Source organism: Malaclemys terrapin, chromosome 1, assembly GCF_027887155.1.
Source record: "Malaclemys terrapin pileata isolate rMalTer1 chromosome 1, rMalTer1.hap1, whole genome shotgun sequence".
Taxonomy (NCBI): Eukaryota; Metazoa; Chordata; order Testudines; family Emydidae; genus Malaclemys; species Malaclemys terrapin.
In genome coordinates this window covers 242,868,664-243,101,829 of record NC_071505.1, presented here as the reverse complement: position 1 = coordinate 243,101,829, position 233,166 = coordinate 242,868,664, and the positions used below count along the sequence as shown (strand labels likewise).

Below are 233,166 nucleotides of genomic sequence, written 5' to 3'. Positions count from 1 at the left end.
TTTTTAATTCCATCTATAAGATGCGCTGGTTCTCAGTGAGTATTAAGCCCAATCCCCTCTTTGAATTTTTTTTTTTAAATAAAGAAACCATTGTGATCCCAGAAAACATCTGAAAAATGTAACTAATGAGGGATACTATTTTAATTCATTGCTGGACATAGCCCACTTAACAAAAGAGAACTTTATCAAGCTTCAAAAACATAAATCATTAATAACAGCTCATGGCTGAGAAGCATGGCAATCCCATATCATCACCATATCATCCCAAAGAGCTACTTTTCACAAAGCTGTAAGTGTCTGCAAACAGGGACTTTGTATGAAAATGAGCATAGCAGAGCCCTAGGGTTGCCAGCACAATGCTAGAATATATTAATAGCAGAAGTCTGTCTTCACTCATGCTAAACACCATAATTACAAAGCCTGCCTGCAGATCATATTATTACAGTAACCCAGTGACAAAGATGGAGATAACTTATGGCAAAGTCTACAACCAAAAAAAAATATGATCACTGCCTTGCTGAGCACGCATGAAAAGATGTTCCCTGCTGCTACCTGAATATCCTAGAGGACCCTAAATAACAAAAGGCAGGAAACTCTCTCCCTTCAGCTGGGGTAGCCTTGCACTAATTGCTGTATGACCAGAAATACTACAAGTCCATGGGTACAGCTAAACTTGCAGCTACTGTAGTGATTTCCAGCTCGTATAGACATCCATGCTAGCTGTCCTCCATCTAACAAGCTAAAAATAGTCATGTAGCCGCAGTAGCAGCTGTGAGCAGCGGCACGGGCTAGCTGCTCAGAGTACGTGCCCACCGGGTTTGGGTGGGTTTGTACTTGGTACAGCTAGTCTGTACTTTTGCTCACCGCTACTGAGCTACACTACTATATTTCGCATGCTAGCTTGATGAGAGCTAGCACCGGTATCTCTATGCAAGCTGGGATTCACATTCCCAGCTCAATGTATAGTAAACTCAGACTGCACAGCCCAGTCACATAGAGGCAACTGTAGATCCCTACTCTGCAGCCTAAAAAGAATAGCTAAAGTTGTTCTATCATATGCTCTTGACATGAGCTGCTTAGATTGCAGAGAGCCTGCAAAACGGGTCTTTTAACTTCAGTAGTCCTTGCTGGTTATGTTTTTCATTTAAACTGATAGAAGAATATGTTATGTTTATGTAACTGACTGTGGCCAATGGGTCTGATCCAGAACCTGTTGAAGTTGATGGGACTCCAGTGACTTCAATGGGTTTTGATCAGACTACATGGGAAAGAGACACCAAGAAGCATATTTCACAATTTATATTTAATCAGCCTACTACAGCTTTCAGCCATACACTGCCAGCTTCATGCAATCAGGCCCATGAAGGTTAGTAGTTGGCAAGACAAGTTACAAGCCAGTGATCAGCACTGCAGGTGCCACTCCTTTGATTACTCGTGTGACTGGTGGCTCCGGGAATCAAAATATATTCCACCCCATTAGTACACAAGGTAGCACCCGAGGTTGCTGCAATGCAACAGTTTGGAGAATCATTACCCATGGAATTCTGTGCAGAAACATTTTCCTGCTCAGTTGCCATCTTCTTGATGCACCACAAAAGAAGGTTTGGGACAATGTGATGATGTTGAAAACAGGACAGGGGAAGAGAAATGGTCCAATAGCACTCTAATGTGTTTCCCTTAGCTTCTCTAAAATAATGAGGCAAAAGTGAAATGATATTCAGATGTTTATTGCTTTAGGTTAAATTTGAGACCATTAGGAGACTCTACACAGAAAAGGGTTAATGGCCATTGCAGACCAATCCACCTCATTATGGGGTTGAATTAACTAAGTTTTTATTAATTAACAAAACTGACAATTTAAGAGTTTAAGATGAGATTGCACTTTCCTCAAATACTGTATATATCTGTTGTTTGAATTGACAAAGTATTTTCTAAGTGTCAATTGATGACAACAGCTTGCTGAAAGTATTCAATATTTGAGTATTTAGTTGTGATGGGAGGCTTCAATCACCTGATAATTTTTTCTTCCCTGATTGGACGAGTAGCTCCTGAAGTTTTGAATTTATCAAGGAGCGGTAACAGACAGGATTAGAGAATGTTAAAAGACATTTTCCTTTCTGGGCCCTACAAGCCTTGCCTGAAACATCATGCCTAGAAAAATTAGGCAACTATAAGATCTATTAACTGGGTGCAGAGTTTAAAATGAACTTTCTCTTGTTACATATCTGGATAATAACTCTGTTTTTGTGTGCAATCCGAGATGGAGTCAAATCTTTGTCTGGTTTTAATTGCTACAGCCCTGGCACAGAGGCAATTTGTTTTGGGAAATCTGTCTTCCTGCTGTCTTGACCAATATCCTATTAAATAAATAGGAGACCTAGTCCTCATCAGTCTTTTAAATAAAGTGATCACATATAACTGCAGGGTACTAGCAGTGAAGGGAATAGTCAGATCCTTGTCTGTTTCATTTAATTGGCTCTGCTCCACCATTCTGATGAGTTCTGTGAACACTTTCTCCTGACCATGTCAAGCATCAAGTCATACTATATGAAGCATTTCAGTAAAAAGTATGTTGAAATAATGAAGAACCACAGGTTGAATGAGGCTTACAAATATATATAGATAGATATATTGGCTAGCTACCCATTCAAGGAGCACCATCCATGCTATGCACTAAATCAGGGGTCGGCAACCTCTGGCACGCAGCTCGCCAGGGTAAGCTTACCCTGGCGAGCCGCGTGCCAGAGGTTGCCGACCCCTGCACTAAATGAAATAGGTGTCCTGGGCAGAAAATAGTATATGATCATGTAATTGAAATGTAACAAGAGTGGTATTCCAGCAGGACCCCTTGTGGGTAGAGATGGCCCCATAGGCACCCCAGGCTCCATTTCCCCCTGATAAGGTGCCTCAAACTCCAGCTTTACTGTTTAGTTCAATAGTGTCCTGGGTGCAGGCTAATTTATTAACATAAATACTTCAAAGTCACGAAGTATAGTCCATCGCCCTGGTGCAAAAGCCAAGCTCTTCTACCACCTCCCTCTTCAATCAGAGTAGTGGGTTGCTAGGTTTCTCCTGTGTCCCCTAGACAAACTCAAAGACCCAACATGAGGTATAATATAAGCAGTATCCACCCACCCTGGGTTTAACAATGCCGAGTAACCAAGATCCACTCATTCTGGGCTTAAACTCTTAGTCCTCCCCTGGGTTCTTCCCAGCTCCCTGTTCCTTGTCTGGAACACCAGCCCATGGTACTGCTTCCCTGGACCTTCCTTCCAGGGCTCAAACTCCCCTCTGCTGCTGTCTTAACCCTAAGCTTTTTCCAACTCTTTTCTCCCAGCAGCTCTCCACTACTGCTCCCTGGGGGAAACTCTAGTAGCTCTCACTCAACCTTCCACAAGCTCCCCATTTCTGTCTCTCCCTTTCCCAGCTGCTACCTGACCTTTTATATAAGCCAGGTGTCTTCTTTCCAGTCCCAATGGAAGGCAATTAACTAGGCACAGGTTGACGGGGCCCACTCCTTCTTAAAGGGACATAGAGGGTGCCTCATAATGCATACGCACAAGAGGGCTGAATCACCATTGCATTAGGAAATGCCTAAATTAATTTTTCTAACTTCTGAGTGCTTGACTTTGCAACCTTAATGTTCTTTAATGTAATTTTCTAGATATTTAAAAAACATAAAAATTGAAAGAACAAAAAAGTTACATCTTGTGGAACTATACTGACCCACCCACATGAGTCACCAACACAGTTGGGATCTTTAGATCCTCTAGTACTTGAGTTAACAGAGTAAACGGTAGCAGTAGAAGGTTATCATCTTCTGTGTGGCCCTGCCACCAGAGGCACAAGGAGTCCCATACTTTCGCCAGGGGTTTCACAGCTATAATTTGATAGACAGCAAATGAATGTTGAGACTCAGCCAGGAATAGTGGGTTCACCTCCAGATTCTGGAGGGAAGTGTTCTTTAGTGGTTACAGATCTTCTGTACCTGTTCCCCCACAGATACCCCAGGTCCCTTCTGCTCCCTCACCTTGCCAGCTCCTGTCCTTGTCCCTGCCCTCTACACTGCTGTTATCCCCCCATCTAACTTCTTCCCCATCTCATTCCTACTCCTACCCCTCCCCCCACCCCCTGCACTCCTATCCCTCATTGGCTCCTGCCCCATCCACTCCCTTCACTCCTATCCACCCCAGCTCTTCCCCAGGCCCCCCTGTGGTGGAATGCACCTCTGCATTCTCCACACACACACACACACACACACACACACACACACACACACACACGTGTGCGTGCACACACACACACCCCTACCTACCTCTTTACTGTCCTTCCCCCTGGCTCTGCCTTCCCCCAGCTTCTGCCCCACCTCCATCCCCCTACTGTCCTTCTCCTGTCCTTGTTTTCTGTCCCCCTTCCTGGCTCCTGCCCAGGTCCCTCCACATTAGGGTTACCATATCTGAACTTTCAAAAAAGAGGACACTCTATTGGAGGGTAGCCCCGCCCCCTAGCCACACCCTCCCACTTCCCGCCCCCGACAGCCCCCCCGGAACCTCCGACCCATCTAACCCCCCCTGCTCCCTGTCCCTGACTGTCCCAACCCCACTCCACACCCCTGCCCCCCCGACAGCCCCCCAGAACCCCTGACTCATCCAACCCCCCCGCTCCCTGTCCCCTGACTGCCCCCCTTCTCCAACTCCCCAGCCCCCTTACCGTGCCGCTCGGCTTAGAGCAGGTGTCTGGCTCCGCGCCCCAAGGAGCGCCCCGCCCCGCCCTGCCCGAGCGCTGCCGAGCGGCGTGCTGAGGCTGTGGAGGAGGGGGGAAGCGGGGGAGGGAATCTGGCTGCCGCTGCCAGCCCTGCCGCCGCGTTACCGCACAGGCGCACAGCCCCACCCCCCCAGCGCTGCCGGGCGGCGTGCTAAGGCTGCAGGGGATTGGGGGAGCCGGGAAGGGGCTTTGGCTGCCAAGGCCCCAATGCGAGCGGCGCTCGGCCGCCCTATCAGCCGCTTTTCGCTCTTTAAATAGCCGTCCGGGGGGGATTTCTAAAAATCTAAAAATGTCCGGGATCTCCCCCCGGTCGGCTATTTAAAGAGCGAAAAGCCGGACATGTCCGCGGAAGTCCAGACATATGGTAGCCCTACTCCACATGTTCCCTCCCCCATGTACCACCCTTGCCCCCCGGACACTGGAATCCAGCTGCTTCTCCCTGCCAGCCTGGGCACTGGTAGGGGAGCATAGAGAACACAACAGAGTTAGTGTCTCTGCTCTCCAGTCCAGTGCCTGGCACCAGTGTGGCCCCTGGTGGACAAGAGGAGGAGCTGCAGGGAAAGCTCTGCCCAGCCTCTTCAGTCCTGGGGTGGAGCATGCTCAGTGGCAGGGGGTGGGGGCTGGAGCATGCTCAGTTAGTGTGACCAGATGTCCCAATATTATCAGGAACATCCCAATATTAGGGGCTTTTTCTTATATTGGACCCTATTACCCCTCCTGATTTTTCATACTTGCTATCTGGTCACCCTATGCTCAGTGCAGATGGAACCTTTGGCAAATTTAGCTGCCAAACTCTAAAAAGTCTTTACCGAGTATGTATGAAATGAGGTTTTTCAGAGGCCATATTTGGGTGAATTTTCACAAGCATAGCAAAAGGCACATACCTGACACCAGGTTCTCTCACACACACCAAATTTCGAGACCCTGCTCTAAAGCATGAGGGTGTTTGAGCTTTTCAGCAAAACACTTAAGACTTTTTGAAAAAACAAACGAACATGGGAAAAACAACATTTTCCCCTAACCTTGTTCTTGGAAACAACTGATCTATTTTCACTCAAACTTTTCTGGAAAAACTGAGCCTGATACAGACACCCAACATGGAAAATTTCAGTCTAAACAGTCATAGTCTGGCAAAGTTATAAGCAATTGAAAAAGTCTTATAATGAAAAGTGCTGGGCAACCTTAACCATTCAGGTCACTGCCTGTAATGCCACTCCTAGTGTAAACCTCATCTGTGCAAGCTTAAAATTTGATTTCTATGAGCATTTGAGAGTAAATTTCCACCATCTGTATGTTCATGGAAAGCAACCCCAAAGGGGTACAAGTACAGACAAAGTGAATTCAATTTTAAATCTGAGCAAATGCTTATGGAAAATGTTTTGAGCTACTATTTAATTATTATTCACCAGCTCTATAACCAAGTCTTTGTGGATGGATGTCTCTGAATCTGATGGGCAGTTAAAGAGTAGATCATTGAGCCCTTTTGTTTAAGGGTATGGAATTCAAATGTACTTTGTTTTGTATTGCAAAGCAGCCAGCAGTAATGCCAGAAAGTAAAATCAACACTAGCTGGAAGTGGTTTTGACTGGTGTTTGTAACGCCTGACTGGGGGTGATTGTGAGATCATATTTTCATACCACAGAAGCAGTCTGACTGGGGTATTGAAACCAGAGTTGTGTTCTAGAGGTGTGAATCTGAATTATTAGCTTCACTGCTTTTGCCATCTAATCTCAGTAACACTGGAAGATTAAAGGAAACACAGAGAGGTGGAAAATGTTTTTCCCAATACATTTTCTACTGCTGAATTAAGGTTAAATGAAACTCACAATACAATGAAGTTTAGTTGTGTTCACGGGACTGGATGGTACCCCTCAGCTTTAAAGAGGTTGTGCTCTATGTAACGTACCCCAAGCTTATAGCAAAGAATGATGTTTGGCTTAGTGGGCAGACTGGTTGTGTTCAGATTAACTAGTGGCCTTTTCACTGTGCTGTGGTATTTGGGGCATGAAGCACAGACTTTTTAAAGCCCTCTGGCCAGGCAGTTTGGCTCTTTATTTCCCTCTCCTCCCCATTTTCTAAGGGTTTTAGGAGCCCCCTCATCCCACCCTAACTATGGAACATTTAGCTTATATTATGTCTAGACAGATAAATACAATGTTCTTTTAAACTCTCAATTATTTGTAATACTCACATGTAAGCTTGTAACTCAATCTTTCCCCAAACGTATTTGTTCCTGACCATTTGGCAAACATGCTGTTTTTCTTGTGTTTGGAATGTTAATGTAACTAACATGCCTTTATTGTTTCACACACAGCAACTTCAGCTGAAGCATTTTGCCAGAACACCTCTTGATATAATTACCGGATGTCAGCACAGCTCTGCTAAGAGTGTTAGGCCCTGACCCTGCGAACACTTAGGCCTTGGCTACACTCACGGATTCACAGCGCTGTGAAGCGCGAGTGTAGTTGCGCCACCAGCGCTGCGAGAGCTCTCTCGCAGTGCTGCAAGTACTCCACCTCTCCGAGGGGAATAGCTTGCAGCGCTGCAAGCGCTGATTACACTGGTGCTTTACAGCGCTGCACTCGCTGCGCTCGGGGGGGGGTGTTTTTTCACACCTCTGAGCGCAGCAAGTGCAGCGCTGTGAATTGCCAGTGTAGCCAAGGCCTGAGGCAGATGCTTAACTTTACTACTGTGATTAGTTCTCGGACTTCAATAGGACTATTCACAGCAGTAAAGCTAAGCCTGTGAGTAAATGTTTGGAGGACTGGGGCCATAGTTAATTTAAAGCCCAGCCTGTAGGTTTAAATCACATGTTCAGATATCAATTAATTGTGTGTTTTCATACTAATAATACTTTGCTTGGTAAACAGAATAATTACACTGCACACTTCCAATCTTTCTTGTATTGTCCCTCAAAGCTAGGCTGATTTTTTTTTAAATTAGATATTTATATCATAACACACATACAAGGCCAGATACATTCTGGCTTTCAGGTGCACATGCATATGTCAGGAAACTTGCAGATAGAAAGTAAAGGGTAGATTACAAAGCAGGTGAAAACAGACCTTCTTGTGATATGATACATGGAGGATCATTCCAGGGCAGGGCAAATGGTTCAAAGGAGACACACTGCCAATTCTGCACACCACCAATGCAATTTATGCTTCTGACAGGAATAATCTGGGATTTGAGGGTCGGATAGATGCGAACATGGATGTACAATAACACCGCTTTTTTGTCAATGTATGGGTTTAGGGCTATTCATTTATTGGCCCTGAATTTGGCCCATGGCTTTAAGTACATATATCAACATGAGAACTGATAAGTCTAAAGCAGAATTAATGAATATAAGTAATTTAGTTTGTGTGCTCTGTCAGTGGAAACATCAACAACAAAAAATCTGCTGCTTTGGATGATCCACAAAGATTTAATCCTTTGTGTCCACTACATCATAGGATCAAATGTAAGTCAGAGCAGACTTGTAACTCTAGCACTTATCTGGCCACTGTATTTTCAACTTGCATATATGTGATGAGGACTATATAATTGCCTATAATCTATAGAAAAAAATATGGTTTCTTCAAGGCTCCTTTTGGGTTTGTTCTGAAATCCCTTCAAAGTACTGATCGCATCAGAGTATTATGAACTTGTTCTGTGTACAGAACTATAGCTAGTGGTTTTAACTGCAGTTATTGCATTTTAGTATAGTGATGCAACATCAGCAGTGGCTGTTATGAATTCAATCCTGTGTGTAACAGATGGCTCAGGATCACCACAGTGTGGCAAACAGCTTTCACATTGCACTGTGCCTACTGTGAAGAGAGAACAAAATAGCAGAGCTGTAGTACATCCCACAGCAATGTGGCAGTGTGTCTCTCTCACTTCCATTTATGTTCTCATGTGGGAAAGTTACACTGGCCATTATAGTCCAGTTGGCACAGTACATTATTTGAAGATCTTACAGTTGTGTGAAAGTGTCCTTAAAAAGCTCATTTCAGAACAGACAGCTCTAATTTATCATCACATGGGAAAAACTAATTAACAGGCAATACCTATATGGGAGTCAGGGACTATTTTTAACATATTGAGTATTATATTTTCCCCTCAGCAGGACCCTCTGGTATCTTATGCGTGCTCATTTTCCTGTGTACAATATATTTCAGTGTTATTTTCCTGCACTGTCCACATATACTTGGAAGAGTCCACTCAGAAAAGTATTTAATATCTCCAGTTTGTTGCTTTTTGAACAAAAATAATGTTACAGCAAATGAAATGTCAAGAACTGGCAGCAGATGATTACAAAGCTACTATGAATGTTGGCTTTTCAACAACAAGGGCTGGAGGAAAAAAGGAATAAAACTTTCCCTTTTGATTTGTTTCACTTACCTTAAATGACATCTAAAAGTGTATGTTCATAACAGGCCCCTGTGATCTCCATGTGGCAGTCAGAGTTCAAGATACTCATTTAATCTTATGGTCCCTGCTATTCAAAAAGAGAAATGTATTTTTTCAGTATCAAAACTAGTGAGGAAACTGGCAAATAATAAGATCAGTTAAAACAGATCCCTCTTCAAAGAATTTAAGAACTACCTTGGAGGGACAGCACAGAAAGTAAATAATTGCATCAGAATTATAGCTGCTATAAATTGAACAGAGCTATTTTGAGACACCCTGTTGTACATAACATCCTACCCACAGCCAGCAGAGAGAACCAGGCTCTTAAGGCCAGAAACATCACATGCAGCTGCTGGAGATCAGCGGGTTCCAGGCATGTGTCTGCAGAGAGCTGACACATTATTCACTAATTTGTTCCTTGTCCTTATATCAAATTTCAATATGTTTTGTTCTTATTTTACTCCCCACCTTTCTTTTGCAGTTTATAAATATGTGGAGTTAGGGGCATCTAAAGTACAGGAGTCAATGAATAGGGTAAGAGGCACTTTCATGGGTAAGATTAGCTGGAGACAAGCAATGTAGTGTCAGCTCAAGAACTAAACCAAAAGCATTAGGGTTTGGAGTGCATAATGCAGAAAGCGTGGTAGACATGGGGGTGCATTGCTGTGGGTCAAAGAGATGAACGAAGGGGTCTGATCACCCAGGATTAATGAGAAATTAAAACCATTGAAGTCTAATGAGAAAAAGAATATTAGCATGATGGAGGAGGATGTTTTATTGGGGGCTGCACCTTTAAGGGCTGAGCTTCCCAGACAGAGTCTGGGCGGGGTGCTGCAAAGCTCTTGTTGTTATGCACAGCAAGTTGGAACTAGACAGAATAAAGCACTTTTGCAAGCACCTTAAGCACTAGTGATCACTGCACATTATATGATATAAGGAATAAAAAGAAATTAAGGGTTTGTCTACCTAGGGAGTTATTCCAGATTAACTATTCCTTATTAACTCCATGTATGGACACTCTTATTCCAGAATGAGAGTGCCTTATTTCGAATTAGCTTAATTCACTACCTACAAGGGGATAAATTCTGGGGGAAATGGCTGATGCCAAATATTTTTCTACGCCAGATGAGTTAGCAGGATTCTGGCAAGTGCTCTATTTTTCTCAGGTCACATGTTTATGCACATTCAACACCCTTTTCGGGAGACACCATGTCTGCAGACTGCATTTGGGTTGTGTTCGGCACCCAAAATATTTCACCAGAAAATACAACACATTTTTGCTTGATAGAGGATACTAAGGTATTAGATTATATTTGATCTCAGAAAATATAGTAGAAGAGCATGACACGATCTCCCTCTGGTTTGTATTTGATTTGCAAATCGTTCTGTTTAGCTTTAGCCCAGCAGGTCTGGTTCTTTCCACAGCTGCCCAGAACCTTTAGAGACATACTCTCTAAAGCATTTGACAAAAGTGCAATGGAGCAAAGTCTAGAGCTAAATTTTGTACAAGTCACTCTGACGTAAAGCCCTGTCCCATCTCAGATCAAATGTGACCGGTAATTGCCTGAGCTACTACTCAGGATGAGACCTTGCAGAAATTGATTATGGCTATTAGTACATGGCAGCTGGGACAGCATCTTCGCAGCCCCTATCATCAATTTAAGGGGGAGCTCTCAGTCCTAGATGGTGTTTTAAAGGCACCAGGATGGTGATTCCTAAGGTGTTATAGAAAAATGTTAGGATACATGAAGAGATTTAAAAAAAAATCTAAGAGAAGGGCTAGAGATGTTTTATACTGGTCTTCAGTGAACAGTGATATACAGAAAATTGTTGAGGCTTGTTGCATATTCCAAAAATACAGGCCAAGTCAGGCAAAAGAGCCCATGATGGTGGCCCAGGAAAAATGGGCCCCCTGGAGCAAAGTAGGCATAGATTTGTTTACATTGGCTGGAAAATAAACTATGGACTTGTTCTAAACTGTTATTCTTACTTCCCTGAGGTAGTCTTCCTGAAAGATACTGCAGCTAAACAGGTGCTTATACATGTCAAATCTATTTTTGCTTACATAGTAACTTTTGACAACAGACCGCAGTTTAGTGGACATGAGTTTGGGTTTGGACATTCTCTGCTAGTCCCCATTTTCCTCAGTCCAACAGGCTGCTGAAAAAATGGTGTTTATCTCTACTGAGAGGATGTGGAGTCAGTCTCTGATCCTTATTTAATACTGCTAAATTACAGACAGGCACAAGTGAAGCATGGGTTGTCACCTGATGACATTTTGTTCAACAGAAAACTGAAAACAAGAAAGCCTGCTATGCAGAAACTGACATCAGAGGCACTGGAGAGTAGTAGTAGAAAGAGTCAGAAAGGGCAACATAAAAAAAAAAGTCTGATTGGGGATCATGGGAGCTCCTGCCACTTCATGAAAATGATTGTTTGTCTCAGTAATGGGAAACAATGGTTGTAAACAGCAGTGGTGTCTCAGGAGATAGCCCCACAGCCAGAAGCGATGCATGGGGAGGGGGTCAATCCCCCCCCCACACACACTGATTTGCTGCTGGGCATGTACTGAGCATGGTCTCACAGACTGAGCATGCTCAGTAACATCTGCTGAAGACTCTCCCCTCTCACTATTGGCAGCTACAGGTCATCTCTGCCTGCAGGCATATGAGGTTGTCTCCCCAGATGGACATATATTATGGAGGAATAGGCAATGTTGTCTCCAAATCCCAGAAGGGAAGGAGGATACAAGCACCAAGTTACCATTTTGCCTGCAATGGTCTCAGATAGGAATTAACTACAGCAGCGTGAGACAATGAAGCCCTAGACATGCAGTAACCAGAACAAGTGGCCTTACTGCCTCCTGAGAGCAGGAGGACTGGAGCAGTGCTGATGTTCATGGGGCTCGTGGGTCCAAGTGACCACACCCGGCACATCAGAGACTAAATGAACATTGTTAGCAAGTTTAGTTATTCGGTTGGTTGTAAATATTTGTAATTGTTATATTAATATTGGCTTTTTAAGTGTTATTGGTATTAAGTGTTGGATTGAAAGGGAAGATGTGGTATTGGGGACTGTGCCTTTAAGGGCGGAGCTGCGCAGACAAAGAATCAGGGCAGGGTGTTTTAATTTTTTTTGTTCTTAGCACAGCTTGCTGGAACCAGACACAGAACAAAGAGTCTCTGTTACCTTAAGCCCTGAGTGATCACTGAACATCACGGAGTGGAAGGACGTATAGCATGACAGTACCACTGAACACACTCTTCTCCATGAGAGGGAAAATGAGAGATGGGCATAGGAACCACAAGTGACAGTAGTAGAGGACTCAGTACTTAGAAATATAGACTGAAATTCATTTCACACTCACAAACTCTGAGCAATTAGACTTCACCCCATATTTATTAATATGGAATTAAGTGATTGGTCTTTATGCAAAATATGTGTCTTGTGTTCTGATCAGTTATTTTGTGTGTGTGTGTGTTTTTATTAATAAACCATGCTATTCCATGGCAGGGATAACATTTTGGGAATGTTATTGATAAACCTTCGTAACTGTTTAACCCTGAGAGAGACTCAGATCTCACCCCTGCCAATGGACATAAAAGCATATTAGCCGTGTAAAACAAAATTTTGCTCTCACTCAGGCATGCTCATCTCCCATGAAATTCAAGAGGCAGTGCTCAAGGGTATCAAAATACAGAACTAATGGAGCTCTCTCAGTTTCATATTCCTACTGCTATTGCCAGCAGCAGTTTTCTTATTGCCATTTACTCTTAGCAAGCGTTTCGCTCACAAATCAGGAAGCAACTTTGCACAGTTCTCACAAGAAGCATTTTCATGATTAATAAAATAACCTTGCTAGAGACTGGACTGGAGAAGGCGTTCTACTAATGGGGTAACTGACATACCAATAGAATGGCAAGCAGTAGCAGGTCAGAGAGAGCTTGCCTCTTTGGTATAAGCCTGTAGCAGAAAACCAGCAGAGTACGTCACTAGGCAGATGTGGTTGGGGAATGTCAAAAAGGACTTAAAGACTTGGTAGGGATTTGCTCCTTGAGCACAGCAGAATACCCTGCAGACCTTCTAACTAGAAAAAGGTAATGTGTGGCCCAATCCTGCAAGATGATGAGGGCCTGAGAGCCCCTGGGCCCAATTCTCCATTGCCAGAACCTTATGTAGTTATTTACATGTGTGCAGGGTGGGTGTCAGACATAGGCACCGACTTCCCCTCTGTCCCGTGGGTGCTCAACCCTGCCCCTGCACCACCCTCACCCTGCCCCAATTCCCCACCCCTCCCCTGAGCACACCACGTCCCCACTCCTCCCCCTCCCTCCCTCCCGGAAAGTTCTAAGTGCCACCAAACAGCTGTTAAGCAGTGGGCAGGAAGAGCTGGGATGGGGAGAAGGCGAGGCGCGGGTGGGGGGAACTTGGCTGCCGGTGGGTGCAGAGCACCCACTAATTTTTCCCCGCGGGTGCTCCAGCCCCGCAGCACCCACACAGTCAGCACCTATAGTGTCAGACATGACAGTTCTGATCTGACAGCATATGCACATGTGTAACTGCACAAGGTGCAGGGCATCAGGCCCCTGGACAGCAATGGGAGTGGAGGGAGCTAATGCCCTTTCAAGATCAGGCCCATTAGGATGATTTGGCATGTAATGCTTTCACAAGGGGGCATTCTTTGCCAGGTTCTACATCACTGCCCAGTGTAAGAGACACAAAGCACTTTGGATTAATGATGATCATTATTAGTGCTGAGACCCAATAGAGTGATTTCTGCTTTAGGAAGCATAAAGGAAGACAAAATCCCTCAGTGATTTTCAGGATCAGAGCAGAAAACAGAGTGCACAGGGGAGGTGTGTGAATTAACAAAGTGCAGGTCTGGGAGGAGGAGCAAGCAGGGCTGATCAGACAGTGCTGCTAATCATATAACCCAATGGCACTTCCCCAGGTGGCCTCAGTCTGTAGGGGCAATGTGGTGAAATTCTAGTGAGAATTGTTGCTCCTGTTCCACTGCTGCAGAGTATCAAGTAGGGGCTGCTCATGCAGACTGAGCACTTCGGAAATATCTGAGCCAGGGGCAGTGGAAGCTTCCCAACAGTGGGCAGGGCCACCATCACCCAAACTGTCCCCACCCACACCCCCTTCCCCTCCCCCAAACTACCCCCTCACATTGCCCCTTCCTCCTGAGGCCCTGCCCCTGTGCTGCCTCTTCCCCGCCCCCAGACCTCTTCCCTGCCCCTCCCCCCCCCATCACTCATCCTTATGGATGGTAAAAGTGTCAGGGGGGGAGTAGGCCTGGCCCTCTGCCCCCCCCTGTTCTGGTGTCCCTGATCTGAGCCTCTAGGGGGAATCAAATGTCATCCCCTTCATCAGGGCTCAGAGTCCATAGCAGGTTTCTCCTCATCCTGTGCAACAGGCAACCTCTATCCACTGCTCCCCTAGCTCCCACCACAAACATCCACACCAATTATTTGTGATTATTAATCATTTGTATTGCAGTGGCACCCAGAGGCTCCAGTCAGAATGGTGGCCCCACCGTGCCAGGTGCCACAATCACATTCCCCCTCTTGTCCCTGCACTTGTGAGAATGAACCTCCCCAGCTGGCATGATATAGCCATTTGGAGCAAGTGCAGTGAAGAAAGAGGCGGGGGGGGGGGAGGGAGGGAGGAAATAGAAATCACAAACTGAATCTTGGGCCTGAGGTCTAACCTTGGGTACTTCAGCACCATTCCAGAGCTCTGCACCCTGTGACAGTGTACCCCATAAGGCTTTATGGGGAGGGGGGTGCTTATAAATGTATGTATGACATAACTGGAATGGAGGGGGTGCTTATAAATGTATGTATGACATAACTGGAATATGTTTTGCGCTGCCTGTGCCATATAACATATCTCCGTAAGGGTTATGATCTACTATATCTATTCATCCTATTTGTACATGTATATCATTTTCTACTCGAGGTTAAGAATATGGGCTGTATGCTTGCCTGATTTCTAAGTAAGCTTTGTGAGGCATTTGGTCAGCTTCTTTAGGAAGGAATTCGCCAGGTTAAGTACCTGATCAGGAGACACTTAGGGAACAATGCATCTTGGAATGCTCCAATCCACATGAGAAGTCTTCCTGGAGACATGCAAGATGCCATGTGGACAATGGCATCGGCCTGCAAAGACTGAGTCATGCAGGGGCATGTGACTTGCCCAGGTGACTCCAAAACTCCATCTTGGAGCTGGGCTTTGCATAGGAGGGAGGAGGGGGGTCTCCACCCACAAGAGAGAGTCTACTTAAACCTGTGGGAAACCCCTCCATTTTGTCTTCAGCTGGCTAAAGAAGGAGCCTCTCCACCCCCACCCCACCCCCGGATACTTGAAGGAGACTGAAACAAAGGACAGTAACTGCAGGGGGTGTGAGTGATTGCTGGACCCAGGCTAAAAGGAGATTAGCCTGTAAAAGGGAGCACTCTGGAACTGGTGAGGAAATTATCTGTATTCAGTTTGATTAGGCATAGATTCGCACATTTTATTTTATTTTGCTTGGTGACTTACTTTGTTCTGTCTGTTACTACTTTGAACCATTTAAATCCTACTGTCTGTATTTAATAAAATCACTTTTTATTTAGTAATTTACTCAGAGTATGTATTAATACCTGAGGGAGCAAACAACTGTGCATATCTCTCTATCAGTGTTATAGAGGGCGAACAATTTATGAGTTTGCCCTGCATAAGCTTTATGCAGGGTAAAACGGATTTATCTGGGTTTAGACCCCACTGGGAGTTGGGCATCTGAGCGCTAAAGACAAGCGCACTACTGTGAGCTGTTTTCAGGTAAACTTGCAGCTTTGGGACAGGTGATTCAGACCCTGGATCTGTGTCTGGAGCCAGACGGGAGTGTCTGGCTCAGCAAGACAGGGTGCTGGAGTCCTGAGCTGGCAGGGAAAACAGGAGCAGGGGTAGTCTTTGCACATCGGGTGGCAGCTCCCAAGGGGGTTTCTGTGATCCAACCCGTCACACACCCCATTTCTCCTGGGGATGGGTCAGGAGAGGACAGGATCAAAAGCCCATTGTACTATGAGGAGCGTGACATCACATACATTGGCCTCACCTCACTGGCCCAGCATCAGACTAGTTGATTTTTTGTTTCAGTAAACCACAGAACTGATGTTATGACTTCCTGAAGTTCATATTAGTGAAGTTCCTGATTTCCACTTCATTAAGAATTATTAATTGCAAAACATACCAGCAGTGCTCTCTTCAGAGTAAGCCCTTATTGAATTGTTTAGGCGTGGCCATGAATAAAGAATTAAGTACCAGGGAAAAAGCCATTTAAGTACATAAGGGATTAAACTTTATATAATCTTTTCATGCAACATTTGTTTATCAGTTATCTACTGCGCTTGAGCAATTTTTTCTTACATGCAAACAGCCATTTCAGGAACATGGAAAATGCACCATCTACAGGCCACTGGGAACACCACAGGAAACTGTACCTCATTCTTTTTGCTGATACAGACTAATACAGCTACCACTCTGAAACAGGAAAATGTGTGAGAAATGGTAAACCAAATTATTTGCTCAACAACTGTATGGAGAAACAGGGGCACCATTTCAGATGCGGGGGGGGGGGGGGGGGAGAAGGAGGCAACTTTAACTGTTATTTCAGAGGCTACACTTCAGACAAGTAAATTTCAAAAATAACCAAACAACCACTACACTACTTTAAACCCTGTGGTATTGCAACCATTTGCATGAAGTACAGGAATGATATTTTATTACACTCAAAGATTGTTTCATAGTACCCCACAACTGAAGTGTTTTTCATAGCAGCAGTTTTTGTATTCTTACTTTTCCATTGCATGAATGAGTGAAATTCTACTAAATTTAGCTTTTTAAATCAATGAACCTCAGGTTTTTATTAAGGAGGTCAAAATATATTGTTCAAAAGTTTGTAGCAGTAAGATCAAAACTAAAAATGAAATAAGATGGACCATATTCTGGTCTCATTCATACAACTCCAAATTCAGAATAAGGGTTGAAACCCATACAATTACTCCAGATTTACAGCAGCACTATGGAGAGCAGAATTTGCCCTTCTGTGTGTGTTAGTTGCAATTTGTCAGAAACTGTGCTAGAGATGCTATGGATAGAGATTCCCTGGTAAAACCCTTCCCTACGTGGCACACTATATTGAAGAATTCATTTATCACAACTTACTGTAAATATTACAGTTTACCTAATTTACAAAGAAACACCAAGTATGTTCTAGTAAACTTCTGTAAAATAAAGATTGGAACAAACATTGCCTCCCAGTCAGATCAGTGTAGACCTTTGTGCAGGACCCACTGCAGCACTTTAAGCAGAGGCCTTTAAAGCGCTGCTGCGGCAAAAGGACCCTGCTTAAAGAGCTGCTGGGGCAGCGCTTTAATGTCCCTGCCCCTTTTGCCCCGTCCGGGACCACCGGCGGCGGGGGGGAGTGCAAAAGGAGCAGCGACCCCAGGGCCAGCTATTTTAAAGGGCCCAGGGCTCCAGCTGTTGCTACTGCACCAGCAGCTGGAGCCCTGGCCCTTTAAATCACCACTCTACCGATGAGAGAAATTTTACTTTCACCCCTGGTAGGACCAGTTGCAATCCCTGAAGCACATTTGTCACACCGCATTCCAATAGAACTGTAAAGATCATTACAATTCCTCTTAGTGCTCTCACTAAGGCTACATCTACACTACAGGGGGGAGTCGATTTAAGATACGCAAATTCAGCTACGTGAATAGCGTAGCTGAATTCGACGTATCGCAGCCGACTTACCCCGCTGTGAGGACGGCGGCAAAATCGACCTCTGCGGCTTCCCGTCGACGGCGCTTACTCCCACCTCCGCTGGTGGAGTAAGAGTGTCGATTCGGGGATCGATTGTCGCGTCCCGTTGGGACGCGATAAATTGATCCCCGAGAGGTCGATTTCTACCCGGCGATTCAGGTGGGTAGTGTAGACCCAGCCTAAGTCTAGAAATGAAGTTGAACTATAGAAAATGGGAGCCTGACTCAACTTACTCCAGCCCATGAAACTCACAAAACACTGAGTTTCAGTCTAGAATAAAGTTTCTAAAAGGGTTCTCAGAATTGTAAGGTTGAATTACCTTAACTCTGTTATTTCCTGGTCTTTAGAGGTTTGAGTTATGCTGAATTAATTGTTTTGGAAGGGCATGAGATACCACTGGAAAAACCTTGGCTTAGCGTTAACAGAGGTTGTTAGGGTTCCTGGCCAGTGAATTATAATAGCACACACTAGATTTTTCAGTGTGTGACCCTTATACTGGTAGGTGGTATCAGAATGTCTGAGTGGTCTGGCTTCCTCAGTCATTGTGGTATTGACCTGTTCTGCTATCATCCAGTCACTGACAACTGACTCTGATGTGACCAATTAGTGGTGTCAGGTTAAATTCAAACCTGCATTTAATCCCATTAATTTCTAAAGCAAACAGTTGCGTCACTTCTCACAACCCTGACCAGCCTTTCCACAGCCTAAAGTTTCCCAGGTCTCAAACTGACTGTGGGTTGCCTGGCTGTAAATGTATAATCTCAATCTTCTCCCTCTCCTTTAAATCATAGAATTGTACAACACAAACTCTTCAAGGAGGATTATGAACTAACTACTCTTTTACAGGTTGTGATGGTTCCCTCCCCCTTCCCCGAGATGCCACTTGGAAGTGTGGTACCCCTGAGCCCTCTGACCCACCAGCCTGAGCTCCCTCTCAGACTGTGCTGCTGTGACAAGCTACAAAGTCCTCCAGCCTGCACTTTCACCAGCACACATCCAGGTAGGGACACACCCAGCTGGAGTCACATGCAGGCTCTAACCCACAGCCTCCCAACCCAGGACTCCAGAGCAGCACCATCCTGCCCTGGTCAAATCTGACCAGTATATGGGTTTAATACCCGGTTCACCTCTCCCTCAATGTGAAGAAGGTCATGCACACTTGTGGTAGCCAAGCTATTTTCCCCAGACACCTTAGTCAGTCAAACACACACTGGTTTAGAATAAAATATAAAATAAAAGTTTATTAACTACAAAAAGGTAGATTTTAAGTGATAGCAAACAGATCAAAGCAAATTATCTAGTAAATAAACAAATGCAAACTGATCTTAACATACAGTAACTCCTTGCTTAACATTGTAGTTATGTTCCTGAAAAATGCTACTTTAAGTGAAACAATGTTAAGCGAATCCAATTTCCCCATAAGATATAATTTAAGTGGGGGGGGAGGGTAGGTTCCAGGGACTTTTCCGCCAGACAAAACATTATATTTATACATATGCACACACATATATACACAGTATAAGTTTTAAACAATTTATTACTGTACACAGCAATGATGATTGTGAAGCTTGGTTGAGGCGGTGGAGTCAGAAGGTGGGATATTTCCCTGGGAATGCCTTACTACTAAATGAGGAACTAGCACTTGGCTGAGTCCTCAAGGGTTAACCCATTGTTTTTAATGTAGCCTCACACTTTATAAGGCAGCACGAATGGAGGGAGGGGAGACAGTGTGGCAGGGGGAGACAGAGACACTGTGTGAGAGAGAGATGCACATTGCCCCTTTACGTACGCTGACCCCACTCCAAGTACATTGCCTTTTTAAATTAGATTAGCAAGTTGAGACAGCAGCTGCTGCCAGCAAGCTCCCTCCAGCCTGAGCCCAATCATGTCCCCCCACTCTGAAGATAATGTACAGAAGCAAGGGGGCAGGAGCAGGAGGGAGGGGGTACACACTGACATTAACACCCCTCTTCACCCCCCCACCCCGCCCTGCACAGCAAACAGGAGGCTCCCGGGAGCAGTTCCAAGGCCGAGGGCAGGAGCAGCACATGGCAGTGGGGGAGAGACAGCTGAACTGCCCGGCAATTGATAGCCTGCTGGGTGGCTGCCGCACAGGGAACTTAGAGGAGTGGAGAAACTGATAGGGGGGCTGCCAGTCCACCCTGGTTCCAAGCCCCCACCAGCTAGCTCCAACAGGCTGCTCTTTCTGTAAGCAATGGACAAAGCAGGCAGCTGTCAAACAACGTTATAAGGGAGCATTGCTCAACTTTAAATGAGCATGTTCTCTAATTGATCAGCAAGGTAACAACAAAACAACATTAACCAGGATGACTTTAAGCGAGGAGTTACTGTCCTAGACAGGTAGAATATGAATTAGCAAATTCTTACCCTGAGTGATAAACAAGCTGGCAGATTCTTAAGACACAAGCTGCCCTTGCTTTCCAGCTTGGGTTTCTCAGGTTTCCATACACAGTAGGGTTACCATACGTCCTCTTTTTCCCCGGACATGTCCGGCTTTTCTGCAGTCAAACCCCCGTCCGGGGGGAATTGCCAAAAAGCCGAACATGTCCGGGAAAATGGCGGCTCTGCTCCTCCCCGACTCTTCGGCTCTGTTTAAGAGCCGGGCTGCCCAAGCGCTACCGGCTTCGGGCAGCCCCCGTGCCTCCGGACTCTGCGCCCCCAGCCGGGCACTTCCCCTCCCGGGCTCCGGCGGCGCAGGGTCCAGAGGCACGGGGGCTGTCCGAAGCCGGTAGTGCTCGGGCACCCCGGCTCTTAAACAGAGCCGAAGAGTCGGGGAGGAGCAGAGCCGCCGCGGCTGGAGGCTCTGCTCCTCTTCGGCTCTATTTAAGAGCCGGGCTGCCCGAGCGCTAACCCTACTGCCCCACCCTAACTACGCCCCCTCCTCCCTCCCACTCCCAGCCAGGGGGAAAGGGCTGCCCCAGCACTACCGGCTTCAGGGTTTGCCGGGCAGCCCCCAGACCCTGCGCCCCCAGCCGGTGCTTCCCCTGCGCCGCCGGAGCCCAGGAGGGGAAGCGCCCGGCTGGGGGCGCAGGCTCCGGAGGCACAGGGGCTGCCCAAAGCCCGAGCGCTACCGGCTTCACAGTTTGCCGGGCAGCCTCCACACCCTGCGCCCCCGGCTGGGCGCTTCCCCTCCCGGGCTCCAGCTGCGCTGGGGAAGCACCGGCTGGGGGCGCAGGGTCTGGGGGCTGCCCGGCAAACCCTGAAGCCGGTAGTGCTGGGGCAGCCCTTTCCCCCTGGCTGGGAGTGGGAGGGGGCGGAGTTAGGGTGGGGAAGGGGCAGAGTTGGGGCAGGGCTAGGTGTGGGGAAATGGGCGGGGCCAGGGTCCATGGAGGGTCCTCTTTTTTTATTTATGAGATATGGTAACCCTACTACACAGGCTAGAAATCCCTTTAGCCTAGGACCATCACTTCCCCCAGTTCAGTCTTTGTTCCTTGGGTGTTTCCAGGTCTGTTGTTGTAGGGAGAGTGAAGTACCATCATGATATCATTTTCCCCTTTTATATCTTCTTCCCTCTTCCTGGAAAGCTCTTTTGCTGTGACCTGGGTCACACAGATCCTATTGTGTAGTGCTAGCTCTGAGAGGTTTCTATTGTACACAGTTCCTGAGGTAAGCCTTGCTGCATGCATTTTCTTAATAAGCCACTAACTTTGTTTGGCCTTTTTACTGTTGTACCTGAAAGCCTGCTTGTGGGTGTTTTCAACCTCATAACATATTTCAGTAACACATACATGCCAAACTTCGTAACTTCACATATGACGGTAGCACATACAATCCAATGAGATATTACTGTCTAGTAGATCAAGACTTTTAGATTGATACCTCACAGTCACAAGGCATACTTCATGCAAAACAGATCCCAATTATATGACAGTGGTGAATAAGGGGGTGCCAGGGTGTCACATGTATTAGAATGTATTTAAGAATAAAAGTAATTAAAAAAACTCACTGTTACCTTTAAGACAGATGGCCACACAATCCCCTGCCCCCCCCTCCTTTTCCTATACCTCCTTGTGTTGTCACTGTAACACGTTGCTGGGAACACCCAGAGTTGCGAGGCACTCTCTGCCTCACCAAGAGGTGAGCTTTGCTGGAGAGCAGACTGTGTGTCAGCTCCCTGCCACACCAGGCTGTCTTCCTCACCAGCAAACTCCTCAAGGCTCTCCCAGCCCAAACCTCACCTAGCAAGTAACAATCAGTGAAGTCCAGCCCCTGAGCCCCTCAGAGCTGTTTTACCCAAATGCACAGCCCCTAACACTATATATTCACAGAAGATGCTAAGTTTGCTGCTTTTTTAAAAAGAGTCAGTACATTAAAGCTTATTAACTTAACTAGGGTGAATATACCCTTCCCTTCCAATACAGCACTAAGTTGGTTTATAGCAAAAACAAAACAGGTTTATTAACACAAGGACATAGGTTAAGTGATACCAAGTAAAAAGGATAAGGAAGAAGTGGTAACAAGCAAATAAAGTGAAACCATGCATCTAAAAGACTAAAACTTAATCTAGCAAGGTACAGGCTTTGTTCAAGATATCTTTTCTCTCATACATAGTCTCTATCAGGTTTTACTGGCCAGTCTGGCCAAGATCCATCACAGAGATCAAATTGCTTGGTTCCTTTGTCTCCTAAGGTGAAGGATAAAGTTGAAGTCTCTCTATTCCATATATGCCCAAAGGGATTGTCTTACAAATCAGGAAGGCCTCCTGGGGATTCAGTCTCCTGTGTCCAGGAGCCATGTTAATTCTCTGTCTCTGGAATTCAGGATCAGGATACTAGCCTCCCACCTTAGTTCAATTGCTCGGTTTGCTTCTAATGTATAACTTGAGATAAACCTACCTTCCGTTGTCTAGAGCAGCCCTGTTTATCACCTTTACGAAGGCTAGGCTGTCTGGTAACACACTAGAACTAATGTTCTAGTAACACCATACAGAGGGAAATCACATATAATATTAACAGGCATTCTACCATGCTATTAATAATCAATGTGTTATTTTGCACCACTATTATTGCAGTAGTGTGTAGGGTGTGAATACGGGGTGCCTATGGTCACAATCACCTCCTCTACAAGCTACCTTCAGATTAAAAGAACCTAAATTCTTTAAGGTGTGGAACCCATATTTATCTGCATTCTAAAGCCATGTGCCCAATTTGGGTGTGTACAGACTCGCCACCACAGCACCTCCTGCTGGTGCTCCAGGAACTAGCTCAGTCCAGCTCCAGAGTGCCCTCTGTGGGTGGTGTCTTGCCCGTTGTCTGCTCTACTCTGCTGTTTTGGACCCGTGTTGCTCCCCCACCCGGCGGTGTCCTCTTCAGGACACTGCCCGCTACTTCTTTCTCACCCCCCTTCCAGGGGTCACAGCAGTCCTTTGGCTTGCACCCACCACAGGGGCCAACCACAACCCAAAGTCTAGTCCCTCACTTCAGGGGTAAATTGCAGTCTGTATTGGCCATACTGCTCGGTGGTCAGGTGCAGTGCGGGGGGGGGGGGGGGTAAGAGACCCAGGCCCACCCGCTACTCTGAATCTCAGCCCAGGGACGCTCTGGCAGCACCCATGTCCTACCCTCCTTCTCTCCCCTCTACTGTTCTCACTCTGTAGGCTACATCCCCTTGACCCTTGCACCTTCTCTGCCCTTTCTGGCAGGGGCCTGCAGCCTGGCAGGTAACATGGCAGAGCTCACCCTCCGCTCCCCTGAGCCTACCCAAGCTCAGGTGCTCTATCCCCAGAAGCCAGTCCTCCTCCCTGGCTTGTCAGGGAGAGACTCCCCTTAGCTCTGCTGGGCAGCTCCTTATATCTGGGCTGCCCCAGCAGCTGCCTCCTGTCTGGCTCCTAACAAGCCTCACCCTAATCAGCTGCAGGTTTCCATAGCCTCCCTGGCTGCTTCTGCACCACTCTCTGCTGGAGTGGGCCACCTGCACCACTACAGGGTGTTATATAATTAATACATAATTAAAGCAATAATGAGCCCCCACTGCCCCAGATTTTCTCTCAAGGTAGAAGAGGAGCGAGTGAATACAGCTCATTGTAATGGGGATGTCCACCCTGCAGCCAAGAGATCCCATAACTTCTTGAGATCGTATAAGCTGCTCACACACTGTCAGTCTTTGATCAATTTTGGATAAGAAGTTTGTAGTCACAGCTCGCGTGATACATTAGAATGGACTCTCAGCTACACAACTTCCCTTCAAAAGCCCATCCATTCTTCACCCTCCACCTCTCTCCCCTGCCCCCCCCCAAATTCCCCCAATTCCTCTTCTGAACCCAGCAATCACTACACTCCTGGAATCCATCAATTATCCCCCACCCACAAATTTCATTCCCCAGTATTTTATGGGACTGGTGTTTCTTATTTTCCCCTCTATCCATTCATCATTTTTCAGGTCCAGCTAGTTTTTCCTGTGTTCTCTCTCACACACACACACACACACACACACAGCTTGTCTATGCCCCAATTTATGCAGAAATGAGAAGGAGAGAATATTTTTTCTTATCTTTATTTAAAAAAAAAAGCCTAGGGCTGTTGATTTATCGCAGTTAACTCACGTGATTAACTCAAAAAAAATAATCGTGATTAATCATGGTTTTAATTGCACTGTTAAACAATAGAATGCCAATTGAAATTTATAAAATATTTTGGATGTTTTTCTACATTTTCATATATATTGTATTCTGTGTTGTAATTGAAATCAAAGTGTATATTTTTGATTATAAATATTTGTACTGTAAAATGATACACAAAAGAAATAGTATTTTTCAATTCACCTCATACAAGTTCTGTAGTGCAATCTCTATCATGAAAATGCAACTTACAAATGTAGATTTTTTTTGTTACGTAACTGCACTCAAAAACAAAACAATGTAAAACTTCAGAGCCTACAAGTCCACTCAGTCCTACTTCTTTTTCAGTCAATCACTAAGGGACAAACAAGTTTGTTTAAATTTACAGGAGATAATGCTGCCCTCTTCTTATTTACAATGTCACCAGAAAGTGAGAACAGGCATTTGCTTGGCACTTTTGTAGCCAACATTGCAAGGTATTTATGTCAGATATGCTAAACAGAAATCTTAAAAGAGCAGCACTCTGATGCGGAAACTACAGAACCCGAACCACCAAAAAAGAAAATCAACCTTCTGCTGGTGCCATCTGACTCAGATAATGAAAATGAACATGCATCGGTCTGTACTGCTTTGGACCGTTATTGAGCAGAACCCGACATCAGCATGGACCCATGTCCCCTGGAATGGAGGTTGAAACATGAAGGGACATATGAATCTTTAGTGCATCTGGCATGTAAATATCTTGCGATGCCGGCTACAACAATGCCATCCAAATGCCTGATCTCACTTTCTAGTGACATGGTAAACAAGAAGTGGGCAGTATTATCTCCTGCAAATGTAAACAAACTTGTTTGTCCGAGCAATTGGCTGAGTAAGAAGCAGAACTGAGTGGACTTGTAGACGCTAAAATTTTACATCGTTTTATTTTTGAATGCAGGTTTTTTTGTACATAATTCTACATTTGTAAGTTCAACTTTCATGATAAAGCAATTGCACTACAGTACTTGTATTAGGTGAATTGAAAAATACTTTTTCTTTTGTTTTTTTAAAGTGCAAATTTTTGTAATAAAAAATAAAGTGAGCACTGTACACTTTGTATTCTGTGTTGTAATTGAAATCAATATATTTGAAAATGTAGAAAATATCAAAAAATATTTAAATAAATGGTATTCTATTAATGTTTAACAGTGCGATTAATCGCACAATTAATTGCGATTAATTTTTTTAATCGCTTGACAGCCCTAAAAAAAAAAAACTCAAAAAGATTGGTTTTTAGAAGATAATTGTATGTTGTTTTGTGGAATCCTTGAATCTTTTGGAAAAGATCCAGAGACTGTGTGTGTGAAACCCAAAACTTCTTCAGGTTCCTTTAATTATTATGCAGCCAGGTAGGGTTATCAAACTTGCTAACTTTCCCTACCATCATACTATCATAATTCTAATAATTTGTCACATTATTCTTGATTTCCAAAATGCCAATACATTATTTTAATAGTCACTTATCACTCCAGCATTAAGACATAACAAGAGATGTTTTCATGGCCTAATAATATTATTACAACATTAAGAGGCTGATCCTGCAAGTTGCTGAGGCCCAGATCCTCAAGGTTCCTTGTGTAATCGGGGGAATGCTCCCGCTATTGTGGGGAACTTTCCTGGCTTCTGCACTACCCCGGTGAAGTGGACTAGCAAAAGGATCTGAGTCCTCACTCCCACTGTCTTTACCCAGAGGCCCCCCTGCCCTTGAGGGCTCCCCTTCCACTCTCCTGTCTGGCAGAGTCCTCGTAAATCCCAACAAGGCTGGGCCCAGGATTCCTGGGGGGCTCAACCCCCAACCCTGCTGTGGTCACCTAGGACAGGGGCTAGGGTGTCCCCACTCCGGGGTACCATCTCTGCACTGGGCACCTCCCTGACCCACTGATTATTCCATACAATTTAAAGCAAATACAATTTGTTTAATTAACAATTAATCTAAAGAAAAGAATAAGGAAAAATGGGAAAGGTTAAAGGAAAACACATCACCCTGCTCTGTGGCAGGGAACATCACAAACAGTGTCTCTGGACATCAGGGCACTTTGCAGTCTGTTCCTTGTAGGTCCCAGGCCTCCTTCTCAGGCCCTGGCTGTGCTGCAGTGATGCTGTGGGTTGGACACTTGCAATGGTGGTGGCCACACACCTCCGGGCTTCGAGTGGTGGGACCCTTCTTCCCAGCGTCAGTCCCCCATCAGGTTACGGTCCCCCACCCCCGCAGGTCTGGCCTGCAAGGGCCCTTGGCTAGGGGTGTCTTTCTGTGCTGGGCCCTTTGCCCGAGGTCCCCCCTTGGCTGGCCCCACTTGCTCACCACACCTGGCTCTGTGGCTGCAGCTCTGCTCCCAGCTCAGGATCTGCTCTCCCTGGGCTGCGTCACTGGCTCTGTGGCTGCGCCTCTGGCCCCTTTGGATCTGGCACAGCTCTGCTCTCCAGCTCAGCTTGGGCCCCTGCTCTCTCCTTAGCTCGGCCCCACTCAATCTGACCCAGGCAATTCCAACTCACACGGAGGACGGGACCCACCCTGGCCTCCTGACTCCCTGATTAGCCTGCCCGCCCTGTCAATCAGGCTGACCTGGAGCATTGGCCTCTCGCCATTGTTCCTGGGGACTGTCAGTCTCAGGGTCCTGATTTCCCATCGACCCCTCCCCTTTTAGTGCTGGGAGCTAGCAACCAAAACACCCCCACTGAATGTTAGTAAGGGGCAACAGTTCCCTTACACTAGTTTCCATTGAAATGAATGGAAGTTACTAGCCTAAATACCTTTGAGGATCTGCATTAATGCTAAGGGAATTGAGGGTGCCAAGCCTCTCTTGGAAGCGCTTGGCACCTTGAGGTACAGTATTATGTTCAGGACGGAAATGCATTATGCAGCCTCGATTGCTAGCTACTCATCCTGTGTTTATTAAGCACAATACACCTTTTCAGGTCTTTCTGCTATTCCAATATGGGTAACTAGTTTTGATTTTTAATCTTAAAAATTATTGTCTATATCTTTCTCTAGAGACTAGCTCGTCTCAGTGTTGACTGGTTTTAGGATGGCCGGAGACCAGTCAAGAGATTCGTCTCCCTACCCACATCTATCACCCAAAATAAAAACTGACAAGGGAGGGTAGGAGTGAAACGCAGGTATGTTTATTAGGAACAAGGTCAGTAAATATGGTATGCTATAAAGGACTCCCAACACAGATAAACAAGGTAAACAGGTAAAGGTGACACTATATACTAACTGTGACCAAAAAGGGTTTACTCCCTTCCCAAAACAGGTCACAGGTAAGAGGTATGGAGGACTTAAAAGGTCTCTACCATTTCTTGCAGCTTGTGTCTGGAGCCTCTTGACCTCACGACACAGATTGGGTCTGGAACCGACCATGTGACTCAGCAGGGTGAGGAGTGGACCTCAGCCAACAGGTAGGTGGTAACTCTGCTTGATGCTGGTGATTCTTCTTCCTCCTCCCCTGCGTCGTCGTGGGTGCAAGTAAGATACAGATGAGAGGGTGGCAGCTAGCAGCTCACCCTTGCCTGCAAGTGTGTTAAACCCTCCCACAACCCTAAGGCGCGGTGCTCTGGCTTACGCACCTAAGTAGAACACACTGCTGTGTGATCCGGCACTCTGCCACTCAGATGGGCAGCAGCTTCCCTCTGACGTGCTGACCCTTATATGCCCTGCCGTTACTGGGCAGATCACGTCACATGTTCCCGCCTTTCGGTAGAAAGGATGGGAAACTATACCTAAGGAGGGGTAAGAAGGGAAGCCAAGATGGATTCCTAGTTGTTGTCAGGAATTCAAGATGGCATGTGGATATTAACAACCAGAACGGAAATACAGAAATTCTCCCCCTACACCAGGAGAGTGGAAATAAATGATTGGTTTATTCAGCTGTCAACAGTGTTGTCATTTTTTCTTCTGGCGCAAACACAGTTCCTATACTGCAACCTCAGCATTCAACAGACAGTTACAAGTAGCCAGGCCGCTCACGATACAAATCAATTCCCAGCACAGCATGAAGACTGAGTTGCTCTTTTTCAAAGCCACAACTCTTGCATAATTTCTCCCTATGTTACAGATCCCATCTGCCCTGTGCAGCCCCGTTTGTGTCAGCCCTCATAGAAAATAGATAACAGTTTGTGTCTGATTAGATAGTTGCAGGCTTTGTTTGTCTTCATTTCTCATGCTTCTTCCTTAATGTTCTCATAAGGATTATTACAAGACGATTACTGAATGTGTCTTTATTGTTCTAATCTTCTTGCCACAAGCAAGCCTCAGTGGTACAGATAAGCAACCCAGATAATAAACAAAGAATCATTATTAAGGAACATCTATGTTATCCATGACAGCAACCAGCTGTGATTTCCAGTTACAAACACTATCTATATACTGTATAATGTGTATCATGGAAAAGACTCTATAAAAGAAAACCTGATTTGAGACAATATATTGCCTAAATTGGCACTGGGCTTTAGTTGTGTTCTGAAGATATGTATGCAGTTCAGCTGGAATGAATTGGCAGGGCCTTGTTGGGAAGTTTGGCCCACAGACACCTGCACTGTGCCCTTTCTTTACACGAAGGAAGGATCTCAGTCACCAGGCCTAGAAATCCAGATCTTTTTATGAGCATTAAATTCACATGATTTAATTTTAAAGATTTATAGGGGCTCAAATATTCTGGCTTGATCCTGTAATCAGATTAAACACTGCTACTTCTTGATAATGATCGGTGGCTTCTGAAGTGTCATGCAGTGTTATTTTGCTCAACTCACCCTAGGACCTGTTGGGAAATAGCAGATGGAAGCAGCTTCTCACCTCTTTCAGCTGCTTCTTGACTAAGTTCTCCCACCTTTCTTCCAGGACCAAGGTGAGCTCAGATTCCCTTCCATGCTCGGTGTAGTACTGGACAATGCAGCATGCACCCTGAGGGAGGGGGGGACGGGTGTTGTACTTTCTTGTGATGAAAATGCCCTGCCTAAGCCACACTTGCAGACAGGATACTGCATTCCTGATTTGTTCCTATATGGCAGCTATCCCTATGTTTGCCTTCATTTTAAAATATTTTTCAAAGTGATCTGGGATGCTTCAGTTCTCGGCTGTGCAACATGAGACACGTTACAGGGGTTTGATTTTTAGAGAGCAGTTGCTTAGCACTTTATGAAAATTAGGCCCCTTTAAGATAGCTCAAGTTGGGCACCCAAAACCACTAGTCAAACTTGAACATATAACCCCTAATCTCTAAAACGCACATTTTTAGAGATGAACAATACAATACAACATTTATTTTCATGCACAGGTTTTATTATTTCTATAGACTCCCTCTGGTGGTAAGTTTCTGCAGTTCAGTTATACACATATCATCAAAGCTCTGCTGTAGCTTTGCTGGCCGGCCAAGAAGCCTACCATTTTACATACTCCTCCAGGTACCTACAGTGCAATAAGATATAAGTAGTGGTAGAACCGACAAGGACAAACCAAGGAAAGCCATTTGAGGTGCATAATAGTTCAAAAATCCTACCAGGCCCTTCAGGTCATACAGCAACCATATTGGAAAGAGACCAGAGAAGAGCAACAAAAATTATAAAAGGTTTAAAAAACCTGACCTATTAGGAAATGGGTATGTTTAGTCTTGAGAAAAGAAGACCGAGGGGGGGACCGGATAACAGTCTTCAAATATGTGAAGGGCTGTTATAAAGAGGACAGTGATCAATTGTTCTTCTTGTCCACTGATGATAGGACAAGAAATAATGGGCTTAATCTGCAACAAGGGAGATTTAGGTTAGATATTAGGAAAAACTTTCTAACTGTAAGGATAGTTAAGCTCTGGAATAGGCTTCCAAGAGAGATGGTAGAATCCCCACAATTGGAGGTTTTTAAGAATTGGCCAAACAGACACCTGTCAGGGATGGTGTAGATTTAATTGATCCTGCTTCTTCGCAGGGGCGGGACTCGATGACTTCTTGAGGCCCCTTCCAGCCCTGCATTTCTATGATTCTATTATTCTTATTGCTAGCTCCACCTCCATTTACTTGCAGCATGCTATATAAATTAGACCACAAGATGGAGCTTTTTCACCGTGGCCAGTGGAGAGCTCCAGGATTTGACTGATAACCATCATTGGCCTAGAGAAGGGTGTTCTACTGAGCTACTGAAACAGCACATACCTCTTGGTATCTGTTGCTTGTAGAAGGGAGGGGGAGGGGAAATAAGCTGGATATGCATATTAGATTTTTATGTGTTTTTGCTCTAGTGAGACTGGTTTACTATGTGCTCTTACACTATATGTAGTTTACTGATGCTAGATGCTGGGGCTTGCATGTGGATTTTATTATACTTTAAGACTACAGGGCATGAATGCTTTGTAGTAAGCTGGTGAAAAACAGTCTGGTTTAATCTTCTACTTACCACCACTCCCCTCACTAACCACCATGCGATCACTCATAGACTTTAAGGTCAGATGGGATCATCGTGATCATCTAGTCTGACCTCCTGCACATTGCAGGCCACAGAACCTCGTCCACCCACACCTGTAATAGACCCATAATCTCTGGCTGAGTTACTGAAGTCCTCAAATCATGGTTTAAAGACTTAAAGTTACAGAAAATCCACCATTCATACTAGTTTAAACCTGTGAGTGACCCATGCCCCAAACTGCAGAGGGGAAAATTCCTTCCGGACCCCAAATATGGCGATCAGTTAGACCCTGAGCATGTGAGCAAGACCCCTCAGACAGACACTTGGGAAAGAATTCTCTGTAGTACCTCAGAGCCCTCCCCATCTAGTGTCCTATCACTGGCTGCTGGAGATATTTGCTGCTAGCAGACGCAGATCGGCTACATGCCGTTGTAGGCAGTCTCGTCATATCACCCCCTCCATACATTTATTAAGCTCAGTCTTCAAACAAATTAGGTTTTTGCCCCCACTGCTCCCCTTAGAAGACTGTTCCAGAACTTCACTCCTCTAATGGTTATAAACTGTTGTCTAATCGCAAGCCTAAACTTGTTGATGGCCAGTTTATAGCTATTTGTTCTGGGGTCCACATTGGCACTTAGCTTAAATAACTCCTCTCCCTTCCTGGTATTTATCCCTCTGATGTATTTATAGAGAGCAATCATATGTCCCCTCAGCCTTCTTTTGGTTAGGCTAAACAAACCAAGCTCTGAGTCTCCCCTCATAAGGTAGGTTTTCCATTCCTCATATCATCTTAGTAGCCCTTTTCTGCACCTGTTCTACTTTAAATTTTTCTTTCTTAGACATGGGAGGCCAGAATTGCACACAGTATTCCAGATGAGGTCTCAGCAGTGTCTTGTGTAATGGTACTAATACTTCCCTGTCTCCACTGGAAATACCGCACCTGATGCATCTTAGGACCAGGGGTGCTGGAACAATTTGTATAATGGGGGTGCTGAGAGCCATTGAACCAAACTTAAACCCTGTATATGATGGAAACTACTTCAAGGGAGGGGATGTAGCAGCACCTAAGCCTAGGGCTGCATTAACCTTTTTCGCAATTGCATCTCACTGGCGGCTCATAGTCATCCTGCGATCAACCAATACACCCAGGTCTTTCTCCTCCTCTGTCACTTCCAACTAAGTCCCCAGCTTATAGCAAAAATTCTTGCTGTTAGTCCCTAAATGCATGACCTTGCACTTTACACTATTTAATTTAATCCCATTCCTATTACTCCAGTTTTCAAGGTCGTCCAGATCTTCTTGTATGATATTCCAGTCCTCCTCTCAAGCCTAATTCTTTTACTCCAAGTGCCCCAACCTCTAGTTTAAAGTCCTGCTTCTTGACTGCCTTCTTTTTCATGACCCTCAATGTTCAATTAAAGCAAAGTTACAAGAACTCAAATCAATGCAAAATGCACCGGAGCATGAAAAAATTGTCATCATTTTTGCTTGGGGTCCTAGCAAAAATAACTGCACATACAAATGAGGAAGATGCTATTAACATTGGAAATTCTAAATAGAAACACATATGCAGGAATCGCTTTGCAGAAACCCTTTGCACTCTTATTTCTTTTCATTTGCAAGAAGGTTGTTGTGGTTTTGTGTATCTAGGTCTAAATTGGGATTTTCAAAAGCAGCATAAGGGAATCAGACACCTAAATCCCATTTAATTCAATGAGGTCTGAGTACTTCATTCCCTTAGGTGAATATCTAATTCCCTTATGCCCTTTTAAAATCCCAGCCCTAGTGAACTATAGTAGAATATAAAACAATAACATTTTACTGTAGCAGTACTGCATATGATTACATTAATAATTCAAATATAGAAAAGTAAACATCAGATGTGCTAACAAAAATAGCAAAAAAAATAATTTACTTGTTTGGACAAGGTGAGCAGCAATTCAGAAAGGGTTAAGGGATTCCTGCCTACCATACGGCTGGAGGCAACAAGGGAAAAAACCTCTGGGGCTTGTAGCCAGCAACTAAAAGTTGCTTTATTTTATGTCTTTTGTGTTCAAACAATAAATAGTGCCCTGAGCCAAGGGCCTTAAAGGGAGTTGGGTGTGGTGTTCGCTTTCCTTCCCAGGACATTGATACAGCTCCCTCCCTCTCCCCCCGCCGTCCCGCCCAGCTTACACCTGGTTTTTGTTAAATACCTAGGCTCAGTTTTGACATTTCCTTAATAATTATTGATACTAAAACACGTGGTTTACTTTACTGGGCCATCACACATTAGTCTGTAGTTGGTGCAGCGTCTGCAGTGTTTTAAGGTTACTTGTGGTAGATGACAGGGGTGCTGGAACAATTTTCATAGCGGGGGTGCCGAGAGCCATTGAACTAAACTGGAAACTCTGTATATAATGGAAACCACTTCAAGCTAGGGGGTGCGGCAGCACCCCCAATGCCCCTAGTTCCAGCACCTATGGTAGATGATCAATTGATGTTAATGTATTTATCACTTTTCTAACCCATATAGATTGAGGCATACAGAAATGCAAAAATCACCCCCTAAAAATTTCTCTACCCCACTAATATCTGACTTGTACTGAAAGGAAAGTGTTCCAGAATACTGTGGTAGCGCTTCAGCAGCATCAAGAGAAGCAGACATGTAGGATATACACAGAGAGGGGTTGGGCTTCCTGGTACACATAGATAAAATTCCCTGTGCATTGCCCAAATAACACTTTATCAATTTCCAGACAGCTAGTAAAGGCTCCCTAATTCTGGTTGGTGATTTTTCCAACCACTAGGCAAATACAAATTAGATGGGGCTACTATAAGGTGGGTGCATAACTGGCTGGATAACCGTACTCAGAGAGTTGTTATTAATGGTTCCCAATCCTGCTGGAAAGGCGTAACGAGTGGGGTTCCGCAGGGGTCTGTTTTGGGACCGGCTCTGTTCAATATCTTCATCAACGACTTAGATATTGGCATAGAAAGTACGCTTATTAAGTTTGCGGATGATACCAAACTGGGAGGGATTGCAACTACTTTGGAGGACAGGGTCATAATTCAAAATGATCTGGACAAATTGGAGAAATGGTCTGAGTTAAACAGGATGAAGTTTAACAAAGACAAATGCAAAGTGCTCCACTTAGGAAGGAAAAATCAATTTCACACATACAGAATGGGAAAAGACTGTCTAGGAAGGAGTACGGCAGAAAGGGATCTAGGGGTTATAGTGGACCACAAGCTAAATATGAGTCAACAGTGTGATGCTGTTGCAAAAAAAGCAAACATGATTCTGGGATGCATTAACAGGTGTGCTGTGAGCAAGACACGAGAAGTCATTCTTCCGCTCTACTCTGCTCTGGTTAGGCCTCAGCTGGAGTATTGTGTCCAGTTCTGGGCGCCGCATTTTAAAAAAGATGTGGAGAAATTGGAAAGGGTCCAAAGAAGAGCAACAAGAATGATTAAAGGTCTTGAGAACATGACCTATGAAGGAAGGCTGAAAGAACTGGGTTTGTTTAGTTTGGAAAAGAGAAGACTGAGAGGGGACATGATAGCAGTTTTCAGGTATCTAAAAGGGTGTCATAAGGAAGAGGGAGAGAACTTGTTCACCTTAGCCTCTAAGGATAGAACCAGAAACAATGGGTTTAAACTGCAGCAAGGGAGGTCTAGGTTGGACATTAGGAAAAAGTTCCTAACTGTCAGGGTGGTTACACTGGAACAAATTGCCTAGGGAGGTTGTGGAATCTCCGTCTCTGGAGATATTTAAGAGTAGGTTAGATAAATGTCTATCAGGGATGGTCTAGACAGTATTTGGTCCTGCCATGCGGGCAGGGGACTGGACTCGATGACCTCTCGAGGTCCCTTCCAGTCCTATAATCTATAATCTATGAATCTATGTGAATTGCAGGTTTTTATTACAGAAAATAAATGCTCATTTTTAATAAAAAAAACCATCCCCACTTCAACCAGATCTAGCTGCAATTTTTAGAACCCAACTAGAGAACAGGCAAACAGAGAATTTGCTATTTTAGTTTGATGTGAATGTTTTTAGGTGACAGGGCACTTTCAAACTAGGCCATGTAATACTGAATAATAATATCAATCATGCTTAGTTCAGTTCTAAGAAGCCTCCATGGCTGCTGGCTCAAAAAGTCTCCATGGATGAAATTCCCCCCTGTGCAGAGGTCCAGTATTATACAACCCATAAATTCTACTTACTCCCAATTTTGTGGCTTTAAGGGGTGCACAGTGGGGTGCACAGTCCTTTTATCTGACCCTCTGCATGGGGGGGGGGGAGATAGGGGGGAGAGGGGAAGATTTCACTCCATGAGCTTCTTGCTGCCAGGAAGGCTAATGCTATGTCTTCAAGGAAAAATTTAAAATATCACCTTCTTTAGCTATCAGGGAACACTGTGTTCCATGTCACCTCTCAAAGCAGTGTCCCCGGCCTGCCCAGCCCAGCTGTCATCTGTGTATCTGTGCTCTTTACACTGTCATCAAAGGGATTTGAATTTAGAAGGCTGCCAGTCTGCTCATGTCATCATTCTCTTGGCTGGAATCATAGAGGAGCATTCTGCCAGTCTGGAAAACAAGCAACAGCCAGACCACTAAAACATACTGCGTAGCTGCAGACAGTGTCTAACATATTCAAAGGAATGTGGTGCAGTGGACTGTGGGTAAAGAAGAGCTTATTTGCATAAACTCTGCCCCTTCTAAATTAGCTCTGCAATTTTCAGAAGCTTACTGACACTTAAAAGATTGGGGTTTTAATTGGCTTTTCAGGCAGGCTGACCTTGGCTGTCAAAGAGCCAGGATCTGTGTACGGATGGTGGTGGATAACATTTAATGAATCAAAGCCCTTAGGAAGTGCCCTTTAAAGAAAGGCCTTTTTAATTAGAAAAGGCTTCTCTCCACAGTGCTCAACTTATGAAAACAAGGCAGATACGCTGGCGAATGTGAGAGTTGACTTTATTATATTAATATCTACCTACCTACCACAGGGTGTTATGTGGCATTAACGGCAAGATTCCATTTTGTAGCTACATTCTGTTCATCAGCTGGGCAGAAAGAAGCAAACATAACAAACCAATCCTGTCTACCAAAGCAAAGCCAGGGACATGCAAACTTTACGCAGAAGTTGCTATTATTGTCCATTCTGAACATCACATTCCACTGGCACATTTCAATGACATTGGCTGCTCATTATTATCAAGTTTCATATCGTACTATGGTAAACATTTGCTACACTTGACAGGAAAGCACGAGCACGATAAGACTTTCCAATGAGTAACTTTAATATCCATGGCAATGCCTGCCTTGGGCCTGTGTGCCCCTGATATGCCACAAAGGCAATTTAACCCCAATCCTGCAAAGTGCTGAATCCCTCCTGCACCATTCTCAGCAGCCTGTTTTCATTGACCTGCTCAGCACCTTACAGGAGTGGGCCCTTTGTGAGTACTTGTAGTTGCTGCATTATGGCCCTTTGTGAACACAGGAGTAGCTATAGCATGACATGCATGAGGGAATAACCTATCTCTACAAACACATCTCAATACTGTACACACCCAAAAGTGTAAATATCTTGACAGAAGGTTCAATCAATATTTTCCCAATATTTATACCACAGAACATAAGCGCCCGATAGTAAATTATTTAACATATTGTCCTTTCAGGACTTTCCTGCAGATAAAGGAAGCATCTATCTTTCCGCACATTACCCATGAAACATTATGCATGTTAGCAAGGATCAGCCTTTGCATTTACAGCTTTAAAGCTAGAACTTAAGTGGCCATTTTTGACCTAACGAAGCCTGACATTGTCTAAAGCCATTCCTAGAAGGAGTAGTAACAGCGTTTTACTAAAATGAGTAAATACAAAGGAAAGTTCATCCTCAAAATACCCTAGTTACAAACAAAACCGAGCATTTATCAAGGAGAGATTGGAGCAGGATTAAATTGTTGATGATCTCTCAGCCCCTCTCATAATAAATTGATGATTAATCTGATGATATATTTGCAGTGATCTTCTGGCCAGTGTTTAAGAAAGGGAAAAGAATCACACCCTAAAAAATACGCATCAATATCCATGCAATTACGAAGTGATAATTTAATGTCTTGAACATTGAAGGAAAAAAAGAAAGATCTGATGATACAAATAATTGAGGTCATTAGTTTACCTGTAGAGCTATCAGGTGTGATGCTTAAATGTGTCACTTACTCTAACTATCATTGGTTTAAAAGATGAATTTAGGGGTCCTTCACTGTAACTTTCTGCTATGTATTTTGCGTGTGCTGCTGTTCTAGTGCAGTCCTGGAGTTCTGTTTTTCTGTCATTTCTTTGATCAGACCCTGGCCTCCTGGCCTTTCCTTCAGCAGCAACATTTTCATGCTTTGCTAAATCATTTGATGTTAGTTTACAGTACTTCTTAAAGCCATGCTGGGTTTTCCTCTGTTCTACAGGATTTTTATCATGTTTGGATACATCATTTGATAGGGGTAATTTTTGGTAGTTATCAATGTTATGCCAAGGATTCTCCTCTAATGTTGAATCACTTCGATGCTTCATGAGATCACTTGGCAATGAAGCTTGATACGTCTCAAAATCACACAAACTGTTTTTCTTTCCTGAACTATTAGTTTCATGCTTCTCCAGTTTACTTGAGGAAGGTAACCGGTATTTCTCAACTTTGAGATGTGGATTTTTCTTTTCTTTAGTACTAATTTCATGCTTCCTAAAATCATTTGCTATTGGTATTTGTTGCTTTTTCTCTACTGCAGTATTTTTTCCATGTGTCACCAATTTATTTGATGCGGTTAATTGGCACTTCTCAGAGCTATGATGTTTATTCTTCTCTTTCACAGTGTTAATTTCATGCTTTCTAAAATCATTTGATATTGGTATTTGTTGCTTCTTCTCTACTGTGGTATTTTTTCCATGCTTGACTAATTTATTTGATGAGGTTAATTGGTACTTCTCAGAACTATGATGTTTATTCTTCTCTTCCACAGTTTCAGTTTCATGCTTCACAAAATCATCTGACAATGGTGTTTGTTGTTGCTTCTCTACTGTAACATTATTTTCTTGCTTCACCAATGAACTTGATGATGGTTTTTGATTCTTCTTAGGGTTACACAAGGTATCTCTCTCTACTGCACCTTTCTTTCCATGCTTCTGTGGTGCATTTCTTGAAAGTAACTGGTACTCTTCAAAATTATGATGGGTACTTCTCTCTTGGACAGTTTTGCTTTCATGCTTCCCTATACTTCTTGATGATGGCTTTTGGTAATTTTTAAAGTTACTCTGGATATTTCTTGCCTCTGCAGCATTATTTTCATGTTTCATTGATTCACGGGATGAGAACAGTTGGTATCTCTCAGTATTACAACAGGTGTTTTCCTCTTCTGTTGTATCATATTCATTTTCCACTAAATCTCTTGATGGCATTTGGTATTTGATGCTACACAAGGTATTTCTTGGTCCTGGAGTGTTAATTTTATTCTTTGATAAGGGTAATTGGCATGTCTCAAAACTAGACGAATTCTTCTCTTTTGCACTATTATCCTTATGCTTCTTCTCTACCATCGTATCATTTTCATGTTTCAAACCATTATCTGAAGACAGCATTTGGTACTCTTCATATTTATGTAAGTTATTTCTCTCACTTGTACTATTATTTTCATGAGTCACCATTTCATTTGAGGAAGGAAACTGGTTTTTCTCAAAGTTCTCATCTCTCATCTCATTTTCATAATTCAGAGTATCATTTGGAGTTGGCAGTTGGTCCTGCTCCAGATTACTCCAGGGTCTTGTTTTTACCACAGTATTATTTTCGTGCTTCTCTGATTCATTTGGCGAGGGTAGTCGGTACTTTTCACAGTTATTCAAGGGCATTCTCCCTACTGCGATATTCTTTTCAGGCTTCAACAGTGCTTTTGATGAGGGTAATTGGGATTTCTCTACGTTACTCAAGAGACTTATGTCTTCTGCAGTGTTATTTTCATGCTTCCCCAGTTCATTTGGTGAGAGTAACTCATTCTTCTCAAAAACATGATGGATATTCTTCTCTTTGACTGTATTATTTTCATGGTTTATGACATCACTTGATGATGGTGGTGTCTGGTAATTCTCACGGTTATACATAGCATTCTTTGCTATAATATCACCTTTATGCTTTGCTGACTCATTTGAAGAAGGTAATTGGTACTCATCAGAATTATGACAAGCCTTCTTATCTTCTACACTATAGGTTTCATCTTTCACCAAATCTTTTGATGATGGGATCTGGGGCTTTTCAATAGCATGCCAGATTCTTTGTTCTGTAGCATTGTTTTCGTGCTTTGTTAAATAATTTGATGAGAATGATTGACATGTCTCAGAATTAGGCCAGGGATTCTCATCTGCAATGTCACTTTCATGCTTCATAAAATACTTTGATGGCATTTCATAAATCTCCAGATTACACAAGGTACTCCTTTCCCTGGCAGTATTGTTTTCCTGACTTGCCATTTCATTTGATGAGGATAATTGGTCCTTCCCAAAATTCTCTTCTGGAATATAACACCTGTGCTTCATTAAATAACTTGACAATGGACCTTGGTCCTTTTCAAAATCAGAGCAGATATGCTTTCCTTCTACAATACCACTTTTTTCCTTCTTTGAATCATTTGTGTGAGTCATAGTCGGATTTGATACGTTAATGCTGAAATTATCAATGTTATTTTGTTGGCCAAGCATTTGATGTGGTTGTGATTCCTGGGTTATTTGTTCAGTTTGCATTTGACAATCAGACAGCTTGTTTGGATTTATGTCTGGCTCCTCTTCTTGCTTAGCTGTGACTTTGCAATCATTTTTTCTAGAACTAGGAAATATTTCCTGTTTATAGTGAAATTTCTCTCTTTTTACAGCTGCTTTGGAATGTTTGCCTTTAAAATCGGATGCATTTTCTTGCCTTGGCATCAGCGGTGGCATTTTGTCAGTAACTGGTATTTTGACAATTAATTGCAGGTCATCATTTGGAGGCACTACATTCTGAGATGCCTGAGCTACTGGGGAGCAAAACGATGGAATATTTTCCGATAGTTTCTCCTCCGGGAAACATTTTTGGCTTGCAAAGAGAGGATCTTTTTCTGACTCCGAGAACTCTATTTCTGTCTCCTTTGAACTGCATGCATTCACTGTTATTTTAGGAATACCAACCTCTTTAATATCCTGGGGACTGTGTGCACTGGATCCTTCAGCTATACCAGAATAAGGCAAGTTAGTAGACGGATTGTCTTCACTAACATTTTGAGCAGTTTTATTATCCCCTAATGAAGATGTATCAAATCCAGCTAATGTGCTATTCCCCTTGTGAGATAGGGTGGGTTTAGATAAGGTAGGAATGCTGTCTGCAAGGGATTTATTTTTACAGAAAGTAGAAGAGCGGTCTAGATTAGGAAGAAAACCAGGTCCTTGGTTTGTGGAATCTATTTTAGTCTCTGCACTGTCCTTGTTGTCAGTCATGACCTTGGGCATTACACATTGTACAGTTTGCATCTGTCCTTTGTACTCTCTGTCTTGTGCCCTATTTTCTGGCATTTCATTCTTACCAGGCTTAATATCATGTTTGCTGTCAGAGTCACTCATCTCTACCATTTGAGTGCCATGATCAAAAGGCTGATTACTTTCAGTGTTGTTTGTCAACCAGCTCCAAGGATGGCTAATTTCAGTCACAACACTGAATCTAGGCATTGGAGCCGTCGTACACACTAAATACTGGGACTGAGGGCTATTTAGAACTGGGGCTGTCACAGTGTGTAGCACTGTGACCTCTGGTTTGTGAATAGGTGTTCTACTTGGGACCTTTGTATTATTTTTCTCACCTTTGCGCAACAGCAATGTTTTTGCCTCTGTGGCTGAACAAACAGAACTAGCCTGTTCAAACTTTTCCTTCAGTTTGGAGAAAACAGAATTCTTGCTGATAATTTTTGGCAAATTGCTGTTTGGCTCTTTCTTTTTCCAGACAGAAGCTTTCTCCTTAGTTTCTTTCTCCTCTGCAGCTAAAAATTTCTTCAGAATGTTTTTCACTGTATTTTTCCCACTCAGGCCATTCCACTTGACCCTCTCATTGGGCATTATCTTTTTGTTCTCTTCTAGTGCTTGACCGCTTCCTTTTTTTTCCTTATTTTTGTCTAATTTGTTAACAGTGGCATTTAGACAGCCCCTGTTTACCCACTGCTTTTCTTTAATGATTAGCTTGCCAACTTCTCTTGTCTTTTTTATGTAAGGTTCACGATTGTTGTTCATGAACTTGGACTGCAAAAGCTGGAATCTTGTGGGGCGCTTGCTTGTGTTTGCACTTTGGCATTCAGGATTATAAATCACCTTGTTTCCTTTGCCTTCTGCCCATTTTGCCTTCTTCCTCGGCATCTGTGGGTCGCAGGCCGCGAGGTCTGTGATGTAAAGCAGCAGGCTGCTGAGGACAGCAAAAGCCCCTGGTTCTGTTGCCATCCTATTTAGCTTCTTCTTCAGCACCATGGGATCTATCAGCAGCTTATCATCGCAAAACTTTGTACATTTAGTGCTGTATAAAAGAAAATGAATGCTCTTTTGAAGTCATCAGTATTGCCTCTACTTCCTTACTCTGTATTACTTTTATTTTATTTATTAACAGATCCTTTCTTTTATAACAGAAATCTTCTAAAACTTGTTTTACAACTTAAATCAAGATAAACTTAGTATTATACACAAATAGAAATTGGTCTGTGGAAGTCCCTACAGCTGTACTGACAAGATCCACAACCAGTCACTTTCTTCTAATCTTATTCTTTTTAATTACATGTATAGTGCATTAAACAGAAGATCTTAACTTACAGTTCTTAACTGGGTCATAGTTAGTTGCCTGTTAACAGCATGCACAATATTTTAGAAGCCTCATGAAGCATCTTGTGGTGTGTGTATGCAGGTTTTTAATAACAATCCTACATTGTGCAGCCTGCAATTTCTCCTGTCTTTTGTGACACTTGTTTAAACATTTGGGTAGCACTGGACAGTAACTGGGAAATACTCATGAGAATAAACAACACTAACAATGGTGAACAAAGCTCATCTGTGCCATTCCTCACTTTCTTTAAATTCTATTGTCCCCTGATACACAAATGTTACCAAACATTTCCACTCCTGCTAAACAATAAAGAAGATGAGAATACACTCAGTATGGAAATACAGCTGTGCCTCTGGCTTAACATAAAAACAAAATCTGAAGGCTGAAAAGTATAGATCAGCCCCAGACTCGGGTTTCACTGTAGATACAATTTAGAAATTAGCAGGAACCTTTCCAGTTAACAAGGAGTCTAATCTAATCTGGGACATTTGGCATGTGGGAAATGCCCCCTTAAATCTATTTTCCAAAAGGATCACACCAATGACAAGTAGGACAGAACTAGCGAGAGAGCATTTTATATAATGACAGCCATGCTAATGTCACTTGACTACTGCACCCTTTCAGTATTTAACCTGGAGCAGGAAATCTGGCGCTGTCTCTACAGTTCAGTTTGGAGAATTAGGCCTTCAGAGAGTTGAGGGTTTAAAAAATGGTGCTGATTGGTTACTAAATAAAATACAGAACTTAGTGCAAAAGCTGCAGAGTGAAGTCAATAACATAAGATAGTGCTCTGGAAAAAAACGCAAGAGGTGTCAGCTTTCTAGCACCCATGAGAAAATGGATTACTTCACTGTGCAGTAAAATAGTGTTATGGATGGAGTCCAGCCAACACACCAGTCGAAGATTCAGCGTATTCATTTTTATGTCCTCCTCATTTATGAGCAGAAGCGGGACAACAAATTCTGTAAACTAAACCTGATGTGCACTAATAAGGTGCATAAATACAACAAAGAGAGGTTGCAAAACTGTTAAGATTTTATGTAGTATCAGTCTTCATAACTCTATTCATATAGGGCCAGATCCTGCCACCCTTACTGACAGCAGGTTTGTACACCATTGATTTCAATGGGAAATTAAAACCAAACCTATGTAGTGATTTTAATAGGACTACCTGCAGATTATGGTACTGCTCATTGTCAAAAAGTGTGGCAAAATCTGGCTTTCAGATGGCTACATTTCAAGTATTCAGAAGAGAAGACACTTAAAAATTACATACAACAGCATGGGATTAAGCTGGTGGATCTAATAGGTTCTATTTATAATGACCTTCTGGGTATTTTAAAAGACCAAAACAGATTTTAACAACTGGTTGATGTCTGTATAACAAACAACTAAGCTCTGGGTTTCAACTGTGAATGACTACATTTCACCATAGCACAGGTGCCCTCCGCATACACAGTGCATGGTAACACAGATTAAATACCCCTTCACGTAAGCAGTAACACACACAAGGACAGAAATATAATGAAGCCAGTTCTGATGTCATATTTGTTACAACTGGTGTTAATTTCAGAAGGATGCCCTCATTGGCTATCATTAGATTGCAGTTCCCCCTCCTATTATGGATAAGGGCATTTAAGGCAGGAGGAGATTAAATAAAGTCACTCTTTTAAAAGCATATTTTTTTGGATTGCAATGGGCAGAGAAAGCCAAATGTTCAATGTATTTCAATCAAGAGTTCTGATGGATTTATAATTTTGAAAACTCCGTTATCATGACATTTGAGTTAATTATTACCAGTTTAGTTTGAATTTTTTTGTGAGAATTAAGGGAAAAAAGAAACTCTCTCCCACTTGCTCTAGCCCTGCCCTATTTTTCTGTCTATCTGACCTCTGGCTGCAAGCTTGCCAGGGTAGGGGCTGTTCCTTATTCTCTCTAAAAAGTGCCTACCATACTGTGGACATTCCCATAAACATATAATAAAGAATGGGATCACCTAGCTTCCACTAACATCAATAGCAAAACCCCAATTGACTGCAATCGGAACAGAATCAGATCCTCTTGTTATTGGTTTGGAGTTCGTTAAAATAGAATTAGGTGGTAAAAGAAACAATAGTGATCTCTGTTAAGGGTTTACCCATAAGTCAAATCAATAGGATGTATTTTAGAGTATTTTCATTAGGGTGCATTTTCAGAAATATTACACTGTTTTATAGGTACACAACATTATTTTGTTTATGTCCTATATCAGAATGTCTGGTCTATATTTATCAGCTAGTAACAGAAGATGAACAAGAGCTACTCTACCTATTCAGGGCATCTGAGGTTTTTCCATGATGATCTCACCCACAAATGAGCATTACAATGTATTTGTGAAAAAATCTGCTCTCTTGGATGACCATGTACCGTGAAATATAAATCCTGGGTTCTATATATGAAGTTATTTCTCTAAAATAAACACAGATGTGTGGGGACATGGGGGAATGCTGATACTATTGTCACAGCATTAAAAAGCCCCAATGCATTTCCTAAGGGAGAGTCTATTGCACAAAGTCCTGCAGGGAAATCATGACCACATTGAATGGAAGTTTTGACCTGGATACCAATGGGGTCAAGATTTCATCCCTAATATTATCCCAACACCTGTCCTTCACTCCTTGGACTATAACCACCTGTCATTATAGCTGAGAGAAACTGGGCAGAATGGTCCCTTAGGGTTGTTGTGCATAGTGGGAGTCTGTTAACACCATTTCATAAACAGTCAGAGGGTTCTTTGTTGAGAAGTGCAAGGCACTACCCCAGGCTATGAGCTAGGCCAGGGAATGAGGTAATAGCATTCTGGAACTGGAACCTGGAACTCCCCCATGGCAGTGGGCAGCACTAACGCATACAGTAGAACATCAGAGTCATGAGCACCTCGGGAATGGAGGTTGTTCATAACTCTGAACAAAATGCCACGGTTGTTCTTTCAAAAGTTTATAACTGAACATTGACTTAATACAATTTTGAAATTTTACTATGCAGAAGAAAAATGCTGCTTTCCCTTTATTTATTTTTTAGTAATTTATGTTTAACACAGTACTGTACTGTGTTTCTGTGTGTGTGTGTGTCTGCTGCTGCCTGATTGCATACGTTCGGTTCCAAATGAGGTATGTGATTGACTGGTCAGTTCGTAACCCTGGTGTTTGTAACTCTGAGGTTCTACTGTACCAGGCTTCTCTTCCCTCCCCCCAAAAGCCATTTTTTTAAATTATGCTGCCATCTGCCTTAGGAGATCTAGATGAGCTATTTTCTGGATATTTTTGTCCTAACTACATGATTTTAAATGTCAAAGAACAGGCTGATCACATGTGTGTCCAGGTGATCTAAGACCAGTTTCAAAAGATCTTGTTCATTTGCTTATTTTAAATGAACCCCATCCACTCAGCAATAATATATTTTCAAGAGGCAAGCAGGCAATTTACTTATTTATGCATAGTTGTTTGCAGTGGTGTTATAGCTATGTTGGTCCCAGGACAGGAACGACACAAGGTGGGTGAAGTAGTAGTTTTTATGGGATCAACTTGTGTTGGTGAGCTTTCGAGCTACACAGAGCTCTTCTTCAGGTCTGGGAAAGGTACTCAGAATGTTGCAGCTAAATACAAGGTGAGCATAAGGAGTTAACACATTGCAAGAAACCATTCAAAATGAAGTGGGCAATTAACACCTCTGCAGTCATAGGACAAAGGTGAGTTAATAGTTTACAGATTGTTGTAATAAGACATATACTTCATGTGTCAGTATATTTATGCTTGTATCTGTAATTTTCACTCCATGCATCTGAAGAAGTGGGTTTTTTTACCCATGAAAGCTTATGCCCAAATAAATCGGTTAGTCTTTACATTGCCACACAGCTACCCCTCTGATACAAGATATATATTAGTATCTCTATTGTATCCATGATTTCTGGTGTCTATCAGAGTTATGAATTTAAGCTCCCAGGCTCGCCTCTTGAAGGTGTTGTGTCAGTTTCCTTTGAGGGTGTAGACTGAGAGGTCAGATATGGAGTTATTATTTTATGACAAGAGTTCACTCATGGGTAATGTTTTTGTCTTTTATCATTTTTCTGTATGAGTTTATTTGAGAGTGTTGAGATTGTCTGGTTTCACCCCTATAGTGATTGCTAGGGCATTTGATGCACTAGATGAGGTATACCATATGTTGCAATAGGTACGTGTAGTACCCATGGATCTTGAAAGGTTCCTATGGGGGATTGTAGTAGGTCCTAGCCGGGGCTCGACCCTTCTGGACAGGAGGGGAGCCACACCGACTCACTGCTGTGGGAACAAGTAGTCAGTTAGTCCCGGAACTCTGGCTCTTTGGTGCAGAGTCGGAGCAGCCACAGTTAAAGCTCAGGCCCTTGACTGCAGGGGCTGAGCGAGCAAAGAGTTCAAAGCCCAGGCCCTGGATCAGGGCGGGGCGAACACGGTTGGCTCAGGCCCGGGTTTGCAGGGGCTGAGCGAGCAAATAGTTCAGAGGCCAGGCCCTGGATCAGGGCGGGGCCAACACAGTTAAGCTCAGGCCCTTATTTGGAGGGGCTGAGCGAGCAAATAGTTCAGAGGCCAGGCCCTGGATCAGGGCGGGCCAACACAGTTAGCTCAGGCCCTTGTTGCAGGGGCTGAGCGAGCAAATAGTTCAGAGGCCAGGCCCTGGATCAGGGCGGGGCCAACACAGTTAGCTCAGGCCCTTGTTGCAGGGGCTGAGCGAGCAAATAGTTCAGAGCCCAGGCCCTGGATCAGGGCGGGGCAAACACAGTTAACTCAGGCCCTTGTTGCAGGGGCTGAGCGAGCAAGCAGTTCACAGCCCAGGCCCTGGATCAGGGCGGGGCAAACACAGTTAGCTCAGGCCCTTGTTGCAGGGGCTGAGCAGGCAAATAGTTCAAGGCCCAGGCTTCTGTAGCCGAGCGTTGGGTGAGGGGGAAGCCTGCCACCCGTACGGAGGGTGGCAGGGGGGAACGCAGGCCCACCCACTCCACTGCGTTCCAGCCCGGGGCCCTAACAGCGGTTGCTGCCGCTGCTGGTCAGTGGGGTATCCAGACCGCAACACACTGACATAGGCTCACATTCAGTTGCAGCCGGACCGGGGTCGGCTATCCCCGGGCCACTTCCGTGATCCCCCTCAGATCCTACCTCGCTCGTCGCGCCGGGCTCAGGCCAGTCCACCTGCATGGGCTCCTCTGGGCCGGGGCTCGGTGGCAGGTCCGGTAGCTCTGCCGGGAAGTCAGGCCAACGGTCCCCAGGCGGCTCCTCTGGGTAGCAGCAGGGGCGGAGGGGTTCGGGTCCAGTCTCACCCTCAGGGTTAGTGGGGTCCGGTTCCCAGGGGTTCTCCCAGTGGCGGGCGTGAGCGGGCTCCGGCGGCTCCTCTTCGTAGCGGGCCCGGGGTAGCTCAGGCCAGCCAGGGTCCAAGCCCCGGTCTTCAACGGTCTCCTGGGCAGGAGCTACCGGCCGCACGTCTGCTCCCTGCGGTGGCTGGGCTCCAACTGAGCTCTGGCGGCCGGCCTTTATACTTCCTGTCCCGCCCCTTGACTTCCGGGGGGCGGGGACAGGCGGTGGTGGTCCCACCCACTCTGGTGCCGGCACGTGGGCTCCCTCTTCTGGACAGGAGGGGAGCCACACCGACTCACTACAGGGATATTGAACATTGTAGCAGTGGAAATATGGCTACGGGTTTTGCATCTGTTCTGGCAGGGTGTGGTGCCGCTCTGAGTTGGTGTGGCCTGGTCTGTGGGGAGCTTGTTTCTGACGATGAGTTTGGCAAAGTTGGGGGGTTGTTTGAAGGCCAGAAAAGGGGGTTTGGTAAAGATTTCTCTCAAGATGTGATCCCCATCAAGTTTGGGTTGTAATTGTTTGATGATACCTCATATGGCTTCCAGCGTGGGGTGATAGGTGACAGCTAGGGGTACATGGTCAGTGGACTTTTTTTCTGTATTGAAGCAGGTTCTCTCAGGAAATTAGGATGACCCATTCCATGATGTGATCTAGTTCTCTAGTGGAATATCCTTATATGGTGAAGACGGTTTTATGTGTGTTAAAGTGTATATCTTGGACTTTCTCCTCAGAGCATATTCTGTGGTATTTGAGTGCCTGGCTGTAGAGACCAGATTTCTAGGTGTGTTTGGGGTGGTTGCTGGATCTGTGGTGGTAAGTGTGGTGATGTGAGGGTTTCTTGTATATAGTTGTGTGTAAGGTTTCTTGCAACATGAGTTAACTCCTTATGCTTAACTATCTGTTCCACCTGGTCTTTAGCTGTGACACACTGATTACCTTTCCCGGACCTGAAGAAGAGCCCTGTATAAGCTCGAAAGCTTGTCTCTCTCACCAACAGAAGTTGGTCCAATAAAAGATATTACCTCCCCCACCCTGTCTCTCTTATTTATTCACAGGCACTTCTGTGACACTCATCACTGTAGTATCTGAGTACCAAAAGCCTGATACACTAGCAGGCTGAAATGCAATCTAATCCCAGTGACTGGGTTAGCCCAGTGAAAGCCTTCATAGCAGACACTGTAATGTCACAGACTTGAGAATGGTCAGACCCTGTGCCTATGGGGGCAGAGGAGATGTGTTCAGCACCTGAGCAGGAAGAGCTGCTGGAGGTAGGCCAGGGAGAGGGAGCTCATACAAATATGTTTACTAACCCAATGAACAACCCCTGGATCCTGGCCCCTTCTTGCCTCTGTTCTGGGATTGTGGGGGTTTCTGGAGCCCTAGACCAGCAGTAGTGCCTATGCAGTCCTGCAGAGGGAGGGTAGTTTCCAACAAATATACACTTTAGAGGCTTGGGGAGCTCTCCTTTTTATCATCAGTAGGAGGGTGCTGGGCGTTGCCCTTCTTAGTGCTCTTCAGCCCATACTAAGCCATTCAGTCTCGCTGGCTGGCATGCAGTAGGAGCACCCTGGTTTGCCAGCGCTGCAAGGGAAGGCTTGCATTAACAACAACAACAGTGTATCCAGGGGTTGTTAACAACAACAACACAGAACTTTCACAAAATATTCACAGTAGATTTTGTCAAAACCTTTTGTAAAAAGAAACAAACTAATTCTTGGCCCTCAACTACTTGGGTTTCCATTTAGGCATTATTATGCCAATGTATCTCAGAGAGGACTAGGCAAGCAGGGAGTGCAGAACAGGGGCAGTGCAGGTTCCCCCCATGCCGCCTTGCTGACATGGCAGGACTGCAGGGGTACAAATGGTTTCATTTTCTCGAAGAGGTGCTCAGCTTTTAAGAGGCCACGTAAAGCTGCATTAGACAGAGTGAAACTGTCATCCTAACTAAAGAAGGCTTCTACTTAGCTCCTTTGCATGACAAGTATTTCCCACTACACTGTTCCATTCTTCACCCCCAGCCACCCTAGCCAGGGTCATCAAGTGAGGGCTACAATAGCTTCAGCCTGGGCAGCCAATCAGGACAAGTTGTTTTACTATGAGCTGCATGATTGGTCACCCCATTGACCCACATAAAACTCCCACTGCCTGGCTGAAGGTGGCTATAGGTGGGGGAGAGAGAACACTTGGCAGGAGCTATGCTGGTTCTCATGCCCACTTGCCCCTATTAGAAAGCTTTTCTTACCTGCTCACACAGCAATGTTCAGACAGACAGGCCTGGCCATATGGTTTGTAATTGCTACATGTGATTTAAGTTCTGATAAATTAGGTTATTTGTGTCCTATTTGCACTAGCCGGTTGTATTTTCTTTTCTCTACACTGGGTAATGTTAAGTTATTGTCTGGTCAGGAGTAATCAGTGAGTTGGCTCTTGTTTCAGCACCTTTTTCTTAGTGCTAGCAAGTTTTAATACATCGAGTGGAGAGAGGCTTCAATAGTAACGCTGGTTCAAAGTTTGTTGGGAAAGGTGGTTGATGATTTGTTACTGGGAAATGAAGGTTACTCTGTACCACAAGATAAGCCCACTTATAGAAGTTTCCAGGAGTTGACTATCAGCAGCTCTAACTTAGTGTTAGTTGAATCTTGGTTTGAGTCAGACGGCCATGACGGGGGAGGCAAAAAGACTGTTTTAGTCTTGGGACCACACGTAGTATCTTGAGGGCACCTGTCTTTGCATGTAATTTGGTTCAAGGAATAGCCTACAGTAAGGGAAAGCAACAACAGTGTTCCTTTGCAGTAGTGGTTACTCTTATTCACGCTGATGTTTAAACCTTGTTATGTCTTTAATAAAGTGGTGGCCAATGGCCTATTTTCCCCTATAACTGTGGAAACAATGTTTTGTTAGTATTTGCCTACTTTATAGCTTCTGTCTATGTGAACCATCTTTGTAAAATTAGATTTGCTCTTCTGTCTCTGAAATTAAGTTTGATCATGAATGTAAGGTAAGATGAATAATGGGATAGCTTTGATACAATCTAGAAGAACAATATTGACAATTGTTAACTTAAAAAACACAGCAACCATATGTTTAGTTCAACCTTTCAAAGTCTAATGATGCGGCATGCTGTCTTTGTGGAATGATGATTTCTTTTCCGCTGGTGATTTTTTCCTGGGTAAAGGAAAAGTTAGATGTACAAGAGAAAATCGTACCTTATGAGAGCTACATTCTTCTCTCTTCTTAATTGCTGAATTTATTATGGGGAATGCTAGAGGCATCATAAACTAGAAAGAACCTTTTCAGAAAGTCTTGATGTTTCTTATATAAAGTCATACATTACAAACAAATATCCTTCTTTGTTTAAATGTTAACATATGCTCAAAATGAGAAAGCAGCACATAGCAAAGATGCAAAGAGAGCATGCTAAAACAAGAACTCAATGTTGTTCATTGTGTAGCCCACATTTTAATAAAGAGATTGGCGTGTGGACCATCTCCCCTACTAATCACAATGACATGGATCACCTGCTCCCCTTTCTATCATATAACATCCCGATGGCAATTGCTTATATGGAAAAGCAATAGGAAAGTATTTATGTATTTTTAGCTGCCTTTTTAAATGCAAGTCAGCAGGTGGAAATAGAGAGGAGAAAACAGGACCACGTGACCAGTCAGCTCTTTGTGGACCATTAGAATGTTCTCTGTGGACCACAGTTTAAGAATCTTTGTGCTAAAACATGGAATCAATCATATGGGGCTAAATTCTGCTCTCAAGTACTCCAGAATTAATATTAGTATAATTCCACTAATGGGAGTTATTCCAGATTTATGCCAGTATTACAGATCAGAATATGATTCACTAAGTTCTACTGTTAGTTTTATTCAGATCAGATACTAATTTTTAACTTGACCATATAGTTAGTTGGTTTTCTGTTTTAAAAGCCAAAGTTACTGTTTTCTCTCCAGGCCTCTTTGTGAGGGAAATGTCAGTCACATGAAACACATCATAGCCTGGCTGGTGACGTACTACAACTCTTTAATGGCCTCAGCCAAAAATTCTGATACTGATATAGCAACATATAAGTAGGATCTAAAAATGAAGAAATGATGCTTATGACGAGCATAAGATTAATTTATTTACAAATATTTCAGCCAGTTAACTTTTTTAAAGAGTTTTGAAGAGTCTAGAGTGAAAAAAAACATAATAATGCAGAAATGTTAAACACAATAATGCTTCGCTGTACCTTGGAAGTGTTGCTAGTGTTGGCCTTTCCTTTCTGGAAGCTTCTCACATAACAATACATATACACCATAGTGCTGACAAAGGGTTAACATTTCATTAATGAATAATCTGTGACCCATTAGGGTTGCAAGTATTACAGAGACATTAGATGTGAGGAGGAGGAAAGATGGAGGTGGAAGAATTGTCAAAAGTTTAAAATCTACAGAGAACTAAACATCCTCACAAAAGGATCATACTATTAGTTCGGCAAAAAAGCATTAGTTTTGAAAATTAATTATATATGTGTACAAGAGACTACTGATAATAGCGTTTAGGGGTGGCATTAGCAAGGTAGGCAGAATTTTGATAATAAGAGGGGTTTAGTTATTTATATATTTTTTATTTAAAATAATCTCACTGACCTGAATTGTACTTTAAGAGCAAGTTCGATACTCAAAGTCCCTGTGTCTATGAAAAACTGAACATTTACAGTGTCCAGTTACTCCTGAATGACTCAGCTAACCGCACTTATACACATAGCCTTTTAGAACTAAACCTCACCAGCCTAGAACAGTGTTATTATAATTAGTCAGTTATCTACAGTGTTTGACAGAGTCTGTATAGAAAGAGAAAAATGGCAGAAACTGCTTTACTTTTCCTCTGTGGATCGTCGGTAAAGAGACTCGCCCAAGTATTCTAGCCTCTCCCTCAGTTCAAGATCCTGGTACAAGCCTTTGGGAACCTTGTTCAGGCCGTAAAGCAATCCATACAAGCAGCCGGCAATAGATCCAGTGGCTGCACTTTCACCTGTAAAATTAAACACAATTGTGTGCAGTTCTGTTGTTGTGAAAAATGCACTCTCCTTTGCAGATATATCACTACACAGAGAAGGAAGCTTTAAGCCACTACGGCAGAGATTTTTACTTATATGTGGTGTGCCAAAGAGACTCTCAGAACAGTAGCTCTAGGGAGTTCACCAACCAACTGGAATATCAAGCCTCCACCTTTGCCAGCAGTAACGGGTCATACTGCATAATGTACTCCTGGGGGAATTCTGCACCAACAAATTAAAAATTCTGCACATGATATTTTAAAATTCTGCATATTTTATTTGTTAAAATAATGCAAAATAATCATGCTGGTTTCAATTATTTTGGTAATTTATTTAAACAACAATACAATGGATGGAGAACGGGAGTGGGGAGCATTGGAGGAAATCTCAAAATCCCATCTGTCTAATAGTAATGTAGCTAGTATTGACCCTTTACTTCTAGTTTTGTCAACAAATATATGCAGCCCTTTGCTCAGTGTTACATCATAGGCAACTGAAGAGCAAGCAAGGGCTGGAGACTCAAACTCACAATTTATATTGGCTACTGACCATCTCCAGAAAGGTCAGCAGCAATCAGTTCATGGAGTACGTTTTGATAGGAAATTTTAAAAATTTAGACAAGTTCTATTCTCTAAAGCACCATAAGCATTTATAAAGCCACAGTGTCCTTTACTGTGAAAGCCTTTACAATAAGGCTCTCAGGGTGCAACAAACCATTGCAGTTACCCAGGGCTAGAAAGGAAGAGTAGCTACAGAAGAAACCACTAGGTTGCAAGATCTTTAGGGCAGGGAATGTATCTTATTATTGTAATTAATAATTAAAAATCACATAATGGCTGTGTGTATGTATCCATAGCATTGTGTGTTGAGATCCCGTTAACTCTCACAAAGCTAAGGAGGGATGGGCTGGGTCAGCACCTTAGACAGGGCGTCTCCATGGAATGCCTAGGTTGATTGTTGATGGCATCCTGCTGGGCTGAATCTGCAGTGTTGGTGATTCCGCATGAGGGTAGGGGGCAGGGCACAGTGATGTTGAAGGAGCTATCTTTGGCATGAGATGCAACACAAAGATATTAACCACTTGTGTTCCTTTAAAGACCACATCGTGGTTTTTATAAGAGTAAGGGTGTTAAACCAGTGTCCCAGACAAACTACTGCTCAAGTAATTACATACTACAGTACCTGCCTGAAAACTCCCTGCAGTTTTAATCAGTATTCTTTTTCTTCCCCCATCTTATACACTTGTGTTGTTTTTCTGTGTGTGGTTCTATAGCAGCCATCCCAGACAGAGGTTGCTGTATATAAGTGGTGGTAAAGTGAACCATATACATTAATCTACTTCACAAGCATGTTGTGAGGCTTAATTCACTAATGTTTGTAAAGCACTTTCCAAGTCTTGAATGGCAGGCGCTATTGACATAATAACAACATTGATCATGTGAAATTGATAAGGAATCAATAATAGGCAATATGGCAGATTTGACTTAGTCAGCAGATTTACTGCTGAGATGCCTTTTTCGTGACTTAAAGGTTGCATCTCATACAACAAGGACCATTTTGCCATTTAAACTCTAGGGGATTGAAATACTTGACATTATAAAGGAACAACAGAATTACTCACCCCCATGGAACATTGCTCGGTTGCAAAGTTCTGTCCAGTCACCACCACATCCTAAAAGAGCATCATATGCAATCATGGGAGCATCATGGCCTCTTCTTCCACCTCGTCCTTCAGAACTCCACCTCCTGTAAGTCTAAAAGAATAGCTGTTGAGTTGGTCGCAAGGCATTGCAAGGGCTCACCACCTTTCACATGCAGAATGATATACTGAAAGACATTTTTACCCCAAGATGGTTGATAAGGACCTGCATTCAGGGGAAGCTCACTCCTATCTATTTGTGACATTTCGTATGGAGCAGTGGAGGGGTGCCTCTGATCTTCCCATTTACAAATGCAACCACAATATTCATTTGAGATTATATTTTTTCAAAGCCTCCTACCACTGGCAAATTCCCTGGTTCCTCTGCTGAATAGTCCCCCCAGAACCAGCCCTGCCTCTCAGAGACAGACAGAGGCTTTAATGCCAACAGTCATGTAGGCCAGAAGGAAACAAAATACTTGTAAGTACTCTGCAGGCTGGATCAGGAGCAAAGGTCTCTAGGATTCAACTGAGCCAGGAATTTCAAGAAGCTCATCAAGTCAGAGTCTCATTTCACATCTTAAAAGTTCACACTCATAGAAATTAGAGGTGGAAAAGACTTATTAGGTTGTCTTGGTCTCCTCTCAGACAATGAGGAATTGTTCTCCATTCCCCCACCACATATTCTCAAATGTTTTGTCCAGTCCAGTTTTAAATGTCTTTACTGTGTCCTCTTCCACATTTGTTCAAATGTCTCCACTTCTAGATATTTTATTTCAAATCATTCTTTCTCACCTTGTGCTGCCAGGCCTCCCTTCCTCTCAAAGACAGCTCAGAACAACAATATTGAAAATGATCTTCAAATACAAGAGGCAGAATACTTCCTCAGCAACAAAAACCCCTGGGCATTGTGCACTGGCCCATCAAACAGGCCCTAGAATAGGTGCATCCAGACTTTACCTTTTTTACCTGCCCCAATTTCCAAACCACATCCAAAGTGCATCTGTTAAGCTTATACCAAAAACATCATTTTGATTAAAGATTGGCCCGCAAGCCAGTTTTTTATCCCCTTAACATATAAAATACAATATAGCAATTTGAGTTGTACTTCCTTCAACTAGGGCTGAATTTGGCCCTGAGCTTTATGGTGTCCCGAGGACTGTGTTGGAACTGCAAGCTATTGTGGTAAGAGCAGTGTGTGTGTATTTGTCTGTCTGTCCCTAGTCCCACATGCAGACTAGTGGGCTCTGCAGCAAAGAATGGGAGCATTCAGCAGAGTCAGTGTGCAAACTGCCAGCTAGAGTAAGATGAGTGAGCTGTACCTCTCTGCTTAGGGAGCAGCCAGTTTTGTTTCTCTCTGTTTTGGAGTTCTTGTGTGTTCTGAGAAATAAAGTAGTGTTACACTGCAGCCTTCCAGCTGGAGTATTATATATTTTATCTAACTTCTCTGTTTGTATGCTATGAAAATAACTTTAATTTAAGCTTTATATATTTATATACTGTGCACCCACACATATACCAAAGGGGGAGGGGTCTCAGGCAGCATCACTTTCTCCTTACTTTCATGTTTGCAAACAATAGACAGTGCCCACCTGCTTCTGCTGTCATCTTACACAAGTAGACTGTAAGGCCTTAGTTCTGCATCCCTTATTCATATGAAGTAGCATTGATTTACACATAAAGTCCCGTTGGGATTACTTGCATCAGTGCTATTCTGGATCGGGCTGCAGACATATGTCTCAAGTATCCTTTACTTTGAAAGTTGTCACTCATTTTAGTCCTGACGATACCTCCAGATTTGGTGTCTCCTAGCTTTGTTGAAAATTGTTTACCTCAGAAATAAAGAATCTTGAAATTGAGACTATAGAAAGTTATTGACACTCGGGAATCAAACCCCAACATTTTAAGCTTCTTGTATGAACGCTTTTTCAGTCCCCCTCATTTTGGGTCATTGTCACACATTGCTTCCAACATATGAGTCTCGATAGCTTGAGAGCTATGATTGAAGAATCAAGGCTTAAAATGAGAGTGAGCTGTAGTGTCTGTCTATTTGTGCAGTTTATTTAACACACAGTTAAAGAGTCAAACTCATATTTACTGCAAGATGATTTGTTCTGATTGTGCCCACTGCCTGCTTCTTGTCCATACAGTCAGGCAGAGTTAACTTATCTTTCATTGCCCCAAATTTCTAGGTATCTAGACGTGGCAGCCAATTTTATAGAATGTACTGTATATTCCTTGTTAATCTGAAGATTATTTATTTTTACAAATAAAAATGGTCTTTGCAAATATATTCCCAATAAATAAAATCTGTCTATGTCTGCCTAATATTCAAAGCTTCTGTAGTTTTTGTGTGCATGCTTAAATGGGGGCTTTGCATGAACTGACAGATGCACACATGATTTTAGAGGCCTGTTTGAAAATTTAGCCCTGAACATTTCTCTTTATTGTTGCAATAGGGAAGGAGTTCCATCTGCAACTGACAAACTGAAAAGAATGCAGGGAAGAGCTCCAAAAAGGATCAAAGTGCAGTTCTACTTTGAAAAGAGACTGTGAAAGTGGCACAGTGGGGGTTCCACGTATTTCCCACTGAGGGACTGCAGATCCAATGTGCTCAGTTTACAAGTAAAAAGATGTATTTTCCAACTGTCAGTCCTGCAGACAGCCAAGGCGCTGCAAGTCAAGCAAGGGTCTTTCCTTCTTGTGCATCATCAATAACCAAAGCTCTACCTGCCAAAGTGGTCATACAGGTGTAAGTAGAATTTGGTCCTTGTAATTGGAATTTAGTCAACTATTCTGTTGATAAAGAATGAGGAGGAATGTTATTCAGCTCAGCCTCTCGTATAGTAGCTGTATTGACACTAGTAGGAGCAAAAACTAGTAAAAATGTATTGTCACTAAAGTAAGAAAATATGACTGAATACACACAGGGAGCAGAGCTATTAAGTGAGCAGGTGCCGTCTTATTATCTACTCTTGGTATTTCATTATCATCCATGGGCGCCCTCTGTCATATATAAGAGCACCAAAAAGTTTACAGAGCACCCCAGGTTAGTCACTTTTCAGAACAGAACCATGCTTTAAGGCAGGGATGGCCAACCTGAGCCTGAGAAGGAGCCAGAATTTACTAATGTACATTGCCAAAGAGCCACAGTAATATGTCAGCAGCCCCTCATCAGCTCCCCACCCCTCCCGCTCCCAGCCCCTCCCATCCACCGGCAGCCCTGCCGATCAGCGCCTCCCCCTCCCACTGCACCTCCCGATCAGCTGTTTCGTGGCATGAAGGAGGCCCGGAGGGAGAGTGGGAGGAGCGATGGCACGGCAGGCTCAGGAGAGGGGCAGGAAGGGGTGGAGTGGGGGCAGGGCCTGTGGCAGAGCCACGGTTAAGCAGTGAGCATCCTTCCCCCCCTCTACCCCGGCACATTGGAAAGTTGGCACCTGTAGCTCCAGCCCTGGAGTAAGTACCTATACAAGGAGCCACATATTAACTTCTGAAGAGCCGCATGTGGCTCCGGAGCCATAGGTTGGCCACCCCTGCTCTAAAGGACTGGAAAAACTGATATATGGGGAAAGTTGAAAAGAATTTCATATTTATTGCCAGGCTGCTAAGTAAGTTGGAAACATGAGAACTATCTTCAAATACTGGAAAGTCATAAACACCAAGGAAGAAGAGGAATTTATTTAGCTTGGTTCAAGGAGTAATAACTAAAAGTAATGGGATTAAATTAAAAACAATGTAGACTACAAAATAAAGTACCCTGGGAAGTGGTGAAACACCATCTCTTGAGATACTTAAAACAAGACTGAACAAAACCAGTGCAGGAATCAATTCTGTATTGACCAGGGAATGGACTAGGATGGGGATTTTCAAAGAGCCTTGAGAGAGTTAGGTGCCCAACTCCCATGGTAATTTCTATGAGAGCTGGTCATCCATTTCCTTTAGGGACCTTTGAAAATTCCAGCCTAGATCTCTGAGTAGGTCTTTTCCTTCTTTAATAGCCATGATTCACTGCAATTTGCTTCTCAATTTCACACTTCTCTAGATGTTTAAACATCTGGCCAGCTTGACTTCCCTGCTTATTGTATTTCTCCCTGCAATGGGTTATAATGGCCCTTTAAAGAAAAGAGAAATCATGTTGGGAGATGGGAGAGCAAGGTCCAGGCTACTCTGTTCCCCTTTCCTCCCGATTCCTCTTTTCCTTAAAGTGCCAATATACGCTGTTTCACTCCCGTTCCATGACTATCGCTTAGAACCTTATTCCTGATTCAATTGTAACCATTTCTTGTATTAACTCACATGTTAAGTAAAGATGGAATAATGTTTCTTGTTAGTAAATAAGCAAAAAATCTTTTCAGAAGAACTCCCATCCTATGGGGCAGCAAAGACATTTAACAACCATCTCGGATTATCTCTCTGGAAATGTGTCTATTAGTAATGAAATTTTCTGAGCTCTTCTTGAAGATACATTTGCACATTTTTACCTTTTCTCTCTCCTCGGCATCATAATTATCAGGAAAGATGGGTTTATTCTGATTATCGTCAGTGATTTCTCTCTCCTCCAAATAAAACTGCCATTTGGCTTCAAAGTAAAACCAGTGCTCCTGATATTCTGAATGCAAAACAAACTAATGGTGTAATATTTCATCTTGACAAGACTTTCAGGTGCACTTAAATAGCTTTTAAAGAAAGAACAAAACAGGGTTTTCCCAGTAAAACTTTGTATTCTACAGGAATATAATTTTAATAATTCACACACTCGCAAGCAGGATCAAACTGCATGTTCTATTTGATTATATCGATGGAACAAGTAATAGGAAGGCAGGAAAAATGAATATGAAAAGAAAGAAAGAAAGAAAGAAAGAAAATTAAAAATGGTAAGAACTGCAGAATTATCTTAAAAACATCCAACAAACTGGAAATACAGCATGATATGAGATTGAGACAGTGCAACCTTCATCTAAAACAAACACTATAAAGAAAAATGATAAATGTGAATTACTGGGGAGAAAAATTAGTCTATGCCTTTATTTGATGGTGTTCCTTTATAGCAAATCACGAATACCTAAAATGTTTATTTTTGTTTCATTGAGTTTCTTTAAAAGAAAACAATTTGGTGGGAGAGGCGTGCTTTTTTACCTTAGAAATATGAGGACTGTCAAGTCTTACCTTCCCTGGTTTTGCTGGAGGACTCAGAGATGTGGACTAGAAAGCTTTCTCCCAGTTGTTTGAATGAAACAGGTGTTGAAGATACCAAACAAAACACAAAATGTTTTACACAGCCTGAATATAAATCACTTTCCATCTCAATTATTCAGATTTTATATGTAAGATTTCTCTAGTGTCTTGAACCTACTAGTTCTTCAGTCATCCATAGAATCTTCCAGGAAAAACTGGTAAACAAAGACCAGAACTTGCAATACAAACAAAGCAGGAGGAGAAAACCTTCAGACCATCTTTATATATCACCTACTTTTTTCTCTGGTCAGTGAGAAAAAACAGTGAGTCTTGAAAACTGCAAACACACATGCTTAACTTTTTGCATATGAGTAGTCCCATTATCTTCAATGGGACTACTGATGTCCTTGATTCAGCAAAGCACTTAAATATCTTACCTTGCTTACCTTTTAAGCAAGTGCTTAAATCCAATCCTATTCGCTAAAACACTTAAACATGCACTTAAGTCTTATTGACTTCAATGGGCGTACTCATGTGTAAAGTCAAGCACATGCATATTTATTCGCAGGATTGAGACCATGAGGGGAAAGGTGGAAAAAAGGAATAGGAGGCAAAGATGACTAGGGTTAAGAATTCGAAAAGCAGTGAGATGGAGAAGGCCATTAAATAAGCCATTGGAATGTTGGCATTTCAGTCCAGAAGTATGATTGCAGGTGTGTTCAGCATCACTGCTGTTTCAAATTAAATACAAAATAAGTCTGAATTCTGTTTTCTAATAGCTTCCCCTTCAATAATGGTGACAATCAGGGTACTGACTTCCTGGGGAAGAAAAGAGGGTAGGAACCCAAACCAATAAGCAACTGAATCAAATGATTGTATATGATATGATTGTATTATGAAAGTGTATCAAGTAAGGTATCGTATAAAAACTGATGACATGCTGGTCATGAATATCACTGTGTGATGTCTGTACCCATGGTGTGTAAAGAGATAAGTACATGCTCTGGAAATATGTTCCTAAAATATGTTGTGGAGAGAGTTGATAAACAAACCTGCCTTAGACAAAGGAATGTGGATTTACATGTCTGGATCAAGCTTTGTAAGCCAGAGGACAATGAAAGTACATTTACATGTAAGATAAACAAAGCCACCCAGCTAACTAGCAGAAAACACTGGGAGACAGAGTCTGCACCCCTCGCAATTTTTCCTGGCTCTTGAGGTAAAGACATTGCACTTTGGGGAAATATAAAAGGAGCCCAAAAAGACATTCTAGTTATCCATCACTTAGGGAAGAGGACAGCACCCTAAGATTTTGTGAAAGTGGGGTCCTCTGGCCTGGAGGGCTAGAGTTTCTGGTAGCCTGATTTAAGTGAGAAAACTGGTTAGGCAAAGATAACCTGCTAAAATAAAGTTTTAATCACTAGAAAGCATGTTTTATTTTGTTTTGTTTGCAGCCACACCTGCCTCCCTTTTCTCTTGCTTAGTATCACCTGAATCTCTGTTCTTTATTAATAAACGTATTCTTAGTTTTACTATAAACCATCTTAGTGCTGTTATTTTGAAGTAGAGTGAGTGCTCGGTGAACTTAACAGGCTGGTGTGTGCCCTGTCTCTTTGAAGGCAGCAAACTTAGTAATTTCTGTGAGTGTCCAGTGAGAGGGACTGGACACTGCAGAGAGACGTCTTTGGGGGAAATCGGGAACTGGGGTTCACTGATTGTTACCTGCAAGGCAAGGTTCAGACTGGCAGTCTCTAGGAGTTTGCTGGTGAGGCAGACAGACTGGTGTGGCAGGGAGCTGACATACAGTCTAATCTCCAGCAAAGCTCACTTCCGGTTCTGGGTTCCTTGAGGAGAGTGAGACAAACACTCAGATCTGACAGAAAATTAGCGACTGTGCACACACAGTAGTCACTTTTCTAAATGAAGCAATTTGGTTCTTTCTTTTTCTTTCCCTTTTTTCCTCTTCCAAAAAGGCTAAGCAAGTGCTCCCCATTAGGGATTAATATCCTGAAAATACTTCATCTTCATATATCAAAAAACAAAAGCTGTTTTTGTTTACTCTGGTATTTTCTACATGCTGGTAGCTCTCCCACCCCGCACTTCCCAGCAGAGGGGGTAAAAGTATAATGCTAGTAGAGTCTACAGCACTCCTGATGCTGCAGCAGTTGGCACAGATCCCTGGGGGGCAGGAGGGAATCCAAACCCCACCCCCCCACGGAGTTCCCTTACACCCACACTAGGACCCAGGTTCATAGAATCATAGAATATCAGGGTTGGAAGGGACCTCAGGAGGTCATCTAGTCCAACACCCTGCTCAAAGCAGGACCAATCCCCAACTAAATCATCCCAGACAGGGCTTTGTCAAGCCTGACCTTAAAAACCTCTAAGGAAGGAGATTCCACTACCTCCCTAGGCAACCCATTCCGGTGCTTCACCACCCTCCTAGTGAAAAAGTTTTTCCTAATATCCAACCTAAACCTCCCCCACTGCAACTTGAGACCATTGCTTCTTGTTCTGTCAACTGGTACCACTGAGAACAGTCTAGATCTATCCTTTTTGGAACCCCCTTTCAGGTAGTTGAAAGCAGCTATCAAATCCCCCCTCATTCTTCTCTTCTGCAGACTAAACAATCCCAGTTCCCTCAGCCTCTCCTCATAAGTCATGTGCTCCAGCCCCCTAATCATTTTTATTGCCCTCCGCTATACACTCTCCAATTTTTCCACATCCTTCTTGTAGTGTGGGGCCCAAAACTGGACACACTACTCCAGATGAGGCCTCACCAATGTCGAATAGAGGGGAATGATCACGTCCCTCGATCTGCTGGCAAAGGGCAGGATTTTGCCCAGGTGCAGGACCTGGAGGAGCCCAACACAGAGAGGGTCCAGTTGGCATTTGCTGACCTTGGCCATCCTTAACACCACCAGTGGTATCATGCTGAACACACCATGAGGTACTTTCATTCTGCTACAGGAAGCCCAAGCAGCAGTTGATTAGTATCTTAAAAGAAATTCTATGTTCAAAAAAGCAGAGTGAAAATGTCTACCTACATCTTAAAAAACATGAGAGTATTTTAAGAGAAAAAAAGTCCTGGTTTAAATAAACCACCACACACAATTGATTTGATCATCATGGGATTTTAAAACTGGCTTAAAAACTCAAAAGACCTAGCAATTATCTCTGCTTTTCTGTTGCACTCACCAGCATAGTACCCTGGTGCTAAAAACATAAATGATCCCCCCCCCCCCCCCCCCACAACACTGCTGTAAGGTAGGGAAGTATTATTATCCCCATTTTACAGATGGAGGTTGTGAGGAACAAAGAAGTTAAGTGATTTTCCCAGTCTGATGGAAAATCTGTAGCAAAGCCAGAAATTAAACCCACCCCTCCCAAAGTCCTGTGCCTGAACCACAAAACCATCCTTCCTGTCTTTTGGCCCAATTTTTCAACCCTTACTGGTGTTGAGTACTTACTTGCACTCCAGGAGTAGTCATACTGAAGTCAATGGACTACACATCAGAGTAAGTGTAACTTAGTGAGAGCAATGGACCTTTTGTGATTAAATGGGTCTCATTGTCTTTGTGACTGAAACAAAAATGGTTTTCTAAAAATGTAGGGCTCTGTTCAGCAGAAATTCTCTTCAGTGCATCTCAGCAGCCAAGGGTCTCGAGCCTGAAGTGGGAGATTTTTTTCCCCTTCCATAATAGCCCCAAGCTCCACAATGCCATTATTATACAGTGCATTCTTCAGGAGTCCCACATATCTTTACACATCTGTGGGTTCACCCTGGTGGAGTGACAGGATCCTTCTGTAAAGTCAGTCGAAGAGAGACCTATATATACTAATCCTGCACCTGCTGCTCTTAGGTCTAGTCTATTAAAAAAACCAAACAAGCTTAGAGCAGAAGAGGCTACAGTAAAAGAATTCAGTGTGTTCCAGAAAAACTTCTTGCTTGTCCACAGTTTTTTGAGCTGCAACTTTATCTCGCAAATAAATCTTAGTTCTTGGATGCTCCAAGTAAAGATTTATATGTAGTCGAATCAACACATTCTCCAGGCCCCTATAACTCTTTAGAACAGATGGAAAAAACATTTCATAGGTAACATTTTTAGGGACACATCCAAGTGACTTTGGAAGTGAATAAAGTTAAATCAAATTAAGGACACTTTAATTCTGAGCAAAAGCATCTACACAGGAATTTAATGTGGTTTAACTAATCCTCTTTCAATTCACTCATTTAGCTACTTACAATTAACTTTCCCAAGTGTCCTCCTGTAGTCAAGCTCCTATAGACGTTTGTTCACATTAGGATAACAATACTACAATACGGTGATCCTAGGCAAACAGGCACTAAAAAGCTGTTGTGTATAAGATGCATTAATATTATCTATCTCAGGAGTCCTATTTCACTCAACTGTTTTGAACAATGAGTACAACAGAACATATCCCAAATGTTTGCACGGAATAGCAGCAGCCAGATTTGAACCTACAGACAAAGGATGAATTAACTGTTCTCTAAATATATGCATCTCCAGCTGCATTATGGCTTCCACTGGCAAAATGAGGAGTGTCTACTGAATTTCTAATGGAAAAAGTTGTACTGATCGCTTGGGTCTCTTCTACTGTACCATTTGATGGAAGGCAGCTGAAACAGCTTAAATCTCAGCATACATACTTTGCAAATGATTTGCTGACAAACATTCTTCCTACCTTGTAATGACATTGGAAGACTCCCTACAAAATAAATCTGTGCAGTTTAGCATTATAATTATTGTTTTGTCTGTTTATATAGTGCCATTAGTGTGCTAGGCAACTTGCAAGCCATATGAAAACAAGGTCCCTACCCTGAAGAGTTTGCAGTCTAATGTGCAGACAATGTGGAAAGACAACATGTAAGCACAGGAGATGATGTGAACTAACAAAAGTGGCGCGATTGATCAGTGAAGTTTAATGGGTGTCTTTATAGGTGATTGGTTTTTAAAAAAAATAGTTTTCATTTAGGAGTGTTACCTGCCATGTGTCGAATGGTCTTTTTGCAATATTCTTCAGCCATTGGGACCACCTTCATCATTTCCCTTCCCCACTGCACAAGTGGTTTTCCTTGTATTGCATATGATACAAACAGAGCTGTACAAAAGGACCCTAAAAAGCCTAGAATTAACATATAATATTAATAATTACTAACATGTAATCTACATTTCTACTGTAATAATAATAATAATAACAAAGACATCTTTGGCATAGCCTCAGTAAAATCATTACTAGGTGTGTCATATCTCTAGGATGGTTTAACAAATCCATCTGACCTATGTCTTTCTGTTTAACAGGCTGACACTTGGTATGTCAGGACTCTTGGCTGAAGCACACTGCTCACTGGATGACGACTTATTTCACATATGAGGGAGATTCTGTTCTCAGTGGTATAACATGACAGCAAATAATGCAGTCGTCCAATATAAATATCATGTGTTCATATGATACTTAAAATCTTTTAATTCAAGTCACATGGAACAACTGACATGGACCAAGTAATTCAGTTATACTCTAAATCACTTTGTTTACAAAATCATTCAGCTTGCAGACTGATCAAGATTTTAGATGTAATACTGTTTCTTGCTCATTTTACTCTGAGTAACTAAGTCGTTTCTTCATAGACGTTATGCACACTACTATGCTCTGTACTTCAGGTTTCTTCCTATTTTGTTTTGGGATCTAACTGCCCTCAATAGGAAGCTGTGCAAGTAGTCTATGCAGGGCCGCCCGGGGAGGGGGGGGGGGCAAGTGGGGCAATTTGCCCCAGGCCCCCATGAGAATATAGTATTCTATAGTATTGCAACTTTTTTTATGGAAGGGGCCCCCGAAATTGCTTTTCCTCAGGCCCCCTGAATCCTCTGGGTGGCCCTGAGTCTATGGTGTATATTTGCAGGTTGCGGATCACAGAATTTCACTGTGTTCAAGATAATCTTTTCTTTTAAGAGACACTCGCAATATTGGCAGAGTTAGAAAATTACTTGATTGTTTTCTTAGATCTACTTGTGAAATTTTGGAGCTTTTTTTCAAATACAGCAAAAAATACCGAGTGCAAACTTTAAAATAAAGCTAAGAAACCAGCTCAGTAATTGTAGACACTAAAGCCCCAAATGCAAAGCACTGGAGCATATGCTTAACTTCAAGCACACGAGTCAATGGTACTGCTCACATGCTTAAAGTTAAGCACTGGCCTAAGTGTCTTGCTGGATCAGGGCCTTATTCCTTATAGGAACATCCCCAACATTTTGGCCATTCAATCTTTTTAGCACCTAAAGGTGTCGGACTATGCCATAATTCTGGTCATCATGAAATATCCAGATAAAACAGTACAAAATGCAACTAGTTGCATTAAGTTAGGAATACAATAATAAAGCACATATTTGATTTGTGATCTTAAATATTTGTTGGTGGCACTAGATTTATTAAATACAAAACTGTGCTATAGGAAAATAGGTTTGCTGATAGAGTAATGCTGGTCTTCAAGGAATTGTCAGGGGTAAAAAGTAAAGTATTTTACGAACTTACAGCTCCAAATGAAACCATTACACCTGCTCCATGTTGCTAGGGTGACCAGATAGCAAATGTAAAAAATTGGGATGGGGGTGGAGGGTAATAGGAGCCTATATAAGAAAAAGACCCAAAAATCGGGACTGTCCCTATAAAATCGGGACATCTGGTCACCCTACATATTGCAGTTCATTGTGTGTTTCTCTACTACTGTTTAAGTAGCACAGAAATATAAAAATGAACCTTCAGAACACAAACAAATTAATTTTTTTTTATTTCTTCCTAAAACATGTGGATTTGGAAACATCTTGATGTCCAGATTTGCTTCTCTTCACATCTATAGCTAACATAATCTGATGGGGCAAGAGCCCATAACAGAAAAACAGTATCTTCTGAAGGATAAACCTATGTGTTCACAGGATCATCTGGATAAATGTGAAATGGTTACACAGTAATTTGAGCAGGATAATAACATGCAAATTCTTCAGTCATTACAAGTGATGTTTAAGGGGGTCTTCCACCCTACAGCTGGAGGTGCTATGTATTGAACAAATACCTCATGGAAGGCAAGGCTCAAGCCAGGACTTAGGGATCTGCAGATACAGCAGTAGTTCAATCAAGTGAGCTAACAGGAGCTGTGCTAGTCTGTTCTAAATTGATAATCAGTCATACATATCACAGACAAATAATTTTATTTCAGTGGATGTTACCTGTAGGGTGATTATGAGTCATTCGTCCACATTCGATGCTCACTTCAATAAGAGTTTCTAGCCTCTCAGGCTTCCAGTATTTCATCCCTAAACACATGGCTTTTGTAGCGGCTCCAAATCCAGAACCTACATTAAAAAATGTTACGGGCTTTAAAAAGGAAATAATACACAAAATGTAGAATGCCATCAGAAACAAGCATATTTTGTTAATTCAAATAACATTTAGGGAACGGAGAGCTATCCCAGTCAAATTGTACCACAGTTTTCATAGCCTCACACATGGATTTTTGCCTCCACATGTGGGAACCTCATTACAATTGTCACTAAAAGTCCTGTAAGGAACACTGTAGGTGCACAAAAGTAAGTGTTCTCCCTTTTCTCTCATTTAACTCAAAAACTTCTGCAATCATTGATCAGTCTTGGCTGACACCTGAGTTGCTTTGCTTTTTCCTGACGCCAATATTGAACGTAGTGGTAGGAGAAACAGACAAGTTCAAAAAACATAGTGGAAAGCAAATCTTTCAAATTGTTTGTTTATAGGGCCTGATTTTTCAGAGTACTTTTGTAGCATTGAATATGCTCAGTCACAGCTCCCATTACTTCAATGAGCACTCAGCACTTCTGCAAATTAGACCCCAGGAGACTCAGATTGGGCACCCAGAATTTGAGGAACACACAATTAATAAACACTGTGAAAGTTCCAGTTTAAGTGATTTGTCCAGCATAAACTAGCAGGCAGATTCATCAGCTTGGGGAGCACTAAAAAGGCCAAATGCTCAAGTTTAGTTCTATATTTTTTTCCTTGGGCGGGCTTTAACCAGAACATGCAAAAGGCTCAGAGTCATACACCACACATACTAAGAGACCTTTCCACTTTTTGCAGGCTGGAAAAGGAGAAGACATATAATTTTCCCTTCTGCTACTGTAAACACCCACACTAAAGCTTCCCTGACCACTGGTCTCTTCTGTCTGCAGCTCTTACCTAAGAGGCAGGAAACCTTATACCTTAAACACCACATCAGAATATATATGCACGCGCATGGGCAACATAAATTCTGGCATTTCCTAACTTTTGAGTGCTTTACTTTGCAACCTTAATGTTCTTCTAACATGGGTTTTTTTATATATAATTTCCTAAGTTCTAAAAAAAGCAAAGTCCATCATGTCGAATCATATTGACCCCATCACCAGATCTGAAACCTTTAGAACCACATGAAACTGTTTTACCACTTGAACTAGCAGATGACAGTAGTAGGTTGTAATCCTCTATGTGGACCAGCCACTAAAGGGGATAATCCAAACACTTTGCTGGTGAGTTTCATAGCTTTTTTCTAGACAAAAGCAATGCTGAGACTCAAATATGCTGGGTTCTCTTCCAGGTTCTGGAAGGGAATATATGCTCTAGTTGTTTTAGACTCTTTTGCTCTGTCCCATAGGGTTGTGCCCTTTTGTTCCAGTCCCCCTTTGCCCACCATTTCTGGTCCCCCTCTGTTTTTCACTTTTCTACATTCACATCAAGCTGTTTCTTTTTTCTCCTTCAAGCTGACATAGGCACCAGTCAGGGGAACGTTGAGACCATGGGGGAGAGAGTCTCCTTCATCTCACTTCCATTCCCTAGAGCCATGATGGCCTCTAGCAGCTGAGTGGTATAACTGGAGGGAAAGACCCCCTCAGTGCCTGCATGCTCGGTGCAGAGAGAAACTTGGAGAATTTAGCTGCTAAACCCTAATAAGACTCTCCATTTGGGTTTTTGGCACACTGACAGAAAAAGGTACATCTTTGATACCAGGGTGACCCACCTGTCAAATTTTAAGTCTTTGGTCCAGAGCATGGAGGGCCCAGAGCTTCTCAATTAAATCGTTATGAGAATTTTTTTAACATCGGCAAAACAGCATATTTCCCCATAACCTCTTAGAAACAGATGAGCCATGTTTGTTGAAGCCTTAAAAAAAATTTAGCCCAAGGCAAATGCCCGGCATGGAAATTTTCAGCCTGAACTTTTAAAATTTAGCAAAGTTCTGAGTCACTGAAAACAGGGTCTTACAATGGAAAACATTAGGCAACATTAACTACAAGTGTCACTGCCAGTTCAGCCTATAATACTAGAATCGCTTCATCCCTTCATCGTGCATCTGAAGAAGTGAGGTTTTTTACCCACGAAAGCTTATGCCCAAATAAATCTGTTAGTCTTTAAGGTGCCACCGGACTCCTTGTTGTTTTTGTGGATACAGACTATCACGGCTACCCCCGATACTTCATCCCTTAATGTAATTCATCTGCCTATGAAAAAGAATATGGCCATTATTTGACAGTGTACAGAAACAGTACACAACAGTTTATCACAAGAAGTGACTAGGATGACTGTATCCAGAGGAAATTGAGCACACAAAATTTATGTTGGTAGTATGTAGTTACCCACTCTGCAATTTGCCCCAGGACATGGAGGCCGACATAGCAACTTTTGCAAAAGTGAGACACTCTAGAATGACTACATGAAATCAAGAATTTGGTTCTAACCTCATCTGAAAGGTTAATCTGATCACCACACTTTCAGTTCTATTGGAATCTTCTAATCTCATTAAGAAACTTGGAGCCTTAGGTATAGGGAATCCCTCACCTCAATTAAATTGTGCTCTGCTCTCAAGATTAAAAAAAATCCTTCTTGAAATATACAGATCGGCATTTCTCAGAATAGTTTGGCAAAACACAAGATGGAGCAGTGGGGGCAAAAAACTTAACTGGCTTCAAGACCAAGCTTGATAAGTTTATGGAGGGGATGGTGTGATGAGACTGCCTACAATGGCATCTAGTTGATCTGTGACTGTTAACAGCAAATATCTTCAATGGCTAGTGATGGGACACAAGTTGGGGAGGGCTCTGAGTTACTACAGAGAATTCTTTCCTAGGTATCTGACTGGTGGGTCTTGCCCACATGCTTAGGGTATAACTGATCACCATATTTGAGGTTGAGAAGGAATTTTCCTTTGGGTCAGATTGGCAGAGACCCTGGAGGTGTTTCGCCTTCCTCTGCAGCATGGGGCATGAGTCACTTGCAGGTTTAAACTAGTGTAGTGGTGGATTCTCTGTAACTTGAAGTCTTTAAACCAGGATTTGAGGACTTCAGTAACTCAGCCAGAGGTTAGGGGTCTATTACAGGAGTGGGTGGGCAAGGTCCAGTGGCCTGCGTTGTGCAGGAGGTCGGACTATCATGATGGTCCCTTCTGACCTTAAAATCTATAAGTTTTCATTTTAGAGAATTCTAGCTTAAGGCATACTAAGAACCATACTTCCAGGATGAGAAGGGGAAGAAGGGGAAGGCTGAGAAGAATAGATAAGAACCCAAAGAGCTAATTAAAGTATGTAACTGTGGTACTGTTTCTAGAGATATATATAGCTTTCTCAGGGCCACACATGCAGTCTCCCACTGATTGAACAGCCAGAGCATGCATAGTGCCCATGACAGGGGCATTGCCCAGCCCCTGACACACAGGAGGAGTAAATGGATTGGAGTTGCCAGGATTACTTTCCTCCCCTTCCAGCAGCTGTGTTGAGGGACTGAGCATGCGAGAGAGGAGCTATTCATGCTGAAGAGAGTTGGCTGCAGAAGGGCAACAATAAACAATGATGGCATTGCACTGCAGTGTTTTGGTCCCGATATTGCATCAATATTTGATGCTGTTGAGTGGTATTGGTGCAGTGTCATATCACAGCGATACAGTATCATACCAACCCAGTGAGATGTCTAGATGCTGTAGTGCATTTTAGTGACTGTGACTATTTCATTTGATGATAAAGTGGCTCTCTGCTTTCTTCATCGTTAAACTGTATGGATAGGTGTGTGTATATTAATAAATGTATAGTTCATTTAACCTTGAAGAACTTGGAGAGTCACAAATTAAATAGTATCAGAGGGGTAGCCGTGTTAGTCTGAATCTGTAAAAAGCAACAGAGGGTCCTGTGGAAATCTCCAGAGGCAGGTATAAATCAGTATAGAGATTTATACCTGCCTCTGGAGATTTCCATTACTTGCGTCTGAAGAAGTGAGGTTCTTACCCACGAAAGCTTATGCTCCCAATACTTCTGTTAGTCTTAAAGGTGCCACAGGACCCACAAATTAAATAGTCACAGAGAGCCTCAAATATAGATTATGTATATACACAAATCTCTCTGTGTGTGAGAGAGAACAATGCCAAAGGATGGTAGGATTATCAGTGAAGAAAAAATTGGTCGTGGGAGTTTAATGCTGTATCTACCTGAAAGAAGGTAATATAATAAGATAGAATATCAGGGTTGGAAGGGACCTCAGGAGGTCATCTAGTCCAAACCCCTGCTCAAAGCAGGACCAATCCCCAGACAGATTTTTTGCCCCAGATCCCTAAATGGCCCCCTCAAGGATTGAACTCACAACCCTGGGTTTAGCAGGCCAGTGCTCAAACCACTGAAAAGATCTTTCTTTTTCTTCCAAAGAAGAGTTACACTGAAAAGTTTATCTATCTATAGGGTGACTAGATGTCCCATTTTTAAAGGGACAGTCCCATATTTAAGCCCGTCTGCAGATGTCCCGACTTTTTCTTAAAAATGGTCAAATTGTCCGGTATTTTCTGTCTCCCCCCATGAGTACTGGCAGGTCCTGCTGCTGGCCGGATCCCTGCTTGCCAGCCACCCGCTCACTACCAGTGAGGGAGGGGGGATCCAGTGTCCAATGATGGGGGTGGTGTGCAAGGCTGCTGACGGGCCAAAGTGGCTGCTCCCCCTGCTGGGCCCTCAGTGCAGCCCCTGCTGCATGCCAGCTCTCGGCCAGCAGGGCCCTATCCCCCACCCTGTTTCTGGACAACACTGGCTGCACGCTGTGAGCTGCGATGGCTGGTGAGTGCGGGCAGGTGCCAGGTAGCAGCTGGCTATATGTTGCCTCTGCTGCCCACGCATTGGCCCTTTACAGGCTCCCCCTCTCAATGTCCTTTCCCTCCTTTGCCCTTTCACCCCCCAAACCCCACTGCTTCTCTATATCCCCCTAGGCGGGACGTGTCCTGGTCCCAGCGCTGTGCGGAGAACCAGCCCCTGGTCAGAGTACAAAGCTCACCAGTAGCCTGGCCGGCAGGTTCCTTCCTTCCCTCACTGCCTCGGGCTGGGCCGGCGCCCCAGGAAAGCCCAAGACCCTCCGGCCCTCAGCACTGGCCAGGAAGAGCCGAGCCCTGCATGTGCCGAACCCCACGCAGCACTGGCATGGGGAAGCCTCTCTGACCTCAGGTAAGCTCTGGAGTGGAGGAGGAGAAGCAATTTCTAGCCTGTTCATGTCCTAACCCTGCAGGCTCCACAGCAGCCCCCTGTGCAGGGGCTTAGCACCATCTTCACCTGCCCCCCAACCCTGGGTCCCGCCATCCCCTAGGCACTTCCCCTGCTGAGCAACCTCTCTGGCTGGGTTCGCTGAAGCCCCTGCAGTCAGGTTCCCTGGGCCCTGGTGCACAATGCATCCTTAGGGCTTAACCCCTTCCTGCCCGTGCTGTAGCTGAGGGACAGGAGGCAGCTGGGTTATGTCGGTGGCCAGCAGCAGCCTGGAGATGTTAGCTGCCTTTCAACACTGTGCGGGCAGGAAGGGACAAGCTGCTTCCAGACACAGGGGAGTGGGGAGGGAGGGAAGAGATGTGCTCTACAAAGACACAAGCCAGGTCATCCCTTCCCCCACCTCCCCTGTGGCTGGAAGCAGCTCCTGTCCCTTCCCTCCCGCACAGTGCCGAAAGGCTGCTGCTGGCCACATCCTGGTGTGAACCCTGGCAAAAATCTGGTGGGACGGGAGGCATGTGACCATGTTTGCCCCACCCATGTGTTGTCTTGGGAAGATGCAGCGCCAGGTATCAGGAGAGGCGGTTCCATCCTGGGGCCCCAGCCAGGCATGGAGCATGGAGAGCGCCGGGCGGGGAGGGTCAGGTTGGTCAGTCACACACACCCCCACCCCCTGTGAGAGAGGGGTATGGAAGTGTGTATGTGTCACCTCTCCACATGTGAACCCTAAAGCCTTAGAGATAAGAAGATAAATAAAAAGAATCCAACTACGCAGTATTTCTTTTTAACAGGGGCTCAGTCAACTTGATGTTAATTTGAACATTTGTACTGAATAGTTCTGATTGATTGCCACTGAACTCGCTTGAATACAAGTAATTTTACCAGGTGTCCCATATTCAGCATAGGGAAATATGGTCACCCTATCTATCTATCTCAACTGCAAGCTCAACAATTTGTCTTTTACAATGGGATCATTAAAAAGATCAAAAACTAGAGAAACAAAAATGGAAACATGGTGGAAAATATTCCTTAAAATAAACATGAAATTCAAGGACAAAAATCTGGACCCAGAAGCATAAGGCCAAGAATAAAGTTTCTTTAAATAGATGTTAAGCAGGCCAGAGTTGATTTACAAAAGGACATAGTGCCCTACAAAAGGAATTTCTTACATATCACTTGCCATCTTTGGACAAACATAGCATTGTTACAGTACATCTTATTTGTGGCAGGGGGAAAATAATCTATTTCCAGATATTTAACTTTAAAATAAATGTGTTATTAACAATCAACATATAACAGATAGAAAATACTGTACCCTTTTCATTAAATGGTGTGTGCCAAGCTAGGAGATAGTTATCTGGTTTTAACTGTGAGCAACCTTCAATGGTAGCGGGGTCTGACCATTTCCCTGGAAGTTTGTCAATGATCTCAACGTAGCGTTTTACCAAGTCACGATACAGGTCTTCTAAACACCAGTAATCTGTTCAGAATAAGGAATAAAGGACCATTATAATAAGTGGAAAAAGAAGAGGGGAATATTGAAAAATACAAAAAATAACCCAATCATGCATTTTTCAAATATTACTATTTTTCATTTCTAATTTATGTGAAGATTTGTTAACATAAATGAATATAAACACATTTATACAAGCCATTAAAACAGTCCTGGAGAGGGTACAGCTGCATCTACGTCCAAATTACAATCAGTAATATAAACAAGCAAAAGCAGAAAACACTAGAGAGGACATATTTTTATTTATTTAGTTAGTTATTATTTTAATTCCCTCCAGTAACTGTTGCTTCAGGGTCCATTTAGGCCCTCATTGAACAAGGTACTTAAACATGTGCCTTGTTTTAAGGGCATGAGAAGTCCCTTTGACTTTAATGTAGCTATTCAAGTGCTTAAAGTTTATGTACATGCTTTAATACCTTGACAAACCAGAGCCTCTGAGTTTATATGTGGACACTAATCCAGTTCAAGACTGAATTACCCTGTTTAAAAAATTACCATTGACTAGTTTTTAATTCTACTGATTCATTGTAATTAAGCACAGGGGCAAATTAGTGGTTTTTAATATATTTTTATTAATTGTATATTTTATATAATTATTGATCATTTATTTAGATTTGCAGGCTCTTTGGTGCAGGGGTCTGTGTCTTCCTATATTTCTTCAGTGTCCAACACAACGAACTCTTGATCCTCAATGGGTGTTACCATGATATAAATTATGAGGAGGAGCAGGAGGATTAATAATAATAGTAAATCTCTATAATCTTAATTTTCTCAGCAAATGATTCTCTGAAACATGGTCATTAACTACATTTGCTTGTTGGTTATTTCTACTGTGCTGAAAACTGAGGTCTTTACTGGGAGCCCTTAGTCATGTTGAATAATACATTGCTTCTTCAGTAGGACTACTTGTTGGAGTAAGTTACTAAGTGCACCAGCACCACATCAGCTCATTCCAATTGGTCTTAAAAGAATGCACCTGGGCCCTTGAGGGAAGAGAGACCTGGTGAGTCAGGGCTGCCTGGGTCAGTCAGGAAAGGGCTGGTGAGGTCTGCCAGAGACTGGGACTGGGGCGGGGGAGGGGGCGGAGGAGGGAGCTGCAGGAGGTCCCTTTAGGAAGCTGTAGATGGTTCCTGGGGGAAGGCTGGAGAGCAACAAGAGGGGTTTGCTGGCTAACTTCCCCAAGCCAGACAGTCAGGGCTGGAGACCAGAGAGCAGCAGAGGGAAGTGCCTGCTGGCTCTATGCTGGAGAGCTGAAGCTGAGAGCCAGAGAGGGCTGAAGGCAGGGGAGCAGTTGATGCGCTTACCCTCTGACATCTCCACACAGGAGAGCTGCATCCAGGGGAACTGTGAGAAAGCCAGGGGGACAGAGGGATGCTCCCCTGGTGAAGATGCACTCCCAGCAGAGAAGCTGTGGGGATTCCTGCTGGGAAGAGCAGGGATGCACTCCAACTGGACAGGGCAGAGGGATGGAAAATGACTGATTGGAAGCCTCGGTGTGGTAGAAGATATCAAAGTGTTGTATGGAAAGACTCACAGCAGAGAAGCTGGTGGGCTGCCCACTGGCAAGAGTGCAGTTTTAAGAACAATGTACACGGGGTGTAGGAAATGGATTATGTTTGGGACTTTTGTTGGGGATTTTTTGAATGATGTTTTGGTAATAAACTGGCCCCAAGGAGAGCTGTTATTCAAGCAAGAGAGCCTGAAATTGAGTTACTGGGAACTCTGAATGGGGAAACTGAGGCAGGAATGCCTGCTGGATGCAGGCAGGATGGTGCTCTATGGCAGGAACAAACAGTGAAAATCACATGCCTCAGGCATCCTATGGGGAAAGCTCATCTAATAATCCCTCTATTTCAGTCACTGGCCAGATCTTCAGAATAATGGAAGAGAGCCAATTTAAGGCAAGGCATGGAGGCTAATAATCCAGGGATGTTCTTTAAATGACCATATATGCAGTAAAACAAGGTTAAAAACAGCAGTTTCCCTTCTTCCATCTGTAGTATATCATATAAAACTTACCCCTCACCCCACATGGAATCCCAGAGGAGCAAGGGCATCTTCAAGCCATCCCCCCACCACCCACCACCCACCACCCACCACACCATTTCAGACTTAGCCAGATGCCAGTTTATGTAGGTGGGAAACAAAAGGCAGAAACTTATCAGTTGGGTAGGCATATGCTTCTTGAAGATTATGAACTGCACATCAGCTACCTGGAGCTAATGGAATGGGCTTTTGCCATCAGAAGTTGCATTAAGAACCAGGCCTGTTCTTGTATCCTTTTTAAAAGAACACTGTAGCACAAACTGCTTGGAGATGAAATCCCAGAGACTGGCAAATATTTGCCTATTACTATAAAAGCTGTCTTCAGTACCAAACCTCACTCTGGCCCAGAACATCCTGGGACCGTCACAGTAGTAGTATCACGACAGGTCCTATATCTGGAGACTCCCAGGGGAAGTTTTCAAGTTGGTATCTCAGCAGTTGAGCCCACTAGAGATAGACGCTTGTTTTTCTTCAAAACTGAAGCCTGATTATTTAAATGCTTGTTCATGCCAGGAAGGAAACTGCCTGATTGGTTTCAGTCATAATTATATGGTATCTCCTGCTCTTGGTAATATCCACACGTATCTTGATCCTCCTTCCATGCAATAAAGCATGCACTGAAAGAGCTCCTGGGATTGCTTCACCCTTTGTTCCTGGATGAGACTTTCTGCTTGGACGTTTGGCCAGATTCATGGGACCTAGGCTTTAGCTGAGTCGGTATGAGTACCAGCTGCCATTGCTGCTTGTTACATATCCTTTCTGAGGTGCTCTGGCTGGCAAGATTGAGGTTCTGTGGTCATGAAGATGGAGAGGTTGATGGCTGTAGGAGATGTAGGTTTGAATTATAGTTTTGCCATCTATGCCTTTAACAGAAGTAATTAATGGGACTCAGTTAGCACTTGAATGTTGAAACTCTATGCTTTGCCTTAACAAAGTGAAGAGTAAAAAGGAATCGTGATTTTTTTTTCCTTAGAGGGATGTTACTGGAAGAAAAAAATCAAGATTTTAAACACCAAAAAGGTGATGTTTATGGAACAACTGAAAAGTAAAATGCTGATGACTGTTGTGGTGAATACATTAGAGAAGAAAAGGCACTTGTCTGTCACTTCCTAGCCTTTACTAAAATCCTGACTTCCTGGTATAATCTCTCTAGGGGAAAAAAATCACACATACATCTTGCTTCGTTGGAGAAGATGTGAAGGAGTATAAGAATAATACAGTAACATAACTGATAACAGTTACCATTCTTCATGATTCCCCATTCCCCACTCACTTGCTATATGTCAGAAACATAGATTCTTGAATACTGCCATTATAATGGAAAAACCATGCAACATCAGTACTGGTTTTGTGTCCATTTGATGCAAATCTTTCAGCTTTTAGAATCACACTACAAACTATAGGCCCTATCCTGCCAACTGACTCACATGGCAGACCCTTCCACCCACATGGAGCTCACTAACTTCACTATGCCTGTGTGGGAACAAGAGACCACCAGCACTGAGCAGCTGAGCAGGTCCTTCCATTGTAAGGTCTTCACAACAGAAACTACATCTGCTCTTGTGTTTATACAGTGTTTAGAGTAATGGGGCACACTCCCAGTTGGGACCTTTGGATGCTACCATAATATAATACTTAATAACAAAACACGCACACAAACGGTGAGGTGAAAGAAGAGGAAATAATGAAATGTTCTTGCAGCTGCCACAAAGGATCACTATGTGTGTTGTTATTAACCAATATAGCTAATGGGACTTTTTTTCCCTGTTTTTACTTTTTTGGGATCAGGGGGTCTTTCAAATTTCTGATAAAGTCATAAAACTCCTCTTTTCCCCTTCTATGTACATATAGCCTTATGCTCCTCAGTCTGCATCAAGGCCACCATCTTGGATGAGGAAGCCAGGAACCTTCAGATGCTGACAATGCTTCTCCGTAAGCTTCAAATGAGAGAAAACGGTCCATTTAGCAGCAGCTTCACATCAGAGAACTAAGTCACAGGTACAAGTAGTAGCTGAATGGGCCCAATAGACTTGATTCCATTTACTTTAGTTTTACTCCATTGATTTCAAGGCTTTGACACCACTGTGAAATGAGAATCAGGTCCAATCTCTTTTATTTGCTTTCAGCCCACCACGGTGTTACAGACTGCTCTAGTTCTGTTTTTCTTCAGATAATATGATAAAAGTTCATTCGTCATGCTTGTGTTCTTCCCAGACATGTGGCTATGGGCTGAAAAGTCTTCACTAAAATTCCCCTCTCCAATCTGCAGCTGTCTCAGTAGTCCAGTCATGCATTTTGTTATAGATTCTCCAGTGAGTGTGTATGGCATTCAAAGTGCAGGATAAACACAGTCTGACATTGATCCTGGGCAAATGAGTGGAGTAGATGATATGGACCCTCAATTAATCAATAAATTAAAGGAGGGTAATGTAATTAAAACCAAGCAACATGGGTTTATGGGAAATAGATTCTGTCAAACTAATTCAGTATGTTTTTGGATGAGATTACAAGTTTGGTTGATAAAGGTAATAGTGTTAATGTAACCTACTTAGACTTCTGCAAGGCATTTGACCTGGTATCACAAGACATTTTGGTTAAAAAACTAGAATGATAGACAATTAACATGGCACATATTAAATGGATTAAAAGTTGGCTGACTGATAGGTCTCAAAATGTAACTGTAAATGGGAAGTTGTCATTGAACGGGTGTGTTTCTAGTAAGGTCCCACAGGGATTGGTTCTTGGCCCTACGCTTTTTAATATTTTTTCAACGACCTGGAAGAAAACATAAAATCATCACTGATAAAGTTTGCAGATAACACAAATATTGGGGGAGTGGTAAGTAAGGAAGAGGACAGGTCACTGATACAGAGCAATCTGGGTTGCTTCATAAGATGGGTATAGGCAAGCAATATGTATTTTAATAAGATTAAATGTAAATGTCTACATAGAATCATAGAATGTAGGTCTGGAAGGGACCTCAGTAGGTCATCTAATCATCTCCTGCACTGAGACAAGACTAAGTATCATCTCTCTAAACCATCCCAGACAGATATTTGTCTAACCTGTTCTTAAAAATCTCCAGAGATGGAGATTCCACAACCTCCCTAGGAAATGTATTCCAGTGCTTAACCATCCTGACAGGAAGTTTTTCCTAATGTCTAAACTGAATCTTCCATGCTGCAATTTGAGCCCATTATCTCTTGTCCTGTCCTCAAGTGAACAAAGGAGAACAGTTTATCACCCTCCTCTTTATAACAACCTATTACGTACTTGAGGACTGTTATCATGTTGCCCCTCAGTCTTTTTTTCTCCATACTAAAAGGGATTTTTTTCAATTTTTCCTCCTCCTCATGGTTTCTAGACCTTTAATAATTTTTGTTGCTCTATTCTTGACTTTCTCTAGTTTGTCCACATCTTTCCCAAAGTGTGGTGCCCAGAACTGGACACAGTATTACAGTCAAGGCCTTTTCAGTGCTGAGTAGAGTGGAAGAAATACTTCTGTCTTGCTTCCAACACTCCTGCTAATACATCCCAGAATGATGTTTGCTTTTTTTGCAACAGTGTTACATTATTGACTCATATTTAGTTTGTGAGCCACTATAACCCCTAAATCCTTTTTTGCAGTACTTCTTCCTAGGCAGTCATTTCCCATTTTATACTTGTGCAATTAATTACTCCTTCTTAAGTGTAGAACTTTGCATTTGTCCTAATTGAATTTTATCCTGGTTATTTCAGACCATTCCTCCAGTTTGTCAAGATAATTTTGAATTCTAATCCCTTCCTCCAACGTGCTTGCAAGCCCTCCCAGCTTGGTATCATCCGCAGCCTTTATAAGTGTACTCTCTATGCCATTATCCAAATAATTTACAAAGATATTGAACAGAACCAGACCCAGGATAGCTCCCTGTGGGACCTCACTTCTCTTCCACCTTGAGAACCATTGATAACTATTCTCTGAGTAGGTTTTCCAACCAGTTGTGCACCCACCTTACAGTAGGTTCATCTAGGCTGTGTTTCCCTAGTTTGCTTATGAGAAGACCATGTGAGACAGTATCAAAAGCCTTACTAAAGTTGAGATATATTACATTTATTACTTCCCCCTATCCACAAGTCCCCCTATCCGTCAAAGAAGGATATTAGGTTGGGTTGACATGATTTGTTCTTGACAAATCCATGTTGACTTTTACTTTTCACCTTACGATCTTCTAGGTGCTTACAAATTGATTGTTTGATTATTTACTCCATTATCTTTCAAGGTACTGAAGTTAAGCTGACTGGTCAATAATTCCTTGTGTTGTCCTTATTCTCCTTTTTATACATAGGTACTATATTTGCCCTGTCCAGTTCTTGGGTACCTCTCCTGTCCTCCACAGGTTCTCAAAGATAATCGCTAATGGCTCAGAGATCTCTTCAGCCAGTTTCTTAAGTATTCTAGGATGTATTTCATCAGGCCCTGCCAATCTGAAGATATCTAATTTGTCTATTTCTTAAATTGTTCTTTAGTCTCAGATCCTACCCGATTTACACTGATGTTTGCTGTGTTAGTAATCTGATCATTGTTAACCTTTTTGATGAAAACTGAAACAAAAAAGGCATTTAACATCTCGGTCATTGCTGCATTTTCTATTGTTGTATTTCCCTCTGAGTAATAGGCCTACCCTTTCCTTGGTCTTCCTCTTGCTAATGTATTCATAAATTTTTTTTTTTTTACCCTTTATGTCCCTAGCTAGTTTCATCTCATTTTGTGCCTTGACCATTCTAATTGGCTATCTGGGAACAAAAAATGTAGGCCATACTTGCATGGGAAGCAGTGACTGAAAAAGATTTGGGAGTCATGGTTGATTATCAGCTGAACATGAGCTCCAAGTGCGAGGTTGTGGCCAAAAAGGCTAATACAATCCTTGGAAGCATAAATAGGGGAATCTTGAGTAGGAATAGAGAGGTTAATTTTACCTCTGTATTTGGCACTGGTGCAACAAATGCTGGAATATTGCTTCCAGTTCTAGTGTTTACAATTCAAGAAGAATGTTGATTAAATTGGAGAGGGTTTGTGGAAGAGCCATAAGAATGGTTAAAGGATTAGAAAGTATGTTTTATAGTGATAGACTCAAGGAGCTCAATCTAATTATCTTAAAGAGATGGTTAAGGAGCGACATAATTACAGTCTAAAAGTACCTACATGGGGAACAAATATTTGATAATGGAATCTTCAATCTAGCAGAGGAAGATATGACACCATCCAGTGCTGGAAGTTGAAGCTAGACAAATTCAGACTGGAAATAAGGCAGGCATTTTTAACAGTGAGGGTGATTAACCATTAGAACAATTTACCCAAAGTTGAGGTGGATTTTCCATCACTGCCAAATTTTAAATCAAGATTGGATGTTTTTCTAAAAGATCTGGTCTAGGAATTATTTTGGGGAAGTTACAGTGTGTTAGTGGTGATTTGTTGTTTTTTAGGAATAGCTTTGCTTCTGTTGTATTTCAATAATAAAATTTACTATTACACTACAGCATAACGAACACGATTACAAGCAGGACTTGTCAGGCCTAGCAGATATCATTTATACTTTTATAGAGCTTCAGAAGCAGGAAACGTGATGTGCATTTAATCATTGACCATATTCAGAAATATGTTAGACTGACATCTTGTCTTTATCTTTAGTGTATTAGCTATCCCTCAAACCATTGGTTAGCCAGTAGCCAAACATGAAGTATCCAACATTCTCTTCAACTGATCTCTGGACACTAAATTTAGAACAGTTCAGCAGCAGGCAGATAAAACATGAAATATGAGCACAAGTGAAATTTCATTAACTTAAACGATACATACATGTATCTATACATGCTAATATTTAGTTATATATTATTACTTAATGTTAAGGGAAACAGACTAATTTTAAGAGAGAGATAAATATTTGCTTCATTTTGAATAAAAAGATCTCACTAAACACTGTTCCTATCTGCTTAATGATGTGTTTTTGATGACAAGGGCTTGCTAATCTTAAAAGCTTTGACTCATTGGGCAGAGAGTGGACATACAAACCATTGCTTCCTGTAGAAAAAAATAATACCTTAAGAAAATGCAGATGTATTTGTTCAGACTTGTGTGATTTTAGACAAGGATACATATAAATAGCAGTGACTGTTGTAATATATTTTAGGTGAAAATATAGTAATTTAAAATGGCTCTCTGTAGATCAAAGATACACATTTTTCTAACCAAGTTACTTCTCAATGGGTTTAAGGTGGCCCAGTGACATCATGATGTACTATATAGTACAATGCTCAAAAACTCTATTAATGATTAGTCTATATGCATTTTTTTTTCTGCACAAGAGCTTCATTCTTTTAAATAGTTTTATTCCCAGAGGGCAGCACTGTTCCCTGAAGCTTAGGGCACAGAAAATATTTATTTAACCAACTTTTCACTTTGATAGGTACCAAGTGCCCCACTGTATTAGTATTTAATTTTTATTAGCTTTAAACCTTAGAAAAAAGTATGGGGAGACAGTCTAAACCTAAGAAATCAAACCTTGTTACTTTTTGTGGCTGTCAGAATATTACTTTCACCTGGGAGACAAGTTGCAGGCTTATATTTGTTATTCAGTAAAGCTGTGTCTTTAGACTCTGAATAGTCGCTCCCAAGCTCACTGCTCCCATATCATTTAGTGCCTATTTTAAGAAAGCTAGCAGCTCCACAGCTTTGTTCCTTCCCCATCTAGGTTCGCTAGTCAGACGTTACTTACCTGTGATGACAGCCTCTGCTGTAGCCATGTGCATGAGGGTATTGTCACTCACTGGCCATTTGTCTCCAGACAGCACCAGGTTCTCAAGTCCTCCAATTTCCTTTAGTTCCTCTTGGATCTTTGCACCTAAAGCACTGTTTTCTCGGGTGAAATTTCGATAACCAAGAGCATCCCCTACCCCTGCCAGCAAGACAGCAGCCTTAAATTTCTCCATCACAAGGGACTTTGACTCTTCTCACTTTCCTTTTGTCTAAAGCAGCTACTGAGTCTTGATCTTTCTTTGTTCCTTTGCCTTCAGCTGAGCTCAACTGACACTTTATATTAGCCATTGTGTCACTGCACAGATCTCTCTGTATAAGGCAAGGCTTGCCTTTTCTGGCTTTGCAGGTGCCACCTCTTGTCCCAAATCCAATGAAGAGAAAATATTTCTTAATCCAAGTATATTTTACAGGGAGTTAGTTAATTGTAAAAACATGTGTGTACAACATACAAGTAGTGAAATGCAAAGATCAAAATCATTCCTGCAATGCAGCATAAAGCAAGCCCAGAAATACTTTGACTATCCAGTTTAAGTAACTCTACACCCAGATAAATAAATCTCTGGTAGGAGTGTTAATTTTTTTAATGGCTTGTAAATGAACATGTTTTTCTTTGGTTCTGTAATATTTTAAAATTAGTTTCTCTTTGTGGAACTGATTAAGAAACAGAAGCACAGTCTGCTGTTACAAAAGGATGTACAGAGCCCCTCTGCAAATGCAATAGATTCAAGGTTCAAATTATGTAGAAAGAGCCCAGTAAAATTCAGTAGCTTTCACATTTCTAACTATATCCAATGGCAATGTTTTATTATCTGGAGGCACAGATGGGTTTGTTACTGAATTTAGACAGGTAACCCAGAAAACACTGGCTCCAAATTAAGCTGGCTGATCCATTAAAAAAACCCACCACACACACACACTTTTTGCTCTTCCCCTTTACAGTAGGAATGATTAACTAATTCATTGTGTCCTTGGATAAAATCAAGTAAAATAATAATTTATACCACACCTACTAGTATTCTCCTCTCTAGGAAGGAATGTACTTTTCATACCAGCATGTCCACAGGCTCCATTTTAGCTGTGACAGGAGATTAGCATCATATGTTTTGGAATGAATATTAAGTGATGATCATGGGGGCCTAGGAAAATTGTTTATCCAGAAAATGACCAACTTGATGGATAAACTTATATTTTGATAAACACTTTTGTACTCAATGTTTGGTTCACTCTGTGCCTACATATACTACCAGCCCTTCTGTGGCATGATGTGGGGAGGGAGACTCCAGCCTTTGTACCCAATACCGTGCATCTGAGCACAACTATCCCTATCCACTCGGTCTACACTGCGATGAAAAAACACAGCACTGAGTCCCAGCCCACAGCATGACGGGAGTCAGGAAGTCCACAGACTCAATGAAGCCCATGGATGCCTGCTTGTCATCCAGCTGGCCTCTGTCAATGTCCCTGTGGCCTTCTGGCACAGTCACCCCTCCCTTACTAGTGGCTGATCCCCAGCACAGCACCACGCAGATGTCAGGGCCCATCTTGTTCCCTGACAAGATTGAGCAGCAGAAGGAGCACAGCAGCTCCTAGTAGAGTGGGTGGAGGGAACACAAATACCATCTATTGAGGGTCAACCCTCAACGGAGGATGACAACCTCAGAAGTGGCAGCAATGGGGGAGGGTCAGGAATGGGAGCAGGATTGGGGACCCTGACAGCCATGCCACTGGGGGGTTGGCAGCACCATACCAGTTTCAGAGGTTAAAGGGACAATGACAGTGGGCTGAGGTGCCACGATAGATTCAGCACTTGTGGCCGCTGTATTAGGTGTTAGGCTTGCTGGGTTGGGGCCCCTTCAAGCTGCTCTGGAAGTGACCACCCAGCGTCAGGAGGGGGCATCCAGGAGGCTCAAAACCTGGCTGTTCGGCACCAGCTTTTGCCACAATGGGCTTGGCAGCCTTGAGCTTGGTGCCATCTACAGTCAGGCAGGTGGAAAGGGCAGGGGGCATCCTCCTGTGCTGTAAGATAGGGGAGGGCAGGAGGAGGAGGGGGCACTGCAAGGGGCTTGGCACCTAGACCAAGGCCTGCTGGCAGAAAGTTGTCTTCCCCTGGGGCTAGAGAGGGCAGACCCATGGCCTCAAGGCCCTCCTCCACACCGCCAAGGAGGCATCCTCCCCATCAGCCACCAAGGTAAGCACTGCCTCCGCACTGAGTGGAGGGCCACCCTCCCAGGCCTCCTCCAGGAGAGGCGCAACAAGAGCAGAGTTGCCCCCCCTCCACTGCCAGAGCATCCCCGGTCAGCTCCACCCACTGGACCTTCTTAGTGGGGTGCAGAAGGTGGCCCAGCAGTGCCCCCCCGATGCTATATGGGAGGCATCTTCCCTCTCTTTCAGGTCACAAATGAGGTGCTGGGCCCACAGCTTACATTTGTTGTGCTTACCGCCCCCCTCCCCAATTACAAGTACCCAGTCCTCATCGGTGTTGTCTGAGGGTGGGCCAGCGGGGGTAGGCTCAGTGGGCAGGGTTGATAGGATGGGGATTAGAGGAAGCACGGATGGGACAACTGGGTGAGGGGCAGTCTCCACCTTGGATGGACCCACTCCCATGCTCCCTAACATTGCCTCAAGGGTGGGGTCCATGGCGGGGGACTTAAGGCTGGCGGTGGCACCGTCTCCAGAATCCGAGCGGGGTTGTTAGCTGGGGAGGAGCAGGGACCAGGTGGGCACACTGGTACTGGTGGGGCCGGCGCTCTTCTAGGACACAGGGAGTGCCTTGCACCGCTCCTTCCCAGGCCAGGCGACAGTCCTTCTGGAGGTGCCGCAGAGCCTGGGAGAGGAAGCACCAAGCCTCCCAGGATGGATTTGATTTAAATCACTAATCAGGAAGACTCGATTTAATCATGAAGTTTTACACAAAAAAGTTTTTTTGGGTTATTATAACCTTAATACGTGTTCCTCACAACTCAGAGATAGATGTAGGTTTCATCTTTAGAAGGTACACACTATACATTTTTAAAGTGATTTATTTTGAAAAATTTCAGATTAGTTTTACAGCTATATCAGAAAATGAATAAATGGTTGGTTGGTTATTTCATTTACCAAAGGTAATTGAAGCAGATATTTATGAAGTCATTGGGAAGTGAACTATCTCCAATTCAACAGGTGAATCATTAATATTTGGAGAATTTTCTTGCCACGCTACATTAGGAGAACATCACCAGACAGACATTTAAATTGTTTTATTTAACTAAAACAAAACATTATGTGTTCTGGATATTTTTCTTCAACAGCAAACATAATATTTTAACAAAACAAGCATACGAATTTTCTAATTTAGTTAAACATTGAAGTTTTTTAAAATCAGGTTTGTTTTTGTTAAAATTGTTTTTAACTAAAATAGTTAAATGAAATATTTAAAAACAAAAAAAAAAAACAAATTAAATCGACTATATCAGCCACGTCAACATGAGAAACTTAAAATATTGGCTTCTGCAGCTAATCAGTCGTCTTCACCTTCATTTTTCTGTTTGTTCATAATCTGGAAAAGAAAAACAAGCTTTCCTGCTTTTTCAGGTCCCAAACTATTTCTCAATTTGGAATGAATTAGTCCAAAGGAAGAAAATATTATTTCAACACTGGCAGAAGAAGCTACTGCTGTTAAAAGTGAGATTATCACTTCAACAGTCTCTGAATCCAAGTGCTTAAGTGACTTTCACCAGTTCACTGGTGTGATTTTCTTTAAAACATCATCGGCAAACATATATTTCTTGAATGGTTTACCCTTAGTTCTGAAGTTTATTATAGTTGGCATTATGGAGGGATGACTGCTGGATGTCCATGTCATAGTCAACTCCTCTTCTTCAGCAGTTAAGGTTTGACCCTGGTACCGAGTATTGAGAATATTTGCAAGAAAATGACCTGGAGATAGTGCTTGTCCCATTTGTTTTTTTAATGCTTGTAATTTAACTCTGTCATTTCATATTTCTCTTTTTAAAATCTCACTCAGTTCCTTCCAAATTTCAACAGCGTCAGCAATAACACAGCTATTTCCCTGCCTTTTGTTCAAGGCTACAGAAATAGGCTGTACTCAGCATGTGTTCAACATTTCTCTTAAGCCCAATGTTGAGAACCTTGTCTGTGACTGTCCCATCTATTTTTTTCACAGTTTTGTTCACAAACTGTCATCGGATTAAGCCAGTTCTTGATACAATGCTCAAAACAGTCCACTACTGAGTTCCATCGCACGTCTTGTGGGAGAGTGAGCTTGGTTCCTCCCATAACAATCACTTCGCAGCAGCTGCTCTGAAAAAAGTGGAAGTATTTTGCAATTTCAACAACATTAGCCTTTATTTCTGGAACACTGAAGTCTTTGGCAAGGAGTGCTTCAAATGAGCACTGCACCCGTATGTTATTAGCTTGGGACTCTCTTCACTCTCTTCTCAATAATTTCTTCCCATCTTGGATACATTTGCAGCATTGTCTGTGACCAAGCTGCATTACTAGACATTTGAATTTTTTTTCAGTTTGTTATAGCTTTTACTGCTACTTCTTGTAAGTATTCTGCTGTGTGTGTGCGCATTTCTTGATGTATCCATTGTTTCCTTCTTCTGTTGTCATACAAGCACATACAACAGGATCATTGTGGACATTGCTCCACCCATCAAGACTAGGTTAACAATTTTACCCTCTGCACCTTTTGCACACTGCTCAATTTCTTTTCATACACTTTATCCAGCAATTTGTTTGCGATATCTGCTCTGTTGGGTGGACTGTATCCTGGTCTTAATGACTGAACCATGTTAATGAAGTGTGGGTTCCCAATCATACTGAAGGGAGAGTTTGTTGCAAAAACAAACTGGGCAATTTTTTCATCAATTACCTCTTTTGTAATTCTGTGGTTCTTATCACAAACTTAACTATGGTTAGAGCATAAGCTTTCGTGGGTGAATGCCCACTTCATCTTGCGTCTGATGAAGTGGGCATTCACCCACGAAAGCTTATGCTCCAATACTTCTGTTAGTCTTAAAGGTGCCACAGGACCCTCTGTTGCTTTTTACAGATTCAGACTAACACGGCTACCCCTCTGATACTTAACTATGGTTGTTTCTGGATGATGGAGATTTTTTTTTTCTTTTTGCTACAGGTGATATACTGTGGCTATGTGACATACATGATGTGACTGAAACACTATCATTGGCATATTACTCTGAAACTATAGAAAATGATGGTGATCTTGAAGGTGGATAGTCTTCAGAATCCTGTATGTTGAGGATGGATTCTCCTAAACAAAATAAGTCAATGCAGTGATTTAATTATTATTACCATACTGCTCCTTTAGTATAACTCATTGCATTCACTGACATTCAGTACTACTTTAAAGGTGAAATTGGAAAAGGAAGATCTGCCTATTTCAGCTATTTATTTTTTTATCACAACTGCATCTAAAATGATAGTACCATATAGTAACAACTATATTTTTTGCTCAAACATGAGAATTCAAGAATAGACCAGAAGAAAGACAGGCAGGCCTTAAGAAAGAAGTCTGAAATAAAAAAAGTTTACCAACCTGAAGATCCTGCATGTTCAGACATGTTCCTTTCAACGCAGCTTCCTCCTGAGAAGGAACACTTCTTATGATGTTTAGTGATTTTGGCAGTGAAGTCCCTGCCTGTGCCTTGTGCTGCCACCCTGCTGGGGGCGATGATGGTGCCAGCAGAGGTGATTGGGGTAGCCGTAGGAGTGAATGGGGAGAAAGTTGAGGTGGGCAATGACAGTGGCTGGGAATCCCCCTCCCTCAGTCTTCCCCCCAGAGATGAAGCCTCTGGAGCATCTGCCATTGAGGGCAAGTGATAGGAACAGCTTGGGGGAGGGAGCAGGGGAGAAGAGGATGTAAATAATAAAGGAAAGAGATGAGGGGGAAGGCCACTAACCACTCCTCCCCACTAAGCCACATGGGAGTGGGAGGACACAAACACAAAATGGAGGGGTTAATCATGCAAATGAATGCAGCAGTGTGCATGGCAAGGAAAATTGGCTTCTTCAGCTGCACGGGAGTTTGGGGGTGTATATAAATGGGGGGAATGCACTGAGTGAGAATCAAAGTGTGGGGGAGAACACACATATGGGTACATGTGGATGCACAGGACAAGTAGGGTTGGGCGAGGCAGGCAAACAGCAAGTGGGGGGTGGGCCAGATGCAGCAGCAACAGGACTCCGAGGCAGGCAACAAATCACAGGGGAGAGGGAATCACAAGGGGGAGCACCCAAATGGGGGGGAAGGAATGAAAAGCAAGGGAAGGAGGGCCTACAAAACAGGGAGATAGAGTACTGCGGGGGTGTGGGGGGGGAAGAATCATACAAGTCAGGGAAGGAGCAGCAAACTGCAAAGGGGAAAACCATGTGGGGGGGAGGAGAAGGGCAAACCACAAGGGGGAAACCGTGCAAGAGTGAGGGGGGGAAGGGAGGCAGCAAACTGCAAATGGGAACAATGTGAGATGAAGGGGAAGGGGAGATAGTAAACTGCAAAGGGAGAACAACATAAGATGGGGGCAGTGAATTGTAAGAGGGGGCTGGTGAGCAGACTCTGTGTTGTGACTCCCTCCCACACCCAGTATATACTTATCTGATTTTAAAAGCTTTGTGCAGGTCACTTTTAAGGGAGAGTCTTTTCCCACCACGGTGCTAGAGGTGAAACAAGTGGAAGCATGGATGGAGTACGGAATCATTCTTACATATTTACAGAGAAGGTGCAAGTAGCAGCTGGGGAAGGGGTCCACACATGAGTGTCTTATTCCCTTCCTCTCAGGAGGCTCTTCTACTGTTCCTGAGACATTCACTGTTCTCACTCCTTCAATAGTCTTCCTATTTAAAAAAAAATGAGCATCTTGGTTTTCTCCTCACGCCCTCCTCATTTCATTATGACCAAGAATGGCTCCTGTGGCAAAGGGGCAGCACATACTACTGCATTACTCTAGTCAGGTTTCTAGATTTCTAGACCAGACCCATCTCCCTAGTATTCGAGTGCTGCCTTAGCACCAGCTTTAATAGAGTGTTCACCCTAACCTTGATGCTACTGGCACTGGATTAAATTTTTTACCTTGCTCCAAGACTGCTTCAGTGACAAAAAAAACAACAACCTGGTTCACTTATTAAAATCATCAAGCTCCATATTCCCATTGTCATAAGTTACATGACTTCTTTAAAAAAGCAAAGTGTCTGCTACCCCCCATTAGTGCACTCTCATAGCAATTATTAAAAATTGTAGTATAACATGTCCTCATGATTTAAGGCTAGATGTATGTGAGATCAATACAAAGAGATAGGGGCCTAGAACTGCTTCCTAAGGAGTATAGGTCGTGTGCTGTAAAGAGTGCCGTTGGAAATCAAGATCTGTGAGCAGGTAGAGAATTGAGGCAGAACGAGTTGATGCTAGGAAGTTTATTTTGGAGTTCACAGCCTGGAACTGAGACAGATGTTTGGTCAACTACATTGTACCTTAATGATTCCATCACTGCAGTTAAACATTGCAAGAAGGATTTCTAAAACTTTTTGAAATCTGAGACTGCCCAGCTAAGCAAAATGGACAGAATTTTCTTTTAAGCTTAAATACTAAAAAAATCATTTTTGTTATATATCTTTGTAATCTGCTGAATGACTGAATAAGAATACAAGGATCTAACAAATAATCTGAACTGTAAAAACACAAGATTTCCAAACCAGAAAAGAGACGAAAACCATACGCCAAACAATTTGTTAGTGTTTTTGATGCATTATATTGAAAGTCTATTTATTCTTTTTCTGTTACCACAAAATTTACAGATGTACAGCTTACTTAGCAGCAAGACTCTCATGAGGTGCATCGCATGAGTGAATGCCTGCAGGCTTGTTCTCCTTAACATGACACATGATAAATCACATTGATTTAGAACTATCCAGTACAAACTCCATGATTCATTTAAGATATTCTAACAAGTTAAACCAAACAAATTGGCACCAACTTTAAAAAAAATATACAGTGTGTCTAGGCACTAATACTGTACACAGTGAACAAACTAATGACAGATTTCTGTATAATTTTTCTATTATAAACAGGTCAGCCTAGATGTTATCAATATACTGGTTTACCTAAATGCCAAGTCATAGCCAGTCCCCTTTGAATAAGTTTGAACAAAGGACAAAAGCAATCAGTAAAGTAAAGTAATTATGTGAAAGCAAGAAATTTATATTCAATGTGTGTCTGGCTTAACAGCTAAGGGGTATTGTTCTGTGCTATTACGTAAGAGGATCTAGGTTAAATTCCAGACACAACCTCAAAAGTGCAGAAGACCAGTAGCAACACGGAAGTGGGGTACTCCACCTAAGCAATAATGAATTGCACCCTACTGGCCAGCTAATTTCACGAACTGCACTGTGGGACTCTTGTCCAGTCTTCCTTACATGGAATCTGTTTTCCAGAAAGAGTCCTAATAGAAGTAAGGCTTAAAAGTGAGTGGATAAAGGTGCGTGTGTCCAGGAAAACTGAAGATCCTCTGGAGCACTGAGCACCTCCTTCCTCTCAGAGTCAGAAGGGTAAAAGCAGACAAGCCCAACCTGGACGCAAGACTCAGCTGAATGATAACCTCAATATTTTAAAAATGTTTTCCCTTAGTAAAAATGAATTTTATACAGTACATGAATTTAAAAAAAGGTGAAGGGGTGTCAATTAGATTGATTCTAGCAAGTGTTCAGCATGACCAAATGTTTCACAAGCTCTGCTGTAATGGAAGCTACCCAGTTGCCTATAATAGAACTATAGATTAAGCAATTCATGCTTAGTTTTAATGTACATAACTATATTTCAGGTCACAGTTGTCTGATAAAGGACTATGCTATTGCATTTGGTTGGATAAATATAGTTGAGGATATCGGAAAGTGTTAAACATTTCATATCTAATGGCTACAGACTATTCACCTATTTGGTTTTGTAAAAACAGTGTAATCCTTTTTGTTTTTCTTGCTTTAGCTGCATTTGATTTCTGTAGAATAATTTAAATTATGCATACAAATGTATTTCTAAGCAGAGGCTTCAGAGGTTAGTTAAAGTAAAATAGTGTTATTTCTTAGTTACTATAAATATTATATACTAATTGTCCATACAGATAGGAGAAAGTTTTCTAAGGCTGAGATACTGACATCTAGTGGATAAACTGTCAAGCAAGATGTGTTTACAAATGCTCAATATGGGTAAAACTAGACTAAGAATAATAAAAAAAAAATTGCCAATGGTTTATTTAGAACATGTCTGCTATGGAACTCGTTACAGAAAATTTCAGGATTCAGACAAATACGGATTCCCATCCCCACTTTTTAACAGCATACACAATTTAAATTCATACAAGTGGAAGAAAGAATGGAGGTAATATTTCCATTGTCAACATGATATTTATGGAGAGATGCTTTATTATTGGAGGTTGTCTTCACATATTAGAAGTCAAGTACTTATTAAAAAGTCAAAATGTTGAGTTTTTTTTTTTAAAATATGATGAGTCTTGCTGATCTTCATGACTGATGAAGCAAAATGGTACAACAGGCTATGAAATGTTTACATTATTGATATATAATATGATTTAAATATTAATCAATCAATAAATTACTTAGCTCAGAAGATTAGCTAATGCCTTTAAAGGTCTTGTGCCAATGCAGCTCTGACTAAAGGAAAGATCAATCATAGTTGTAAGTAATTAACAGCTCTTTGCTTTAACAAAAACTTTTACATTGATGACGACATACTCAGCAGGATGAGGTAGTGTTTACAAGAGCCCTGTATGTTAACATAATATGTTGAATACTTTCCAATGAAACCTCTCTCTCATATGCACTTTTTGTGCTTATGGATAGGGAAGACACTAGAGAAAGATAAGATTAATCCCTTGTGCTAACCCACAGCAGTCACCTGCGGAAAGGTACAGATCATGGGAAAACAGAGATGATTATACCAAGTCTCAGTTTCGTCAAACAGATACAACTCCACTGAAGTCAATGGTATTGCATGCACTTACACCATAAGAAGAGGTTAGTCACCCTGTGGAGTAACTATGGTTCTTTGAGACATGCATCCCGATGGGTGCTCCATTTCAGGTGCTCATGCTCCTCTCGAGCCCTGGATCAGACATTTTCCATTAGCAGGGTCTCTGTTTGGCCTATGAATGTGTCTTGTGTATCCTTGCACCTCGCACTGAGGCGATGTAAGGCTGTGTGAATGAACCTCCCTCAGTTCCTTCTCCATCCAAATGTTCCACAGAGAACAGTCCAAAGCAGAGGGGAAGGAGGGCAGGTAGTGGAGCACACACAGCAACACACATCTCAAAGAACCACAGTTACTGCACAGGATGAGTAACCTCTTCTTCTTCGAGTAGTGTCCCTATGGGTACTGCACTTCCTGTGGAGATACTACTTGGGAGTCACCTGGAGCAGGGAGCTTCATAATTGAGTCCAGAACTGAAGACAGGACTGCATTACCAAGTGCTGCATCTGAACTGGAGGCATGGAACAAGGCTTAGCGTTGTATGTATTAAATGTATGTACTGAAGACACTGGAATGTTTTTTGAGTAATGCCCTGGACGTTGGGATCTGGTAGAATGTGCTGTCACCTATGGGGAGGGAGGGTTTGAGCACCAGCTGCACCATAACAAGCGATAATACACCCAGAGATCCACCTCGACAATCTCTTGGCAGAAGTCATGGACCCCTTGGATTTGTCTGCAATGGAAACAAACTGTCTAGGTGACTTCTGAAATTGATTGGTCCTATCTAGATATAAGGGCATTGGCCTCCTAATCACTAAGGTATGAAAAGAAGTCTTCTGTTGTGACTTATATGGTTTTAGAAAAAGCCAGAAGATAACTGGACTGGTTAAGATGAAAATCTGATAGTACCTTAGGTAAGAATTTAGGGTGTGGTGTAAAGAGACATTGTCCTTGAATAACTCCATAAAGCGTGAGGGAGGGTCTGCCATCAAGGCCCCAATTTCTCTGACCATTCGGGCCAACATGATAGCTACTAAACAGGCAGTCCTCCATGGATAAGTGAAGCAAAGAGCAGGTTGTCCTTGGTTCGAATGGAGGGCTTGAAAGACATTTAAGTACAAAGTTGAAGTTCCCAGTTGGAGTGGGGTCCCTAACTTGGGAAAGAATTTCCCCAAAACCTTAATAAATCTAAAGACACAGGGTAAGCAAATACAGAAAATCCTTCTACTGGAGGATGAAAAGCTGATATTGCAGCCAAATGAACCTTAAATGGAGCTAACTGATAAGTTTGATTTCTTTAAGTCCAACAGGTAGTCCAGAATAGCTGAAAGCAACAAGGATTCAGACACGAGTCAGTGGCACCGACACCAATGGTTGACTCTATTCCACAGCGGCAGGTTAATAATTTGGGTTGACTCCTTTCTTCTACTATTCAGTAACATTTATTGTAGTTCCACAAAACACGTAGATTCTAATCATACGAACGATTACGGAACCATGTTTGGAGGATCCTTAGGTTGGGATGAAGTAAATGACCCTTGTCTGGGGAGAGGAGATGAGGAATGATAAGAAGTTTGGTTGCTGTGTGGATGCACAGCTGACGCAGGTAAGGTTACCAAGTTTGTCTCGGCCTGGTTGGTACTATAAGGATAACGTGGACCTGGTCATGTCTGATCCTGTTCATTAGTCTCTGTATTTGCAGTGTTGAAGGAAATGCATAGAATAGACCCTTCGTGCAAAATAGGAGAAAGGTGTCTTACAGAGACTGGTAGCTTAGACCCCCTCTTGAGAAAAACAGACTAAAATATTTCTTGTTCCTGGTGGCAGCCAAGAGGTCCACACCTGGTAGTTCCCAATTCTAGAATATACGGTTGTGGAAGTAGAGAAAAGAAAAAAGGGAATTTGAATGCAGATATCTTGACTTCTAGGAATAAAGTAAGAGTCAGGCTAACACTAGCTCTAATAACGTGAGATTTCAGGCAGAGCCTGGGTAAGTGGAAAGCGAGTGGAACAAAAAACTGTAAGAGATACTGTTTTTCAACCTTGTGTTAAATAAGAATGGAATACAGACTGTAGCAGGAATTGCTGAGAAAAGTAAGATATCAGAAGGAATATGTATAAACAAGATGCGGTTGTTGATCATTATGGTCTGTAACAAAAGGTATAAATGCTTGCCCTAGTTGTTTATCTAATGAAGGCCTGCCTAGGGAGGGGAATCCCTGCCTGTGTGTACTCTCCGTGCAATTGCAATTGCTCGTAATAAAACTGCCTCTGACTTGTTGCTTCAAACTCAGAGTGAGGACATTGTTTTCTTCCACAATTTTGGTGCCGTGACTCGGATGGCAATGCCCGGCTGAGACAGTGACAACTACTACGGACCGTTCCCCTTTGAACCCCAAGGCTCTAGTGAAGAGGTAAGAGACCTTTTGAAATCTCTACTGGGGTATAGGAGGAGGACTGCCCATGGGGCCGTCTGTCCCTTTGGGGCTTACGCCATCCGAACTTATTGTTTTTGCAACAAGATCAGATGCAGAGTGGTTCTGAGGAATTTGTTGCCGCCCTTGCTGAGGTCATCGGCTGTGGTGTTCTGAACTCCAGGGAGGTAAACGGCTGAAATTTTGATCTGTTGTCACAATTATTGTTGGAGTTGGGTGAACAACAGGAGTGCCTATATCGACGTTGAGTTGATATTTTCAGAAGTTTAGGGAGTTCTTTACATGAAGAGGGACCGTGACCTGCTTGTCCAAACTGTCTCTGGATGGTGAATAGATTGTTCTGAGCCAGCCCCGAAAGCAGCAGTGTCGTACTCTTGCATGATTGGTCATGAAAGCACAAGCTGCCATATAACCCAGAAGCTGTAGAAAGTTTCTTTCTGAGGATTAAAGTCTCCCTTCAATGGTCCTGCTTAGATGTAATAAGTTAAGAATCTTTCCATGGGAAGGTATGCCATGGCTGCCATTGAATTCAAATACACTGTATGAACTGTATTCTCTGTACAGGGATCCGAGTGGATTTTCTTACGTTGAGCTGAAGACCTAATTCCTGGAAAAGAGAAAATGACGTCCGAGCAAGTGACAGTACTACTTTGTAAGCCTGACTCTTGAGCAGCCAGTCGTTGAGGTATGGGAGGACTAAAATCGTTTCTTGACGAAGATAAACAGCCACTACCATGAGGACCTTTGAGAACACCCTTCGGATCAAGGAAAGGCCGGAGGGAAATATTCTGTATTGAAAATGTTCCTGGCCTATAGTAAAACGTAGATATTTTCTGTTAAATGGGTATATCACTATATGGAAGTTGATTTTCAGCCCTGGACCAAAAAGACACCTATTGCCTGCCTCTGATATAGGGATTATCACTGCCAGAGTCACCATCCTGAACTTATGAGACTTTACAAATTTGTTTAGTAGTCTTAGATCCAAAAATTGGTCTCCACCCTCTATCCTTCTTTAGCACACGGAAATATCTCAAATAGAACCCCCTACTCCTATGAGGAGCTGGGACTGGCTCTATTGCTCCTAATTGAAGGAGACAATCTATTTCTTGCCTCAGTAAGGGCTTGTGAGAGGGAGGGATGGATAAAAAATGGACAGTGTAGTCTGGTGTTATGACCTTTATGATCCATTTGTCTGTAGTGATCCACCTCCAAGCATGCTAGAAAGGGAAAAGCAGTCTTCAAAAGGGGGGAAGATGGGCAAAGTGTTGCAAGGTGCTGAATCAGAAGTGTGGAAGGATTCAAACCCTTGGCCGACTTGTCAAAATTGTTGTTTCAATGATGACTTGGAACTTTTGGAAGAAGGAGTAGCCGCCTTTTTTCTCTGGAACTTATGTCTCTTCCTGGGGGGTTTTGTGGATCTGTGAAATCCAACTAAGATGGGCAAGATCTCTGGGCGGTTTGTGACCTACTAAATCTTCTTTCATCAGAATAGATATATATCTATATATATTCATCCAGAGATCTTAAAACAGCCATAGAGTCTTTCAATGTGTGAAGAGACTCGTCTGTGGTTTCTGCAAACAGCTTTCAACCATCAAAGGGGAGGTATTCAACAGTGTTCTGAACCTCTCTCAGAAACTCTGAGAGTTGGAGCCATGATGCCCTGCGCATAACTACCACCACAGAGATGGAGCTGGCATTGGTGTATGTGGCATCCAAGAATGCTTGAGGAGAAGTTCTAGCTAATAATTGACCCTCTGCAATGATGGCATGAAATTGTTCCCTCTCTTCCTGTGGAAAATCAATAAAAAGACTGTAAACTTATTACGGTTTGTGAAATTATTTGTCCATGACCACCTGATAGTTTGCGATCTGAAACTGCAGAGTTGAGGAAGAATAGGACTTCCATCCAAAGAGGTCTAAAAGCTTTTGCCCTTGTCATATGGGGTAGACTGAGTAGTGTTGCTTACCCAACTCATTCACCACATCCACCACCAGAGAATTAGGTGGAGGATGGGAGAATAAAAATTCAAAATCCTGATAACCACTCGTTTGCAATTTGGTGGAATGTTAGCAGATATTTGCCAAATTGTCTTTGCTGGGTCCAGGAATACCTCATTAATGGGTAGTGCAACTCTAGTGAGTGTTGCAGATTGCAAAATGTCAAGCAATTTATGTTGAAAATCCTTGACCTCTTTGAGTGGTATTTGAAGAGTACTGGCTACTCATTTTATAAGGTCCTGAAATGGCAGGAAATTATCAACCATGGATGGTGGTGGAGGTATGACTATCACATCTGAAGATGATAAAGAGATAGGCGTGAGGGTTGGCTTCATCTGCCCTAGCCTCCTGTTCTTCAACCGTTTCTTTGTGTTGGGGACCTGGTTGGGGAGTAGAGGATTGAACATCTCTAACATTCCAATGTGTCAGAGATGGTTATCTGGCAAGTTGCTATCAGTACTCATCCCAGGGATCCCAGTATGGCCATAGGGGGGAACCAAATGGGAGAGAAAGTGCCATCCAGGATTGGTCCCACAATCCTTGGTGTCAAGCATGAGGATCTTCCCTATGGGAGTCAAAGAACTGATTTCTATACGGATGTGCAATAGAACCCTGGATGAGACTGAAGAAAGTCTTCCTCCTCCTTGAGTATCCTCCAATGGGGGTGCACAAGTGGAAAAGGGTGGAGAATCCAGCAGTACCAGAGAGCGATGGTAGTCCAGAGACTGGGATCTTGATACCAAGAAGCATTTAGTACCCATGAGCAGTGGAGATTCTGGTCCTTCAGCCATTGATAAGTCCTTTGAGTATCTAAATTCCTGTGGTATCAAGTGATCGGTACCGCCATGGCAGTGTGCTTGGCAATCAAAGCAGACCAAAGTAGGGACTGGTGGTGTTACAAACTTCGGTTGTGTGATACTGAGGGTCCCAACTGGGGAGGTGCCAATGATAAAGCCATGCTCAATGGTAATGGGCTGGAGAAGCGCTTATCCTTGTCCTCCTTGTCCCATGTAGTCAGTACCAGGGCTCTGTCAGAGCTGTGTTTCTCCTTAGAACTCTGGGACTCTTTGGACTCACTGGTACTGAAGGAGTCTTTCACCTCTGAGGTATGGAGCCGAGAGGCTGAGGCTTCTGATACCATGGACTTACTGGGGGACCAAGATCTTTTGAGAGCAGTCTCCTTATGATGGGAGCCAGTGCTTGGCCTTTCTAGGGGAGATCTCTGCCGAGGTCCAAGGGGCACTGGATCTGTCCGGAGATAGATTTCCAAAGCAGGGATATCCTGACATGACTCTCTAAAGCAGGTCAAAGGGAGTGCTCCATCAGCACCAGCCTCAACTGGTTCTTCCTTGCCCTGGATTTAAGGGCCAGGCAGAAGTCACACTTCTGGGAGACATGCGACTCTCCCAAGCGGTGGACTTAAGAGTGGCTGCAGCTGACTGGGAGATGTTTGAATCCTGTAGAGCTAGGTACGCCAGGAGAGAAAGGCTTCCCAGAGGGAGGGAGAGGCACAAAGTTAATCCTCATGCTACTTATCTACTAACAACTATTTAATGCTAACACTAAACTATAAACAAGAAGTTAGCTGAGGCATGCTTCAGGCAGACACAGTAGTGGTCTATCTCAGGCCCAGGTGGAACTGAAAACCAGCTGAGGGTCGTTCGCCTGCACAACTCTATATAGCCTTGGTGTGAGGTTAAAGATGTATAGGATACTTGTGTGTGCCAAATGAACACAGCTAAGGGAAAATCTCCAATCAAGGATTTAAGGTGCATTTGCACCTGAAGTGGAGCACCCATAGGGACCCTATTCAAAGAAGAACTATTACCTGTTTTATAAAATATTTAGAACAACAAGAAGCAAGAGGCTTCATAACGCAGAGAAAAAAATCAACCCCCTGCCAAAGGTTTTCAAGAAGGGGAGTTAAGAGATATAACCACAGTATAGACAATGTTTCTTTATTTTCCCCCTTCCTTTTTGGGGTTGAGATCATATCAGGAACTGCATGCACAGAATACTTCATTTAAATGGAACCTAGCTATTTTACGGTAAATTGAAGGCTACTAAAATCCTCAAATCTCACAAATTCATTATTTACAAAGAAGTAAATGGAAAATGTAAAGTTGAAGAAAAATTGAATTATGTTTACCTATCAATTAATTATAAAAATGTGTCTTTGGTTGTTTAAGGGTCTATTTAAAAAAAGTAAAAATGACTAATCAACACTGTAAATAATCCTATTCAAACCAGTCTTGGAGTCAAAACAATGTAGAGCAGTCCTTGTGCAGCAATGCTACTGATAGCTAACATAACCACACACACATCAGATGAACACTGTGATGAAGAAGTTAATCTTACAAGGGGAAAAAAACAGACATGGTCTGTACATTTTTGAGAGCTTAAAAATATAAATCTAGAATCCTGGCACCAAGAAAAAAAGTGTCAGTAAGTTTTTTGTTACAAGTTTATATTAGGGCAGATACTTACACAGAGCTGACTTGTATAAAAATACAACATACTACATAAGTTTTATTTAGGGATTTAATTTATATACCACAAATACTGCTTTTAATATAAGTACAATATAATACAGTTTTAATTATGTAACTGCTGGTGTTCATCTTGGATCATGAACTGAATGGCATGCCGTGCTGTCAAAACTTTAAAATGGCCTCTAGTTAAACTTCCCCAAAGTATAAAATCATGCAAAATCTACATCCTATATGATACAACCAGCACAATAATTGAAGCCAATATCCTATGAACAACCTGGGCTATCTTGAGTTTCTTCTTGCTGTGTCCATTAGTCAGCCATCATTTTCTTTAGGCGGAAAGGAGCAATTTCAAGTTTTGTCAGTGGCATCTTGCCACGACCACTGAAACCAGTGACGGTGTGCACAGTTATTGACGAAAAGGTCTTCATTACCTGATAGAGTTCAGACTGCAAACTTAGTCCATTTGGAAGTGTCTGTGGTTAGGAGGTTTTACGCTTTACTCCTGTGACTACTGGTCGTGCATATTCCACAAAATCATCTATGAGAACAGGCCATGCTCCTAAAGAGAAGTCAAACAATGTAAAAAGTCGTAAAACCTAAAATAAATCTATTTAGTCTTTAAACACAAGGGATACCAACTTCACAGCATGATCTATATCTTAGTCATTGGACTGGATATAACAAGGTGATGGCATGGGCAATCTTTCACAAAGAAAACATGCCTAACTAATAAAAGAAAACATTAAAGCATGTTCTCTCTGAGCTATACTCTTTTAATGTTGTATCATAATTCATATTATGAGATGTTTATAATAAACTTGAGGTGAAAGCAAGATTATGGTATTCCTATTAGAAACATTCATATAATGGGAACTATGAAGATACTCAACATGTGTACGTGTTTGTAGATTTGGGGCCACAGTATAATATATGTTAGTGAGAACACAAAAATGCAGATATTTGTCCTTAATATTTTTTACTAGAAGAGATAAGGTTTAGTTTTTATTATTAGATATTTACATCGATTATGAACAAATATTTTCATAAACTTAATTTTCACTTCCAGACTTCTATACACTATTAAAAAGCTATTTTGTGTAGATAGTTTTCTAAGTTTAATAGCCTTAATTTAAAGCTAATAAGGATTTTTGTACGAGAATACACAGTATTATTGTGGCTCCTGTAACATAACATGTTAGCTAGCATGTACTGTACCAGTGCAGTTAAGGACTGCTTACTTTCATCTGCATGTTAAAACAAAATCCTGTTCCGCCTACTTACAGGCAACATTCTCGGCAACAAATATGATCTAGTATATTTGTAGCTCTGCTCCCAAAAGTATACATTTTAAAACATTGGGTATAAGTTGTGTTTTGGAGTTTATTCACAGCATTATTTCAATTTTGCTAAATCCAATTTTTAAAAATATTAAAATTCATATTAATTACCTTCTTCATCATAGTTTGACATATCATCTGCAATCATATTTCCAAAGTCTAACAGAAGATTCCAAGTATCTTTTGGGATTGATCTTTTATGGTGTTCCTATGTAATATAGAAATAAATTATATTGTTTAAGATACAGGTTGTTTTCAAATGCTGCAGTTGCTTTAAATTCATATTTTACTAAAAAGAATTCTTACAGTGTTATATACTAACACCATCCTGTAGAATCCTCTTTACTAACATTGAAAGCTTTCTAAGAAAACTACAAAATAAAAATATTTCTAAAAAAGGTAACTGTATAGAGCACATTTAATACTATTGATTTATTTCTCCTGATCTACTCACATCAATTTACTAATTATTATTATTATTTTAAGAACAGTGACTGTTATGGTCAAGCACTCAGACAAGCACCCAGCCAAAGTCCAGATCCCTACTCCCCATTTGCAGTCCCGTAGGGTTGGAATCGTTAGATTCACAGCACAGACCTCACTCACTTGAACTAACAGATAGTACCAGAGTGAGCCAGTTTCAGGATCTGGTCTATGTACAACTTATGAATTCTGATTAATTTTATAAAATTGTCTCAATTAATACCTCAGTGTACATGAATCTGCCATCAGCTATTAGAGCTGGGTCATGTATTAATGGGCCATTAATCTGAATGGCTCCCATTCAAATGAGAAGACCTTAGAACAATGGGATGGCTAATGTCTAGGAGATCCAGTTAGATTCAACTTGTCTTCATGGACAGAAGAGAGGAGCAGTGAAATTTCCCCAGAGGGGAACAAAGAGGCTGAGATCTCATAACAGCCCTTTAAAAGTGGAGAGGGACTTGGACAGGGAGGAACAGAAAAGGACGGGCTTTGGAAGTATGAGACCTGTTGACTTGGGGACCAACCAAAGCTGAAGAAAGCGGATTGAGGAGATCAGAGAGGGACTCCATGATTTGGAGAAGCCATAAGCTGGACAAGCACAGTCCAGCAAAGGGGACCTGGAACCTTGAATGGACACTGACGCAAATCCCAAGGAAAGTTCAAGAACAGTGAGGAAACTGAGGCATGGAACAACATACAGGGGTTAAATTTTGCATGTCTCTCTCTCATGTTGTCTAAAATAAAGTGATTGTTTTTAGAAATCTTTCTGCAAAATCTGTGTCTGTTGGATACAACTATCATGTCTCCTGAAGGTTTAAACTGTAAACCAGAGTGCCCACAGAGGATGCACTTAAGCTCCCAGGATGATTTATGGGCTCAGTACTAGTCCTGGAGGCCTACGGCAGCTGGGCTGCAGGGTTCCACTTCAAGGAATGGAATTAAACAGATAGTCTGTGCCCAGAAAATGTGCCAGAGCAGCCAGAGTCAGTTCTGAAGCCTTCCCTGTGATCAAGAGGAGCTTAACAGAACACAGGCCCAGTGTGTGAGTTAAAATATAGCAGCCTGGTGAGTGTCCAGCAGGGAGAGCTTGACCACGGCTGTGACACAAGTTGTCATCCTCTCTGTGGTCCAGCACTAGAGGGGGATGGGACATGTTGCTATGTGGGTTCCTCAGCTATTTGCTGACAGCAGAGAAATGGTGAGACTCAAGAATCTTGGGTTCCATTCCAGGCTCTGGAGGAGAGTATTCTCTAGTGCAGTGGCTCTCGACCTTTCCAGAGTACTGTCCCCCTTTCAGGAGTCTGATTTGTCTTGTGTACCCCCAAGTTCCAACGCACTTAAAAACTACTTGCTTACAAAATCAGACATAAAAATACAAAAGTATCACAGCACACTGTTACTGACAAATTGCTTATATTCTCATTTTTACCATATAATTATAAAATAAATCAACGGGAATATAAATATTGTACTTACAGGGGTTGACAAAGTCCCTTTCTTTTTTTTAAAGGCAACAGCCAAAATAAAATGTAAATGATGCAAAGAAAGATAAAAGGGGCTTCAAAAGAAGCTAAAATTAACAATTCTAAGAGAATTAACGATCTGCAAAAGGACAGCTCTAGCTCTGTCTCTAGCCAGGGGCAGTTGAGAAGGAACTGAGGACGGATTGCCTGCGCATGGCTAGCATTGTTCCCCACTAGCCACAACGCATGGACGGGCAGGACATGCCAAAAGTTCTCTGATCAGCAGCGCAGGGATGCAGACACACCTATAGTGGAGCACCCATAGGGACAATTACTCAAAGAAAAAACAAGGAGGAGTCCTTGTGGCACTTTAGAGACTAACAAATTTATTTGGGCATAAGCTTTCGTGAGCTACAACCCACTTCATCAGATGCATGGAGAGAAATACAGTAGGCAGGTATAAATATACAGCACATGAAAAGATGAGAGTTGCCTTACCAAGTGGGGGGGTCCGTGCTAATGAGGCCAATTCAATTAGGGTTGATGTGGCCCATTCCCAACAGTTGACAGGAAGGTTCGAGGATCAACAGAGGGAAAATTATTTTTTGTAGTGACCCAGCCACTCCTAGTCTTTATTCAGGCCTAATTTGATGATGTCAAGTTTGCAAGAATCGTATGTTTTCAAGATAAACATTTTCCATGCTAAGTATATGGAAATTTCATGTAAATGAAGTAAAGTAGCTGATAAGTCAGATGCTTAATGACAATATTTTGGGCTTTGTTTCTAAAGCCTAATTTGTACGACTTTTATTCCACCACCTACAGAAGTGTACTGATACTAGACTGATATTTTTAAATACCGTAACTGTCACATTTTGTTAATGATTGCTCTCTACAAAAGGAGCCAACCTAATCACTCAAACAGAAAAAATTCACTCCATTTTTTTACTTTAAAATAATGACTCCCAACCTCTCAAGTCAGCCACAATACTGAAATTTAAAAATAGGATATTGTATGCATAAATCTCACAAAGATGGATCATTTTAGCTTGGTACAAAACACACTTGTGATAAGCCTATGTGCCTGAGGATAGACAGGATGTGGCCTCAATCTACAATTTAGGAAGTCAGATTGTATCTTCAGCCTTCACAAAGAGAGAGTACAGGGTCAAATGGTTCCTAGACTAGGGAGGCCTGCTCCTTAAGGAGCAAGAGGCCTGGGTCTAGCCAGACCTGTTCAATCAGCTCCCCCCACCCCTTCGCCATAATTAGCTGCCTCCCAGCGTAAGGTGGCTTAACTAATTGGAGTCATTTGACAGACTGATAAATATCAGGGCCTCATAAAAGGGCAGAGAGAACTCAGTGTGAAGGAAGAACTACAGGAAGCAAGTTGGTCTCCTTTGTAAGACCCTGAAGTAAGTTCTGGAAGGACTCCAGGGAAGAAGGGGCAGATCTCTATCCCAGAGCATAGAAGAGGGAAAGGTAGCCCAGAGAGGCTGAGACTGTGAGAGGGAGTCATAAGAAACACTCTGGGAGTTAACACTCTATCCCAGAGCAAAGAGATGTAAAGGGAGCTCAGAAGTTGTTATGAAGAGGAGCTCTGAGCCACATGAACTTCTGGGAGACAGAAAACCCTGGTAAGTGGAAACAGAGAGTGTGTTTGCAGCATCATGCTAGCTAGCGGGGGGGGGGGGGGGGGGGTGAGGGGTGAGTGGGGGTGCTGCTAGACAAGCATACCTTATGAAACTGCCTCTAGGTATCATTTCCCTTTCCCCAGTGAGAGAAATTATAGAGAGGATTCATTTAGCGCCCATTAATGTTCCATATCAGTTCTCGTAAAGCAAAGATACTGAAAAAGAAACTGCTGTCTTTCACTGTACTCATCTTTTTTTTTTTTTTTTTTGGTGTGCGCGCGCAGTGGGAACACAATCTTACAAGCTGTGGAATTCGCCTTAGTTTCGTGCATTAACACATACAGGAACAGAAAAATATACTTACCAACAAAAATTTATTCCAAAGATCTAAAAATTTAAACCTTCCCGATAAGACTAAATTCCAATATGCAATTGCCATTTCTAAATCTGCAAAAAACAAGACAAAAATCACAAATGCTTTATACACAGTAAATTCTCAGAGTTAAAAAGCTCTCTTGATTCAGCTCTCAGTTTTGATTTTACCCATACATCTCACTATACAAATTTACTGGCCAGTTTTTAAATCTCTTTTTATGATTAATGGTCTTAAGACCCAGTTAAAAAACTGCCTGCGAGTTGAGATGTAGAAGGCTAGGATATTGTGACTATGTACCATGGAGACAAGATGTATTTGTTAAGTGTGGATCTGGAGTGCTCAACAGTTAAATAGGTCATATTACTGTGCGCGACTTTGCTTGGTTACTTTTAACTTGTAACGAAAGCCTTTTCAAAAACTCACATTTTGAAGTACTAGTTCACTGTGAAGTTATATATAATCAAAGCAGCCTGGTTTGATTACTATTGAAGATAGAAATTCAACAGTAATAATGGCATATGGAACGACGTAGGCATAAAGGAATCCCACTTACATACAGAGGAGGATAAAAGGAGGAACAAAACCTTGAAGTTATCATTGAGCATGCTAATGTATCTTTTACCTACATAGCTAGCACTCAGTGATTATCAGTAACCCTAACTAAACCCTAATTTGTAAAAGGTAGACATGCATAAAGCAATTCACATGAAGAAAATGGTATTGCCTTAACATTAATGTTTGGATTTAAATCCACAAAAGTCAAGATATTCAGCTCAAAAGATGCTGGATGCCTTTTCTCCTTGCCCATTTTGAGTGTTAGATTGGCATTTCTTAGGGCTTTTAAGGGGGAAAAAAAGCCTTCAGTCATCTGGAGCACAATATTTCTGCAGCAACCCCCATGACAGTATAGCTTTTCTACAAGTCACTTATAACAAGAAGGCCTATACCCAATATTAAAGACCTATGTCACGATTTATCAAAAGCAACTAGTGATTTCGGGTGCCTCACTTTTGGTGTACTCAACTTGAGATACATTCAAAGTTGGGTGTAAATGTTTTAAGGTATTTGGGTATCCAAAAAAGGTGAGGTATCTAAAAATAAAAACTCTTGAAAACCTGGGCCGTGGACTACAGTAGTTAGTTGCTTAAGTGAATCATGGCAAGAATAAAGCAAATTTTAATATCATGGAAACTGGAGTTCAGAATTTAGTAAAGTAACCAAAATGTTAAATGAGTGACTGTCCTTTGCTTAGTTCACCAGGGATGGGGGGATGACACATTCAGATGGAACTCGAACAGGGGATTTTTGGATCCCAAAGTAGTTATGCTTGTTAAGTTGTGACATTCCACTAACTTAGTAGTAGTGCCTTTTTTTCAAATATCTACTGAGAGAGAGAGAGATAGATAGATTATTTTTAATCATAAATTACAGTGTACTTGTCCAGGAGTCCTAGCCCATAAGGAATTATCCAGAAGTTCTGGCTGAAAACATAGGTTTATGATGGAAGTGTTACCTTGCCCATACCCCTCTACTCTACAATATACTTAATCAGAACATGTATGTGGATATGTGACCTAATTTTGTTCTATAGCAACATTAATTATCCAAGACCAGCATTAAAAAACTCAGAATTTAGTCCACCCCCTCCAGCAGAAGCAATCTGTAATGCAGAGCATGCATATGGAAGAGTGGAGGATTTAGAGGTTGGGGGGAAAGGATGCTTTCTTGAAGACCTATATTCATTCCCAACTGCCCATGACGCCTAGACTCCACTATTAGTGACCCTTGCAGATGAGGATGTGTATGTTTCTGTACAAACAGGAGAATGAAGTAAAAGCCTCTAGCAAATTACACACACACATTCAGTGTAAGATATATGGGTATACAGAAATGAAGCTTTTAGAGAAAGTACTGATAAGGTATAAAGAGAATGTCCTCATCTCCACCAAGTTACAGCAGAGGAACATAACTTTAACATTTCAGATTTGGTTATTACAGCTCTGTCATGTCACAGTTCAAAAGCAACTGTTTGGACTGAAGACAATTCATAAGTTTGAAAGGGGAGTTGTGGATGTATTTGGTACATTGTTAAAGCAGGCTGTATTTACATATACGTGTAGGGTGACCAGACAGCAAGTGTGAAAAATCGGGACAGGGGGTGGGGGGGTAATATGAGCCTATAAGAAAAAGACCCCAAAATTGGGACTGTCCCTATAAAATCGGGACATCTGGTCACCCTATATACGTGTGTATACTAATATACAAACAACTGCATTAAAGTTGTGAAGAGAAGCACTAAAAAGTCAGGAATTGACAAAGGTAAAGGTGCCCGATCACCTTCATCTCTGTCCTCTTGACTGTATGCATAATAGTCATATTATATCATCATGCACTGATTTCCGCGGGATTCCTGCCTTGTTCAGTGCCACAGAAGAATGGTGCTCAGCGAATGAAACAGCTGGTTCAGAATTTTTTCTATCCTTACTGTTGTTATCCCCCATTTTCAAACCTGGAACTACTATATTTCCAGATAGAAAAATCTGTGGCAGAGCCCATATTTCCTACACTCAGTCCAGTGCTCTGATCACAAAGCTATTCTTCCTCTTCCTGCAGACTCCTCTCATTTGCTACACATCATGCTACAACAATCACTAAGGCTGAGGTGCTGCGGACCGAAGGACCATACACTAAAGAATCCTGCTTCATTTTCTATCTGAAATGCACAATGAATGAGTAAAGGGACCTGTGCGAGGAGGTGGGGGGGGGGGGGGAGGAGAGTTTGTCATAAAAAACTATTGTCATACATTCATAAGAGGGGACTAAGTTAAGACTGAGCTGGTTCAGCCTATAACTCTGACTGGCTTTAGGAAAACAAACAAACAAAAAGTCTTGCTAGGTAAGGTGCCTTCTTTTCCCAAGGCATTTTGTTTGCAACCTAACGTATTGAATATCTTATGTTCTTTAGAGATTAACATTTAATATAACAAAAGTTTTAAAGAAAAAGCATAAACTCCGATAGCATATTTCCAACCTTCGCCGTGTGATGATCTGGCACTCCTCTCCTCATTTTATGGACATGATTGTCCACGATCATGCAATACATTAACTTATTGTAAGAAAAATTATGACTGTATTTAAAACACACCAAGACAGACATTTATTTGGAAAGAGTTAACACATAATATAGTCAGAACAAAAATGACATTAGTACAAGGGGATATTATACACAACTATTTTATTCCACTACTCGTGTGTACTTAATATTGAATGAATAGAGAAGGAAATAGGAAGGAACTAATGTGAATAATATTATGGTTTCTATGATTCATTATGAGTTGACTAGTTTTGGCAATGGTCACATAGTTATGAAATGTTACCCTTTCCAACATACAGAAATCAACCTTCCAACACCACCATATGACATTTTACATTGAAATGCACATTACAGGAAAGCACTACTTTTCTGAGAGAAAAGTTTTAAAATATTAGATTAAATACACCTGTTACGAGGAAGGGGTGGGAGGAGAGTATTGCAAAGGAAGTTAAAAGGACGCAAGAGACAGAAGTTCTCTGTGGCTTTATTTGATTTGTTATCGCATCTATATTTAAATAGAACGTCTCAATTATGAGTATGTTTATTGTTAAAGTGAATTTGATTATTTCAAGATTGTATTTAAGTTTAATATGGTGAAAAAGTTTTGGGTAATGCTAAATGTTATTCTAACATTAATACTATACTTTGAGGAGAATTCTCTGTGTGTATGTGCAAGCAATCTCTTGCACAGTAAGCAACAAAAATATAGGACATGCTTGATATAATAATGTACAATAAGCATACTTCTCATGCAGAAGGTGGAACTACACATTCATATTTCTAAATTCTCCTTAATGTAGAGATTTCTGAGACAGATAGCAAAGAGAAAAATTCATAACGGGTAGTAAAGTTAGCATTAATGATTATCAGGGGTGTTGTATGTAAGACACAGGAGGCAACTGTCCCACTCCACTCGTCACTGCAGTACCGTGTCCAGTTCTGGGCACCACCCATTAGGAAAGATGTGGACAAATTAGGAAGAGTCCATTTATCAAAATGATAAAAGTTTTAGAAACCCTGACCTATCAAGAAAGGTTAAAAAAACTGGGCATTTTTAGTCTTGAGAAAAGAAGACTGAGACCTGGTCACAGTCTTCAAGGGAGATTTAGGTTAGATATTAGGAAAAATATAAAATATGCTAAATTTTCTAAATATAAAAAAGGGTAGTTAAACTCTGGAATAGAGTTCCAGATAAGGTTGTATAATCTTCATCATTGCAAGTTTTTAACAACCGTAAGGATAAGCAACTGTCAGGGATGATCTAGGTTTAGTTGGCCCTGCCACAGCGCAAGGGGCTGGACTTGATGACTTCTCAAGATCCCTTCCAGCCCTACATTTCTAAGATTCCTCAGTCCCAGCACTGCAAAAATCAAGATCTCCAAAAGTCATAAAATTCCAAAAATTAAGTTTGTTCCTGCAGTGTTAACTTGGCCACATTGCATATCCTATACATTTTATACTGTATAGTAATAATTACATTAAAAATTACATTAAGAGAGAACATAGGAATAGCAAAAAAATCAAATTCATGGGGGAGAAACACAAATCTTAGGACTTTCCTCAAGTGTCCGATTTTTCAAACTTAATGTTGCATTAATGCTTTTTTTTTTTCCTTTTTCTTTTTTCTGTTTTTGCATTTAATCTCTATTCTTCCCCCCCCCACACACACACCTTATTAAAAAAAAAAAAAAGGTAGAAGAGAGATATGAAATTATTTGGGAATTTTACATTCTATCAGCCTCATCAGAGCTTCTAAACTCGATGGACCTAGCTTCCAGTTTAACTGTGCCAGTAAACTAAAGGACTACTGGGCATCATTAGCATTTTTCCTTAATGCACTGCAAAACTCAAAGAAAAACTCCACTGCAAATAAGCAAGATTGGTCAATTTACATGCTCGTAACTTTAAAACCACTGAAATAACAGCTTTTTTGAAGTCTCAGTGAAACCTACAAGACAAGAGAACTTTGCATTTTGTAGTTTCAGATATTTAAAGAAGTTTTCAGTATGCAAAAACTTTTAATCAGAAAATTTGGAAAAAAGTCTTTTTGTACTTGAATAACTCAAAATTGTCTGACCTGATTTTTCTCCTTTGGGCTGAGAATCCAAGCATGGAAAAAACTTCACATCAAAAAGGAATTTATTGGATAAAGTTATGAGCAACTGAAACATGGGGATAGGAATGGAATTTGGAGCTCAACTTCAGTGATAACAGCTGCTACCCATACCTTCAATAATACACATACCATGCATACACTACCTGCTTATGACATTAGGGAGATCTTGAGTTAGGCCTATTTCTTCAAACATGTTTGGCTACTTAAAAAAAACATTACCTCTTAATGGAATACAAAGTTGCCAAAAGCTGCAGGGGGAGGTCATACAACCACTACAATGAATTTGAAGTACTTATAAGTTATGAGACTACTTAGGCCATAGGTGTTTTATGTCCTGCAAGAACATTCCCTGTGTGGGCTTAGATTCAGTGTGTAGGTCTTGGAATTATTTACTTCAACATTGTACAGACATAAAAGCATCTTCATAAATAAGATGAAATCACCTTAGGAACCACTTTAGGAAAAGGATAGATAAAAAGAGAAAATATCCTAATGCCACTAAAAGAACATGAGTACTTGTGGCACCTTAGAGACTAACAAATTTATTTGAGCATAAGCTTTCGTGGACTACAGCCCACTTCATCAGATGCATAGAATGGAACATATAGTAAGAAGATATAGATATACAGATATATATATATATACACACAGACACACATTCAGAGAACACGAAAAGGTGGAAGTTGCCACACCAACTCTAAGAGGCTAATTAAGAAAGATGAGCTATCAGCTGGAGAAAAAAAAAAACTTTTGTAGTGATAATCAAGATGGCCCATTCCAGACAGTTAACAAGAAGGTGTGAGGATACTTAACATGGGGAAATAGATTCAATTTGTGTAATGACCCAGCCACTCCCAGTCTCTATTCAAGCCCAAGTTAATGGTATCTAGTTCGCAAATTAATTCTAGTTCAGCAGTTTCTCATTGGAGTCTGTTTTTGAAGCTTTTCTGTTGCAAAATTACCACCTTTAAGTCTGTTACTGAGTGACCAGAGAGGCTGAAGTGTTCTCCTACTGTTTTTTGAATGTCATGATTCTGATGTCAGATTTGTGTCAATTTATTCTTTTGCGTAGAGACTGTCCAGTTTGGCCAATGTACATGGCAGAGGGGCATTGCTGGCACATTATGGCATAGGTAGATATGCAGGTGAAAGAGCCCCTGATGGGATGGCTGATGTGATTAGGTCCTATGATGGTGTCACTTGAATAGATATGTGGACAGAGTTGGCATCGGGCTTTGTTACAAGGACAGGTTCCTGGGTTAGTGTTTTTGTTGTGTGGTTGCTGGTGAGTATTTGCTTCAGTTTGGGGGACTGTCTGTAAGCGAGGACTGGTCTGTCTCCCAAGATCTGAGAGTGTGAGGGATTGGTCTTTCAGGATAGGTTTTAGATCTTTGATGATGTGCTGGAGAGGTTTTAGTTGGGGGCTGAAGGTGACGGCTAGTGGTGTTCTGTTATTTTCTTTGTTGGGCCTGTCCTGTAGTAGATGACTTCTGGGTATTCTTCTGGCTCTGTTAATCTATTTTTTCACTTCAGCAGGTGGGTATTGTAGTTTTAAGAATGCTTGATAGAGATCTTGTAGGTGTTTGTCTCTGTCTGAGGGTTTGGAGCAAATGCGGTCGTGTCTTAGAGCTTGTCTGTAGACAATGGATCGTGTGGTGTGTCCTGGATGGAAGCTGGAGGCATGTAGGTAAGTATAGCAGTCAGTAGGTTTCCAGTATAGGGTGGTGTTTATGTGACCATTGCTTATTAGCACAGTAGCATCCAGAAAATGGACCGCTTGTGTGGATTGGTCCAGGCTGAGGTTGATGGTGGGATGGAAATTGTTGAAATCAAGGTGGAATTCCTCAAGGGCTTCTTTTCCATGGGTCCAGATGATGAAGATGTCATCAATGTAATGCAAGCAGAGTAGGGGCATTAGGGGACGAGAGCTAAGGAAGCGTTGTTCTAAGTCAGCCATAAAGATGTTGGCATACTGTGGGGTCATGTGGGTAGCCATAGCAGTGCCGCTGATTTGAAGGTATATATTATCCCCAAATGTGAAATAGTTGGGGGTGAGGACAAAGTCACAAAGTTCAGCCACCAGGTTTGCCGTGACATTATCGGGGATACTGTTCCTGATAGCTTGTAGTCCATCTTTGTGTGGAATGTTGGTGTAGAGGGTTTCTACATCCATAGTGGCCAGGATGGTGTTTCCTGGAAGATCACCAATGGATTGTAGTTTCCTCAGGAAGTCAGTGGTGTCTCAAAAATAGCTGGGAGTGCTGGTAGCGTAGGGCCTGAGGAGAGAGTCCACATAGCCAGACAATCCTGCTGTTAGGTACCAATGCCTGAGATGATGGGGCATCCAGGATTTCCAGGTTTATGGATCTTGGGTAGCAAATGGAATACCCCTGGTCGGGGTTCTAGGCATGTGTCTGTACAGATCTGTTCCTGTGCTTTTTCAGGGAGTTTCTTGAGCAGATGGTGTAGTTTCCTTTGGTAATCCTCAATGGGATCAGAGGATAATGGCCTGTAGAATGTGGAGATAAGGAGCTGCCTGGCAGTCTCTTGTTCATATTCCAACTTATTCATGATGACGACAGCACCTCCTTTGTCAGCCTTTTTGATTATGATGTCAGAGTTGTTCCTGAGGCTGTTGATGGCGTTGTGTACAGCAAGGCTGAGGTTATGGGGCAAGTGATGCTGCTTTTCCACAATTTCAGCCCATGCATGTTGACGGAAGCAATCTATGTAGAAGTCCAGTCTGTTGTTTCGACCTTCAGGAGGAGTCCATGCAGAATCCTTCTTTTTGTAGTTCTGGTAGGAAGGATTCTGTGGGTTAGTATGTTGTTCAGAGGTGTGTTGGAAATATTCTTTGAGTCGGAGACATCAAATCCCTGGTACACCCACACCTTGAATAGTGCGTGCAGTTCTGGTCACCCCATCTCAAAAAAGATATATTAAGAATTGGAAAAAGTACAGAGAAGGGCAACAAAAATGATCAGGGGTATAGAAGAGTTCCCATATGAGGAGAGATTAAAAAGACTGGGACTGTTCATCTTAGAAAATGGATGGAGGGGAGGGGCGTGGAGAGGAATACAATAAAAGTCTATAAAACCATGAATAGTGTGGAGAAAGTGAATGCGGAAGTGTTATTTACCCCTTCACATAACACACAAACCAGGGATTGCCCAATGAAATTAACAGGCAGCAGGTTTAAAACAAACATAAGGAAGTATTTTTTTACACAATAAACAGTCAACCTGTGGAACTCATTGGCAGGGGGTGTTGTGAAAGCCAAAACTATAACTGGGTTCAAAACAGAATTAGATAAGTTCATGGAAGAATGGTTCATCAATGGATATTATGGATAGCCCCTGTGCTCTGGGTGTCCCTAAACCTCTGCCTGCCAGAAGCTGGGACTGGACAACATGGGATGGACCACTTGACAACTGTCCTGTTAATTCCTTCTGAAGCATCTGGCACTGGCCACTATTGGAAGACAGTATACTGAGCTAGATGGACCATCGGGTCTGATCCAGTATAGCCATTCTTATGTTCTTATTTACATAGTCTCCCCCATATTATATTCTGAGGGTGAAAGTCTTATAGGTGAAAAAGACAGAACAAGAAGAACGCATCTCTGGAAATAGCTTTTCACCTAAATTAGAAACTCCAGAATTTTAGAATAATTCTAGTATAAATAAATGTACAGGTCTTTTTGGTTATGGTATAGAACAGCTGCTCAATGGTCCGCTAGCGTATGGCAAATTACACTGTTAAGATACAGAGAAACAGTTGGTAAAATTAAAGTAGGCTGCAAAGCATATGCATTCTTGTTTTGGACTTGTTGATGGTTTGGTCACATTGGTCTGAACCTAATGTAAAAATCTGCAACAGCATCATGACCAACCAGGAATGAAGGATGAAAGGGATGGTCACAGGGCTCTTAAAAACACCTCTCCCATAGCCAAATCCATACAGCATCTTAAATAGCTCATCTAAATAGATATCTGGGAAGAATGGAATCTAGAGGAGTAACTAAGGGCAATAGATTAACAATAACAAAATCGCACAGGAAGTGTAAGGACTCACTTTTGCCTGAGACAATTTTGTGAGAACTAATAAGAAGAAATAATACTCCTAATTTTTAAACATCTGGATGTAGCAAGTTATGCGTCCTATATAATACAATCACACATTATCTCAGGCATTAGAAGGCTAATTTTACACTAAAGATATTAGTTGCAGGCACTTAGTTCCTAATACATAATTATGAGAGAGGAGGTAATAGATTCAGCCCTTGTAAGGGTTGGTACCCTAAAAGCTTTGAGATACAGAACTGTATCAAGGAATCTAAGAGCAGAGGAATTTTTATGCTCTTAATGCCAACAGTTGTGCCCCCCACAATAAATTGACTTTCAGGCTATTTTAAAGGGGTAGTTAACCATGTTCTTGGAAGTCTGAATTAAGAGGTAGCTCACAAATCAAGAGTCAGCAGTTTGAGAAACTGCAAGCATTCTCTATCAGTGTTAACCTCTTCTGTCAAATATGTAGCCAATGATTTTAGTTTATTGTTCATTTACTGTGTGGTTATGATTAACTAACGTTATGTCATACATAATCATTGTATGCTAAATAGGAGTCAAATTGTAGGATTATAGAAGTATAAGATTGATCAGTAGTTAGAAGGGATAATTATATATTAGGTATCTAAGTAAGTAGGGCTGAAACACAAGGTCTGTAGGCTGAGGCCTGCAAGATTTTAGCTTAGCTATTTTAGGCCTTGGAGATAAGAAATGCTTGACATAAGTAAGTGACCACAGAATGACTCTATGCCACAAGATTACGGGAAAAGATGTACCAATGGGTGATATTGCGAAAAATTAACAGTAAAGTAATGTTTAGCTTACATGATGCCCAGTAATCTCATTTTTCTAACACATGCCCTAACCAGCATGATATGTGTAAATGCTAATAAGGTATAGACAAAAATCACATTATAAAAAGGGGCTGCCCAGAGCAGGAAAATTGAGCTCCCTATGGGAAACTCCAGCAGGAACCATCCATCTACTGATCAATCCATGAGAAACCCTAACACTATTAAGGATGTGAGTATAACCATATTTGTAACTTGGGTAATGATAACTAATAAAACTTGTAAACAGACTAGATCTTGTACTTGTGCATGTGTGTGTGGTCACTACCCTTGGTCTTTGTGTGTTCCTACAGACTCTAAATCTGAAGCAAGTAGCACAGGTGACTTTCACTCTAAACTTGAAACTGTAGCGACCAGAGCCAAACCCACAGTGATGTAATACCATATTACAAAATTCACTTTTATTTTATTTAAAGGATACAAATGCTGCACTTTATACAACCACCTCAGTGGTAATTATAACTATATAATGTGAATATTCATTTAAACAAAATCTGATAATTCCATAAAGAGCCCTTTATTTATAAACACTCAAAAATGTATTAATATCTGCAGGGCGTGCTCATCAGTTGCCATTCATGAATTTAAGATCTTTTTTTCTTTTGGGACAAAGTTAATATTACATGAAATGGCAAGAGAAAGAAAAATATTAAAAAAGTGTTATAAAAATAAAGGCTAGTATACTTTCACTAATTATGCTGGGTTTTCACAATCAGACACAGGAAAAGAACCCCATGACATTTGCCATAGTTTATAAAAGTTAATCACCATCTTCACAGAATTATAGTACTGGAAGGGACCTGAAGAGGTCTTCTAGTTCATTCCGCTGCACTCATGGCAGGACTAAGTATTATCTAGACCAATGGCTCCCAAACTTGTTCCGCCGCTTGTGCAGGGAAAGCCCGTGGCGGGCCGGGCCGGTTTGTTTACCTGCCGCGTCCGCGGGTTCGGCCGATTGCGGCTTCCAGTGGCCGCTATTTGCTGCTCCAGGCCAATGGGAGCTGCTGGAGGCAGCACGGGCCAAGGGACATACTGGCCGCCGCTTCCAGCAGCTCCCATTGGCCTGGAGCAGCGAACCGCGGCCCCTGGGAGCCGCAATCGGCCGAACCCGCAGACGCGGCAGGTAAACAAACCGGCCCGGCCCGCCACGGGCTTTCCCTGCACAAGCGGCGGAACAAGTTTGGGAACCACTGATCTAGACCATCCCTGACAGGTATTTGTCTAACCTCCTCTTAAAAACCTCCAATGACAGAGATTCCACAGCCTCCCTAGGCAATTTATTCCAGTGCTTAACTACCCTGACAGTTAGGAAGTTTTTCCTAATGTCCAACCTAAACCTCCCTTGCCACAATTTAAGCCCATTGCTTCTTGTCCTATCCTTAGTGGTTAAGGAGAACAATTTTTCTACCTCCTCCTTGTAACGACTTTTTATATACTTGAAAACTGTTATGTCCCCCCCTCAGACTCTCTTCTCCACATTAAACGAACCCATTTTTTTTCCAGTATTCCCTCATAGGTCATGTTTTCTAGATCTTTACTCATTTTTGTTGCTCTTCTCTGGACTTACTCCAATTTGTCCACAGCTTTTCTGAAATGTTGCACCCAAAAATGGACACAGTTCTGCAGTTGAGGCCTTATCAGTATGGAGTAGAATGGAAGAATTACTTCTCGCGTCTTGCTTACAATACTCCTCCTAATACATGCCAGAATGTTTGCTTTTTCTGCAACAGTATTACACTGTTGACTCATATTTAGCTTATGAGCCTATGACCCTTAAAAATATAAAAATATATTTAAAATATCCCTTTGGTGCAGCCTCTTCCTCCCTGGGCAAGCAGGGGATGGAAGTGCTACCAAATTAGCACAATCAACATGGGGAGAAAAAAACAGGACATTATATTGTAGTGACATTCTATGGTTTACCCAGCAGCAATACCAGTGGGCTGTCCACAAAGCTATATGCCCAACCCATTCTTGACTAGATGGACAATGTAACAAGAGTCCGGGATGTGAGAAATATGCAATACATTAAAATACTAACATACTGTGCTTTTCAATCCACAGATCACAATGTGCTTTGATAAAGGTGGGCAAGCACTATTAACCCCATTTTAGGGCTTGACTGAACCCCGACTGCAGTTAATGGAAAGGCTCCACTGATTTCGGTTGGCATTCTCCTTACAGAAGAGGAAAACGAGATGTGATTTGTTCAAGTTTGCAAATAGATATAGGGAATAAAGGACTTGCATGAGGCACATTCACAAAGTTTACAAAACATGGTGGCACGAAGTTGGTTGCAGAGCTACTTCCTTTGCTTCCTCCTAAAACCAGAGTTTAAGGTTAATATGAACTATTACGACTTGCAGTGCAGGAGGAGAGCTTTAGGACTGCAGGAGGCATTGGCCATGGGGAAAAGTCCCACCTATCTTGAACCACTTAACAAAAGTGCTCTTTATGTAGCAGTGTTCAATTTTACAGCTGTTTCCTTTTCAGAGAATAAAAACAAACAAAAAAAAAACAATTACAACTTAAATTACTAACGTTAAAACTAAAAGAAGAGGAGGAAGTAAAGGCAGTAATACTGCTCTAAAAAAAAAAAAAAAAAAAACCTGACAGGTGCACTCACCTTCTTTGAGAATCTTTAAATCATTTAGAAAAATCTTTGAGTCTGAATACTTCTTGCTGGCAAGCTAATTAAGCTCCTAACACCATAAATGGTACATTCTTCCCCATCTTTATTTTATGGCTGTAAAACAACTAGACTACTGTTATTACAGCTCTGTCTTTTGAGATTAATTGGCTAACCTGGTAATTGCATTTTTTCCCTCTTCTATTGCAGCTTAATCTTCTTACTGATTCTGTAAAGCTTTGCTACTTTAAATAAGTGTCACTATTATGAAGACCTTTTAGTTTATTTGTTGAGCTGCTTGCTACAAGCTACAGTGCCCACAGTACAAAAGTAATACTCTTTATGCATGGACTACTTTCCCTGACCTCTTCTATATTTATAGAAAGTGGTCTTATAATTGGAAGTGTATGGGCAACCTTAAGTATAATTGGTGCTACCTGCTCTGCCTATAAATAGACACAAAAATATCTATGTTAAAAGAATGTTAAGGTTGCACCATCAAGAAGTTTAGAGTTAAGAAATGCCAGAATTAAGACAGAATTATCAGACACAAATGAACACAATATGTTGGGGAAAAGTCAACACGGCTTTTCTAAAGGGAAATCTAAAGGGAGGGAAGAGAGGGGTGTCAACAAAGATATGGACAAGGTGATCCAGTGGATATAGTGTACTTTCAGAAAGCTTTTGACAAGGACCCTCATTAAAAGCTCTTATGCAAAGTAAGCAGTGATGGGTAGGGCCCTACCAAATTCATGGTCTATTTTGGTTAATTTCACAGTCATAGGATTTTAAAAATCGTAAATTTCATGATTTCAGCTATTTAAAACTGAAATTTCATGGTGGTGTAATTGTAGGGGTCCTGACCCAAAAAGGAGTTGTGTGTTGGGGGTGTCACAAGGTTATTGTAGTGGGGGTTGCGGTACTGCTACCCTTACTTCTGTGCTGCTGCTGGCAGCAACGCTGCCTTCAGACCTGGGCAGCTGGAGAATGTCAGCTGAAGGCAGCACTGCCGCCAGCAGCAGCGCAGAAGTAAGGATGGCATGGGATGGTATTGCCACCCTTACTTCTGCGTGGCTGCCTGCAGAGCTGGGCCCTCAGTCAGCAGCCGCCACTCTCTGGCCGCCCAGCTCTGAAGGCAGCAGTGCAGAAGTAAGGGTGGCATGGCATGGTATTATCACCCTTACTTCTGTGCTGCTGTTGGTGGGGTGCCACCTTCAGAGCTGGGCGCCCGGCCACCAGCCGCCGCTCTCTGGCCACCCAACTCTGAAGGCAGCGCAGAAGAGAGGCCCCCCCAAAATAACCTTGCTACTCCCCTGCAACTCCCTTTTGGGTGAGAACCCCCAATTTGAGAAATGCTGGTCTTCCCCATGAAATCCATGTAATATAGGGTAAAAGCACACAAAACACTGGATTTCACAGGGGGAGACCAGATTTCGTAGTGCATGACACGTTTTTCATGGCCGTGAATTTGGCCCTAGTCATGGGATAAGAGGGAAGTTCCTCACATGGATCAGTAACTAGTTAAGAGCTAGGAAACAAAGGGGAGGAATAAATGGTCTGTTTTTACAAAGGAGATCTGGAAAAAAGGTTGAAACAGTGAGATGGCAAAGTTTGCAGATGATGCTAAATTACTCAAGACAGTTAAGGCCAAAGCTGACTGTGAAGAGTTACTAAGGAATTCCACAAAACGGAGTGATTGGGCAACAAAATGGCAGATGAAATTCAACGTTCACATACAAAATGATGGGGTCTAAATTAGCTTTTACCCTCAAGAAAGAGCTTGGAGTCACTGTGAATAGTTCTCTGAAAACATCTGCTAATCATGCAACGGCAGTCAAAAAAGCTAACAGAATGTTAGGGATAGATAAAAAGACAGAAAATATCATACCACCACTATATAAATCCATGTAAACCCAACAACTTGAATATTGTGTGCAGTTCTGGTTGCCCCATCTCAAAAAGATATATTAGAATTGGAAAAAGTACAGAGAACAGCAACAAAAATTATTAGGGGCATGGAACAGCTTTCATGTGAGGAGAGATTAAAAAGACTGGGACTGTTCAGCTTAGAAAAGAGTCTAAGGGGGAATATGGTAAAGGTCTATCAAATCATGAATGGTGTGGAAAAAGTGAATGCAGAAGTGTTATTTACCTCCTTCACGTAACACATGAACCAGGGGTCACCCAATGAAATTAAAAGACAGCAGTTTAAAACAAACAAAAGGAAGTACTTCTTCACAAAATACACAGTCAACTTGTGGAACTCATTGTCAGGTGATACTGTGAAGGCCAAAAGTTTAACTGAATTCAAAAAAGAATGAGAAGTTCATGAAGGATAAGTCCATCCAAGCCAATATGATCAGGGATGCAACCCATGCTCTGGGTGTCCCAAAAGGATGCGACTTCCTCTTCCCCTGCAAAGGAGTGGCTGGGGATGTGTCAGATCAACCCCCAGAAACCTCCCCCAGCTGCAAGAAGTTCAGCATGCTCCCCTGCTTCCTGACCCCATCACTCCTCCGCTGCGGGGGGGAGGGGTCACTGTACAGGGAGCTGCTCCTCCATCCGCCCAACTCCTATGCATCTGGACTTCCCATACCCAGACACTCCTGCCAAGCCTCATCCCATATACCCAGAATCGCCCTAGCCCTCTATACCCAAACCCCACCCCATTGAACCTCAACCCCTGCATCTGGAGCCCCCTGCACCCAGACCCACTGCCTCCAGACTCCCACCCCTGCACCAGATCACTCCCCTCACCGAACTCACGGCACTCAAACCCCTACCCTGATGCCCCATCCCTAGCCCCTACATCCAGACCCCCAGGCCACTGACACCCAATTAGCTGTGCCCAGACCCCCACCCCACCAAGCTCCACTCCCCCAGCTCCCAGACCCCCCTGCTGAGACCTCCACTGAGCCCCAACCACTTTCACCTGGAAGCCCCTGCAGAATCTCATTGCACCTGCACCTGGAACCTCCTCAACGAGCCTCTGTGCATCTAGATCCCCTCACACCTAGACCCCCCACTGAGCTGCCTGCACGCAGATTGTCCCACACAGAATCCTCTTACCCCACACCTGGATCCCCCCACACTGAGCCCCTGCACACTTGTATCCTGCCTGGATGAGCCTGCCTGTCCCACTCCTGGTGTGCCTGGTGCAGAGGAGCAGGGCCCCAGGGTGTCTGTGGGGCAGGCCCAGGCCTTGTGCTGTGTCAGGGTTGGGTGCAGCCTCACCACTGAGTCCGTGTCCCCGGGGTGAGGACACTGCAGGGTGACCTCCCACCTTCGTGCAGCCAGTGGCCTGTGTTCCCCAATGCTATGCTGGAGCCTCTGCATTTATATATTGACAAATAAAACTTGCAGAGTTTTAGAATATTGTACGCAGAATTTTTAATTGGTGGGAGAGGGGGCACAGAATGCCCTCAGGAGTAGCTTATGCATTATGATTCAATCTTTAATTACATGATCACATATTATTTTTACACCTACAAAATAAAGGGCAGCATGGGATTTCCTCAACCTTATCAGAAAATTCTAAAGACATATTCCTAAGAAGCTACAACTTCATCAAGAACATTATTATAGCATAGATTTAGCTAGTTTGAGAAAGCAGGAGGGAGGAGGAGAGAATGTTAGCACCTCATTCTGGACTGTCTTTTCCCACTACTTCTGAACTTATTCTAGGACTATGAAAGAAAGAGAATAACAATCATACCATGCAACATATCCAGCTTCACAACACAGTCAGCCTCAAAACATCGGAGCCAGAAAGTCACGCCTATGGCTAAGTGTCATACATGGAAGCATATTGCACCATTCAGTATCCTTACAAGTAAAGGGTCTGCACACATAAGCAAGTCAGGATATGTCTCCACAGCAAAAAAAAAACAAAAACCCTGCAACAGCAAGTCTCAGAACCTGGGCCAACTAACTTGGGTTCATGGTAGCATGGGGCTAAAAATAACAGCATAGACATTAGGTGGACCCGAGACCCTCTTCCCTCACCAGATTTCCGAGTTTGGGGTCAAGCCTGAGGCCAAATGTCTACACTGCTATTTTTAGCCTCGCAGGATGAGCCTGAGTCAGTTAACCTGGGCTCTCTGACTTGCTGCCATGGTTTTTTTGTTTTTGTTTTTTTGCTGTGTAAATGTACCTTAAGCTTGCAATGTATTCAAACTGTTGGGTGTTATTTTTTCCGGCAAGGTGCCCTGGATTGCTCTACTTCGGTCTTTTTCCTTGTGTTCCCTGACTGTAACTTCATGTGAGATGACATTTCTTTCTCCTACAGCTCAAACAAAAGCTTCACAGTATAGTCGCATCTTTTTTTTTTTTTTTTTGCTTCAATTAGTCTTTCTGACAAACTGCAGTAAAATCTGGCTCATGTGCCTGTAAAGAACAGGATTTTCTCAGAATAAGTCAACTGATTATGTGCAAGATGTGATGAGCTACTGAATCCCTCCTTTGCCCGTCCACTTTTGATTAATCATAATACTTGACTTTAAACTACAAGCTTGCTCATGATGGATGTGGAAAAAAGAACCCTTTGCTCCACCTTGCAGGCAGAAATAAAACTCTCCATATTGCCAGGCAAGATTCACCACCAGTATGGTCCACCCCGGAAACCTGTCTGCCAGATTCTCAAAGACTAATAGAAAAATTTACCTAAACAAAAGACCAAAGAAGCATAAGAGAAATGAACAATCATGGAACTACCCACTTTCAGGACTAAATACAGAATCTATTGATTCAATTTAGCTTTCCCCTCAATAATTTCTTCACCCACATACAGAATATACCCACTCTCTTCTCACAAACAACCTCTAAGCTAACTCCCCTATAGGTTTGTAAGGAAGATTGTTATTTCTATTTTTAAATACTTGGGAGGTGCACAGAGTACCTAGATAGAGCAAGCATTTATCTTATTATTCTGGCAAACACTGTAAAAGACAAAGAAAGTACAAAACATATATGCTGTTGCTTTTTCAATACTAGTAGTTCAAAATCTGGGTCACTAATTGTACAAAGATGATTCCCCCTCACACCAATGTTGAAGTAATCTTTCAGAGAGTTGCAGACCCCAACAGTCTACTCAGAGATTACTACTATGGAAGCTAAAGATGCTGCTGCAATTAAAAAGAAAAGCTTGTAATACCATCTACTTATGGAGGATGCAACCTCCTTGGAGTCCTCATCCAAAGATGATCTATCTCCTAATCAAGGATACCTTTGAAACATGAACCTGAATGCCCTTCTCACAATCAGATTTCTCTTACTCATTCCTGGTAAAGTGGCAGAATGAAGAAAGGACACCCCCTTGAACCAGGTGTACAGGTGAAGAGATTTTTAGCAGAGCCACAAAGACCAATCTGACCACTGTTTCCTGGTGGGAAATGGAGGGATTGCTAGAGGGAATGACTGAAAGTTTCTCCACTCTTCTGGAACAAAAACTGTCCATAGGAAAATAGTCCTGAGCACAGGCAAACTCTCAAACATTAGAGCTTAGAGCTCAAAAGTAGGATCCATTAGGATGTTCAGGACAAGCTTCAGGTCCAAGGAAGAAAGAGGGGGCCAAGGCCTCATTCTGAACCTTGCTGCTGTTTCTATGATCCTGACCATCTTCGGGTGTAAATTGACCAAGGAATAATTAAGCCTGTCCCTTCGAACAACTGTGTCATCCAAGAGCCAAGACGCAAACCTTTATTCAGCCCACCCTTGACAAGAGCCAGAATGCCTGGAGCACAGGTGAGATTAACCTCTCTAGTCCTATGCCAAGCAAACCCTAAAGATACTCCAACTTCCAGACTCAGTAATAAGATAATGAGGTGTAGATTAAACATAGGCAGAACCATGGTGAATCCCAAAGTCTGAAAAAAATCACTCTAAAAAAAGGTCTTGTCAAGTTTTCCTGGTGAACTAGACCTTGACAAAACAAATCCCACCTGGAAGATACAGGAAGCATTCAAATGAAATTTAACAATTCTAAACACCACAGCTGCGAGGTCTAGGATGGAGCCATTAAGATGGCTATGGCAAGAGGCCTTGCAGCCCTTTGCAGAAACCTGCCCACAGCTGAGAGAGGGCATCAGCTCTAAGGGCCAGAAAGTCCCTGGAGCTGACATAGTAGTCCCTGATCTCTGCTCTCCCAGGCAATCACCAGGTCTACTTGAGAGTACTCCATTTCATGCAGACCTCCTAAAGAAGTTCCACTCTCCAGAGCAAATTTGATAGATTTGGTGTTCAGGTCCCCAGTAATATGAATCAGTGAGAGGGAGATAAGGATTTTTTTCCCCCAGCTCACAGAATGCAGAACTCAGTCATTGTGCCTCTGCTCTGTCTTCCCTACAACTCAGTGGTCCAAAATATCAGATTGACCCACATGTGGGAATACCTTTACAGCCACTGGGAGAAGGCTGCTATGGGTTCCTCCCCTTCTCCCATGACTCCTTTAGGTAGAGAAACATCTACAGGTAAAGCCTCTCCAACACCTGCCCCAAGACAGAAGGCTCAAGACTTAGCAAATATACTGAAATCTGGGCCTGAGAAAGTTGGTCTGTTCCCTTATAATCCCAGCAAGAACTTTAAGAGATTCAATTCCCAAAGTACTGACCCCAAAAGGAAATATTAGGCTCTAGAAGAAAGACCTGGGTGTTGTCCTTTATCAGTTATACTTCTAATGAAGAGTATGTTACCTAGGTGAAGTAGACGCTAGTTCAGCTCCATTTTAGGTAGAGGAGGACTTTTGTGCCTGCCTCTAAGAAAGCTAGGAACTTTGTACTGATACACAGGTAGTAGTGTTTTCTTGAATATGGGTGGCATAGTATACTTCTGCTTCGTGATCAGAAAAAAAATAGCACCTGTTGTACCAAAAGGGAAATAAGCTCCCTTTGTGTGCCATATCTTCACCTGTACCAAAACCTCTTCTGTTTAATTAAACTGTAGTTATGGGATTGATGCAGAATTTTCCAAGTGAGGTTCTTTGGCTTGTGTTATGCAGGAGGTCAGACTAGAACTCCAGGATTGAAGTATGTCATACAGATGAAAGTGTGATTTGAATAAAAAGGGAAGCAGAGATCATCACTGTACCACAGTGACTGTCCATAAACTCTAATGTGGTGGAAGTGGTTGGCTTGGCTCTGCAGAAACACCATAAGGAAAGGCTCCAAATGTTTTTGGTAAGAGACGTGGGAAAATGGGGCTTGTAAACTCGTGAGACAATTCCTGCGTCTTTTGTTAATATGACATGACTAGTCATTAGGCCACCCACAAAGAGATAGCTCCATATGGAGATGTGGTAGATAGATAAAAACAAACCAGTTATCTAAAAAGAAAACACATTAAAATAGCCATGTGAAGAGTGAGAAGAGGATAAAAAAAAGAAAAAGAAAAAGCTAATTAAAAGCTTTACTGTGTCAGACTGAGTCATTTATATTTGCTACAACAGGAAGTAACCTGTATTTCTCAGCTGATACTGACACACTTACAGGGTGCCGACAGCATAAATTTTACTGGAATTTCTTATTTCTATCTACTGGTATGGGGCTATATACTGTACTTAGTGACCACACTGACCTAGGGAACACAGAAGAAAACACTGTTTCGAACAGCTTTGAATAAACTAATAATGACTTTAGATTATAAAAAAGAAAATTTTGCAGGCCAGTCAATAATGAAGATTAGTTTTTAAATCGATCTTAAGATAATGGAACATTTAAAAAGAAAATCAACGCTTGCATCCTACAGTTTCTATGGATAGGCCTGCTCATAGACTAAATTCCAAGAACTTAAGCATTACTTGCTACACTGAGAGCTCAGTCCTGCCTTTATCCTAAACTTTGTACAAAGAGCGGTTGTGTATGGATATATACAATATTTAATTTTTTTAGATACATCTGGAATATTTAATGACATGAACCAGTGGATGAAAATTCTCAACAGCATATAGCCTTCTTAGCAGAATTTCACATCCAAAGAGCATTAAAAAAACCAACTGTCACATGGTGCAAATTTGCTGCAATTTACCATCACAAGCAACCCTGCCAAACTTAATAGGGAAGGCACTGACAAGATCAAAGGGCTCACATCCAAAAGAATGAGGTTGTCAATCAGGACCTCAAGTTTTTGCTTTTATTTTTACATTTGTTTTTAAACACAGTTAAAGGCATCTAAAGCTCCTGATACCTTTTTGTCTATTATAAATCTAAATAAAAAACTGATGGCCGTGGGAGAGAATCTTTATAGTTGCAAAGGTAACCTTCGGAAAGTGAATCAATGCACCACTTCCAGAGCCTGCAGACATCCACTAAGGCCTAAGTCTACACTTAAAATTTAAGTATCAGAGGGGTAGCCGTGTTTGTCGCTTTTTACAGATCCAGACTAAGAGTCCTGTGGCACCTTATAGACTAACAGACGTATCGGAGCACAAGCTTTCGTGGGTGAATACCCACTTCGTCAGATGCATGTGGGTATTCACCCACGAAAGCTTATGCTCCAATACGTCTGTTAGTCTATAAGGTGCCACAGGACTCTTTGCCACTTAAAATTTAGGTTGTCATAGCTACAGTGCTCAGGGCTGTGAAAAATCTATACCTCTGAGCACTGTAGCTATGCTGACCTAACCCCTTGTGTAGACAAAGCTAGGTCAATCCAAGAATAAGCGACACAATAAAACCCTTCCATCACTGTATACTGTCTCTACACTATGGGGTTATACTAGAATAGGTTATTTTGAACTCTACTCCTGTCCTTTGAGGGTTTGCAACCCCTCCCATCTTGGTGTCATCTGCAAATTTTATAAGTAGGGCTGTCAATTAATCTCAGTTAACTCACGCGATTAACTCAAAAAAATTAATCCCGATTAATCGCAGTTTTAATTGCCCTGTTAAATAAGAGACTACCAATTGAAATGTATTAAATATTTTGGATGCTTTTCTACATTTTCATATGTATCTTGTATTCTGTGTTGTAACTGAAATCAAAGTGTATATTTTGATTACAAATATTTGCACTGTAAAAATGATGAACAAAAGAAACAGTATTTTTCAATTCACCTCATACAAGTACTGTAGTGCAATCTCTTTGTCCTGAAAGTGCAACTTACAAATGTAGATTTTTTTGTTATGTAGCTGCACTCAAAAACAAAACAATGTAAAACTTTAGAGTCTACAAGTCCACTCAGTCCTACTTCTTTTTCAGCCAATCGCTAAGACAAACAAGTTTGTTTACATTTATAGGAGATATTGTAGCCTGCTTCTCACTTTCAGGTGACATTGTAAATAAGAACAGGCATTCGCAGGGCACTTTTGTAGCCAGCATTGCAAGATATTTGTGTGTCAGATATGCTAAACATTCGTATGCCCCTTCATGCTTCGGCCACCATTCCAGAGGATATGCTTCCATGCTGATGACGCTTGTTAAAAAATAATGCGTTAATTAAATTTGTGACTAAACTCCTTGGGGGAGAATTGTATGTCTCCTGCTTTGTTTTCCCTGCATTCTGCCATATATTTCATGTTATAGCAGTCTTGGATGATGATAGGGTGACCAGATGTCCTGATTTTATAGGGACAGTCCTGATTTTTGGGTCTTTTTCTTATATAGGCTCCTATTACCCCCCACTCCCTGTCCCGATTTTTCACACTTGCTGTCTGGTCACCCTAGATGATGACCCAGACATGTTGTTCATTTTAAGAATACTTTCACTTCAGATTTCACAAAACATAAAGAAGCACTCGACCCAAGATTTAAGAATGTGAAGTGCCTTCCAAAACCTGAGAGACACGAGATAGGGAACATGCTTTCAGAAGTCTTAAAGGAGCAACACTCTGATGCAGAAACTACAGAACCCAAACCACCAAAAAAGAAAATCAACCTTCTGCTGGTAGCATCTGACTCAGAAAATGAAAATGAGCATGCATCGGTCCGCACTGGTTTGGATGTTTTTTGAGCAGAACCCGTCATCAACATGTCCGCTGGAATGGTGGTTGAAGTATGCGCATCTGGCACGTAAATATCTTGCGATGCTGGCTACAACAGTGCCATGAGAACACCTATTCTCACTTTCAGGTCACACTGTAAACAAGAAGTGGACAGCATTATTTCCTGCAAATGTAAACAAACTTGTTTGTCTGGGGCCTGGTCTACACTAGGAGGTTATGTCGAATTTAGCAGCGTTAAATCGAATTAACCCTGCACCCGTCCACACAACGAAGCTATTTAGTTCAACAGGTCTCTTAAATTCCATTTCTGTACTCCTCTCCAACGAGGGGAGTAGCGCTAAATTCGACATGGCCATGTCGAATTAGGGTAGGTGTGGATGGAAATCGACGCTAATAGCTCCGGGAGCTATCCCACAGTGCACCACTCTGTTGACGCTCTGGACAGCAGTCCAAGCTCGGATGGTCTGATTAGCCACACAGGAAAAGCCCCGGGAAAATTTGAATTCCTTTTCCTGTCTGGGCAGTTTGAATCTCATTTCCTGTTTGGACATCGTGGCGAGCTAAGCAGCACTGGCAACGATGCAGAGTTCTCCAGCAGAGGTGACCATGCAATCTCAGAATAGGAAGAGGGCCCCAGCATGGACTGACCGGGAAGTCTTGGATCTGATCGCTGTGTGGGGCGATGAGTCCGTGCTTTTGGAGCTGCGATCGAAAAGACGGAATGCAAAGACCTACGAGAAGATCTCAAAAGCCATGACAGAGAGAGGGTACAGCCGGGATGCAATGCAGTGCCGCATGAAAATCAAGGAGCTGAGACAAGCGTACCAGAAGACCAAAGAGTCAAACGGACACTCCGGATCCCAACCCCAGACATGCCGTTTCTACGAGGCACTGCATTCCATTCTAGGTCACCACTACCCCACCACTGACCGTGGACTCTGAGGATGGGATATTGTCGACGGCCGCTTCCTCGGAGATGTTAGCGGACGGGGAAGATGAGGAAGGTGAGGAGGAGGACGAGGCAGTCGACAGCGCTTACAACGCTGATTTCCCAGACAGCCAGGATCTCTTCATCACCCTCACAGAGATCCCCTACCAACCGTCCCCAGGCATTAACCCAGACCCTGAATCAGGGGAAGGATCAGTCGGTAAGCGTTTTAAACATGTAAACATTTATTTTGAACAGAACAGGAATATTAACAATGGGTTTTTCATGATTCGTTTGCCCATGGCGCTTAACGTTTTAGTCCTTGGCAGTGCAACTACTGCAAAAGAATCTAACAATGTCAGGTTTATCATGATTAGTTTGCCCTAGGCGCTCTACTTTTTAGTCCTTGCCAGTGCAGCTACTGGAAAAGGAGGTCTATATGTCCGGGGATAGAGCTGAAATCCTCATGGGACATCTCCACGAAGCTCTCCTGGAGGTAATTGGAAAGCCTTTGCATGAGATTCCTGGGGAGAGCGGCCTTATTGTGTCCTCCGTGGTAGGAAACTTTTCCTCGCCAGGCTATCATCAGGTACTCTGGGATCATTGCCTTGCAGAGCATGGAGGCATATGGCCCTGGTTTTTGCTGGCTTTCACGCAGCATGCATTCTTTCTCGGTCTCAGAAATTCTCAGCAGAGTGATATCGCTCATGGTGACCTGCTTAGAATTAGGGGAATGTTACTATTGGAACTGCTTGCCTGTTCCTTTACAGAACTGTCACCGGCGGTTTACAGCCACGCGGTGGAGGCGGGAGAGGGGCAGCATACAGGGATCTTTCCCAGGGACAGCCGCGAGGGGGTGGGACAGGGGCAGAGTTCATGCTTGCCGGCAGCAGGAACTGGCCAACGATAGGAGCATTGCTTTGAACGTGAAAGGAGGGCACTGCTATAATTTAAGTTTTAAGCAGACAAAAGTCTACGGCTTACCATGTCAGCCTGCTACCCGAATTCCACTGTCCTGCCCCCCTTGTCTGATCTCCACTAAAAGACCCCAGGCACTGAATGCGAAGGTCGAAAATTCGACCTTGTCCTGAGTGCGCATGTGATAGGTGCTGTGCATGGTCTTGTTCACAGAGAAAGACTATGTTCATTGTTCACAAAAAATGATCTTTGTGAGGAATTCACTCCCTTTTTCCCATCCCATAGCTGCGAATGTCTCCCGATCTACCCCGGCATCCCCCTCGCAGAGGCTGGCACAGATTAGGCGGAGAAAGAAAAGGACATGGGACGACATGATCTCAGAACTTACGGGCTACTCCCGAGCCGATGCGGCCCAGCAGACCCAGTGGAGGGAGAACATGTCGCAATACCAGCAAGCACACAGCGAATGGGAGGAGAGGTGGCGGCAGGAAGACCAGCAGGCGACTCAAACGCTGCTTGGACTAATGAGGGAGCAAAGGGACACGCTCCGGCGCCTTGTGGATGTTCTGCAGGACTGGAGGCAGGAGGACAGAGCCCCGCTGCAGTCTATCTCTAACCGCCCTCCCCCGCCAAACTCCCATACCCCCCTCACCCAAAGTCCCAAGAAGGAGGGGCGGCAGGGGCCGTGAAAACTGTCACTCCACCCCTGCAGACTGCTCAAGTACCAGAAGGCTCTCATTCCCAAAAATTTGATAAGTCCTTTCCTCCCCGCCTCACCCAAGCCCCCGTCCCAGTTTCATCCCCTAACTGTGTAGTTGCTAATAAAAGATACGTTTCTGTTAATTACTGTTTCCATCATGTTATTTTAGGGGAGAGTGTGTTTGAAGGGGGGGAAGGGGGTTGGAAATTGGAGAGGACAGTCACTTTTACCAGGGTACAGACACGGGGGCAGGTTCAGCAGAAGGTCACACACACATTGCAGTCACTAGGCACCCTGGTCAGTCTGGGAGGTGGTTTTCATGTTCTGTGGGGGGGGGTGTGTGTGTGCATGTGACTTTGTGGCAGGGGAGGGCGGATAGAGATCTTATGCAGCGGTCCTTATCCTGGATCACAGAGCCACGCAGCAGGGGATCTGTAACCGTCCTCCCCCGCCACAAAGTCACGTAGCCCCCACACACAGAGTCCCGAACAGGAGGGGTGGCAGGCTCCGTTGAAACAATCAGTCCACCACTGCGGACCACTCTAGTAGCAGGAGCCGGTCATTCCTTGAGTTTAGAAGCATTCTTTCCATCACTACGCCCGCTCCCCACCACAGTCTGCGTCCCAGTTTCAACACTTTACCGCAAAATCCGTAATAAAGAAAATGGTGTTCATTAACAAAGTTCCATTTATTTTATTTTTAAATGTGTGTTGGGGGCGGGACGGGGTGAACAGGGTATGTAGCTGGAGAGGATAGTCAACAGTAAGTGGGTAAAGAAACGGGGGCAGGTTCAGCTTCTCTTTAAACAAACTTAATAGTCACAGGTTACCCTGCTCACTGAGGAACCTAGCTTTCAAAGCCTCCCGGATGCACAGCACGTCCCACTGGGCTCTTCTAATCACCCGGCTGTCTGGCTGGGCGTAATCAGCAGCCAGGCTATTCACCTCAACCTCCCACCGCGCCATAAAGGTCTCCCCCTTGCTCTCACAGAGACTGTGGAGCACAGAGCAAGCTGCAATAACAATGGGGATATTGGTTTCGCTGAGATCAGAGCGAGTCAGTAAGCTTCTCCATCTCCCCTTGAGACGTCCAAAAGCCCACTCCACCACCATTCTGTACTTGTTCAGACGGTAGTTGAAGAGTTCTTTTTCAGTGACGAGGGAGCCTGAATAGGGCTTCATGAGCCTGGGCATTAGCAGGTAGGCTGGGTCCCCGAGGATCACTATAGGCATCTCCACACCCCCAACAGTTATTTTCTGGTCCGGGAAGTAAATACCTTCCTGCAGCCGTCTAAACAGACCAGAGTTCCTGAAAACACGAGCGTCATGAACCTTGCCCGGCCATCCTACGTTGATGTTTGTAAAACGTCCCCTATGGTCCACCAGTGCTTGCAGCACCATTGAAAAGTTGCCCTTTCGGTTAATGTACTGGCTGGCCTGGTGGTCAGGTCCCAGGATAGGGATGTGAGTTCCATCTATAGCCCCACCGCAGTTTGGGAATCCCATCGCGGCGAAGCCATCTATGATGACCTGGACGTTTCCAAGGGTCACAACCTTTGACAGCAGTAGCCCAACGATTGCATTGGCTACTTGGATCACAGCAACTCCCACGGTAGATTTGCCCACGGTTCGTGACTGACCGGTAGCTGTCTGGCGTTGCAAGCTTCCAGAGGGCTATGGCCACTCGCTTCTGGACAGTCAGGGGTGCTCGCATCAGGGTGTCCTTGCGTTTCAGGGCAGGGGACAGCAACTCACAAAGTTCCAGGAAAGTTCCCTTCCCCATACGAAAGTTTCGCAGCCACTGTGATTCATCCCCGACCTGCAGCACTATGTGGTCCCACCAGTCCGTACTTGTTTCCCGGGCCCAGAATCGCCGTTCCACAACATCAACATGACCCATTGCCACCATGATGTTCACGGCGCGGCCTCCCGTGCTTTGTGAGAGGTCTGTGCCACTCTCAGACTTCATGTCCTCACCGCGCTGCCCTAGCCTCCTTGCCCGATTTCTCAGCATCTGCCTCTGGAAAAGGTGGATGATAAGCTGCGAGGTGTTGACAACGGCCATAACTGCAGCGATGGTCGCAGCGGGCTCCATGCTCGCAGTGCTGTGGCGTCCGCGCTGTCACTCACCAGAAAAGTGCGCGAACTGATTGCCCGCCGGCGCTTTCAGGGAAGGAGGGCGGGAGTGACGGTTGGATGACAACAGTTACCCAAAACCACCCTCGACACATTTTTTTCCCCCAGCAGGCATTGGGGGCTCGACCCAGAATTCCAATGGGCAGCGGGGACTGCGGGATAGCTGCCCACAGCGCACCACTTCCAATGTCGACGCTTGCCCTGTTAGTGTGGACTCACAAAGTTGAATTACTGTCCTTAGTGTGGATACACACGTTCGACTTTGTAATATCGATTCCACATATTTGATTTAAGTACAATTAATTGATTTAAGTAGTTCGATAGAACTACTCTCGTAGTGTAGACATACCCTGAGTGATTTGGCTGAACAAGAAGTAGACTGAGTGGACTTGCAATCTCTAAAATTGTACATTGTTTTATTTTTGAATGCAGTATTTTTGTACATAATTCTATATTTGTAAGTTCAACTTTCAAGATAAAGAGATTGCATTACAGTACTTGTATTAGGTGAATTGAAAAATACTATTTGTTTTCTTTTTACAGTGAAAACATTTGTAATCAACAGTAAATATAAAGTGAGCACTGTACACTTTGTATTCTGTGTTGTAATTGAAATCAATATATTTGAAAATGTAGAAGACATCCAAAAATATTTAAATAAATGGTATTCTATCATTGCTTAACAGTGCGATTAATCGCAATTAATTTTTTTAATCGCTTGACAGCCCTATTTATAAGCATACTCTCCACTCTGTTATAGAAGTCATTAGTAAAAGTGTTGAAAAGTATCAGGACAGAACCTTGAGGGACCCCACTAGATATGCCCTCCCAGTTTAACAGCAAACCATTGAAAACTACTCTGAGTATGGTCTTTCAACTGGTTATGCACCCACCTTAGAGTAATTTAATCTAGAACATATTTCCCTAGTTTGCTTATCAGAATGTCATGTGGGACTGTGTTAATGCCTTACTAAAATCAAGATATTTCACATTCGCTGCTTCCCCCCATCCACTAGGCTAGTAACCCTGTCCAAGAAGGAAATTAGGTTGCTTAGGCATAATTTGTTCCTGACAAATCCACATTGGCTATTGATCGTACCCTACAGTCCTCTAGGTATATTAAACAGTCAGTTTGTAAAATTTGTTCCAGTATCTTTCCAGGAATCAAAGTTAGGCTGACTAGTTTATAACTCCTCAGGTCTTCTTTATTCCTATTTTTAAAGATAGGTACTATATATTTGCCCTTCTTCAGTCCTCCAGGACCTCACCTGTCCTCCATGACTTCTCGAAGATAACTGCTAGTGGTTCTGAGATTGCTTTAGCTAGTTTCTTAGGTACCCTATGGTGAATTTCATCAGGCCCTGCGTTCTTGAATACACCCAACTTATCTAAATATTCCTTAATCTATTCTTTCACTCTTATTGTTAATGTTAATTGTGTTGAATATCTGGTCACAATTAACCTTTTTAGTGAGGATAGAAGCAAAAATAGATGTTGAACACCTCAGCCTTCTTGATGTCATCCATCATTAGCTCATATTCCCTGCTAAGTAGTGGACCTACACTTTCCTTTGTCTTTCTCTTGCTCCTAATGTATTTATAGACCCTCTTCTTATTGCCTTTTATGTCCCTTGCTAGGTGTTACTCATTTTGTGCCTTAGCCTTTCTGATTTTGTCCCTACACACTTACGCTATTGTTTTGTATTCATCAATACTATTTGTCTATGTTTCCATTTTTGTAGGATTCCTTTTTTATTTTCAAGTCATTAAAGAGCTCCTGATAGGAAAAATGGTAAGAGATCATTATGACTCTATCTTTCCTTCATCAGGATAGTTTGCAGCTGTGCCTTTAAAACTGTCACTTTCAGAAACTGCCAGTTCTACAGTACAGAGTAGCTGAGTCCCCACTACATTATAAGCTCTCGAGTCAGCAGCACTCGAGCTTCAACTCTGATGGGCCAGCTAGCTGAATTTAAAGAACCACTTAACTCAAGCTCAAGACTTGTATGCATACAGGGGAATAAGATTAGGGGCAAGACTCAAGATACAACTCGAGCTAACACTGCAGCAAAGACAAGCTATAAGAATTTCCCCAAGGCATAACAGACTAACAGAAAAAGCAATTAACTGCTTTGCAAGCTAGCCTGACTCTTGAAGATTACTGCTTGTCTGAAACACTTGGCATCATGGAATCCACTGACTTTCATAAAGACATAAGAGTGTGCATTCTAATTTACATGCTGATTCTGGACTTCCTCCCAATTAAACCCACAGTGGACCAAGTTCAGACCTGATGAAAGTGGGTGTATCTCCACTAAAATCAAAAGAATTACACCTGCTTAAACCTGCCTGAATTTGATCCTTTTCTTAAAAATACTAAAAAGTTAACTTTCCAAAGGCTGAAAAACCTATATAAAAAACCTACAAACTTTCAAAAAACCCAACACTATCCAATTCAAGTAACATCAAGCATTACCAGAATTGTTAAAGTTCCCAAGACCTCAAGTTAGCAACAATCAGTTTCTAGAGTCCCCTTTAGATTAATTTTCATTTCTGCTCTTCTCAGTTTTGTCTCATAAGTATTTCAAGACATTCGGGTGTTCCTTACCTAAAATACCATTTTTCGGGAGAGAGAGATACCATATACCTATGGGCCTATCCAGGGTCAGTAGCTAACTCCTTTCTCCTCAGACCAGATAAATTGGGGTATCAGAAAACTGCTCAATTCCTTTTTTCTTTTATGCCACATACACAAGTATATCCATTGCTGTAATTCTGATTGTGGTACCTTTCCTATTTATTGGTACAGATTTAGGTAAATGTCTTCTGTAATATATTTTAAATATATTGGTTCCTCTTTTGCATTTAAGCCAACTAAAACAGCACGTGGCTTGTAATATACTCTTTCTTTAGGTATTCCAAGAAGTCAGATATTATGCAAACTAAACTTGTGTTTGATAAGTTTTGCTCTACGATTTTTAATAAATGGTGTGCAAGACTTCATGCATTTTAGAACATAAACCTTTAACTGTTGAGCTTTAGACTGATTCAAGTTGCTTAGAAGCCCTCACAATAAGATGTTGGCTGCAGAGCTTTGTCAGACACTTAAGCTGCATGATGGTATCTTGTCTGTATGATAGTGGCATGAAAAAAACATTTGGTAAGAGGGACAATACCTAAAGGAAAATAAAGCTGATAAAACTCATCATAGTTGAATAAAACCTCCGAAGCCAGTGGGGAAGGCAAGAACCAGACACTCAAATTAAAACCAAGGAAAGAATGAACAAACCTCTCCGCCAAGACTGAAAACTGTTTTTGCTCCTATTCTTGTCCGTCTTCACTCTCCTTCCCCTTAAGCTATTTTTACTATGAAAAAGTGTCTCTTAACATCCACGCCAATTTCAAAGTGATACACAATTAAAATGTCTGGAAGAAGTGACCACTTTCTCCCAAATACTGTGCATATAGCAAAAGAGAATGATGACAATATTATTACATTGATGAATATACAATAAATGTTTTGTTAGCCCTTATATTAGCTGGTTTTACCAAGCTGTCGTCTACTCCATGGATAAATTCCTTTAGTATCTGTTGGACAAGGACTTACAAATTTATTGAACACCAAAGGTTTGATACTTTATCTACTTATAAACTAGGTAAACACCCTTGACTTGACAAAAGTCATAAGGAAACAGCAGGTGAGAAAAGATATATTTACAGTACTGCATCAGGCAGTGAGTAAAGAATACCAGTTGTTATACTGACAGCAACAGCAAGGTATGGGTTGGGATGAACTGTCAAACAGAGTCTTGTTAAGAGAACAGTAAAAAAAAAATGAAACAATGCGGATATCTACTTACTAACTTGGAGCTGATCCTACGTATTGTGCCAAATTGGATCAAAATAAAATGTGATATCAAAGCAGGCCTACTTTAGCGTCAGCCTACAAATTTCACCTTTGTGTAAAGTTTTTGTTCAGGATAGTGGGGTTTCCAAGGTTTTGCCTCCACTCTGGGATTAATAGAGCAGCAAAAGTTTAGTTAGTGCTGAACAAAACAAGGAAGACAATGTGGTATTCACGCCAGAGCATCTTACAGTTTAAGTATCACCTTTAATACTAGTTATAGGTTTGTGTTAATTTTTCTAAGGACCTTCTTGCCGTGTGTGCCTATACATTGAATTTATTTAAATTCATAGAGTAGATATGATGTCAAACGTGGTAGGAAACCTAGCTAATTTACCTCACCCAAGGCAGTAATAAAGAAAAGATTAAATGTGGGGGAGGAGGCAAAGAAATCATTAAGTGAACTTTACTGTAGTCATTATTTGCAACTTGTGACTAGTATATTATTGAAAGCACATGAATCAAGCTTCTCTTCTTGGTTTTCATACTCACCTAAACCTTTTTGTCCAGGGTTTTTAGCAAAGGTAAAGGTAAACTGATAAAAATCTTTGAACTTTATCGGATCCTTTAGCTCTTGTTCCAATCTTGGCAATAGAGCTTTTAGCTTGTCTGTGGTGTCACACCTGCCGCAGAAGAGATGACAATATTTGTTTATAAAGCACATATAAACCATTTTAGAAAAGAAGTTTATAAATATTTATTACAAACCCACAAATTAGTAACATTATTGTAAGATTCAACTACAAAGTATCACTTTGGTTTACTTTACTAAACATTTAAGGGCCCTAAGCAGAAACAAGGTTATATACAAGCACCAAAAGTATACAGATGAGTAAGATTGAGCCATTTAGTTCAGGGACTTTTTTTCCCCATAGATTTCAACAGCAGAATGGACCATCATCATCTAATTTGACCTCCTGCAAAATAGTGCAGAGATTCTTGTATCCAGCCCAGAACTGCTGGTTGAGCTAAGAGCACAGCTTTTAGAAAGATGTCCCATCTTCGTTTTAAAGACTCCAAGTGAGGGAGAATCTCCCACATTCCTAGGTAAGTTGTTTCAATGGTTGATTACCCTGACTGTAAAAATTTTACACCTTATTTCTAGTCTGAACTTGTCTAGCTTCAGCTTCAAGCCACTGGGGATCTCAAAATGCCTTGAAGGGTGATGTAATGTATGGGAATAAGTAACAGCTTCCCCAACTGTGTTGCTGTGGATATCGTAAGTTACAAGTTGCGGTTTATTTTATTTCTTGGTTGTTGTTAATACTTAAGACTACTTTTGTGAGCATGTTTGTTTGTGCATTAGTGTGAATTGACGGGTATGTGAATGTGTGCGTGTGTGCACACCTCAGACTGCAGATTAGAGCTGATCAAAAAACTTTAATTGGTTGAGCTGATGGACTAATGAAAGTTCTATCTTAAACAGACCACCAGAATCAAGTAAAATTTAAATACAACTAATTGCAATCCTATTGAACTGTAATGTACTGTTTCTTTATTACTTAAATTGCTGTTACACAAAATTTGAGGCTTTTTAAATTTATGAAACCACCCACCGGAGTCTAAGTACACCATATGGGAATCTGTACTACATATTAAGCTTGTGACCGATGATAACTTTAGAAGACTTTTCAACCACTAAACTATATCATCCACAGTGTCACATTCCTTAATCAAAAGCCAGGAAAAAGATGAGTCCTCCACCATGACTTGAATGCCGACGGATTGGCAGACCAAGGTGGAAGCAAATTTCAGAACTGAGACCCTTCTGCTTAGAGACAATAATATTGAGGCATTGCCAGCTAAATTACCCAATTTGACCTCAGCTGACTCAGCGTCATATGGGAAGAATAAGGGTTTCTCAGGTAGCGAGGACACAAACCAAAAGACAGATTTACTGGATGTAGCCAATACTATGAATTGAATCTGGAAACAAATGAAGAACAACAGAGGAGTTGGAAGCACATCTTGAATGGGGGAGGGGGAAACAGAGGGATAGGAGAAGGAAGAGATCACCCTGGCTCCTATCTGCTCCCCAGCCCAATCCTGGGCACTGCTCCAGCCTATCTGGGTTCTGCCGTCACCTCTGCCTCCATATGCGTGCACACAATTACTACCTCTCCACTGATGGAGGTGTGCCCTGCTCCCAGCCATTGCTTGAGCTGAGGGGTTGGCCAGAATCTGATTGACTCTCAGCTCCCAAGCAATCAGCCAATAGGAAGGGAGCAGCTGCAGCTGGATTGCACTGGGCAGAGTCAGAGGGGAAGCAGAGCTGAGCAAGGATAGAAACATAGATAATTTCCTGCAACATTTCTATTGCGGGAACTGTTGTAATAATTTGGCCTACACATTTACCTTAATTGAGAACTCAATGTAAAAAGTACATGAGAGTTCAGAAGATGTCATGATCATTTATAACAACAAATGTTGATGGGAAAAGGTATGGAAGAGAGACAGAGAGAATTAGTCCAAACAAAAAGGCTACAGATATAACTCAAGGACTGTGTTAAGATTATTCTTGATAAACAAGAAAGTGTGGAACCAGAAATAAGTGAACCAAAATTGGTATGTCAGAAATTAGGTCTGACTGGTGGACAAAATGATGGGACAGGCTATATTGCCCATCACTCCTTTTCTGGGTCCTTAAAGAACGAGACTATGTAGAGAAAAACACGCTACTAGAGCAAGCTTCATTATCATGGCTGCCACCCCTACCATCTTCTGAGGTCCTACGCTTTGTCATCCTGATCCTGAGAGATGTTCTGACCAGAGGAGGTCAGAGGGAGGGACCCAAATGACATTGGGATTCAGCTGGAGCTGGTAGAGCTGACAACCACCACCTGGGATGAAATAGGATCAGACTAACAACAGCTCCAGCTCATCTCAACTAACCTCTTCTCTTTCCCCCAAAAGGATAGTTATGACCATCTTTGATACCTTCTTAGAGACTGTTAAACAACAGGGGTTTTCCTTCTAAAAGCTTTCTCCAGCTAAAGAGAAAGGGAACAAGAGATTCTGTTAAAACGAAAGCCTTATTTAATACTTTAGATTTAAAATGCTTGAACTGTTTTTCTTTTTTTCTTTTATCTTTAATAGAAAGTTTAAAGAATTTTTAATGGCGTGTTTGCCATGGTACTAAATAGGCTGTGGTCTCTGTATAACAAACCCCAAATCTTGTTTAACACTGTTTAATGTTGGACAGTGACTGGGTTATGTTAACACCTTTGGCCAACATATTCTATATTACACAACAGGGCACTAGCCATCACTGCCTTTCACCTCCATGCCACCCTCTTCCTGTGGTTCCACCTCCCCTTGGCAACAATATAGTTTTCAGAGAATTACCTTAATAAATTTATTCCAGCTAAAATTGCCAGCAGGCAGACAGCTTCATTTTTTTTTTAATCAGCTGAAACTTCAAGAATAACTTTATTAGGGCACATTGATGAAATCTATTTTGAAGGTGAAAGACATGGATAGTCATGGCAAAGATCACGTCTTGGAGAAATGGTCACAATTGCCTTATGTAGTGCAGCTAAAATAACATCTTTGACTTCCAATACACTCTGATAATGAGCAATCAGAGATTCAAACACTTCTTTACATCAAGAACTTCTTGTCTGAAGGGTAGGTCAACTCCCTAAATAATGGAGACAGGTGCCATACTCTAGAGACTTTCTGGCAGTATCATTTTGTCTGGATCAAGCCTCAATCATTTTCCTTTCATCTAATTCCTAATCTATGCCTACTGTTAGGAAAGCAAAGAGACTGCAGCACCTGGGTTCAGCAAGAAAGGTGTCAAACCACCTATGATCAGCATATCAATGGCCAGACCATGAGACTATTGGTCACCTACACACACAGGGCCTCACATATGTGTTGGGCAGAATTCTGTCTAAAACAGCTCTCAGCGCAGAAGAGCAATACCACCAGGAAGAGGTGAAACCACTAAAGTCTGCTGGCAGGTTTAAAAAGAATCAGCATGAACACCTACTGCTGCCCAATGTTAGATAATCAAGCAATTATCCTAACAGTCTCTAGCCAAAAGCAAGAATGAAAGGGATAAAATAAATAAGAGGACTTCATATGACAAAGTTTTTTCATTCCCTTTTTTCCATATCCATTCCTTACCCAAAAAGGATAGCTTAGAAAGAGGTTAGGAATTGATGAGATCACAAGCAACAAATGGTTTCTTGAGCAGGGGCCTAATAAACACTTGTGTTTTACAGAAGTTGGCACCTTATTAGTATCTTCCTGCAGTACAACAATCTCAAACCAACCTAAATTTTATTAGCAACAAGAGAAATGGGGTCAAGCCACAGACCAAAGCTCTTCACGCACCTCTACAACAATCTCAATTAATGGAACTCAATGTGACCCTTCTGGGAGTGGATCAGTCAACATGAGAAGAATGTATTTGATACATCTTTTCCATGAAACAGGTGTGTGTGTGAGCTGTCAAGTGATTAATCGTGCTGTTAAACAATAATATAATACCGTTTATTAAAATGTTTTTGGATGTTTTCTACATTTTCAAATATATTGATTTCAATTACAACACAGAATACAAAATGTTCAGTGTTCACTTTATATTTATTTTTATTTGAAATATTTGCACTAACAAAAATAAAATAGTATTTTTCGATTCAATTTTTCAAGTACCGTAGTGCAATCTTATCAGGAAAGTTGAACTTACAAATGTAGAATTATATACAGAAAATAATTGCATTAAAAAATAATACAATGTAAAACTTTAGAGCCTGGAAGTCCACTAAGTCCTACTTCAGACAATCGCTCAGACAAACAAGTTTGGTTACAATTTGCAGGAGATCATGCTGACCACTACTTGTTTAAAATGTCACCTGAAAGTGAGAACAGGTATTCGCATGGCACTGTTGTAGCCAGCGTCAGGGGCGGCTCTAGGAACCAGCAAAACAAGCAGGTACTTGGGGCGGCAAATTACCAAGGGCGGCACAATGCTGGAGCCCCAGCTCCAACCTGAGGCAGTGTCCTGGGCTGGATCCTAACCGCCCTGTTGTTCCCTGACTGGGTGCCGCCGGGGCTGTGCGTCGGGGCAGGGGGAGCCAGCTCAGTGGGGAGTGTGTCCCTGCTGCTCTCCCACGGGCAGTGGCCAGCCCTCCTCAGGCAGGAGCTGGTAGCGTGGCCCTGCCCCGGTCGCGGAGCACAGGGGGTGGCGGTGGAACATGGTGGCCGGGTGGGCCGTTCCTCCAGCGCCGGCTGCGGGCTCCTCCTCAGCTTGTCCCCGCCTCCGCCTCCTCCTCCTCCCCCCTCTGCCGCCTCCGGCCCGGGGAGGGGAGCGGCAGCCCAGGCTGAGCTGAACTTCTGCCGCTGCTCAGGCCGAGCCCGCAGCTGGCTCGCGGGGTCCTGGGGAGCGGGAGGCCCGGGCACACTGCCCTGCAGTCACCAGCCAGCGGCTGCTCTGCCCCGGACCCCAGCAGCCGAACCCCGCAGCAGCCCCAGCTTGCTACACGTGAGAGCTACAGGCGGTGCCCCCCGCGTCCTCCCAGCCTGCTGGCTCTGTCCCCGGCCACGCCGCAGGGTGACCGCCCGGGACTCTGGGGTGTTGCTGAGGCTGCCCCAAGCCAGGCTTCCTGGGATCCGCTGCCCCTCCAGCCACAGGGGCCCTAGGCCAGTGTGGGAGCCGGGCTGCAGCCCTGCTCTCAGAGCCTCCTCCCCTCCCCGCGCTGCATAGCAAGACGTGGGACCGTGGGCAGGGCTGCTACAGCCATTTCAGACTGGGATTGGTGCAGGGAAGCGGAGGTGATTGTGCCTTGGCTGGAGAGACCAAGCAGCCCCCCAATGCCCGCTGCTTGCTCCTGCTGGCATGGGGCTGCGACGCCCAGCTTTGGAGGGCAGTGCCAAGCCCCTGGGCATGCTCGCGGGGAAGGAGAGACAGGAGGCAGAGCTGTTTGGTGTCTCCCACGCAGCTCCAAGTCCCTCTGGCTACTCGGCAGCGACAGCCGCCAGCAGCATGACTGGGTCCGACACGCACAGACCATATGAGCCCTGGGGTCGGCACTGACATCCTGCTTATGCCAAGGCCTCCGGCGCAGAGGCAGCCCTAGCTCTGCCCAGGCAGACACAGCCCAGGTCACTCCATGGTCGGCCCAGTGAGTAAATGAGTACACTAGTAGGAAATTGTTTTATTTCACTAACAAACAAACAAACAAAAAAATGAAAACAGAATTTGTAATTTTAAACAGTCAAAAATAAAACAAACAAAACAAACCATTGGAAAGTGCAAACGTGTAAAAGCCAAAAAAAGGGGGCGGGGGGCAGCCAATTTTTTTTTTTGCTTGGGGCGGCAAAAAACCTAGACCCGGCCCTGGCCAGCATCACAAGATATTTGCATGCCAGATGAGCTAAAGATTCATATGTCCCTTCATGCTTCAACCACCATTCCAGAGGACATGCTTCCATGCTGATGATGGTTCTGCTCGATAACAATCCACAGCAGAGTGGACCGATGCATGTTCATTTTCATCATCTGAATCAGACGTCACCAGCAGAAGGCTAATTTCCTTTTTTGGTGGTTTGGGTTCTGTAATTTCCGCATCTGAGTGTTGCTCTTTTAAGACTTGTAAAAGTATGCTCCACACCTCGCTCCTCTCAGATTTTGGACAGCACTTCAGATTCTTAAACCTTGGGTTGAGTGCTGTAGCTATTTTTAGAAATCTCACATTGGTACCTTCTTTGCAGTTTGTCAAATCTGCTGTGAAAGTGTTCTTAAAACGAACATGTGCTGGGTCATCCAAAACTGCTGTAACATGAAATATATGGCAGAATGTGGACAATTCTCCCCCAAGGAGTTCAGTAATAAATTTAATTAATGCATTTTTTTTTAAACAAGCGTCATCAGCATGGAAGCATGTCCTCTGAAATGGTGGCTGAAGCATGAAGGGGCATAAAAATGTTTCGCATATCTGGCACATAAATACCTTGCAACGCCGGCTACAAAAGTGCCATGCGAACGCCTGTTCTTATTTACAATGTCACCTGAAAATGAGAAGCAGGCAGCAGTGTCTCCTGTAAATTTATACAAACTTGCTTGTCTTAGTAACTGGCTGAACACGAAGTAGGACTGAATGGACTTGTAGGCTCTAAAGTTTTACATTGTTTTATTTTTGAGTCTAGTTATGTAACAAAAAAAAATCTACATTTGTAAGTTACACTTTCATAAGAAAGAGATTGCACTACAGTACTTGTATGAGGTGAACTGAAAAATACTATTTCTTTTATTTATCATCTTTATAGTGCAAATATTTGTAATCAAAAATAAATAATAGAAAGTGAGCACTGTACACTTTGTATTCTGTGTGGTAATAGAAATCAATATATTTGAAAATGTAAAAAAACCCATCCAAAATATTAAATAAATTTCAATAGGTATTCTATTATTTAACAGTGCGACGAATCACGATTAATTTTTTTGAGTAAATCGCGTGAGTTAACTGCAATTAATCCACAGCCCTAATATATAATTCCTAACAGTGATAAATGCAGTGCTCTATACTGGGGGCTGGGCTGAGGCTCTGAGGCATCCCCGCGCCAGAGCGCGGTCAGGGAGAGTCGCATGGGCAGCTGGGGAGAACCTACACGAAGTTGCGGCCGAGGGCAGGGTCTGGGCAGGGAGCCTGGGGACATGGTTGGGGGCTATTTGCAGTCCCCTCCCACCATGCACCGTGGGCAGTCTGCCGCAGCTCCCCACAGCTCCCTGGCTGGGCTCCACGCTGGCCTGGCTGGGGGGGGGGGGGGGGGGAGACCCCTATGGAACTGCCCAGGGGCTCCACCAAGGGCAGGTGGAGGGTCCGCCATGGCTCCCCACAGCTGCCCGCCCAGCTCTTACGGTGGCTGGGCTGCAGCTCTGAGCCGCTTCCCTCCCCAGCTGGAGTCGGGTTGGGAGAGACACGCTGGCAGCTGTGGGGAGCCACGGCAGACCCTCCACCTGCCCTGGCTGGCGGGCCCGAGCAACCCCCCGCCCAGTGTCCAGCCCCCAACCCAGGGCAGGCGGAGGGACCCAGGCTCCCCACAGGTACCAGCATGGCTCTCCCTGACCTGGCTCTGGCCAGGGAGGTGCCTCAGAGGCAGAGCCCAGCCACAATAAGAGCCAGGCGGACAGCTGTGCGGAGCTGCAGCAGACCCTCCACCTGTCCTGGGCTGGGGGCCTGAGCAGCCCCCGGCCCATGTCTCTGCCCCCCCACTCAGTGTCTCTGCTTTCCAGCCCTTCCACCCAGCATCCCTGCCCCCACAGCCACTCTGCCCTGGGCAGGTGGGGAGACCCAGGCTCCCCACAGTTGCCAGTATGGCTTTCCCAACCCGGCTCTGGCTAGGGCAGCTTGGAGGCACAGCCCAGCCACGGTAAGAGCCAGGCAGGCAGCTGTGGTGTGCCGCAGCGGACCTTCCACCTGCCCTGGGCATGGGGCCCAAGCAGGTGGTCCTCACAGCTGCTCGCCCAGCTCTTACCATCAGAGCCCTGCATGGATACAAAATTTTATCCGCATCCGCGCTATCTGCAGAAATGGTCCACAGATATAAAGTGGATACCTGTGGTTTTGCAGGGCTCTAACCATTTCCACTACTGTTGCCCTAACTTCAACCCCGGATACCTCAACTCTCACAGGTTCTCAGAATACTAATATGACCAATACAGAGAACATCTAGAAAGATGGAGCTTATGTACTGCACAATTAGAAAACAAACATTTAGAGACAGCTAAGGTTGCAGTAAGATAAATCCCACCCATATAAAACCTTAAAAGTAGGATGGATAAAAATTAGTGATAAAAAAATCAGATTTTTTTTGTTTAAATTATATACAGATTTTTTTAAGTAAACCATTTAAAATAGATAATAATTTGTAAAAGGTTAGGCCTTAGCATAAGTTAATATCACTTACATTAAATACAAAAATAATATTAAGCAGTACATTTTTGCTGCTATATTTTAAAGAAAGTCAGTCCACTGAATTGGTGGAAGTCACAGGCTAAGCCTCTGGAATCAGAGTTTGCTGAAGTGCTAAACTAGCTTTTGACAGCAGTGAAGAGAGAATATTTTCTCTATTTCAGTTTATTCACCAACTTCAGTTCAATGACAAGTTCATTTAAAGTTGAGAAACCAATTGGGAGTTAAAAAAGAAGGAAAGCTTGCTATCCTCTTCCAATCTATGAATAAAAGCTAGGTGTAAGAGGATGAAGTCTACTAGTTCTAAAATTTTGAAGGACATAGTGGCCAGAAACAATCAATCAGTTCAATTCATTAATTACAGATAATACTTCCCTTCTTTAATAAATCAGTATGTTTTAAATGCAAAACATGTCTGATAAGAAAAAAGCTATGCATCTAGCACAGTGGTTTTCAAACTGTGGGTGGTGACGCAGTACTGGGTTGCGGAACGTAAGGCACTGGGTTGCAGTGGCTCTGGTCAGCACTACTGACCGGGCTGTTAAAAATCCCATTGGCAGTGCTCCCCGGCTAGGGCAGGCTAGTTCCTACCTATTCTGACACTGTGCTGTACCCTGGAAGCAGCCAGCAGTAGTTCCGGTTCCTAGGTGGGGGGCAGCATGGGGCTCTGTGCACTGCCCCTGCCCTGAGAACTGGCCAATGGGAGCTGGGGGTGGTGGGGAGGGGCAGCGCCTGCAGGTGAGAGCTGTGTGGAGCCGCTTGTGCACCTCTGCCTAGGAGCCAGACCTGCTGCTGGCCGCTTCTGGGACGCAGCGCGGTTCGCGGTGCCAGGACAGGCAGCAGCCTGCCTTAGCATCCCCGCTGCTCTGCTGACTGGGAGCTGCCTGAGGTAACTCCGTGCCTCAATTCCCTGCCCCAGCCCTGAGCCCCCCAAAACCTGGAGCCCCTTCTTGCACCCCAAACCCTTCATCCCCAATCCCTGCTCCAGAGCTTGCAGCCCCAGCCCAGAGCCCTAAACCCCTCCCGTACCCTAACCCCCTACCCCAGCCCAGGACCCCTTCCCACACCCTGAACCCCTCATTCACAGCCCCACCCCACACCCTATCCCTCTTCTTCAGCTGGGTCACCAGAAAAAAAGTTTGGAAACCACTGATCTGGCACATTAAAGGTAGTTTTATTTAATTTTAAATCCTGTTTTTGTGCATTTTAATTGAATTTGAGTATCCACCCAAATAGAGGCTGAGACAAATCACAAGTAAAAAAATTAATCATCATCAAGTAAATAAGAAATATATCATTCACCATTTTCCAACAGAATAAAAAAGTGAACATTAAGAATCTGAATAAATGCAAGTTAAGCAATGCAACTGCTTAAATAAATGTGCACAGATATAGTGAATCTACCTGATTAGCAAAAAGCAGCACAAATTTAGTGAAAAGGCTCTATTTAGTTCCAAATCAACTTGTTTTAATGGTTACCAGCCAATAAGAATAAACCTTTCTTTAAGAAAGTAACTGAAGTAAAAATGCAAAACACAATTAAAATAGATTATTTAAACCAAGGTTCCTACTTGCTGATTTAAATAGTTTTGATTTAAATCAATCCTTCCTGCTTAGAAAAATGGAAAAAACGTACACATTCTTTCCCACCTTCATATTGCTACAACCTTTTCCCTAAGGCTTTCACTTCCACTTTTCAACTGACAGCCAAAAGCAATATATACCCCCTACTTCATCAAATATGCACTCAACACAAAGCCTTAACAGTGACCTCATATGCTTTTATATCAACAGATTAAAACATCTGACTATCACACATTCTATGCATCTGGGAAATTATTTTGCCTTAGCCCTACTGAGGTCAATGCTAAGGTTTTGCATTGAAGTGCCAGTTTTAAGCCTGGACACATATTTTTGTGAACCTGCAAGGGTGATGGCTGCCATCTTGGCCAAAACCAGGCATTGAACAGATGACCTCCAGAACTAAAAGCATGCTTGTGCTAAAAAGCCAGGCTCTCAGAGTTGTCACAGACTTGCATCCATAGGTCAACATACACACTGACCAATGGGTGACACAAGCAAAATGTGTAATAAATTACTGAAATGTGAAATGTATATTTTGGCAATTCACGTCATAGTTTACAAATCATAGTTTTCAAAAGTACAAAATTGGTGGTAAAGTGGTCACATGAATCCTGGATTCTATCATTGGTTCTGGGAGGCGTGTGGTGTATAGCAGTTACAGATAGGATAATGAAAACTGATTTAGTCACTCAAAGGCAGTGAATAAGACTGGGTTTTGTCATGTTGGAGACCTAGGTTCTATGCCTGTAATGACTTTGCATAAGCCCTACTAACTTGAAAGGGGAGAGGGAAGAAGAAGCGTGTTCAGTAGCTTTTCCCTTTCTCCCAGGCTGGGGTTCATAGTTTCAATCAATAATATGGGGATTTAAACAAAAGTTAGCAGAGATGAGATTTCAACTCCTGAACTATTTACTTCCATTACTGGGCATCCCTAAAGCAATCAGACAGGAAGAGCAGGCTAATTAGATAGTCATGGCAGTAATGATCCTTTCTAAGTCAGTAATTATGGGAAAGGAAATCAAGAAAAAGCGCATGATGCTTCAGTGAAATTTTGGTAAAACTCAGATGCACACATTATGCAAATGAGCTATAATCACATTCAGAAGTGTAGCTTCTTAAAACTCTTTGCTTATTTTACTATAGTTAGCTTTGCAGAAGCAACACAGTCATGAAAGCATGAGCTGGAGTGTACTGTAGCTTATTTAGCTTCAAAATTGTCAGCTAAATTTGAGTTGTAGAAATTTCATCCCACTGGAACATTCAGCTACTACAGTGATAGATGCTTCTGAAATGAAAACAGTTACTAGTAGTGCTGAGAGAAACTGCAGGAATACAGCTCAATTTAAAATTCCTGGTTTAGTGAGACAAATCATTTAAATTTGCAGTTTGAGCAAATCAGCAATGGAAGCCACTCAGTAAAAAATGAATATGGAACCACACAATACCACTTTTCACAAAATCATTTTTCAGACTATATAACAAATTTACCTAATTGGAGTGGCAATATAGTATAGTGGAAAGGTCACTGAACTGGGAGTCAAAAGACCTGGATTCTATTCCCAGCCATGCCAATGACTTGCTATGTAATCTTCAGCAAGTCATTTCACCTCTGTTTCTGTTTACATTTTGCTTACGCTATAAGCTCTCTGGGGACAGGTATTGTCTTTTTATTATGTGTTTGCGCACTGCCTACCACAATGGGGCTCTGGTCCATGACTGGGGTTCCTAGGTGCTACCTTATACAAATAACTACAGCTGGAGTTCTTAAGTTTAATATCACGGAAATATTTATTTTAATCTAATTAGACCATTAGCAGATATTTAGAATGTTGCTATTGCCGCATTCTAGCAAAAATACTAACTTCTGGGATTCATGGTCCATAAAGGTGGAATAAAGAGAGAACACTTCACAGAACTTGGTACAGCAACTATCATACAAATAAAAGGGAAAGACATATGGTGAAGGAAAAACTAAGAGGAAACTGAAATATAGAAGTATTTTCCTACTAGCTATGGTGAGTGAGGAAACGGCAAAGAATCAGACAAATTAAGATGAGATGTGTAGAAAAGACATTATTAAGATAAATACCCAGAACAAGTGAACAAAAATGCACAAACAAACTTAGAAGAAAGTGACAGGGGGAATGTAGACTGGAGAAGTGGAGACTGGAGAGTAAGTCAATTCAGTCTAAATTAAGGATAGCACGGAGCAAATCCATGGAATGTTTTAAAAGCTTGACGTCTAATCCAGCTTCCATTGACTTCAGTGGGAGTTGGCTCAGGCCCTAAAAAGTTTTTAACTACAAAGAAAACTGATACACTCACCCCAACTCTGTCATGCCATCTACAAATTCCTTTTTACTGAATTCACATTGAGTGGCTGCCCTGAACTTCCATGCTATGACCAAGACGCTGATACTGGCAGGGTCCAGGCTTAAATCATCACAAAACTGCTGAATTCCATCAATACCAATTTTATTTTCATCCTGTGGGTCTGCAGTCAAAAATATAAAAAGTATTACAAAACATATTAAAAACTTTCCTACAGACTAATGATCTGAACAGTTTTGATATGCTGCAGTGCAGAAGCTATTGTACGAGTACTTCTCAAATATATTCATTCTTAATTAGGACATCAATTTGAAATCTAGTCTATTTCAAAAAATGAGTTAAAAGGTATATCTTCCAAAGACCCCCTGCCAATTTTTGTGGTTTTTTAAATTATTTTTAAAAATAATGATTACCCCTTAGATATTTTCCCCTTCTCCCCGTTGCTGTGTGAAAGCCCCACAAAAACAATAGGTGGAACTGCCTAACTATAGGGAAGAAATACTGAAATTGATTATACTCAGAGTGCTATAATATGCACAAGTAGATAAGGCATTTGCTGGTTAGAACACTACAACAGGTTAAGGAGAAACACCAAATTTAGCTACAGATTCTTTTTCCTGGTAGTGATGTATGAGAAGAGAAGAACTTAAATCTCAGAGCCCAGGATTAATTTGGGAGGCTGGAAGTGAGGGGGTATTTTTTTGTTAGTTTGTTTTAAATACTTGCAAAGTGACCAAATCAATGAGACACAATGTTTATTTAGTGCCTAGCACAACAGGCCTCAACCTAGATGAGACCACTCAGCACCACTGTGACGTACATAACTGTTTAATAATAAGTGGTTACCACTTAGGATAGAACCACACATTGTAATTGCCAGTGTCAGTTTATGTCACAACCATAATTATAAAAATTTAATATGGAAAACTAAATCTAACAAAAAACCCCAAACAAAACCCCCAAACAAATCCTTCATGTAAATTATATTGGATTTTTAATTAGTCTGACCCTAAGAAATGATTAAAAAGAAGCAGTAACTGTACTATACAGGCATGGCAACTATTTTATTTTGCTATAGAACAGCAATTACACTATAATGCAGGATTCTCTTAAAAATGTACTATGGTTACACACAAGTAGTAACTTCAAAGTTACCCTTCTATTTTTCATATACAATATGTACTACTCAAAACACAGAACTGTTTTCCCCAAATTTAAATGCAACAAGTCATAAGTTCTTCTTTAATTACAATAGCTTACTATATTACAGCTACAGTTAAAATGCAACTGAAATATTCTTTTAAGTTTGATATTTTGGATAACTAATTGGTATAGACTTCAACTGTTCAGTCCTTTATTAGACCCTGATCCTGCAATCTGATCAGACTGCAAGATCAGGGCCTTAAAATGCAGCTTCATTTTAACATCGCTTTGGTTTCCCAGAGGTTTCTGAATGACTAAAGATTAAAAGTAGCCAATAATTAAATAAGGACTTGATGTAGCAGTTACTACTTGCTTATCTTTCTCCCGGGTGTAATTCCACTGAAATCGATGGAACTAAGTGTTGGAGGAAAGAGTAAAGCTATCTAGTGTGTTGTAAGGATCAGGCTCCAAGAGAATATCTTGATTTATTAAGTTTTTAAATTATTCTTATAATATTTCCAGTGAAATTTTGTCTCCAGTGAAGCCAATGGTAAAACTCCTACTGGCTTCAAAGAAGACAAGATCCCACTCTTAGTGTTATTATTCACAATACACCTCTACCTCGATATAACGCTGTCCTCGGGAGCCAAAAAATCTTACTGCGTTATAGGTGAAACCACATTATATTGCCCCTCCAGGGGCGCTGCTTTACCGCATTAGATTCGAATTCGTGTTATATCAGGTTGCATTATATCAGGGTAGAGGTGTATCTGGGCAACTGAGGGAATAATAAAAACGAACATGCATTGATTTGATTTGGATGTTACCCACTAAAAAAGCAAAAAACACTTAAACAATAGTACAGTTGGACAATGAAAGATGTGTCATCTCGCATTTCAAACATGATGCCATCTACACATTTTTCTTTAGGTTCTATAAACAAACCCTTTCTAAGGGCTTAAAAAGGAACTTTGGCCAGGCAGCTAAGGTACAAAGTTTAGTTTCTGTTTAACAAAAAAAAAAAAAGATGTTTAAAAATACTAATATGAATAGAAACTCTTTCATGATAAATTTTTCCCTTATTAATTTATCTGAAAATTTGTTTAGGATTTACATATATCCTTACAGCCTTTTCAGTCCTAACAATGTTGCAATATTGTGTTGATGCATGAAAACAACAAAACTGACTAGAATATTTTCTTTCAACAAACTGAAATGAAGTAGAAAAGTAAACAGCACAAATAATGAAAGCTAAATAAGATTCATAAAATTCCTTCAGTATTCAAGTATAGGTAACCGTTCAGAATGTAAATATATATATATTTTTAACCTCAGCTTCCTTTAAAATTGGCAAACAAAAGCCAAGGAGTGATATAAATAAAAGCAAAATTAAACCAAGTAAGTGGTTTAGTAAACTTCTACAAGTACACACAAATGTTCCAGTTTTGCCTCAATCTCTGTGCTCATACAACTCAATGCAACCTTATGTTTTTAAAATGAAATTTTGAAGATCATCTGTCTGTAATATGGAACAAGCCTTTATGGTGTTTAAAACCTTTCAAAATAGTGTAGTTATTAATATGAAAGAGACTAATGTACATACAAAGCAATTCTGGCAAAAATCATAACCATATAGTAGGTTTAAAAAGGATTCAGACTAGACAAAAGTCTGGTCAAATATCCATTTAAAAAAATGTCTAGATGAAGATTTAGATTTAAGCAACAGATAGTAATGATTCAGAGCTGCTTCATTCTATTCAATAAACATTTACATGCATTAATATAAAATATTAACATTTCAAAAGGAGCTCTTACACTGGATCACGTCAATTCTTACACTTCCATGGCCATTTTTTCCCCTTTTATTTTTCCTCTTCTTTTAAACACTACCATAAAATAAAAAAGAAATGGAAAATAAAACACAACTCCACCTTTAATTCACTTCCTTGTGAGTATGTTTTTCCTAGCATATCTAAACAGCAGGTGATCTGGCATATCATTTATGATGTAATATGCAAGCACAAAGGGTAAATTAAGGATGGAGTTTCAACCTTAATTCTGAGTTTCCTTGCTTAATACTGTTATCAGACCCTTTCTTGTAGCTGAAAGTGTTCGTGTGGTTTAAAATAAAAGATTACCCCCTTTTATCTCAACTATACTTAAACATTTAATAGAGAAATTACAGCCATAATTTTACCATGCAAAGTAACATCACATACCAAAATTCCTTAACAGATTTCATGGACAAGAGATCAAATACTGTGCATAATGTGCTTGTACAGAGCCATGGTCAAGTCCATAAGTAACTGATCTTAGTCTATTTTTTTTTCTAACTTCATATGCAGTCCTTCCTATTGTTAAGGTGATTTATACTTTATAAAACAAAATTTTGGACTTCCATAGGGAACATAAGACATGCAAGAAGAAGAAGAAGGAAAAAAAACAGCCTTACATTCCAGAGAGTGTCCTATTACAGCTACATACAGATAGAAAATTAAAAGTAGGATATTGCATTAGCAGTCTTAAAAGATGTTATCAGTGGCAAAAATTTAAAGTAGAAACGTAATTGAAATGAAATAGTTAAAAGAGTGATCCTTACCTTTGTACCGGTTATACAATTGTTCTAATTTCTTTCTGTCTATTGAATTTTTCATGGATTCTTTGTAGTACAAGTCTGGGTTCTGGAAGTAGTTGTCTGTTGCCACTTCTAGTTTCCACTCATTCTGCATTAAGCAATATATAGCAGTCCTTTCACCAGCCTGGGTAAATGCCATAAACTGGCGGACCTTGTCCTTCTGAGACGATTTAAGCTTATGCTTTGGGATGCAAAAGAAGCAGGAAAGCCAATGAAGCTAATCCAGAAGTTTGTTTTAGCATTCTACTACTAATACCTATCTTTTAAAGGGGTTTAGTTTTCTTGGTGTGTGACAAGTTTCACTTCAGAATTAAAGGAAGACAAAGCCTTGCTCTTCTGCAGTTAAAAAGACAGCACTTCTGGAAACTGAAATGACAGCATCTGTATGTACATTTTAGTCGCAAATATTCTGGCAACAATAAATTCAAATTTGTGTTCCTGCTCACGTACACACAATTGTTTTGTATGAAAATTGTTTGATCTCCAGGTATTCAGAATTATTTGGTTAAAAACTCTAAAATACTACTGTTATGACAATTGGGTCTATTCGCTGAAAAAAAGTCTATTATTAATGATAAAATATGTTTCAAAGGTATGAGTCATACAAAAATCAGAGTTTCTGTAAATAAAGGCCTTGAGAAATATCTAAAAAGTTTAACAGTTGACTTAAGATTTTTCCTAATTAATTTCTAGTGCTAGTGAACAATAGTGTTTTCCAGTTGATTATTTAAGGCAATTAAAGTTACAAAGCACTTTTCAATTTTAACACTGGGAACATGTTCACTGTTGCTTTCAGAAAAAGTGAGCTCAAAAGAAAATAAAACTGATAAAGAAGCCAAGCAAGAGATTCACTCAATATTATGAGTTTACAAAAAGTTTTTGTAAATCTAATCAAAAGCTTTAATATGTTCTGACAATAGAAGAGATGTTTATATTAACCAATGTAATTGGTTACTTTTATTCAGTAGAAAATAGGGTTTATAGGAACCATGAAATGTTTTTCTCAATGGCAATGAGTTGCGGCAAACCATAGCTCTATGTTCCCAGAGGATACTTCTGGAGAATACGGGAGTTGGGGGAAAGAGGTTTGAAAGAGAGCAAAAATCTGCTACCAATGTGTTTTACCATTATTCTCTGCTGTACATAAAGTAACTTTAAAAAAAAAAAAATCAAACTCTCTTTGGGTTTCAATACATCTCTTTTACTCATCATAGTTAGTACAGTACAAGTTATGTTTCTGGGTAGATAACTAAGTTATCTGGGTAAACACTTCATAATTTGCTCACCCTAGTATTTAACAACAGTGTAAAGTGACGCATTGACTTGCTAATACCTAATTATTAGAACAAGCTTTTATAATGTATTCTACTGCACACAGGGCCGGCTCTGACTTTTTGGCCACCCCAAGCAAAAAAACAAAAACAAAAACAAAAAACGGGGCAGCCAGAACGGCAAAGCAAAAAAAAACCTGCGGCACAGCTGGAGCGCGGGTGCAGGGGGACTGACTGGAGGCGGAGGGAGTGGGCAGGAGAGAGAGAGAAGGGGGCAACCAGGGCTACAACAGCGGCGCTGCCACACGGCCCCTCCCGCTGCGCCACTTCCTGCCGCCTGCCGCAAGGGCTCCGCTCCGGTCGGCGGGGAGGGAAGGAAGAGGACTGCCCTGCAGGGCACTCTGGTTCTCCACACCGCCGCCCCCTACAGGGCGGCCGGAGCAGAACAACAACAACAACAAGCTGCTGTGCCGCCCTAGGATTGGGCAGAATGCCGCCTCCAACAATCTGCCACCCCAAGCACCAGCTTGCTCAGCTGGTGCCGGCCCTGACTGCACATCACTGTTTCATGTTCAATGTGACACTACAGTTTAAATATACATACATCTTCTACTCCACCCTTAACTCTTTTACACACTCTACATATAGTCATATCATTAAAAGATTATTGCAGATGATATAAGACAAGAAGTGCATCATATGCACAAGAAAGGGACTTTGTTCTTTCCTTCGTAAATTTATTTTCTAAATATTGAAAAAATACAGAAAAGAATACTCATAAAATGGGAACAACTTTATAGCCACAGAAATAATTGCAATTGATTTTTCAAAGGAAATGTTAAATTATCTTTGTTGTTTCCCTACTGGAGATATTGTGTACATCTATTTATATTTTAAAAAATCCTAAATTTTTCTTGAAGTAGAAATATAAGAAATTTTTCTACAATAAAATCTTGTACATTTAAACAAGAGTCTTTCTAAGTTACAATTAATTTAGTGTTGGGTGATTTCACAATAGGAATCTGTAATATAACTTTTAGTTGTCATGGTTGTTAGAGACAACGTGGGTGAGGTAATATCTTTTATTAGACCAACTTCTAGTGGCGAAAGATACAAGCTTTCACCACTAGAAGTTGATCCAATAAAAAAATATTACCTCACCCACCTTGTCTCTCTTGTAGCCATGTTGTCCCAGGATATTACACACAAACTACAAGTTATGTCATATATATAAGGTCTATGAACTTCAAGTAACCTGTCTCTTTTCTGCTTCAAAAGGACAGAGATGGTAAAGATGATCATTCACTTCACCTCTCTGCCAATGCAGAATTGTTCTCCAAAACACAGTTTAAGTCCCATTTAAATTACATACATGAACAGATTCTTTATTTTTAAAAAAGATACATAGAAATCATTTTTTCTAGCATGTCTTCTTTCTAAATGATCGCAACATAGTATGTATATTTTGTAATAGGTCACAATGAGGTGAAATACTTTATGTACTCTGACTTGAAAAGTACAATCTGCCACATCACCACCAAAATTCTAAAAATTGTTAAAATATATCACCTATTTAAAACAGATGTTGCAAGATGAGGCCTAATTCGGACTCTTTCCGAAATAGCTTTGATCACCTTTTAATTAATTGTAAATTCCTGTTACTTTTCTGGGATTTCCAATTATGTTCTTGCACAGCAGTGATAGGGCCTTGGAATGTTGCTCAGTGGGACATAAACCTGCTTTCTTTTGCATGAACATATATTTCCCCTATAATCAGTCAAATATTTATTCCAATAACAATCTATATATGCATTTCTATTTTGCCAATCATAATCACATGGAGGTGCCCAAATACAATTTAAGCTTTGGTATTATCCTGATAGGAGTTTCCCAGTGCAACGGATTTGTACTCGGTAGGCTGACTTTCTTTGGGGACTGTGGTGGGCTAGAAGAAAACTTGCCAGCTTAACTAGTGGAGCCTCCCCTGAGGAAAATGACAATACCCTTCTTTGACAACAATTTATGGAGTCACGGTTGTGATTTCACAGTTAGAGCTGAAAGAGGGTTTCCAATTTCCATATTATGGATGATTTTTCATTCTCGTCTAACTTTCTTTCCTTAAAAAACAACAACACTGAGCAAGTCCGTGAGGAACGAAAGTGGCGCAACCACTCCAAATGATATGGGGGGGGGGTTCCCTAGAGCTCCCTAAACCACCTTCCCCAAGCTCAGCACAGACACGTGCAGCACAAATGCAAGACACCCCATAAGCCGACTTAAATCCTCCCTTCCCCCCGACCCCAGCAGGGAGCTCCTCGCTGCTTCCCAAGGCCCTGCAAACTCCCAACCCCCGAAACCTGTGCAGCCCAATTCCGCTGGGGGCGGCGGCCTGGGCCGGGCCCCACCCTCCCAAAAGACGGACACCGGGACAGGGGGGGAAAGGAGGGACTCGGCTCCAGCCTCCTGCCTTGGAAGCCCAAAGCCCAAAAAAGGGCAAGTACGTGCCGCTGCTCCCAGGCTCAGCTCTCAAAATACCCACAGCGTCGCTCCACCCCCCTCCACGGGACCCTCCCGGCCGGGCACCTCACGCCGCGGGCTCTGCCCCCAGCTCCCCGGGACCCTCACTACCCCCCCCCCGGCCCTGGCGGGCCCTCCCTCTCCGCGCTTCTGTCCCTCTCCCTCCGGCCCCCCGCCCGGTGACCTTCCCTCCGCCGACCCCGCAGCAGGAAACACGGCTCCGCGCTGGCAGGAGTGGCGGGCGCTGTCCCCCCACGGCGCCCCCTCTGGGCAGGGCCGCGGCGCCGGGATCGGGAGAAAGGGGGTGGGGGGGCATTTTCCCACCTACCATCTTATCCCCGGCGCTTTGACCAACTTCACCGCCCAGCGCCGCCGCCTCCTGCGCAGGCGCGCACCGGTTCTCCTCAGCCACCTATCGCTGAGCGGCGCCGGCAAGCGGGCCCTGGGTCCCGGCCGCCTCTCTGGGAGCAGCAGTCCCCGCCTCGTCGCCGCGCCACAGGCACTGGAAAGTCGGCGCCCGACTGGAGGGGCACAGGGGACTACATCTCCCATGATGCACCGGGCCGACGAGCTGGAGACTGTTACCCACCGTGCACCGCGGCGGCGAGTCGGGACTACATCTCCCAGAGAGCACTGCGCGCGAAAGGGGTCGGCAGTTTGCTGACAGGGCGATCTAGGAACTACAAATCCCATGTGATATTGCGCTTAAAGGAGCCGCATCTGCACTCAGCAACCGGTACGAAGGGAGGTAGCGGCTTGGCAGCTGGCGGTGTCGTCATTTTTCACCAGGGGGCTGTTGAGTCAGGCGCCCAATAGGAGCAGGGATAACGGCACGCGGCACCACCCCGGCTCCCTGGGAGTGGCCGCCCCCGTTGGCTCGCTCGCCCGCCTGCGGCTCCTCCCGCTGCAGGTGAGCCGGGCGGATGGAGGCAGCGGCAGCCGGAGCCTAAAGCGGCCACCTCGCCCCAACCGGGTCTCGAGAGCCCGCGGCACCCGGACTGGCCGCCGCCCTGAGGTAGGAGCGGGCCGGGCCGGTTACTCCTGCGCCGGGAGGGCGGAAGGGGGGTGACCCGGATCCTGCAGCTGCGAGCGGGTTCCCCGCTCTTACTGGGCACCGGGCCGAGTCACTCGCGAGTGACAGCGAAAAGCGGGGCTGTTGGGCCGGGACAGGCCGATGGGCACAGCCGGCCGAGTGGGGGCATCCCGCCCTGGAGAGACTCCGACACGCACAGCCCATGTTCCCCCCGCTACCCCCTCCCGGGTCAGCTCCCCCACCCCGGAGAGGCCGTGGGACGACACAGAGCGCAGCTTCTCCCCCTCCGTGGGGAGAGACCGTGACACACAGCACAGCCCCCCTACCCCCAAGAAACCGTGAGACCTACACATAGAGACACCATGAGAGAGACAGCACAGCTTCCCTACCCCAGAGAGACCGTGACACACACACAACAGCTCGCCCCCCCCCCGCCGCACCCCAGTCCTGAGCCTCCTCCCAGAACCCTGTACCCCCTCCTGCATCCCAACCCCCTGCCCCAGCCCTGACCCCTTCCCAGACTTTGCACCTGTCATCTCCTTCTGCATCCCAACACTCTGTCCTAGTGTGGAGCCTCCTCCTACACTGTGAACCCCCTGGCCCCAGCCGAGAGTCTGCACCTCCTCCTGAACCCTAAATCCCTGCCCCAGCCTGGTGAAAATGAGTGAGGGAGAGCAAGTGATGGGAGGGGGAGATGGAGTGAGCAGGGTGGGGTTTTGGGGAAAGGGCAGGGTAGATCTTGGGTTGCCCTTACATTCAAAAAGTGATCCTGGGCAAAAAGGGTTGGAGACCACTGTTGTAATGGAAAACCACAAACTTTTGCTCCTTTCCTTATTTCTAGATAGAGTGAAACTGTATAGGACATGGCAAAATCTCTTTCAGATATATCCAGAAGGGAAAAGTTGTCCTCTTCACACATGTGCGGGAATAGATTTATAACAAAACCAGCCAAATCCTCCCCAAACACTGGTTTAAAATCTGTTCCCAGTAAAACAGTTTGTTATGCTACCTATCCCGGTATGTCCCCCACACATCCCAGTCTCCTCCAGAATTAGTGATACTTGATAGCTTTGTCTCTTCAGAAGTTCACATTCCTTAATGGGATGATTTCTGCTGTTCACTCCCATATGGGCAACTTAGGCCCTGACCTTGTAAACACTTATGCATATGTTTAATTTTACTACTAAACATGGCCACTGTTGGAGACAGGATACTGGACTAGCTGTACTGTTTCCAGTATGGTTGTTCTTATGTTCTTGACTGAACATCAACAGTTTCTTCTTATAATTTTGGCTGGATTGTTATAGGATCTTCTCGGCACTGTAGAGGGTCTTCTCTGTCCTACCTTAGTCTTTCATTACTTACATTCAAATAAAACTCGTAATTAAATTCCACACTATATGCTACGATTAAGACATTATAATTGATGAATTAAATATTCAAAATTAAGGCAATGCTCCTTTTTTCATATGACTTAAAATATGGTGTCTCAGTATAATAAGATTTACAAATTCAGTTGGTAATATTTATTTTTAAATAAAGCAAGGGAATTCCATACAAAGGACTATGGTTAATGTAACTTTAGTTTTGAGAATTTAAACACTCAGATCATGAAAGGCAGAGTAAAGTTTGAATGCTTATTCCATTCCCTTTGCTTATGCCTCAAAATATAGGATTTCTTCATGTTTTTAAAACTATTTTTCTGATGTTTTCTAAATTTTTGAGGGGGAAAGCTACCCTGCAGTGAATTGTAACATGAAATTTCAGAGTAGCTTATTTTAGTAGTATAGACTGTTGAGAGTTAGGCTTATAACTGGATGATAAACTGAACCTTAACTATGGGGTAGCTACTATCATTCCACTGCAGCGTATTAACTGATCAGTAATTTATATTGTGCTTTTTAAAAAAAAAAAAAAATCCCTGTCATTAGCTCTTTGAAAAATCTTCTAACATATTTGGTTCATCCTACCTCCATGGTGGGTTGGCCTATGAATTTCAAATCCATTTTGTTGGCTGTGATGCCCCATTAATGTGTGTGGCTTGGTATTTTTGTTTGGTTTTGGTGTTTTTTGTGTTTGAGGTGTTAGTGGAAGTATTACAAAGATATATTAAGTAGGAAGGGAAAGAGCTAGTGAAGGTCTCATTAGAGCAATGATATAAGTCCCTGTTCAGAAAAGAATTCCTATTCAGGATAGCACTTAAGCATAGGCTTAACTTTTAGCCTGTGCACAAGTATCTTTGACTTAATGCTTACATGCTGTCCTGAAACAATGCCATAAAGAAAAGGCCATGGACTAGTGGGCAGGGTCTTTTGGGGGAGAGGTGGCTGTGACACTTCCTAGGGTTGTAAGGCACCTCACTATCACCTGCCCTTAACGTGAGGAAGCCTTGTCTGTGTCTGCAATGGGTCAGCTCCCCAACTGCAGTGGCCATGGGCAACACAGGCACTTACCTCTAGGCCTAACAGGCCCTGCTGTTGCTTTACTACAGAGGCCCCCAAAGTGTGGGGTGTGCCCCCATAGGAAGGTATGAAGGACCATCTGGGGGGGCGCAGCGGGATCCAGGCCAGTCTGCACAGGGGCTGGGAGGGAGCATCACCCATCCCCTCCCAGCCACCAGTTCTGCTGTTATCTGGGACCAGGATTGGGGGCAAGACTGGGAGTGGAATTGCACCTGGCCACAGGCCTAGCCGCCAGCCCCCACCACAGCCCGGCTGCGCCCCAGACCCACGCCCAGCGGCAGCCCCAGCCTTGGTCCCCTTACCCATGTCTGTGTCCACATCTTCCCCTGCCCCATCACAGCCCCGGCTCGGGGAAGGCAAGACAGGGGTAAGAGGGTGTGACCCTCAAAAGTTTGACCACTGCTTTACAGGTTAGTGATTGGCACACTTCAACCTTTGAGTCCCCCTCCCCCAGGCATCTCCCTAGCATGTCCAGCCCCTGGTCCACTGGACACTTCAGTATTCACAGATTTGCTGCTTCCAAAGTAACGGTACACCCCAGCTATCCAGTTCCACCCCCGGTCACGTTTCTGCTTAACACACCGCAGTTAAATGTGTTTATAATGAAATCAAGTATTAAGTTTATTTAAGAAAGCACAGAGTCAAATAGTGGCAAGTAGAAGTACTGGAAACAAATGGTTACATATAAAATAAAATCATAACACACGTTAGAGCCTAGATTTCATAAACAAGGTACTCTCCTGTCTTGTAAAGTATTGCTCACCCAAAATCTTTACAGCTAGGATGTCTGTGACCCTCCTTTCATGACACTCTGTTTGTCTCCTAGGTGAAAGACCCGCTATGTCTCTTTCATTGCCAGATATACTAAAACAGTCCTTCATCTTTACTCATAAACAGGGCACCCCTCTGCTGTTCCTGTAGGTTTCCTCTCTTGTAGATTTCACAGTCTCTTATTTAGACCCCGGCTAAGTATGCAAATAGCATACAGTGTGAGGCATACAATACCCATCTCTCCATCTGGCCATTTGAGTATCTGTAACCTCCTGCCTGAAAGGGACATTTCTGAGGTTTATCACCTCCTGGTGACTTGCCATAACTCCAAGAGTTTAAGAGCATAATTTTCAGTATAGATACATAACTCCTTTAAATTTTATCTGTACATACATTTCACAATGATTGTGACAAGAATGGCCATACTGGGTCAGACCAATTATCCATCTAGCACAGTATCCTGTCTTCTGACAGTGACCAATTCCTCTGAAGCACCTGGGAATTAACAGAACAGGTAATCATTAAATGATCCATCCCTTGTTGTCCACTCCCAGATTCTGGCAGTGAGAGGCTAGGGACACTCATAGCATGGGTGTGACGTTCCTCTCTGGTATTATCTGGACTGGTGATCTGCTAGGTCACTCCAATCCTTGACTCTGGGAGCCAGCCTTACCCTGCTCTGCTGTGAGAACCCCCACTCCTGGGCTGTTCACACACAGCCTCTGGCATGTAAGCTGCTCCCAGCTACTTGCAACCGAATGACGCTAGCCAATATCTCAGACACAATCCTACAAACCTCTGTCTTGCAGTGTCAGTTATGCCCGCTGGACACTGCAAGCTTATATGAGTTTGACATTTTAACAAAGAAATGGATATATACCAGGCTTGTTATCCCAAGGGGAGTCTCTGACATACTTCTACCTGAAACAGTGCATTTGGTTTGAATAAACAAACAAATTTATTAACTATAAAAGAGATTTTAAGTGATTATAAGTCAATGCACAACAAGTCGGATTTGGTCAAATGAAATAAAAGCAAAATGCATTCTAAGCTGATCTTAACACTTTCAGTGTCTTTACAAATTTAGATGCTTCTCACCACAGGCTGGCTGGTTGCCCTTCAGCCAGGCTCTCCCCTTTGATCAGTGCTTCAGTCACTTGGTGTGGTGTCTGTAGATGTAGGTGGAAGAGAGAGAGTGAGAGCATAGCAAATGTCTTTCCCTTTTATCATGTCCTTTTCTTCCCTCTTGGCTTAGTGCCCATCCCCCCCTGCCCTTCAGAGTCAGGTGAGCATCACCTCATCGCAGTCCCAAACTGACCAAAGGAAGCAGGGTGACTGACTCGAGAGTCCAACAGATCCTTTGTTGCTGCCTAGGCCAGTGTCCTTTGTTCCTGTGAGGCTGGGCTGAGTTTGTCTCATACCTGCCCTGATGAGGTGTGAACTGCCCTTCTGCTCTTGGAGAGTTTTTTGCTTGGGCTTGCTTTAAGCCATGAGGACACGTTTTCAGCCTCATAACTATATACATGAAATAACAACCTATAACATTACTATAACAACAATGCTCAGCGCATCATGAGTCTTTCAAAGACACCGACATGACAAACTTTGCATTGGATACCACACAACCATTTTATAAGGATGAACATGGGAGTGTAGGGTGTTTCCACGAGGTACAGAACGTCACAATGGGGTTGCTTTTGGTAGAGACCTCACATGTCACCCTTTGGTGAGCTATTGGGGCCCTACTGAATTCACAGCCATGAAAAATGCATCATGGACCATGAAATCTGGTCTCCCCTTGTGAAATCTGGTCTTTTGAGTGCTTTTACCCTATACTATACAGATTTCACAGGGGAGACCAGCATTTCTCAAATTGGGGGTCCTGACCCAAAAGGGAATTGCAGGGGGGTCATGGTATTGCCACCCTTACTTCTATGCTGCCTTCAGAGTTGAGTGGAGAGCAGCAGCTCTTGGCTGAGCGCACAGGCCTGAAGACAGTGCCCTGCCAGCAGCAGTGCAGAAGTAAGAGTGGAAATACCATACCATGCCATCCTTACTTCTGTGCTGCTGCTGGTGGCAACTCTGCCTTCAGAGCTGGGCTCCTGGCCAGCAGCTGCCACTCTCCAGCTGCCCAGCTCTGAAGGCAGTGCCGCCACCAGCAGCTGCACAGCAGTAAGGGTAGCAGCACTGCAACCCCCCTACCATAACCTTGTGACATCCCACCCCCCCAACTCCCTTTTGGGTCAGGACTCCTACAATTAAAACACCATGACATTTCAGATTCAAATAGCTGAAATCCTGAAATTTATTATATTAAAATTGTATGACTGTGAAATTGACCAAAATGGACCGTGAATTTGGTAGGACCTTAGATATTATGAATATATCTGACCCAGAGGATCCCTGTAAAACCCTATGCCCCTCCTGTGCCCTCTGCCAGTTGACACCAAGAGGTTGCTGAGTCACAGTGGGTCACTCCTTTCCAGTTCAGGGAAGAAACAGAATTTGGAACTGAAAAGCAATAGACACTGGGAAACAGATCATTTTGCTTACATAGAAGGTCTTTCTGCCTACTAGTGTCTTTAAGTTAAGGAGTTGGGGTTCCCCCCCCTCTTTTTCTTGACTTAAGCAAACCACCCTTTGTTTGCTGTTCTGCTCTTTATTCTTTGGACCCGGTCTTGAGGGTTTATAGTGAGCAATTAAGGAATGTAGGCAGTGTTAAATGGCTGGATCTCTTAACTGTTCAATTCCAGACCAACGTTTTAAATGTATTAGAGAGACAAGGTGGGTGTGGTAGTATCTTTTATTGGACCAACTTCTGTTGGTGAGAGATACAAACTTTCGAGTCACACACAGCTCTTCTTCTGACCTGAAGAAAAGCTCTGTGTTGCTCGAAAACTTCTCTCTCTCTCTCACCAACAGAAGTTGGTCCAATAAAAGATATTGCCTCCCCCACCATGTCTCTCTAATATCCTTGGACTGATACAACTACATCATTTGAAATGTATAGCAGGGTTTTTTTAAGTATATATTTTGGAGAGGTGTTAGCTGGACTCCATTACTTTCATAGGTTATGGCTACACTAAAGAGCTTACAGCGGCACAGCTTAATTGCTCCAGCCCCTGTGAGCGGTGGTAGCTGTGTCAGTAGGAGAAGTTTTCCCCACTGACATAGCACTGTCCACACCAGTGCTTAAATTGGCATAAGTTATGTCACGGAGGGGGGTGGCTAATTCACTCCCCTGAGTGACATAATTTAAGTCGAGTTAAGCTGTAGTGTAGCCTTAGCCATAGTAATTCTTTCCACTATTTTTTTTTTGTTTTTCTTTTGGAATATAATACCCAGGTCCACCCACCAATTTTAAGACCCTTCATTGGCTTCTTCTCTTCCTATTAATCAAATCAAGTTTCTCATCCTTGTTTTCAAAGTGCTTCACAGCTCAGGTCCTTCCTACATCTCCACTCATCTCTAGTCACTCACTCAAGACACACGTGTACCTATGCTCTTCATGTCCTCTTACTCTCAAACTCCTCTTTGTGCCATATTTCGTGATGCTGCTACCTGGAGCCCCCACTCCCTGACTCACTATATTACATCCACAGCTATTCATCTTTCAAGCTCCTTAAACATTTGTCTTCCAAATGGTCTTTAAATTCTAGCCCTATTGGCAATCTTTCTCTGGTTTAAAAACAGAATTTAAAAAAAATGACACATTTTTTTTTCTGTGTGTGTGTGTGTGTGTGTGTGTGTGTGTGTGTATATAAACTAACAAACAAACATAAACCTTCATTTCACAGGCTCTGACCGTGTTAATTATTTGAACAACAATTTTGGTTTTATGATTTTAATCATCTCACATCTTTTGCTGCATGCAAGGTCAGCGTCTGATATTAGGACATCTATACTGTTGGGAGTGAAGGCATGCTTTAGGCCAGATAGAAGCTTGCTGTGATTTAAGACTCTGTTTTGATAACATTTAACAGCTTAAGCTTAGGTAGAACTGTGCATGTGTAAAGCCATTGCAGAGTAATTATGTTTAGTATTATGCTTGTGTAAGGAAAATGCAGTGTAATAGTTTGGGGGGGGGGGAAATGTAGCTACAAAGCTAGAAAAAATTGGTTTGCACTAACACAAAACCTATACTGACAGGACAAGAGAGTTAACATAAAAATAAACTAATACATAGATATACCCTCCCTGCCTTCCTTCCCTCAAAATATAAAGAAGTTAGTCTAAACAATGGAAAGCTGAAATTGTATATTCTTTGGTGTTGCGGGTGACTGTGTGGTGAAACTATCCTAATGAGCTTCCCACTTGTAAGTAAATAAGAATTTCTTACTAAGTATTTTGCCTAACAAAAATTTTTTAAACCAGTCTGCTGAGTAGTAAATCTCTGTCAAATGTATACAGGGCCGGCTCCAGGCACCAGCCCACCAAGCTTGTGCTTGGGGCGGCACCTGGAGGGGGGCGGTGCAGTGCTCCGGCTCTGGCTGCCGGGGAGAGCGGGGCCACGGCCGGGGCTCGCCGCCCTCCCCCCGGTGCTCTGGCCGCCAGGGGGAGAGCGGATCCCTGGCCGGGGCTCGCCGCCCTCCCCCCGGGGCTCTGGCCGCCCTCCCCTGCCGGGGGGTAGGGGGGGCGGGGCGGCCGGTGGCTTTTTTGCCTGGGGCGGCAAAAAAGCCAGAGCCAGCCCTGAATGTATACATTGGCTTATATCTCAAATCCCCATCTTTCTTCAAGAGGCCAGTTGCAGCAAAGGTCCCTATGGCATGATCTAAAAGTTGACAAATCTAAGCTATTTTAGAACAGGGATAGGAGTGAATTCCAGCAGCTTAGGGCCCTTATGAAGAGCACTGTGCCAGCCCTTCCTCCTCTCTCTTATATCTAGTGATCTAACATCATCAACTCTGCTCATTGTAACTGGCAGTATATCATGAGTAGAGAGCTAGTGTCTCAGTTGGACTGATCAACTTATTTGTGCTTGTAATCTTTCTTGACTACGGTTATTGCTCCAAAGTTCAAAATTGCAGCTAAATATTAAGGCAAATATTTACCTGTTCTACTGAAAATTTGCTCAAATTTAAATTAAATTCTGCAATTCTAGAATGGCAAATACATAATTTTATTTATTTTTTAAGGAAATCTAAGTCCTTTATTGGGTACCATGTTTGCACGTAATTTCTGAACTAATGGAGACTATGCACATCCTTTGTCCGTTATTTGAAATCCTACCATAGTCAAAATTATGTGTCTTTAACACTATCTTTTTAAATATTTTGAATTATTTATTATCAGCACTAGGAGATTTTCCTCAGAAAACCACTGAAAAATGATGTTGAGAGATACTGGGATAGCTTAGGGAAATTGGTCCAAGTCCGATTCAAGCTGGAAATGACAAAGTCAGGAAAATCTCATTGCTATCTGTCCTATGTGAAATGAGAATCTTGCAAGCATGATTTATATTGTAATCTCTTTGAGGCAAAGAGTTTGTTTTTCTGTATCTTCTATAAAGCAGCTATTATACCTTGAGGTGCTATCCATAATTTGACAATGACATATCTTTTTGTTTAAATGTAGGCTTGAAAAGCACAGATGGTTCATGGATATTGTAAACAGAGCAAACTTGCATACTAGTAACTAAATATAACCCTTATCTTAACAGCTTAACAAATAAGTTTAAAAAAACACATCCACATATCATTCAAAAGAAGCATGAGTGACCAGTGTGGTACTGCTAAGCTTTACAGCTTGATGGATTTAAAACAAGTTATTATGTTTTGGAAAACAGGTAGTCCAGGAAAACAAAAAATCTTACTAAACCAGAAAGATTTGGTGGTTTTGACTATCTATTGATCAAGGGAGAACACACACTTTTTATTAGACTTCATTTGAAACTTTTTTAAAATTTGGATTTGATCCAGTTGCCCAATACTGAACCATGTTTGACAGCTAATGTGTATTATCTTTCAGCACAACATGTGTATTCGAAATGCAAAGAGCATATTATAGAAGGCTTTGGACTGTTCCTGGTTGTATACAGTAATACAATGAAGGCAATTGAATTTAATTCCCTATGGATATTGATTTCACTACTTTGCTGCCAGTTATTGAACACTGCAGAGCACGAAGATGTAGTAAAGCATGCAATAAAGCTGCATCGTGGGAAAGGTGCTGCTGTCACACAGAGAAAACAATGGGTCTTAGAAAATTGCAGAAAGCTATCTGGGCTCCTTCGCCAAAAGAACGTGGTTCTCAGCAAACTAAAAAATGCAATAAGATCAGTGGAGAAGGACTTGGGGCTGTCAGATGAAGAGAAACTTTTTCAGGTGCATACATTTGAAATTTTCCAAAAGGAGCTGAATGAAAGTGAAAACTCAGTCTTTCAAGCAATCCATGGACTCCAAAGAGCCCTTCAAGGTGATTACAAAGATGTTGTAAACATGAAAGAAAGTAGTAGACAGCGATTGGAGGCCTTGAGAGAAGCTGCAATAAAGGTAGTACTTTCCAATTTTACTAATGCATTACGGAGGGTAATATGGTGAAGGTTTCATAGGGATCTCTAATTATTAAAAAGGTTTAAATTATTTTGTTTTGTATGAAAAATATGGATCTACACCAAACTTTCAACACTTATTCCTAGTGTAAAGATGGAATTTTGAGCAAAGCTAGTAGTAAATCTGTTCTCGTCAGGTAAGTTAGAAGTAATGTAGTAGTTACAGGGAGTTTCCTTATTGAAGTTTAGAGAAGGTTAATAATTAATTGTTGGGGTTTTTATTTTTTATAATCTAATGAGAACCCCTGTAACTCCCAACTCCAGCATTACTTCAGAAGGCAAAGAAATATGAGAGGTGAGACTATTCATATACTTCAGCAGTAATAAAGCATTTTTGTCATAACTGTACTTCTTTGTGTCAAGACAAGCCAACTGAGATTGCCTTCTTTATAAAACAATCACTTTAAAGCACAGAAGTGTGATAGTGAAGCATGAGTGTTTCACTGACTATTGTGGCTCTACAGACTCACCTTGATCTGTTAGGGTTCACCAAAGGGTACATCTATACTTACCCGCTGGTTCGGCAGCAAGCAATCGATCTTCTGGGATCGATTTATCGTGAGTTTGGAGGGCCCACTTTCTTCTCTATCTTGTAAACATCAGAACATTTCTGATTATATTTTCTACAATAATAGATGGAGAGGGGGCAAGGAAAACAACCCCATGAGCCAGGTCACAACTCCACTGTCACAAATTTGGGGCAGTTGAGAGTGGTAGGGTCAAACCTGAGCAGTGCTGCAACCCTTGAGGTTGCAATGCCCAGAGCAGAGAGTCAAGTCCAGCCAGCTGCACAGCACAGGAGCTGCAGGAACCGCCACTGTGGGATGAGTGTTAGGCAGGACTCAATCCCCCCTGGGGAGCAGGATCTGACTGAAACCACTTCAGGGCAGGGCGGCAACCAGAGTGGGGCAGTCGTCCAGGGTGTGCAGTGGGGCCAGGGCTTGGGGAGGTGTCTGGAGTGCCTCACTGCTAAGAGTGTCAGACTGTCAGAAATCAGGGCAGACACCCCAAATTGGTGGTATAGTCCTTCTGGATCATTATATTAGTTTTACCATGGAGCCACAGACCAGTCCCCTTTAGGCTCTCCCTGTCCTTACTTTACCATTCACACAGATTGGACTTTATGATGAAAGGTTATTAAAAACCAAAATTCACCACCCGTTAGGTTTCCAGACTCAAAAGGCCAGTCACTTACCCCAGGTCAAAATATGCTCCAGATCTCACCAAAGGCAATGCTGTAGCCAATCCTTTAGTTTACTAAATCTTTAGTAATTAGGAAAAAGCAAGGAGAGTTATAGCAAGTTTAAAGCAAATAAAATACATTACGAGTGAATTTAGGGTTTGTAGGTTCAAAATAAAAGCAGTGATGTAGCAATCTGCCAGTCTCATTTGTCTTTTCACAAATTCTCTCAGGGTTTTTCCAAAGTGGTTTTGGGGAACTCTGTCTTGTATCTAGAAAGCTACCAGACACATCCAAAAAGATAAGAGATGGGAGGATCATTCCCAGCATCCAGTATTTATAGTTGAAAATAGCCTGCCAAGTGTTTTTAGCACAGCATGTGTCCCTAGATTTCCCTTTGTTGAGCACACAACGCCCATGCTTTGAAGTCAATGTTCCTCCTTGCTGAGCAACTTTAGACAAGTGAGTATAGATAAATGGGAACAATGTGATAGCCAAAACCATTTAGCTTTCATGCAGTTTTACACATCAAATGAAGCCACAACTAATCACTAACACACATTATTGTTCCAGGATTAATTAAGTATACTGACAGCAATCACAGGTAAAATTAGCATAAATGTAATTAATGGGGCATGTGCCATGTAAACACAGTGTGGCAATATCTTCCTTTGTTCACTTCTAACAAGTGGATACAATAACATTAGTATTTCTTCTGATCTAGGGTTATTTACTGTAGTGTATGCTTAATAGCAAATAAGCAACAGGATATTGCCAAAATTAACAGATCAGATTTTTCAAGTGGGTGCTTCACATGTTACAATGCCTATTGACATTCCTCTGAGGTTCACAGACAGGTGAACTACCTATTTCTTTTAATCTAAGCTGGTTTGCCTGCATCACAACCTCCAGCTTCTGACTCACCTTAGCAGGCCACCCAGCATGACTGGGTTGTGGGGGGAGGGCGCAACCAAAAAAACTGGGGGCAGGGTGGGCACATGAACCTGTGTACCCCCCCACCCACGTCACATCTAGTAGGGGGTGCAAATATGCTTGCTTGCCCCGTGTGCTAAAATGCCTAGTTATGGCTCTGCCCCAGGGCCTCTATCCCCAGACTATTTAATGGATTGCGACAGGCCATAAATATTTATAAATGGGCCCTGAGCCCAAAAAGTTTGAGGACCACTGGCATAGATGATGCAAAAGACTGAGGTATCCAAGAAGGAGGTGCAAGGGGTGATGTGAACAGAGGGTAGGATGCAAGCTGAGATACTCATGGAGCAGTCTGTGCTCTAAACACAGGGAATGAGGGGTGTAGAAAGTTTGGCAGAGAGTACTTTGAACACCATGTTCTCCAACTAAGCCCCACCGCATGCCTCCATGCCACTGCTTCATGGGAGTTCAGGAGATGGCCTCTGCAGCATCTAGCTTTCTGAAGCTGTGGCAATCATTATGAAATTAACATGAGGGTTTTTTTTTTTTGACAATTTCACTGCTATACAAAACTTTAAGTGGGGAAAAATGCAGATTCACATCAACCAAGCCATCTTGTGAATTGTTCTAGTTTAAAAAAGAAATGAATTGAGAAAATCAAAATGTTTCTTTGACATTTTAAAAATTAAGCTTTATTTTTTTATTCAAAATGACTTATTTAGAAATTATCTCCAGTTTTATTAAAAAAAACCTAAAAACATAAAAAAGCTCAGTTGAAATGACACCTTTCATCTGACTCTCTAAAAGACTTTTTTTTTTTTTTTTTAAAGTTATTTGGAACTATCCGCAAACCACACATTGGTTTTTTTCCTATGGATCTAGTTCCAAATAGCAGCTGTGAAGCTAATAAGAATCTTACACATTTCACTCTCCTGCTGCTTTGCAAAGGTACTAGTAGCAAAAGAGGTACTGGAGAGATCTGTCTGCAGACTTGGGAATAAATCACTGTATTGGATTACATTTTAGTCACATTTTGAAGATTCTTTGGAACTATAAGATCTAGAAACTGTTTTTTAAAAAAAAAAAAAAAAAAAAAGAGAGCTTAGAACTTATTCTGCTGAAATGGAGGGTGTTCCCCTTGTGTGTCATGTCAGTCTTCTTACTCACCTGCGACAAGTAGATTATTTTAAACCTCCCTTTTTTTATATTTGTAAAACACTAGCATGGTGATTTAACAATCTTATATAAAGCAAAATAATGAGAGATGACACTGGAAAATGGTGGTTGAAAAGAGAGGGAAGTTTACATGAGGTAGATTTTAAGATTACTTGTTTGCACATTATTTGTTTTGTTCTAGTTTATTTGTATTAAGTATGTTAATTCCTTAGTTAATATTGATGTGTTCACAGGAAGCACCTTTTCACTTCCCCAGTGGGATGTTAGGTGCAAAAGCCAAAACTCTGGATGTCTGTGGCCTACTGTCTTCACCTCTTACTCCTTAATAGGCTGAGGCATATAGCTTCTAGCTCCTGAGTGTCATGTCCGTTTCATATTGTTACTTGAAAAAGATGTTTGTTATTCACAAAGGGGAGCCAAAAACGAAGGATGTGGGAGGGTGCAATATCGGAGGCCTCTTATGTCTTCCATTCTTCCGCCTTTTACTCCTCCTTACAGCAGAGAAGCTCTAGAGCAGTGGTCCCCAACCTTTTTGTGGCCAATAGCACATTCATGTTTTCAGAAGAGTGTGGCGCCTGCCACAAATTTTTCAAGGCTTATTTTGTATTTGTACATTAAATAATACAAAAAACATCATATTTAATATTACATAATATATGAATCCATAAGATAAAAGTAATTTTTAAATGTAAAAGGTATTAATTAAATTATTCAGCAATTACTCTTTCACCTTACCATGTGAATTTGCTCTTTTATCTACCTATAAGAAAAATTAAGGACTTCTTAAAAAAATAAATATCATAAACTGGTTTCATCTTATTTTAAAAAAGTAAAATTACTTTTTGATTGGACAGTTTTTTGGAAAAATTTAGACTAGCTGTAGCAGAAAGTGAGGATAGTAATATTTCAGTCCTATATCTAAAACATTGTTGAACTGCTGGTCCAAATATAATTATTTATGATTCTTTCTTTAACATAGCCAGTTAGTATTAATGTATCTGGATTTCAATAAACAAACAAATATGAAAAAAAGTTACACAAGTTAATCATACGCACTTATCAGCACTTAATGGAAAATAGGTATCATTAATTCACATGGTTTTTCTAATAAAGTCAGTGTGATTTTTGGCACTGCATTTCTTCAGCCAATTTTTTGTAGTTGGGAGAGTAGGATGATATTCCCATTCGTAAGCAATCGTCAAGATGGGCATCTGTAAGCCGAGATCTGTATTTTGATTTTATGATGTTCATTGTTGAAAACAGAACTTTGCATAGATAAGTGGAACCAAAATAAGATTTTATTTTGTATGCTACATTTTTTTTTTTTTAAGGCAGGGAACTTTTTTCGGTCAACCAGATTGCAAAAGTTTTCATCTGTTGCACAGGATTTTAGAACAATATCATTCTGAAGGTCCAAAATCTCCAGTTCCACGTCTTCTGTTCTTACTTGAATGAGACTCGCAATTGATGTAGCCATTTCTGTTACTTCTATTTGGCAAGTAAAAGAGAGCCAACTACGGGCTCAATGATGGTGAACTACTGAAATCTCTTTTCAGATTGTTCCAGAAGTGTTTGAATGTGGATAACAAATGGTGATGGGTTAAAATCATGGTCACATACCATTTTCTTCATACTTGGGAAATGTACGAGAGACTTTGTCTTCATATGTGACATCCACAAGATCAGTTTTGCTTTGAATGATTTTACAGAATGGATCATTTGAGCCACATGTTTGTCGTTTCCCTGGAGCTCAAGATTTAAAATGTTCAATTTGTCAGTGATGTCGGCAAGAAAAGCCAAATCCATTAAGCAGCTGGAGTCTTCTAGTTGCTCGAAGTTCTGATTTGTGGACTTCGGAAATTCTTTGATCTCTTCAATTAGGCTTAAAAAACGTGCAAGAACTTTACCTCTGCTCAGCCATCATACTTCTGTGTGCAAGATAAGATCAGATTGTTTATCATCATCATCTTCCAACAGGGCCTTAAAAAGTCGGTGTTGCAAAGGTTTCGCTCTAATAGTTAATTATTTTAATAACGACATTCATGACATGTTGAAAAGAGAGAACTGACGCACAAAGCTTCTTGGTGGATAATGCAATAAGACATAAAGTTCGGAAAGGATTAATTCTTCTTGCAGAGTGCAATGAATCCATTGGCACTGCCCATCATTGCTGGTGCCCCATCAGTGGTGATTGCAGACAGCTTGTGTAGTGGCATACTAATTGATGTATGTGATTTGAATAAATTATAGATGTCCTCACCCTTTGTTCACCCTTTCATAGGCAGTACTTTTAGTAACTCTTCTTTTACGGTGAAGTCACTAAATACCATCCTCACCATAACTGCCAACTGCGCTGTATCCAATATATCTGTCAACTCATTGAACTGCAGTGAAAACCAGTCACACATTTCCAAGTCATCCTTTAGCTGAGTTTGCATATCACTTGAAATTGCATGTATCCTCCTCGTAACTGTGTTGATTGATAACTACAAGTCTTGTGTTGCTGACAAAATCTCACGCTTGTTAAGAAATCCTTGAAACAGGCAATCAGCACCAGTCAAAAATGCTTCCTTCAACAATTCACCATCTTGAAAGGGTTTTTTCTTCTTTGCAAGCAGATGAGCAATTTTAAAGGAAGCAATAGTAGCACTTTTAGACTTTACCACTTGTCTAAGGAAAACAGATTGCTGGGCAGATAGGTTTGATTTGAATTGATTGATTTTTTTTTTTTCTTCTTCTTCTTTCTCAACTCCGATTTAAATGGCTGGCTAATGTCAAAAGAGCCGTGATTAGTTTGGAAATGGCGTTCGTTATGTTTTTTCGGCACTGCAACAGTACCACCACACAATAAGCAAACACATTTCCCTTTATTTTCAATAAAACAATAGGATTGTTCCCACTCTGCGTTGAAATACGTATGTTGTCTTTTATTTGAACCACTAATTTTGGGGGCAAAATGTTTAAAAAAAAAAAAAAAAAAAAAAATCGCAAAGCACAAGAAAACAGCAGTATCAGTGCAGCAGAAGAATACTCACATATAGGGCTGGCTCCAGGTACAGCAGAGCAAGCACCTGCCTGGGGCAGCACATGCTAAGGGGCAGCATTCCATCCATTCTAGGGGCGGCAGAGTCCGAGTGGGTTTTTGTTTTTTTGCACTCTGGCACTTCGGGCAGCGGCTGTCCTAGCCGCTGCTTTTTTTGCGGTTCTGGTCAGCGTACCCTGCGCCTGCCGGGGACAGAAAACACCGGCGCCTGCAGCCCCGGAGTTCTCTGTCCCCGGCAGGCACGGGGCCGCAGCTTCTCTTTCCTGCTGGGCACTACTTTTCACACCATGTCACTAGGCGGGCGCACATAAATGCCCTGGCGGGCACCATGGCACCCATAGGCACCGCGTTGGGGACCACTGCTCTAGAGGATGGAGAAGTGACCAAAAGTTCCATTTCTCTTTCAGTAACTTCAGATTTACCAGGCACCTACTAGCCAGATGCGGATACAAAAAACAAAGCTGCCAAGCATTGTCCAGCGACGTATTCTGATAGTAACTCTACCACTTTCCCCTTTCCTAATAGCAGAGAGTGGGTTCTCAGCGGGGGATTGCCCTTAAATCTTGCTGGTTGGTCCCATTCTTGGTACCCACACACTCAAGGGCACTCACCTTTACCCAGTTCCTAAGGCACAAGGCATAACCTGGTTGATTTAGGCACCCCCATCCTTACCCAGTTCTTAGGGCTCTGGGCGTATTCTTCTGTGGGTTTGCAGGATCTTTTTACCAGTGAAAGAGCCTTACATAGTAATATTCTTATCGTCTATTTATTAACAATTACGAAGCAAAATACACATGCTAAGCATACAATGTTATGCTCACCAATCCTGATCATGCAGGCAGACTTTCCCTGTTGGCCAGGCAAGGTCGGTCTCATCTGGGTTCTGGTTGCTGCACGTCACAGTTGTGCAGAGGATTCTTAGCAGCTCTGATTTTAGGCGGTCTCTTGGGGGGTGAGTTCTTCTTCTTTGAGGTCTTTCCTCCTTTTCCTTTTTCCTTCCCAGCTGGTGGTGGTCTTCTTGGACCTCAGTTTATATAGTGAAACTTGAGTTCTGCTTAGCTATACCTTAACAAATAATTTTACTAAGATATTACAAAATAATTCTTTGACCAATCCTAACATATTGCAAAATAAATCATACCCCCCCACCACTTCAGTTTATTTCAATCTTGTAAAATTAATTATGCAACAGACAAACAATCAAAGAACCAGACAGATAAACAATAGAGAAGTGGGGTCCATAAAAGCAAAACAATAAAGAAGTAAAAAACAGGAGTACTTGTGGCACCTTAGAGACTAACAAATTTATTTGGGCATAAGCTTTTGTGGGCTAAAACCCACTTCATCAGATGCATGGAGTGGAAAATACAGTAGAGAGGTATAAATACACAGCATATGAAAAGGTGGGAGTTGCCTTACCAAGTCGGGGGTCAGTGCTAACGAGTCAATTCAATTAAGGTGGAAGTGGGCTATTATCAACAATTTTCCCCCTGCTGATATTCACACCTTCTTGTCAACTGTTTGAAATGGGCCACCTTGATTACGTTGAATTCATTAGCACTACAAAAGTGATTTTTTCCCCCCTCCCTTCTTGTCAACTGTTGAATGTTTTAGCCCATGAAAGCTTGTGCCCAAATAAATTTGTTAGTCACTAAGGTGCCACCAGAACTCCTCGTTGTTCTTGGTTATCTGGTGATGGTTGGTAGTATTAGGAGGGGCACCTTCTTAACAGCCCAATATTACATTGTTTTGATATAATTTAGAAGGAATGTGAGGATGTGACTTTCTGCTTCTTGATTCATGGCTGCTGCTCTCCTAATATAACTGTAGAAAAAGGCCTCAGACCTTACATCCTCATTTTGCATATCTCTAGGTGTTTAGTCCTCTGGCTAGTAGGTGTCTGTAAATTTTTTCAAGCGCAGATAATACTGGTACAGATTCTGCCATTTTGTGTTCTGGTGTCTCATTCCATCCAATGTGAGGCACAGTGCAGTGTGTGTACTGTCATATGCTTTTGACTAGGTCTGTTCAAAGCAGCAGCTTTGAAGCAACATTTTTCTTTTCATGGACCCAGCTGCCATTCCTTGCAGATGGCTCCCTCTGCTCCATTGCAGGATTGGGGCATTTGCAAAGCTGTGGTGTGGGTGGAATAGTAAAGGCCCCCCCCCCCCCCTAGATAAATATTACAGAAGTTCTGCCTCCAACTGCCTTTCAAGTGATCAGAGATCTTTTGTGTTGCTGTTCAGATCAGGGGTCAGCAACCTTTCAGAAATGGTGTGCCAAGTCTTCATTTATTCACTCTAATTTCAGGTTTTGCCTGCCAGTAATATATTTTAATGTTTTTAGAAGGTCTCTATAAGTCTATATTGTATAACTAAACTATTGTTGTATGTAAAGTAAACAAAGTTTTTAAAATGTTTAAGAAGCTTAATTTAAAATTAAATTAAAATGCAGATCTTATCAGTTTAGTGCAGTGGTTCTTAACCTGGGGTGCACGCACCCCCTGGGGGTGCGAGATGCCCTTTCTGGGGGTGCCAAACGTGCAAGATTTTTTTTTTTTTAGAAGGTAAATCCTCAAACACAAATTAAGCACAGGCACACAAGTATAACTACTTTGTTTCATCAAACCTATGTATTCACATTATACATTTTTTAATTACTGTAATATACAAACAAAATTGTTAAGTTTTTTTTCAAGGTTTTAAGCTAATTGTAGTGTAATTTTTTATAAGGGGTGCGAGAACATATTTTGAGAACTCCAGACTGTCAGCGGCCTGAGCGGGGCCGGGTGTAGTGTATTAAATTGCTCCCCATAGGAATGTGCTACTTAGGGTGTACTACTTACAGCTGCCAGTCCTGATGCTCTCAGTGGCATGGTAAGGGGATGGGGAACAGGGGTGGTTGAATAGGCGTGGGAGTCGTGGGGGGCCTGTCGAGGGTGTGGATAGGGGTAGGGACAGTCAGGGACAGGGAGCAGGGGGGTTGGATGGGTGGAAGGTTCTGAGGAGGGCAGTCAGGGGGGCAGGAGGTTCCGAGAGGGGGTGGTCAGGGGACAAGGGGTGGGGGGGGGGGAGTCAGGGGTTATAAGGGGGGCAGTGAGGGGGCGGATAGGGGGCGGGCTGTTTGGGGAGGCACAGCCTTACACTACACATGGGTAGGGATTACATTTCTCCCCGTAGGAATGTGCTTCTTATGGTGTACTACTTACAGCTGCCAGTCCTGGTGCTCCGCAAGTAGCACATTCCTACAGGGAGAAATTTTCTATACTACAGCGGTGGACAGAACCCCAGACTGGTGACGGGCTCTGGTCTGGGGTTCCGTCCGCCAGCTCCTGCCAGCCGACCCTGCTCAGCCCAGGCCAGCAGCGGGCTGAGCGGGGGCGGCGGCTGGGACCCTGGCTGGCAGCAGTGTGCCAGTAAAAATCAGCTTGTGTGCTGCCTTTGGCACGCGTGCAGCGGGTTGCCGACTCCTGGTTCAGTGTAGCTAATCCCTGTTTTCAGTTTATAGCCTTATTTACTTTACCATAGTTGATCTCTTACTTGTTTTTTCTCCAGTTTGCCCTGACCTAGGGGAGGAGCTGGCATGAATTGCTCCTCTTGTAAGGAAAAATTGCCTGGATGCTAAAGGCATCCTATATTCATCTCACTGTCCAAGGAGAGTGTCTGTGCATCAGATTCAGAATTGCTGGGAGAGGTTTTTACCCTTCAAGCGGTGCTTTCTAGCCGAGATCTATAAAGGGTTGGGAAGCATGCAGTCTCCCAGAAAAATAGGAAAGTGCAAATATTCTTTACCAGGGGACTACACAGAAGAGCTAAAGCTATTGACATTTGGCCTGGCCATATTTGCTATTAAATTCCCCCCCAACTCCACTTATTCTAGGAACATTGTCAGAGATCTTTCTGGCAAAGGGTAATATTCATCATGCCAGTGAGACTGTGGGTTCTGGCAATTCTAAACATGTTAATAAACAAATCTGCACACCAAGGCCAGGGTTTTCATCACAACCTGGAGTCTTTGACTGGAAAGAGTTTTAAAGGGATAATCTGAAATGACAGGGTTGCTCTGAACAGATTGTTGTCACTAAATGGGATGGACTTGTCCTCTGCATCAAGGGGAGAACAATGTTATCTATAGAAGAAAGAACTGCTCATGTCTCGTGCTACGTGCAATACAATTTTTGTATGCTTGGTCTTGGTGTTAGGTCCATTAAGGTCCATATAGTGGCTGTCATTAGTGTTTTGGATCCAAATAAAAGCAGAAGCCTGTCATCACATTCTATTTTCTAAATTCTTACATGCTCTCACTAAATTACTGCATCTCAGTCTCTTAAAAATGTTTGTTTCCCTGTACCACCTTCATTATCTTCCCTATCCCAAAGAAACTCAACGTAATATTTTGTGCTCTGACTGAGAGGACGGATTAAAAATCAACAATTCTTTTGGAAAAAATCCAATTTTTTTAAATTTAAATTGGATTTTTTAATTTTGTTTAGATTATAACAAATTCAGATTTAATTTTAAACATTTATTTTTAAAAAGAAAACTTAATACAAAATATGTTAAGGCCTAAACTTATTAACATTTCCTAAAACATTTATTTAAAAATAAATATGCTGAATCCATGAGCCTTTATCAAAAACATTGAGTTAAAGGCTACTTTTCTATATGAAGAATCAGGGGAAAAACATCTAGCTTTTGAAGTCAAGCTTTATAAATCTGGCACAATAGGTCAGCCTATCATTTTGAATAGACTTAGGTGAGGAGGAACTTAAGCTTCAGTCATTTTCACTTACACATATTTGAAATTTTTCTCAAGGCTGACTTGAAATATTAATTCACTGGCTATGGCTAATCCTACTGTTTTAATCATTTATTTGTAAATGTGCTGCATGTTGTGATAACTTTAAATGTTTTGGATAAATCTCTTATTTTGTTTAATAAAAATAAATTGGATATACTATTTTGTGTTTTTAATTAAATTCCAGTTACCATCCTAATGCACCTTGACACAAATCATGAGAAAAAGTTAGTTAATAAGCAATATATCATTTACCATTTTCTAGCCTACTAAAATGTACAGTTAATAAGAATATGAAAATATTAAGCTATATAATTGCTTAAATAAAACATATATAATGTACCCTCCTAGGTAACAGAAAGATGCACTAGATTTGGTAAAAAGACTCTAGTTGTAAATTAAGATGTTTTAATGGTTATATCAGTCAATAAGAATGCACCTTTCTTTATAAAATAACAAGTACAAATAGAAAAGTTGATTAAAATCAATTATTTAAATCAAGGCTTTCCAGTTGGTGATTTAAATGGTCTTGATTGAAATCACTCCACCCTGTTGACAGAGCATTCTTTAAATCTCTTGCTTCAGTAACTACTTCTCTATTAAGAGTTGCAATCTTAGGGCTTGGCTACACTTGCAAGTTAGAGCGCATTAAATCAGCCCTGGGTGCCCTAACTCCTGAGGTGTCCACACTGGCAAGGCACTTAGAGTGCCTGGACTCTGCAGCTGGAGCGCTCCTGGTAATCCACCTCCACAAGAAGCATAAAGCTTGCTGCACCCTGGCTGAAATGCCCGGGTGTCAGTGTGGACAACGTGTTGCATTACTGCGCTGTGATTGGCCTCCAGAAACGTCCCATAATCCCCTGAAGTCAGGTGGCCACTTTGGTCATTGTTTTGAACTCAGCTGCAGGCATGCGGATATCCCCTTTCAAAGCTCCGTTTCTGACAGCTGGCATGCTTATCTGCTCTGGGACAAAGCAAACCATTACTGTGGAATGCTGCTGCTGCGGGGTGTGTGTGTGAAAGATAGAAAGAGGTGGGGGGAGGGAAGGGGGGGGGTCTGCTGTTGTCTGAACTTACAAGACAGCATGCTGACACACTCTCTGCCCCCCAAAACACACTGTCTCTCCCCCCACATACACAAAACACACTCCCTGTCACACTCCATCCTTTCCCTCCCACCCCCCCAATTTGAAAAGCACGCTTCAGCCACTTGCACACGGGGATAGCTACCACAATGCACTGCTCTTTGTGGCATTGCAAGAGCTGCTAATGTAGGGTTACCACATTTCAATCCTGTAAAAAGAAGACACTCCACGGTGCCCCTTCCCCACCCCAACTCCGCCCCTCAAAGTGGGGGGTTAGTGTGGACCAGACCTTAATACATAAGACATTGAACTGGAAAGGTGCACAAGAAATCCGGCATTTAATTGCCTTCTGACATCAGGGCACATAATACAGCAGTGTCTTTTTATACAGAGTGAGCAGGAACCTCAACCATTTATGCAAGACAGCTACTTGATTGTTGATCTCTGCTTTTTCCAAGTGCTATAAATTGGATCTCTGGTTGGTATCTGATACTTTATTTAGCAGAGGGATCTCTAGGTCACAGCCAAACCAAACACAGGCTTACCTTTTTGTTTCATGTTGTTCTCTATTTAAAATGCTTTTTCTCAGTGTAAACACTTTTTCTGATTAGCTAAGGGTTAGCAGATGCATCTTTGAAAAAGAAATGTTTTCTTACCTGCTAACTTCTGTTGTTTGAAAGCATGCTTATAAAGCTCATCTTCCTTTTTCTGAGCTCACTTGACATGTTCATGTTTTTTCTGTTTATGGTTGCACACTTGTGGTCTTTTATTAACAATTTCCTGGTTTTTTGTAGAGGTTTATAAAACTTTGAGCATATTTTCCATTATATTTGTTTGCTTGGTAATAGCTAGTGAAGTCATACTTTTTACTTCACTATGCTCTAACTTCCTTGCTAAAGTATATTTTTTTCAATTGTACTTGGCATTGGAATTAATATATCTTCTAGAGAGTTTCTTATGGTGTCCCCTCTGGACCTCAGCTTTCCAACTGCTTTTAAATTTTGTAAAAGAACAGAGGAACCCATCTGTAAGAACTGGTGGATGAGTCTATTCAAATAACAAATAAAAGGTAGAAAAACAACTGAAGTCTCAGTAGAATTATTTTCATAAAATTTGCTATGAAGGTCTAATTCTTGTAAAATGTTTTGTTTCAAAAATATAAATAAATAAATGTTAATAAGGTGAAATGTTGTCATATTCAAAGATCAAATAAAAACTTCATTGTTATTTGCTGTAAAATCCAACAGGAGGAAACAGAGTATGTTGAACTTTTAGCAGCAGAAAAACATCAGGTTGAAGCCCTTAAGAACATGCAGCATCAAAATAAAAGCCTGTCCATGCTAGATGAAATTCTTGAAGATGTTAGGAAAGCAGCCGATAGGCTGGAAGAGGAAATAGAAGAACATGCCTTTGATGACAACAAATCAGTAAGTGACATTGTAGAAATCATTCTGCTTTTTAATTCATATACTTTCATTTTTAGATCTAACAAAGCATTGCATTGATGCTACTTTTGTCAGATGTAATAAATAGTGGTAATTTAGTGACAACTTTAAAATATTTGACCTTATTGCGTATCTTTCATGTCCCCTGATTACCACAGAAGAAATTGCTTATTTAGAGCTATTTTGACTGCTTTCCAGGAAGCAGGTTCTCTCAGCCATCTCCCTTATCACTAATATTTTTTGTCTCTTAAATATGATTGCCACTTTTAACTACACCTCTACCCCGATATAATGCGGCCCGATATAACATAATTTGGATATAACGCGGTAAAGCAGCGCTCGGGGCTGCGTACTCCGGTGGATCAAAGCAAGTTTGATATAACGCAGTTTCACCTATAACTCGGTAAGATTTTTTTGGCTCCCGAGGACAGCATTATATCAGGGTAGAGGTGTATTATGTTGTGGAACAAACTTGCACATCATGATGTTGACATAACTGTTCAGGGTCCTCTAGCCCCATGTTATTTGGGGTCTCTAGGCTCTCAAAATATAGGCTCACCCTGTTAAAATTAGCCTCCATTTTTATTTCTGATTTTTTTTTCTCTCCATTTTTGTTGAGAATATAATGGGAGAAGGAGAACCCTTGAAATTAGGTTTCACAGTACGAAAAAAGCAATAGCGTGCAAGGTAAGGGCATGAAACACCTCTGTTGCATTTGCAGTGGCTTTTTTCCACTTGGACTTCATCTGCTTTCAGTCTCTTGGACTACTTCCAATGTCTCTGTGGGTGTGGGAGACTGGGGGAAAGAAACAATCCCCAGGTTAACCTTGTGTGTGTGTTGGAGGAGGGAACACATCCATTTCTCCATGCCTTCCATCAGGGCCGGCTTTAGGCCGATTCAGCCGATTCGGCTGAATTGGGCCCCGCGCTGCAGCTGTCCGCCCCGCCCCCAGCTCACTTCCCCCTCCTCCCCTCCCCTGCACGCCCCGCCCCCTCCCCTGCTTCCCGCGAATCAGAGATTCGCGGGAAGTCTGAGACGAAGCAGGGGCGGGCCAGCAGCACGAGGTAAGCTGGGGTGGGGGCGGGAGAAGGGCTCCGGGGAGGCGCGGCCCGTTCCCGCAGGCCCCAGCGGCTCTGGCCCGGCTTGGCTCTGGCCCGGCCTGGTCCCCGTGGCGCGGCTCCCCCGTCCCCGTCCCTCCCGCGGCGCGGCTCCCCCGTCCCCATCCCCCGTCCCCCCCCGCGGCGCGGCTCGCCCGTCCCCCCCCGCGGCGCGGCTCGCCCGTCCCCCCCCGCGGCGCGGCTCGCCCGTCCCCCCCCGCGGCGCGGCGCGGGTCCCCCCGTCCCGTCCCCCCCCCCCGCTGCAAGCCCCGCCCCCAGGACTCGGGCCCCGCTCTTGCTAAAGCCGGCCCTGCCTTCCATCAGCCTTCCTTAGGACTGACTGGAGAGGCTCTATTATCTGAACATAAGGTCGCAGCTTTTTGGCCTTGGCTTCTACTCTTGGAAGTTCTGGTGGGAAAGGCTTTTGTTGGCTTGCAGTTCCTGGTGCAAGGTCTGTGCAGTTCATGAGTTCTGTTATGGGGGACTGGAAGTTGTCCTTTAGGAGGGAGCCAGGGCCTCTCTAGGCCTCTTTCATGGTGGCCTCCTGCTGGGAAGCAACTAGCTGTTATGTTTTTCTCTATTCTAGGCTGGCCCATCCTTGTAGATGGGGGGTCATGGTTAGCAGGGGCACCAGTGACCAGGGAGTAGTTGGCAATAGCACTGTGTTCTGTTACCCCTGCTAGTAGTGGTACAGCCTAATGGCATCAGGCTGTGTGGAAGGAGGCCAGGTTTGTCTGCAGACCCCTTCCTGCTTATTGGCAAGAGGTTGAATGGCTGCTTTTTCTCCAATGATTTCTTTTCTCTTTTCCTCCCTGTGCTCCTGCTAGTGGGGGAGAAGGAATAAAGTACCAGTCGGAGGCCTTCTCAGGTCCCCACTTCAGTTTAGCAAGAAGCATTCAGTATTTTCTTGTAATTTTTCTTAAACCAAAACATGCAACTATACCAGCTTGGGCTACAAACCAGACTTTTGTAAGGAAAAGAGCACTATTAACAGAGACTCAGTAATCTAAACATAAGTTTTTTTTATCAAAAATATAACCAACTAGCATAACACAATAGGGATGGTATCCCTAGCCTCTGTTTGCCAGAAGGGAATGGGCGATGGGAAGAATCACTTGATTACCTGTTCTGTTCATTCCCTCTGGAGCATCTGGCATTGGCCATTGTTGGAAGACAGGATAATGAGCTAGATGGACCTGTGGTCTGACCCAGTATGGCCATTCTTATGTTCTTATAAAAAGGAAAGTAAAATAATTCTGTTAAGCCTCTTATGCAAGATAACAGCAATCGCACATAAAACAGGCAAATAGGACTTTGTCATGTGCAATCCACGTACAATAAATACTCCTTAAGGAGACAAAATCCAGAAGTAGCCCTTGGCCCATTAGATGTTCAGAGTCCTCAACACTCACTTTTAATTAATAACACCTAGCGCTTATATAGCACCTTTCATCTGTAAATCTCAAAGCGCTTTAGAAAGATCAGTATTATCCCCATTTTACATACGGGAAAACTGAGGTACAGGGCAAGTGAAGTGACTTGCCCATGGTCAATCAGCAGATCAATGGCAGAGCCAGGAATAGAACCTTGTCTCCTAAATTCTAGTCTGGTGCATTATACACTAGGCCATACTGCCTCCCTTCCAACACTGACATCACTCTGGTGCCATCCATGCCTGCCCCCATCAGTGTCTGTATTCCCTAAATTCCTAATTGTATTAACTTTATTACAACAAACCCTCAACAGCTAATCAGTATTTGAACTTGTTTATATGTTTGTTTTATATAAAAAGCAGATTGTGTAAAAATATCAGTCTGAGACTTGAATATCTACTTTTCTACTGAGAAATGCTTTCTTTCTGCCAGGTGAGAGGTGTTAACTTTGAAGCAGTTTTAAGGGTGGAAGAAGATGAAGCAGACTCCAAGAGAAATATTTCAAAAAGAAAAGTGGAAGATGACCTGGGTCTTAGTATGCTTATTGATTCCCAAAACAATCAGTATATACTTACCAAGCCCAGGGATTCAACCATCCCTCGTGCTGATCACCATTTCATAAAGGTAAATTGTTATACATCTATTTAGAGTATTGTCTATTATGACCTAGTAAATGGAAAAGTTCTCAAATTCCACCCTTCTTCCCTTATCAAAAACGTAGTGTTGGGCTTAACTTGATCTTCCTGAAGATAAGGAAAAGAATGTATTTTACATGTTCAGAACACTATTATCAGCCCTTAACTTTTTAAAATCAAATCTTTAAAAAAAAAAAAAATTAAAACATTTCTTCAGACAAGGCAAAAACACTAGTCTTCTTTCAGCCCTTTGTACTGTTCATACTAAGACTAGTTTAAAATCAAAATTTTCGGCAATCTAATAATACCAGTCTGGAAAACTTGTATCAGTTATTCTCATCATATGCGTTTCTAGCAGAACCACCAGTCAACATGCACCAGATGTTTTGGTGTAAAGGATTCTTGGTCTTGCCCTGTCTCTCCCAACACACATTTCTTGTGTTTCCTCCCTCGTAGTGAGTCATTTCCCTTTCATCAGGAATGTGAACCATTGCCTAAAAGGGTCTTAGAGCATTCTCTTGTTCCAGGACCCTCAATCTTCAGATCAGTTTGCAGTTCCAATGAATCTGTGGTGGTGCTGCAGAATCTTTTGCAAGACGTACGAAACTCTGTTCTGTCTGTTCACTTTCCGGTAGGAGACATAACACTTCCTTTGTTTTTCTCTAGCTAAATTATTAGAAGAAAGAAATGGGCAAAGAAAGGTGAAAAGGTTATCTGATTTAGAACTTGTAGTATGAAAGCCTGTGACCGCCTCCTTTTTGGGATGTGAGAGGGGAGTCCTGGATAGAATTAGAGATGCAAACCTGTAGACTTTTCTATACTTTTTCACCAGACCAACACTTAATATATCTACTGAGCTGTTTTTGCCACATTTTTGGCCGGTTTTGAGATCAGTTGTCTGAAGACTTTGCTACATGAACCCCCGCCATTCTCTCCTGTAAGGGACATATTCCAGACTGATGAATCCAGAAATTGCAGAAATTAGAATGTTTATATGTAAATGAGTTTTTGTATTTTGGATAACGCCAGTTTGGAAGGTCTCTCATAGTATTGCAGATATTAATTCTTTGATATACATGGTTCATTAGCATTTTTGTTGTTCATTTTGAATTTTTTTACTACAGTTGGTTGGTTTTTCATTTTGGAGTATGAGCTACTTCTGACTGATACTTTTTATTATTATGGATTTAGCTCTTCCTTTAATATTTCCTTGTATTTCTCTCTTATGGAAGCTTCATTTGGGAAGGTCAAGAGAGACATGGCAGGATTAAAAGTCCTCAGAGCCAAAACTTTTGGCATATCACTGACTGATCTGTGTGTCAGATCTTTCTTTCTGACTTGTGTGCTGAGAGCAGCTTTCCAGAGTTGTGTCTAATATACAGAAACATCAATTACAGGTTAAAAAAAATTACTTTTTTAATCATCTCAATTGCAAAAACAGGCAATGTCTATTAAACTTACAAAACACAACTCTGTTCCTCAGTTTCTTAATCTGTAAGTGGTGGTGGTGATGCTTACTACGTAAGAGTTTGGAGGCTCAGTTCATCATATCTGTAACATGTTTTGAACTCTGTGGATGGAAGATATCATATACATTTATTTTTACATTGCCACTAAACTTTAAGGTTGGGAATAGCCCTTAATTTCACCACAACTTCCTCATGACTTTTATATTAATATATTAATCAATTTTATACACTAGGATATTGTGACCATAGGAATGTTATCTTTGCCATGTGGCTGGCTGTGCACAATGATAGGATTGCCAACCATGTTTGGGTACATCATTTGTGGAATACTCTTGGGACCATCAGGATTAAACAGCATTAAGGTAAGAGAGTGAGAGTCTTGTATTTATTTATTTTTTTATGCCTGCCTTCATTTTTAGGGTTGCTTTAACAATTTTTTTAAAGTTTTACAGTATTGCCAACTTCCATTGCTCAAAAATCATGAGAGGCCCCAGAAAATCATAGGATTTTCAAGAGACTACGTCTGGTGTGTATTTGCCTTCTGATTTCAGATCCTTTAGCATTCATTCATGTTTTCAAGTTTTTCTCCATTCCCATGAAGGATAGAAACTTTCTTTTTTTTAAATGAAAGAGAGGGAGTTTTCTCTAGGCTAATTACATTGAGAAATTGTTTCCCTGTGGAGTTGGAATAAAACTCTACTTTTCCGTATTATAATTGCTCCTACTCAGGAGCTCTCCTGTGATCTATGCAGTATTGTAGCCATGTTGGTCCCTGGATATTAGCAAGACAAGGTGGATGAAGTAATATCTTTTATTGGACCAACTTCTGTTGGTGAGAGAGACAAGCTTTTGAGCTTACATAGAGCTCTTCTTCAAGTCTTCTGTGATCTGTCATCTTTCTCCAGAGTAAGATAGTGTGAAATAATTCTTAGGTTAGTGAATTTTATTTATTTATGCTATCGCCTCTGAGTTTGAGAAGGATGTGGCCTGTAGGAGGAGGGGAGAGGCAGGCTAGATTCTAGTCTGGGGAGGCAGAGAGAACATCTCTCAGTTCCCCTAATCAATGGTGGTGTTTTATTCCATTTTCTATCTACCTCTCTTGCTCTGAATCTTCTAAGTGTTGAGAAGTATTAAGTGATGATGCTGTTGCTATGGGAAGAGAGGCATCTGCCTTCTCCACTTTGCTGTCACTGTGTCATTTTCTCTCTGCAATGAAAGGCAAAGAGGTGGCAGAGTGATCAGAGATACAACCACAGCGCTTCTGAATAGCAGAGAGAAGAACACCAACTTGAGTCTATCAGAATGAATTCTAGGCAGAGAAAATATTCAGCACTGCAAAGCACTATAGTAGCTAGGCAGAGGCTCCCTCCCTTATGAAGACATCAGAGAGATGTGTCCCCTGAGGTGTGATTTAGGACTGCCTTTGGCTTCATGTACATTTAGCTCAGGAGACATCAATCCATATTCAATAAATGCAATTAATAGGCATTTATTTACAAATTTACGAAGTTCAGCCCTTTCAGAATCTCTAATTTAAATTTAAATCTGTCAGAATTATTGCCAAAAACACCTTACATTTATTTTCCAAAAACACAAGAGAAAAAAACACTGTGTGAAATTCTTGTCTATGTAAACAGGAGTTCTAGGTCTGTTTCCCCTGCTATAAAATGGGAAATTAGTTGAGTAAAAATTGATCTATGAAACTGTAATCAAAAGATCTCAAAGTGCTTTACAAACACTGAAGTATTTAATGCAAACCACACAAGGATTGTTATGAATTCCTTTTGTAGACAAAATACATTGAACATTTTTAGAATTCAAAACTTTATAGATGAAAATTAACTTATGGGTGGTATTTTGAAAAGTACTTGGCATTGGCTTAACTCTGCTCCCATTGACTTCAGTGACCATTTTCAGAACACAACGTGTCCACTAAATAATGGCATTGGTCTCTTCACCTTTAAATTAATTTTAATGCAATTAGTCATGCACTTGTCAGGTTCTAACAAAATTATATTAGTGCATTTATTTATAATCACTGTCAAATACTGATGGCTGATAATGTTACAGGTGGGATTTTCAGCAATGCTCAGCATTGGCCTCTGCAAACTTGAGTGCTTTGAAATCTTTCTTTGCTTTCTGCATAGCCACAGAATAAAATCTTTAAAAAAAAATGTATTTTGTAATCAGACTCAGCATAAAATTTGTCACTGACTGTCTAGTTATCTCCCTCTTGCTTCATGTGTCTCAGGCAATCTGTAAACTGTGAGGACAAAGCAGAAGGGGGGGAGTTTAGGGACCATTGTAGCAATAGCAGAGAACAGAAGATAGTTTTAAGTCCCACCAAACTATCGATAAAATGATCTGTTGGAGGAACAACAAACTTGTCTTAAACTCAAGTTTTCAACTTCCTTCATGCATTCCTAGAAGAATACAAACAAAAATGGCTGAAATGAGTTTTGTCAATCTTAGCAAAAGTCCACTTGCAGACTTAGCATGCAAAACTTCAGTTTCCAAGAGATTTTTGCCCAATAAGTGAGGGATTGAAAATTGGAGAGAAGGTAAGTAAATGAATATGTAATTAAAAAAAAAAAAGTCTATGTACTTACAGTTGACACATGCTCAAAAATTTGACTGTTTAGTGATAAAGATGTTTTAGAACAGATCAGGGGTCCGCTGTAATTTTCATAGTGTGCAACACCTATTAATAGAGAGGTTCTCTTGCAGAATACTACCTATGTGCGATTGCGCAGGCTATCACCCCCGTTGTTCCCAGTCACGTAACATGCCAATATCACTTTTCAAAGTAACTGCTGTCGTTGCTGCAAGGAAGTATTTATGTATTTTTAGCTGTCTAGTGTGAAATGTTCAATCACTTATGAAAAAACTAATACCTACTTTTGCTCTTCATTTAATCTCTTCCTACCATCTGTTCTATTTTTCTCTCCCCTTGCTGCACCCTGTACATGCATCTCTGCCACCTGGTCCCCTTGTTTTGGCCTGCACCTGCTTCCCTGATGGTTGGTTTCCTTCTCCTCTGGAAATGTTCTCCAGCTGCTTCATTATTTTTTTCTACTCCTCCGGACATTTGTCTCCTAATGGTGACTGGTGGCTCCAATTCCTGAAGGCAGTTCTTGTTCCCTTTTCACCACTCTTTATGTAGCAACAGCCCCTAAAAAGAGGCAGGTTCCTTCTTGTTTGTAAGTCATCTTTGTAAAAGAGAGTCTGGTCACCTTCAGAAATAGTTGTGAACAAAGAGAGCCAGCACCATATGACTACCAGTAAGTGCTCCAAAGACCACAATGTGGGTACTGCCTATCTAAAATAGTAATGTAGATGTGATTATACACCTCTACCCCGATATAATGTGACCCGATATAACATGAATTCAAATATAATGCGGTAAAACAGTGCTCCGAGGGGGGCAGGGCTGCGCACTCCGGCGGATCAAAGCAAGTTCGATATTACGCGGTTTCATCTATAACTCGGTAAGCTTTTTTGGCTCCCGAGGACAGTGTTATATCGGGGTAGAGGTGTATTATATTATAGTAAGCAGACTAGTACACTGAACATTTTATATTCTTATTTTTCAGTCTATTGTACAAGTGGAAACATTAGGAGAGTTTGGTGTGTTCTTCACTCTGTTCCTAGTTGGTCTGGAGTTTTCCCCTGAAAGGCTAAGAAAGGTATTTGTGTCTAAAACTTCTGCATTTCAGGATTTGATTGGTGATGTTGAAGTTATCAATTATATTTCAGCATTTAAAAGCCTGTCTGCAATATATTTTAATGTAGTTTGACCATGATTTTTAAAAGTAAGAGAAATATCTCTGGTTCTTTCTTCAGGTACTGAGAGTGAAGGAGGAGATAGAATGCAAAAAATGTTATCCTAGTGCCTATTTTAATATCTATCTTGATTTTCACAGAACAGTTCACGATTTCTAGGAAATTAAAACACACATTTACTGCAGGGAAATCCAAATATATTATATTGTGATGTTGAATCCAGTTGTAGAGGTGTAGACATCACAATGTTGTGAAGCAGGCATGTGTCCTGCAAGGCATAGTTAATGTATTAAACGCCACATGATGGATTTACAACATAAAGTGAACTGGATGAAATGTGTTGTTAGAGCCTGTTGGCCCTTGATTAGACATGTATCTTAGTATATCCTAATTTATATGTTGAGACAGTCAGACTTCAGCAAAAAAGGGACAAATATGTTAAAGAAAAGTTGACTTGTTAATGTAGAGAGTCAGGAACTGCAGCTGGTTTTATGATATAAGGTTAAGATACATTAATTTTAATTGGAAATATATTGTTACAAAATTATTAAAACGAGCACAGTAATACAAATAACAGTAATAGTTAAAAAGACACATTTTGCATGGCTTAAGTTTGTTTTAGATTGATGGTTCAAAGTCAGTGAGATCTATTTTATTGATATGTGGACAATGATATGGGTATCTCAGTTTAATTATATAAATTATATTCACTAGACACTCATAAATTACAGATGTTAAAGATGAAGGCCTATTAAACCGTATACTAGTCCATACCTTGCCATTGCTGGATTGAGTTGTACCTGCTACAATATATTTTGTAGTGTTTTGTCCTGTCTAGTTTTAAATAATTTTGGGGGGTGGGGTTTCTCTTAAAAAGCATGGTAGCTCTCATATTTGGGAAGTTTTTCCTGATATTTAACTTTTTTTTTCCTTTTCTTTATTTTATCCCATTACTCCTAGCATCATGCTAAATAATTCCTCTGCCTACGTGGTGTTCGTATAGTTCAGTTTGTCAACAATTACCAAGTCAAGCCATCTATCCCTTTAATTTTCATTTCTCTTCTCTGAACTCCCTCCAGTTTGTCTAATACATCTAATGAGGTACCCAGCACTGGACATAGTCTACCAGGTGCTGTCTCAGCAGAGCTGTGTAGTGAGGGGCTATTACTTCCATGTGATTTGGGGCTGTAAAGTTATACCATAGATCTCTTTTACTACTCGCGTTGAAAACCAATGTAACATTCATCAATGAGAGAATAACCCTCAGGTTATACAATACAAATCTAACTGTGTGTTATCCTCAAGGTGTGGAAGATATCTTTGCAAGGACCCTGTTACATGACACTTCTGATGATTGCTTTTGGCTTACTATGGGGACATTTACTACAGATTAGACCAACACAGAGTGTCTTCATTTCTACTTGTTTATCCTTGTCCAGCACACCCCTAGTATCCAGATTCCTTGTAGGGAGTGCTCGAGGAGATAAAGAAGGTAGGTGCAATTTAGATATGGATTGTCCCAATGACAGCACTGATTAAAAATGTCTGTAATAAATTCTCAAAATGGTTGAGCATCATACTAGTGACATGAGACAAAATAGAAAAAAGAGCATTGCTGTTATTATGTAATGTACTAACTTGATGGGGAGCCAAGAATATTATTTTGATAATACCGAACATTGGTGCTTGCTTGTTTTTGTATGGTTTGAACTGGCCCTCTTCCTCCAAAATATAAGTATCTTAATAGATAATTGCATCATGTATTTAAGTATTTAGCATCGTGTATAAGGTGTCGTGTTCTCTTTTATGACATCCCTCTGTAATGGAGTCCCATGTTGATTTTAACGCTTTCAGCCACAGGTGATTTTCATGTTTATGCTAAATTGCCAGATTAAGACTGCTACGACCAATCTGCCATGAGGGCAGAAAGGCCTGACCCAGTAACCTGCACCTTCTTTCTGCAGTCTGAGGCCTGCTAATGTACTCTTTCCCCCAAATACTTTTAGCTTCATATAGGTGGATGTGCTACAGCATGATCAGTGAATAGTTTTTGGTTAAATAAATATCTAAGAAAATTATGAATGGAAATTTCAGGGCTCTGAGTCTGAAAGGTTTCCTTAAATTATGCACTTATTCTGCATTTTCTAGTTTTTTCCTTTTAGAAGAAATGCACTCCCATTGCTACACACTTCATGTAGTGTAATTCTACTCTGTGACTGTAAAAATGCCAATGTGTAAATTCCATGTTTAATTATTTGCTCAGTTTACAAATGAAAAGATTCTTTTTGGTTTTGTTTTCAAACTGCCAGCCCTACAAGTCAACCTGGATTCTCTGAGTCAAAATTTGTTGTTTACTTCTCATTTATTATTTCTAAGGCTATGTTTATGTCATGGAGGTCACGGAAGCCGGGACTTCCAGAGACCTCCATGACCTCTTCTGCTTCAATCTCTGGGTCTGTGGGACTGGAGCTGGCAGCTAGTGGGGGCCTGGCAGGGTTCCAGTAACAGGCGACAGCCTCCTCAGGGGGGCCCTCCTCAGAGTTTCAGCAACTGGGGACAGCCTGTGTGTCCCGGCAGAAAAGTGACTTTTTAACAAGGAAGCAAAGGGAAGCTGCAAGAGTGGTCACGTACCCCTCCCCAGCAGCACGGGCACGTCACTTCACTGCTGGCTGCTTCGGGTGCCTGAAGTAAATCACCATGGTGGGGAGGGGAGTGGCAGGGCTGGGGATGCTCCAGCCAGTAGCTCCTACCCTGCACCTGGCTCAGCTGCTAGCCCTGTCTAGGCTGGGGGCAGGGGAGGCTTGCAAGGAGCAGCTGGGTTTGGGTCAGTCCCATCCCCAGAAACCTTCCCGGGCTGCAGGAAGCTCTGCACACACACTCCGCTTCCTGCCCCCATCGCTGTTCAGCCATGGGGTGAGGGGTCACTATATAGGGAGTTGTTCCCTCGTCCGCTCAACTCCTGTGCATCCAGACCCCCTGCCAAGCCTCACCCCTCCGCACCCAGAACCCCTGTACCGAGCCCTCCACCTGAATCCCCCATGCCAAGCCTCACTTCCTGCATTCAGAGCCCACCTGCACCCAGACCCCCCACCAAGCTCTATTACTCTGCACCCAGACCCCCACCCTTGGACCCAAGCCACCTCCTGCTGAGCTCCCCGCACTCAAACCCCTATCCTGATGAATCCCATCCCCCTGCACCTGGACCCCCTCCCTCCCCTGAACCTGACACACCCAGACCCCTCCTTCTGATCCCCAACCAACTTCACCTTGACCCCCTGGAGAGTCCCATTACCCCTGCACCAGGAACCCTCAATAAGCCTCTGTGCATCCAGACCCCCCCCATACCTGGACACCAAACTGAGCTGCTCCCACCACACTAAGCCCCTCCACACTTGGATTTTGCCGGGCTCAGCCTGCCTGCCCACACCTGTGCATCTTGCGCAGAGGGGCAGGGCTCCCGGGGTGTTTCTGGGGCAGGCCCAGGCCTTGCGCTGTGTCAAGGTCAGGTGCAGCCTCACTGCTGAGTCCATGTCCTGGGACTGAGGGCTGGGGGGGAAGAGTTGCAGGGTGATTGCCCACCTCCATGTACCCAGTGGCCTGTGCTCCCCACTGCCATTTTGGAGCCTCCATATTTATTTATTGACCAATAAAATTTGCAGAATTTTAAAATATTGTGTGCAGAATTTTTTTAATTTTTTGGTGCAGAACCTCACTGACAACTGTGCAACCTGTTGTGCTTCTTCGAGTGCTTGCACGTGTCCATTCCAATGTAGGTGTGTGCATGCCCTGAGCACAGTTGCTGGGATTTTTTTCCCCTATTAGTATCCATCGGGTTGGCTTGAGTGTCCTCTGGTGCTACGCGTTCATATCACTGGTATAAAGGGCCCTGCTGACACCACTCCCCCGAGTTTTTCTTAGGCAGGAAGAAGTACCGCAGATCTTTGCTGACATTGAGGAAGTGACGGAGGCTCCTTGCTGTCATAGCCTCTTTGTCATCCTCCCCAGACAAGGCAGTGGTGGCAGCAGGGATGTCCCTACCACAAGGCATTTTAGGATTTGTTAACGTGGGAAGCCTCAAACTTGGGAATACAAGCAGAGGTGGTCAAGGAGACAATACATAGTCTCTTAGATATTTTGGCGGCGGTCCCCTCTAGGGTGGCTCTACCACTTAACGAGGCCATTATGGACCCAGTCAGGGCACTGTGACAAACCCCTACCTCCCTCCATCCTCCTGCAGTGAAACATACAGAACAGAAATATTTTGTACCAGCTAAAGGGTACAAGTTCCTTTCCTTGCACTCTCCCCCAGGGTCCCTGGTTGTGGTGGCTGCCAATTAAAGGGATTGACAGGGTGAAGCAGGGTCCATGTCCAAAGCGAAAAGACCCAAAGAAATTGGACCTTTTTGATCAGAAGGCCTACTCCACGGGCTTCTACAACTAGCACAGCGAACCAGCAAGCCTCGCTAGGCTGCTATGATTTTAATATGTGGGAGTCTGTGCTGAAATTTAAGGACTTGCTCTCCCAGGCATCTAGGCAAGAATTCTCATCCTTTGTCGAGGAAGGGAAGATTCCACAGCCAGATCAATGGCCACAGCTGTAACCATGCACAGGAGCTTGTGGTTGCAGTCCTCAGGGTTTCTGCATGAGGTGCAACAAATCCTTCAAAACCTCCCCTTTGAAGGGTCATGCTCTTTTCAGAGCAAATGGACACTAGACTAGATAGCCTTAAAGACTCTAAGGTGACCTTGAAATCTTTGATCTGTATCCCATGCCCTTAAAGCTGAAAAGAGAGAGAGAAGGAAGGAAAAAGAGAACTTTCTCCCAGCAGGCAGCTGACCTACCAAGAAATGTTTGTACCTACTGTAGGTGGATCTGTGGTTCTAAGATAGGGCTCCTGAATCATCTCAGGACCCATATGTATATCTGTGGTAGAGAATCAAGGGATTGCCGATGATATCCCGGCTGTATCCAGAAAGCACAACAGGCCCTAACAGACTGGCCTCTACTTTGCCCAGCCAGCAAGGCAAGATCAACAGAGGAGGAAGAGCAGGAGGTTCAGATGAAGGCCCCCTCCACCAACCTCCTCAGCAGGACCAATACAGATTGGCTCCAAACACTTGGGGAACTTGAAGCATTTGTTTTGGTGAGACACTCAAAGTCAACATTACAATCCCCTCAACACTGGATCCAGCTGCCCCTTTGTTTTCCAACCAACTCTTGCGCTTCTTCGATGCCTGGACCCACATTACCTCAGATCATTGGGTTCTAAGCACAGTAGAAATCCAGTTTTTGTCTACTCCAACTTTCCACCCCCTTTCCCTATCCATTTTCAGGGACCCTTCTCATGAGCAATTGTTGGAACAAGAAGTCCAATCCCTCCTTTTGGTGGGAGCCATGGAAGAGTTTCCGTTCCACCTAAGAGGAAAGGTGTTCTATTCCTGTTACTTTCTAATCCTGAAAGCCAAGGGTGGTTTCAGACCAATCCTAGACCTGCATTGTCTCAAGTGCTATCTCAAGAACTTAGTTCCACATGGTCTCCTGGGTGTCCATCATTCCCTTTCTGGATTCAAGGGATTGGTATGCCGCCCTCGATCTCAAGGACACATACTTCCACATATCGATTTTCTGAGGTCACAGACGATTCCTAAGATTTGTCGTGAACCAAGTTCATTACCAGTCTGCGGTTCTTCCGTTTGGCCTGTCCATCACCCTATGGGTCTTCACCAAATGTATGGCAGCAGTGCCAGCTTTTCTCAGAAAAAAGGGAGTTCATGTATTCCCTTATCTCAACAACTGGCTGGTCCAGAGATCAAGTGAATCTGACATCAGTCTCATCCAGTCGACCTTCCAACCACTAGGCCTACTGGTAAACGACCAGAAATCCACCCTTATTCCTGTTCATCGGTGTAGTTCTCAACTCCGTGCAGGCAAGGGCCATTCTTCCGGATGATCACGTTCGTTCAATTACAGCCCTGATAAGATCCCTCCAGGCCTATCTGATCACGACTGCATGAAAGAGTCTGTCTTCTGGGACACATGGCTTCATGCACATATGTAGTGCAACACATGAGGCTATGTCTCTGATCTCTACAGGTCTGGTTGGCTGCAGTATAGTCTCCCTCACGTCATCACCTGGACATGGTGCTCACTGTTCCCGCTCAGGTCCTTGATTCACTGACATGGTGGCTGAACTACTGCATGGTATGTGCGGGGGTACCTGTTTTGCTGCCTCAACTGTCAATATCTCTAGTATCCGACGTATCAGCCCTCAGCTGGGGAGCCCTCTTAGGGTCCCTCATGACTCAGGGCCTCTGGTCTCAAGAAGAGCTTTCCCTCCATATCAATGTCAGGGAACTCCAGGCGGTCCACCTGTCTGATGTTCCTATCCCATATTACAAACAAGATCATTTTGGTTCTCAAAGACAACATGATGGCCATGTTATACACCAACAGACAGGGCAGAGCGCACCCTTCCCCCTTGTGTCAGGAAGCAATCCGGCTGTGGGAGCTCTGTATTGCACACTCAATCAGTTTAGAAGTGTCCTACCTTCCAGGAATGCAGAACCAGTTGGCAGATCACCTCAGCAGGTCTTTCTCCTCTCACCACAAGTGGTCCCTCCAACCGAACCTCACAAAGGACATCTTCCAACCATGGGGAATTCCCCTTATATATCTGTTTGCTACCCACAACAACAAGAAATGCCATCAGTTTCTGCTCCCTGGGAAGCCACAATCCAGGGTCTCTTACAGACACGTTCCTGTTATCGTGGATAAATCACCTGTTTTATGCATTCCCTCCTACCCCACTGATTCTGAAGGTTCTGATGAAGATCAAGTGGGACCGAGCGCAGGTCATTCTCCTAAACCCGGCATGGCACAGGCAACATTGGCTCACCTCCCTCTGAGGCCTTTCGGTGGAGACCCTGCTACTGCTTCCACTCCACCCAGATCTGATCTCTCAAGAGCACGGTTGCCTGCTCAATCTGAACCTAAGGTCTCTTCATCTGATGGCCTGGAAATTCTATGGCTGAATCCTGAGGCACAAGCTTGCTCGGAGCAGGTCCATAGAGTCCTACTGGGCTGTGGAAAACCCCCCACCAGGGCCACCTACCTTGCAAAATGGAAGCTGTTCTCCAGCTGGTCTTACCGACAGGGAATTCCACCTACGCAGCCCTCTCTGCAGCTCATTTTGGAGTACCTTCTACTGCTGAAACAAGGCCAGTCCCTCTCTTCAGTTTAAGGTTCACCTAGCAGCCATTTCATCTTTTCATCCCAAGGTCAACAACCAGTCCATTTTTTTTTCACTCAAGATGGTTATCCATTTTCCCAAGGGCCTGGAGATGGTAATGCCCCAGGTTAGAAAACCTATTCCTCCCTGAGATTTAAACCTTGTCTTGTCGAAACTTACAGGTCCACCATTTGAGCCGTTAGCAACCTGCTTGTTGTTGCACCTCTCCTGGAAAGTGGTTGTCTTAGTGGCCATCACTTTTGCCAGAAGGGTTTCAGAAATCTGGGCCCTTACATTGGAATCCCCACATTGGAATCCCCATATACAATCTTCTTAATGGATAAGGTTCAGCTGCATCCACACCTGTCGTTCTTCCCAAAGGTGGTTTTGCAATTCCCCTGCAGTCAAGCAATCTTCCTATCCGTATTCTACTCTAAATGGCATGTGAACAGAGAGGAGCAGCGCCTACCGTCCTTGGATGTTAGATGGGCTCTGGCTTTCTACATACAAAGAACCAAACTGTTCCACAGATCAACTCAGCTGTTCATAGCAATAGCAGAGAGAATGAAGGGTCTTCCCATTTCTGCCCAGAGAATTTCATCCTGGATTATTTCATGCATCCAGGCATCTTACCCCCTGCTAATCTCATTCCATAAGATCACAGGCCTCCTCAGCTGCCTTCCTAGCACAAGTCCCTATTCAGGACATCTACAGAGCAGCAACCTAGTTGTCAGTGCATATGGCATCACCCAGCAGGCTAGAGATGATGCCAACTTCAGTCACGCAGTCTTGCAGTCAGTCTGTCCTAGAACTCCAAGCCCACTTCCTGTACAACTGCTTGTGAGTTACCTACATTGGAATGGACACGTGAAAGCCTCAAAGAAGAAAAAATAGTTACTAACCTTTCTGTAACTATTCTTCAAGGTATGTTGCACATGTCCATTCCAAAACCCACTCTCCTACCCCTCTGTTGGAGTCAGTCGATAAGAAGAACTGAGGTGGAGCAGGGTCAGCAGGGTCCTTTTACTGACGCTATGAGCATATAGCACCAGTGGGTGCTCGAGCCAATCTGACATATACCAGTAGGGGAAAAAATTCCAATAACTGTGCTTAGGGCATACACATGCCTACATTAGAATGGACATGTGCAACACATCTGGAAGAACAACAGTTTACAGAAAGGTTAGTATGGTTATTTATCAATGGGTTTGTGTAGATGTAACTGATCAGAAATTAACAAATAATTCTGATACAGAAGAAGTAATAGAATGCAGCTCAATCTCTTAGTTGTATTGGCTCCACGGTGCTAACAGGACTGAAAAGCAACATTATTTTTATCACTAAAGAAGCAGGTATGATTCTGAATGCACATATGGAATAGATATGGAAAGTCAGAAGAATTTTACCTGAACACATTTCAGAGGAGAAATGTACCTTATGTAACGGCTCCTTTTCCCCCCCAATATTTTTGCCTCCATAAGCTTTTTGCCCACCTCCTTTCTTCTTCCCCAAAGGTCTATTGTAATTAAGAAAGAAACTGCACTTCTCCTTAATGGACACTGATATAGGTTTATTCACACCCCATTGCATGAAACTTAAGAAATATTTTATGCATGCTAGGTCTATTCATCAGGTTTCTGTGCCTATCATTCTACAGCAGGGGTCTCAAACTCAATTTGCCTTAGGGCCAGTGCCAGTCCTCAAATCCTTCCAGTGGGCCAATAATGTCACTGAAGATGGTGTTCAGAAAAGAAAATGTTTTATTTTGAATTTCTTAGAAATAATAAAGCTGTCATACAACTTTCTACAATTCTTCACCTGCTAGAGAGTTTTTAGTGTTTGCCAGACACCTGGCAACGCTTCAGTTCTGTCAGTTTGTTGATGTTTGGCCTCAGTGACTGAGCAGTTGAAACCTTTAGGATTGCAGGAAGGTGTGCATCAGATAGTTGTGTTCGGTATTTTGACTTGTTTATATTCATTGTGGGGGAAAAAAGTGATGCTGCCTCCATGGCTGATTGTGCCAGGCAACTAATGATGCTGCCTCCATGGCTGACTCTGCCTGGCAACTAATGATGATATCTCTGTCCTTCTCCCCCAGCCAATGGGAGCTATGGGGGTGACGCCTACAGTGGACATTGCAGCGTGTCTGCCTGTGTCTCTCCTCCCATCTCGCCTCCGAGGGCTGTAGATGGCCCGCAGGCCGGGAGTTTGAGACCCCTGTTCTACAGCATCTTAGCTGACAAAATAGAAATGATATACCCAATAACTAATCAGCTGGCTTTAACAAAAAACTTAGTTTTAATCCATGATAAAAGCTTCCTGTAAATGGCTTATAATTATTTCCATATTTAGATTGCCATAGTTGATTTAAAAAATATAAAGTATAACACTGTATTCTGTAACTTCAGTCAATGAAGAAGTCTCGAGATATACGGTTACTACTAACATTGTTACAGATACCATTAAATGTTTCATCTGCATCAAGCTACATTTTTATCCGCTTCTTTTTCTGACAAACAGGTGATATTGATTACAGTAGTGTACTACTTGGTATGCTGGTAATGCAGGATGTACAGCTTGGTTTATTTATAGCTGTTATGCCAACCCTTATTCAAGCAGGAGCCAGCACATACTCCAGGTAAAGAGGTTTTAAAAATGTATTTATTACTTTATTGGTCTCTGAAGAGGGCCTCATTGTTTTGTGACATATAGAATTTGCCCACCCATAAGCTTATGGATCTGTGTATGACTGTGACAAAACTATATTTAGAATTTTTAATGTTGGTTTCTCAAAACATGGTCATCCAATGCCATGCGTACCCTTATATTATTGATATGTATCATATTAAATCAGAACACCTCACCCCAATACTTAACTTTTTTCCATCATTTGTTTTTTTACGTGATTTGTGTCATAAAATTAAACGCCTTCCATACCATCTCATTATATCCCATAATCATCCTACTGAAATATAAACCTGAGTAAATTTATTGAGCCATATGCTGTGTCCTGAAGGTCAGCCAATACAGGCTGTGTTGGGCCATATCGGGAGGAGATTCTAGACTTTAGCAGGAATTACTGGGTGCTCTGCATTTTTGATAATTAGGACACGTATTGAGTTGCCTAAATATGAATTTAGGAAGCTAACTAGCAACCCATTTTTGAAAACCTTTACCATTAGATTTTTCACTTGGGGGAAACTGGTTTAAAGGCAAGAGAACAGGTAAAATAACATTTTTTTTTCTTTTTTTCTTTTCTAGCATTGTCATGGAAATACTGAGAATACTGATACTGATTGGCCAAATTCTCTTTTCTCTGGCTGCTGTTTTTCTTATATGTCTTGTTATAAAGACTTATCTCATAGGACCATATTATCGCAAGTTGCATGCGGAGAGTAAAGGGAATAAAGAAATCCTCATTTTAGGAATATCTGCTTTCATCTTTCTTATGTTAACGGTAATCTTTTAAAATAATAAAACATTTTTACATATCTTTGATGTACAGATTAATATGACATCAGTACCAAAAATACTGACACATTTAACCTTTATTACATATTTTCACAGTTCTGTAATTGGTATTTTAAAACCAAAACTCAAATGCATGGAGGATCAAAGCATCTAGCACATTTTAAGTTCTACTGCAATATAAGTGATAAGTAGTAATTGATTAGGAGTTACAGGTCAATAATTTTATGTAACCTAAATAAAATCAGGTTGAACTTCAGCAGATAATTTTAAAGTAAAACTGTTTGTGTAGATTATCATATTAGTGTGTGGTGCAAGTAAAGGTCTGTTAGTCCTCGTTGTGTGCCCCAATTTTCTGAAGGTTTAAAATCCTATTTTCCAGTGCAGAAAACTGCCTTTTTTTGTTTTGGGTTCTTTGAGGTGTTTTTATTTTTAATGAATTTGAAAAATAATTTGAGGAGGGGTTTTGAGTTACTGAAATCAAGTAAACTTTTTTTTCCTGTTACGTTTGTTTTTAACATTATTGGCTTACCAAATTTAGTCTTTACTACAGATTATTTGTTTCTTTTTGTGGGGGGACTTTTTTTAACCAGACTTTTTTCTTTAAAGGCTATAATGGATCCTTGAAGCCACTGTAGTTTTTTAGGACACATACACAAATTAAATTGTAATAAGTTCTTGATAAATCTTAGAGGTATATTTCTCTTGTCCCAGTGTCCCCTCCATTAATTTAATGCTTCATATTCCACTCATCCAGTAGAGCAGACTGTTTGAGAACAGAAAGTGGCTATCACCTATAATATTTTACGAACTGTGGGTTTGAAATAGCTCTGATATGGATTTGCAGAATCTGTTCATGCTCTGAATTTCTGCTGGTGTTACCATGCTTTAGATCATTGTTTCAGTTCTCCAAGTTTATGCTTTAGGACTAATAGTACAAGACAGAAGCAGAGTATGAAAGTGATGATAAAAGTGAGAGGAGCTTGTGGACGTGTTGTTTGTATTGTGAGCTTTTTAAAGCAAAATGTGGCACTAAGACATTTTATAGGGAACAGAAGCAGGACCAAGATGGAGTAATGAAAACAATTAAGTTCAGCAAAATGTCCATAGAAGCTTTCAGATATGTCCTGAGAAAATCTTGTCATTAAGACTTTGTCTACACTTGCGGCGCTGTGTAGGATACATGTAGCTACATGCCACAGTGAAAGGAGAGGCAGGTTGTGTCCACATTTGTAAGTGTGGTGTGTATCTACATGTGGCAGTGAAGGGCTCATGCAACTCTCTGCTGCCAGTGTCTTTCCTGCAATGTGGAAAGGCTCCAGCAGGGTGGAGGCAATGGGACACTACATTGCCAAATATAGCAGTGTAGACATGGGAGGCTCTGCTTGGCCATGTAGAGAGCCATGTAGTAGGGTACTCTACTCTATTTGCCGAACCATGCCTCACCATCTACACTGCTAGCTGGGTATGCATTGTCTGTATTGTACACACCACCCTAAGTGGAGACGTATCTTGAGAAAGGACTTGGGTATGCATGCCACTTTTTGCTAAGGGAGTACATCTTTTAATCTTTATAATTTAGGACATGTAAGAGACTAACAGGAGAAGCATTTCACAATTCATAGACTTCTGTGTAATTTAGAAAAATGCCATTGCTGTAAAAGTGCTTGAGACTCCAATCCTTTTCTAAACAAGCGCAGCAGATTCTTAGGTCATATAAGTAAGAGAAGAAACAACTTATTCATAGTTTCTTATAGATTTTCATTAACAAGCAGACATAATTTCTGTGAAGCACTCTTAATGGAAAGGCAATAGAGAAACTTAAAGCAAAGTGTATAGTGGTGACTTTAGAAATCTGCTTAATCACGCAAAAATAAGTTGATTTCTATAGTAAGGGGTCGTATTTTATTTGAAATGGGCCTCCACTAGAAATATTAACATAAATTGTGCCTATCAGAAGTATTAGTAAAAGAGGAGTAGCACAACGTATACACAAGGATGTGTATTAGTGGGTTTAAGCCATAAAAGAAAGTGGTGGAGTCCTTTTTTAATACTTAAAGTGGAGAATGCAAATGTATACTATTGCTTTGAGTACTTTTGAATGAAAACTGACAGTTTTATTTCAAATATTTTTATTAATGTATCAAAAAGAAAGTCATTATAGAAATATATCAGATGTAGCATATTGACAGATCAGGTTTGAGGCTGGAGGGAGATGACAGGTGTACCTCAAAATTCAGGTCTATTCTGAAAAATGGCTGTGAAAATGGCATTGTGTGTGGGTCTATCTTTATTGTTTCTTAATTATCTCCCCACTAAACGTACTCAAGTTAGCGGAAAAAACATCCTTTTACTTGTAACTGACAGCCTCACAATCTCAGTCTGGATTCTGAGAGTCAATTTGGAATCTTTCCACCATGTGTATTATCACCACTAATAAAGGCTCAGCAGATCAAATTAGGCCTTTGCGTAAGACCTCTGTCCAGATGATATTCATCCTTCCAGTAGTGGCATCTGTTTTCCTAATCTCACACAAATATTTTTATTGCAGTTACCTTCAAATGTCATCACACTCCCCAGATAGCAGAACCCATCTGCCTGTCCGATTTCTTTTCCATCCATGTACACTTTTGCATCTGTTGTCCAGTTTCCTACCTTTATAATCTTGATTTTCTCTGCATTTACTTTCAATCCAATTTTTACTGCTTGCTATATAATGGGTAAAAGACCTCTCAGGAAGCATCAAAGTGTCACAGCTAATGCCCATCAGGGACTTTTCTGGACAGCTATTGAAAACACATGAAGAGCAAGCCAGATGATAGAATATTTCCTTTCCATATTAAACTGTCTAAAGCTGACGCTCATGCACAGGTTCAAGAGAAATGCCAATGCTAAATTAGAAATTGAAGAGGGACCAATAACACCGAATGAAATTAAACAGCCATCAAAATCCTCAAACAAGGGAAATCTCCTGGGTTTGACAGAATTCAAACAGAGGTACCACAGGTGGGAGGTGAAATTCTGATTGAGCAGCTAACAAAACTTAAAATATGAGTGAAAGAACCAGTGACACAAGACTGGAAAGATGGTATCATTTTGGCATTGCCAACAGAGTGATCTTACTCAATGCACAAATGGGGGAAATACTGTATTGCTATCAATCCTGGGCAAAGGATTGGCTACTGTTATGCTGAGTAGAATGTAGAAGGCAGTGGATGAAATATTACGACAACAGGCACGGGTCCATGTGGGTAGATCATATTGTGAACAGATGTTCACTCTTTGACAGATCATTGAAAAAAGCTACCTCTTGGCAGAAATCCATGTCAACTTCCTTGACTTTAAGAAAGTGATTGATAGCAACCACAAAGAGACCCCTGGTCCATGGAATATTGCTAGAAGCTATGGGATACCAGGCAAGCTGATTAAAATAATGAGTTTTGATGATGGAAGTAGATGCACAGTAAGATTGGTTACAGGCTTGTGTGAGTGGTTCAGTATTGTGGCTGGTGTTAAACAAAGGTGTGTGTTATCATCAACACTCTTTGCATTAGCAATACACAGGATGATGCTGGAGGCACAAAAAGCATTGCAGATGGCACAAAATGAGTTAGCGACACCAGTTACACAACATTAACTTTGCCAGTGACATTACTTTACTAAATAAGATGTGGAACGGAATGATTGCCCTTACATCAGAGGTAGAACAGGAAGCAGCATCAATTGGATTGGAAATTGAATTAGAAATATTAGGATTGTCAAATCTTGTCAACCCCTTTTTGCTATAGGACTTCTTGAATGACTGTGTTGTTTGAGATCTTTCTCAATTCTTTAATTAAAGGGATTAAGAAAGAGCTTTTATCTCGTATATTTTACTTAAATAGGTATGCTGTAGATTTTAATTGAAGAAACTCATATTTAGGGATACAAGAGAACTGGTAGGCACAGTTGAACAAAGATGAATACAAGGTTTCTGGCTAGGATTCTAACATTGATCTTTAAATAATCCTCATTCTTGCCTTTTCTCTCCTCTCTCTTTCCTTTGCCCCCCTCCTGGCCATTCACATTAAGACATTAATTTGTGTCATATTTGACAGTTGCATGTTTTTGTTTGAAGGCGTGAGTGAAATGAGTGCTTTAATAGAAACACTTTCAATAGGGTAGTTTTGGTCAGATGAAGAATTTTGGTTTATTACAGTTTTATAAGGTTGTTTCATGAAATTACAGTTGTCAATGTTTGAAAACTTTTCCAGGGGCAAGTCCCCAAGTAAGCTGGGAGTCTGGAAGCTGCCGGGCCTTCATCTGCCACAGAGTTGTATAGACATTCTGGTGAATTTTAGTTTTTTAAAATAGGAGTTCAAAACTTAAACTCTGTTTTGTGATATGTATTTTTTCCAGTAATACTGAAAACCTTAAAAGGTTTGAGCTCACTGTAGCAAGCCTTGATGGTGGGAGGTTGGCATTGCAGAAAACACGTTGCAAGTGCCACAGTTGTGACTGCAAGCTCCTGGGACTTGTTTGCAAAACATAACAGTCCCATCCCTCCTGCACCATCCCACTGCAGCCTCAGAGGTGGGAGGGATAGTCTGGGCCAGCAGGAAGAAAAGCTCCCCCTTCTCCACCCCCACTTGGGATTAATGTAGGACCAGTTTTTTGGACCTTGTTATTGGCATAATACTGGTTGCCTTTTTGAGGCTGGGGAAAAAATTCCCTCCAATTGGCCTACGCAATGTTTGTGTTTGTCACTTTCCTCTCCAAGCCCAGGGACCTTGTGTGTAGATTAGGTTGCAAAATTAATTTTGTTGCAGTTTGCAGGCGTTCAGTTCAGGTTATCGTTCAGTGGGGGTCTAATTTCCTGATGAACTGGAATTGGAAGCGGATTAGGAGACGGCATCTCCTAGAGAAGGTGGGAAATGGGGATGGGGCTCCTAATGACTGATAAATTAAGGAGACAATGCCCTCTTTCCTACCAGCTTAACCCTCTGATGGGGAAAGGGGGCGGGTGATGGAGTCCCAGCAGCATTGCTGGGACCAGGTTAATGGGGTGGGGGCACAGACAGCAGCTCTCCACCAGCTGCTATAGATTACAAAGGAAGGATGACCTGTACTGGATGAGTTATTACCAGATAGATCCCAGATGCATTACTTAATAAAGTTTGTGGTCTGGTTAAATCCCATTACTTGTATTTTTTCCTGCAGTGTTAGCTACTGTATGTGTAATACTAATACTGTAGGTTTTCCCACGATGGAATAATAGTAAATATTTTGTGGGGTGAGGGTTTTATAATACTACTTTCATTCTGGGGCAGTTGTTCTCAAACTTTCCAGACTATTGTACCCCTTTCAGGAGTCTGATTTGTCTTGCTTACCCCAAGTTTCACCTCACTTAAAAACTACTTGCTTACAAAATCAGACATAAAAATACAAAGTGTCACAGCCACACTGTTACTGAAAAATTACTTAATTTCTCATTTTTACCATATAATTATAAAATAAAACAATTGGACTATAAATGTTGTACTTACATTTCAGTGTGTAGTATATAGAGCAGTATAAACAAGTCGTCGTATGAAATTTTAGTTTGTACTGCCTTTGCTAGTGTTTTTTATGTAGCCTGTTGTAAAACTAGGCAAATATCTAGATGGATTAATGTACCCCCTGGAAGACCTCTGAGTACCCTCTGGGGTACGTGAACCACTGGTCTGGGGAGTAGACAAGTGAATGATAAAGCCACCATTTTCAGCTGACATGAGTTTTATGCGCTGTTTTATCTTCTCCTGCAGTAAATGGATAGATTGAGGCTTTTATGTTGGAGGGGAAAAACAGGATATTGTTTTATATTATTGTATATAGTTTCTAGTTGGTTACTGTGTTTATGCATTGTTGACTTGTGGATGGTATGTCTCTCTCATATTTTATTTTAAGTTGTTACCTCGCTGAACAGTGATTTCTCATGACACCACAGTAGCGTGAAAATCTAGTTGAGGAGATTAAGAAAGAATTTACAAACGCTGAATTAACCATCCCAAATTCAAATAATTAAAATGTAAACTAATTATTTTGACACACAGCTCTTTGAATAACTTGACACATGAGCATGTGTTATATCTTAGTAGCAAAGGCATGTTTCAGATATGTGCTGAAAATGCTGTTCTTAAAGTATGTGTACTCCCTACAGTGCTTTCTTTTATAAATAATTTTTTAAAAATAATTTCTGTAAAATTTCTTTGACTCATATATTCCATCACATCCACCATCTTGTGTTTTCTTCTCTGTCAATGTGGTTTGAAGCTTTAACACTTCTCATAATTTTAAATTCCTGGTAAGAGCAGTCCATATTTTGAAAATAAAATTTAATTTAATTCTTAAAATATGGGGTATCCAGATGTGATATGACAGCTTACATGGGCTACAATTTTCTATTATTAGTTTGATTACTGGTAAATAACTATATTGTCTGATAGACCAATCCATATGATTAAATGTTTTGGAATTGCGTCAAAATTCTGGACACAATGGAGTTGTTTGATCAGCAGTCATTCATTAATACTGACAAATACTCAGGTTTGTTTTAATTTTATTTGTGGATTCCAGTTCATATTAAATAAGACATTCTAGGCAGTGCATATCTTGGGGATTATTGCTTTCGTCCATTGATTATAGTTTCTTGGGTTTAGGCCTCTAACTTTATACTGCAACACCATCCCAGGCATAAATGTACTGTGTAACACGTTATTGCTTAATCTAAATTAGGATGGAAATTGATTGTCAGTTTAATGTAGTCCCTCAATATTTATGACATTGTCTTTCAGTAAGATGTCTGCCTGCAGCAGCAGGATTTTAAATACCAGTTATATTTATATATTTTATTTTTGACTACTTTTTATATGTGATAAAAAGTTCTGCTCACTATTTAAACACTCAGAGCGTTGTCTTCATTTTGCATGGTGCAATTTCCTTGTTTTTGTAAGCTTAAATTGGACTCTTGACAAACATTTTCGTTCCATTTCCTTTTTAATGCCGTGGATCATAAACAGACAAGCAGTAACAGAAGAGCAATGTAACGTCTTTCAAGTATGATAGGCTCTACTTCAGCAGAGCACTTACGTATACATGCTTAAATTCAGCCAAGCACTGAAGCATGTTCTTAAATCCCATTAACAACGGAATTTAAGCAAGTAATCTTGTCCCAGATTATAAATTCAGACTATTTATCCTTGTTTAACAATTTGCCGGTTTAAATTAGTTTAATTAGGTGAAATCCAATCTCTGTTGAAATCAATGGGAGTCAGTGGGACTAGATGTTATTCCTGGAGCATGATACAAGAAGTCTTAAAGTGCAGGATGGAAAATTTACAATTATGTTTCTAGAGGGTGTCTGTAGTTTAGTTTATTAATAATCTAGATTACCACAGTAAATACATTACTGTAGAACAGGGGTCGGCAACGTTTGGCATGCGGCTCGCCAGGGTAAGCACCCTGGCGGGCCAGGCCAGTTTTAGTTACCTGCTGACGCGGCAGGTTCGGCCAATCGCAGCCCCCATTGGCCGCGGTTCGCCGTCCCAGGCCAATGGGGGCGGCGATGAGAAGCCGCGGCCAGTACATCGCTCACCCGCGCCGCTTCTCGCCACCCCCATTGGCCCGGGACGGCGAACCGCGGCTAGTGGGGGCCGCGATCGGCCGAACCTGCCGCGTCAGCAGGTAAATAAAACTGGCCTGGCCCACTAGGGTGCTTACCCTGGCGAGCCGCATGCCGAACGTTGCTGACCCCTGCTGTAGAATAATATATTGAAATAAATCTTATAAATTCCTTTCATTGTTGAAATTGTATTGAGATGCAGTAAGTAATACATTAAATCCCAAAGCAGTATTTTTGTAGTCTATAACTGTAAACTATCATAATAATTGATGACAGACCGAGAATAGGAATAAACTTTTTTCTTTCTTCTTTAACAGATCACAGAGCTATTGGATGTTTCAATGGAATTGGGATGCTTCTTAGCGGGAGCACTGATCTCTTCTCAGGGTCACATGGTTACTGAAGAGATTATGTCCTGTATTGAACCAATACGTGACTTTCTTGCCATCATTTTCTTTGCATCTATAGGTAACTTTTTTAGAAAATTCATTAAAAGTGTCAGACTGCAAGTCTACCTTGAAGAGTGGGTGGAGGGGCGGGAGGGTTTACGGGCTTTTTATTTTGTAAAAATATTAAGTAAAGTGTTCACTAACTACATTAACTTACTAATGTTTTATTTTTAAATACAGCATTGAAATATTTTATGGATGTGTAAATTAAATCCGTAATGTTAACTCTGGCCTCTTATTGGCATTTAAAAATGCAAATTCTTGAATAAGCGTTAAATCTCTCAATTAAATTGGACCTGTTTTAGACATGGAGCTAAAATGCTTTCAGTTAAAACAGTTTAAAAACAAAACAAAACACACTACTCTTCTGTGTTTATTCCCTGCTTTGGATATTTCTTATTATACTAAAAGTAATTTATGCTGATTAGTCAGATTGTTGAATAGGCGATTCTTAAAATAAATTGATTTTTACGGGGAGGGTGAATTTGGCTGGCTAATGTAAAACTTTTGGGTATGTACAAGTGACTGGGTTGGAATATTCATAGCTAAAGGATCTCAGTTGAACTGTTAAACTACCAAGGGACATTTCAAGACACAGAGAGCCTCAAGCCATTCCACATCCTACTTGGTATGACCAAGCGTGGGTGCATTTCCCCCCCCCCCCCATTCCCTTGTTGCCACCCTCAGTGGACATATTGGGAACCTTGGGCTGCCTATCATCAGCAGGTCTCCAAGGCATCTAGCTCCCGGATTTAGTGCCAGAGTCTGCACTCTTCTGTTCCTTCCACCCCTCCATCTCAGTCCCCGCCATAGGAGGAGTTGTTTGAAGAACAAGAAAAAGGAGCTAATAAGGCTACCCCTTAAACAAATATTTATTTGTCCTCCTCTGATGAGGCATTTATCTCACCCCCACAGATGATTTCAGACAATTTCAGGACCTGATGAACAGTCACTGACACTCTCCATATTCACTTGGAAGAAGTCCAAGAGTTCCAACATAGACTATTGGATTTTCTTCATACTCCCTCTTCTACTCAAGTAGCCTTGTCCATAATGGAGGCTTTTCTAGAGCCCACAAAAACAATTTGGCAAATCCCTGACACAGTGCCACCAACTTGTAAGAGGGCAGATACAAAAATACTACATTCCTGCTAGAGGTTGGCATTTTTCTTCACACATCCAGCCAACTCTTTGGCTGTGGATGCTGTGAATGAATGCAACAGACATCATTAAAAATGACCCTCCCTACTCCATGATAAAGATCTAAAGTATTTGGACCACTGTGATTGCAAGAGCTACTCATCTGCCACTGTGTAGTTCAGAATTGCTAATTATCAGGTGCTCCTTGCTAAATATAACCACATTAAGTATAGCAAGTTTAACTCCTTTATTGAACATCCCCCTCACAGGATAGTTTAAGGCCATCTTCACTGAAGACCATCTCCTAGCAATAACTTCTTTACAAGTTTCCCTCAAAGTAGCTGATATGGCAGCTCAGTCAATCTCCACAGCTGTTGTCATGTGGTGAGCCTCATGGCTGCAGCCTTCCGGAATCTTAAGGGAGTAATACAGTGGAAGGCTTTCCCTTTGGTGGGCTCAGCAAGTCCATAGATGAGTCCTTACACTCTCTGAAGGAATCAAGGGCTACCCTTTGTTCACCGAAGTTCTGTATACCTGCAGGCAAGAGAAGATTCAATAGGTCACAACGGGCTCAAAGATCTCACACGTCCCAATTTTCTTACCACGGATCCTCAGAACTTCCTAGAAAGAAACTTAGACTGCAGAAAAGAAAAGCCTTGGCTACTTTGATAGCAACAACTCAGCCATCCTTGTTATCAAAATGTATGCTTGGCTAACTTTGTTGGGGGGTTATGAACATTCCCACTTTTTGTATCTGACATTGCATCATCCTACCATGACCTACCCACCTTTTGGCGATCATCTTTTTCTCACTTCATGGGAGTAGATTACTTCCAATAAATAAGTTTTGGAGGTTATAACATGAGGCTACTCCATCCATTTCAAGTCCATATCCTCGTCCCATCCCCTTCCTTGTCCCTTTCAGGAACCCATCTCATAAACTTCTGTGGAGACCAGAGGTTTTGTCCAGTCTGCATATAGAAACTGAGGAGCTAGATCCCACCCAGCACAAAAGGAAAGTGTTCTAGTCCAAATACTTTCTGGTTGCCAAAAAGAAGGGCAGATGGAGACTGGTCTAGATCTCAGGATACTAAACGCCTCCATCAAGGAGCAGAAGGTCAGGATGGTGATACTTGCGGCTATTGTACCATTTCTAAATCTGGGGGACTGGTTTGCAACCCTCGATATACAAGACACATACTTTCATATTGCAATACATCGTTCTCATAAGATGTTTCTATGTTGTGTCATAAGTCAAGAGCACTTTAAATGTCAAGTGCTCCCCTTCAGGCTTCCTACTGCCCTCAGGATATTTACAAAGATTACAGTGGTAGTTGCCACCAAATTTCATTAATGGGGAGTAGTTGTCTTCCCCTAGTTTGATGATTTGGCTACCTGAAGGATGTTCTTACACCAAGGTTCAAGTCGCCATCAAGAAAGCTGTGACTCTGTTCAACATGCTAGGGCTTCATTTTAATACTGAGAAGTCCTCTCTCTCACCAGTTCAGCTACTAGAATTTGTAGGGGCCATTCTGGATGCTACAAATCCAGACCTTACCTACCAAAGTACTATATTAACAAATTTGGTTATGCAAGTACAGATGAGTCCTCAGATAACTGCCAGGACTTCTCTGCAGCTCCTCAGCCACATGGCAGCATGTACCTTTGCCACATCACATGCCAGGTTACAACTCTGCTGCTCCCAGGCCTGTCCAACAGACAAAGATTGAACAAGTTGCTCTCCGTTCCTCATCACGTACCCTTGACTGGTGGAAGAATCCCAGCAAAGTCCCCTTCACCCATCCACCTCCCACCATCACTATTGTTTCTGATGCATCCCTTCTAGGATGGGGAGCTCATCTTCAAGAGCACACTATTCAGGGCAGGTGAAGCTCCCAGGAATCTTTTAACCTTCTGGCACTCAGGGCGATCAGAGGTGCCTGTCAACACTTCCTTTGTATGATCAAAAGGACAATCTGTCAGAATGTCAGACAATGGGACCAGTATATATTACTTAAATTCTCTGGGGAAGCGAGATCCCCTTCCTTTTGTGCAGAAGCAATAAAGCTATGGAACTGTTGTGTAGACCATTACATCCTTATTTCAAATGTTTGCATACCTGGCCTCCAGAATGCCGCCACCACCAAGAGACAATTTTGCTCAAGAGGCGGTCTAGGTTGTCATTCCTTGGGAGATGCCTTTCACATCTCCTGGTCAAAGAACTTGTTCTATGTGGTCTTCCAACACCTCTCATCCTCAGTCCTACACAAGATTAAACAGGACAAAGCCAAAGTTACTGTGATTGTGCTGACTTGGCTGAGGCAGGCATGGTTTCCTTACCTAATTTGTCTCATCTCACCCTGCTGTCAATCTTCTGTTAATGCCCGATCTTCTCACTCAGGACTTTGGAAATATTCTTCATCCCAACCTGAACATTCTATGAATCAAAGCTTGGTGGCTGGTTGTTTCTTGGGAATAGAATTCTCCTATTCTATAGAGGTTCAACAGGTACTGTTGAATACCAGAAAATAATCAACTAGAAAAACTTATCTGCAGAAATGAAGAGATTTTTACCATTGAGGTATGCAACAACAACAGTCTCCTGCCAACTCTCCCCTCTTGCAGATTATAGAGAAACTTTTCAGTTTAAAGAACAGAGGCCTTTCTCTGAGTTCTGTTAACATTCACCTAACAGCCATCACTGGGTTTCATTCTCCTGTGGAAGTGTGTTTGGTGTTAGCTCATCCTGCAACTTCAAAGTTCCTCAGAGGGTTATCTAATACGTTTCCACAGGTCGGGAAGCCCACCGTAGCATGGGATTTGAATTTGATCCTCAACACTCAGTTGAAACCTCCCTTCAAGCCTCTGGCCACTTGCTTGCTTTTATAGTTATCCATGAAATCAACTTTCTTGGTGGCTATCTGCTTGCTCACATAGTTTGTGAGCAAGAGGATTGATGGCTGATCCTTCCTATAGAGTTTTCTTTAAAGGCAAAGTATTTTTCTGAGCACATCCCTGGTTCTTACCACTGGTGACCTTGTGTTTTCATATTAATGTACAAGTTTTTCATCCTAAACCTCATTGGTTCAGGGAGGAAGACACTCTTCACCTTTTATTAGCCTTTTATTTGGACAGGACTCAATCCTTTCATGCCTCTCCTAGATTATTTATCTCTTTTTCACAGACACAGTTAAAAGGATACCTGTGTTCACCCAAAGATAGTCCAAATGGGTTTCTAGTTGAATTCTCTCCTTCTGCAAGGCTGCTAATGTCCAGCGCCCTCTATAGCCCATCCTACCAGAGCTCAGTCCATTTCTGTACCCCTACTAAAAAAAAAATTACCTATTGTAAAAATTTGCAAAGCTGCCACATGGGCCTCCAGCCACACTTTCTCAAAGTACTATGTCTTAGTGCATGTATCTCAGGCAGATGCCGCCGTTGGAATTGCTGCCTTCCAGACAGTCTTAGACTCTGCTCCAAAACACCCACCTTCTTTTGAGGAGTACTGCTCATAAGGCACCTGAAGTGGAGCACATGTAAGGACATAACTCAAAAAAAGAAAAGGTTACTTACTTTGTACAGTACCTGGAGTTTTTCAAGATGTTTGTTCATATGGATGCTCCACTACCTGCACTCTTTTCCCCCTGCTTCAGAATCTTTTTTACGTGGGATTGAGAAGGAACCAAGTGCAGTTTGTCCATCACAGCCCTATATACCCTTGTACTCCTGAGGGAATTCTGTGCCAAAAAATTAAAAATTCTGTGCACCGTATTTTCAGATTCTGCAAAATTCTGCATATTTTATTTGTCAAAATAACACAATATAATCACACCAGTTTCAATTATTTTTGGTCATTTATTTCAAAATACCTGTCAGCAAGTATGTCTGTAACAATACAGACAACAAAAAAGATTCAGGAACTGTTTTTTGACAAATAGATTCCTTACTAGACATATTAATACAGAACTCTGAATAATAATTAATTTAAACTACAATATAGAACCATATTTCCTGCACCCCTCGGAAGCCGTGCAAAGGCTTGGGGGAGTCAGGGGTAATGGAGGAGCTGAGGGAGAGGGAAGTAAATTACTGGGAAGGAGCCTGGGTGTGACCTTGGAGGGTGTTAGGTATGTGTGTGGGGGAAAATATGGAACAGGTTTTTTTGTGGAGCAGGGAAGGATTATTAGGGAGCTTCCCAAATGCAAACCTTGGCTGACCCCTAGCCTCTCCCATTCAGTCAAGCACATCTGTCCCTGTCCCCATGTGTTCCTGCACACCCATGTGTCCCTCCACCCCCACTCAGACATCCACTCCCCCATCCATATGTGTCCCTGTACCACCTCCCCCTGTCCCCATGTGTCTCTGTGCCCCCATTCAGCCAGCCCCCATCCCTATGTGGTTCTGCATCCCTTCCCCCATCACCATGTGGCCCTGTGCCTCCACTCCCCATTCTGTCCTCCCCCCACTAGCCCTTATGCGCCCCTGTCTCCTTACCTGATCTGAAGACACTATGAAGAAGGCTGGTTCTTTGTCTTTCCTAGCTGTCTGGGAGCTGCTGCTGTGTCCTATCACCACAGTGCCCTCTGGTGGGCAAAATGCAGAACTGCAGCAACATTTTGGCAGAAGCTTTTTTTCTGCACCAAAAAAATAAAAATATGTTCATCTCATTAATTATGCACATATGCAGTAGTGCAGAATTATCCTAGGAGTAACCCTTGGTACAAAGCATGAGGATAGCTCGGGTGTGTGCGTGGACCAAACGAGCATTGCTATCACCTACCAAAAAAATCTCTGATCAAAGGGGCCTGGGGCATATGCACACCGAAAGTGGAAAACGCATAGGGACAAACGTTTGAAGAACTCCAGTTACTTTACAAGTTAAGAAATCTTTCCTAATCTTGTAGGTTTTCCCCCCAGAACAACCAACTAAACAAAAGCAAAAGAAATCACAATTATCTTGTAACATAACTGTTGTTCCAGTGATTTCCACAGATGTATTTAAGAGAAACTATTAAAAAGAAAACCAGTCAGGATTTCATCATCCTATGTTTGTTTAGAAATGTACATGTAAATGTTCTTGTATTATATTCACTATTACTGGAAAATGATATGATAAAGCAATAATATTTGTAACTCATTCTTGGTTTCTCTTACAGGTCTTCATGTTTTCCCCACCTTTGTAATATATGAACTCACAGTCTTGCTATTTCTTACATTATCAGTGGTAATAATGAAGGTATTTTTTTTCTTTATCCTTTGATAACATAGGTATTTTAAGTGCTGCATGCCATATAATACACATAATATTTAAACATACATGCTTAAATATAGAATTGTCATTTTGGCAAAGATTTCTTCTGAATACTGTGTGTGTCTGAGATATTAATTATTATAATAAAAACATTTACTATAATACCTAGTACTTTTCATCAGTAGATCTCAAAGCACTTCACAGTATTTGATGTATTTATCCTTGCAACACCTCTGTGAACTAGGGAAATATGTAAAGTGTTATTACTGAAGAATGTATCTAATATGAATTTTGCTATATATTCTGTAATTTTTACTTAGTGTTATATTTTGATGTGAGACTCCAGTATTTAATGGGACTTTTTAACATTAAAGGGGGCAGTTAAATTTAGATTGACATCCATGTGTCTAGTTTTTGTGGGATGTATGCAAGCATTATCAAATACTTGCACTATACCAAATTCTGTACTACTTTTAGACTGTATAAAGGACAGCTGCTAGTGAACAGTCTGATTTAAGTGTTTAAATGCATAGTAACTGTTGAACAGCACAATGGTCTTCTGAAACAATACGCGGTAATAGAATACCTGGTATAACTGTTATTGTATTGATTACAGAGAGCATGCTGTTTTATCTACCATACTTCTAAAAACAAACTGTTTTCTAAAGTTTGTTTTGGCAGTGCTTGTCCTTTCTCTGATTCTTCCAAAGAGCAGCCAGTATATCAAATGGATTGTCTCAGCAGGGCTGGCACAAGTCAGTGAGTTTTCTTTTGTTCTGGGAAGTAGAGCACGCAGAGCAGGGATCATTTCTCGAGAGGTGAGCTATTTATAGATATCCCCTTCATTTTTAGTAACTGAGTAGTTGATTGGGTTTTGATACTATATTGTATCTGAAACATACAGTGTAAATTGGTAATCTTTTGGTATCATCTTGCACACGCTGACTAAATGAAATAGGCCTGCATAAATCAGAAGATATTTGATGCATGCAAGTCTTTCATAAATATAACTTATCTAAATAATTTATTTATCATTCATATAATTTCATATTGGGCTTCCATATTTTTAAAATATGGCTTTCCCTTTTGGGTAACTTGTTTTCATTTAGCACAGTCTTTTTAATTCTTTATAGAATTAACAGCTATAAAGTTTTGTACTTGATGGAGAATTTCTGATGACACCCAAATTATTAAAGCTAAGATTGAAGACCCTTTAAAATATCGTAGATATATATGTAACTGATAGTTATTGAAAAGGACTAATGAAATAACAGTGGGCTACAGCTACAGAGAATGTGGACAGGAGATGTACTAGTTTCCCAAACATATCTGTCAGCATGCCTTAATCTTGATTTACAAAACCTGTCGGCTTAAATCCTTTAAGCAAAAATGGCCAGCTTTCCCATAAGTTATGAAAACATGCACTACAGTGAGACCATCAGATGCATTTTCAAGCTATTAGAACCTTGTTCTCTAGAGGGAAAGCTTGTTGTATGAGCTGTAATGAACTGTGGCTGCAAATGTAATAAATTTGTCAATAGAAATTGAGCCCCCAATCGCATCACAAAAAACAATATAAATAAATCTACTACTTGAGCTAAAGAACTTTATTCTGTGATAGCAGTAGGCTGTATAGTTGATGAGGCCAGTTAAATATAAGGGAGACATAAAAACCTATTGTATTATATAGGCTTTCTGACTAATGGCCCTATGCTCCCCTCCATAACATGAAGTTATAAAAACTGCATTTTTGTAAAATAGTTGCAGCCTGTGCAAACAGAGATCACAATGAAAGTTTGGGGCCTGATTGTGTGTGCATGGAGTTCTTGTTGCTTATTTTTGTAAGCTCTGAGACAAAGAATTATGGCACCTTTCCTATCTTTGTTCCCCCAGATGATTTTACATAGAATCATAGAAGTCTAGGATTGAAAGGGACCTCAGTAGGTCATCTAGTCCAGACCCCTGCACTCAAGGCAGGACTAAGTAATAACTAGGCTGTTCCTGACAGGTGTTTGTCTAACCTGTTCTTAAAAACCTCCAGTGACAGAGATTCCATAACCTCCCTAGGCAATTTATTCCAGTGCATAGCCACCCTGACAGTTTGGAAGTTTTTCCTAATATCCAACCTAAACTTGCTGCAATTCAAGCCCACTGCTTCTTGTCCTATCCTCAGAGATTAAGGAGAACAATTTTTCACCTCATCCTTGTAACAACCTTTTATGTACTTGAAAACTTATCTCCCCCCTCAGTCTTCTCTTCTCCAGACTAAACAAACCCAATTTTTTAAATCTTTCCTCAGAAGTCATTAGTTCTAGACTTTTAATCATTTTTGTTGCTCTTCTCTGGAATTTCTCCAATTTGTTCATATCTTTCCTGAAATATGGCACCCAGAACTGGACACAATGCTCCAATTGAGCATGGAATGCAGTGGAAGAATTACTTCTTGTGTCTTGCTTACAACACTCTTACTGATACATCCCAGAATGTTTGCTTTTTTTGCAACATTGTTACACTGATGACTCATATTTAGCTTGTGATCCACTTTAACCCCAGATCCCTTTCGGCAGTACTCCTTCCTACGCAGTCATTTCCCGTTTTGTATGTGTGCAATTGAGCGTTCCTTCCTAAGTGGAGTACTTTGCATTTGTCCTTATTGAATTTCATCCTGTTTACTTCAGACCATTTCTCCAGTTTGTCCAGATCATTTTGAATTTTAATCCTATTCTCCAAAGCACTTGGTATCATCTGCAAACTTTATACATGTACGCTCTCTGCCATTATCTAAATAATTTATAAAGATATTGAACCGAACCGAACCTAGGTCCAATCCCTGCCAGACCCCACTCGATATGCCCTTCCAGCTTGAGTGTGAACCACTAATATCTACTCTCTGAGAATGGTTTTCCAACCAGTTATGCACCCACCTTTAGAGTAGCTCCATCTAGGCTATATTTCCCATAGTTTTTTTTATGAGACGATCATGCAAGATCAAAAGCTTTACTTAAGTCAAGGTATAGCACTTAAATTTCCAAAAATAAACTATCAATTTTTAAAGACTTAAACAGCTTTTTTCTGATTTTTGAATTAAAAGTAACTATTTTAAACTTTTCAGGATGTACAGTCATATAGTTATGCCTTTTTAGAATGAATGTAAGCACTCAGGGTATGGATTATGGCTTGATTTTTATCTGTAAAATAGCTAGCACACTTTGGTGTTAATTAACATCAAATATAGAATTTTTGAGTGTAGTTGATACTTGGCCTTTGGTCTTGTCCCTTATTGAATCCCATGGATTGCATTTTTAAAATTGTCCTGTAAATATACCAATAATTATTTGCATTTCAGTATTTAATATGTGTATACATTTGCATGTGCAATTGCAGGCACAGAGTTAGAGGCCAATCTGAGGCCTCTATGAAAAGTGGTCCAGAAATTTCCTAATTGGCATACCTCATTAACCTTCCCACACCTTCCTTAGTTTATTGAATAACTATGAATATGAACTGTAGATAAGTAATGCCATTCTGATCTCCAATTTTCAGGTATATCTCCTTATTTTGAGTGTAACTACTCTAAGCCTTTTGCTTGCCCCAGCACTGTGGAGAGCTGCAACTATGAAATGTGTACCAAGACCAGAAAGACGATCAAGTATCTGACAAGACTTGTACGGAAATAATACATTTTCTTTGGAAAGAATCTCCTCATTGCTCTTTGTGTTTCTATGCAGCTAGAAAACAGGAGGTTTTGATATTCCTCTAAACATGCACTTGGTTCTGAGCCTTATACTGATTTTAAGAAACAAAACACTACATAAAAAAAGGTTGGTATTTTAATGATTGCACAGCTTTTACAAAACTTTGTCCCATATTAGAATCGGCCAGAATAACTTTTGATTTTGATCCAATCAGTTACACAGAGTAGAAATTATTTTTTTAAATATTGCATCATGCAATCGCCTTGAATATTTTGCCTGTATGTGCCTTTTTATTACATTGATTTTTATCCTCTACTGTTCATTCATCACAAAATTTTGTTTAAAAAAAAAAAGAGAGAAAGAGGGGAAGGAAAAAAAAGAAAATTCAAGTTATTTTATGGTGCCCATGGTACCTTCTTAAAATAACTCTTGAGAAAGTTTGTTGTACATTCAAGAGTTAATATGCTGGTCTGACATCAGTCACAAACCATATATACAGTAGTGTGTAAACTCTAGCCCTTTAAGGCAGAGTTGGGGTTTAACAACTCTAGCTTTCAGCTATTTTAAGCATTAAAATATATATCCCCAAGTGATACAGCCAGTACTGTATTATATTGTACTCTTGATTTTCGTTATGCCTCTTAAAGCAGATGTTATGTATTTGCTTAGGATTGTAACTTTAATTCATTTTAATTTGTTCTCATATTTATTGACTACATTTGTGACTAAAAGTTAACTGTGATCACATGGTGTCCTGACTTTTAAATTGTTTTTAAGACTGACACCAATTATCAACATCTCCTGTTATTGATTATTGTTATACTGATTGTTTACACTTTTTAAATTAATTTAGACCAAAATAAAATAGTAGAAAAAGAGAGCCTAAGTATTTCAGAACTGAAAATAGATATGAAAACATTTCAGTGACTCTTTAAAAGTTCTTTAGGATGAATGTAGATAACTTATTCTACATTAAAAATGATTTTGTGTAAATTATGTTGCACAAAAGAAGGGACAATTTGGATATGTTTTGAGAACATGCATAACTCAAAACTTTAAATTTATACTGAATAAAATGCAAACTTCTTAGTGATATATTAATATAAAAATGTTTTTAATTTGTGGTGTTATATGTATGTGCTTCTGTTTTAACAAATTCTTATAATTTAGTCTGTGTAGTAGAGTAAACCTTGTGAAAGCCTGCTCTTTAAATGTCATAGAATGAGCTAACAGAATGTAGTTTACTCTGACAAACTATGAAGATTTAGCTTGTGATTTTTTCTATTTAAAAAAACACGTTTTTATTAAAATAGAAATGTAATTTGTCAACATTTTACATCTAGTATTACACTGCCATATGAAATACCATTTTTGTGAGTCAAAAATAGAAAAATGCACATTAAATATGTATTGTAGAATTTCTTAACTTGCTAATGAAATCTAAAAAAACCTACCACCTGAAGAACTGTTCAATTAATAAACATACCATCTTTAACAGAAAAACTTCGAAGACTCTTTTTTTCTTTAATTCAGCTATAGTTTTCAGTTGCAAATCAGCATTTGACATTCAAATTACAAAAGTACAGTAACTCCTCACTTAACATTGTAGTTATGTTCCTGAAAAATGCAACTTTAAGTGAAACCATGTTAAACGAATCCAATTTTCCCATAAGATTTAATGTAAATGCAGGGGGTTAGGTTCCAAAGAAATTTTTGAGGAGCAGGCAAAAGGCATTATATACTGTACAGTACTGTGGTTGGGAAGTGCCCCTGGCTTACCCCACACAGATACAGCCCGCTGCAGGCAAGGACGCTAGGAAGCACCTTTGCAGCAGCAGCGGCAACTTCCCTGGAGAAGAACAGGTGCTGACTTTGCTGGGGGATGCTCCAGGCCTGCCTCTTCCTGTCCCTGCTCCACTCCAGGCCCACCTCTTCCCACCCCCACTTCACCTCCTCTCCAGAGCAGCCGCATCTCCGCTCCTCCCCTCCCCTCCCAGAAAGTCCTAGGCACTTAGGACTTTCTGGGAGGTCGGGAGAGGAGCGGAGACGCCGCGCTTCCCCACTCCTTCCCCTCCCTCCCAGAAAGTCCTAAGCGCCGCCAAACAGCGGTGTGGGAAGCGCTGAGAGAGAGGGGGAGGAGGCGGAGAAGAGGAACTTGTGCAATGCTCCCTTGTAAAGTCGCTGCTCTTCCACGGAATCTTACAAGCAGTGGACAGAGCAGGCAGCCAAATGATGGTGTAAGGGAGCATTGCACAACTTTAAAGGAGCATGTTCCCTAATTGAGCAGTGACGTAACTTTGAAACAACATTAAGCGGGAGGACGTTAAGTGAGGAGTTACTGTAATTGAAATAGACTGGCAGCATTACCATACATTTGTTTAAAATAATTTACCATTCTTTGAGTGCTTGTCTATATGTATTTCACTTCTGGTGTGCATGCGCTTGAAATTGGAATTCTGGTTCGTAGTGTCCATTGGGCCCCGCCTGCACTATCCCACCAACCTGAGGGCATAAAAGGTGGAACAAGGCCAATGACCAGGGCTGTGAGATGGAGGAGAGAGAGCAGTGCCCATATGTTGTACTTGTGCTTCTTCAGGAGAAATTGTATAGTTATCTTTAGTTTGGGCTAATTAGTGTGGGAATATTTATGTAAGCTTTAGTTGTGTGAATTTTTTATTTTTTTAAACTTTTCTTTGCCTGATACTCAGTCTTCAGTTTCATGGCTGATCAAAAATCCCTCGTTTTTAAATACGTTTTATGTGAGGTGGCTGTTCCTTTCAATGATGGACACTCAATGTTTATTTTGTCTTGGTGAGCAGCATATCATCAAGAAATGTATTTTGTCATTTTGTTTTTAAAACAGACTTTATACTTGCATCCTTTTAAATAAGTCTATGGGGCTTTCCTGAGACCAAGACAGGCAGGATTCATCTGACTCCTAGCAGTTCTCTTATAAAAAAAAAAAAAAAAAAAATGCCCTGGCAGCTACTGCCACTGCCTCAAGTTCTAAGGCTCCTGCTTCTTTACTGAAGCATTCCTCTGCTGCACCTTCTGTCATTCCCTCCTGAGAGGTCTCAGCCAAAATTCCCTCTAAATTCTTTTTGTACTGAGTGGGCTACTAATTCCACTGAGTACTACTTTTTTTGGAAGGGGCAAAGTGTAGAGGGTATTGGTGGGTGTGGTGAGAAGTATGCAGGGGCGCTTGCCCCCAGGGTGGCTTTTCCCCATTATCACACACAAGTCCCTGTCCTCACCATTTGCAAGAGCCCAGAGGGAAACAATTCACTCTGCAACAGCACTTTATCGAGCCAGGTTAGGGGGTGGGGGAAAGAGGGAGCGCAATTGAGGTGTTCATGGGTGGGTTTACTTAAGAGGGGATAAGGTAAATGGGAAGAAAAGCGGGGGTAAAGGGAACAGGAGAGGAGAGTGTAAGAGGGACAGGTATGGAATGAAACTAAGTTGAAGAGAGCGATGGTGGTGGGGAGGATGGCGCAAACAGCCAATTAGCACGGGGCAGAGAAAATGCAGTCAAAACTGGAAAGTTCTCAATGTCTGAAGTCTCTGCTTTGGCTGCTTCTGCTCTTCCAGTTGAAGTTTCTGTCTGGCTTCTCTCTGCAGTTGTCTCCCAAGCCCACCTTGGGCAGGGGGAAGGGAAGCACCACCTTCATCCTAGTGTCCCCAGAGTGGTAATCCTGTGGAATTGGATATCCTATCAAGTAACAATTTCAGTCCTTCATCTACCAGGGTTACAAAATGTGTTAGCAGACTGCTAAACCAATAATGGTTAGTAAAGCGCCCCCTCACCCTGACATTGTTCAACCAATGGGGATTCCCGGACATAGAGTTCAGTTTGCAGCTGAAAAGAACATGAACTGCAAAAAAATCTGTTCCACAGGGGGTCAAGTAGATGCATTCTTCATATCATGGTCTATGGGGTTGCTGTATATATAACAAGCAATTCCTGTCATACCAAGAGTTTTAAAGAAAATCAAGCCAGATCTGTGCTGATGATCCTCTTAGCTCTGGCTTGGCCCAGGCAATCCTACAGCTAATGAAATTTCTTCTCCAAGTGATTGCATGTGTCACAGAACCTATCAAGCATTTCCTTCCAGCTACTCACAAGGACTGCTGTGAGGGGAATCCAAGCCTCCGTTGCTCTGGATCCATCTACATCCCCTGGGTGTTATAAGCTCCTGGAGCCCGAATGGAGTCCAGCCACTGCCCCAAACTTGGGGTCCCTTGGCATACTCTTAGACTGAGTCTGAGCACTATCACCCCATCCTGAAAGCTAGCAGCTGCTATCCCCCAGTCTCTCTAGGTGCAGTGGTACCATTCAAATTCCCTTGTACTTAAACCACCCTCTCCCAGAACTCCATCCAAAAGCTGTGAAGCTTCTGGTTACAGTTAAACACTGTCAGGGCACACAGAACTTGTGAAGCAACTAACGCACACTTTGCCCAGAATCCAACATGTTAATGCTCTTTTATACTTAATCATACAATGCACAGGGAAGCACCGATCATACAATACAGTAAACACTATACAAAAAACCCCTATCTCAGTTTCCTCACCACTGAAGGGTATTCTTTGGGCTGGGATCTGTGTCATTTGGGTTGTCCAGAGTCCTTAGGGGCATCTGGGTTCAGGAAAATGGGCAGGGACACTACTGACACATGAGACTGCTTGATGCTGGGAGACCTTGGTCTCTCCTGCACAATGCTTTCCTCTTCCTCCTGTCTGGCTCCCTCTGTTCCTATGTGGCTTCCCTGGCTTCCTTTGTTCTCTCTTTTGAGTAACTTTCTACAGCTTCTTCCTTCCTTCCTTCCTCCCTCCTTTCAGAGGAGTCAGCTAAACTGGTTTTCTAGGGATGCAGCTCACCCATTGTTCCTAATGTTTGCACCTGAATAGGCTCATTGAGTCTTAAGCACCATCTCTGTATACCCTGGTCTAAGCTACAAACTTGAACGACACAGTTATATCAACCTAACTCCTGGTGTAGACAGCGCTATGTTGACAGGAAGGTTTCTCCCATGGACATAGCTATTGCCTCTGGAGGTGGAGTACCTACGCCAATGGGAGAAGCTCCTGTTGGCATAGGCAGTGTCTTCAGCAAGCACTACAAAGACGCAGTGCATCAGTGCAACTGCATTGCTGTAACTAGTGTTGACAAGTCCTGTATCTCTGTCTGGTGTGTTCCTGCTACAGGACCTGCCAGCAATGGTGGATCCACATGCATATAGGCACTCATGATACAGCAGTTTTTTATAATGTAACTTCATAATATCAACCAGAATTCATAAGTTGTACAGATGTGACCCCAATTAATCACAACTTGTCCATTCCACATTAGGGGTGTGTGCACCCAGTGCACTGAAGATGAAGATTTTCTCATAGTGGTATCCTTCAGGGCAGTGCATGCACCCTGTGTCTGGTCATGCTCCTGTCCAAGGATATAAAGAGCAGAGCTTCCATGATTCTACTTCAATTCCTTCTCATCACCCATGGTCAGTAGTTGTTGTGTAACTGCATACAAAATGCCACAATTCCGTTTTCTCTACTGATAACTTTACTCTTTTGTAACTAGTTAATTCTTAGTATTAGATAATACTGTATGCGATACTCACATTTACGACATTTTTGTGTTTTCTTTTTTGCTTCTTTTCCTCGGGTGTCTGATGCCTGGTATCAGGACCAAGCAATGCATAAATCTTTGGGTTTCAAGCACTGCTCTGTCTGAAGGATAACTCTGCCTTTCAGTGAGCCCCATTCCCACTGTTTTAAATGTTTGGGGGAGAGAATTATATCAGAAAGAAGTGCCATATTTGTACAGCATTCAAGAAGAGAATCCAGACATCAAGAGAAGCAAGACTGAGATTTTTTTTGATGGAAAGTGTATTATGATCCTTTTTGGAGCCGAGACATTTGGTACAGGGAGGTGTGGATGTTGCCCCTTATTGAAGTGTGTGATGTTCCCCTCTCGTGTTATCTGGACAGTGATCTGCTAGGCCACTCCAATCCTGGATTCTGAGAGCCAACCTTACCCTGCTCTGCTATGTGAACCCCCACTTCTGGGCTGTTCACGCACCACCTCTGGCATGTAAGCTGCTCCTTGGATTGTGCAACTGAATGACATTAGCCAATATCTCAGTTCCCAGACACAACCCTAGGAACCTCCATTTTGCATTGTCCAGTTATGCCCGCTGGACACTGCAAGCTTATGAGTTTGTCAATTTAACAAAGAAATTGATATGTACCCGGCTTGTTATCCCAAGGGGAGTCTCTGAAACGCTTCAAACCAAACATGCTGCTTCAAGTAGAATAAATAAATAGATTTATTAACTATAAAGATAGATTTTAAGTGATTATAAGTCAAAGCATAACAAGTCAGATTTGGTCAAATGAAATAAAAGCAAAACACATTCTTAGCTGATCTTAACACTTTCAATGTCCTTACAGACTTAGATGCTTCTCACCACAGGCTGGCTGGTTGCTCTTCAGCCAGGCTCTCCCCTTTAATCAGTGCTTCAGTCGCTTGGTGTGGTGTCTGTAGATGTAGGTGGAAGAGAGAAGAAGAGCATGGCAAATATCTCTCTCTTTTATCATGTCCTTTCTTCCCTCTTGCCTTTGCCCCCACCTTCAGATTCAGGTGAGCATTACCTCATCGCAGTTCCAAACTGACCAAAGAAAAGGGGGGTGACTCCCTCGAGAGTCTAACAGATTCTTTTGCTGCTGTCTAGGCCAGCATCCTTTGTTCCTGTGAGGCTGGACTGCGTTTGTCCCATATGTGCCCTGATGAGGTGTGAACTGCTTCTCTGCTCTTGAAGAGTTTTTGCCTGGGCTTATTTTAAGCCACGAAGATACATTTTCAGCCTCATAACTACATATATGAAATTATAACCTGTAACATTACTGTAACAATCACTATAACAACCATGTTCAGTGCATCATGTGCCTTCTGAAGACACCCAACATGACAAACTTTGCATTGGATACCACACAATCATTTTACAAGGATGAACATGGGGGTGTAGGGTGTTCCCTTGAGATCCAGCATGTCTCAGAGTGCACCTCCTTATCTCTCTGACTGTCCTTGTCAAGCAGAGCAGGGAAGAAGACAATCTTATCCATGATCAAGAAGCACAAGTTCTCAGAACTTCCTCGGGCTTCAGAGTCTAAGAAGACTTCTTCTACAAAGAAGTCTTGGTCTCCCTCAGCTGTGGAGCTGATTGGGCACTGAAGTTCAAGCTCCAGCTCAATGTTCCCCAATACCATGGACTACTGATTCTTATTTGTTGGAATTGTCAACTCCACTGCCATCTTTTGGTGACGTTGAGAGCAACACCATCATCAATTTCTACTTTGGCCTCAATTTCAGCTTCAGTACACATTGCAGTGCAACGACCATTGTCAACATCGGTGATGCCAGAGGCATATAAGGCTGCCAAAGACATTTTGTGCCTCTCAGTGCCAGGTTAACCATTACTGCAAAAGGATGTGGACATTTTGGCACCAACACATCCCTTGGTGCAGATGCCGGCAATGTTGTTGGTACCAGTGGTAGTGCATATGGTTGCAGATCTGGTACCATAATCTCCCCTTTCCATACCATTGATGGGGAAGAAGCTCTCCAATTCAGTCACATGGTAGGCAGATGGTACTGATAGCTAGAAAGCCACAAATGCTATCTCCTGTACTGATGTCTATGCCGTCTCAAATAAGTCCACCCAGTACCATGCCTCCCTGGCCACTGGACTATTTTTACTTTTCACTGGAGTCACAGGTGGGATCACATACCTCCTATTAATATTACAGGTGGTCCAAGGTCTCTCACTCCCTTCTTCTTCAGATACTCACTCTCAGGCTTGCCATAGGTGTTCTAACAGGAACAGATACAGAGACAGGTCTTCTTGGGGTAGATATAATAGGCCCCCTACGCCCTATCAGGTTACACAATGACCTCATTGGAATCCATGGGGTATGCCTTCATCTGCAAGATCAGCCTCTCCGATGCCACATAGGTCTAGGTCACCTATGAGGGAATCAGCTGTATTTGGTACCAATCCCCATACCAGCTCTGGTACCGCCCCAGACTGGCTCTCTTGGACACTCACGAACAATAAGCACAGGCTGAAATTACTCTGCCTCCTTTAAATTATTTCATCTTCCCTGATTAAGGCTATACTATCAGAATCTTCATCCTCGATTCCTCATGACTATGAAACATATCAGGAACTGCTAAAAAGGGTAGCAAATTCTCTGGGCATAAAAGTGAATTTAGTTCAAGAAAATCCACAAAAATCCACATATTCCACACCTCAGCTCTAGGTAGGATAGCTGTGATGTTTTGGGGATAACCCAGACCAGTAAAGGGTTCTGTCACCCCCTGCCCTGTAACCTTGGGTGGCCTTAAAACTATGCTGTTATGGTTCAGAATCCTGACACCAGTAGCCAGCCCACAAGCGTAAAGGTCTCATGCTGGCTTCCGCCAGCCTGGTCACTCCTTGCAGGGTGACCCCAACAGTCCCGAGTCTCCCCAAATCCATCTACCCTGACTTCTTAACTACCAGATACTTGACTTTTCCCCTCTGGTTCATCATCCCCAAACATGTGAAACCTGCTCCCAGTTACCAGTTCACTTTGGCACATACACTCCATACAGTTTGCACAACAGAGACCACTTGGGGTAAAAATAAACAAAAGGTTTATTTAATAGTATGACACTGACAGACCAGCCAACCTGGGTATGACCCATAACAACTTAACAAGAGGCACTGAAATGTAATCAAGACAATCTACTTATATGTGAATTTCAAACAGATGTACTAGACCAGCAATCATTAACCCATTTATTTGTAGTAACAGAAATCAAGGGTAAATGCTAAGTGTAACTGTCTATATTTACCTATATCTTGTTATAAGTTTAACAATATAACCAGATTAGCTTGTAGATGCTAATTCCCTTTCATGTCTTAATTGCCATATATTATGCATGCAGATGGTTCAGTTAACCTCAAGATCAAAGGTGTAAGTTACTGCAGGAAATTAATAATATTATTTACATTGTCTTCAGCTTAACTATCTATGCTATAATGAAATACCGGCTAATTGCCTTATGTGAATGAATGCAACTCGTTTACCTGTTCGTGCATAGAAGATTAGCTTCAAAGCAACAGTCCACAGACAACATGCACTGCTTATTCTTCCTTGGGGGAAGGTCCTGCTGTGACAAGAGGTTTGTCAGCTTGCTAGAGAGCTATAAAGGAAAGCCCAGGCCTGATCCTGCCATCTCTAGTCTGCTTAAACTTTGAACAGGGAAAGTATCAGTTGCAGGTTGAAGATCTTCCACATAATGATTTGGTATAATCTGGAAAATGCATGGAAAGACTTGAACAGACTCTGCACCGCCTATTGGACTATAACTCTTTAAATTGATTCCAGAAAGACTTTTACAAATCAGCAGCCTCACCATCTCTGCTATGAAACTCACCTAAGTACTTTACACATATTTGTATGTATATTGATTTTTTAACCATTTGCAACTCTTTTCTTTTTCCTATTATTAAACCTTTAATTTTAGTTACTAAAGAATTGGCATCAGTGTGATTATTGGGTAAGATCTGAGATTCATATTGACCTGGGGATAAGTGTCTGGTCCTTTGGGATTGGTGAACCTCACATATGATGAATCAGGTTTTCAATAACCCCTCACTATATTAGATTTGGCTGTTTAGATGGGAGTCAAGGGCTGGAATGCTTAAAGGGAACTGTATTTGGCTTCTTGTTTACTGGTGTGGTATTACAGAATCTGTTTTGTTACTGGTTTGGTGAATCTAATAATAGAATAAACCATCAGTTTTGGGAATTGTCTGCCCTATTCCTTGCAGTCTGCCCTGAGTGTAGCATTCTCAGTGTGGCCTATCCAGGCACCTGGTCACAAACAGAAAAATCACTGATTCAAACATGAAATAGCAAGGGAAGCAAACACATACAGTTTACACAGGAAATAAACATAAAGATGCAACTTTAGGCTATACACATCTACATTAGATAAATTCCCTTTTCTAATACAAGTTACCTATTGCCTTTGAACAGTTTGGCAGCATACCCCACTGCCATAGAGGGGATACTGCGTTCACAAACAGTCCCCTGCCTTTGAGACCGTCCCTCAGTTTTGGAAGACTTTCATTTCAAAACCCTTCCCTTTTAACAGGGTTTACAGTTTATTTTCCTTTCTCTCAGACTATGGTAATTCATGGTTTTTCAGAGCAAGTGGGAAATTCCCTCAACTTGATAGGCAGGGTCTCAGTGTCTTCTCATTAACTGTAATGGTATATTATTTGTCTTTTCCTGGCTTGTACTATGGATTGTTAGTTGCATCTGGTTTTCTGTAAAGACCTGGCTTGGGAGGAGTCCCTCCTCCCTGCTGTGATGTATATTTTAAATTGTAGTACAAGTAATGAGCATAGTATTCTATATACATAAATACATATAGATTCACAACAGTCTCTATACATATTTTATAATGACCATCAAGTTCAGAACATTACAAGCTTTCATTAAAGCCTTTTTCTCAACATATTTTATACACAGTAACATTGCATACAAATAGTTGATTCGATTGCTTACTCTTTGGGGTTCAGACCCTCTGTTCTCCACTTGGGGTGCTGGATTCTGATTGTGTCTGTAGCATTACCCATTAATGAGCCGCCTTATACTGGAATCTATAAAATTTCTACAACAGACTCCATCATCATGCCTCGTATGGCTAAGAGAACAGGGTGCAGATACCAGGTCTCATCAGAGGATCATGAACACTTTTATTCTCCTCTGACCCCCAAGATCTTTGATGCTCACTGCAGTGAATGAAAAGACTTAAGAGGGGCATTCAAAGTCTATCCCAAGGATAAAGACTTGAAAAAGTTGGACATATTTAGTAGAAATACTTATTTAACTTCAGGGCTACAAATTTGTAGAGCCAACCATCAAGCACTGTTGGATAGGTACGATTTCTTCAACTGGCATGCAATGTCCAAATTCCTGGATAGAATACCAGAGGAATCCAAGGAGGAGTTCCAGGAAATGTCTATATAGGTCATTTGGTGGTGAGAACATCCTTCCAAGTAGCCCTTGACATGGCAGATTCAGCAGCCAGAATGATGGTAATTGCAGTCACTAAGTGCCACTCATCTTGGTTGCAATTTTCCTGTATGCCTATGGAAGTCCAAAAAAACAATAAAGATCTACCTTTTGAGAAAACTAACCCCTTTTCTGGGAAGACAGACGAAGCCCTGCATTCCCTCAAGGATTCTAGGGCTACTCATACCTCTTTGGGCATCTACATTCCATCTTCAAAGAGGAAACAATACCATTCTCAGTTCCAACAGAAGCAGACATTCTATCCCCCAAGACAGCCTGAACAAGCTAAAAGGTGGGGTGAATCTTGAAGGAGCCCACCACCTCCTCCTTCTGCATTGGCTTTGTCTATACATCCATCCACCCTGAAGCAGTCTATTTGATTCTTTGGTTAAGGTCAGTATATCAATCTATTCAGGTCCCATCCCATCTCCTAGAACTGGAAGGGACCTTGAAAGGTCATCGAGTCCAGCCCCCCTGCCTTCACTAGCAGGACCAAGTACTGATTTTGCCCCAGATCCCTAAGTGGCCCCCTCAAGGATTAAACTCACAATCCTGGGTTTAGCAGGCCAATGCTCAAACCACTGAGCTATCCCTCCCCCCTAATTTCACGGATGCAAATGCTCATTATCAATGTATAGTTCTCCCCTTTGGCCTGTCATCAGCCCCATGGGTCTTCACGAAATGGGTGACAGTAGTGGTTGCTGACTTCAGAAGGATTGATTTGAGGCTGCTCCAAGCAACAGACAGAGGACATCATCAGATAAATCCAGTGCCATAGGCCTGATAATCAACAAGGTCAAGTCAATCCTATAATACAGATGATCGAGTTTGCTGGTGTGGAAGTAGAGCAAGAACAGACAGGGATTTGAAGGGGATTTCAATGTCTAAATAGTCTCTTCTGTGAGCAAGAGTCAGGCCAGCTGTTAGCCTAATAACGTGAGACCTGTAGAAGCGAGGATTGTGTGAGGCAAATGGGAAAGAACTGTGTGAGAAGTTGTTGTGACCTTGTGTAGATAAATATGGACTGTAGACTAGTCTAAATAGATGTGAAAAATAAGATATTAGGATGACCTATGTATAAACAAAATGCAGCTGTTGCTCATTATTATATGTAACAAAAGGTATAAATGCTTGCTGTAATTGTTTACCTGTAGAGAGACTTGCCTAGGAGGGGGAAACCCTGTGTTCTAGTGTGCACTCTCCCTCTATGCCAGGGGTCGGCAATGTTCGGCACGCGGCTTGCCAGGGTAAGCACCCTGGCGGGCCGGGCCAGTTTTATTTACCTGCTGACGCGGCAGGTTCGGCCGATCGCGGCCCCCACTGGCCGCGGTTCGCCGTCCCGGGCCAATGGGGGCGGCAGGAAGCGGCGCGGGCGAGCAATGTGCTGGCCGTGGCTTCTCGCCGCCCCCATTGGCCCGGGATGGCGAACCGCGGCCAGTGGGGGCCACGATCGGCCAAACCTGCTGCGTCAGCAGGTTAATAAAGCTGTCCCGGTCCACCAGGGTGCTTACCCTGGCGAGCCACGTGCCGAACGTTGCCGACCCCTGCTCTATGCAGTTGCTTAAGAATAAAGTATCTGACTTTGCTGCACCCAACCAAAGAGAGTGAGAACTCTGTTTTTCTCCAACACTGGGATTGTTCTCAGTTCAAATACAACAACAGCTTATTTGCCCCAGTCCAGGTTGGAAGAGATTCTGGGCTCATGCAATGCCCTCCAGGCCCACCCTCTGATGAAAGTAAGAAACTGCCTAAGACTACTAGGACATATGACAGTTTGCACACATGTACTCAGCATGCCATACTCCACCTCTTGTGTATGTAGGGGTGGTTTAAAGTCTGTATCATTCATCAAGACACCTGCTGGACATGCTGATTCATGTACCAGCAAGATTTCTTTTTTCCTTGAACTAGTGGATCCAGCCAACATGTGCAGAGGAGTTGCTTGCTTGCCTTCCTGAGGTAGCAGATTGCTCTCTGGTGGTCCAAAATATTTTACTGAACAGCTGAAAACCTTCCACAGGATACATTACTTTGTGAAATGAACATGTTTCTCCATCTGGTCTTAGCAATGAGGCATCCTTTCCCTGCAGACTCAACTCCAGGACATGCTGGAATATTTGCTGTATCTGAACAAAGTCTCTCAGTTCCCTGAGGGTTCTCCTGGCTGCAGTTTCAGTTTTCCACGCCCTGATAGGGGGTAGATTGGTGTTTTCTAATCCCATGACTATTACATTTTTAAAGGGTATAGATAGACTTTATCCACCTTTCACCTCAACCAAACCTCTCTTCCTCAAGACACATAATCATGAGTCAGGGCTTCTCCTTTTACAGGGTGAAAGGAGGGTTTCGGGGCTCCAGCATGTATATGTGTGTGTGTATGGAGGGGGGCAGCGGGCTTGCCTCCACAAAGCAGGGGTTCACCCCACCGCCTATGGAAAATAGGATTGTCCACTGTGGGGCCACTGCTTTGGTGCTTCTCCTTTGTGGAGATCTATTTGGCATCAGATGAATCCACCCGTAAAAAAAAAAAAATGCTCCCAGCTGCACTGAGGTCCTTTTTATTTCAGCCTCTTGTTTAGAAGGTCTACTTCATTCAATTAGCTGTAGATCCACATCATTGTCTTTGAGTGCTAAGGAACTGTTGCTTGGCAGAGTCATTGACTTTGCTGATGTTGGCACAGGGTACTTCAGCGATGACTGGGTTAATTGGGGGTAGGGAGCTTAATCTGCTCTTATATGGGTGAGAACTGAATTCGAGAGCTCACTATCCTTTGCTGACATAGAATTTAGTTTTAAGGTCTTACCCTTTGAAGCAATCTGTGCCTGCATCACTTGGACCTTCAGAGTCTAACTGGAATGCCACAAGTTGGGATATTTCTTCAGTGCATGAGGTGACATCATTCTGCAGGCAAATCAGGCATTTCTGCATAGTGTGGTCAACTCTTGAGGTAGATGATGCAAAGAAAAGAGGCTATTTTGTACATAGTTTTGTCACACTGACAAACATACTTGAAAGAAAATTGAGTAGCAAAGTATAGAAAAAGCCAACACTAAAAGATTTCTGGCACCATGAACACCAACCAGGTGCTGATGCTCCAAAATACCTGAGAAATGCAAAGCACGGGAGCAGTCTGAGTCAGGCATTAGTGTGCTGAGAAACAGCCAATACTCTTGCTCTGAAGCAAGCATTTAAGCTCTGGGGCAGATACCATAGTGGTAAAGAAAAACCCACCCAGGTGTGGACATGCCAAAGCATGGGAGCTGGAGAATTTAGGGGAAAAAAAGCATTGCCTAAACACTGGCAGGCATAAAGCACAACAGAAAAACAAGTGCCAAACCTCCTCAGAGCACACTAGGATAGTTCATCCAATTACCTCACAAGTACTTTATGCAACTGCACTGGACTGCCTGGAAGGTATGACTAATATGGTAAGGTTACATAACAAATGTCAATAGAATAGCGGTTCTCACACTGTGGGTTGGGACCCCAAAGTGGATTGGGACATCATTTCAATGGGGTTGCCAGGGCTGGCTTAGAGTTGCTGGGGCCTGGAGCCAAATCCAAAGCCCGAGCCCAACCTCAGGCTTCAACCCTGGGTGTCAGGACTAGGTTACAGGACCCCTGCTTAGGGCTGACGCCCTTGGGCTTTTCCCCCTCCCTCCCCGCCCCTCCGACTGCCTGGGGTGGTGGGGCTCAGGCTTCGGTCCCCCCTTCTGGGGTTGTGTAGTAATTTTTGTTGTCAGTAGGGGATCACAGTGCAATGAAGTTTGAGAATTCCTGCAATAGAAGAATTTGAGCAACAAAGAAATATTTTCTCCAAATGGTGCTGCTTTGCTGACTGTGATCAATAAAGAACTGACTCAAACATTTGGAGAGAAGCAGGATGGCAGCCATAGCTGGTAGTAGACTTGTGTCATACTCCATCCTACTATTGCTGCCCTCAATGGTCTAAAAGCCTTTAGAGCTAGGTCTCTTTTCCCGGTCTGCACAGATGTTATCTCTACATATTTTTTTCCTTACCTATTCTTTCTTTGTAAGGGGATAAATCAGTCACCAATTATTCTCAGTCCAAAAATAATCTCTAGCATATTTTTTCCTCTTTGCTTTTAAGCTGTCACTTGCTGCTTAAATAATAGCTGCCTCCCTCTTGCACAAAAACCTAAAACACTTTTAAAAGAAAAGTCTTTGCACTTAAAACCTTGATTTTTACATTTTTGAAAGCAGTTTTATGTACAATCTCACTTTTCTAGTCACTGCTTCATCCTTCTAGATTTGAAGATTCAAAGGATGCTCCATTTTGCAAAAAGGTCAGAGTAGTGTATCCTGATGAAATCATGGTTCTCTACATTTTAAAAACCTAGCATGGTGGAGAAGAAAAAGGAATCTTAAAAGACCACACACCATGCTATAAAACTTACTGTGCAGT

The 233,166-nt window shown here is 42.2% G+C and overlaps 4 protein-coding genes across 6 annotated transcripts; 1 reads left to right on the top strand and 3 right to left on the bottom strand.

The window, feature by feature from the left end:
- Positions 1-35,916: 35,916 nt before the first annotated feature.
- Positions 35,917-41,558, bottom strand: LOC128838132 (uncharacterized; the record flags this gene model as incomplete). The annotated part of the gene is made up of 1 exon (XM_054030080.1): positions 35,917-41,558. A coding segment is annotated over one exon (4,407 nt), but the record flags the coding sequence as incomplete, so codon positions are not given.
- Positions 41,559-51,296: 9,738 nt separating this feature from the next.
- Positions 51,297-82,190, bottom strand: ADPRHL1 (ADP-ribosylhydrolase like 1). The gene is made up of 7 exons (XM_054011104.1): positions 81,889-82,190; positions 72,893-73,057; positions 66,298-66,423; positions 64,061-64,201; positions 58,360-58,487; positions 53,861-53,993; positions 51,297-52,214 (listed from the first exon to the last, which is right to left on the bottom strand). Exons 1-7 carry the CDS (start codon positions 82,100-82,102, stop codon positions 52,057-52,059), a joined length of 1,065 nt encoding a protein of 354 aa, XP_053867079.1. The 5' UTR covers positions 82,103-82,190; the 3' UTR covers positions 51,297-52,056.
- Positions 82,191-91,923: 9,733 nt separating this feature from the next.
- Positions 91,924-156,593, bottom strand: DCUN1D2 (defective in cullin neddylation 1 domain containing 2). 3 transcript variants are annotated; one of them, XM_054011059.1, is made up of 7 exons: positions 156,168-156,245; positions 152,016-152,232; positions 148,268-148,436; positions 135,930-136,060; positions 104,150-104,232; positions 100,314-100,410; positions 91,924-99,424 (listed from the first exon to the last, which is right to left on the bottom strand). In XM_054011059.1, exons 1-7 carry the CDS (start codon positions 156,168-156,170, stop codon positions 99,345-99,347), a joined length of 780 nt encoding a protein of 259 aa, XP_053867034.1. In that variant the 5' UTR covers positions 156,171-156,245; the 3' UTR covers positions 91,924-99,344. The 3 variants fall into 3 exon arrangements, with proteins under 3 accessions (XP_053867034.1, XP_053867053.1, XP_053867045.1); XM_054011078.1 differs by lacking the exon at positions 156,168-156,245 and adding an exon at positions 154,892-155,849; XM_054011070.1 differs by lacking the exons at positions 148,268-148,436; positions 152,016-152,232 and having other exon boundaries at positions 156,168-156,593.
- A 145-nt stretch (positions 156,594-156,738) lies between these two features.
- TMCO3 (transmembrane and coiled-coil domains 3) lies at positions 156,739-219,106 on the top strand. Its single transcript, XM_054011046.1, has 13 exons — positions 156,739-156,854; positions 166,073-166,596; positions 180,117-180,296; positions 183,278-183,469; positions 185,183-185,311; positions 188,543-188,635; positions 190,038-190,224; positions 198,482-198,599; positions 199,223-199,418; positions 207,386-207,536; positions 213,814-213,893; positions 214,577-214,726; positions 217,452-219,106. The coding sequence occupies exons 2-13, from the start codon at positions 166,150-166,152 to the stop codon at positions 217,563-217,565; spliced, it is 2,037 nt and encodes a 678-aa protein (XP_053867021.1). The 5' UTR covers positions 156,739-156,854; positions 166,073-166,149; the 3' UTR covers positions 217,566-219,106.
- The last annotated feature ends 14,060 nt before the right edge of the window (positions 219,107-233,166 follow it).

Bases quoted from the DNA above. Each gene is read 5' to 3' on its own strand.
- ADPRHL1 (XM_054011104.1), bottom strand. From the start codon at position 82,102: ATGGAGAAATTTAAGGCTGCTGTCTTGCTGGCAGGGGTAGGGGATGCT. The intron at 73,058-81,888 runs GTAAGTAACGTC...TATTCTGAACAG, and splicing joins AGCAGAGGCTGTCATCACAG to ATTACTGGTGTTTAGAAGAC. The intron at 53,994-58,359 runs GTAAAAATGTGC...CTATTCTTTTAG, and splicing joins ATGCCGAGGAGAGAGAAAAG to ACTTACAGGAGGTGGAGTTC.
- DCUN1D2 (XM_054011059.1), bottom strand. The intron at 136,061-148,267 runs GTGAGTGTATCA...CTTCTGCGGCAG, and splicing joins GATGGCATGACAGAGTTGGG to GTGTGACACCACAGACAAGC. The intron at 99,425-100,313 runs GTAATTAATATG...ACTTCTCTTTAG, and splicing joins GTCAAACTATGATGAAGAAG to GAGCATGGCCTGTTCTCATA.
- TMCO3 (XM_054011046.1), top strand. From the start codon at position 166,150: ATGAAGGCAATTGAATTTAATTCCCTATGGATATTGATTTCACTACTT. The intron at 166,597-180,116 runs GTAGTACTTTCC...AAAATCCAACAG, and splicing joins TGAGAGAAGCTGCAATAAAG to GAGGAAACAGAGTATGTTGA. The intron at 188,636-190,037 runs GTATTTGTGTCT...GTTATCCTCAAG, and splicing joins CCCCTGAAAGGCTAAGAAAG to GTGTGGAAGATATCTTTGCA.